The sequence below is a fragment of the Epinephelus fuscoguttatus genome, linkage group LG21, assembly GCF_011397635.1.
Source record: "Epinephelus fuscoguttatus linkage group LG21, E.fuscoguttatus.final_Chr_v1".
In the NCBI taxonomy this organism is placed as follows: Eukaryota; Metazoa; Chordata; class Actinopteri; order Perciformes; family Serranidae; genus Epinephelus; species Epinephelus fuscoguttatus.
In genome coordinates, this window is record NC_064772.1 from 10,666,509 (window position 1) to 10,954,866 (window position 288,358).

Sequence of the window (288,358 nt, forward strand, 5' to 3'; positions counted from 1 at the left end):
CAGATACCCAAGCCATCACTTATGTGAACCGTAAGGGAGTACACTCCATTAATATCCAAGTGATATGTGACTCAAATTGCCTGGTGACACATGTGTATGCTAATTTTCCTATATTATAGTATATATAGTATATTTGGACACTGTGAGCTTGGACCTCCCGGACCAAAACATCAGTTTCTTCCTGGGAGAAGTTTGGCCGTCTGACGCTGCTGCTCTCTTCTGCCATGGCAAATTGAGTAAACTCTCATTACGCCTTCGCGCAGCACATTTAAGGGCGAGGAGAGGGGCTCATTTGATTGGTGTGATGTGAATTGGATGTGTAAAACCCACTCCACGCCTTCTCTCCTCCCTCTTTCCGACTCGCACAGGTAGAAGTGACGGAGGTGAGAAAGAGGAGTAGCTGCGCCAGGCGCACGGTGTGCCAAACTTGCAAAATCCGTCTGGCCACACCCAGTTGGCGAAGCGCCTCCGCCTCACCTGGTCTGTGAAACTAGAGACCATTGTGTTAAAAAAAAAAAAAAAAAACACATACAAGGTCACAGTGACTTTGACCTTTGCCCTGTGACCACCAAAACCTAATCAGTTCATTCTTTCAATTCCCTCAAGGTGTTCTTGAAATATTGCATTCACAACAATGGGATGGACAGATGGACGGACAACCTGAAAACACAATGCCTCTGGCTATGGCTATCACTGGCACAAAGGCATAAAAAAGACCTTAATTCAAATATGCCAATTATTGGGATTATGATTTTTTTCTGACATTTATAGACAAATCAATCAAGATCAACCAAGGAAATATCAGCAGAATAATACATAATAATAGAAATATTTGTTGGTTGCAGTCGTAATTCTTACACATGTAACCATTTGAAAAGTAATATTACAAATAAGAAAATATGTTTTTTGTTGCTTTATACTAAAGGTCATTAATATTATATACTGTATTGCATCTCTTCACTCATGACACCACTTATTTTTTCCTTTCCTCACGCAATCCGCTTAGTTTCCCTTCTTAAAATTTGTTTCATTAGCAGACTTCCTCCCTGAGCCTTGAACACTGTTGAACTGACACATTCTGGCCTTCCTGACAGAGACCAATTAGTGAGCGTAAGGTTGAACAGCTTGAGGCCTAAGGCTGCCAACACTACTCTTTAGTGCCTGTTGGAAGAAACCATTTGATAATGATCCCACAGTCAACGTCACCGAAAAGCTAAGTCCAATAATGACCAGACCCCTGAGCATGCAGGCTGGACCTGGTCATGCATGGGTCATAGAAAAGTATGCGTTGAAATAACGTGCAATAGCAACAATTCTTAAGACCCATAAGAAGGTGTTGTGCAATGACATACAATAAGCCTCCAGCAGAGGCTGCGAGCATTCACAGCAGAACCAATTTATTTTGTCTACTTCAGATGTACTGTGCACGCATGTTGTTTTTTCAGATTTGTCTAAATGGAAAAACACATGCAGATTAAAATCTCCTAGTCACTAAGAGCGTTCAAGCAGCAACGGCATTATTTGTCAGGCACAAGCCTGTTGATGTTCGTGAAGAATGCCTGTGATTTCCCTTGCCAACAAACGCATAAAATGCAGAACATCTGAAAACTTGATTTCCTTTGGTAAAAAGGGAAAATTGAAAATGCCCTTGCATGTAAGAAGATCACACACTGTATTTCCTCAAAGAGCCTGATTCTACTGAATATCCAAAGCTTGTTTCCGTCTTACTATGATACACAAATGTGTGTCAGAAAAAAAAGTACTATGAATTATGTTCACAGCCAAGGACCATATCAAATGATATTCCACTATTAGCTTACACATTCAGAGGCAACAGCAAGTCCCAGTAGCCCCTGGTAGAGATTACAGAAAGAAGTGGGGTGGCATTTTTAGCAAGCACCCACTCCATCTGAAGCATTTTCTTTTTTTACTCTCAGATTTCTCTGTTGTAATTACATAAATGAAGAATATCCCTTTTTTTTCCAATTTGCCACACATTTTGACCACTGATAAACGATGTGTGCCTAATGGATTGGACAACTCATTTAGCCTACTAAGTGACACACAGTAAAAAGTGCACCACATGATAACATGCTTTTTGATGAATTTGTTGGGAAAATGTGTTTTGGGACTAAACCACAAGGTTTTTACTGTCAGACAGATGTGGCCCAATATAAAACGCAAAAACAGCTGGCAGATTCAGTCAGTGAAGGAACTAGCTGCATGTACTTTGATGTCTTTATGAGTTGTACTAATGAAATACAGCAGGTGATACAAGTTTATGAGGCTCAGTATTTATTCCCCAAACTTTAGGTGAGAACAGCTCCTGAAGGAGAAGGTGAAGGCGGTCATCTGCTCGTACTGCGATCATAATTTTTAAATAATCTGTGTCTCCCGCTCTCTTTATCTGCCTCTCCCTGTGTGTGCATGTGTATGCGTGTGCATGCAAACCAATCCAGCTGGATATTAATTTAAGTTCCGCTTGCCAAGAATGGCGGGTGCAGCAGTGCTACAACAGCATCATTCTGGCTTTAATGACTCAGTGCCAAATGAATGAGACTGACAGCAATTTATTGACCCAATTTTGAAACAGAATTGCTGGAATCATCTGCAGTAACAAATTGGGCTCTGCATGGTAACTGCTGCACAGCTACCTTGTATGTTCGTAATATCCAAGCTACTCATGAATCATGTGTCAGGCTCATTATTTTTTTTATTAAATAATAAGGAGCATGATGGTGGCCTGCAGCATCTTTGGTTTGAAACATCTGAGAACTTCTCTCAGCATGTGTCTCTCGGCTCCTTACATGCAATCCAGCATTTGACAGATCTTAATGTAGGAGGGAAAAAAAGCTGAAATATGCCAAATACATCGGTGTTTGACCATTTTATTTACTCTTCAAAGTTCTTAAGGTGTTTGCAATTCAATGGCCAGAAAAAACAATTATTGCACATTTTTGCAAACCATGGCATCTGACTGGGGCTGAGTGATACGATAAAGCTAATCATGTAAGTGCATCTTTTCTAGACAGAGATATAAGAATGTTTGAAAAATCCTCCAAATAATTAACCATCCATACACCCGAAAGGGGACCGCTGATACCTTAAACGCCACTTTCAACTCTCCATTAACCAGAGGAAGAAGGACCAGCAGAAGCAGAAGGTGAGACCACGCACAAATGCATATGCTAACATTATAACGTTACATTCAACATGCTCAAAAAGATATTTTCAGTATGACTGTTTTGACAGCAGATAATAGCACAGTGCTACCCAATAGCCCTTTTTAGATAGGAATTGTGCAAATTTGCAGGAAAGCCCAGTCAGCCTTTTTTCAGCATTGGCAGTATAAAAACAAAATTGGGGAGTGCGGCAAAATGCTGCCTACCTACTTTGTGTGAGCAAGTAACAAAATGTGTAGCTCAGCGCGTGACGTAAACAGTGACGTGGGAGGGAAGCCGCGGCTAGCCAGGCGGCGATTCTCTCGTAAGTCGGCCCGTTTTTCACCGTCCCCGTCATCTGACAGTTAATGGCCTCTTCGTCTGCGAGGGCAAGGAGGGCGCGCAATTCTTTGTCTCCCCAGTTGCTCATCTTTACAGTGTCTGTCAGGTTTGTGTTTCCCTCTTGCTACTAGCTGTTCACTAATTCCTGCTATCAGCTGTTTCCTGTTTATCCACCGCCAGTGGCTCGCACGTGCGGCGTCATCAACAGCTCCTCCCACAAGTCATCAACAGTCCCTCCCATTGTGGAAGGCCGCCTCGGTCTGTTTAAACTGGAAGGGTTTCGCCAATATGACTACCCTACGAGGTGGAAAATTGGGCGCCGCGGATCAACTCGCCAATCCGGCTGTGTGTGTCTAAACGCTCGCAGCTGGCTGGCAAATCTGGCAGTGTAAAAGGGGCTAGAGATTGAATTTGCAACATTACAGTAGCTGTATGGGTCAACTCATCTAATGCTAATGCTAAGTTAGCAAGTTAGTGTGACTGACTGTTTTATTAGAATGATATGACATAACATGACCAAAGGTACTGTAACGTGAATGAAACTTTAATACATTACCTCGTCTGTGAACATGATTTCTGCCGGTGTCACCTCAGAATGTTCTGCTGTTTGGCAAGTGTCATGTTCTGACAATAAATAATAATTTTAACAAAATCTTCAACTTTTACTCAGGAGCAAAATGCTACCTTTAAACTTGAAAGAAATAATTTTGAACTTCTTTAGATAATTATTAATATCTACTGATTTGAATATTTTAAACGCAATAACTTTTTTTAGCCATTCTGCCCAAAAGTTTACATTTCAACAGCCTGTGGTCAACCACTTGGTTATGGATAGGAAATCCACCACCATCCACCACCTCCAGATGACAAAGTCAGTTCCTAAACTACTTTAACATAGAAATATTCATATGATCCATATGAAACAAATGTAAGGTATTCATGATTGCAGAAATGTACAATTCAAACATTTTCTTCTGGCAACGTGGCTGGTGTTTGAGAACCTTACTTAGTTTAAACAGTGAATAAAGAGTGTTATCATGCCACATTAAGACACAGCAACTTTTGGATGTATAGCGTATAGCACATCTCTGAAACTCTGTTTAAACCAATGTCCACCTTTCAAAACACTTCACATTTAGTGAAAATATGCAACAATAACCACTAGTAGAAGGGCATCTTAACAGTGTTTGAAATGTACTGTTTTGGAAGTTGCCATGTTGATGACCCTGATGCCTGTAGCTGTGTCAAAGGCCCAAAACATGTCCAACTTGTTGCATCCTCTGACATATTCTTTAATTGCAATCAAGTACCTTTTTGCTTTATTGCCCTTTCAGAACTCCCCTACTGATTATTAAATGTGTTGAGAGCAGCTCCATGTCAGACAGACATAGCATCCAGGCATGTAGTTTGTGTTTATAATAGTTTTGCTAATGGGACGAGCTGAAAAACTTCAAATTGACTGCTTAACTGATCTTTAATTGTCTGTCTAATTGCATACCTGACTGCTGGTAAGTCCATGTTACTGCTCAAGTGTGAGGCTGCATATTACTATTAAACAGTTTTAATTGCAGACAACAAGCCATCATCAGTTGATTGTTGTCCTTAATTTTAGAATCAACAAGATGTGCCTGAATGACGCCTCCTACGACTACATTCTGTGCAAACACCCACCTGCTGTGATTTTGGGTAATTATAGAAAAATGAAAATTACATATTATTTACCCATTCCAAAGCTTCCTATAGTTCTCCTAGACTTTCGTGGGCCTTAATGTAATGGCATTTCTAAATCTCAAACAATTTATTCTAGGTAAACTGATAAACATTGCTGCAACTATCAGCCACCACCAGATGACCGATGACTGCAAAGTAGAATGTAAGTCATATTTTATTATTTAAATCAAGGTTTTCTAAAAACTAGGTGTTAGTTTTTGAAACTGTGATGTCTATGTGGTTGTCAACTGCCTTCATGAGCTTGGTTTGTATCCTGACAACTATTCTGAAAGTCTTAAATCTTGCTCCTGACAAATATCCCCCATGTAATAATAATAATAATAATGCTACAAAAAAACCTACTAAAACTAATACCGAAACTAATAAAAACTAAATTGCAACTACAAAAATAAATTAATAAAAGCTTAACTGAAACTAATCTAAATTCAAAATAAAAATTAAATACAAAATAGAATTAAAAAAAATTACAAAAAACTATGAATATATCAATAATATGCAATACGTACTGCTACAAACAATGCTCTTATTTTATGCACACTAATTGCTTATCTGTTATTCACATTCTTGCAACACCTAGCCCACAGCTAAATGTTCTGGCTTGACTTTTTAGCTGAAGGACGAAGCTTTTGCTCAATGTCAGTTATACGCAGACACATTTGCAAACAATACCTTGGCAATCATGACGGATTTGCCATGTTCTGTTACATGATAGAATATCAGTGGTTGTGGGGGAGGCTTGTTGGGAGGGAAGACAAATTCTGTTTAAACACATCTGTTGATTGGCCACACCGTGGGAATTCAGAGAATAATAACCCTGTGAAGGCAGTGGGAGAGAGAGCTGGGATGAAGGGATCTAAATCCGTGCTGTGGACAAACAGGAAAGCCGTTTCCCTGGCATCGTCCGTCCCTCGGAGATTACATGTCTCTCGTTTTCATCATAACATCCAACTTGGCTTGCCACCATTAATAGGACAGACCTCAGTACTTATCCCCATCATATTGCAGTGGCCAGAAAAACAGACCACAGCGGAGCAACTGTGTCATCTGCACACCATCGGGTCTTTACGAAGGCACAACATATAGCAACACGGTGCAAGTGAGAAATCTGAGTATGTTTAAGTGTTGAAACAAAATGCAATCCTTTTTACAACAGCAGGTTAGAGGTACAATTACACAGCATGAGTGAAATACTAAAATACTCTCAATAGGTTCAAGTGTGAGGCTGTGGGCTGCAGTCAGGTGGACAGCATGAAAAGGTAATATACTGTAGCTGCAGAGCACAATTCAGAGCCTGCGGTGAGTTGAGGCAGTTTCTGCACCACAGCCCTCCTGGCTGTTCAACCCGTCCTCGTTCACTCGTTCAATATACCTCCACCTCTGCAGGCTAAAGCCCATATACTGGCCGCTTCATCTCTCCACAGTATTTAATGCGTTTCTTCCTTCCCACTCCCACTCCAAACCTTTGCCAAATGCTTGCTTGACAACACATCCCTCAGCCTTTGCAGCAGACAAGTAATATGGGCTCATTTTGCAGCAGCCCATGGCACTGACAGCAGTGGGCTTGTGTCTGCCAGAACTGATTACCTGCGAAGATTGCTGATCAAATTGTCAAATCAACCTAACTTTGAGACACTTTTTTTCTTCACTTCTACCTGCAGAAAATGTGACCTGTTTTATTTGTGGGCCAATTTTTGTGACATCCACAGTTTGCAGACAAAGCCTGATGGGACTCTAAATCAAATTGTCTGTGGATTTTTTTCCTGTCCAACCAATATTTCTCACCAGTGGAAACGAATTCCGTTTTCAATATCTTAAATCCTGGTCAAGAATAATTATTCCAGCATTGTTACCGCGCTTTTATCTTCAGCTGCCGGAAGAAAAACATCATCAGGGAAACACGCGCCGGCCTCTCTCAAATAAGCATTTTTAATCTCTTTCATTAGGTTGGCATTACAGCTTTGAGAAACTGATTAGATGTCTCATTCCCAGTGCCTGTGCTGATTGTTGTTAATGGCAACCTGTATTGCAAGGGCATTGTCAGAGTGCTTGGCTCGCTCTGTCCGAGCAACTCTCTGAAACACGTGGCTGTTTTAATTACTGCTCCATTCAGATCAATACGGCACTGGTACTGTGATCAGTATTCAGTATTTGAGTTTTCCTTAGAAACACACTCACTCGTTGTGTCTCAAGTCTTGATTGTGAAGAGCCTGTTTATGTGAGCAGGCTTAATCAAAGATTCTCACTCTGTGATTTAACACGTTCAATGTGAATGAGTTCTCAGAACCAAATACAACTCTGTTCACAAGGCAGAGCAATGCTCTAACTCAGCTGTTAAAAACCTAGATGCTGTTCTGTTTCCAGATGGTTCCCTGAAATAAAGCTCGTGTCTACAAGAATCCAGATATTTTTTTGAAAACAGATGCCCCTCTGTGTCAAAAAAATAAATAAAATAAATAAAAAAAATTCTATCTAGCTGTCCTCAGCAGTCTCCCCTCGTTGCAAAGCTAATACGAGCTAATGATACCTTTGTCAAAATACCTACTTGAAATGGTGCCATGCCATTATTCTGACGGCCTATTATTACAAAACCCCAGTTGTCCAAAAAATGTCCCTGTGGACTGCCATCCCATCTGCCTATTTCTTATCAGCTCCTTATCCTGTAAACAAACGGCTAATTCTCCGCAAATATGTACTCTCCCTGCAGTCAGAGAGATCCATGGCCCGTAATCAGCATGACCCGCCTTACTCTGCCTCTGACTGACTTAACCTGATCTTTTTACCCTTAACCAATCTTATACCTCATGCCTAAATTTAACCAACTCAACCAAAGACAGCAACAAGATCTAGCCAATCATAGGCAATCATAGGAATAAAAATTGGCACCCAGGAAGGTCCAGTGATCTGTGTCGAAGAGTGTGTATCCTTGGAGCGTTGGGCTTTTGTTTATGGAATAACGGGCTGTCAGACAAGTAAGCTTTTGGTCCAATGGGATATCGTTTGGACTGTTGGGGTTTTGGGATAATGAGCTGTCGGAACAACAGGCAGTCCCCCCCGGAGATATCTTTACCATTAATTTCCTTTAAATATAAGGTCAGAGGAGCTCACTAAAAGATAGGACTGATGCTCTGAACATGCAAAAGTTTTCCTCTCACCACTTATCTCTAAAATTCCACTCTCATTGTCCCACCATCTTCTGGCCCGAATCCAAAATGGTGGCTTGTGACGAACCTTAAACCACAGAAGTTAAGGTGGACCAAATAACACTGATCCCAGCAGACCGTTCGTCCACGAAATGGTGCAGCAATACAGATTTAGGAAGTAAAGTACTCATTAGACAAGCAGTGCTAACAAAAAGTAAACAAACCACCACTATTACTGTTGTTGGGTCTGGCGAACGCTCATTACACAAAGCAACAATCAGCATGGGCGATTTAAGCAGACAACATCATTGTTTCCTCAGCGCTCCGTTTTACACGTCCACATGGACACAAAGTAAACAGAGATACACCTTAAAGGGCATTTCCAAATCTCATTCTTAGAGACCTAAAATGCTGTTTGTGTGTAAATGAGAGGCCAAAACATAAAGGGAAAATATCCATCGTCATAAATATCTGTATATGTGTGGACAGAGCCAAGTGTTATTTTATCTAAGCAACTGACAATGACTGATGTATAGACATTATGTATGACATGCTTCTCCTGAAAATCCCTACAATGACACAGAATGCACGAATTAATAGCTTTATAATGCAGTAGCAATAACTTATAAATCAACTGGTCATTATTTCTTCATTAAAAATAAAATAAATATGTAAAGATGCACTGGAAATACCGAGGATATATTATTTCTTGTGAGAATAGAGGAAAAGGGATGCATATGTTACATATTCTTTTGGCCACTAAATATGATGATGTAATGCAAACTCAATTAGAATATTCAGTCATAATAAAATATACAAAAAGAAGAAAGAAAAAAAAGTAGCTCAATTCCCATCAGCATACTACGATGATTCATTCAAAAACAAGGATGATTTGATCTAAATGGCACCACGACTAGGAATTATGATCCACAGATTTGTTTTATTTGTTACAGGATAATGCTTGAGCCTTTCCTGCTGGTAATTGCAGTACGTCGGAGAGAGAAGAGGCAGACTGGGGCTCCAGATGCCCTCTTCCAGGCCAGACCTCCCTCAGGACAGGCTGGTCTTGTCTTGAGCTGCATCAGCCGGAGAGACGCAGACTGCTGATTCCATTAACTTAGCCACTAATAAGAACTACACCTGGGTCCTTGTTGTCCTGCATTTCATCCCCATCCAACTGCCTCCCCCTCCACCACCCCCACTTCATCCCCAGTCAAGCTCCAGGAAAATAATGAGTGGAAAAGAAAAAATAAATAACTGGAGTGAAATGTGAATATTTCAGCTACATGAATGTATCTTCTCGACGGGCCTCAAAAAGTCAGCCCACAGAATAGGTTCATTGGAAGTTTACTGAAACATCTCTACGTTGCCCTGTATAATATCAAGACCTATCCACACATATTTAAATAACACCAGAAACTTACAAAATATAAATAAATAATAACATTCACAATCCATTTATATCCTTAAATATGCACTAGCAGCAATAGAGACACTTGTGGCCAACAACACATCCTATAGTTTAAACACCATAGGTATAAATACATGCTTGAAGCATTTTAAAATATACAGTCAGAACCTGAATCTTCAGTCAAGGGTTAAATATTAAATTTGGAGCACCTCTTCTTCTTGGTGCAATACTCACATGGGCAGGATATACACCTTTCCTCCCTTTCCCATTCTTATTTGATGTACTGTGCACTCCATAGCTGCTGCAGCTGCCCAATGAAATCTTAAAGAAAAGAAACATGAGCAATTGCACTCCTCCGGTGGCCAATTAAAGTTAACAGATAAACCAGATGCAATTAATTCTGAATTATTACTGTGCATTAGTTTTACAGTGTAAATACTCCCTTAGCTTATTAACAATTCACAGACATTATAATTCACTGCAGTGTCTTTTGATATTCGAAAGGAATATTTCAATAGTTTAATCAAACATGTAGATGTGGCTCTCCGTTGAAAGCCAGTATGTTGCAGTTAAGTCACTATTAGTTTACCTATCATTGATCACCACACTACTTTCCTTCATTCTATCTTAATTCTAAAACATTTATCTGTGAATAAATCTCCTAATTTAAAAAAAAAGAGTATTTTTCAAACTCATTTGTAACCCTGATCATTTACAAAACATGAACAGTCGGGTGGGAGGACATTCTGAGATTTGGCAACACTATTTCCTTGTGTTAAATTGTAAGTACTCAAACTGCGGTAATGGTTTTGTCAGTTAGGCAACCTGTGCTGTGTACATGTGCTCTACACAGCTTATTACTATTATTTGAACAAATGAGTTGTTGAGGCCCGCAGCCGATATTTTCTGAATCCGTTCCAGAAGGTTATGTTTGCACTGCTGGAACCTCCATGATATCGGCAGTGCGCTTACATGACTGCCCTGTAACGTATCATGACCTTCAATTAAATGTCAGTCAGTCTTTTGTATGGACTAATGCCAATGCTTTTTTTGTTGTTGTTGTTTTTTTACCTTTCCCCGTCCCGTATGCATACTTGCGCAGGACACTTCTGTGTCCTGTACAGCAGTTGGCCAGCCTGAAATGCCCTGATTGACGCCTGACTCCGAGCATCCGTTCCACCTCTTGCTTAGCTGAGCCTGTGCCAAGAGGATTAAAAATGGAGTCCTCTAGGGCCACGCCATGCCATCTGGACAGGGTTGATCTGGGAGCAGGGTTGTCAGCCAGGACTGCTGAGTGTATAAAATGCTGCATAGCTACATTCAAATACAGCTTTCAGCTTTTGGGAGTCATGTTTTATAAAAAAGCGTAATTTCCACGCAATTCACTGTTCCTTTTTTCCACATTGCACTCTTTTTATATTGCTTCCTCTGAGGAGTGGAGATTATTTGTATTCATTTGATTTTTTTTTTTTTTTTTTTACTTTCTGCTGACAACGAAAATGGGATGATTGGCAAATTGGAGTAAATGCAGGAGGCTTCAGTGTAAAATTCCCCCATGATTTCAAATGTCTTGTTTCCTATCTTCAGATAAAGTGGTACTTGCTGTCAAGCACTCTGCTATTATTTCACATTTTCCTGGTCACCTGTCCTGAAATTTCAACGAGGGAGAATAATGTATTTTTACAGGTAATTGAGGAAAACTGCATTAATTTCAGCACCATCAAGATTGTTAAGAATTCACCAGAGGTTTTAACTTTTTATAAATAGTCATTTAAAGCAAAAGGGAGGGGGAAAAAAGGGGATTTCTTTTTTTTACTGTGAGTCCTGTCCATCTTCAAGACAGTCAAAATGAAATATAGAGAAGACTAAATGCTAATGCCTCAATAACCTTTTCCATAGAGTGATGTGTGCCACCTTTGATTCCCCCCACCATATCAAGGTTTAATTTTAAAGGTTAAAGCTGGTGGTTGCTCCTCAATATGCCAGGGAGATGCAAGATGACATCTGTGTTCTGCATGACCAAGTGAGGCAAGTAGCAGGGCATTAAATCATGCAAAACATGAAAATAAGGGAATTTAGGTCACTGTCAGCGACAACTCCCAGACTTGAGAGAATGTTCTGAATGAATTTTGATGTTGCCATGATGTAATTCTTTCTCTGTGTTGATATCTGTTGGGAATTGCGGGGGAGGTATTGGGTTTCTTTATTAGCTCTTTGAGAGGTTATGGGTATTAGCAGGAACCAGCTGATGCTTCCTCTTCCAATTGGATACCCCCAAACCCCACCCCACTCCAGGCTACCCCCCTTACCCCTGTACTTTATCATTTATATTACTAGGGTTGTGACACTTATCATAACCCCAGTAAGTCCGCCATGAACACCATCTCAAACTAACTTTTTAAAAGAGCTGTATATGACAGTCAGAACATAAATCCAGATACAGACTATGTGCTATGTAAAGATATAGTGGAGTAATGGTGTCCTGTCCTGAGGAGAATAAAGTAATTTCCCTCTGTGTGTGTTGTCATCAGAGCTGCTCTGTTCTTTGCAGCTGGACTTGCTGCATGTGCATGTTAGTGTGTGTGAGTCCTTGTGTGTTTCCCACTGATGGTTTTTTTCCCCCCATCCATGTTATGCCTAGTCCAAATGAGCTTGAGGGGGGGAACTGTACATCCCACTGACTAGATAATCCCTGCCTTTAGTGCTGACATACCACTAACACCATCCTGACCCATAGTGTCAGGAAAGCATCATCGTGGAAGCCCACCCTCTGATACCCCCCCTTTGGCGACCTCCATGTTGAGAGCCATGTGCAAGCAATCCCTGCCCTGACTCTAAACTATAGATGTGCTCTGAATGTCACACACAGTTCCTTTAAACCAGTGGTTCCTTACTGGTGGGCTGTGGGTCCATTCTGAATGTATCGCAAGTGTCTTGCTAATATAACAATTTAAAAAACACACTTTAAGTACAGTGAATTTCCAGCACAGAGCTTTTATTTTAAAAAACAATTTCCTGCTGTAGAGTGAGTGAATAACAAACAGCTATTTAACAGAGACAGCAAATTAACTTAAGGCCATGTTTACACGAAAATGATCCACTGAAAACAGAATCGTTTCTCATTTTCGTTTTGAAAAAAGTTCAGCGTTTAGACGACAACGTTTTGATAACGATTGCCGTACACACGGATCCGCAAAAATGACCAAAAACGCTGCAGTATACCTGCCAGGCCAGTAGTTGGCGGTGTGGCGCTTATGCATCCTTCTACAGAGCGGCGATGTATAAACAAACAAAATGGCAACCGCACAAACGTTTGTCTGGACAGATGACGAGGTGGAGTTGCTACAGTAAATCTACGCTATGATGGCGGAGTGTTGATAAATTCAACAGGGTGAGCAGCACAAACAGAGCTCGGCATTGTTGTTCGTATGGTCGACTTTCTTGCGCATGCCCAGTGACTGGAACCGTAATGCGCATGTGTGAAAAGTCGCACCCTGGAACCCGTTTTCAAAACGTTGAGTTTTCAGGCACCCAAAACGCCGCTGTCGTGTAAACGATCGGCCAAAACACAACTAAATTTTACCATTTTCAGTTGAAATCGTTGTCGTATAAACAGGACCTAAGACATGGTCAAACCCAAGCCTGAGGTTGAATATATTAAAATCCGTGAACCTTGAACTTATGACTATGGAGAAATCTGGACCCTGTGGCTGGACCAGTTGGGAACCACTATCCCTTACAGATGTCAACATGTGATCACCATAAGACATTTTCGTACCAAACTGTTGTGGGGACTCCCTGAGAGGGCTTACTAGGGAACTCCCCTGACAACTTCATACCTTCAAGGACTTTTTGTGTTTGCATTCGCACTCCCAATAGCAACACTGAAGTGACTGTAAGCCTGCTAGCAGTTGATATAGCAATGTCTCTTGGCGTTGTAGTTCCACCAGCACATGCTCAGTAAAGACTGGATGTACAGTTGCATCACTTATGGTTCCTTTTGTGCTGGAAGAGTACCTACTTTGAAATGAGAGCTAAAAACGTCACGCTCTTTTCAAATTTACACTGCCACCCATTGGCCTGGTGTGCATACAACAGCGTTTCCAGTAGATTTTGTGGCTCTGTGTGAACGGGGATCGTTTCATATAAACACGGACGTTTTTAAAACACAAAGGACAGGCTTTTCCGTTTCGAGAAACTGTTGTCGTCTAAACAGGGCCCTAGTTCCTACTTCCTACAGTGCGGAACTATGAAAAAGTTCCTCCTGCACAAAAATGCTTATGAAATGTGCTCACATAGAACATTAAAATGCATTTTAGATAGATAGATCAATAGATGGATTTACTAAATTGATATCAAGTTGGGAAATTCTTTCATTACAGCAGGTTATTAAGGCATTGCATGGGAGCAATAAAAATGTGATATGTGCGATTCACATATCACACTAGAGGAGAAAAGTCAGTCTCAATAGAAAAATAAACCATAGCACATTCAGTAAGAATAAGATCTACATCAATAGATTATACAAGATAATACAAATACTATAGTAGACTATTAATATACTGAAATAGAAATACTAAAATGCTATATACCAAAAAACTCAAATGAAAATATATATAAAGGATAACATACTCTCAGTATATATAAATGAAACAAGTGTGCAAACCTGAATTAGTTTTAGGTTTCAAGAATGTATTAAGGTCAAGTGGGAGAACGAGATGTGCAAATTTGCCGTGTGCAAGGTTACTGAATGCACTCATACACCATCTCCCCACTACTGCACTACAGTTTAAGTCAAGCTGAAACTAAAATGGGTTTCTCTGCTCCTTCAATATACATTTACTGTGTAAATGACATGCCTTGTGGCCTCCCTTTAAGGACAAACAAAAAACCAAATAAAATTGGGCCCCAAAAGCAGCAGATTCATTTTTTTTATTTGTCTAAGGACGGCATCCCCTGTGTTCATCTGCCAGGAGGGCTGCCACTGGGTATCTAAATGAAGAACCAATTTGCATAAACAGTGGCCAAGCAAAACATTTTATTTTAAACTGTATTAGCATAAAGCAGTAATTGCCAGTTGCCTATTGCAGTGTGACGGTAACGCATGTGATTTGGCTTGCGAGTCAACAGGAAGTTTATTTACATTAGGACCCCTTGCCATTTGTGGCTCAGCTGTCAGGCAAGAACAACGGACCCCCACCTTTCACTCCAGCGTCCAGCTCTCCAAACCCTCCGCAGGACATTACTGGATATATCAAAGGAAAAATAAAAAAATAAATATCCCTCATCCTTTTCAGGAAAAGATTAATTAAGTCACTTCTGACTGAAAGGAGCGAGAAGTTCCTTAATTTCATCTGGGACCTTTAAAGGGTCTGCGAGCACATGAGCTGTGGACAAAAGAGGCATCTCAAAGTGTCTCTCCGATTAGAATATCCCCGGTGACCACAGCACACACCACTGACTCTGACTCTGTGTGCCATTGGGGGGGGTGGGGGGGGTGGGGTGCTTGCTAGTTGGCTCTAATCTCCTTGATGATGAAGATCCCCCAGTGCTCAGGGGACCTGACAAGAGAGGAGGGTGGTGGTGGGGGGGGGTTGCGCTACTGCCTTACGCCAGTGCAATCACGACTGTCGCTCGCCACTGAGCCAGCAGCGCTCACAAACCCTCTCACATTCCCCTCTTCCCCACTCTCTCTCTCTCTCTCTCTCTCTCCTTCACACACACTTCCTCTCTCACTCTCTGATGCACGCGCGCACACAAGCGTCTTTCTCTCACTTCACCGCTCGCTCACTCACTCGCTCTCGCTCAGTCGTCATCCTGTAACCGCACGGACGCGCTCCACTTTGCTCCCCGTGTATACTCCGGCTATTCCGAAGCTGTTTTGTCTCTGTTACTCACGCCGCGCATACACTCAGAAGCATCCGGTCTGTGTCAGCGTGGGCTCCAACTGTACACAAGAGAGCGGGATAATGAAAGAAAGGCACCAAAGAGGAGAGCAGGGTGAGAGAGGGAATTGAAAGAGGAGTAAAAAGCAGCAAAGGAGAGAGTCTGCTCTGGCAAAGAGGTGGGAGGACAGTTTGATTCAGTGATTATTTGGATTAAACTGGTTGCGTCTCTGCTCTAAAGTGTCCCACTCAAGGTAAGTGTGTCTTCTCTCTCTGCCTGGAGGCATTTCACATTCACCCTGCCTCTCACCTTCGTAGAAATGAAACTGATTTCTGACAACTCCACCTGGTTGTGTGCATTTTATAGCTTGTTGACAGAGCTGCACACAACAGAAGGTTCTTAATTGAATGATGCTGTTGCAATTGTTCCCTCTGCAAACACAGTTGAGACACTTCTTTCGAACATCTGGTTAAGTCACATGAAATGTGGCTCAGCTGTGCCCTTGACAACGTTTCAACCAAAAGGAGTTGGGAGAAACAAGACCGCTGCTCAAGATACTTTGGCTACTTGTGTGTCTCTTGTGTCTTGGCTTGTAGAATGAAATTAGAAGCCCGAGAGTGTCAATTAAAGCAGATCGGTTCACATGTCAGGCAACACTTTACTCCGAATGTGCTGACCCCATTTGTAGGTCTGAGTTATTTTAGTTCATTTGCATATGAAAGGCTATGTGGCTGTGTTGGAGAGTGTTCAACGCTGATTATCACACCATGGCATGTCAAGTGGTTTTGGCAAGTTGATCTAAGCTGTGCGTAAATAAGCCACCAAACTACAAATCTTTTTTTAACCACATTTCATCTCACTGATTAAAATGAAAATGTGACTTAGATGAATTATTAGACTATGCCACATGGACATGAAAGCCTCAAGGACAACCATATGTGTTCAGTTTAAATGTGACAAATAGTGTTCAGTGCAGTGCTATTAACACTGCCTCAGCTGAGAGTAAGCGCACACTGGGTCTGATGGCTCAATCACAGGCTTGAGATTAATCCCTCTGTTTGTATACAACGTATATCAGCAATATTAGTGGGTGAGACCATTCTACTGGTGTGGTAAGGGATTAAAAAGAACAATCTGAGAGGATATCAAAGAGGCTTGACAGAATCTGGTTTGCCGAGAAACACAGGATCACAGATGCAACCTTGCCCCCATTCCGCAGCAGCAGCAGATGCTTATTCGGATGAGCCAGAGAGGAAATATAAGGACACAAAATATAGAAATGTACCCCGGGGCGACGCTGAGCCACATCTGCTGTGAACTTACATATTTGATTGTTACATCAGCAATCCCACTGGAAGGTGTTATACCATCAACTTTGCATCTCTTCAAATCTTCCAAGGCACAGTTATCTCGAGTGCTGTGCTGCACCAACTGCACCTAGGCTCTGAGCAACTGGCAGCCACATGGACAGAGACAGACATGATCCAACGACTATCGTCACTTTAAAGACTTTTGAGCAAATGTGCATTGCTATTATCACACCAGCAATAGTGGAGATTACTCACTTACAATTCTCAGTGTGTGTGTAACATTATTTCAGTCTGGCTGAAGGGACGTCTTAAGAATTCTAGCACAGGTTTTCAAAGTCAATCCCATCTTCACTTACAGATTAGATAAAAAATAAGCTCTCGCCTTCCAATACTTTAAGCACATCTAATGTAACTCACTTTAGTGTCGGAGGCAGCGAGTCTTCTTATCAGCATTCAGCTGAAAACACCTGCTTTGGAATAATCAAATTACGCTCCAAGGAGTCCACTTCCAGAGGAAAAAGAGGAGCTGGACCCTTTGAGTACACAGAGGCTACTGTGCAGAAAATGAGCATTCAGGGCATGCAGCCACCAACCACTCAGGTATTATAACTGCATTAGAGGGGATAAATGAAGAGACATGCAATATACTAGTGGTATATTAACTGATGATAGTGGCACTGCCAGTCTCAGGTGCATATTGTGACGAAAAATTCAGTGACGAAGTGAAGGAGGAAAATGTTTTTCGTTACATAGTTAACCTGATGACGAAGTGTTTATGATAATAAAATGTCAGCTTTCTATCATCTGCTAACGGCTTACTAAGAAATGTTTATCACTTTTGGTGAAAGATAAAACTTGAAATAAATAATAACAAAACAGCATCCTATATTTGTACCTTCACCTTGCTTCACAATATAACACTTCATGCACTTTACACAGACTTAATCAATTCCCAGTTCTTGTTGGCCGATGACATGATGTTTCTCTATCAACACGTTTAATTAGGGCTGCACGATATGCAAAAAGAAAATCATGTTGCAATTATTTTGACAGATAGCGCAGTTGAGATATGAGTCGCAGTTTTTGTGGGAATGGTAATATTTGCATTTTACTTTTACTGAAAATAGAAAAAAAAGATGTGATTATTGCGGGGGTCTGTAGCAAAAAAAGCATGTTCCCTTACGCCTGGTGTATGATTCATAGGCTGGGGCATCTCTGTAGCATTACAGTGCTTCACTTTCAATGGAATGTCGTGGTACACTTTACCTTTGTCAACAAATTGCAGCTCCTGTGATTTGGATATTGCATTTGTCATGTGGAATTATGCAAGAACAACTCTAGTGAAACGTGATCCCATCAGCTCCTCTAACTTGTGCACTGTAATTTTCTTACATTGTTGGCTGCTGCTTTATAAGTGTGCATGTTTCCGGATGGTTCTGGTAATCCATGGTTTCTAGTTGTGGAATGATTAAACTGTACACACACCCTGACCCCAACAAGACAACCACATAGCTGCGTCTCCAGGCAGTGCAGAACTGCAGCCACCTCTGAACAGTGTATAGCAGTGATCACAGCAGGACCAGGACAGCACCTCAATTTCCCACTGACACACCGGTCCTTATTCACCATAAAGCATACGCCTCTGCATTTAGAAAAAAGCCCACAAGTTTATCGGTGCTGTCCAGGATTTAGACGAGTTTCTGTGAATCAAAGGATATTACAGTTCCTGATATCCTCTTAGAAACTGATGCCGGATGGAGGTCGTCCAGTTTATTTCCCCAATGCCCATACAATTGGTAGCAGGATGCTAGCTCAGCTGGTGCCAACTTGTCCATCTTTCCTCAATATTTACTGATACTTATATTTCAAAACCTCAATCTGCTTAGCTAGCAGCTAGCTTACTAGAAGATGGCAGAAGGACAGTTTACAGACTGGTGAGTTGATTTCCTCATCCCAATGAGTGACTTGCACCTACACAACACCGATGTCTAAACTCAACATCAAAAAGCACCAACAAGACTTGCAAAATAGAGAAGAGCCTAAATTAAGCAAGAAATTTAGCAAAGCTGACAGAGAGGCGACTGGAAACCTCGGCACCTACGTCATAATGCACCTGCTGATATTGTGATTTCAGTAATATTTCGATTAATTGTTTAATCATTCTGCAATTTTATGATTAATTTAACTTAACACACCTTGAAACAGAAAGACTTATGACCAGTTTGATACAACGGCCAACAATGTTTCTTTTTTTATTTCATATGAGCTCACACATCATTTTGTATTAAGTGACGGTGCATGGGAAACCATCATATATTGGTTCATTTTTGTGATATAAATGCTCATGCAGGACTAGAAGGAACCTCAGATGGCCAAAGCAAACTGTTGTCAGTTACCTTCGTGGCCTGACAGATAAGCATCTGCCACAGCAAGACCACATGTCAGGATGAATGTAAAGTCTCTGTATGCCTGTCTCTGCTCTGACTGTGTCCATGTAAATCTAATGGAAGGACTGAGTGCTCTGTGGTAAATTAAAGCACATGTCCACTAAGCTGTCATCATATCTTTGCATCCGCTGCACTGTTTGATTAGGGTGAGCTGTTATTTATGGACGGTCTGCAGCCTTTAGCGTAAGCAGAACTTTGGCGATCAGTCATCCGGATATGCCACCTATCACCGCATTTTGAAGTAAGTGTCCATCAAGAGCCTTGGGCTTAAATAGAATCAATACTTGAGATTATTTGGAGTCTCCAGACTCTCTTTACCTTGGGCTCTTCAATCTCCGCCCCCACTCAATGGACTCATTTTAACATCATTCCGCACTAAATCAGGTGTGTCCGAGTGTGCGTATGTGGATCTATGTGTGTGAGCCTGTGCGTGTGTGTTTGACCATAAAAGTGTGTCTGTCTGTGTGCACTTCTGGAGCACCATAAGATGTAATAAGCTAACTGTCAGAAACTTGCTTGCACAGTTTAAAGCATCTGAATGCTAATCAGAAAGTGGATTTGGTTGTTCTGTCTGCAGTCTCAGGGCCAATCTCAGATGAAACTATTGTTCTTGTATGAACGTGCTTTGTGTCAGGCAGCAATTTCTCCCATGGCGAGCTGCACTCTGCCAAGACCCCTGCAGCCCTCTAAGACAGGGCTCTCCCCGGCACTCAGACAATCATCAGCAAGAGTCCTAAACATCTCAAATTAAAGTCTTACAGTGATGGATGACTCTCAATCTCCAGGAGATATTGTGCAGGCTTCTGCTCTGAATGATGGGCGACTCCTCTTCACTCCACTTAGCAATTATTTATATGGATTTGTCTCTGTTCGTTTGTCAGCTTTTTGGACATGCTGTTTCTCCCTGTCTGTGGTAGAAATGCTCTGCAGAGGTAAAACCTCACAGTTTCTGCAGCCTACTGATGCTGAGGCTTTTTCTGGAAAGCAAACAAATACACTCTTCCCTGTGGTATAGGCGTGTTGTTTGAAGTAGTGGTGAAAATAGAAGTAGGAAGGATGCGGTTACCTGAAGATACCATTTTATATCGAGGACACAACTGTTTTGCCCTATGATCATTCGAAACAGTGAGCTCAGTACGGTGTGCTAGGGGAGATAAAAGGTGAGGCGACTGTGCAGAGTTTGAACATTGATTATTACTCATATCTGAGCACTGCTGTGGCCCTATCTCAGTGTGGCCATAGCTGGAGAGGTCAAGGAAAATGACAATAGTTATTTGAACCTTCATTGATAGTATTAAGCTGCTTTTCTTGCCTTTTTTTAACAATTCCACTTGAATGCTTTGCCATGCACAACCATTTCCTTTGAAGTTATTTTGAAGAATTCCAAAGCGAGGTCAGTACATTGTCTCTTTTTGTCAGAATACTTTATTTAAGGACTTTCTTTCATACATGTTTTCTAAAAAAAAAAACTGCAGAGAAATGCCTTAAAATAGCCCAAAGAGACCCTGGAGCCTTTGTGCCTTTGAGTACATGTGCGCCATCCCTTTGAGAAATCCACAACAGATTCTGAGCCAACAGTGGGCAGGGACGGTGGTGGTCGTAAAAATCACTGGAGGCCATGCACAGGCACAAACACAAGTGGATGATGGAGGGTATCTCTGCCAATGCATTTACTGTACTATTCATAAAGTTGTTCTTTGTTGTGTCTCCATATTTGGCAAGCACTGAATGACTGGTTTTCATTGCTTGCCAATATAGAAAGACAGGCAATTAGCAGGTTATATATGTAATGCCCATCCTTTGCTTTTCTGATGAAATGCCATCTATCTGACACATTTAATCACCGGGATCCATCCAAACAATAAACAGTCATCTCTGGCTGGCCTCGACTCGATAACCTTAAACACAACCTCACAGGCCCCCAATGGCAACTTGGGAAAGATTTCCTGTCACACAGGTGAATGACTATTAGTTTACTGACCCTAGAGGTAGAAGGAGATTGTAATGATTTCTAGAGAGGGTGCTAGGGGGCCTTTCATTATAAGGACTGAGCAGCGCTGTAGCACTCCTGCAGAAAAGTGTGAGGTAGAAATAGATATGAAATACACCATTCTGGTGAATTGATTAAATCTTGCAGATGACTCAGAGGCTATCAGCATACCTTTTTTAAAAAGATAATGGCTCTGAGGCATTAATAAAATTCATACATGTTTATTCTCACTTGACTTGGGCTGAAAAAAAAGCACAGTATCATTTGTGCAGTGGCAATCTGTCAGCTTTCCTTTTGTTATGATAAGATGACCGCTCAGGTGCAGTATTATTCATGAATTTTAGCATCTGGGCTGTAAATACACATTATTTCAATTATTAAATTATCCTTTTAGCCTCAAGAGGCCAAGGTGGCATCTTCTCATCACTAGTTTTGACCAACAAACAGCCCCAAACCCAGTTACTCATATTTACAATGAGTTATTTTAAAAAAAAAAAGTGAGAATTAGGCCTGTCAGGGTAACTGCTTTTGTTGGATGATTTTTTTTCCCAGAAATAATTGTGATAAACAAAATAATTGTTATTTTGAGACAATTTTTTGACACTTTTATAATAACATAATAGCGTACCAATGCAAGAACACCCTTTCAACGAGCAATTAATGTTTAACTCTTGACTTGGAATATGACAAAAACTATTTAACTTTTTTTTATTGAAGAAAAAAAGTGACTTAACACCTGTTGAAATACACAAGAAAGTACTAGTAAAGGTATGGTCCTTTTTTTTGGAAAGGGCCAGTATTCTTAGTTGAGACTTGAGACCAAAATTCTGACAGCAAAGACAAAACCAAGCGATGCCTCTTGTGATTAATAGACAAGCTTAGTAAAGCACCAGGAACACCAGTTACCTCCATAATGCGGCAGGTGCGCTGCAGTTGGCTCCCCAGGGTGAACGGCCTGGGAGCTGGGCATTTCGCTGCAAACCACAGACTTTTTAGCTTATTGCCAGAGGTTGGCCAGGTTACGACTATCAGGACTATGCCTCCTCCACTACAGAAGTGCAGCTGCAGGCTACCGGTGAGCTACACTGTGTCGTCTTTGAAGTGTTTCATTCTTCTTTGGACTCCTGTAAGTAGGCGGGGGTGAAAAACAAACATGCATGTAAACACAACAGGCAGTATAGAGTGCAGCAAAATGATCAAGGTCATGTCCTTATGTCATACTATGTTACATACTAATAAGTCGATAATGTAATTATCATGACAGGCCAAGTGAGAATCAGCAAACTCTCATATTTGAAAACCTGGAACCAGTATATATATGTATATATGTATATATCTATCTATCTATCTATCTATCTATCTATATATATATATATATATATATATATATATATATATAGATAGATATATATTTACACACATAGGTTTTTAAATTTTTTTATTTTTTTGCTTAAATATTGTCTTCAGTAATAATAATAATAATGAACAATCCAAATTGTTTTTAGTGTTTTGGACACTGCATTTAGTTGACCACATAACACACCACAAGTAAAATGCCAGGTCATTATTTCCATAAAACCCAACATTGACACCACAGTGTAACATCTAATTAATACTCTACATATGCTTCTTTAAAGTATGTGATCTTCAGCATCTGAAATCATAAGCAATGGCTGTGTTGCAAATGTGTAAGATATCTCAAGATGGTATATGTAGCAACAGCGTTTCCCTTTCCCTCTTTTCAAGAAGCCTCTGCAATTAATTCTGCCCTATACTGTATGCCACATAAAATTTTCACTTTTATTCATCCACGTCAAAACTCATCTTCATTTCATTAAAAGAAAATGTGCTCCTTAAATCACATCATTTCCCAGTGAAGCAGATACCACCTTCCTGTGAAGTACCTCTCACAAAGTATAACATTTCACATTTTGCCTAACACACTTGAGCAAGTTACCCTCCCCAGCATATAGACTACTTTAAATGCACCCAGTGCGGTATGAATGTTTTAGTCTATTTCCCATCTGTTCAGTAATCCTATCACAGTATCTTACCCCAAATTCATGTATCATTTCAGTCTTGAATACTGTGGTGCACACTGTAGAGGGGAACTTATTTTAAAAAGACATTTTAAGAGGAAAGGGAACTCCACAAAACTACAGTTGGGACTACAAACTGACAGAACAAAAACAATATACACATTAGGGAAACTGCGGCGTATGATTTACAATATCTGAGTTGTAATTCTAAGTCTGTGCCCATGGAATGGCTTGCTGAAGTTTAATTTAAAATATTTACCCATGGAAGTCGCTCCTTCTGGTATCTCTTCCTCTAATCGTTATCATGGCAGAGAGGAAAATTACATCATAACTTACTGGAGTAGAACAGAGGCTGAGCTAGCACAGCAGCAGGCAGCTGTTTGATATGGGAGGATGGGAGCTAACTGTGAAACTCAGTTGCACTTACCCATGAAATATCCGCCTGCTGATTTATATTATTATTATCTTGTTCTGAGTTTATACTGGAGTTAGCCTGCCAGTCATGTTACCTACTGCTGATATGATGAGGTTCCACTCTGTGACCACAGCTACATTAAAGATTCTCAAACATGCCATGGTACTTTATTTTCTTTGCTCTTTTTACTGATTCATTCAGCCATACTGAGCTTTGTTTTGTGCAATAACCTTTATTTTACTCTTACAAAAGCTAAAATGTAACAAATCTTTTTGAGCTATGCATAGCAAACTTAATCGCCAGTAGATATGTGTATATTCCTGCAAACCACAGATATGTCACATTTGTATGTTAGCAGATATGTTGAAACTTCCTGGTTCAACAACACTGGGGTTAACTTAGTTATGGTTAGGAAAAGACCATGTTTTTTCCCAAAATACCTGCTTTTTGTGGCTCACTTCCTGGCAGAAAATGCAGCCATGGCTTGGTAAGAAACAACTGATTTTGTGGACTATCCCGGCCTAAAATGCAGCCATGGCTTGGTAAAAAAACAACTGCTTTTCATGGCACTAACCCAACCTAAAACACAACCATGATTTGGTAAAATAACAACCGCTTTTTATGGCACAATCCCAGCCTAAAACGCAGCAATGGCTCTGTAAAAAACAACCGCTTTTTGTGGCACTATCCCAGTATGCTTTGGTAAAAAATAGTCACTTTTCGTAGCACTGTCACCAGTGGAAACACATCGATGGGTTGGTAAAAAAACACCCACATTTGGTGAATTTAAAAATAGCTGCAGGAAATGCTGTAATGACTCACTAAAAATCATCTGGTTTTGATGTTTGTTGGTCTTGAACTGTAACCTGCAGTGTACTGTAGCTTGGCAGGCATCTCGCCTAAGGGACAAGCCATCGGGACCGTACCTATGTTCCCTGGGTCCTATGTTCCCCCGTAATATAGGGACAACATAGAACCCTTTTTCCAGAAAGGGTTCCTCGGTTGCAGAACATAGGGGAGAACATAGGACCCAGGGAATATAGTACCCGGGGAACATAGGGATGACCCCCAAGCCATCTACCATCTCCTCCAACCTCAGTTGACAAAGTCAGCTCATATACTACTTTACCATAGAAATGTTCATACGATACATATGAAACATGTAAATGTAAGATATTTATGGTTTGCAGAAATGTTAATGTTAAATAATGTTAGCTGTAGTTAAAACAGGTTTTATGTGAGAGGGGAGATGGGTGGATCTCCTTTTTCATAAGTGAAATTTTGCTAATGCACTCGGGGACAGGCTGCAGCAAAATTTAGTGGATTTGGCATGAAATGACAGATATTGGAACAATACACCCAGGGACATGTGGTAATGTAACTCCTGTGGTTAACATTAATCTGCGAAGGAGAAGCAGACATTTCCATTTCAAACCAATCAAAAACTTTGGTTGTAGCAAAACAATCTGAACTGTGACTCTGAACTGTGGTCTTAGATGAGAGCGTAAGGACAAAGAAACACTTCCCTCTGCCTCCATTCATGCTTATCTTCCAACAAATGCCTTAGTGGAAATGTCATTGAGGAGATAGGGGGACATTGTCATCTGTTTCTTAGTTTACTATTCAGAAGAGTGTCGATTTAACATAAAATTACACCCCCTCCCCCTGCACCTAAATCATTGTGACTCTTAAGGACATCTTTTTTGTGTACAGGGTTTTTTACTTAACGGCTTACCATTTCGAAAGGGGTCGGCCCTTATGCCTTATATAAACCATGAACCTGGGGAGTGATAAAGCATTGCACTTCCTCCATTAAATAGAATAAGAAATCATCTTGACAGACCCTAGATCTTGGCCTGGGTGAGTCTTCTTATGAGCGAGACTTCCTCAAGGTCAGCATGATCGTACTTTCCCCACTGTGTGCAGTGCCTGTGATGAATAGGACACAGTAGAAGGAGGAGAGGGAGTGAGGGCCGGCGGAGGGGTTGGAGGGTGGGGCGTGGTTAATGTATTGTGTTTACCTGTAAATAGAGGCCGCGAGAGGGTTGTGTGTTTCTCTGTTGTGACTAAGATTAAAGAGACTACAAGAGCAGAGTGCCTTTTTAATTGTTAATGTTGCAAGTTTCAGAGGAAGACATAAAACTTTGGCTATTCCACAGGAAAAATCAAACAAGTCACAAGATTTTAAGGTCCTGTTTATAGGATTTAGGTGTATATATTGGCAGAAATGGAATATGATATAACAAATATGTTTCCTTTAGTGTATAATTACCCAAAAATAAGAATCTGTTTGTTTTTTCTTTTAATTTCCTTAGAATCCACCATTTATATCTTCATAGGGAGCAGCTCTTTGTCTGCAGAGTCCACCATGTTCCACCACCATGTTTCTACAATAGCCCTTTTTTTCCTTTTCTTTTTTTTTTTTTTATGTGAAACTGCTCAGTGATTTTACTGACTTTAATCACCAGGTCCATTTATTTGGATAAGGAAGAGACCTCTGGGGATAATTTGCGTCCCTGTAAAAACATCCTGAACAATGAACACTGAAGGAATTCTGACCCGAACTTCACGCTCGGCACAAGCGAAGTTTCAGCAGGTTGCAGTCGGTAAACCTTACTGCTAGATGTCACTAAATTCTACACTCTTAAAATATGCTTGTTTATAGTGGCTTTGAATGACTTTAAATAACCTTACCGCTTATGGACTTTGACAACAAGGTTTATTCATACATTAGTGTTGTCACAATACTGGACATTCTAACACTGAAAAAAAAAATATCAATATTCAATACCACTTCCGATACCATGGAGAAAAAAATGAGATTTAGGGTATGCCATTTTAATTTTTTATGGAAGATAGGAGAGAGCGAGTAAGCACATCTGGCGCCACTGTATCAATGTACTCCCTTTGCACTTTCAAATCCCGTCTGAAAACACACCTTTTCAAGATGGCATATTCGGTCTGATTTAACAGAGACACACACATATGGTGACCTGCCCAGATGTTGCCTTTATAATGATGATTTTACACCTAATATTTATAATTACAATGTTTGTCTAGTTATTTTATTAACTTTTATTGTATATTACAGAATCGTTTGATTGATACATTGTTTTTTTTTTTTGTTTTTTTTGTTTTTTTTACTGTGTCTCGTAAGGTGACCTTGAGTGCTTTGAGAGGGGCCTATAAATAAAATGCATTAGTATGATCATTATTATTATTAATACAGGGGAAAACGCGCACTAAAATAGTTTCAAACATTCATAATTGATATGTATCAACGAATTCATATTTTTGACATCACCAATATACACACAACAAATCAATTAAATTTAATTGTTTAAGTCATAACAGTAAACAGTTATCAATTGCTTAACACATTTCTTTGGTAATTATAAGGTTTATCAACTTCAGTTAGGCTTAAGTTGATGCTTCACTCATTTTAAATATGAATAAACTTTTAAAACAAAAGTTGGAGTAAATTTTTTTTGTTGTGCAGACTGCTTGATGTAACACCGGACACAATTGATTTTGAAACGTGAACATGCCAGCAGAAGGTCTACTGAATTTGATATTGTCTTATGACGGTGTAAAATGCAATCTACAGATTGCCCATTCCACACAGTGAAACGGGCAGAGGAAGGTCATAGGTAGTTTGTGTTAACATGGGACGCATTCTAGATTCCTGCACTGAACGAGCACCCTGGCTCTGGTTATTTTTGAGTTCACTTTTTAGGGTTGCCATGAGAGTCTATTTTCTCATCTGAAAGCAAGTTAACTACCAACACTGGACAATCCAAAATAAAGTATTGCAGAAATATCACACATTATGAGAGGGCTGCCTCACTGTGGAGGGCAGAGATGTGTTTCTAGCGTGCTTCAAAGAAAATAAGAAGGAGAGAACTGTATTTGAAAAAGAGAGGATTGGAATCGAGAGAGTCTGGATTTTGACAATCAAATGCTTTGGTCAGTGCAACAGACAGATGAAAATGTGGCAACGGCATCAAACAGTTCTTTCTTGCCTTGTACATAAAGAAAGCTGCTTGGTGTAGCTAGTTCGAAGTCCCTAATATAGAACTGAACAGCACCAAAAAATGGACAACACAAAAGCTGCTACAAATCAGTCTGAGTCAATGTGGTAACACCTTTCAGGCATGTTTTTGTTGTTGGCCATGGTACCACAGTGGTATTTAATGTACGATATAAAAGTTGTGGTTTATATTTGAATCTAGATGACAGTGTTGTGTTGGCACTTTGTGTGTCTGCACCAAGGCAACAGCATGCTTTAGCATATGCAGATGGTGGTTCTTGCACAGGTGCTATAGCAGCTTCTTTATCCTGTGTCTAAAACCATCTGGTGTAGTTCTTAGGTTTTCACAAAGATTCACCACGCAATTTTCTAAATGTAGAGGGTTTGACACAGTGTGTCACCTCAATAGTCTCTCACACAATCAGCTTTTATGACACAGAATTATAAGTCCTTGGGCTAAAAGCTAAAGTCATGAAAAGTCATAGAGGAGATATAAATTCTTAGAAATACTAAATATAATACTGAAATACTAAATATTAAACTGTGTTGCATCCAGGACTTATTGGAAAAATGAAAAAGACCTGCCATTGAAAATGTATATGATGGATGGCTGCTGATTTGTCCATTTTTAACCTCATTTGTAGTGCATTGTGGGCTGTTTTGTTTGGTATAGAGTAAATTAGACAGATGTTTGTGCTTTTACCTAGTAAATGGCGTCTACGGGTGTCAGTGCTTATGATGGCTAGATGCTGTTGTGACTGTAAAGACTGGTTGGTTTTCTCTGTTCTAAATACTACGAAAGTGGATGCAAAGTGGACAGGAGTGGCCATTGTTCATATTAAACTTCCCCAGGTTCACTTGTACTGTTCTTTGTGTGAGCACAACCATGAGTCAGAAAATTTTAAGACAAACCCCCAACAACTCGGGGCTCTTATTTGACAGCTGTGACCTAGCCCGCTGAGCTTCAGTGATGAGCAGGGTCCTTTGACTTCATTGTAGAGCATAAACAACAATGTGCCCAGTCACCCTTGTGCAAGCGAGGACTCTGCCAGTCCCACATCGGATTGTCTACACAATCCACCGGACTGACAGATCTATCATCTTTCTCATATAGAGCAATAAATCACTCGGGTTTTGTTTTGAGAAACATCTAAACTTTAAATTGGATAAGTTTTGAATTCAATAACTTTCAGTGACATAAGCTGCATGGTGTTATTAAAAATGCATAAAGGGATGATTCCTTACTTTAATTACCTGTATGTGTTGGAGGTTTGATCCAAAATGGACTGAGCACCTGCAGTAACCTGCACCTGAATAAGCACTGACAAAAATAAGGTTGCAGACTACAAAAAAACAACGTATTTTTAGATCTCCTAATCTAATTTTGGTTTAAAATTAACAAATCTGCACTGCACTATTCCCACTGACAATCACTCACTTGCTGTGGTAATTAAACAAGTAAAGATCAATTTGCTGTGAGGATTATTCTGTAAAAATCAGCTACAGGATGTTTTCAGTTTCCATTACATTTCCACTGGTTCTAAAAAGCAGTGAAATGTGAGAAATGTGGGGACACACACACACACAAACATTTTTAACGTATGCCACCTAATTAGGGAAAATGTCTGCAGTGGCCACAGAATATATAATTTAATAATTCAATGGCATCTTGTGGAGCTTGCTTGTAAACAAACAAAAATTATATCTACATTCAGTGTTTCTAACCAAAATGCATGGTACATAACTTTGAGGTCTTGAATGTATTTCCTTTGAAAATATTTGCATAGCTGACTTTTTTAGGAATCTGAAACCTCAATTTTTACCTCGTTAGTTGCAAGAAGTCTGGGCCCCCATTCCCACATTTCATGTTGTAGTACAGCCACCTGTACAGTATATCTATGGAACAGTGAGTAAAAATTAGCATTAATGTATAATGTGTCAGCAACCAAAAGGATGTAAAAACACTGCTCTGTACTGCTGAAAACACAACAAGCAGTGGCAAAGTGCGGCCAGCAGCAAGCTGCCATGCACTGTCCGTGCAAACTTGCAGCAGCCACTTCGAGCTCAGCGAGATGAGGCCATTTGATCCTGCAGCAAAGTGCGGCCAAGCTAAAAGTGAGGGGTAATTTAAATTTTGGTGGTAAATTGCAGCAAGAGAATACCCACAGCCAAAAAACCAAGTCCTTTGGCTATGTGACATGTTAGCGGCAGAAAAAATTAGATCAGGCAGGACATGATGTCAATGGCAGTTTTGTTTGTCATTTATGCTGCTCTGTTCTGTTCCTGGACAGTCTTTGCTACTGCTCTCCCTGCATTAGGCTTTCCATGTAGGCACATGGAAGGGCAGAAGGGTGTGCTCTCTCTGCCTCAGGCTTTCCGTGAAGGCGCATGGAATGGGGGTGAGGTGTACTCTCTACACCTTAGGCTTTCCATGTAGGCACCTGGAAAAGTCTGTCTGCATAGGCCTAAGAAAGGCAGAGAGGCCCCAGAACAGACCCATACTGCAAAATACAATACTGCAAAAGGAAATAGTTTTCTTTGACTAAAGTGTTCCTGACTGAAATGTAATTATTGTAGGAAGCCGCACTTGACTGCTGCTTTGTGAGATTCATGCGTAAAGCTACTTGAGGTCAATGACTCTACAGCTGAGACATAACTGAAGGAGTTAAGGACTTGAGAAGCAATCTGTTCCAACAGCTTTGGGTGAATCATATTTGATATAATAACTGAACAAACGAGATGCATAAATAACCCTGGGTGTGCATATGTTTTACAGCGCTTCAAAACTTTCAACATATCTTTTTTTTTTTTTTTTTTAGAAAAGTTGTCTTTAATTTACTTGAAACCAGAATGTTGGGAACATTTCTTTGATTGCTTTTTTGAAGAAGAAGACAATAGTTTTGCCTCCAACCAAAAGTGTCTCTGCAAACAGCAGTTCTTCTTGTTTTATTATGCAGAAGTCTTCTGGTGGCTGATGCATTCTGCCATGTGGCACATTTACTGTTAATCTATAATGATTTCACTAAAAAATACACTATTAATAACTATTCAGAGCTCTGCAGCTCTGATATCTTGAGATCTAGCAAATAATTCAAGGTTAGCTATCGTGGTTTGGATACAAATGTATGCTGTCACCTTGGATTTACTAAAAAAAAAGAAAAAGAAGAAATCACATGTAGTACAATTACAACAAGCCACTATATGTTACACCTTCCATCCAACAGGCATTTCACATTCAGTGTAACCTAATAATTAACTCTGTTTACTTCACACCTGTAGAAAGCCATTTACCTTTCACCTCAGAGAAGAACAATTAAAACACACTGTAGGTGTAGACTGTTTGGGTAAGTAATGATTATATCTCCACATGGTAATGCATGTGATAGCATGATATTTGCACATTTAGATATGCAAACCATGTGTGATAGCTGTGTAAAAGAGAATTAAAAAGACAAATGACTGAGCCATGTGACTCACTCAAGAAACACATGAATGATGATCTGTATCTTATCATATGAGCATGAATTACATAATTAACACTCGCTCTGGGGAAATCATGATTTGGAGCTTGAAGCTGCCGGAAAAAAGAAGCAGCGCTGTGTCGTCACAGACAGATGATGTCTCGCAGTCGGTGCTCATCAACCCTTAATCAATTTTTTTTCCTCCACACTTTACAGAATCTGTATATAGATTCATTTTTTTTTCCACTTATACAGCAGGGTCTGCTAGTGAGACAGGGTAGTCTGTTATACTTAATTTATTTACCACTTTTTTATGGATGCAATTTGTAGCCATTAATAACATACTAATATACAAACCTTGTGCATGTTAGGGCAATTTATTAATGCTCTATTCCACATTGAATGCAATGTAATGTGATTAAAATCATAGATTATAAACATTATTAGCGTTAAAGATGATTTACCTGTTACCTAATATTACACATGTAGAAATGGGGTTGAGGTCAGAGTAATGTGCTCAAAATTACTTGAAACAAAAGGTGAAAAGGACTTTTTTCCTCTTTCATCACAGCATCAGATTACTTGTGCATAATTTACAGCCTACAATGAGGAAAAGCTTTGAAAAGAAACCTCACGAAATAGTTTTTATATTCACCTCAGCTCACAGAATTATGGATAAACAACTTCTATTTTCTGCGAGAGATTTTCCTCTTTTTAAGGAATTCACATTAACCTGCTCCAGTTTAAATACGTGGCAATAGCTTTTCAAAGTTTACTTGCAAACTGGAACTGAATAATGTAGAGGAGAAAAAATGCAGTATGTGAAGTTATTCATAAGCCTTTTATAGCCATTGTCAGCATTAGACTCCATCTATTCAATATTTCAATACAGCTTGCAAAAAATAAAGTATAAATGGAGAGAGCGCAAGTGAGAAAGCTCCTCCCTATGGGACTTTTAGGGCCAGTATTGTTGCCACACAGACCAAGGATATTGCATACTATCTTGAATACAGAATAATCCTTTCTAAAAATTCAGCCAGTACAATATGAGAGAGGTGTTTCCATTTCTAAAATGTAATAAAGGCATTTCTGCAAATATTAAGCTATGTCAATATCAGCAGTCAATATTTTTGACTGTGAAATAAGGGAGTTTCTATTGTCAGACATCACAGCAATTAAGTTTTAGTAGTGGCTGTCACTTCTTCTTAACTTAATAACAAAGACACACAGGCAATGACAAATAGAGGTTTCAAGACTAAGGGAACAAAGTGCTACAGAAAGACCATCAAACAAATTAAGCAGTTGCATTTATAAGCAGGATAAACAGTAACTCTTGCTCTCTGTGCTCTTCCACATGGTGCATGGGACAAATGGGTTCCATTTTGTTCCCATCAGTGTGAGTCATGAAACCCCAGTGCACTACCTCGAAATCTTCTTTACCCCAATTTTGTATGCTATACCATTATGCACCATTGACCCAGAGAGACAGAGCAATTGCAGAAAAGACTAATTCTTAATCTAGGATATTGCTTTCTCATTATTCTCTCTCCCTCTGGCCTCTTGCGTGATAACTGTTTGATTAAGGCAGTTATGTCACTTGGGAGCCTGAAAGAGTCCACTTTTTAATATTACCTGGCTGACTGATTATACCAGCACTGCTTGAGGCTAATAATGTTGAACCGTGATGCTTGATTAGGAATGCTGATGGGCCCTCGGTGACAAAGTAGCCTTTCAGAATTCACAAATATTAATCAATAAACAATGCAAATTAATTTTCACCAACATCATGAACTGGATCCCACTGTCAATTCATTTTAATGATGACCACTCTGACTGACTGCCTGTTAACTAGAGCTGCGTATTGGTACTTGATACCTTTTAGGTATCAGCTGAAATAACCCAGTAACAGATATTTAACTTCTCAAGCTGGGCCAGAAATGTTATCATACTTAAATTTTTCATTTTGCTCATAGTTATTCACCACAAGTGTTCTTAAATATGTATGTGTGTACATGTATATATGTCTTTATATGTGTATATATGTGTGTATGTATGTACACATATATATTTATGTTGTGCTACATTACACTTCTTTAAATTGATTGTTTTATTTTATGTTGCTATTTATGTACTCAGGTCTCTCTTGAAAATGAGATCTCCATCACTACGGGACTTACCTGATTGAATAAAGGTTTATATATCATGAAGCATGTGATTGGTCCACGACTAGTGTGGTGAAGCTGAGCACCATGCATTTGAAGAAGCCAGCAGTTCAGCCTGCCAAGATGCTACCAAAACCTTTGCTATACTACAAACCTGTGGCATCTGGTAGTATTTTACGCAACTGAATGCTTACATTCACATGATGGGTATAGAATGAAGTGAGTAAAAATATCAAAGTGCTCTATTGATATTGGCATCACTTTTAGGGTACTGGTATTGGTACTGTATTTTTTTAAACAATACCCAGTCATAGTCTTTGCTGCATTTGTTTGATTCTTACCCAAGCTGTGTAGGTAGCACTGTATGCAAGAAACATTATTGCAGCTGCCTTTCAAAACTGCAAGTTACACATTGCATCATCCGCCTGCACTGAAAACTTCAATGTGAAGTACTGGAAAAGGAGCAGTCCACTTCAGTGAAATAAAGAGACTGTCATACTTTCAAGAATGCTTTGATTAAATGCTCTGACAACATTGCTCATGTCACTTTAATTAAGTGCTGAAAAACACTGTGCTTAAGTAGCTTTCTGAATGCCTTTGAGGTCAGACCACTCCACTTTGAGGCTCAGTTGAGGGTCCATTAGATTATCTGTGATTTGAGATGGGGGCTTGACAGCCTAAAAAGGGAATCTCAGGAAAGGGGAGAGCTGCTGCAGTCAAACTGTGCTCAGAGACGGAAACTCTCAAAGGGATAGGTTATCAAATAACAAATAAAGGCGACTGCAGTAGCTCGTTATTTACTTATGAAATCTGTTGTCAATTTCAGACAAGCATCCGACTTATGGGCCATGCACTCCAGTTTGCTGAAAGTAAAGAAAGAAACTTCCCCTTTAATTGAAAGCACATCACCCTCGCCTGTCCTAATGCTCTCAGTCAGCTTTGTGTCTCATATTGTTTTCGGTAATCACAGCCACATGACAGCAGGCAGTGGAAGTGGCAAATAAATGAGATCACAACCGTTTCAAAATGATAATCCCATAGAACATCCACCTCAAAGTCACTGACTCTCAAAGTGGCTCCCTGCTATTTGCACAAAAGGTATCACAGGTTAAAGTGGACCTTTTTTTGCCGGCACTTATCTGAGAGTAATATCGCCCGGCAGTACGGAGAGCATTGCTGCAAACATCAATAGCTTGCAGTGCCGATTGCTAAAGGGGAGGAAGATGAGATTCCATGAGGCGTATCGTTTATAGCACATACTGTGGTCACTGAGGGCTGCCTAAGGCAAAATCCTAAACACATTCTCTCCTCCTGCATTCTTTTGATCTGCATTAATTAATTAGATAATTATTACTCTAAATTTCCAGTGTGTGCAGTGTGCATAATGGCCCATTAGTTTGAGATGATATGATCGGACCGCTGAGTTTATAACGCTCACAAAGTCAATAAAAAAGCTGCGAGGAAATGTTTACTTCTTTGTTTGTCAGTCCTCTTATATCAGCACTCAGCTCACTGTCATACTCCTCTTTGACTCTCAAACTCTCATAGACAAGCACGCACATGTTCACAGATGCACACGTTGATGAACATGACCATTACGGTAGTACACACACACACACACACACACACACACGAAAAACAGACACCCATTAGCATAACCAATGTGATGATCATAGCTATACATCAGTGAGTTCCAACCCTAATGCTTTCTGAGTTTATCTTTGCCCTGATAATGAGGCTCAGCGTAATGTGACTGTGTGCCTAATAACCCATAACACCATGAAAAATATTTGCTTTTGTCGCTCTCTTTCTAGTTTTATTTTGCAGCACAGTTGAGCAGAAAATGGACAGCATGTAGGAGAAAATGAAGGAGACAGTAAAAGCAAGGTTAAAACAGAGCAAGTTGAGGAGGAGTTGAGGTTGACTGGAGGCCACAGCATGGTAACCCGTCTGAGGTTGATTCACTCCCACCCCCTCCTCCCCTTGACAGAGACTGGAGACCAGGGAGTTCAACTGCATCATTTTAGGTTCACTGACTTGGCAAAATCTACCGTTTAATGAAATTAGGTCCAGAGTGCTTCGTCGGGAGGTCTCATTTCAAGGACATAACTCCAATAAAGGAGAAATCAGCCTGGTTCTATTACTGAGATGATACTCTTGTTCATGTGCCCACCTCATACTTTTTACATTTATTTTTCCATTTCAAAAATAAAAGGTGTCCTGTCTGCTGAAGGGTTCTCTGCATCCAGATGAGACACAACACACATCAGTAAACAGTAAAGTAAGTACATGGACAAATCAATGTAAATCGGATTTGCTCTCTTCAAGTCAGAATATCATGGCCTAAAGAAGAGTACATTTACAGTAGAGGGTGGCTCGGGCTGCATATTTCTATCCTATCTTGACCCAAGCCCAACAGAGTAGTAACCGAGCCAGACCCGAACTCGACACGCAATCTGTTTTTCATGTCCAAACCCAGCTGGAGGCCTGCAGCTAGTAACCTAACCCGCCCTTAACCCAATATATTCTTTTTTTGTTTTTATGTCTATACTTGATCTGAGCTCGAGAGATCACTAACCAAGCCCAACCCAACCCCAACGCCTATTCTGTTTATGTCTGAACTCGACCCGACCCCAACAGAGTCATAACTGAGCCCGACACGAACCCGACATGCAATACGTCTGTCCGAACGTGACCCAAGCCCAAGCGAGTACTAACAAACCACGACCTGAACGCAACTCGCATTCTGTTTTTCACAACCAAACCCTACCAAGAGCCAAGAGACCAGTAACTGAACCTAACCTAAACCCAACACCCATTCTTATTTCCTTTTTATGTCTATACCCGACTCAAGCCCAAGAGAGTAGAAACCAACTCAACACACATTCCAGATTTTCATGACCAAACCCAACGGGATCCCAAAAGGAGTACTCGCCAAGCCCAACCCAACCCCGACACCTACTCTATTTTTTATGTCTGAACCTGACCCGAGCCCAACAGAGTAGTAACCAAACCCTACCCAGACTCGACATGCATTTTGCTTTATACACGCAAGCCCAACTTGAGCCTGATGCAGTTAATACACTAAAGCACTTAGTTTGTCCCTGTCGTGCTGTTGTTGCCATGATACAGCTTACCAGTATAGCATGATTACATATGTTTCTTCATCTCCATGAACTCTTCCTGTTAACTATTTACATTATCAAACCATCAGGGTTTATTTGAAGTTATCTTGGAGGAAGGAGATAGCATCCACTGTGGATGGTTTCAGTGCTGTCGTCCATTGTTGAATAGTTCTTCCCGCAATGCTAAAGTTATGCTTGCTGCTGCTGCTGCTGCTGCTGCTAGCTTGAATGGTCAAAATGCCCCAAACAAGCAGAATGAGCTTGGATAATGTTAAGTGTTGACAAATTCTGTTTGACGTCCACCATTGTTAGCTAGCTATTGTTAACTTACATGAATGTGCTTGAAACAGCCTACGTGTTGCTTTCATGTGTTGTCATGTAAATAACAAACCCAAGCACAGACCAAGAAGTAGCCCAACACTGACAGGTCTGTAATTTTTGGGCCAAACCTGACACAAGCCCAAACATCATTGTTAATATTTGTCGAAACCCAGCCTGACTCGTTGCGTCCCATCAGGACCAATTGGGTTCGTTATCTACTCTCTATTCATGCTACATATGTTTCAGCTTTGCTTCTCATTTGTTCATGTCCCAGAAAAAGGCATTAAATCAATTGATTCAGCACAAGCTGGGGACTCAGCTCTGTCTTTCATATGTGACTTCAACCAGCTCCATCTGTTGTTACATTTGTAGTTTATTCCACCATAAGTGCTAAACATGAGATTGTTTCATAACACTAAGGCCATGGTTCCACAGTAACAGTTGGCCAGTTGAGCCAGGCAAACACATCTCAGTGGTCACAATAAACAGTTAGAGAAAAGAAAAAGATAAAAACAAGTACTGCAGAAGTCAAGAATCATAAATATAAAACTTCAATTTACAGAAAAATATGAAAAAATGTAAAGCTTTCTGTAAATTATATCTGTCTTTAAACTGAAAGAGCTGTACAGTGTTTAAAATGAAGCAGATGGAACGTGCAAATGTCAAAGTATACAGAATATATGTGTACTGTATTGCCCTTGGTAGAATATCACAGCTAGACAAATAAGCAGACAGCCTTTCTGATAGTGTGACAGCCAAATAAGACAACAAAAGAGGTAAAAATGTCATCAGAACTTGGAAGGTAAAGGAGGACTGATTAATAGGAACAGACAGCTAAAAAATACAACAAAGCAAAGAGCAGTACAGCAGATGAACAATGGACACCACACTAAAAGTGAAAACAAGAGGCTCCTGGCAATTTTCAAATGTAGAGGCCTTTCAAGTCATACCTCTGATCTTAGCCCTGATCTAGTACGACTGACAAGGCAAACATCTGAGCTCTCCTGAAAGAGGAATTTATTCCTCCTCAGGTAAACTGCTCCTAAATAGATTAGCTGCCTCGCAAATATGCAATCTTAACTTAATTTGTGTACCACTGTCAGGTGAATTTCTCTTGGTGGGTGAAGGTAAATTTCTGCGACAAAGAGAGACGGATGAAAAATGAATTTGTGTGGTGTAACATCTTACACCACAACATCTGCTGTTGTGGCTTTCTCACTGTTTGAAAAAAGAGCCTTGAATACACAGGACTATCATCACTCCAATTATGAATTTTTTGTAGTACAGAAATAGGTCTTTGGCAATTATTAACAGACGTCTGGATGCCAGACCTCTACTCAGTGTGCTGTAGGTTATAGAAAACGCTTGACATGAAAAGCTGTCATCGTCTGAAAGTTCCAAATGTCTCTTCCTGTTGTTAAAGTGTTCATTAAGTACGGATGTAGCTTACAGTGTCAATCAAATCAGTATTTCTTTAGAAAGAAAATTACACAGCAGGGCAACTCTTAAGTATTTATATTATATACCACATTACCTGTCTGAAGCACTGTCTGGTGCATGAATGTGCTGATATGACCCTTATTCTACCATAGCAACAGCATCACATTTGCATCCCTTAAGAAATTGTTATGGTTGATGTATCAGAGTTCATTTAGGCTCTGTTGCTCTTACCATATTAAATTAGAACTGATCAGTCAGCATCTGTACCCCATTGAATATTGACACAGAACACAGATGTGGTTAATGGTGTATGATGCCAACATTTTGATGTGGAATGCACTCCACTGAGTGCAAGCTTGTTCATCAGCCTATATAAAGTGTTTAAGTGCAGGATAACACTCTTAGCTTTCCCCTAATTTCCCTAATACAGTCATCTGCAAAGACTTCATCTAGGTAGACAGGCGTAAAATCTTACTGACCTTAAGGATTGCATTGCTTATTTCTGACACTTGTGATCACACTGTTCCCTGTGCATTTTTTCCTGTAACTCAGATTCCAAATGAGAGGGGTACTCTGTTGGAGCGGCAGACAGAGTAAAAGAACAAGTGGAAATTGGTGCAAAGGACTTGTTGACACTCGTAGAATAACAAAATTGCCGCAAAACATGGGTCTTCACTTCATTTTATTTGATTCCTCGCAGACACAAATCTGTTGTGCTGACAGGCTGACACTTAAAGCCAGGGGGAAATATCGATTTTCAGACTCAAGGGGCATTTGTATAACTGTCCAACGTGCAAACTCCACGCATAATCCAAAATCTATCAAAGTTTAAACTGTAGAAAATGTGATTCTCAGTCACATAATTAGAGCAAAACCAGCAAAGCTGCATATTTCTGGCTGAAATTGGCCTTTTATAGCTCATCAGCTGGTCACATCATCCACCTTACATTCAATGCACCCTGGCTGCAGCTATAAAAATACTGCCTGTTAAACCTGCATACTATATTTTCATTAAACTGGCTTGTGATGTGTATTTTTATTAACTAGTCATTAATGCCTGTAATATATCCCTGAGCTCTCTGCGCCATGAAAGAGGTGCTTTGTGCCCCCTCTGCTTTGAAGGAATTTTCTTTTCATGTGCCATGGGCCTGTGTTCTTACTTTAATTATTTTATTAATTAGTGTCACGTAGGGCAAGCAATATGAGCACTTAGATAACTAGATGGGTCTGAAATAATACTAAAGTCAAACTCAATTATCCAAAAATGCTCATTAGGAAGGGAGACCAAAAGTAAATATCTTGAAATGTCAATTACAACTGCTGAATGTATTATACAAGAGGTGCATAAATGCATAACTACTCTAAACTAAGTGGTCAAGTTGAGCAAAAAGGGCAAGATAATTTACAGCAGTTTTGTCAGTAATTTTAATGTCAACCTTTATTCCAACTAAGCAGTTTTGATCATGGATTGTTAGTATAATTATCCGACAACATAACGGAAAGGAGAATGTCTTGTTTACCTTTAGACGGATTTGGACATGTTCCTCCGCCTGTTGCAATTTTAGTATATGTGCTACCGAAGTAACACTGCTCCCTCTCTCCTCGTCCGCTCTTCAGTTTCAATGAGCTCTGCATCCGTGTACTCCGTGTTCAAATAAATACGGGCGGTCATCAAATTCAAATGACTCATCCAGATCCAATTGGTCAAAATTGGGTAAAAATTCAGCCATGACTACTCCATACAGAGTAACTCCTCGCGTTTGAAAGGTCACTCCAGTGTTAACTTCCTGCAACAACTCAAATCCCGCGAGACGTGAGATTTTAGAGCCAGAGTGAGTGTTTTGACTTGTCGTAACAAACATGTCCGAATTTTTACCTGATTTTGACCAACCGGATCTGGATGAGTCATTTGAATTTGATGACCGCCCATATTTATATGAACACGGAGTACACGGACGTAGACGGATGCAGAGCTCATTGAAACTGAAGAGCGGACGAGGAGAGAGAGGGAGCAGTGTTACTTTGGTAGCGCATATACTAAAATTGCAACAGGCAAAGGAACATGTCCGAATCCAGCTAAAGGCAAACACAGACGTTCATTTCTCCTTTCCGTTATGTTGTCAGATAATTATACTCACATTCTGAGCCTATCTGTGTGAAAAAAATGTACTTTTAGTGGACGTATTTTGACATTGTTTGACGATGTCTGAGTGCCCTATTATTTAATATAGTGTGCAGTCACGGGCTGCAGGCAGGTCAGCCCTAGCTTCGTACTGGAGAAATGTCAAATACTGAACATCTTATCACTCATTTAGACAAAAGTAGATTGGAAAATAGGGCCCAGGTTGAAAAAAACACAACCTGATCTCACAGAAATACCTGAAATGACCACGACCTCTTAACACCGCATTCCGTGGTGGCAGCACGTAATGGGTTGAAATTACGTGCTGCCACCACGAAAACAATGCCAGTGTAAAGTCAATTAGGGTCCTCTCCCGTGGTGGACACACGGATTCCCTGATTCAATCACGTCACGTCAACCTCGTTTTCCTCAATGATATCTTTAACATTCCTGTACACACACAAAAACGCGGAAGTGTTCTTGATATTAAAACGGCAAATACATTCCTCTGTTATAATTTCCCACCAATGATAATAATAATGGTAATAACGTGATAGTTCAGCTGTTCTAGATATTTGTTACAGCCTATTCAAATATTCAATCACAAAAACGCCGTTTTTAGAGAACTTGCTAAAATATCTGAAATGAACCATCATGCCTACTTTTTCTTAACATATTTCATCTAGGTGCAGTGTCATTACTAGTTCAGCTTTACTGGACATTTGATATATTCAGTAGATGTATCTTTTTACGACCCTGTTTTACAACAGGCCGCAAAAAACCTACCGCCCCAAAAACGCCGTTTTTAGAGTACTATCTAAAATAGCTACGATTAGCCAACATCCTTGCTTTTTTTCTTAACATGGTTCATCTAGATGCAGTATAATAACTACTTCGGCTTTACTAGATATTAGATTTATTCAGTAGATCTATCTTTTTACAACCCTATTTTACAAGCCGCAAACGATCCTACTGTCCCAAAAACGCCGTTTCTAGTGTATTAGCTAAAATATCGAAAATTAGCCGACATCTTTACTTTTTCTTACCATAGTTCATCTAGGTGCAGTGTAATAACTAGTTCGGCTTTACTTGATATTAGATATATTCAGTAGATATATCTTTTTACAACCCTATTTAGAGCCCTACTTTGCAAATCAGAAGAACTACAACTATGTTGCTGATATGTATCAAACTGCATGGCGCAGTCCCAGGGAATTGTAGTTTTTTAAAAATCTAAGTGTTTTTCCCAGATTTGGAAGTTGTAAATACTGAATTGAGAGTACACTGTGGACTTTAAGGGGATGGTAAACACACTTGTGTAATCAGATTTTAAATATCTAATTTCTAAATGGGTGAAAATTAATTTTATCCATATTTTATCCATATCTGACAGCACCCTCAGTTGTTGACGACACTCACATGATAGCTGAGGTCAAGAGCTCTCTATAACAGTTGGTCCCATGTCTGTACCCCCTTTAGTTGCTGAGTTATAAGCCCTCAAACATGCACTGAGGTCAAGGTTCAAAGGTCAATGGCTGAAAGCAGGAGCCATGTAGAATCTTCATACTGACATATGTTACTCCAGGTTGAGACCTTTCCAATGATGTATTTGGTTTAGCTCTACGACAAAGTTTAGATTTTTTCATTTTTTGGACACAAGCCATGCCAGGTGTAGTTTCAGAGAGCACTTCGAAGGCCCAGTGTATAAAATGAGTTTTGTTTGTTTCTTTGCTTGTTTTTTCTTTTTTTACTGTAGATAGTTACTAACATGAGTCATCCTCAGACAATACAATACTACTAAAAAGTAAAACCAATAATAACAATAATGAAATAAGCAAAAATAATATTAAAATCATATTGAAATTTTAAAATCTATTTACAGAGTGGAATGGCAGCCTAATAGATAACTTAGATAATATTTATTATTGTTTAGACACTTTATTATTGCTTAGATACTATTTAGCCTATTATTGTATTTACTTTTAGCATGTTCTACTTTTGAGTAATTTCCGAGAAGTATAAAATATAAAATTACAGACTATAGGAGACAACCTCTTCAATGTCTCACGTCAATTAATTAACACTATTTGTTGGCTTTTTATAATACCTTTTTTTTTTTTTGCTGCTGCTGTCTCCAGTTGAAAGTGATGATTTGCTAAATGCATTCTACAATAATAATTAGATTAACATTTGGTCTATAATATTGTTGGCTATATTACGCATTTTAATTAAAAAAACGGAAGAATAAAAGAAATAAACACCGAAATAATTACTTTTTTTTATTGATGACACACACACACACACACACACACACACACACACACACACACACATTGAACACGCGATTGAATGAATGAATGAATGAATGAATGAACAATGGAAGTGGTTCAGCCACAGTCCCGCCAGCTGGCGTGGTCACATTGAGATTCCATTTGTTTTTTATTACTAACAAAATGTTTTATATTGACCGTATGAATGGTTTCGTTTTCAAATAAATATTTGGAAACGAAAATATGCTTTGGTGTACTTTTACAGAGTTTTGCAATATGTATATAGCCTACCTGTATCAAAATGTATTATTTTCAGCAGCGGTTTGTGTGACAGCTGCCATGGTCGGAGGTATAACCAGGGGGCAGCCGCTGGTTCTGTGGCGCTGGCTTGGGGTCCGCTCTCCCCTGGTGGAGTGGAGGGTGGCCGGGTTGCCAGGGGCAGATGGCTCCATGTGATGGTGTTTCCTCTCTGGTTCTTCTGTGCTCAGCCTTATTTTTATCTTCTTATTTATTTATTTATTTATTAGTGGCGTTTGGATTCAGTTACGGCAGACGGATGGCAATCTGAAATGGCATTAAGCCCACAGACGGCGGACAGCAGCTGCAAAACAGTAGTGGAACGCGCCCTATCCGCCCACAGCACAATGCTCTTAAAGCCCTACGCTATCAAAAGCTGGCAAAATACATTTATTTTATTTTATGGCCTTGACATTAACCTGTCATATTGTTGAGTTATCAAGGACACTTCCGCATTTTTGTGTGTGTACAGGAATGTTAAAGATATCATTGAGGAAAACGAGGTTGACGTGACATGATTGAATCAGGGAATCCGTGTGTCCACCACGGGAGAGGACCCTAATTGACTTTACATTGGCATTGTTTTTGTGGTGGCAGCACGTAATTTCAACCCATTACGTGCTGCCACCACGGAATGCGGTGTTAAGAGGTCGTGGTCATTTCACGTATTTCTGTGAGATCAGGTTGAAAAAACATTAGTTCCCCTTTAAATATTCTTTGCAGGTTGAACAGTGTATGCAATAACCTCCACTACTAGGTTATGTTTGCAGGTCCCATGTGATGAATCAATAGGTGTGCAACAATATCCTGATCGTAGAATGAGATGTCAGACAGCTTGTATATCCATTTGATCCATGCTCATCCTTAATGGCAGTAATCCATCGTGGCAAACCTTTGCGTTGGGCTGTGAGGTCAGGGCCATATCTCCTGTCCACATGCTGCAGGTGCCAGATTGTCTTGGTTGTTCCGCAATAGAATATCAAACATTTGATTCATACAGCCATTGACAGTTTAGTCCTCTGCCGCACAGGCTAATTAATAGACAATGTTAATATGCGCCTCTCAGTGCCAGAATTATAGTGGACTCCCCGCAGTTACTCCGCATCGTTGTCATTATTTGCTGCAACAGATGTAGACCTACACTAACAATACCTGTGGAGTTTGCTTACCTTGAATCTGTCAAAATGTGGATAGACTCAAACATAATCAGAGCTTATCACAGCTTGCCTGTGTTTATTTTGCATGTGTACTTCTGTGTTCTTCTAACATCACCTTTGCAGTTGCAACATTGATTGTAATGTATAACTATTGGGCAACACTACACAAAGTCCTGTATTTCACTGTTGAACATGCAACGATTTATTTTTAAACTGCTGTTTGTTCACAGGAATTTGCTTTTGCAGGGGTGGATGTTCAAAGAAAATAGGTAATTGACAACAGATGAGAGAGAGTAAGGAGGAAAAGTCTTACATTTTCTGTCTGATGGATTACATGTGAGTCAAAGAAAGTGTTTTCTACCTACAAAATTCAGCAGATTCAGCCCAGTTTCATTTAGAGTGGATGGGAAGTTCTGTGGTGGAATAATTGTGATCTCCTTATCCTCCTTTTGATGTTCATCCATTTGATGTAGACTACTGAATCCATTTGAGGCATTAAATAATTAAACAGTCCTTTTTGAGTTAAAATTTTCTCATTATTTATTCTAAATGCTTATTGGACTACAGCAGATATGCCCTCAAACATAATTATCATCAAAAATGATTACTATGTTTATATAAACCCATTTCTAAAGGAAAGCTCGACATGGATATGCCAATATAGATTGTTGGAATATTTTCAAATGCTGACAAAGCGTTTTCTGTGAGAAAAGGTTCAGACAGCACTTACATAATATAACAGTTTCAGAGTGATTATATATGTTTCTACGTTTTGCTTTGCTAGCTAACATAATTTAAATGTTCATAGTGTTTGTATCTGCATTGGTACTTGACTATAAAAGAACAATCCAGTGTGAACACCTGGGTTAGACTGGTGTAAAAAATTTGAAACTGGTTTCATGTAAGGCCAAACACCTGACCGAACTTGACTGCCAAATTTTACCAGTACGAGTCGCACATGACTCCACAGCTGCTACCGAGTGGAACATAATGACACTGTGTCCTAACAGCAAATAAGTGTTTGAATATTACTTTGCATCACATGACACTGGAGCTCTCTATCAACACTGAATCTATACAATACGCAATTCTATTACATTAGGTAAATAACCATGTAAATATCACCTGTGTGCTCAAGATAAAATATAGGCTACAGGATCGCCACACTTTATACATTGGAAAGCGGAGGCAACAGTGAACAACATAGATGAAAAACCTGGCCATTTTTGTTGTTTTGATTCCTCCGATCTTTTATTACTGATTCCGATTATGTAAAAATAAGGTGATCGGCGCCGATACATCCCTAGACACTAGTGTCTCTGTTAGTCTGTTTATAAACAACAGAATATTAAAGTAATCAAGATATGTCTTTTTACTGACAAAGCTTGTAGGCCTACACTGGATCAGACCGACAGCAGTTATATGATGCTCAAAAATAATTCACCTTGTCAATGTCAGTGTTCTGTAATTAACATCCACATCATGCTGCAATATTGAAGGGAAAGAAAGACTTTCAATTGCTTTTTTATCTTCGTGTGCACATTCAAAAAACTTTGAGAACCAGACAAGATGTGTGGCTATGCTTCTTTAAGCTCCGTGAGGCCAATTCTAACTTCAACAACACAGTAACGACTGAGACGAGAGTCCCTCCAGCCCGTTCTTTTCCTGCCTCAGAATTATCTGGAGTTCATTAGGCCTTGGCTAGGGGTAATTGTCAGTTCACCTTTAAGTGTGTTATACTATTTCTAGGGTGCAATAGAGTCCCATTATTAGTAATTGTGTTTAATTCAATTTACTCCCTTGCTTACCTGCTACTATATAACCTACATACCCTCAAGTCACTATTGCGCACTCCTACATCCTCATAGTGTGGCTCTAAAAGGTCTCTTTCTTTTTGTACGTTTGATTTAGAAATATGTTTTCTAATTTTCACTTGTTCTTTTATTCAGCAGCAATGGCCCTGCATGCATTATCTAGTAGTACTTAAGTTCTTGTTAGTGTACATCTGCTTTGGTGTTGTTCCCTCTACTCCTGAGTTACTCCTGAGCTGTTATGAGTTAACACTAAATGCCAAAATATTAATTGAAACATTAAATCCACCTTTATGTTCCAACAACACATGGGGAGCGCAGTTTGTCAGTGGAGACTGTAAAATGTATAATTAGCTTCAATTGAGAGCACAATCTTGCACTAATCAGTCTCTTATCAGGTACTTCTGCCAGCACCGATAGCACCCACAGTGTTGGCATTACTCGGGTCTTTGATTCTCATCTTTGTTTCAAAGGGGAATGTCTAAATGTTTTGATGGCAGTCCTATTCAAACACCCTAGAGGAGACTACAAAGAATTTGACTTTCACAAATGTACCATGAGAGTCCACAAATGATTTCTTTCCTGCTGCATACTGTGCATATTCTAATGTTAATTTTTCACAGGACACTTTAAACTTGTGGTGGCTTCACAAAAAAACTGGCAGACATCTGAAAAACAGTTCTGTTCCTCTCTTCGGACAGTAAACAGAATTGAGCATGTAACGTTTAAGGGAAAAATAGGTTCCCACTGGCAGGCAACACAGGAAAACAAAAATTAATAATTGTTCAAAAACCATGCACTGTAGAAGTTTCGGAAGAAGTGTCTGGAATTTATTTAGAAAAATCCTGTCTGAAAGCTCCCTAGATTGTAAGAGAAGATACAATTGGCTGCCTTGTATAAACATCCTCAACCTTTTAAATCTCACTTGGCAAACTGAAAGTTTTAGGGATTTTATCACCCAAAAAGTCTAAACCTTGTATTTTTCTGGTATTTTTTTGTTGCAGGTTCAGCGTTCGGTTGTTTCTTTTCCTTATGTTTTCAGTAGAATCTGGGGTCTGTGCTTCATGATGGTCCTCACTGACATCATTATTCTGTTTTTGTCTTGAGATGTTGGACTTTTATATATCTGGGGATCTTTAATTAATGATGTCTCAAGCCTGATCAGCTTCAAGGCCCCATCTTTTATGTAATGTAATTGTATGGTACAATAGTAACATAGAATTACAGGGTGCTTCCTGCAAATATGTTTCTTTCCCTGTATTTACTGTATTTCACCCTGTTTTGGTATTTTTTATCTGACATTTGTATTCCAGTACTTTAAAACCTATAATCCAAAGAGCTGGAGCTGCTATTACCAGGGTTGTGCACAGGTTGTGTTGCATACTGCCAATGATTAGAATGGCAGTGGTAACTTTTACCTGCCTGTCCATTATTGAGTCATGAATGGTTTGATGAAAATCAGAGTGAAACATTTCATCGACCTGAATGTGCAGAAATGTCTTCTATCACTTTGGACTCATTGGCACTCCTGGCACTTTTGCCAAGACTGAACCGAATGGAGCGTCCTACATTATCCGGTTCAGCATTCATAGGAGTGTACGATTTTGCCAGATTCAGGTCAAGAATTGGAATTAGTTCTGAACTTTGAATATCCTGTGACCCTTACTATACATTGAGGCACAATTCTTAACAGCTAAAATGTATTTGTAAAAGCAGAGAAAGCTAATAATTGGGCGGTATGACCTAAAATTTATATCACGGTATAAATCGAATCTCTTCACGGTAATGGTATATATCGCGGTATAAATTTAAGTGTAAAAGTTATAATAGAAGTGTTTCTGAATGGGTTTTGTAGTCCCTTAGCAAAGCTAAATTGATAAAAAAAAAACAAAAAAAACAACAAAAGCAAAGATATAATGTATTTTGTTAGAGCATTTATTGTGCAGAATGCAGATCTCAAAACTCAAAATTAAAACCCAGTACTCTATGGTGCAAAATGTCCCCTGGGATCTATATCAAAAGGTAATTTCCTTCTTTTAGCAAAATCCTAAATGACTGAGTTGTGTTTTTTCCACCTGGACCTTTATGCTCTGCCATTTCTCCTCTAATCATCACGCTGTAACCTGTGACATGCTGTTATGATTCCACAACTATCACACATTCACATATGGAGTTTTTTGTGGAGCCCCTAGCGTCACATAGGTTTACATTACCTAAGGTTTATGACAAACTCTCTTGCCAAAAACCAACTCCCGTGTGCGCACGGCGAGAGAGGAGAGGGAGAGACGCTGTGCTGCTGCCAGAGGAGACACTGAATGAGTTCCCTCTGAGCGGTAAGTCGCTAAAAGAGTCTGAGAAGTCCAGGGCTGTTCATAAGACATTAACTCACTCACTCACAAGTTCTCCAGCAACACATGTTGCACCTGCTACGCTAAATCACGGGCGTGAACCAGCTCCTCTTGCTCTGCTGTCTCTGTGCTCGCAGCCATTTTCACACTGAGGCAGGTGCGATGACGTCATCGACGATAGGACGGTAGAGCACAAATCTCTACTGTGGGCCAAATTTATATCATTTCTACCATCTACCGTATATACCGTGCAGCCCTAATTAGTAGAGATTGCACACTGTTTATGTGTTACAGGTAGGGCTGCGTATAGGTAAACTATATCTTTCAGGTATCAACCATAATAACCCAGCGCTAAGCATGGAAGCGTCTCTCGTCAAATGACACCTGCATTCGATCCTTTTTGTGCTGACGTTCTGATCCTCTTCTGCTTGTATACCATGAGCTAACACCAGCAGCAGCAGCTACCATCTAATACTGAACCGTTAAACTGTCAAAACAGACTCACACTGACACTGAAATGGCTTGACTTTGTTGTTAAACCTGTTAATCACCATTAGCCATGTGATGCTAACAGTTAATCCTATCCTCTCACAACTGTCCCATGCGCAGAGCTAACACTCCTGCAGCTACACCCCATAGAGTCTGAGGTGTGGTGAAATTGAGCGTGGGGTATTTGACAAAGTTGGCAATTCAGCATGCCAAGATGCCTTCAGAACTTTAAAACTTATGGCTATAGTACACGACACTACATTTACATTATGGGTATCAAATGAGGTATTCTATTGGTATCTGCATGACTTTTAGGGTCCTGGGACTTTTGTTAGTATCGTAATTTTTTAAACAAAACACAGCCCTAGTTACAGTAAAACTTTATGATTTAACCTCATAAGAGTTTCATTTCAGATAAATGTTGCCTTGACAGTAAAGAAATGAACGATGTGGATCCAGGTATTCCACAGCTGTCACTCCTCTAATGAATAGGAGGTGATAAAAAAAAAAGGCCACAGCAGGCGTCCCTGACTACAGTGATAGAGTACAATTGAGAAGCAATGCCAAAGTAGCAACGTGCAGAGGAAGATTATTGGTATCAGACCACCAACACGTGGGTTTAAAGTTACACGAGGACAGACACGTTCAGCTTCTGCGCTATGGATGTATTTACAGTGCCGGGAAAGAGCCGAGATAGGAGAAAGCAACTCACCAGGTGTCACTCAGGACTATATCCATGCAGGGAAAATTGATGGCAGGGGCGAGAAGGAAGGCAGGAATGATGAAGCCTTTCACTGCCACCAATCCATATCAGTGCATCCAGGGTAGCTGTGGCACCACACTGTGTGTAGACAGTGTGTGTAGTGTGCAATGCCCCATTCCCTGAGCAATCAGAGTAACTAGGCTGACACCTTGAGTGAAAAACACACTTTGCGAAGCTTCCATTTAAGACCAGATGGTAAATGCAGCATATCCCCAAAGGATTATATTTAAACATTTAATTTAAAAAGGACTAGATGTTGAAACTGTAATTTGATTAGATTCAAAATGAACATCTGGATCATCGAAGAGTACCACCGTGAATCCATAACTCAGCTACTGATTGTTCTCTGTAATCTGATGATTTATTTTAGAATAATATTCCTCTCTTTAGTCATCCCTGTGGACTAGTTCAAAGATTTTCTCCTTAGACAGCCTCCAGTTTTACACAGCTTACTCCGTCTAGCTCCGCAGATGCAGACAACAATGTCAGAATTTCACTGCAAGGCTTTATTCTTATTCAATTAGTGACATCTTTTCTTTTACAATATGTCAACAAGATAAGCAGTCTTCATTCAAGATTAAATTTCCATGTAGCAGAGGTAGAATAAAAAGGGGAAACCACGTCTCAATTCTAGTGCATATGCTGTGCCAGGAGCATCATCCTAGTGGAAAAAGGGACAGTTAAAATTTGCATTTAGATTACTGTGGTAATAGAAAAACCATGGTGATGAGTCTTGTTCTGAAAAAGAGACTAATGTGGTTGTATTTTGAATAAAATTGTAAAGTTAAACACTCAGGGTGAATCTGTGTGAAAAGGAGTGTAACAGAATTGTCATAATCAATCCATCACACTTAAATAATAACAACAGCTAATCCATAGTTGAACATGTAGAAAGCTTTTACTATGTACGACTATACTGTACACAGTGTGCATACTGTACAGTTACTGATGGGAGGAATATTATCTCTTCAGCCAAGTAGTTTGTCACTGCTGCCGCCATTGTTTTTTTAGATAAACTAGGGCTGCAACCTGAAAGTCGAAGATTCGAATCATCAATTGAAGGCCCCTCAGTCGAGATTTTCTTGAGTCAAGCAGGCTTTTTTTTTTTTTTTTGTTTTGTCTTGTTTTATAGCTCAGTCAGTGTGCAGTGTACTGGGGATGTTTCAGCTCCCAGATTTAGCTGCAGAGTGAGCACTCCTTGCTTTCACACTACTGTTAGGTACAGGCAGCTGCAGACCCAGACCCAGGGTGAGTCTAAGTGAGACAAAGGCAGCTGCCCATAGTGACAACGTTACCTCGTGCCAGTAATGTTATCTTCTGCCTTCGTAGAAGTGGTAAATTTACAGTCACAGTAATTTAATACGATACAATCTCTGGCTTATGTTTGATATCTAGTGTTGGCAAAAAATGTTGTTGCACATTCCTGATCTGTTGTTAGCGCAGTTAGCTAATTTAGCTCAGAGGGCTAAATTAGCTTGTTTACTATATTACATCAATGCCCCAGTCACCCTTAACGTCCTGCCGAACCCTCTTCAAACTCTCTTAATGTTATATGGAAAAAAAGGAACAAATGATTGAATATTCGTATTTACGGGCCACGTCTGATTCGACTGATAACTTTGATTGGGGTACAGCCTCATTACCAACCCAGTCTCACTCCTATTAGTCATATACTGACGTTTGGCCAGTGGCCAGTGGCCCTTGGCATCAGATACTGATGCACTAAGACACCCTCAGTCCAAGGTGGCATTAGTTTTTTGATGCTCTGAGTAACTGGCTTAGTATAAAGAAACTGTAGATTTTTTTTGTGAAAAGTAAAGTTGATTTTGGAAAAGACACAGTGCATTTAAAGCATGTCAGTGGACAGGCTGTCCCTTATCATCCAAAATTGATGATGGCGTGGTACCTTAAGTGTCATAATTTGATGTGTAGGGCCACTGACCAAGCACTGATATTAGACAAGATGGGAGTTAGAGTGTGTTGTTGATGAAACCATCATTTAAAGTGGGCTCTAGCTGACATTAAGTTTCATCTTACTGTCTGATTCTCAAAACTGAGTAATACTGACAGGGTATCATTATTTCTACGACACCTCACTCCCTACATCTAATCTCCACACTAGAAAAAAAAATGGATGTGTATTTATACCTTGTATCTTGGAGACTTGGGAAATTATAAATCTTCTGTATTTCATTTGCAACACAGCACGTCAAGTGCTGATTTTCATATTCATGAGTACCACATTGTCTATAGCGTATACCAAAAGGGCTTGATTTGTTTTCAGTTCTCCCTCGTCATCCAATTGCAAAAGTGACGGCTCCGCAGCATCAGAGCCCTCTTAATTAAGCATCACCAAGCTTCCCCACATACACACTTTTAAGAGCTGTCTCAAATAATCAAATAATAAGGCGTTCATCGAGTGAGAATTCCCCCGTCGACTGTAGTCATTACCGTGGTGGGGAAAATAAAAACAAAAGGAAAGACACACAATAGAACACAAGTCGGGGAAAATGCACCCAGCATTAACTTATTCTGTACTTACTTTTCAAGTTGAGAGAGAACTTTACATCGCAGCACAGCACGGCAACAAGCTGGCTGTTACTCCATGCTACATTTTCGACTGGTGGTGACGCAAATAGAAGTAGGACTTTTTCATGTATGTAGGGTGACAAAGATAGACTTGTGGCACAACAGAAGTCTCATAAATGGCAAACTCTGTACTGTCAGATGCCATTAGCATTCAGTCGACTGCAGAGGTGAGGTTGTTAGCCCTATTTAAGCTTCAGTGAATAACAGTGTTGAGGAGCTTACCATTCATATATTTGCGAGTGCTTGAAATAAGCTGTTGAATGATAATATTCAATACTTGCAAGATTTTGTTTTTCCACTTCACCAACCTTGGGAGAGAGTTTTATCACTTGGTGTGAGATGTGAGTTATCTGTCCATTGCATCAACATGGTAAGTTCAACAGAAGCAGTGTAGAGAAAGCCTTTTGATCTAAATGTTGAATATAAGATGGAATATCAAAGCAGTCGTGCATAATAGGTATGCTTTTAAGTATATAACCGGCGCACCAAATAAGAAATAAAATAACAGTAGGAGGGGAATGGAAACAGGTGGAACTGTTCATAATTCCAGCTCCACAGTTGATTATAATACAGACCGGCACCTTCAAAAATGACACAAAAATGAACATGGCAGGTTCTTTTTCTGCTACCATTAAACAGGAATTCAGTAATTGTTTAGGCCACTGCCCATTCTCTCCCCCTCTCTCCCTCTCTGTCTCTCTCTCATATCTAATTTATTGCCATCTGCTCAGCCTGGGTGTAAATCTGAACGCAGGCTGACTTGCTCGCCCAAGCTTTATCTGTTAACATTTAGCAATGTCTAATTAAGCGAAAATGGGAAATGCGTTGCCTGAAAAATGCTGCGGCCGGATAATGACAGTCATAATAGTTTGGGATATATGTCTGTCACAGCAAGCAAATGCACTTATTAGATCAGGGTAATTAGAAGAAGACAACAGCTGTAATAGGCAAAAGCTGTTCAGCTGTGATTAAAGAGGCCAACTTGCAGCACATCAATTGTTTTCTCATAAAGTTTCGGCTGTGTAAATGACTGAAGAAGGTCACAAAAGGAAAATACCCCCAAATTATTCATTCACAATACCCAATAAAGCCTTAAATAAAAAATACTGGAAACTCTATTTTGGATAATCTGATGAAGACAACACTAATTAACTGCGCTGGATCAGCTCCACAAAACTGAATCACCACTAAGTTGGCTCAATGCAAGGCTTTAAGGTGGCATTACATCCACCAGCAGCCAGCAAAACAGCTGATGGCTTTTCTACATTTATTACTTGCAATCTCAACAGAAATTATTAGACAAGGCGTATCTATACGCTGCTCACTTTATGCTTGCTGACTCATAATTTTGCCTCTGACAAATAATCAAATTTGTGTTGCATAGAATTCCAAGTTTTCTGCTCAATAACAGATTCATCTGGTCAGCTATCACTGTCGTATTGCAAGAAACCATACTGGTGACTTTGCAGGTTTAAATCATACATAACCATTCTACACAACATATCATACACTCGTTGACTTCCTGCCTTCATTTTATTAAAGTATGAAAGTAAAGTTGAGCAGATGTGAAACTCTGAAAATATGCCACCTTTGATTTTTTATTTGTTTGTTTGTTTTGGCCTTGTTATAAAGCAGTTGCGAGCAGGGACTAGGAAGTGTTCTAAAAAGTAACAAGAAAAAAGCCTTTCCTGGTTCTTAGATATTCTTTGTATGTTGCCAAATTGATATTTAATGACATGATGGTGAGAGTTGTCTCCAGGAGTTGAGACATCTGTAAGGATGAGAATCCCAGAATGTTATGCTCTAGGGTTTCAAAGGTAGTTTATACATAATGGAATAAAATATTCAAGGGGAAAAACTGCTAAATGATACTTAACAGTCCATAGGTAACCCCAAAATGATGCTTTTGCTCCTCAATTTATCCCTTCGTTAAGGGGTTTAACCCATGACTGGATTTAATGCACTATATCCGAGGGCCCCATCCTCTATACCTCACAAAGTATAGGCTAACTGGTGCGTTAAATTCAGCAATTTAAGGGACCAGATTCACATTACATTAGAGATGATGAGGAAATAAAGTTTGTCCCCTACCAACTGCAGTGTCTCCTGAACTCTTGAACCATCAAGTAACCTTCATGATGGTGGCAGAAGACTTGTGGTTCAACTGTATCATTGATCTTTCAATAAGAATACTGTAGTTACTGGAACTGTGGGACATCAATGAATCTGCAACACTTATGGTAGCAGAAAAATGAAATGATTACGTTTGCTGACTGCTTTACAGCATGGCAAAAAAAACTAGTCACCAACAAATACTCTTATCCACTCACTGTGACAATAAGATGGTGTTTATTATTTTTCCTGCAAAAAGAGAGGTACATTTGCACAGCTGTAAATCTATCCTTTTGTGGCATAAGAAGAACTGTTTTCCAAAGTTTGAACAATTTTGGAGGATTTAGAAGGTTTTCCACCCCACTCTGGCCTTGTTACTGAACTATGAAAAAGCTATTTTATCCTGAGTATCCCTTAACTCACTCACTTTCACAGTGTTACATATTGCAGAGGGGATTTTATTTCTAGCATGTCAGGAAATTGTTTGCACCTAAATGTCTCACATTGTTATTAGTCTTCCTGCCCGTATACCTTATGGAAAGAGGTTGTATGAATCACCGTTATTTACAAATTTACTATAGCTCTTACTTTTAATGTAACAATTATCATAAAAACCCTAAGTGAAAGAGGCCAGGAGCCAAATTTATGACCAAAGCATACTTAGAAAAATAATGCAAATGCCTTTTTCCACACATTAAGTGTTAGTCATTGAGGAAGAAGAGTGTGTGCACCTCACACACTCTTCGGACCAGGCGTATACTCAGTTTTAGCTGAGACAGCTGTGGGTAACATGAAGGTGAACATGAAATGTAAGACAAGAAATGTATTCTTATAATGAAACATTGTTTGCAGGTTGTTGCCAATTTCACTGATTATATTATTATTATTGCCAGCTGTACAGCATTCTGTAGAATGTCAGTCAAAAGAGCATTTATAAACTTCATTTTAAATTGTTTTTTACTTATCATTAGGGTTGGGTACTGAGACCTGGTGCCAATATGACAGTGCACAGATTTTGCTGCCTTGTGTGCGAAGCAGGTGTGAGGATAAGACTGAGAACACATCTGTGATGGTGACAGTAAGGCTGCAGCGACCTGAGCAGAGAGTATGAAGTCCAATGGGTTTACAACTGATACCACTCCTTAAGACTCAAGCCAGGTTCCCGCGTCTTGCTTAGAACCTGCTGATTAAAATGAATGGAGTTAGCCCCAAAGTTAGCCACAACTTAGCCTCACTACTGACCAGGCTTCCGTAGGTGGACTGTTGCGATGGACCAGCTATTCTTATTGTAGTATCGGTCAGCCACTCTCAAACAGATAATGCAGATATGTTTGAGTTAGGGATCTTAATTCATGTGATACTCAGCAACCAAAGTTTATTTTGCTGTTATTAGTACTGTAAGGCCCAATCCCAATACCCCCCCTTGTCCACTACCCCTTAGCCCTTGGCCCTACCCCTAGCCATTGCCCACTACCCCTTGGCCCTTGAAATGAAGCAACGATGGGTACGGGTTGAAATCTTTTCCTAGGAATTGGGACACCACTTACTACATCACCGTGTCAGTTACGTTCACGCATACGTACTGTTGGGACGGGCCCTAAGTGTTATTTAGTGTTAAATTGTTGTAAATGGATTAGGTTTTATTAATTATGCGATTGTGTTAATATTGTTTTGAATTCATTCATATTTATATATCTAAGTGCACTTGAAATTAAACAATATATTGCCTCTTCACAGTTTAAAGTTCAAATTTGCCTTTGCAGATAAAAATAAATTCACTTTAAAATGCCATTTTTTTCACATCTTTGACTATGGATTGGTGCGTATATTGGAAAATAAAAAGTATTGGACCAGGTACTGGTTAAAAGTATCATTATGGCATTTGCAGCACAAAAAAAAATTACCCATCCCTACTTATCATTCTTCTTGTTTACACTTGAGCCATAACCTCCCTGTTGTAATGATCAGAGAATTTGATCCTGAATTGTGGCACACTTTGTAAAGTCAGTTTCAACCTGAGCCATATGAGTGAGTCATTGATCAACCTTCTCACGTTTAATATTCATAATGATTGAGATTTCACGGCGCTGATGGTTTGCAGAAACATGAGGAATGACTGGTAAGGACGCTGCAAATATCCACAGCCGCGCGTCATGACAGCTGTTCTGGCACTGTTGGAGACCCTCCGTGATGCGACACAGTCGGTTAAATTGCACTTCTTCTTTGCCGTATTTCTCACTGACAGGTCTAATGACTGGTGGAGCTGGCACAAGTATAGATATGCAAACGAATGTTTCAGGGCTTTTCTACATCCATCTATGGCGAGCTGTGGGAGCTGAAATGAGGCTCATGCACGTGTGCCCAGCTCCACAATGACTGGGATTTCTAAAAGAGAGACAAGCATACGTACAACATTATATGTCTGGCAAAAAGAATGCATATGCACATTTCTGTCTTTGTACTTAGACACAGTTTTAGGTTTGAATCTCCTCAGAGTTCTATGCCTCTTGCCCCAGGTTTTTTGATTATATATAGTTTTGTGTGACTCCCACACAGTTTTGTGTGACTCCCACCTACAAATGAAAGGGTGCTTGACCACTTGCCCAATGCTACTCACTGTCTGTCTTGTTATAAGGTGCTTGCCTCCTGTGACATCCTCTGTCAACACTTGTCATTGCCATAAGCGGAATTTAATGACACGCTGTATGACACGACAACAGGGTTCAACATTCAGCCTTAGAGTAAGTCTTTTCTTAGTTCAAGCTAACTCAGTGGATGCCGAAGCACACACGCAGGTTTGCACTACACACCTCATAGTAGCAGGTAAAGCAAGATTCCCCCTACTGTCAATTTGGTGTGTGGGTTCATAGTCAAGCTGAGTGCTGACAGGTCTCCACATTCACACCTTTTATTGTAATGTACATTCATTGAGTTCAGATCAGAGAACAGCAGCAGCTCTGACTCAAACAACAGCAACCAGGCATCAGTTTGGAGCTGTTCCACCTTCAGGGTTTGTTTTTTTTTTCCCTCTCTTTTTTTTGTGTGCGTGTGTTTGCAGTATGTTACAGATTATCCACAGCACCTAACAGTTAGGGAGAAAAATCCATAATTCAGATCCTGGGCGCCTATCTGAAGTTTTATATATATTTCCTTTTTAATCATAACCTTTCATTGGAGCCATATCTGTTGCATCATAGACTCTGTTGGCAGGGGATCCAGACGTGCTCACGCTGGGGAGAGCTGAGTCAGTGTGGTGCTTCTTTATTGCCTCAGGCCAGTTTTGTCTCTACAGCTAAGCCGTCCATATCTTCAGGGGGGAAAAGTTCATTTTCTAACAGAGAGGCAACCTTCGTTCAGTAGGACACGCAGCTAATTTATTTTTCATCATCACTGGATTATATTCAAGGTGATACGCCATCTCGGGGAGTGCGTGTACTCAATGACATGAAAGGTTCGTAACTGGACAAAATTGAACTGATGAAACCATTTCTCGTCAGTTTATAATCTAGCCAGTTTTTCCTGAATTGCAGTAGAAAGGGTTGTGAGAAGGGGTAATCCAGGGTTGCAACAACATCCAAGAAAAGGCCTTTTTTCCCTGCATGAAATACATGTTAAAGTGAGAACCAACATGGCAAACATTTAGTCAAGTTGGCTTCAAAAATCTCTTGCATATGAGTAGCAAATTGGTTTGTGAGTCAACCAAACTTTTAAGGTCACAAGTTGGATTCTAAAAACAAGAAATTTTTCAATCAGTTATTTTGGCAAGGCTTCTTTAACAGGCTGTTTACACCCAACACATTTCAGCCTTGTTTTTCAGCCACATTGGGCTTTGAGCACTGCTAGACCGCATGACCACATAGCGATACTGTGACTAAATGTATCCAATGTAGACACTGAGGAGTGACACTGCTGCAGTTCTGCTTCTGATGTGCTTTCGCTAAGCAGCATCTGGTCCAAACAAGGAGCAAGAGACATTGAATAAATATCCATTTGCTCAGCACAGATCGTCTTTGACATGAGGAAAGAAAAACACACACACATCGATGAGGCCAAAACGTACCAGTGACATAGGGAGGAACAGACAGTCCCTCGCAAAACAGTTTTAAGCAGCAGAAGTCACAAGGTCAGATATTAGTCTTAGCCCTACATGCTTGAGAACTGTCTGCCTGGATGACAGCAGTTGCCTATGCACCAATGGTGCTCTATAGCTGCCTTGGGGCAACAGGGCTGCTTCATTTCATCTCTGTAGCTGTCTGTCTTTCACTGCTCCAGAATAAGATCAGGCATGTCTCCTGACTCTGAATATTTGTATCTGTCAAAACTTCAGATATCAAAGACATGATAAAACATAGCTGAGCACTGGATTATCGGGTTATAGAAAATTTATGGGGAAAAAAGATCTGTTATTTTGATTTTGTGGGTTTATAACACAAACAAAACACTACATGCTCGGGTGTGACTGTGCAAAAATGATTGGGCCTGAGCAAACGAGCAGTTTAAATGTATTTTTGAAAATAAAACTGAGTGTGTTGCCAGCCCAGTCATTACTTTTCTACTATTAACATAAAACCTCATTGGTTTTTGTTCATGCGGAAAAAAGCACTCAATTGGTTTGGGTTTGGGTTGACACCATTGTCTCTGGCAGGAAGGTGTGAAAGTGAAAATATAGGAATGATGGAGTGACAGGCATTTCATAGAAAAAACAGAAAGAGACAAGTTGACATCTGTTGTAGCACTTGCTGTGACAAACCTAACCTTGTCCTGTTTGCTTTTATTGCCACACTTGCCAGGCTTTGACAGTCACTTGTCACAGTATTTCCATTATACACAGTGTGGACATTCCTCAAGTTAATTTGGCCTGATCCGGATCCGACAACCTGAGAAACACGCAAACCTGCTACTTCATGTCAAACGTTTATTTAAGATTGTGGAAATCAATTGAGGGTGACACTCGTTTTAAATGATGCCGAGAATGAAAAAAGACATTAAAAAACAATCAAAATCAAACCTGAAGAAAATTAAAATAAACAAGGGACCAATATGCAAACCACTTAAAAAATAAATTAAAGCTTACAGAATAATAAACAATAATAACAATACGTAATAGCTAAAAGTTATATAGAGAATAATAAGCATACTGTGAAGTAGATGGTTGCTTAAAAGCATTCACATTCGATTAAAACAATATCTGAAATAAGGCAACAGCTGTAATGGCAGCAGAGCGTCCAAGTTTAAGTTTTACAGATTATTCGATGTACAGGGCACACTGTGAAAGAAAGACATTTTTCTTAGTTCAGTTTTCATTAAGTGAAGGTGTAGCAACAGCCTATTCTGTGAGCGAATACCAAGATTAAATACTGAGGGTCCTGGTTCAAAACCATTAAGTTAATAACTTATAATTTTTTGCTCTGATATGAATGATAGTTTAACAGGTAAAATGTGACTCTTGAAATTGATGCTTGGCTGTCACCGAGAGGAACCCTTCACACTTGCAGTTATACAAAGGTGATACAAAGTGGAAGTTCTTACCTCACAAAAGATCTTTGAGTGAGTAGATGCCGGCTTGCAGTAAGCACTTCAACCACACATCAAGTTAAATTTTGGCCTGCCCTCAAGTGACTAACAGAATAAACGTTAATTAAAAGCGGCTGAAATGTGCTGCCATTGAAATGAACTAGAGAAAGTGATGGCTAAAAATGAAAAGCTGTCACCTAAATGCTTTGTACAGTGCTCTTTGCTAATGAAAAAGATAGAGTTGGAGCTAAGTGAATCAGTGTGGCGTTTGCCAATGTGACTCACTCGCACAAGTGGGCACAAATTCACACACACTAAATTTCACTGACATGCCACTGAAATTCTATACTGTCAAGTCTAGCTGTGGGAAAGGAAAGCAGCACTACATAACAAGTCGTCAAAACATTGTAATCAAATTTCGATCAGCTTTATTTTAGCTGATTCAAATCAATATTCATCCTGATACCAATTCATCAGCTCAGGACATCTGGACATTATTTCAAAATACTATGTTTTATTACATACAGCTCCAGTGGGTGTTAAATATTTCTGCATTATATTTATCACTAGTCCATACCCATTGGTAGCTTTGTCACCTTCTACCTATGCCAGTCCTCAATGCCTATGTGCAGTTTCACATAGATTGACCACGTCAGTGAGTAGAAAAACATGGAACAGACAGAATGACAGACTGACAGAATGACACACTGACAGTTTCCGTGATTATGTACAGCATACCATACCATGACTTAGTCATACCAAAAATTAGAAGACAAAACATTCGGCCACAGGGGGAGCCACAGCGATCGGTCACATTTTAGCCATTTTTAAGCATTTTTCTGTTGTTATAGCGCCACCCAGTTGCCAATTAGAGTTAAATTTCTCCAGTCACCATGAAGCGTCCTGTTCTACATATCTACCAAGTTTAGTAAAAATCAATATGGTGGTCAGGCCTAGATAAGAAATTAGCTCTCTAGCGCCCCCATTTTGTTTGATGGGGTCAATAATGGAGGGGTCCCCTCAGATTATGTGTGGTCATATGCCTACAAAGTTGTGTGGTGATCGGTGAAACCCTTGAGATGTTATACACCTTTATGTGATGAGCCACGCCCTCCGCAATATTCATTGCCTTATAGAAGCTCAGTTTTAGTAAGTTTTCCAACTTTTGCCAAGAGGGAATTTTAGATATTGGAGATATTATGCTTTATGATATTATAATTATGATAATATTATGATATGATACTTTAGATATTATGTTCACAGAATTTCATGCAGATCGGTCAAACTTCCTAGGAAGAGATCGATTTGAAGTATTTTTCAAAAAATTCAAAATGGCGGAAAATCTACTGGGGCGGCAGTAGCTCAGTCCATAGGGACTTGGGTTGCGAACTGGAGGGTAGCCTGTTTAAGTCCCTGTCCGGACCAAAATATGGAGCGTGGACTGGAGCTGGAGTGGTGCCAGTTCACCTCCTGGGCACTGCCGAGGTGTCCCTGAGCAAGGCACCGAACCCCCCAACTGCTCGGAGCGCCTGTCATGGGCAGCCCACTCTGACATCTCTCCACTTAGTGCATGTATAGGTCCAGTTTGTGCATGTGTGTGTTCGGACCTGTGTGTAATTGACAAACAGAGTGAAAAATTGAATTTCCCCTCGGGGATTAATAAAGTATATAAAATTTAAAAAAAAATTAAATTAAATTAACCGGAACTTATGGGTTCTTGGGGCAAATTTGTTCCCCATGAGGAGAGGCATCTCTGTCCAATGTTTCATGGCATGAGATATGCCCATTCAAAGTTTGCAATTTCAATCGGTTGCTATAGCGTCCCCCTTTGGCCAATTGATGTAATATTGCTTACACACACACACACACACACACACACACACACACACACACACACACAGTTTTCGTCATTATATAGTAAGATGAATTAAAACACATTTTGTTACTGAACTACTTTGCGGTTTGTTTGTTTTTTTATGCCAAAAATTGATCCTTGAGAGTATTTTAGCTGCAGTCCAACATTTTCCAGTATTAAATGTGTTAAAGTACAGTTCCAAAGCAGCTTCCCCAGCATGACTAAAACCCTCTGCAAAGTCTCTTTCCAGTCTTGGTTCTGCCGACATAGCACTTTAGTAAAGTAAGCATCAAAGCACATTTATCACAGAAATAGCCTTGGCAAAGGGAGTAGTTGCCATTTGTCACTATTAAAAGAATGTGTTTTGGCTTACTGTCTTAGTGTTCTAATGAACTCAATGAAAGATAGAGGTGTTCTTCAACAGGACAAATCTCGGGTTCAAAACGCTTAGCACTAGCATTCAATAGTGGTATCATCTCTGTGAAATCGCCGCGGTTATTTATGGCTGAATCAGTTTTTCAGCGAGATAGCTAATTTAAAGTGCTTTGCTGGTGGTCAACACCGCTGTGGTGTGTAAACTAAGATACACAAAGGGGTGGAAGAAATAACAGACACATCTATCAGTATTCTTTCAAGGTTTTGTCATATTGTAATTGGAAAAGCATCACTGTTACACTGAGTGGCAACTCTGGCTTAGTAAAAACTCATAATTTTCCTGCTATGAGAGTTTATACCATTTCATACCACCACCAAGTTTAACAACTGCCCAGACATAATGTGAGTGGAAGGCATCTTTTGGCTCTCCACAAACACAATGTGCGTGGGATGCAAGAAAAAGTAGGGAAGACGACTCATCAAATCATATTAATGTTTCCATTGTTCAGGGAAGCAAGTTCTGTGCTTCTTAAAGCTTTGTGCACAAGCCTTGCATGCAAGCAGCCCTCCAATGAATATCATAACGAAAACAAAAAAATGTAGTGCAGTATCTTTCTTTTCCCAACACAGCAGCATATCCGTTTAGGTGCTTTGCATCTAACAGTATGTGTCATTGTTTCGCACCTAAATGCGGATAAATCACCTTGTTTTTTGCCAAGCCGACAAAATGGTTGAAGCCAGACTGCATCTTAAATGAGTAAATGTATCTGAGTAACTAACAGAGCTTTTTTATTCGCTATTCATTACTTTGGTTGTGCTATAACCTACACAAGAGGTGCTCTTTGATAATTTAGCTTGACTGGCCAGCTGTGTTGTTACTCCCATTTTCATTACACTGCTTCCACCTACACTTCTCTCCTCCCACTCTTCCCCTGAAGGGTTTCAATGATATTACAGTCTTCTTTGGCCTTAGCCGAGCAAAAACAATGTCTTCACAGTGATTTCCCTGACTGACTAACGCTTTTTTCCCTTCATCTCTTCGGCCTTAGTGCACATATTTTCTCATCAGTCAGGGCTGTGGTTCAGTTGAGGGCACTGTTTTGATCATTGAGGTGACAGTGCTGAACCTCAACGCACCTGTTATGACAGGAGACTTCACTGCTATTACAAATCAGATTTTAAAGCAAATGTGATCTGTGCTCACATGAAACTGGTCTTTTGATGTACGATGTGTGAAACATAAATTTAGAGACTTTAAATATTTTGCTAATTTGTCCTAACTCAGACATGTAAATCCATACATATTAAACATTTACCATACAAGACACGTGAATGTAAACAAAGTCAACATTTACCATCCAAGAAAGAGGCTGCTTCTAGATTGTGTATTTCTTCTTGGATCATCAAAATTCAGAAGAAACCCCAGGATTATCTGATGACTTGATTACAGTGCCGGCACAAGAGTTTTACAACAGCAGAGCATTTATCATTATTGACCCGACGCATCTGCTAGCTTCATTAGTAGCACCTGAAGATACTAAACACCTTTCTAATGACTGATCATTGTCTCACAGGTTACTAGTCTCAGTTTCTGTCACTTTGATTGTTATTACCACGGATGTATAAAGGGCACTGGACACAGGGTTGAAGACGAGGCCCCTTTCATTCCTATGAAAGTTGCTCAGTGATGCATAAAGTCAAAAAAGTTCCACTTCCCAGGTGTAAAATTAGCCAAATCTTCCGCATCATTGGGCCAATAGAGCAAGCACACAAAAGACTTTGCCAGCAGCACCGGCTACTTCCATTTTAGTGCTAATCTAACTTGAATAGGGAAAACTGTGCTGCTCTTCTTCACTTCTGAATTGTTATTGGACCGAATGGATCAAATCTCAATAGTAAAACGAGTCATTTCACGGGACTTGTGACTGTCAAAAAAAAGATACCCACTGATTTACAGATGGCTCTTTCCCAGTGTGAGTCTATGGGGAAAAGTCTTTCTGGGCTCAATGGCATCACATGACAGACCCAGACCTTGTCTTTGACAGTTTGGTCACTATCGGCTTCAAAGTCTGGCACACTTCCTGGGAGCCTGGTTATTACTCTGTTGAATTGTGGAACTAATGGATGACTGCTTTTGTACAAACAAAAGAGGTAGATTATAGAGTGTAAGTGGGATCTACAGCTGGGGTTGTGTGCAAATATATAATACAGGAAACTTTAATGGATGGAAGAAAGAAATTGTACATGCAATTTTTGAATAATACCAATGTCATATACTTAAACTTCTAATTTACAGCCCTCAATCACACTGCTAGATAAATGTTGACTGGCAACATGTGCTCATCACACTTCCCTCAACTATCCTTGTCCAGGACACCTCAACACATCTTGAATTCTATCATCTTAAATCCATACACTCAACTTCACCTTCACTCAGTTATTAAATGTAAAATGTATAAGCCTGTGACAGGGTTTACGCAGAACGATCCTATAAGATATTGAATTATTCTCATCATATTACTCTATTGTCCTCCCTCTGTTGCACCACTGCTGCACCTACAGGGAATTATATGTGCTTTGGCTGCATGATCATTGGAGGATTTTTACATATTTGTAAAGTATCTAATACAGCACTAAAAAGTGACCCAAAAGAGTGATGACTAAATATTTGTAGAGCGTCTTCCCCATTTACACTAAATTAAATATCATAGTCCAATTTTCAGGAAATCTATTTATATGCTTCTGCTCCGAATGTGAATCACACCTTATTTTTTACAATTCAAAAGCTTTTTTGAAAACTCCTTGATGATTCATTCATTGCTGTCTGAATCATGAGCAGGCAGTTCCATAACCTTATTAAAACAACTATGACTTCCTTGGGTCTCTGAATGACATGTCCGTCCCCAGTGCACAACACTGCAGTTGTTAAAGAAGGGGGAAAAATAATATATCTGCCCACATATCTATTAGGAAATGAATGTGTATGCAAAACAAGAACTTGATCCAGATGACTCATTTCTCCCCTCCATTCCAGGAGTCAATGCCTACTTATTTGTTTGTCATGTTTATGGCAGTCTTGACGACTAATAACTTTCTGTGGGAGTCTCTTGTGGGTGGTAATCTGCACCAGCAGATCGGCTAGCCATATGTTCTTTGATTATTGAAGGTGATGTGTGAGAACGCTGTCAGCCCACTGCGTCGTGTTATCTGAAGTAGACACGCGGGTCAAGGCTCACAACCGAAGCCCGACACATGCTAATGAACTTATCTCATAAAATATGCATCGAGCCCTCCCAGGGCCGTACAGTGACAGAGGCGTGATTTTGCAGGAATTATGGGAACAGTCATTTTCCATTATGTCAATGCTAAATGAGGAGTGACCTGAGAGAGAGGCATGTCTGACCCGTGTCAAGATAGTTCCTGCCAATTTTGCACGGAGAACTTTGCAGATCAGTTTTGACTTTTAAGATACTGTGGTGACAGAGAGAATAAATGGATCTGGGTGCACGGCATAACCTTGTTGAAGTAATCTCCCTCTGAAGCCGATGTTCCAAGTCTGTATAATTAATCAAAGACAATGATGTCAATGAGGGCCCCGGTTATGAAATTAGAGGCACGCTGTCTTCCATTACTGTACAGCTTATAAGTGCATTAGGAGGGAGAGAGGAACAATAAACCAGGTGTGGAAACCATTAGCTCCATTCTTCATTCCAACCATTTGTGGTTCCCTTCTCTTGTTTTCAGCGCAATTAAGTGTCTCGTAACAAGGCTAGAGCTGAATGCTTGAGTGTTGATATGGTAGTCAGGCTTGCAAACAAGGTGTGAACAGCAACAGTGCAATAGCTGTTTGCTCAATAATGAATGAGGCTTAACAAATTGGGTTGGGTCGGTAATATTTCTTTTTCCTCCGTGCATTAGGTTGTGTAATGAATGACTGTTAATTAAGAAATCACATTTTAGTCCTGTTATTGATAAAGATGTGCTGGCTGTCCAAACATAATAACCCTACATCAATAAATACATGTCAGTAACTTTCGAAGGTCACCAGGTGTAGAATAATTGACCTAGTTTGTCTTTCGTGATTGTGTTCCACCATATTTTCTAGTTCGTAGTGTTTTTAAAAGTGCTGATGACATGTTATTTAGTACCTACATTTTATTATCATTTCGAAAATAATGGATACACACATTTACCAAGACATGGAGTTGTTCAGAATTGTCCTTTTTTTTTTTTTTTTTTTCTCAGCTGCGACCAGCAGCTCTTTAGGTCACTCTGTCAATTAGTTGGTCGGTCGGTTGGTCGATCAGTCCACAAAAATTTCCCCTTCTTCTGGCAGCCACAGTTTTAGCCCTACGAACTTGAAATTTGGCATAGAGATCATTGCTATTGCGAATTCAAGCGTGTTTCTGACTACACTTGTGCTTTACTCATGCATGCAAAATCAGACTCAATGGAATGAAATGGCATTGCTTTGACATGCAGCATTCATCATATAGCTCATTGGTACTTCTGCTGAACTATGTGCAGAAACAAACAAAGCACACTGGAAGAAAACTAATCAAATATTCAATTGCTTGTCTGTGAGCTGGATTACATATTAGTAATCTTCTGTATGAGCTGCCTCGTTTATAGACCGCATGTCAGTCAAATGACATGATGCGGCAGGCAGAACAATCTCCTGTGGCCGTTGGTTGTCAAATCTGTTGTGCTCCTCACTGGAGTGATGGCTGAGAGAAAGCAAAGTATCTTAAAGAAATCATTGTGGGCATGCTGCTTTGCACTGACATCTCATACAGTACACATGTCAATTTGATGTATGAACTGCCAGTGCATCATGCTTTATCCTTAGATGGTTGCTTGCAACTGGTGTAGCAACTGTACATTTGTGACAAGTTTTTGAAAAAGGTTTATCTACATTTTCAGTGGCTTTCTGACAGATGTGATTAAAATATATATATATATATATTACAAGGTGTGTGAAGCAAAACATTAAAGCTCCTCAGCACCCTCTCATTAAGTTGTCATTAAATAATACATGACTTTCAACCTCCATGGGCAATCAGGGAACTGCAGTAATACTGACAGGTCTGTGGCACAGTAGGCGGTGGCCTGAAATTGACAGCAAAAATAAAGTCATAGTTTTCACTACAGAGACAAGTAATCCAGCTAATTAGAGCATACATCAAAGAGAGCTGTCTAATGCAGTAGTAATGCCAGTAATAGGGCTGAGCGATATGGCCTATAAATAATATTGCAATATTTTCAGGCTACATTGCAAAACACGATATATATGTTGATAATTTAAAAATGTACTCTGAGCTATTGTAGGCTACTAAAATACTAAACTATTAAATAAAAATACTGTTAAATTAATTGAAAGTATGGAAAGTATGCTGCTATAGTAAAGTTAAACAAAGAACTGTAATAATTAAGTCAAATGAAGTACTGTTATAATGAAGTTAATAAAAGTAGTTATAGTAAAGTCAAATACAGTACTGTTATAATAATGTTATAAAGTGTTGATAAAAAAAGTTGAACAAAGTATGGTTATAATAAAAGGTAAATAAGGTGTCATTATAATAAAGTTAAATAAAGTACTGTTAAAATTAAAGGAATAGTGCGCCCAAAAATGAAAATTCAGCCATTATCTACTCACCCATATGCCGAGGGAGGCTCTGGTGAAGTTTTAGAGTCCTCACAAGACTTACGGAGATCCGAGGGTAAAGTGGGTAGCAGCATAACTGCACACCTAATGGCTGACGGCGATTAAAACGTCCAAGAACACAGAATTGAAACCAAAAAATATCTCCATACTGCTCGTCCGTAGTGATCCAAGTGTCCTGAAGCCGTGACATAAAAAATAAAAAATAAAAAATAAAAATTGTTTGGAAAAATGTCATTTGATCTCTGTTTATAGCCTCATTGTAGCCTGTAGCTCTAACTGCATCCCTGTACACTGCGCTGACGTGTGTGCACTTGCACAAGACCGTGAGACATGGGCACCGCCTTCATGTGTGTTTATATGCTTTCGCTGGTCTCGCACGCACACGTGAGTACGGTCCACAGAGGCAGTCAGAGCTACAGGCTACAATGAGGCTAAAAACAGAGTTCAAATGACGTTTTTCCAAACAACTTTTTATGTCGGGGCTTCAGGATCACTATGGACGAGCAGTATGGAGATTTTTTATGGTTTCAATTATGTGCTCTTGGACTTTTTAATCTGGGTCGCCGTCAGCCATTAGGTGTGCAGTTGTGCTGCTACCCACTTCTCCCTCGGACTCTAAAACTTCACCAGAGCCTCCCTCGGCATATGAGTGAGTGATAATGGCTGAATTTTCATTTTTGGGTGCACTATCCCTTTAAGTTAAATAAATTGCAGAATTGATAAAGTTAAATAAAGTATGGTTATAATACAGTTAAGTGTTCGTAATTGTTGTAAATTAAGTACTTTTACAATAAAATTAAATAAAGTACTGTATAAAGTGCGATTATTATAAATTTAAATAAAATACTGGCATAATAAAGTTAGATAAAAGTTAGATAAAGTAGTGTCATAATAATTTTAAAAATTGCCGTTATAATCAAGTTAAATAAAGTATTTTTATGATAAAGTGCTTTAACAATAAAGCTAATTAAAGCACTGTCCTAATAAAGTTAAATAAAGTACAATTGTAATGAAGTAGAATAACAAAGTGCTATTTTAATAAAGTTAGATAAAGTAATGTTATAATAAAATAAATCAAAGCAGAACCACAGGTACTTCTGCTCTGAAGAAACCGGCTCATCTTGGGCAGAATGCGTTGATGCTTTTACTGTGAACTTGAAGCTTCCGATAACTAGATGAAAGCAGGTAGGGAAAGTTAAACTGCCAAAGTGGCATCGCTAAATGTGAAGATTTAATCAGTATGAGTGGAAACAAACTAACAGCTTTCCAGTTCATAAATTAACAGTATCTGCAAGTTGCACGGTGCTCCAAGGTACCAAAATGCAACTAAATGGTGATGATCTAGAGCCCTGCAGATAGAAAAACACATGCCTAGCCTGCTCACACACTTTTTTTTTTTTTGTCTGCGAGAGGGAGAGAGCCATAGGGGAGAACGAGACAAAACTGAAATGCCAAAGTGTCTCATGCTGGTGGCATAAAAATTAATGTATTAATTTATACTCAGTGTTCATTTTAGAGTCATTTTATACATCCCACATGGAACAAATGGCAATACATCAAGTATAATCAATATATCATCCACCCCTACCACAGTACTTGTTAATGAGCAGTTAAAAACTAAAGCAGGTGGGAGGTGGGGGCAAAGACTATGAGCCTGAAAGTACTGCTTAGTCATTGGTATTTATTAGCAACAAGCTATTAACATCACATACTATACGATGACCATGTGTGCTATTAGACAGTCCTGGGCTATCTCTGATCAGGTTGATAACACTGCATCTTTGATATGGGTAATGCAGGTAATGGGGATTCAGCAAAAAACAAACTTTTTAACTATATATTTGTTTTCTTTCCTTCAGGTGATGAGCTCCATAAATCTCTGAGTGGGATCCTGACAGACCCAAGAGAACTGCTTTCAGGGCACCGGCACAGCCCCTCCCCCCACACCTCACCCATTCCCCATAACCATCTCCACAAGTAGTTTCAGTGTGGCTCAGCTCTCATCACTGGACTTTAATTTGGGGACCTGAACCTCACAGATCGCCAATGCTAACAAGGAACTGCCTGCTGCTGTTCCTTTGGATTCTCGTCGACGAAGGCTCAGTCTCTTTACGTCCACCTTTACCGCCGCTGGGACGGAGCAGGACGGGGAGGGAGCACACCAGGAGCTTGGTGGGCCCGATGAGGAATGGGGCGGCTGGATTTCAACGGGTCAAAAGGGGCTGGGTGTGGAACCAGTTCTTTGTGCTGGAGGAGTACATGGGGTCGGACCCGCAGTACGTGGGCAAGGTAAAAAGCCTTATTTTTCCACCTTTTTATGGTGTGGGAGAAGTCATAAATCACAAAGTAAGGAGCTTGGGAGAAATTGAATTGGTGGTAAATGGAGGGAGCGATAGAACGTGAGGGAGACAACATAGGAGAAAAGGAACAGAAAAGCATGCTTAAATCGACTAAGTTTAAAACTACTCTGGTTTGGGCAAGATCACCAAACTATAATACCACAACTTGTTTATTTATTATGGATACATATAAATGATGTGACAGTCCTTTGAGCAAGGCGGTGTGGATGTACAATATATCTACACTTTACTAACTCTGATGGCAACTGCTGCAAGTTACCTATTTTTATTTCACCCCTGGAACTAAGCCTCCCCAATTTAATCTACTAATGCTCTTGCTGTAAAACTGTCCCTGTTTGTTAGTCTTTTAAGATCTAAATGGTTTTAGGCATGGGAAGAAAATCTATACATGCTAATAGAGCTGTGCAGCATTTCTATGTTAGACTAGCCAGACACACATGCCATTGAAGTGGTGAGAGAATCAATAGCATGGTAGAAATAAATTTAAATTACAATCCTTGTAAAGCTGTCAGAACATCATAGTTATGAGCCAGGGGAGATGCTGACAGCAATAAAAAGACAGCAGCGGGAGCCAATAGCCTGAACGGAATCCAGACTGAGATATATATTGTGCACACATCCTGTCACACACACTTCTTTTTGTCCCCCCCTCAAACCTTGGTCATCTGTTTTTTTAGTGCGGGATTTTGTATTCTCTGCTGTGGCTTAAGACATTCGTAAGTAAACTCTGTGGGGGTTTAAGGCTAAAGTTGTAATTTGGCACTCCTAGCTTACATAGGATAATAGTAAGACTGACTTATCTGCCCCAGTGCCGCTGCAATCAGCCCTGACAAGCCATGCTGTTTGTGGAAGTCTCTGAGGCTAAAAGGAGGGAGGGAGGGAGGGAGGGAGGCTGCTGTCTGCTGCACTCTTAAGTCACTTAATCCTGGGCTGCTGCACTGCTTCAAAATAATTGACTGATTCTTTGCCATATGAAAAGCATTTGGAGATGAGATCCTCGGACCTTTGTCGGGACAATCTTAAGGGAAAGGCTTTTGCTTCAAAATGATTGTAGCTATAACAGGATAAGCGTTAAACAGATAATGCCTGGGGACTGGGGGAGCAGGGTGTTAGTGACACGTCTTCCAAGGAGTTATCGAGTACTATCGCAGAGGCCTGCAAGGGTAACAGTTTTGTTTTCAAGGCACATAAATGAACTCTAATGGACCATGAGTCTTCGTGCAATGAATGCTTGTCCTATAATACATCAATGCCTAATTGTGGTAATGTATTCACTCTAGAGTGTAAACATGATTTCCATTCAGTGACCTGCACAGTATTGGGACTATAGTCAAGCTCAAGCTACTGCAGCTTTACCCTCAGGGGCAATGAAGAAGAAATTACCAAAATTACGACGAGTATTATTTCTAAGATGTCAGCCTTAGTTTCTGTCAGTGACTGGGTTTTGAAAGAACTCTGCAATTTTATCCCTTTATATATTTTTTTAGTTGAAATGAACAAAGCTATTTCCTATGATATAAATGATTTCCTCCGCAGTTACGGTTGGTTTGCTTAAAATTAAAGTCATATGGAGATTTTCATTCTTTGGTTTTATTCTCATTTATCAGTTAATTAGTACAGGCCACACCACAGAGCCACTGTTGTGCTTTATCCTTCAACTCGTAATGTGTTTTAAAGCCTCTGGAAACCCAAATCCACAATAGCCTTCTAACTATGTAATTTAGGGTCTTATGTACATAATATTAAACATGTAAAACAATTAGAAATCTGTTTCCATCCAAATTCGAAATATCTGTCTTTTAAGTTTTTGTACATTCTTGAAATTGGGTTTGATTTGGCCATGGTTATCTCTCAGATTTATTACGCAGTAAATTCCAAACCAATCATAAATCATCAGTCAGTTGTCTCATCCCGCCCCCCAGTGGCAGCGCAACAAAACCTTTCTGCTCCAGCTAAATCAAGAGAGATGGCCAGCCGGCACCGGTCTCTCCCACTTTGAGGATCGGTGTGTGTGTTAGAGTAAAGACATATTTAATCTATTAAGACTGGATGTGTTTGAATGAAAAAGGCTATTATCAGAAAAACGGAGCAGATTTATGTCTTCAATGAAAACGTATCTCAGTGAAGAAAGGCAAAGCGCTAGCCTCCCGTTGTCATTCATCTCAGCTAACGGCCGGGCTCAACCGGGCACGTCTGCAGCGCGAGTCCTGTAGCAGCTCGCCCTCCTGTTAATCAATTACAGCGGCTCCACTGGCAACGAGAGCGGCGCGACAACTCTATTTTACGCAGCTCTTCTATTGTTTATCCGTGACACTGTGTCCGTGGCGGACATTTGAAAGCGAGTAGATAACAAACTTGTAGATAACTCAAATATATGTAATAACTTAGGTGGAAAATGCTTTAACATTTCATGCAGCCTACATGCAGCCTCTCGGCTCAGCAAACAGTAAACAACCCCGCTGGCTTCTCTACGTGTCGCTTTCGTACGCAGTCAGTGGAGCCCAAATGAATACGCCACGATGCTACGCTGTACGTTTGCAGCCGGTGGAGCCTGGCCGTAACATTGCATGTAAAAGTTATGCTAACTATTCTACGAAGTAACATTAATATGAATCACAAAACATTTTGAAACTTAGCATTCAGTGGCCACCTGAAAGGAATCATTTTCAGCTACTGCTTCGTCCTCTGAATCATCAGAGGGCTCAAACATATAGGGCTGGATTAAATTTGTGGCAGCCATTGCTGATCCAGGGAGATGTCAATCAAAACGAGGGAGCTGCCAATCAGAGCGTTATCTGCCACGCCCACTCTGTCCTGGCAAGTGGTCTAAACAGCAAAATGAGCTGTGTTTAAACCAGGTTTTCTAATAGTTATTAATGGTTATTTTCACTCAGACTTTTGTGGATGATTAATGAGACGCTCGACTTTGATATAATATATGCATTTTTACTATATCAAGCTGTGTTTCCAAAGGCTTTAAGAAAATACCTTACCTGCAAAATGACCATTTGAGCTACTCTATGTGTGTTCCCTTGAACTTCTTGAGAAAACTTCACCTTTCTTGCATGCCTCTCGGATGAATGGAGAATCCAAAGAAAGCAAACATTCTTCATGAATTAAAGTCAGCGGGGGCCGCATTTAACAACAGCAAAACTACCTCAAAACATGTTTACATACTCCCCAAGGGTGTACAGTCCATCAGTCTGGAGTGATAAACTGATTCAGTGATCAACAATCCAATATCATTGATGCAAGATAAAAAACACATTGATCTACATCATCATCTTTAGGATACACTTTTATTTTGAAAGACTGTCACCGTCAATCAGCAGCAGGCAAGCAGCCAAAAGGAAGACAATAAGGATAATGGTTTTTACTCGGGAATAAATCAGCAGTCTGGAAATATTTTGGATTTCCGAAGAAATACAGGTCAACAGAAAAAGCAAATGTCAACAATGCATGTCAATGAAGAATCTCAGTCATCCAGGTCATGGTAAGCCTGCAACTTCGTACCAGTCAGAACTGAAGAAGCTTCTTGCATGAGAGGCGAAACGTCTTCAAGAAACGCAAGCAAGTCCAGTTCCCTACGATGTAGCACTTACGGTTAACAATGCAGTTATAAGATAAGACATGACATAGCTGCTTGGACAAGAGTCTCACTCTGCTTACTTCTCACAGCAGCATTAGCTGCTCTGTTTTACTAATGTACAGCTGAAAAAAAAATACATGCAGACTGAAATTCAACCGTATTGTTCTGTCCAGAGATGCAGTGACCTAAACCAACCGTGACTAAGAAAAAAGCGTAACATAAAAAAAAAAAAAGTTACATGCAATTTGTTAAGCGATGAGTAGAGTAAAAAAAGTCTGCTAGCCGCTAAGCTAATTTATGTAATGTAAACATGCTGAAGCTAATAATAGGTCACTAGCAAAAAACAATAGCATGTCTCTGAACAGTGACAGTTATTATGGAGCTGAACTTTATATTAAATGATCTTGTTGTTAGTCCACGTTTTGGCTTTAGGGCTTTAAGCCAGATAGGCCTGAAATTTTAGGGGAAAATGATGGTTTGGGTTAAAAGTAAAACATTTCTTTCAGAAATGGCTGTCTAGCAGAAAGCCCTGAAGGCTAACTTGTGTTAGTGGAGTCAATTTAAAGTAAACTGTACTGCACTTTATATTTATGTGTTGTTTTTATCTTTACTGGCCCAAAGCATTAAAGAGAGGGGTAGCTTCTTCTGTGACGGACTGTGGTACGATATCGTCTCATATTGAACATGGGGCCCCTGAATCGCAATTAATCTAGGTAGACTTTGTAATATCGGCAAATATCATATTGTCGTCCAAAGAATCAATTTGATATTATATATGTTACTATATAATGACGAAAACTCTGTGTGTGTGTGTGTCTCTGTTCCATGTTTTTCTCCTCACTGACTTGGTCAATCCATGTGAAATTTGGCACAGTGGTAGAGGGTCATGGGAGGATGCGAATGAAGCAATATTACATCAATTGGCCAAAGGGGGGCGCTATAGAAACCGACTGAAATTGCAAACTTTGAATGGGCATATCTCATGCCCCGTATGTCGTAGAGACATGAAACTTGGCACAGAGATGCCTCTACTCATGAGGAACAAATTTGCCTCAAGAACCCATAACTTCCGGTTATATAGATTTTCCACCATTTTGAATTTTTTGAAAAACACTTCAAATCGATCTCTTCATAGGAAGTTTGACCGATCTGCATGAAACTCAGTGAACATAATCTAGGGACCAATATCTAAAGTTCCTTCTTGGCAAAAGTTGGAAAACTTACTAAAACTGAGCTTCTATAAGGCAATGAATATTGCGGAGGGCGTGGCTCATCACATAAAGGTGTAACATCTCAAGGGTTTCACCGATCACCACGCAACTTTGTAGGCATATGACCACACATAATCTGAGAGGACCCCTCTATTATTGACCCCATCAGACAAAATGGGGGCGCTAGAGAGCTCATTTCTTATCTAGGCCTAACTGCCATATCGATTTTTACTAAACTTGGTGGATATTTAGAACAGGATGCCTCAAGGTGACTGGAGAAATTTAACTCTAATTGGCAACTGGGTGGTGCTATAACAACAGAAAAATGCTTAAAAATGGCTAAAATGCGATCGATCGCTGTGGCTCCCCCTGTGGCCCAATGTGTTTTTGTTTTTTTTTTTGTTATTTTTGGTATCACTAAGTCATGGTATGGTATGGTATCCATAATTCCATCTTTTTTTTTTGTAAAGATGGTTTCACAGCATATGACAGTAAACATCTGAATCACTATGTAAAACCTATCTTATGATCAGCTGTTCATACTAATGCGAGCTTCTAGCCTGATGTGCGAGTTAGAGACATAACTGAGCATTTACAGTAACAACATGCTTTTTCAGATGATGTAGTGAGCCTCTTCCCCTTAAAAATCTCTGTGCACAGTGCTGCCTTTGTGTGATTTTTGCTTTCCTCGCTCCCTGCCTTCCTGCCCACATACACTGAGAAAATTAGATAAACCTTTTTATTTTAGTTATAAAGCGCTCTGCTTACAGTTTTTTTTTTTTTAATGCATAACCACATCCCAGCCAAGAGTGGATTGTTAGCCATTTGGCTGCCTGGATTCTTTTGAGGATGGCTTAAAACATGAACAAGTCTGTTATCTAAGCCTCCAGAGAACCGCAGATCTGCAATTTTGTACCTACAGTTAAACAGCATTTTGCTTCTATTTAATTTATGTATTTGTATTAATATATTACCTATCCTTAGGGCTGCCCCCGAAGCACTGATGATTGAAATCATCAATCAGTAAACTGCTCACTGTTTTTGGCTCCATCATTGTACACAGAGCGACACAGGATAACAGCACGGCAGGTTTGAAATAAACCAAGTCTCAAAATCTGGCACAGCTCTACTAACTCTATATTTTTTTGAAGCATGATATTTGTGGCGTGTGTGAGGTGGCAGGGTTGTTTTATGCGATTGTTTTTGGCCCGTAAATCTTATTTACATATATCAATATACTGACTCACAATGAGATTGTGAATTTTGTTAATGAAGCAGTCGTACTTTTCATATTAAAAGCACAAGAGTATAGAAGCAGAGTTAATGTGGCAGTAAAACAAGTGGGTGTAAATGTGAAATTAAAAAATGTCAGGTCTGTTATTTGTGGCTTCAAGGCCTCGTTAGCTACTATTTAACTCTGAGGTCTCTGGATCAATATAGAGTGTTACGTCAAGCTTCTATTTTGCTTTAAAGTGCAATTAAACTAACAAAAGGAAATAATATTATTCATAAATGTGCAATTCTTCTAATGCTGTGGAAGCCATACTGAAAATCTGTGCCTTTTTTGATATCTCACCATGTCAGCAGGGATAAAATCTATTTCAAGTGCTGAATTAAATGCATCACTGGAAACTTTAATTACAACAGCCAGATCACTACTAATTACCACTGGCCATTAAAAAACATAATTCACATTACTAACAAGATGCAGTAATTTTGTCAGTTCTGACAGCATAGAGAACACAAGACAACCAATAGAGTGGGAAGGGAGGAGGGGAACAAACATTGACGATGGAGTGGAGCGTCAGTGTACCAGTGTTACGGATCAACTAGTTTGCCTATTTACTGGTGACTTTTGCCTGAATGCGCTGGTGGTTGCTTGTCGTGAAAGCAGATGCTTGGAAACAGCATGATAACATTCAGTTGTCCTTGTGAATGCCTAATTGTTTTCTTTTACATTAAAATGTCACAACACACTCGCCTGAGTCTTCGACTGCACTGAACCTAAATCAACCACAGGAAGTTTTCAGTCTCAGTTATGAGATCCATCACCATACCACAAAAATAATTATCTGATGCTACTTGATGCTAGTCCATTTCACCATTATGCAGTTGTGCATAACAAAGTCTTGCATAAACAATACAGCAAGATCAGCATCGGAGCACTCTCTTTATGCTTGCAACACATCATTTTGGACGTCTCAGCGCTATCCAACTTCTAATTACCCGTGGTGGGCAAATTTTGACAACATGTTCCACTGCAGTGATATTCAACAAGACACTACCTCCTCCTACATCTTCCAAAATGACCAAATTCTCTGAGACAGAGTTTGTGTGTACCTAATAGCCCAGTCAGTACTGCATTTTTGGGGGAGATATGAAGGATCATAAGGTGTATCTAAAGCTGCAGCAATTAGTTGATTGATTAATTAGATGATCCACTGAAAATGCATCCCCAGCTATTATAAAATATAATCAGTTTTAAGTGGTAATGAAAGTTTAGCTGGCAATGAAAGTGCAAGCCCTACCAGAGCATAATTAACCAATCTGATACATATTCTCTAATGCTGCTTTAATTTATTTATGTATTTATTTTTACTGAACAAAAATTCAAAGACAACACTTTTGCTTTTGCTCCTATTTCTTTATTTACAGTTTACAGTTAAAGATCTAAGACTTTTTTCATGCACTCAGTAGATGTATTTCTCTCAAATTTTGAAATTTGTTAGGAGTCGTGTCATTGACGTGCAGGAATGTCCACCAGAGCTGTTGCTTGTGAACTGAATGTTCATTTCACTACAATAAGCTTTCTCCAATGCTGTTTCAGTGAATTTGGCAGTACATCCAACCAGCCTCACAATCACAGGCCACATGTAGCCACACCAGCTCAAGACCTCCACATCCAGCATCTTCACCTGTAAGATCATCTGAGACCAGCCACTTGAATAGCTGATACAACAAATGGTTTGCAGAACTGAAGTTTGTCATCATAATTGACTTGTGCAGTTGTGAGGATGGTTGGATGAACTGCCAAATTCACAGGAAAAAAAAAACAGTTGAAGGCAGCTTATGGTAGTGAAAAAACTTAGTTAACAGGCAGCAGCTCTGGGGGAACTGCCCATTGGTACCACAGCCCATTGGTCCGACATCCCATTGTTCCGACCATATTCAACTCATTGTTCCGAAGTCCGTTCTGTAATCATCATGATGCCCTGTGGTTAAGGTCTGGTTAGGTTTAGGCACAAAAACCACTTGCTTAGGGTCAGGAAAAGCTCATGGTGTGGGTTAAAATGAAAAAGAAAGTGACAAACACATAAGCCGTGAGCCTGCTCTGCCTCAAGCCGGTTGTGGTGCACCATACACCCACCGCGAGCCGCTCAGCACCGTGGACGGTCGGACTAATGGGATGTCGAACCAATGGGCTGTCGAACCAATGACATGGACCCAGCTCTGGTGGACATTTCTGCAGTCAGCATGCCAACAGCAGGCTCCCTTAAAACTTGGGACATCTGTGGCTCTGTGTTGTGTGATAACACTGCACATTTTAGAGTGGCCTTTTAATGTGACCATCCCAAGGCACACCTGTGTAGTAATGATGCCGTTTAATCAGGATCCTGATATGCCACACCTGTCGTGACTCTATTATCTCGGAAAAGGAGAAGTGCTCACGAACATGTTCACAATTTGTGGCTAAAATTTAAGTGAAATACATCTATTGAGTGCAATAAAAAAGTCTTAGACCTTTCACTTAAACTTGTGAGAAAATGGGAGTGAAAACAAAAGTGTTGCATTAAAATTTTTGTTCAATAAGAATTGTGACCACAATACTGAGCAGGGCATTTCCCAGCTAAAATCTAGACTTTTGATTATCTTGGTTAGAGAACTTATTTTTATTATTATTAGGTTAACTCTTTGTGGATCCACCCAAATATGAGTAATATGTATGTATGTATGAAGGAATGCATATAATTATGTCCATGGAGTATGTACACATGGGTAGTTGTGTCTTCTCATGCTATATAGTGAATCTTCATCCACATGTGCATCTATGTTGGGTAAAACCCACTTTCAGGGCGATTTTGTTCTGCAAAGCTAATTGCCTATCCATTGCTGTTAAGGGCAAGGAAGTAAAAAAAAAGAAGAAAAAAATAGGCTTGTCAGTGCTCTCTGTGGGACATGTAATGGTGACAATTTGCAAATCACCTCAAACCCAGTTTGGCATTTCAGTACACCAATACCAACACCATACATCTGACTAATTTCAGTATGCGTCTAATTTACTTAAAGGCTGGTTAAGTGGTTTGCATTGGCCAGCAGGCCAGAACTTTCCCACAGAAGGGTCCAATCTGGCCCACTAATACTAATGCTAATGCAAATGTAAAGGCTAAGAGGTGTCAGGTTTCAGGAGCAAGTTAAACAGTGAGCAGTTAGTTCATCTAGAATGCCGCTTCAGAGGCTAATTACCTTGACCAGGACACAGTTCTCCAAAAATAATTAAGTATATAAATAAATAATCCTTCATGTGATTATATTTAAAGTTACTGAACACTGTCTAACATATTGTTGATCAACAGGTTCAGTGTAAAAGAATCTGTATCAGACTTATTTTGAAACAGTATTGGCGGGGCCTTGGTGCAAAAGCTCTGCCAAAATTTTAGTTTGCAAATGACTTCTAACTCAAGGGATAACTTCATCTGTTTGCTCAATAGCTTCCACATCAGTGAGGTGTGGTGTTGCCAGCATACACAGTGGAAATACATTAAAAAAATGCACAAGTAATGACAGTGGCAAAATGTAGAAAAACAGATACTTATTGGTAAAATTGTACTTTTTTTTATTAAGATATCGCAGAATGTTCAACATCTATTTTGTAAATGTATTGTTCATTAACTGTTAACATTTTCAAAAAAAGGTGAAAATTTGGGGGTGCTGTTATTTATAGGTTGTCATGCTTTGGCCCACTTGAGAACAAATTGGGTTGTATGTGGACGATGAACTGAAATGAGTTTTACACCCCTGCATTCGGCTGTACCAGTGTTACTACTTAGGGGGGTTTGTTGTTTAAATTTTAAGCAGCATACTGAAAAAAGCTCTGGGTGACATGTGTAACAGAAAAGGTAGTCTGGAAAAGTATTCATTGCATAATTCATTGGTTGTCAACATTTATAATTTAAGCTAAAACATGTTTAAAGACCACACAGTTTAAAACAAACATGTCTGACTCATTATTTTTTTAACTTTTGATAGTTATGATTATTACATACATATACTCAAACATATCTCAAGGCACCAAAACTATCTCCATTTTCCGTATTGCACACCTTCTTATGTTGCAGTCATATGAGGCACAGTTAAATATTAATCTTGTGTGGGGAAGGACATTCTAAAAAACATTATCCATCTTTACACGCTGCGGTCTATTTCAGATTAATGAGTGCAAGCAAAGCAGCATTTCTTTTCTTCTGCGACACAAATAGAAAAATATGCCATGTCTGCATTTCCATTTGTTTTGGCGGTTGGGTATGACTACAAAATAAAGGGAATGAATTTAGACTCAAGCTTTCATGGCATTTAATGCATGTGACCTAATTTAAGAACAAAAACTGTGAAAAACAACATGTGGCAGTAATATATTCATATTGTCTTTACACACATAATGCTACATTTTCATATATTTATGCCAGAATTGATATATTCTTGCCTCATGGTCGGGCAAGTTGAGATGGCAGACACTAAACATAAAGGGAGTCTTAGAGAACCTTCAGTTGCAGCTGCGAGCTGCAACTTACACTACTTACTTAATTATCCTCTTTGCTCCCTGAGGTGCAAATAAGGTCACGACAAGATTCAGCATGGTGTTTAGCACTACTATTAGTCCCTACTGCATGCATTAATAAGGAGGCAACTGCTCGAGGGCCTTGCTCAAGGGCAAATGAACCGCAGTTATTTAGAAAGGTGGCTACTTGATTTTTCAGAGTCTCTGGGGTACTAAGATTCCTCTGTGCAAAATGCAACCAGCTACTTAGAATCAGATTTATTTGGAGGTATTAATACCACAATGGACAGGTAGTAAAAATAATGAAAAGCAGCCTACCGAGGATCTTTAAAAAAAAATAAGGTTTTACAGCACGTATTATCTGTTCAAGTTTATTGCAAGGCTGCTCTTCAGTGTGAAAACAGTGCTGTGTTATTCTCAAGTTTCAATGCCATGAACAATAAGTAAACAGAGTCAAATAACAAACCATTATCATTTTTATGTCAGTCTTCGTCTGCTGTTTCAAGAAGATACGAATAATTATTTTGTCACTTTAGAAACAAAGGACCCATGAGAACATATTGATTAGAAATCACTTTGAGCACTAACATTTCACATTTAATACAAGCCTCCACGTTGGGAAACGTCTTACAATCGCCTGTTGACAACAGCCACATTATTGCAGATTAGCAATTAAAGCCCAGAAGGCTTAAGGGGGTAAATGCAACAACCCTGTGCGCTCACAATTAGATAATGCTGAGGCCTTTCCTATGCTGAGCGGTGATTATCTGCAAGAAAAATCTGCCATTAGTAGTGTGGCTGTATATCAAGCCGAGCTGCTTCCTCTCACTCTCTATTAAACTCGCCGCTGAGTTCAGCAGCTATTTTTCAGCATTTATTTCTAGCATCATGGCACTCTCCATTTGAACATAATGGTCATGAATTGCTGTGTGACATATTTTCCCTAGAATTATAGTAATGTGGCAATTCAGAATCCACTTAAAGGAACTGCGCTTGTCATTTTGGTGCATGATAAATATAATGACCACTTACCAGAGGTGGAGGTGTAATCAAAAGCAACCCATCTCTCAGGCTTGCCATCAGCAACAATGCTGGGATTGTCTGACCAGATGCTACAATTTTGTATTGACAACATTGTGTGTGAGTCACTAGAAAGGAAAGGGATGAAATTTGGCTTATGTAACGTCTAATCTTTTGCAATCTCATTGATGAGGGATTGGACCCACTGAAAGCACTACCTGGTCTCGAGAGTCTCAGTCCATCTAAAACATTATCTTTGCCTGTCAGACAGACTCCCTTGTTACCTCCCACTGAGAGCAACACAGGGCACAACCTTGTTTTCTCTTCATACAAACCATGGCAACATGGTAGCAATGCAATATGCAAAACTCTCTCTGAATAGGGACTGAAAGATTCTACACTTGGCAAGGAAATGCAGTAAAAACACCAGCAGCATGACAAGGCTCTGAGAGGCTTGCCGTTCTTTTTCTGGTTGCCGAGAGTTGCAAAATGTTCGCTGCAGCCGCTCGTCACTATCACTTTTAAAACAGCCTTCCACTGACAGCGGAAGAGAGGCGAAACAAATACCACAAAGACCAAGTTACATTGCAGAACAACAACAACGGACTCTACCTTGTGCCAACATTTTTATTTACGCAGATATGTATCACGGCAACCTGACGCAACCAAAGCGTCTCAGCTAAAAAAAAACAAACAAAAAAAAAACCAAAACAACGCACCCTTTATTGCACCTCACTGCACTTCTGTGTTTTGCATTTATCACTGAACAAGTATTTAACAGTTAAGAATTCCTCCAGTGTTCATTGTTCAGAAGAAATTATCTGCAGAGGTCTCTTCCTCTCCAAATCAAACGGACTAGGTGATTGAAACTGGTAAAAAAAACCAATATTGAGCAATGTATTTCAAATGCTGTTTGGCATCTCGGAGACAAGCAACTTGCCCACCACATGCTATTGTGTGCTCACCCCTTTTCCCTGATAAGCTAATGTGTGCTCACCTTTTTGATCCACACGTTCAGGAGTTTTTTACTGGGAGCCGAATTTTCCGCAGGGGTCTCCTTTCCAAAACAAATGGACCCAGTAATTTAAACTAGTAAAAACACTGAATGAAGCAGTTTCATGTTACAAGTCAGCATTTCTCTGACAATATTTGGCATGTGATAACTTCATATCCAGATGTTCAGGAGATTTTCACCACAAGCCAAAGGATCCGCAGAGGTCTCCTCCTCCAAAACAGACAGACCAGGTGATTAAAACTAGTAAAAACACTGAATAAAGCAGTTTCATGTTAAAAATTAGTATAACTCCAACGCTGCTCTTTACAGATAGGCTTTTAACCAGTCCCTCCAGAAAATCGCGATCTTGTGATTGCAATAATTAACGCAAATGCAATGAAAGTCCACAATATTTCCAGCCAACTGGAAGTCGTCATTTGAAACTTCATCAGACGTGTCATCAAATGCGCTAATGTCATTCGGTAAGGAGAAACTCTCTGTATTGACATAAGAATTTGCACTGTTTAAATACATACAATATGTGTTGAATGTATTAAAATGTTATGTTTATAGAAGATGTAGCTTACATGTTGTTTTACAGTCATATTGTATGGTTTGAGAGCTACAATATTCACTCAGGATTTTTTGCAACATTATTGGAGTCCATGTTTTGAAACTAATTAAATAAAACTAAAGAAGAGAACTATAAAAAACATTTGCAGCTATTTTTGTAATGTTCAGTATGATTATCATAGCAAGTGATTACATGACTTAATCTTTTGGAGGTAGTATTTTTTTATTTTTATTTTTTTATCCTTTTGTTATTAGCCGCAATTTTTGTCATTTGCCAAAATTTCCCGCCAAAAAAATCACATAAAAATGCCAGAATTTTCATCGCAATTTTTGACAAAATTGGCTGCATATTCAAGTGGGTTTTTTTTGCCGTGAGATCCTGGAGGGACTGTTCAACTACAACGGCCAACGCAAATATGCAAATGGGCCTATCTGGAGCCAGTGTTTGGTTTGTTCATTCTGGGCTACTGTAGAAACATGGCAGTGCAAAATGGCGATCTCCATAAATATGGACCTGCTCCCTATACAGATACAAATGGCTCATTCTGGGGTAAGGAAAACACAAGGTAATTATACACAAGAAAACGTACTTGTATGATTCCAATTCTGCTGATACATCCCCCTAAATCCTACACACTGGATCTTTAATTTGTTTCAAAACTATGTCATTTTTGTCACTTAAAAAGCAACAATGATGGCTTGAAAAGAGAGCTTATTCATAAAGCATTAAAATCAAGATAAATGAAATAATTTTAAAGAAAAAACAATTAAAAACGGTGGCTATATGAAATACCATGCTGTTGAGCCACCCTTGATCACCTCAGGCAAAATTCCATCAGCGCGACAGCCTTACAGACTGTTTCACAAGTCATGGGAACAAGATAGCAAGGCACTGTGCAAATCCCTCTCAAAGAGGACTAAACAAATTATACACTTGGCAAAAATTGAGGGATATGGGAATTGTTCCATTAAAAAAAAATAAATTAAATAAAAACTCACCAACGCTGCAGCCACTAAGCTCAGGAAGCAAAAATCATATCCATAACAGCACATGAACTGAAGGTTAAAGACAAATCCAATCAATTTAGATAAAGTCACACTTAGGACCTATAAAAAGAAAAAAAGTCTCAGCATCCTTCACTGCAACACAGAGCATGCGGCGGCATGCAGTGGCATGCTCCAATGCTCCGTTTCACACACTTGCAGACAAAAGGTCGCTCATTTAAATACAAGTCAATAAACCACTTTTGCTAGAAAGGGCAGCCCCGTTTCTCCTACAACTTGTTTATTCCCTTGCTTCCCGCCTGACAAGGAATGACCATCCTTCTTTTTATTGATGGCTCTTCCTCTCAGTCCCACCCCACACCTGGCTGAGATTTATTACTGATGTGGAGCCTGCAATTTAATCTTTCAATGAGGACCTATAAGAAGGACATAAAAACCTTTTCAACAAGACTTATGCACCAGGCCCAACAACGAGAGATTCCATCATCTGACCGTATGAAATTTACCAGCCTTACCAGTGATGGCGTGTTCCGCGTTGTTAAATATGGTTCAGTTTAAATGCTTTGGAATTTAGCTGTAAAATGCATGAAAACCTGAGGTGGCTTATATAAAAGCAGCAAACCTGTTTACACACTTTGGTGATGATAGCCACTGTAGTAAACTACCTCACTAGGAGTGACTGCAAAGCCAGCAGGTAATTAAGGGCGACTCCAAAATCACAGGCTTCATAACTTGATTGCTTTGCTTTGTTTGGTGCAGAGGTCTATTCAGTGACCTACGGCTAAGCAAGGCGACGGCATGCAGAGTCTGAGCAAACAGTAATCTTGTTGATCTATTCATGACATATCCATAAAGCATGTCTAATGTAGTAACTGACTGTCACACTGACACAATACTGCAATCACTGACACGGGGAACATAACATAACACACGCAATTAGATGACCCTTGACTGTGTTGTTAGGAGTGATTTAAAAGGAATTATACTCAGCGATATGCGTATGTGTTTGAATGCCCCTGAAGACACGGCAGTAAATGTGTGGATTATTTAAAATGTGTATGAAACACACTGCTATTAAATGCTCATGCACGCTCTTATCCCCAAATTCATCTGGAAATTTGTTGCCTAAGTAATTCACTGTCAAATGCAACGTAATTTGAAAGGATTGCTCTCCTGAAGGTTATGCATGAGGTGTGCCGACGATTCAGCCGCTCGTTAGAACATATTAAGAGGTTGAGGGCATTTACAATTGTAATGTAAGTTGATGATGAATGTTGCGGGGAAATTCCAAGAAGAACATCTGAAATAAAAGCTAATGATGCCATTCATCTGTCCTGCCAAAGTAATATATTTCATATATTTTGTCCTCATGGGTAATGGACTTTCCTCCTGAATTGCCTGGATCATATTTCCAAACGGTGCGCTAATGCCCCAATCAGTATCACTTACTACCCTGGTCAACGTTTTCCATTTGTTCCTTGACATTGATGGGCAATATTGTTGTGATTCTGGGTAGAAAATTGCATTCTGTATGTTGTATCAATATCACTGTGTTGTTTAATCAAGTGTGATATGAGAAAAGGGAATCAAGCCTTAACCCCAGGCTCTCAGATCAATAACAATCCTGTACATTAATGTGATATGTCAAAAATCATTTGACACCATGTTATTTGCTTAGAAAAAACTAACATCACATGAAAACACATTTTTGGAAACTTTTAGTTAGTATAATAACGCTGCTTTTTATAGAATACTATTAGTTCCCGGGACTGTTGACCTAGGTGACAGTTATATCAACAACCATGTTCACACTCTTGATGAATGCCTGTCTACAAGTGCAGCAGAGGTGCGCGGAGGGAGAACTGAATTTGAATTGTGCTAATACGGCTTCAGAGGTGAAAACAACTCATCGGCTTCTATCTGCTGTCACACACCCAAGGCTATATCTGTCAATCTATCCCATTTGGTCGTCTCCTTTTCTCTCTCCCTCTCACACATGCACTCACATACACAAACACATATATACATCCCTACACGTTTTCCGTGGGTGCATATCTACCACTATAGCCTCCTGTGTGTGTGTGTGTGTGTGTGTGTGTGTGTGTGTGTGTGTGTGTGTGTGTGCATTTTTTCCCTCCATCCCCATTACCTGACTGAGGCATGACACAACCCAGATAGCGAGCTCTGAGCTGTCAGCAGCAAAGAAATGGCTCGCGAGCCAATATCGATCAGCTATAATAAGCTCGCAGCATTTGACACAGTGTTTTCTTTCTATCAGCTGCTCACCAGTACACGGGCTGCCCGCGAAAAACTTAACACGCAACCAGCAGTCGTGATGTGGTATGACACTAGCACTAGCCTGACAATGCACGAACTTGGAGCCACCTACAACATACAGCACCAGTATGCCAACAGTGTGCCACTCTGTCATCACACTGCTGGGCTGGTAGAACAGTGGTTGCATGGTGTTTGGATTGAAGGGTAGTTTTAGACCTGATAATGAGTAGCAGCATAAAAATAAATTCATGACAGCAGTGGGGCCAGGGATGCATGCAAAGCCCCAATGGATACAGAATGATTTACACTGATTAACAGCATGTAGTATCTCTCCTTTGTCCAGCCTATTTCTCCGAGACATAACTGAGCTCAGTACAACACCAATATGAGATTATTTTCTCATACTTCTTAAATTAAGCTCCTGAGAAATAGCCTCCTCTTGTCTCAATCCAATCCTAATTTAGGATCTGAAAATGCTCTTTTTCTTCTCTCACTGCAGTAACCTCTATTTGTCTAAAATAATTGGCTCTTTAGATCAGAGTGAGATCCGAAAGAAAACTTGATCGGCTAATAAATGAGCCTGCACAATTTCAGAAATTTTGTCTGAGTGATCACATTCAAGTCTCAGCTCTGTATTTTATCTGTTCTCAGAGTTGAGAAAGCTCAGATATGAGCACAGCAAAAGGACTCCTGCTGCTTTATTATTTTGTTCCTTATTTCTCTGAGGGGGGTTAGGAGAAACAGATCAGGATTTAGTAATCTTCAACGAAGAAGCAGATTTTTTTTCTTGGGAGACAAAGAAGGGACTACTGTGAGCAGCAAAATTTTCCTCTGGCATTTGCTTCACAGACCAGATATCTATGCTGTAGAAGACAAAAAAAAAAATACTGCTTAATTTCAGTTGGATTACAGATCAGAGTCCTGCATCGGGTTTGCAGTACCCAGCAGGTGACCTTGTAATTTGTGTTAATTTAATTTCCTGGTTCATTTCTGAGTACCTGGAAAAAGAGGGGTGCTTCAATCATGTGACTGACAGACATGTTAACTGTGGAGTTATGCTGCTCTGTATAGTAAAAATAAGCACAAGTTTTCATTTAAATTATTTTTCTGAATTACCTTTGTTTTAAAATATACTATCCTGTTCACATGTGTGAAATGACCCACAATGATCACTTTAAACATGCTTAATCCATTATAGAGTGCTGACGTCACGCCCCTTTCGGTAGAGCTCATGGGACCTTAGATTGGAAAAAATATGAATGGCAGTGAATGAGGAGAGCAATATTATCTTTTGTTCCCGTTTGAGTTGCGAGTTGAAATCTAAATATGTTGTTAATGAATTTAAAACATAAATTTTAAGGTCAAGAAAGTCATACTTTGTGGTAAAACTGTTGAGATATAAGCTTCCTGCAGCTTGGCCTGAAATTCCACCGTTTTATGATTAATCGATTTATGATTGAAGATGTCTGTGTGTTTTGTGCCAGGTTGCAGTCACTCCAAGCTGCAGGAAGCGAGTGAAAGCTATGACGTCACATACGCGACTGCCTCCTGTGTAGTTTTTCTAATTATGTTTTTTTCAAACACTTATATCTCGACAGTTTAACCACAAAGTATGACTTTCTTGACCTCAAAATTTATGTTTTAAATTCATTAACGAAATACTTGGATTTCATGTCACAACTCAAACGAGACCAAAACATAATATTTCTCTTTTCATTCACTGCCATTCATATTTTTACCGATCTAAGGTCCCATGAGCTTCACCGGAAGGGGCGTGACTTCGGCACTCTATTTCCTGCGGCGGGGGGACAGGCAAAGTGACCTGTGAAAATGACACTGGGGGTGTTTTCAAAACACCCACATTGTTGACAGAAAGTTGAACTCGCCCACCCTCATGCAGACCTCCTGTCTGTTTCTGTAAGCTGACACCGTTTCCCTCAGTGGAAACGAAGCTTGTATTGACTTGTATTTCACAGATAAGAAACAATAAATTGTGGAGACAGTTGAGCCTCCACTAAAATAGCATTTTAAGTCGTGTGTGATTTATCCTGGCTTCATATGAACAGAGGAAATCTCCGCTCGTCGCTAGGCTAATGTATACCATGTAAAATGCCATAGGCTGGCGCTAATAACAGTAGCATGTTGTATTTGTTTGGAAAATGTGTTTAGTATAAGACAGTTGTTTTGTCAGTGAATCTTGTGAGTTGTAACGGAGCCAAACTATGTGCTGTTACCTTTGTTAAGTGTTGCTGTTGTCCCTGGTTTTATATGAGAACAGAAAAGATCGCTGGATGCTAGGCTAGTTTATGCAATGTAAAATGCCATAGACTTGTGCTAATAATGTTAGCATGTTGTATTGGTGGGGGAAATGTATCCAGATAAATAGTTTGTCTGTCAGTTCTGCGATAAAATAGTGAAGCCAATTTGCGTACTTGTGTTTGAAATTGTCTCTATTAAGCCATATTTAATGTGTGTTTTGAATCAACTATATAAATAAGGTTTTACAGCACTTAACACAGTCGTCCACCGCTGACTAGTGTTTTGGAGGTGTAACTGCAGACTGGTCGTGGGAAAAAAAATGTGCACGTTATTTTCACATCTGCAGAGGTGTGTCTGTGTCAATCGATTAGTTGAAGATTATGTGCGACTTCAGTCGACCAAGATTTTCTGTAGTTGACTATAGCCCTAGTTATTATAATATTTGTCATTTCAGTTTGGGCTGCTGATGTTGCAGAGCCAGGTCAACTTGCAGAACTGATTGGTCATACTGTAGGTGCAGGTGCAGGTGGCGGGGCAGGTGCACGTGCGATTCCGGTTTGGGAGCAGACCTTGAAAATACATGTGGGACTCTTCTTTACACGAGATAATATGCATACATATTTAATTGCATGTAAGCACGAGGCGAACAAGTACGATCCAACGCTTTTCAGAATGTCTACTGATATGTGAATGTACTTGCCGATGCGAGGTTGCTGGGCAATCCACGGAACAATGTTGGCTCGCTATCAGCAAAGAGTTGTGGCTTCCATATGCATTCCTGAGAGGAGCTCCACATAATCCTGGGTGCAGAAATCCAATTACAGCATTTTCTACAGCGGTTGGTTACATTCTCCTCTGAAATCACTCAAATTAATCAATATGCTGGTTTACTGCATAGCCAATGAGAAACCATGTGCTGCAAATCCTGCAAGTAACAGGGAACACCGCCCTCTCTCAAAGCCAAGAATTTCCTTATAGCACAGTCACTGTCCTAAGAATGTGACTATTCCACTGCCAGTACGGATGAGCCATCATTCTTCCCTTTTGTCCCAGCAGATGAGTAGCTTCAGTCAATAGACGTGTTTTTTGTTAATAGGAGGTGAATAATGGTTCTGCCGATATTTGTTTTGACAACACTGCTGACGCACTGGCTGGCCATCTGCATTGCCTCAACTGTTCCAGAGAGGGCAAGATGGCCTAATGGCTAGAGAGAGCACTGTGAAAATTATAGGTCACGGCTTTGAATCCTACAATGTCTAATGCATGTCCATAAAACGCCATAAATCCTTGCAAAATGAGGTTAAGCAAGACTCTGAACGGCGACATGATCACTGAAACACCCATTACACACAAGCATTAACTGTCTAAAATGTAAATGTAAAACGTTCGACAGTCTTGAAAAATTGTGAACATAGAGAGACGGGAAAATAATTCTGAATGCAAATATAATGACTCAAACAGATGGTGCGAGTTCGGATGGTAAAAAGGAATCTTATTTCAGTTCCTTGCACTACCTGTTTCTTTTTATAGCTGCCATGTCAACTGGTACCCTGAGCAGAGCATCTTGCTAATTATGCTTATCATGAAAAATGGAGTGTAAAGACATTTTCACCATAATACGGGCGCACATGATCTCACCGTCTCTGCGAGCCAGCTCTCATTCAGTCACTCTACACATGCTTTATGTTAACCAAAAGTGTGTTTGCTTTGCTGGATCGACATAAAGCTATATGCCATCATTTTAATTCTGCACGCATAGACACTGTTTTGTTGACTCGTGTATTAGAAATTGGAAACAACTGTTACAGGGAAGGAATGGACAATTGTTTCCTCCTCTTCAGTAAAATCACTTAGGTTCTTTTGACATACTGTTAAGATGGTTGTAGCTGTGATTCTGCCTCTTGTCTGTTGAGCCCAATGGGTGTTTTTTAGTTTAATAGAAGCCTTCCCTATTAATGAATCTTTATATATAATTGATTACCATTGTTAGAGTAATGGATTTTTTAATTAATATCAGTCAACTTTCACTTATAATTAATGAGGCAATGTGCCTGTTCTTTTTATTATTTGCATTTGCATTTTTCTTTTCCATCTTTAATTGTGCACTTCTAAATCCATTTGCAGGTATGTCTCCTGGGGACTTGTATTGAATAAACTGCAAATATGAAAAATATGCTCCAAGTGTTTTTTCTTTCTCTTGTCAGTCAAAGGATAACCAAATATAAACAGCCTATTAATCATAAATAGAAAGTGATAATTTATTCAATTGTATGCATAAATATGCCCACAATACATAGTATTTAAATCCAACTTCAGTGTTTTGTGTTCATCAGGGATGCACCGATTCATTCAGCCAAACATTAGGGGCTGGCAATGCCAAAAATGTGGTATGATCCAAGTAATACAGGGCCAGAACTGCCAATATTTATACAGTACAGATATTCTCTAATTTTTAAAAGCAATTTATGTACTTTCATCAGGGGAAAGCAGTGTGTCACAATGAGGTGAATAATCATTCTGCTAAAATAGCAGCTAATGACGACAAATTACAGTTTGAAAATGTTATCTTACCATATAATGACGAAAACTCTGTCTGTGTGTCTGTGGGTGTGTCTGTTCCATGTTTTTTTTCCTCACTGACTTGGTCAATCCATGTGTGAGAGGATGCGAATGAAGCAATATTACATCAATTGGCCAAAGGGGGACGCTATAGCAACCGATTGAAATTGCAAAATTTGAATGGGCATATCTCATGCCCCGTATGTCGTAGAGACATGAAACTTTGCACAGAGATGCCTCTCCTCGCGAGGAACAAATTTGCCTCAAGAACCCATAACTTCCGGTTATATAGATTTTCCACCATTTTGAATTTTTTGAATAACACTTCAAATCGATCTCTTCCTAGGAAGTTTGACCGATCTGCATGAAACTCGGTGAACATAATCTAGGGACCAATATCTAAAGTTCCCTCTTGGCAAAAGTTGGAAAACTTACTAAAACTGAGCTTCTATGGGGCATCGATAGCGTAGTGGATAGGGCCGGCGCCCCATGTATAGAGGCAATGCCTTGCTGCAGTGGTCGCAGGTTCAATTCTGGCTTGCAACCCTTGGCTGCTTGTCAAAACCCACTCTCTCTCTCACCCCATTTCACTCTGTCCTGTTCATTAAAGGCAAAAAGCCCAAAAAATAATCTTTAAAAAAAACGAAAAAAAACAAAACAAAACAAAACAAACAAAAAAAAAAAACTGAGCTTCTATAAGGCAATGAATATTGCGGAGGGTGTGGCTCATCACATAAAGGTGTATAACATCTCAAGGGTTTCACCGATCACCACGCAACTTTGTAGGCATATGACCACACATAATCTGAGGGGACCCCTCCATTATTGACCCCATCAAACAAAATGGGGGAGCTAGAGAGCTAATTTCTTATCTAGGCCTAACCGCCATATCGATTTTTACTAAACTTGGTAGATATGTAGAACAGGACGCCTAAAGGTGACTGGAGAAATTTAACTCTAATTGGCAACTGGGTGGCGCTATAACAACAGAAAAATGCTTAAAAATGGCTAAAATGTGACCGATCGCTGTGGCTCCCCCTGTGGCCGAATGCTTTTTTTTCTAATAATTTTTGGTATGAGTAAGTCATGGTATCATATGCTGTACTCAATGGGTATGGACTAGTATTAACAAATGTTGAAAATCTGATTTGACTAAAATATACATTTCACTATATACTGCTGTGAAGCTTGCAATAATTAATTTCAGAGAGTGTGTCAGAGAGATGTTGATTCAGCTCTACAAAAGGTATAGACTTCACTGTAAGGTGTCTGTTATTACGTCCACCAGGAGTGGGTGACAGATAAAGATGAGCTTCCTGTAATGTAATGCAATTACAATCTGTATGTCACTGTGTCAAAAATCCTCAACAAAAACTGAACATTATATTTTCACATCCATGTTACAATTTGTGTTTGAGTGACATGTTTTCTGTCGACAACATGTTTTCCTCAGCTTGGTCTAACAAGTAAAAGATTGTGGACCCTATTATGACTACACTGTTGCAACAGTCCATCTGCCACTCTGATCTGTCTCGTATACGCCACAAGCAAAAGCAGTAACAACTTTCATCATGCTTACGAATGAGATTGTTGTTCACTGGTATTGTCATGTCATCTGCCTAATGGGACAAAACTGACAGTCTAGTTCAAATGATGCCGTGGATCATGTGAATGGATTGCAAAAGATTACGGGATTACAAAACAATAGGAAACAAGATGGATAATAAGTGAGCAGAGACACAAAACAGCTACTCTTGCTGCAGGATCCCGTTACTATCTGACAAAAACATAGGGCACTGGAATGCACAGTGTTTTATTAAAGGCTGGCAAACCTAGAAGCACAAGTTCCTGGGGAGCACCTGAGGGCAACAGCACTCTTTAACCACACTGCTGACAGCCAAAAGGCCCACAAGAAATAGTTCCCTTTCATTTGGCTCAACCGAAAATGCATTTGTTTGATGATTGCATTTTGTCTGTATTATCTATGAACCAATCCATCCCCATGTGTGTCTATATTTTACAAGTCAAAGTTGATAAATGATTCAGATAAAAACACTTACAAAGACTCACACAACTCCAGCTCACTTTTGATGTCAAAGGTTTACACATCTGAAATCCTAGTGGGTATTTTCGCTGTGCAGCTTCACCTGCAGACATGCCAGACCTGCCATTTCACACAGCCATACAGTGATAGATAACTACAATCATTACTGCTCGAACAAGTACTTCCCAATTTTTCTGATGGGAGCATTTTAATTAGAGAAGGGGCTCTCTGCCCAGTTGATTTTACAGGTGACTGTGCAACCATTTCCCAACAAAACCGGATTCAAAAACACAACACAAAAAGTAAGCAACCATTGCCAATAACACTGCCACAGGCATGCACAACCACAGCCACACACAGGCAAGCTTTTAGTGCAGCCAGTGACCAAGATAACGGCACGGCGGCCAAAACCCAAGCAGCATTGAAAAGATCAGAATAGAAAGGAACAGATTTATGTATATAGACAAAAGACATGTGGGGCCATGGTGTATCTGTGCTGCTTGAACCCACCCCAGACCAAAACCATCATATGTCCATTTCCAACTTGCTCATATCATAGCATATCAAAGCATAACATGGCATGACATAGTATAGAATGAAACAGAGAACAGAATAAAGCAGAATAAAATGTCACCTATCTACCAAATACATGCCTGTGTTTATGTGCACGCTCAGACATGCACGTAAGACTGGGCAAATTATGCTTGTCATAAATATGCCACTAACGATAAGAACGATTTTCCAATTTGTCAAATGCATTCAAGGTCACATAAGTAAAATACCAATTTGTTGATGAATGCCATGAACTTTTACTAATTTTGGTAGTTTTAAGTTTTGAAGGAAACTTGGGAAAAATAATTTCTTGATTTGGATCAAATTATCAACACACAGTCGCACAGTGAGTCTATTAATAGTGATTGATTATCGCCCAGCTCTATATTACATACACTGTCACAGACTCATGCTGTTCTGTAGGCTACAGGTGTATTAACAAATGTAACACTGCAGCCGACAGCAGAATAATGATCAGCACGGCCGCTGTTCACCAAGCAGCACAAAATAGAATTAGCAGAAAAAAGCCAGGCGGCTTCCAAGCACCACAATATAGATTAAAACAGTCATGTCCTAGCTTTTGTCTCACACATACAGTCCAAACTCTTCAGAATTCAATTTCTCTAAGTTGACATGAGTAATACCAGATGGCGAATGAACCTCCTGGAACAAGTCCTCAGTCCAGTTCAGGTGCGGAACAAGCCTTTTGTTGTGTTGCTACACCAACAGTTAACATAATTAAACCAAAAATGAGTTTAAACAATGAAAGGTTCTTTGTCAACTGCGTGTCCTTTAGCTAGCTCTGAAGTTATCTCCAGGATTGGCCTCTTTTTTCACAGCTTAATCTAAGTCACTGAAGTGAGCATTTCAGTAATGTTACTTTCAGAGTCTTTTTTTAAAATGCAGTAGAAAGCTCTGTATCTGTATCAAGGTGAGATTAATTAAACTTTTTGTCCACTTATTCTCCTGCTAGCATGTGGTGGGATATTGGTGGTGCAAAGACCGGTCTCTTTATTATGTACACCTTGTTGGTACTGGGTTGGGTCTTCTTTTGCCTCTGAACTGCCTTAAGTCTTGGTGGCATAGATTCAACAAGGTGCTGGAAACATTCCTCAGAGATTTTGGTCCATATTGACATGATAGCATCACACAGTTGCTGCAGATTTGTCAGCTGCACATCCATGATGAGAATCTCCCGTTCCACCACATCCCAAAGGTGCTCTATTGGAATGAGGTCTGGTGACTGTGGAGGCCATTGGAGTACAGTGAACTCATTGTCATGTTCAAGAACCCAGTTTGAGATGATTTGAGCTTTGTGACATGACAAACCATTACACCACCACCACCAGCCTGAGCCGTTGATACAAGGCAGGATGGATCCATGCTTTCATGTTGTTTACACCAAATTCTGAATGTCGCAGCAGAAATCCAGACTCATCAGAGCAGGCAACATTTTTTCAATCTTCTATTGTCCAATTGCTTCAAGCTATTAACATGAACAAGCATTTGAACAGGTGTATCTAATAAAGTGGCTGGTAAGTGTATATATGTGGGATAAACCATACAGGCTGGAAATGTATTTACCATAAAGATGTAGGAATTGCCAGTTGTCAATCAAGGCTTGAGGTGAAGTATCACATACAATATCATAACTTTCCTCATTTTGTCACCAGGCAGTAATTACTGCCAGTAGACTGCGGGGCTCTGAAAAATAAGGGCTGGGATAAACTATGCACTTGTTTCTTGATAGAAATCTTGGCATGGTAATAAGGTGCTATATAGGTCTATATTCACCTGTAAGATGGTAGAAATTGCCAGTTGTCAATCATGCCTTGAAATGAAGTATCACATAATGAGGGTATCATAACTTACATCAATGATTATGGTGCTAGGCTGAGCTCCAGTGCCTACAAACAGTAAATTGAACAGGATACAAAAACTGAACATTGAGGTGGTCGGTGCTGCATACGCTGTGAAAAAATCTTCTTAAATATGTCTTCTTCAAGGAAATATCATTCCCCAAAAATAAGCTAAGTGCTTAACTCGTTTAAACTTAACAATTAGATAACCATATCTAGTGCTGAGGGAAAGATAGAGCTTTTAGTCTGTAATCTTCTTTCTCTTATTGTCAGAGCATGTAGTCTGTGGAGGAGAAGCATATTGCTTACATTATTTTTATGGACAATACATAATCTACATTTCAGATTTTGTGCTCGTTGCATAATAATGCTGCGGGACCTAGTTGTCACCCAACAAGGGTCATGCACTAAAAATAATTCTTATTCATTTGAATAGCAATGAATAATGCACCATGGGTGAGAACATCATAATGCCATGCTATGCTTGTGTGAACTGGGCAATTTGCACTGAATCACCAATTACTCCCAGTGTGCTTGTGTCTGCACATGTCTTGGGTTGTTTTGAACCGTAACCTACAGAGAATTTGAAGCTGCATCTCAAATTTCCTCTCCTCTCCTCAATTACCATGGATGTTCACTGGAAAATTGGCTATGTGCAAATGATAGCTTAATATTTACCTGTGGGGTAAAAAAGAGAGACTGAATTACTAAAAAATAAAGACAGAGTCAGTGTGAGGATTCATTCAGTTGTTAAGTGCATGCAGCTACCCTATGGTTATGTTTAGGTACAGATCATGGTTATGGCACATACAATGCAACTACACAATTTGGATAATGATGGAGTAACAGTTAAGAAAAATGTAAACATTGATTTCAGTTGTGATGGGAGGCAAACTGCAGTCACCACTATGAAAGCTGGATATGTTACAAGCTCAACCACAAACACATACTTTTCCATCTTACATACAGGACACACAGTTTTACTGAACATTGACATTAGGCATGAATTATATGAATCACCAGAGTAAATTATGTCATTGTATGTTCCTGTAAACCGCGGATATGCTAAATTTTCACATTATTGTGTAGGGGATATGTTGAAACTTTACATTCCCTCACATTACAGCAAGGCTGTGGTTAATGTGTGGTTAGGTTTAGGCACAGTAACCACTTGGTTATGGGTAAGAAAAGATCATGTTTTGGCTGAAGATATCCACTTATGGTGACATAATCATGGCTAGAAACACAGCTGTGGCTCTGTAAAAATGTTCACGGCATTATTCCACGAAAAGGCAAAGATGGCCCTGTAAAAAAACAACTGCTTTTGTTTGGTTTGGTTTACGCTACAATAACCACTTAGTAATGCTAGGAAAATATCGTGTTTTGGCTTAAGATATCCACTTTTGGTGGCACAATTCCAGCCAGAAAGGCAAAAATATCTCAGTAAAAACAGAATGCGTTTTGTGGCACTATCCCTGGTGGAAACATCTTGATGAATCTCTATAAAACACCTACGTTTGGTGGCTAAAAAGCAGCTGGAAATGCAACGCCTTGAAACGCCTCACCACGCCTCACCACGCCTGTTGTTTGTAGGTCTCAAACAGTGGTCTGTAGCTTGAAAGTCAGCTCATATGCAGCATTATTTCAGAGGTGCTACTATGATATGTTACCCTGGAAATCCAGAGTTCTTGCGAGAGCACAATTTGAATTTGCTCAGCGAGTCACTCTGGCAATCAGTAATGATGCTCATTACCCATGCCGTTGGAGCCGAGCTGCACCAATCACATCAGTGTATCTGATATAGGCGGGCCAGAGGCGAGCTAAACAGATGATGACAGCGCTGCAACGACGAAGTCCGGAATCAGTCAGTAAACATTGCAAGATGGCTACAGCTGAACCCCAGTTGTTTGAAACAGCTTTTGCCGCTACAATGAACGAGATAGACTTGGCTTTTTCTCCAAAAGAGGAACAGAAGACGGCGCCCGAGTCTTTCCTTTGCAAGAAGGACGTTTTTGCTGTTTTGCCGACCGGATACGGCAAGAGTCTAATCTACCAGTTAGCTCCGCTGGTAGCTAAGCTCTGCATACGTCACCCCGTGTATTGTTCTGATTGGTCATAGTGTTATCCAGTTGCATGCAGTGATATTTTCAAATGCATGCTTGGTGCCAGCCCTCGAGTTGGGCCATTTGCATTACTCATAGCCAGACCCTAAATCTTTTATAGATTTGGGTCTGGATTTCCAGGCTAATGATACATATGAAAAATACAAACATAATGTATCCATTGTGTTGCAGAAACATAAAATGCCAACATTTTCTTCTGGTGACTGGATCGCCCAATGGACATAATTCCAAGGCTGATAAATCAGAATGTGATTACAGGCCAGTAACAGGCCTGTAAACCAACATCCCCAATATTTACTCAGATGACATGAGTTTGACAACAAAATTTCCTATCCAAAAGCAACCCCAAAAGTTGCCATATCCACTCAGTTTTAGCAACACTAGAGGATAGCCCACAGTCAATTATAAAGTGTAGAATTAGAAGTATAGCAGTGCAAGTTATGGAAGCTTTTTTGACAGAGAAAAATGAATCCATGTTACCCGAAGCCAGCAGGTACTCGATTTAGCTGGCTACACTGTATGCCCCTGCTTCAGTGCTTAAAATATCTATTCTTGTCTCCTGAAATAAGTGTGCATTTCAACAGTGTTGGTGGAAATTCCACTCCATTGATAAGAAGGTGAAAAAATCCATATCCATATATGGTGATGATCTCATTGCATTAGAACCCTTAAATATTTAAAAGGCTTTGAATTGTATGACTGATCTCCCCGGAGAGGTAAACATAACTATGTCAATAGGTGTTCTGCCACCAGCCCAGAATGTGTTTGTCTTGTACAAAGAGAGCTGCTGTGGTGCTGGATCTACGTATATTAACAAAGATGTTCTCTGGCTGGAGTAGTGATATTTCTGCAACTGTGCTGAGAGTCATCTGGTCACAGACCTCTGCTGTCAGGTGAAGGTATTAAAAATGGTTCTCTTGGAGTATTTACCTCTAGTATTCAGTCTGATCTATGCCACTTTGTGGAAAAAACTCCTATCTCATATTAGACAAGATTTTTGAGTCATGCTTGAACAGAAATGGGTCCGCGATGTTGAAGAGTTATCACTGCCGCATAATTGCACAGAGAGAATACATTATTTATGAGAGTTTTAGCCTCATTAATCTGTGAAACGTTCTGAAAGTACGATCATTTTATTTTTCTCATGACTTAGTGTTTTGCAGATCTTTGCAGAGACATGAATTTGCCCTTTGATGCGCAGTCAGTTTCCTTGACTGTCTTTGTGAAATAGTGTTCTTTGACAGCTCTTCCCCAGTGCTTTCAATGAATCATTATCTGTGCCAATGTTTGCACTCAACCTGTCTTTTCCCTCTTTTGTCTTGCAGCTGCACACTGACCTCGATAGGGGGGACAATGCAGTGAAGTACACTCTCCAGGGGGACGGGGCTGGCTCCATTTTCACAATTGACCAAACAACGGGGGACATCCATGCCTTAAGGAGTCTTGACAGGGAGGAGAAGCCTTACTACACCCTACGCGCCCAGGCAGTTGATATCAACACCAATAGGCCCCTGGAGCCTGAGTCGGAATTCGTAATCAAGGTTCAAGACATCAACGACAATGAGCCGAAATTCCTGGAGGGACCATATACAGCCAGTGTTCCCGAGATGTCACCAGTAGGTCAGTGAACATCTGCAGTGACTTGTTATATCCACTTAAGATAGATGAACCAGTACTTTGCTTAACTGATTAGAATCCTCAGCACTGAAAGATTTGTTTTCTCCTCTTGAACTACAAAATATAAAAGTTTGAAGAGCATCACAGGTACAACCGCAGGGGCAAAGCTGCCCCCCCCCAAGATTTTGACATTTCAGAGAACCAGTTATTCTTGGTGTGCCCTGGGTATATTTCACAGCTTTGTCTTTATACATTCCCCCCCCCAGGGAGAACAGATCAAGGTAATTCGCTTGGAGAACTGTTCCTCTTGATCTGAATGGCAATGAATCCCGCATAACTCCAAAAATCAGCAGTCTCTAGAGTATGGGTAGAAAAGAAAAACAACATAGCATAGCCCCAATGAAAACTCCAAATCATAAGCTGCTCTGCAACAGTTTACTGTCAAATCAGAGAAGCTTTCAAGTTTATCAAAAACACATCTAGTTCGGCCATGAAAGCAGAGTACAGAGATTAACTTAAAAAAAAAAAAAAAACAACCACCCACAGAATGATTCAAGTAGATCATCGTTAGATAATTGACAGAAAACAAATTAACTTTCATTTAGGTAATTGCATCAACATTGTTATCGTTCAAGGGAATTTACCAAACACTTTCAGAATGTTATCTTCCTGTAATTATGAGATTCATACTTTATCTATCATTATTATTCTTTAGTTTGATGCTGGATAATCTGCAGAAGTAATTTCAAAACATCACTTTGATGTTTAAGTTTCTATGTATGGATACCTGCGATTGTCTTTGACACTTTGAAAGGGATACTCTAGTGACTGAGTAGGTCACTTCCAGAGGCAGAGATATTCTGAGTTTTTAAAAATAATTCTAGCCATGGATAATTTTTGGGAAAGGCTAAATTTGAATTGACAGGGTTTTTTTGTGCATTACTACAATTTGTATACAAATACAAAAGTTGTATGATATTGAATAAATTTGTGCCCCACAATGGCATTTACATATTACATACAGTACAGAACATAATGCATACTTGATGTAAAGTTATGTAGGTTAAGCTTAGAAAAAGAAACATGAGTGTTGATGCAGAAAAATTTGTACTCTTGGTCAGTCTTCATTTTGATGAATAATAAATAAACTCAATGAGCCACTACTTGAATATCTGATTAATACAAATCTGATCAGAGAAGCTTTTGGCACAGCACATGCTTGGACAAAGACAAACCAAAAACATCAAGTAACAGAACAGTTATTCAGCCTTATCATGTGTATTTCACACCTCACACAGATGTGTCTAACACTGGAGTCTAAATATCTGCAAGGTCCTCATCTGACAGTATCTTAACCTTCAGACACTCTGGAGCCTCTGCACAAGCCTGCAGACAGTGAAGGACTCTGAGGCTGAAAGTACCTAAACCGTGACCCTGGATGAATCATACATTCACACAGTTAGTAATATTATATTTAATGACATTCACACTTTCATATTGAATCATTTTTCCATAACAGCTGTCTTTAGGTTAGGCAAGTAAAGTGATGCAGGTTAGGTTTAGGGAAACAAGCATGATGATAACATACCTTAAAGATCACTTGGTTTCACACGGACCCTAACACCGGTGTCTCAGGGGAATGTCCTTTGTTTGTTTAAGCCATCCACCACCCTAACTTGCGTCTTTACATGGAAATTCATTTTTTATACTACTCCCTTGGCACATTGATCACATTATGGCAGCCTTCCTAATTACATGGGTTATACACGAATTGTAGTGTATTAGTTTTCGTAAGTATACCTATAAACAGGAACAAGAACAGCCTGACTTGTTACTGGGATTCGATACCTTTCCAAGCTGGTGGGTCGCGGTCCAAAAATGTGTCTCGGGTCTATTGTGAATGGACCACAACTCACTTGCAAACATGTAAAGATTGCAAAAAAACACCATTTATTTTGCAGTACAGTGAATTTCCAACACAGACCTTTTATTATGAAGTGCTGTTTCCCAGCTACCTCAAAGAAACAGCAAACTAGCTGGACAACATGGTCAAACACAAGTTGTATAGTATATAGCCTATGAGCTAATGACTGAGGAGAAATCTGGACCACTTGGCAACCATTTCTCTTTAAGGTATCAACTGAAATTAGCCAGTGCCAAGTGGTATCGCAACTTCTCCAATCAAACGACACCTGCATTTGATTCTTTTTTTGTGCTCAGATCTAGAAAAAAATGACTAATTGTATGGTTTTGCTTGCAGCCAATCATCACAAGCGTTGTTCGATTTATTGTCATCTGTGGTGTGGTCAAGCATGATGAATTTGACAGAGTTTGCAGTTCAGCATTCCAAGCTACCAAACATTAAAACATACAGTTATACTACATATATTTTATGCAACTGAATGCTTCCATTCACATGACCAGCATTAAATAAAGTAGAGAAAAAGGTAGTGGTACTGGTAGCATAACTTTTTAAAATATGCCCAGTCTTATTTAATGATATGTGGGATCTTTGCAACAATATATAAAACCAGTTTGACTTTTGGTGCTTTTGTGTGTTGAAACTAGAAATTCTGACTGATTAGAAAACAAGACGAAACGCATTGAAGAAACAACCTCCAGTTTAATACATTACTGTTGAAACCATAAAAATCACAAGTAGCAAGGAATAGTGTTGCCATAATTACGCAGAGTGACACCACTATCTGAAATATCATTGCTAAGCATGCAAATTTGAGTTTAAACCAGCCCACTCTACAATTGAGAAGATAGATTTATTGCCAGCACAAAAAAGAATCTAAAGGTTGTTTATACTGAGGGAGATGCAATATAAACATCAAACCAATTACAGTCTTTATCAATATGTATACCAGTTAGACTTGTGTGATCAATTGGTTCAATTAACTGTCACATCCCTCTTGTTGTTTTTGGCTAGATTCCCCCTTGGATGTTTTTTATGTTAGTGGGGCAGTAGAAAAACTAAAAGAGAGAAATGCTGAACATAAATATGCAATAATGGTTGGTAATGAAGACTGATCTATGGCCAAACATTATAAAATTACTCATGGCAATAATCTGGGAATTGCCTCAGAGTAATAATCAGTTTGCATATCCCTGAATCTTGTAGAGAAAGTGACAAATATAGAGAAGTATTTCAGTGAGTTGCCTGAAAAAAAAAAAAAATAAAATAAAAATCTAATAGCGTCAAAATGTCTTGGTTTCACAACTTGTCTACAAACTTGCATTTGAAATCTGAGATTTTTGCATGCAACTCTGCAGAAGTCTTTTCCCAATTGGATCAGTCTTTTGATTCTTTGCTCTTCCTCTTCGTATCTGAACAAAAAGAAATCTGTGTACGCTGTGCATTGTGCTATGTTAATTGGTATTTCTCAGACCATTACATTCATTTGTTGAATATTGTGATGTAAACAACATTTAATTAAGTCAGATAGATAATCTATATTTTGCAAAACTGGTCTGCATTCTCATCCCGCGTTTATCAGCAGTGACCTTTGAAGCCATTTCCTCCACCTAGCTCTCACTCACACACCTGAATTTCCATAATTGCAGGAATAGAATTTATTCGGCTTGTTTATTGTCTCTCACCGAGGGTAAAGGCTGTTGTCTTTGTCGCCTGGAAACGCGTAGGTGTCTGCCACGCTTAAAGGCTTTTAAACTTTCACTACATCTTGAGCTCATGGAGCTGTGGCTTTCCTCTCCCTTGCCAAACTGAAAATTGTGTTACTGTATTATCTCATCTATTGTATATTTGTGTTGGAACACGATGCGGTCCTTCTCTGGTTTGTCTAATCAGGCATGTGTGGCTTTGTTAGGATGGATTGAAACACTAATCTCTCTCACCTAATGTTTTAATGCCATTGTTACCATCTGCCCAGACTGCAAAGCCTATTTAATAAACAGCCAGTTCTTTAAAGACAACTAGGAGCTTACCAGAATTTAAATTGACCATGGAAATGTCATCCCTGTGGTCAGTGTTTTGTGTTCGTTTAAGCATACCACAAATCCTGCAGCTGAAAAATCTTTTATGCTCCATGTTGTTAAGAAAGCCAGATGTGGGTATGTGATTGATGCATGGACATATGTGCAGTGAGCTGTCTGCCTGCCTGGGAAGGCATCCATGTCAACCTGTCTGTAAGTAGTCTGTCCAAAAAATCTGCCCATCTGCCCAAGAAACACCAGGCTTATGTCTTGGACTTATAAAAAAGTCAAGCTGACAAGGCATTTAAAGCTGAAAACTTTGGATTGAATCTGTTAAATTTAAATACATGCTAAATAAGGAGTGTGCTCAATACGAGCTAGTTAAAGAGGATGAGCCAAACCTCCAACAAGTAATTATTCTGTCCCTCTTACTGCAGGAGTTTGGAAGACTGCCATCCTAATGCTATTCTTGCCATGGCCTGTTGTTGTTTTAATGGTAGCATTGTTTAATGAATGGTCGCACAAGAGCTTTTTTTCCCTACCCTTGCTTTACTTTTTTAAAATAATGCCCACTTAGTAATGCTACAAATGTGCAATTCAAAACATACATCAGGAAAATTGAACAACAGCCCAACACGTCCTTTCCTCCTCCATACGCCCCCTCGTTGCACTATATCAGCGACTCTGACTGCTCAGCATTAGCTGTACCTTCCTCAGTTGTGATTCATCATTCATTAGTGTCAAGTGAGATCGTTCAGTAAACTGATGAACTTCAAACAGTTTGGATTGCGGCCTCATGAGGAAACAAATTAAGTCAAAGTCAATATGTCTTCCCGTTCTTTTCCCCTAGGGACGTATGTGACGCAAGTGACAGCCACAGATGCAGATGACCCTACCTATGGAAACAGTGCTAGAGTGGTATACAGCATCCTCCACGGCCAGCCGTACTTCTCTGTTGACCCTAAAACAGGTAAAGTACTCAACCTCGCTGATTTATGTGGCAAAACAGTTATTGAGGCAGTAAAGTTCATAAACATCTCTACACTTTACTTTAAATATGCGAGCCAACAATAAGTACCTCTGTTTTATGTGCACCTGGCAATTGCAGTGAGGCAATCGTGCAGTGAAATGAGGTTATCTAGACCATTAGTCTTGATTGATATGTATGATTGTCTTCTAAACAGTGTGTGCTATATACTATAGTGTGGACCACTGCTGGCATAAATCATGAGAATAAAACTGGTCCCAGAATTGACCCCTGGGCCACTCCGCAAATCAGTGGGCTATAAAAGGACACATGCTCTCCAATAAAGACAGTGAATTATTTATTTGACAGGTTTGAAATAAAGGCTCCAGCCCAGCCACCAGATGAAAATGTTGGCATTGTCATTTCTGCAAAGCACACAGACTTTGGATTTGAATGTTTCAACTGTGTCATATCAACGTTTCTAGAATGAGGTAGTATATGAGCTGACTTTGTCATCTGGAGGTGGAGGGGATGGTGTATGGCATGACATTAAGGCGAGATGCCTGCCAAGCTTCAGATCACTGCAGACCACAGTTAGAAAACAACAAAACAGGTTTTGATTTAACAGGTCATTGCTGTGTCCAGGCACCAAATGTGGTTGCTTTGTAGCAGTTCAGTGGCTTTTTAGGCATGAAAAGCAGTTGTCTTTTCCGAGACACTGCTGCTTTTCCGGCCAAGATTGCGGCACAAGAAGTGATTGTTTTTTAGTGAGACATCGCTGCTTTTCCTTCCAGGATAGTACCACAAGAAGTAATTTTTTTATAGAGACATCACTGCTTTTACTCTACTGCCTGGATAGTGGCACATAATCATCATTTTTTTGGTGAGATATCACTGCTTTTCCTGCTGAGATTGTGGCATGAAAAGTGGTTGTTTTAAACAGAAACATTGTTACTTTTCTTGCTGCAAAAAGTCATTGTTTTTTGGTGAGAAATCACTGCTTTTCTTGCTGTGATAGTGGCTTAAAAAAGTAGTTTTTTCCCTGATATGGCTGCTTTTCCTGCCAGGACATTACCACAAAAAGCAGTTGTTTTTTGTCAAGACATTACTGCTTTTGCTGCCTAGATAGTGACACATAATCATAATATTTTGGTGAGAAATCACTGCTTTTCTTGCTGTGATAGTGGCTTAAAAGTAGTTGTTTTTTTCCGACATGGCTGCTTTTCCTGCCAGGATAGTACCACAAAAAGCAGTTGTTTTTATCGAGACATCACTGTTTTTACTGCCTGGACAGTGGCACGAAACTGCTTGTGTTTTTTGGTGAGATGTCACTGATTTTTCTGCCCAGATAAAGGCAGAAAAAGTGGTTGTTTTCTACTGTGACATTGCTGATTTCTGCCCGGATCATGTCCCCCAGTCTGGATATTTTAAGCCAATGCATGTTTTTTTCCTACCCATAACAAAGTAGTTTCGTGCCTTAACCTAACCATGTGTGACTAATGTAACAAACATAACAACCAAATGTAATGCATCTGTTATTTGCAAAAACAATGCCAACATTTTCTGGGTTAAAAAGGTACAGCACAAGAAATGAATATTATCAAAAAACCATTAAAATACACTGTGAACATTCAGGCGATTTGCCTCAGAGATGGATAAATACAAAATGTTTAATGCACTATTTCCTTTAAGTACAGTAGCTCTAAATATAGTTGCTATTTTGCTGGGGTTGAGGAATGCCATCACTTTCTGTACAAATCAAAATGTCAGGTGAACGCACAAACTGACAGCCTCAGCGTCACGAAATAAACAGCAATTTCAAAACCATCAGTGACTTTCTGAATCTTTCCTTCAAGGATACTGAGTAGTCAGTGCTGTGCACCAAACTGCTACAGCAGGAAGCTCCAATTGAAATCACCAAAAGACAAACAACACAATAACATCCGATGCTGAGGCATTACCATTGTTATTTGGTTATTTCCACATTATTTACACCTGCACTTTGCTGGTGTAGGCAGACTGTGTCACGGGAGGAAGATGGCACTAAAAAGGTTGCAGAGTGGCAGCAAGGCAGGGTATGGCAGAAGCCTGCTCTAAATCTGAAATACCTTCACACCGCCAGTGTTTGCCGGCAGTGGGCTGCCGTTGGCTTACTATCTGGGCCAGTTCAAAGCATATGAAAATAGGTTCATACATATCACACGGGAAGATGCGGTGGAATCTGTTGCTGATTATGCCGCTCATCCCAGAGCTTTACAGAGCGCATACTGAGACTGTATTTCAAACTGATGCTGGAAAAAATCAAACTGTTAAAGTAAATGTTTGCCCTGCTGGGCCCACATCTATCTCCAAAGGCACATCAACAACGGGAACAAACACTGGAGGGGGGAAGGTGAGCAGGGGAGGGTGATGGCAACACCATACATGAATCCCCATGCATGTCACAGAATTATCCTTTTTCAGGAACAGACATTCTCCAAAAACAGAAATTTGAAAAAATAAACACAGTGTTTGATTTTGCATTCACACATGTTTGGGGTCTGCGGATCAAATGCTACATCCTCACTTTCTTACTGTAGTAAATGGAATAAGAAGAGGGGGAAAAGTGCAGACCCACCTATGCTGCCCGCTTCCTTTTAGCCTGCCAACCTCCCACTGACCTAGCTATTAATCTCCAGTACAAACGCTCTCTGATCTCAGGGTCTCTGATCCTCAAGTGAATCATTATATGGCTTCACCAGAGTTCCCTATTGAATGTCAAGTGTCTCCAGTTTGTGAAATGACCTCTATTTCAGCCTTGGTGTGAGCTGCACAAGCAGCTTCTTCCTGGGGAGTGAGCTCCTTAGATGGAAATATATTGTGCAGTTTTTGAAGTAAATTGTGCATTTGGTGTGAAACATATTTCAATGGATTTTATGTTTTTCCCCCCTTTGTCTTATCTCACTATCTCTATCTCTTCCTCTCCTCTCTTCTGTCCTTTATTATCTGTATTTCCTATTAATCTTGATGTACACCAGGGGTTATAAAGACAGCCCTGCCCAACATGGACAGAGAGGTGAAGGAACAGTACCAGGTATTAATCCAGGCCAAGGACATGGGAGGCCAGCTGGGGGGGCTGGCCGGGACCACCACCATCAACATCACCCTAAGCGATGTCAACGATAATCCGCCGAGGTTCTCTAAAAGTGAGTGCCCTGATTGAGTGAGTGAAATATAATTGCTGTTTAACAACACCAACTTCCATTTCTGCAAAACAACAATAATGCAGATGACCTTAAGCGGGTTCGCACATTTTATGATAACGAAATAAACACTGTGCAATTACAACAGGGCAGGGGGTATTCATCACGTCTACTCTCTGTAATTGGTTTTCATTATTTGTCATTATGCGCTGTCGTAAGCAAAGGCCTGTTTATTTAGCATGATTGCATCTAGCTACTACTCCTGGCAAATAAACTAGGGTTGGTGTTATTTCGCTCATGGGGCATCCTTCTATATTTAGATTTGAGCACGATGGTGCTGCACCAGGGATTGAGTCAGTGTATTTAAACACTGTATTTCATCCGGTATTTTGTATAAGCTGCTAAACCAGATTAATTCGATTGTACCGTTCACCAGGTCATGTAAAAAGCTGAGCTGGAAAAAAAAACCTCATTACTGTAAACACATTGATCTGTGAAAGCTTCTCTGCTTATACTAAGCATAAATATTAAATTGTGTGCAAAATGTATTCTGTTCTAAATCAGCAAGTGTATGACAGGAAAGCCAAAGATACTGTTTTGTATTGAAGCAGCCTCTTCAGGTATTTTGATGCGACACCGAGTGGCCTCCTCTGAATGTAAATACAGGCAGTCAGACGGTCAAGCTCCTTTGGCTGCGAGGAAAAGATGATATTTCCATAATGCTGTCACAGCACAGAGGTTGGGGCCAAGTATGGCGGCTCCCCTGCCCTGTCCCAAATCCTCTCTTTGTCGTCTTCTCTCTTCCATCTATAGAAGGCTTACAGGTTAGAAAACAGTGTGGTGGCCACATTAGACGACCTCATGAGATGATACTTATAACATTTCTGCATGAATCAATGACACATCTGTCTTTTCTAGAAATCCCCTTTTCCCCTCCCTAGTTATTATAGATTAAGTATTTGTAAACCGTCAATCCTCTGAATGAATCTCAGTGATGGCACCAGATGTGGTTGCAACTGCAGTGACTGCAATGGTCATGACTAATGGGGGTGTATATAACTGCATGTGGCTCTGTCGAATTATCCTAGAAGCTTGTGAACCCGCTGACAGTGCCATATAACAGCTGTTTGTTAACTTCTCCTAACCTGCAGCTCACCCTGTTTTTGGCAGGAGAGCTGCATCCTAGCTTCAAAAGGACATGAACCTTAAAAAGTCTCTTTAAAATTAATGCATGTCCTTGAAAGTACTTGATTATTTATTGAAATTATAGCAGCCAAATTCATCCATATGCTTCAGCTCCCCTCTCAAAATCCTAGGATCAACACTGAGGAAAAAGCTGAGATCCAGGGTAAAATTGAGGAATATCAAAACGAGAGGGAGAGCTATAACATGTACACAAGTATAGTATTGATTTCAAACATTTAATGCAGCATTTTCCAATAACCTAAGCAAAGGCGGGTGTTTTAGATTTGTTTTTAGTACATTTATTTTGGACCTCCTCCAAGAAAAAAGAAATACCATCTCTGCCAAACAGCTTCCCTTTCCACCCTCCGAGGGCCTTGTGTCTGACACACTGGCTTGTTGTAGACATTAATGCTCAAGTTCATCCATCTTCAAGTTTAATACCATTGTGTGTCAAGTAGCACTATCCTCAGAAGGAGCCTCTGAGAGACTCTCATACATGCCTTTCTCTCCTGCACATCATCTTCACCATTGCTATGGTTTATTTGTCTTATAAGGGCCAAATAAATCAGATTCCAAGAAGCAAATCATGTTTTTCTAGAACTGTTCTTGGCTGATTCATTGTTGCAGCAGATGAATGAGTTTAATCATATGGTGGAATGTGTGTTTAATTAATGTTAACAAAACAGTGAAGCCTGTTACAGGGTTGGGCACCAGCGCTACGCTGTGATTATGAGGACTTGAAGAATTTCACTCACTCAGTCACAATGAATAGTCCTTAATAAATGTTGTGTAACCTTTGACATGGCACCATTTTCAAAATTAATGTTCAAAATTAATGTCCCATGGATCTCCTGACATTTCATGAACTGACAAGATTCTAAGTATTGAATGAGAGGGGTATAAAATAAATGATAAATGACCTTGCACTTGAGTAGCGTCTTACATGTCACATTCACCCATTTACACACACATTCATACACCAGTGACTGAGGCTACTGTACAAGGTGCGATCTGCTACTCAGTTAACCATTAACACATATTCACACATTGATGGCACAACCACTGTGAGCAGTATCATGCCTAAGGATACTTTGACATATGGACTGGAGGAGCTGGGGATTGAACCGTTAATCATTAGATTAGTGGAAAACCTTCAGTATCTCCTAAGTCACAGCTGCCCCTAGAGTAGACCAAATCACCATGGTGTCATGCTAACAACTACAACAACTGGCAGTTAATTTAAACGTGGAGACGTGAAATCCACAAAGTTGTTGAAGATATATAGTTAAACATGGTGGTCGGGGTTTATCTGATGTTCCTGTTGTACTTATTTTTTGCTTGACTAGCATCTCTGAAAAACCAAACCAAATCTACCGTTAAAGCAATGCGCTGTTTAGCAGTAACCTATTTTAGCCACCTAAAAAGATGCAAGAAGAAAAATTTGTATCAGTTTAAGTGCTTTATTTGGAATATCCTATATATATACTAGATACTAACTGATAGAGGCAGCAGTAGACCAGCAACTCCCATGTTCTGCAAAGTAAAATTATTGTTTTGATCAGTGGAATCTGGTGGCTTTGGAATAATGGTCTCCATTCCCTGTTGGAAAAGGCTATCTGATGGCATGCTAAGCAGTGAAAATAATCGTAATATAGCGTACACTCAAACTATTATTGTCTTCTCTTTTTTTTTTTTTTTTTTGGTGGCTTAAAACTAACTGATTGAGACAGCGTTTGCTCAATGCCATTTCATTTTATGCACAAAAATGAAGGCTTTTTCAGTTTCGATACCCATCCTGATGCTGTGGCTTTGAGTATCAGCTGATACCCGATACCGATCCGATACCATGGTTGACCTAAAAAGCTATATACCTTTAAATGTAGAACAGAAAAGACTAGAGGCATCAGGCATTGATGACTACACAGTTCTTTCCTAAGATAAAATGAAACGAGATGAAACAGATTAATGCAAAGGGAAAGGATTGCCTCAGGTATAGGTTGCATTTTCTGATACCCGATCCATCTATTTTGATGATATCAGGACCGATATTCGATCCAGATATCGGATCGGTGCATCCCTAGTTTTCGACCTGGAAGTTAATGAAAACAAACACTGTGATTCACTCTATCACCCCAGAACATTCCAAGTCCTCAGAATCATACTGACACTATTGCAGTGTTACTGAACTGCCAATGGCGCCTCCATCAGGCCACAAGGTGTTTGCACTAGATTTGTATTGCAACCACAAAGTTTTCCTCTTTGTGGCACAGGTAGATGCTATTGTTCAAACATCTAGCCAGCTCAGAGAGAGAAGGGAAACACAGAAAAAGATTAATTTCCACCTTTTGTCAGGTGTAAGTGATAATCAATCAATCCAGTGTTTGTGTGTTTGTAGATTTCTTCCCAAGTACTTTGCAGTGATTTCAGCTGTTGGGAGTATCAGAGCCCCTCAGCTCTTGTGTTTGTGGATCATACAGGTTGAGCCGGCCAATTACAAGGAGCTGCGCAGCCTTGATGTCCACACACGTCAAAATTGAATAATGTCATGCCTATAGCTACAGGGCTGACTTCAGACAGAGCATATCTGCTGCTTGCCTGTGGGTGGATAAGACACCCTTGGGTGAGTGAGTGTCTACATAAAGGACAGAGGATGTGAAGAGCTCAGTATTTTCCATCTGTTGCCAAGTGTTGATAATAAATGAGTCCAGTTTGATGTTTGTTTGTTGACAGGTTTCTTTCACCTACGTGTCCCGGAGTCTTCTGCAGTGGGGTCTGCTGTCGGTAGAATCAAAGCCCATGACTTGGACATCGGGAAGAATGCCGAAGTAGAGTACACCATTGTGCCAGGTGATGGAGGCGCCATGTTTGACATCACCACGAATGAACACAACCAAGAGGGGATCATCATTCTGAAAAGGGTATGGAGTCTCAGAAACATAGACAAGAAATTCAACATGAATTTTCACGTAATGACCAATATTCAGTGTTATTAACAGCACAAACAAATAAAGGCTAATAAAAACAGTCAGGCCAAACTCACTACTTTGCTATATTTTTCCAATTAATTCCAGTTGTTCCACTTTTCCATTTTCTTGATTGTTAATAAACTGTCACCAATAAAACACAACACTTGCTGTGGATTTTCACATTAAGAGTTTACCAATAAGGGGAAAACCTAAATACATTAATGTGAAAAATCAGCTGAAATTGTTGAGTTGCATTCATGTTAATTTCACGTAAATTGGTGGAAATTAAAATGTGAAAGGACCGTAATCATTTCGCTAATGAAAGTTGTATTTCTGTTTGAGAAGGGAAACTGAAAGCAGCAGAGTGCAAAGTATAATTAATGCTGTGTGGTGAACATATTACTGAAAAAGACAACAGGTGAACGTGGAGAGAGTTCTGAGTGTGCATGAATTGGGAAACAGTGGAATTTAGGAATAAAAGCCTGTCTTTAAGCGTGTTCCAAATAAAGGCCTGGTTCTCTCTGCCTTTAAGTAAAAAATGGCCTAGGCCACTATTTGAGCATGGCATGTTTTTAATTTCTAACTTCATATTCAGGAAATAATATGAATACCAATAACTCTGTACATGTGAATATATTTTGAGTGGGAGGTGTTCTTTTATTTCTTACACATAAAACACATGACTGTTTTATTATCAAAAAATACGAGTGCAAACCAGTGCCCTATGGGATCCACACAACATTGTTAATCACATCACATCATGACAGCACCATATCACGTTATGTAAGCCAAACACGCTGGCAATATGAATGCCATAGTTTTCAAAGAGCACTAACGTGAGGCAAAGCAGAGTTGTCACTCAGGACAATGCTGTACTTCTTAAGTGCCGCTGTTGGTTGAATACTGTATTTGAACCTCAGTATTTCTTTCATGTTGGAGAGGCTGTCTAAATCCTGTCCAAACTGTCCTGCCACAACAGATCAACACAAATAAATACTGCAAGATCCATCAGGAAAGCTTTCAACACTCACAATAATTAAGAAAAAAAAAAGAAAAGATATTGTACGTGACACGGAATGGGAGAGGTGGGATGTAACATAATGTATCAAGGGGGTTGGGTGTTGCAGCACCCACATCACCCCTGCTTCCCTCAAGAATGCCTTTCTATATGTTATATTTACACCTAGATGCTCCACAGTGCTACTACTCCAGTGGTGCCACCACTGTTTTACATTTACATGTATTTACTTAAGTAACAGAGACTACATCACTTGCATCACAGAAGAAAAAAAACCTCAGGGGAAGTTACTTTTTTAAATAAATATTGAGATAAATAAACCAGATATTATTAAATTATGGGAAGCACTTAATATTAAGGGACAGCAATTACCTAGTTGTCTATTTCCATGCATATGAGCAGCATGTTGGCTCTTGTTTTGCATTCGGCCATAAACTAACTTTTTTTAAGTTTTCTTCCAGTAACCCTCTAATTACTGTTTATTGATAGGAAGTTAGGAAGATGTTCATGAATAACTGATTCTTAAGTAATGGTTTACACATTGAAAAAAAATGGAGGTCTATTGAGATACACAGGTACAGGTTCTATTCCCATTCAGTGATAAAAGAACGAAGTCACCACAAGTAGAATGTTTCCTTTATTGATGGATCACCTCAGACATTTTCAAACATATCTATTAAAAATATACTGCCTTATCACTTAATAGGCTTGTTTTTGCAGTATTGTGTGTTTGTAATGGATTTACAAATTAGGAAGGGGAGGCAACTTTAGAATAGGGAACCTGTGTGGGTTAACACATGTCGAACTACTAGTGAATTGGTGATGGTGACTACTGACTCTGAGGTTGATGAGGCGGATGAGGCTGATGAATCCAAGAAAACTAGGCAGTAATGGGGAGGCGGAGGGTGCGCATGACTGCAGCAAGAGAGAACTACGGCAGAGAAAGAACCACATTTAAAACAAGAGGCAGTAAGATGATAGGCTGACTGACAAGGTGTGTTGCTGTGCTATTGGTTGATTGTGAATCAGCTGCAGAACAGCAACAATGATAGCTAGAGATAAAGCGTGAGCATGCCTGCAAGGAGTGGCAGAGTGAGAAAGAAATATTACAGCCTAAGCATGAAAAGTATTGTCTACCCAACTAAAGTTTTGCCAGAGCTTCATTCCCTGGCTGCAGTCACTGTGCAGAAATGCCAAGAATTCATATTTTGAAGACCTGGAAATACTGACCAATCAGGGCAGTGGAGGTTGCCTTAAAAAGACAGGTGCTAAAACTGAGCGTTTCAGTCAGAGGGTGATTACAAATAAATTTAATCGAACAGTATGAGAAAAGTAATGTGTTTGTGAACATTAAAGCAGGTACACATGATCTAGTAGAAACCCTGCATACAAGTATCAACCAAAAAAATGAGCATGATATGGGACGTTTAATTATTATTTGGACACCATTAACAATTTAATTTTAGAGAGAATGGCTGTTCTTGTACTACCACCTTATGAGTGGTAGTTGTAGAATGTTGTCATGCAGAAAAAAAGCATTGATAAATGCTTCATAATGACTAGTAAAGAGCCAATATGCTTGCCTATATGCACGGTAATAAGCAACTTGCTAAGTGTTATGAAATTATGAAACTATAAGTCTGCAGGTGGTACCTCACTGTCTTACATAATGCTGTACCATCAGGACACTTGGCAGATGTGAAGGCTGAACCTGTGATCTCTCAGTTGTGTGATGTTGCTCTCTAAGTGTTTGTCTCCTTGCTGCCCATGCCTTAAAGCACAGCTCAGGGCAACAGCATCACTCTCTCTGAGCGCCTGTGCTATATAAAGCATTCACTCAGCATGTCAGGGCTCATTTACTATGCCATATGTTCTTTTCGCTAAATGGATTAATACATCCAGCGCAGAGTGACCCACAGCAAGAGGTCTTGGCCTTTAGTTGCACTTTCTTTGAACTGCATTGCAAAAGTACCTCATTTAATGCCAACTTTTACCACAAGTAGCATTTGTGGGGCCGTGATATCTCTTCACTAAATGGCAAGTGGCACAAAAGCACCAGTGATATTAGAGAAATTTATTACTTCTAGGATAAACCCTTTAAGATCTATCATCTCATTTTCACGGGGGCTCACCACTGCCAGAGGTGAAAGAAAAAGGACATTACTGCGACAGAGTAAAATTAGAAGGAGAAATAGAATGATCCAGCTAGTGCAATGCGTACTAATCTACTAAATAGCCAGACTATAATAAGACTTATTATGCAATCAATTTATAACTTTAGCCTATATATATATTTAAAAAAGAAAAAAATCTATTCCAAGACCATTCATTCATACTTAAAAGAATATTGTGACCTTGTGTCCTTAGGACCATAGAAGTGAATTAACAAAGTATGGATACTTCATTTCATTCCAAAATTAATAATCACATCAATTTCAAACTTGGATAATGAGACAAATACAGCAACAGAACTTCACAGCTGTTCCATGGAAAAGCCCATCAGAGAATTCCCTCATCACTCTCAACGCCAGCTTTCATATTGTATTCATGTTTATTTTGTTTATGAAGCAAATTTCTCCCTATTTACAGTTTTCCCTCATTTCTGTACATTCTCAGCTCTCTTTAGGGTATGCCTAGTTAGAGACCTGAAGCTCCATAATGTCCAAACCAACCCAATCGCCAGAAAAAGTGATGGCATTGTACATTTTTGCAAACCACGGATACATTATATTTTCATGTTATTATATAGCGGATATGTTGGAACAATGTGTGGTTAGTTTTGGGTTAAAAAACACTTGATTTTGATTAGGAAAAATCATGTATTGTCTTAAAACACCTGGTTCCAGGGGAACAATCCCCACTGGAATCACAGTGATGACTCTGTGAAAAACAATGGCTTTTTGTGGCACAGTCCCAGAAAAACAGCAATGAAAAGTTGCTTGAAACACAGCGAAGGAGTTCTAAAATACCTAAATTTGGTGGCTAAAAGGCTGCAGGAAATACAACAATGGGTCCCTAAAAATACGTACATTTGGGGACTGAAAAATGATAATAATAATAACAATTTTATTCAGAAAGCACTTTTCAAGCCATGCACAAAGTGCTTTCCAAAATAAAACAAACAAGCAAGCAACAAAAAAACAAGCAAACACAAAAGACAATAAAAACCATAAAACATAATATGTGATTAACTGTAGGCCATAGTGTAGAAATGGGTTTTGAGAAGGCTTTTGAAAGTTGTGATGGAATCTGTTGATCTTATACTGAGGGGAAGACTGTTCCATAAACGAGGGGCCATCACAGAGAAAGCACTGTCACCCTGTGTTTTTAATCTTGAGTGAGGAACCATTAATAAATTTTTCTCCTCTGATCTCAAAGGTCTGGCTGGTGAGTACCGCGTTAAAAGTTCTTTTATATATTCTGAGGCCAGACCATGAATTGCCTTATAGGTGATTAATAAGATGCTAAGATTGGTGTGATATGACATGACCTTCTTGATTTGGTTAATAATCTAGCTGCTGAATTCTCAATAAGCTGTAGTTTTGAAACTGAGTGAGAGTTTAAGCAGGTAAAGTGCGAGTTACAATAGTCCAGGTGTGATGATATAAAAGTGTGACTAACTTTTTCTGTGTTGTTGTAGCTGAGCATATGTCTGATCTTTGAAACATTTCTTAACTGATAGAAGCAAATTTGAGCTGTCTTTCTGATGTGGTGTTCAAAGATAAGTTACACCAAGGTTCTTTGCAACCGGTTTAACATTGTTACTGAGTGAACCAAGAGATGACTGTATCTGTTGTTTATGACATTCTGGGCCCAAGATCAAGACCTCAGTTTTGCTACTGTTGAATTGAAGAAAGTTAGCTGCGATCCAGTCCTTGACACTTGATAAGCAGGCAGTCAGTGTGGTGAAATTGTTTAGTTCATGTGGCTTTAATGAGAGGTATAACTGTGTATCATCTGCGTAACAGTGGAAAGAGATGTTGTATTGGCTAATGATAAGTCCAAGGGTTAACATATATAAAGAAAATAAAATTGGTCCCAGAATGGATCCTTGGGGTAGTCCACAGGTGATGTTTGCTGTATTTGAATTGAAGTCCTGAATAGACACAAAAATTGTCCAGCCCACGACCTTAGTCTCTCTATGAGGAGTTCTATCATGTCAAAGGCTGCGCTTAAGTCCAGCAGCACGAGTACAGAGCATTGACCAGAGTCTGCAGCCTGTAACAGATCATTTGTCACACAAAGAAGAGCAGTTTCCATGCTGTGTAATTTTCTGAAGCCACTCTTGAATTTTTCAAAAATATTATTGTCCATTAGACCCTCTAAGAGCTGTGTTAGATTACTTTTTCTAATATTTTTGAGATGAATGGCTTGGAAATTGGTCTAAAGTTTTCTATGTGTGTAGGGTCCAATGAGGGGCTGAAGGCATGCCACCTTGAAAGAATCAGGTACACAACCAGAGGAGAGGGAGCTGTTTATTATTTTAAGCAAATGAGGTGCTATGGCATCCATTACTTCCTTCAAGAGTTTGGTGGGAAGAGGATCCAGGGTGCAAGATGACATGCTCATGTGTGACAAGGTGTCAAGGAGGTCCTGTAGTGATATGGGTTTGAAGGAAAAACAGCTTGAAACACAGTGATGGGTCCCTAAAAATACCCATGTTTGAGGGCTAAAAAGCTGCAGGAAACACACTGATGGGTATGTAAAAATACCTATGTTTTGGTTGCTGAAAAGCTGCTTGAAACAGTGATGGGTCCCTAAAAATACCTACATTTGGGGGCTGGAAAGCCACTTGAAAAACAGCAATGGGTTGCTAAAAACACCCACATTTAGGTGTTTAAAAGCTGCAAGAAACACAGCAATGTGTCCTTTAAAATACCTACTTTGGGAGCTGAAAAGCTGCTTGAAATGCAGTGATGGATCCCTAAAAATACCTGCATCTGAAGACTAAAAAACTGCAGGAAACACACTAAGGGGTTCCTAAAAAAAAACGGACGTGTTGAGGCTGAAAAGCCGCTTGAAACACAGCAATGGGTCCCCAAAAATACCTATATTTAGTGGCTAAGAGGCAATGGGCTTTCCAAAAATACCTGTGTTTGGGGGCTGAAAAGCCACTGGAAACACAGGCTAAAAGATAGCAGGTATTGTTGTTTGTGGTCTCAAACAGTGGTCTATAGTGGTCTGAAGCCGGGCAGCCACCTTGCCTTGGTGAAAAGTCATCCACCATCCCCTCCACCTCTAGACAGCACGTTACGTTTAAAATGTACAAACATAATGTATTCAGGGTTCGCAGAAACTTGCAATGCAAACATTTTCCTCTGGCCACTGAGCTGGTCCAAACACATTAAATAGAAATATTATTCTTCTACCCAGAGGCTTGGCTATTGAGAGCAAAAGCACCATATTATTTCTCTTTGGACATTGAAAGCATTCAGCTCGGTGACAGTGGGTGTTAATATGCATTTATGAGTTCTGCATGAGGAGAGAATGAAAGAGTCTCACCTCAGTAAGGTTCCAGGAGGCTATTCTTAAAAGGCACACCTCCTTTAGAAATTGCGATAACCATCAATGCGACAAAAAAGGGCATGAATAAGACCATTTGCATTAATAAAATCATCATTAGGCTGACTCCTTGCTCACATCAGGCCATATTAATCAGAGTATAAGTGATCTGCGAGGAGAAATCTAGGCTCACAGATGTTGGTTTGTTTGCCTCTCTAATCTGTCTGGTAAACTACAGCATCAAGCATTGCAGGCTAGCCAGGTTAGTAAACAAGACTGTACAGTGTGCAGTTTTCAGTTTACAAACTGTTACTTCTCACTGCCAGTTGGAGCCATGACTGAATAACAGAGCTGCTCACGCTTTCACACTTCTGCCAAGAATGCTATTAAAATACATCAAGTCAGTATCACTTGAACAGCTGGCAAATGGTTGACTCAGTGTCTCTGAATGTGCCACGTAACGGTTAAGAGGCATAATAATGTGAATGTATTGAAGATAGTAGGTCTCGCCCACGCTCCAAACTACACTGGTTAACAGGTACGCAATTCCTCATGCACTCTCGCACACAACCAGGAAGACATACACGAATATAAGCTGTCAACCTGTTATTTTGTTGCATGCACAGGATGACTTGCTCACATAAGCTCTTGCACATCCATTGCTTCACACTCTGTACTGCATTTCCCTTTGGCAGAAAGCAGTCGACCCCTGTGGCGAGTTTAAATGCCATTTGTTGTCGGTGCCATTGAGGTTCAATGGGGAAAAAAAAGGAACTGCAGAGCGATGCTAAGTTTGCATAATGCAACAGCCACAAAATGTCTTGGCGATACGGGAAAGGAGAAAAATGTAAATGTCAGAAAGTGAGGATTTTTTGTAAGCAATGCTCTGATGCGTGGATGAGATGGATTTCTTCTCTGAAATGAGTTCTCTTCTCATTCTCCCAAAATGCTATTTGAATTTTGGGTGCATAGTGGCACCTGAGATGTGTGTCATCATTTCCACAACACATAAAATACTTACAACATGGGAAAAAACCCCACAAATATCTTGTAAACAAAGGGAACAGGCAGGTCACAACTTAACAAACAACTCATTCACTTTTACCACCATGTCAGCAGTCTTTTTGTAAGGAACAAAAAGTGGATCACATTTTACTCTGTTTAATTGCGTAGCATTGGTGCTATCTGTTGCTTTCATACAACATGTCATGACATCAATACAGTAAACGAGCTCAAATAGCCAAAATTACTGTCCCCGTCCCCCAATGTTTTGGCTTTTAAAAAAATCAAACAAAAGGGAAACATGATCCAAATATCCACTGCTAATGGTCAGTCTGTAGTCGGACTGAGTGATCATCACAGTCAGAATGGGCTGGAACATTGATGGGTTTGATGGAGTGCATGTGGGGAGCAATAGAGGAAGAGAAAATCAAAAGGCAAAAGCCATCTGGGGAGCAGCACACCCACCCACACACACAGAGAAGACAAAATTTGCACATACGTATGGTGTTCTTGTATTGTCTGTTATTTATTATTATTGTTTGGTAGCTAAACTGTTTCTTAAACAAAGAAAATAATCTACAAAAGAAATTAATCATCATCATAATAATCGCTTTAATTATAACTTTATTAATAACCACAATCATAACATAAAGATTATGGGGGTATGGGGTGCCGAAGTTAACTTGCCACAGGCGAATGTGCTAGGGTTAGGGTTAGGGTTAGGCACTGGATAAAGAACAGAGCCCTTCAGACTTCTTCCAAAACTTTACAGCCTTAAACGCAAATTCAAATTCACTTCTGGAAGATTAAAAAAGTGGGTTTCTCATTAAACCCTGCCTCTTTCATGCAAATTCACCTCAACAAAATACTTTTTAAGGAGTGGTAATATATCTCTTTTTGTCACTTCTCGTTTCATTTCTGGGATACAGCGTATATTTCATCTGATTGCAAAAGTAGCCAGCCAATTCTGTCTGTTTCTCTGTGCCTTTCAGGGTGTTTCTGATGTAAGTGTCTAAAATGTTCTTTGGGGGAATGCAAATCTGCATTTGTTTTTCTGATGTATCAGACTGAGGTGTTCGTTAACTGTTACATTTTTAGTCCGCGCCCCGGCACACAAGCACACAAAGGTGTATGATCCTTTGATCCCCAAAAATATGCAGCTGAGTGAGTAATTGATTCCCTGCTCAGTGTAAGAGCTGCCTGGGGATGCTCTCTGAATGTGTATGAACATATGCGAACTTCTGTGTGTAAATCACGCATGCGTGCCACTGTATGTGCTTAATGTGCTCATTGTCATGGCTGTAGATCATTGTATGGTGACCTTCCTATTGACAGTAATGGAATAACAGAATGCGACAGAAAGCAATTATGATGTAAATGAAGACAGTTATTTGTTTACATTATGTATACCCACAGTGGATGGAGGGGGTGCATCTTTCCTCCTATTGTTTTACTTGCAGTGTTTGATATGCTGCCATTTAACAATGAGGCAGTGCAATGTATTCCCCACAGTGGTAAGCTACAGCACAAAGGCATTGTTGATGGGAGACAGTCTGAGCCCCTTTAACTGACCAGGCCCCCCCACAGTGTAATTTACCAAACAACATGTGCCTCTGCCCATGTGGGATTGTGATATTAACAGGACTGGGTGGGAAAGAGAGGAGAGAAAGAACGAGCTGTGCCTTGGAAAGGTGTGGGGAGAGTAGGTAGCTGGAGATGAAGCCTTTATGAGTTGTTCACTGTGTTCCCAGAATACTGACCCGCCCACAGACTTGTCTTATTTCAGATTGGTGGAATATCCCCAGAGACAGGTGTGCAAATGTGTGCAGACAATCCCTCTACCTCTCTCTCTCTCTCTGTCTCCTTCTTTCCCCTTCTCCTTTGACTTTCCTCCCTTGCACTGACGTGGAGAAAAAAAAAAAAAAAACACACACAGCAGGACAGAGACGAAAGCCACATTGTACACAGAGCAGAGTTTGGCAGACCCCAAATTAGAGACTCAGGAAGGTTGGTTATGATAAGAGGATCAGGCTGAGTAATGGGTTCAAAGGATGATCATCTGTTTCCCAGTCTGACGATACAGGGGGAGAGGAAAAAAGAGGCACAGAGGCATGGAGGGGGTTTGCACATCCCATCTGCAAAACATAGGATTAGGGGAGACAATAGGTAAATCCACCAATGAATTCCCAGGGAGACGTTCAGACAAATGTGTGCAGACAAATGTGTGTGACATACTAAACACGAAAAAGCATTCGGAAGGGCATTGCCACATTCAAACGCCGCTATGCATACAGTATATGGAGAGCACACGTCAGCAGCGTCAACATGATAACCTTGGGTTATGTTGCTAAAATAATTTTGAGTGGGATTAAATATCGTTTGTCCATTTGCATGTTTATTTACCCCCTCCTGGGAGAAGAAAAGATGGCAGATATGCGTAATTGAAATGTGCTGTTCTAGGCCTAGAGGAACGGCATTGTTTAATGACAGCATGTGTGGCATAATGTTTGCTGGCTCACACTCAGGGAATCCATTTTAATACAGGCCTATCTCCTCACTGTACAAACTGAATGCCCCCAGCCGCCACAGTGCATTGAATAAAGAGTGTTTGCTGCAGACCTCTGGCACTGCCTCCAAATCCATTGCCCCAGAGTGTCAGAGGGGTTCAAAAAACATTGTAGAAAAGTACAGGTGCCTTGTGTAGTGCAAGCTGCTGCAGGTATACCTCAAACACTGCTTTGATCTAGCATCTAATAGTAAAATATTTAATAGAGGTTAATTATGATCATAGAAAATAACTAGAAAATATTGTTGTTTTCGTTTGTGGTTTGTTATAGTTTGATCCCCGGCTTCTCCTGTCCATATGTCCTCCAATTGTTCCCAGTGGTAAGGCCTGGGGAATCAATGTAAAGCACTTTGTCCATCTAAGGTGGAAAAGTGCAACACATTTTCTCCCTATGCTTTAAATTGATTACCGAGACAACCCTATATTATCATTTTTGGACACTTAGGGACAGCCTGTCATTTTCCTCTTGCTACATGCACAAGCTGTAGAAATAATGGATATAGCTATGGTGGCATCACCCATTGGTTTGTAGACTCCAGTTTGGGAGCATCATGTTCAGCATTTCGCCATTCACCATCTTGGTTTTTTGAAGCCAGAAAAGACCATATTTGGGCAAGAAGCTGGCACTGAGGAGTAAGGGGTGGATCTGGCTGAGAAGCCTAGGACGCTATTGGCAGACAGCTTGTCACTCAATGTGACCCTGCCCTCAAATACGTGCAATTTTAAGCCTTAAGAATATGTAAACAGGCAAGTTCTATAAATGTAACCCCTGTACAGTTGTCATCAAATGGAAATTAGTTATAGAGACCAAAACCATATTTTGTACCAGGCTGTTAACATTTTTATTTCCACTGTAAAGTTGGGCATTTTAACATTGGTGTGTATGGGGATTGGTTGACTTCCGCAGCCAACCTCAACTGGCCATTCCAGTAACTGCAATTATTGACACTTTGGCTTCATTTTCAGCTCCAGAGGTTGTTGCTTGGTTACATGCACAGTATCTTTTCAGAGTAAACATTTGTGTTTACAGCAAACGTAGTTTTGTCACTAAAACTAGGTGTAGGCAATAAAACTACTAGTTTAGGTTTAGAAAAAATATCATTGTTTGGGTTAAAACAAGTGAGCTTGTTAAGTAACTTTGTGAGTGTGTCATGTATCTTTAACTATGTGACATTGTTGAAGAAAACTCAACAGAACTGGCTTTGAGTTCACATGGGAAACATACAGCAGTCCCCTGGGTGAAAGTCTTGTGCTTGTTTGTCATCCATCATCGTTACTCGAATGTGTGGTGCGTCTCAAGTCGCTAAAGGTGCCTTGTGCATTGGAATTGGATGGCCGGTGTGACCAAGCTGCTGTATTTTACACCCTGGGAATACAACAGGCTGAAAAGTGTAACATAATTTCAGCTCATTTTGGTTTTTGGTAACTTTCACATTATTCATCATGTGCCATGTTATAGATGAAAAAATAACAGTAGTACGACACTGCTTGTCACTTATGATAAAAAACGAGTTTTTATCGCGTCTGTTATATAAGGAGTGGTGGATGAGAGAGAGACAAGGGAGAGATCTCTGACATAGCCAGAAAGTATGTTAAATGTTTCAGCACTGTGGACACAGACAGAAAGAGACAGTTTGACAGGTTCAGAACAGTAAAGGGAGACAGATCATTGTAAATGTAATAAAAAAACTATATGTTGGATAACTGGGACACTGATTCCAGACCAGTTTGACATTTTGAGGTATTATACAAGTATGTTGCTGGTTTACCACAGCAAACTGATTTGTTTCAAGATTTTGCTCTAATCGAGTAACAGCCCAGGAAAAGCGGTCAATGATTGATCCAGCTCGCATGAGGTGACTTTTTTCTCCCACTTCCAAAGAACAGCACGTTCAAGTGATTAATGTTATAGTGCTGCGTGGCATTTAAGAAAAGAACTTGTAACCAACAGCGCGCACAACTGATAAACATTTGCATACAAAACAAATGCAGCTAATTGCCTAGATTGCCTTAGCATAAATGTGGCCCTATTTAGACCCTTAAAGTCGTAGCCGCTGGCTGTATTGAGGCAAGAAACCCTTTTCATCCTTCCTGCCATCAATTAAGGACTTAAATTCACTAAAGTCAGACAGTGACTGCAGTCTAATTTCTCTATCAGAAATGTCATTACTGGGCTGTTTGAACAGTAAATCATTTCAGAGAATGAGAACTGTTACTGCCTTTCAGTCTTGATGAGATACTAGCAGGCAGTAAAAAAAAAAGTAATGGTCAAATGACAAAAGTAATGAACAAACTGCTAACTTGACTGAAGGCCAGAAAACAGTGAGGAATATTAGTTGAATACTAAAGAACACAAAGGGCTTGAGTTTACAGCTCACCTCAAACAAAGACACATCCTTGTATAACAAAACGTCCTTACATTGTGAAAACCATATATGTGATCTCTAAATTGCAACGGGGTAATTGCAATATTTTATAGCTTAAAACTGATAGCATTTAGAGCTCATCCGGCTGCGTGATACCAACCGAGCCTTGCTCACAGACAGAGTTGAAACTAATCTATTGATTATAGTGCTGAATGTTCCAGTGGGAGGTGAAATGAGTTATTTTCAGCCCTGGTGTGAAAGGAGTCGAAAGAAGGGGAAAAGAAGGAAACAATACCTGAGAACAACGGGAGATGCAGGTGCCCAGATGAATAACATCTTACCAAGCAACCAAGCAGGGGGCAATGCGTGCGTGTCGTTGTGTACGTCTGGTTATGCATGTGCTGTACACAAGCGAAGGTGTTCAAAGGGAGAAAAAGAGGAAGGAGAGTGACAAAGAGGCAACTGAGGTGGTGCTTGGAGTCGATGAAGTGCCTTCTCTCCGGTGGCCTGGGGAGGCGTGGGTGTAATAGATTAAACTAGCGTCCCGGGGCTCATCCCATGGCTAACCCTGTCCTATTAAGAGTGGCAGTGCGAGTCTTTCACAGTCACTCTACTCCACTGCAGTGTGGACAGGGCTGCTGGCAAGGCTCTCAGATGGCACTCCACTGTTGTGAGTACTGGGGGGATGGAGATGCTCCGAGGCAGCCAAGGACACAAACCGATGTGACTGATGGCAGCACAATAAAGTGAGCATTCTCCTCTCCACAGTGTTAGGACCCCCTGGTATTCAGAGCGACATCAAATCGCTCTCTGGGGCATGTAAGCTTTTCTCTGCTGATGATAAGCTCATTGTGCTCTGTGGTCAGTTGACTGCTTATGGCACAATGGTGGCTAGAGGTCTTTAGCATTCTTCTGCATGGCCGAGTCTTGCTGAACTGTCAGTCAATGACTGCGTTGACCTTATAAAGAAGTCACTCATTCACAACAGAGATGTCAGGCCAGACTCAAACCACTGCGTCACAATTGTTTATCCCAGAATCTCTGTGGAATTTTAACCTTGAAGTGGCTTGCATCCCAAAAATAGTGTGTTTGGCTTACTGGGCATTGTTAGAACTTTTAGTGCTTACTGCAACCTAGTGGCGCCTCTGGAAGTTTTTTCATGAGAGTAGCTAGATGGGGCCACTGAAAATCTTGGGGCAGCACACTAAAACCAAAAGCTACATCTAAGTTTCCCTGACCATGGGCGGACAATTAGACAATGAGCTCCTGGGCACAGATATACAAGAGGCCCCACCACCTCTCCTACATAGGCGCGAACCACACAGACTTTGTGTTGGTTTCGCCTCTGTTTTTTTGGTGTTGGTTTGCATCTTACTTAAGTTGTCAGGCATCTTTTTGTGGTTTTGTGTCCCTTGAGGTAATTTTATGTCGTCTTTGAGGTTGTTTTGCTCGTCTCTTTGCATCTCATTGTGGTCTTTTTGTGTTTCTTTGTGGTAATTTTGAGTCTATTCCTGGTTGGTAATATGAGTGACATTTTGCAGATGAAGGTCAGGGGGCCCCTAGAACTCTGCCCAGTAGGCCCAGTCAGTAATATCCATGTCACAACAATCCTGTTTGAATCTGTCATGTGGCCTTAAAAGACAAGTATTCAGCTGTAATTTGAAGAAGTACATTGATTGTAAGGAACAAAGTATTTACTGGGAACAAGCCTTCTCAAGTTTAGGAAAGACTCGTGGGTACCCATAGAACCCATGTTCATTTAGGTTCGAGTTCAAGAGCCCTCCTTGCCAGTTTTTCCATCGCCAAAATTTAGCCTAAATTAGGAGTGTTATTTAGCCCACTTCCCAACGAGCTATCATGCCATTGTAGGTACCAATGGATGCCTGAAGTGTGTTTTCTAAATATACTGCCAAAGAACCAAAGAAATGACCCAACATCCAAATTTTAACTGTCAGATAACGGGTGCTGTCATGTGGGATCAGGAGGGTTTGGCCTCACTAGAATTCAGTATCCAGACATGGCCTAATGTTGCTGTTTGGAGCAATGTGTTGGCTCATACGGCTGCAATTATTTAATATGTGATATTCTGGGCATGTTTGGCTTAGCTTTGATTTACTCTCAGAGGATAAATCATGTGAGGAGGTGTTAATGATTCATAAGTGGTATTGTAAATATATAATACTGCGGTAAATGGATTTAAGACTGCTCTGCATATCATAGATTAAACAACATTTGCTGTTTTTTTTCACCCCATTTAATCTTCATCCTCTTCAGGTAATACCTGTGTTCAGCACAAACAAATGAAATCAGGCTGCTAATGACTCGCTGTGCTGTGATAATGATTCTTCAAGGGGAAAGGCTGGATTTACCCATGAGTGTTGGCATTAGACCGTCACCCATATTATTGGGCAAACATAGCTGAGGTAGTATTGAACTCTGCTATTGTAATACTGAACTGAACACACAAAGAAAACTGAGAACCTATTCAATATGCATGTCATCCTGCTTCTCCCATCCCCAAAATAACCACCAAGCTGAAAAAAACAGCTGCAACTAACACTTTACACTGCGACAGGAACAAGATGTGGGGGAGGGACCAGAAACAGACCTAAGTATCGAGTGAGGAACAGATTTCTGCTTATGGATTTCCTCTTATCATATCTCGATATAGATCGTCAACAAGCACATTCATTGTTCAGTATTCACACATGTAAATGTGACAGTGTAACGACTTTTTTTTACTGTGTTTGAAGCATTATACTGTACCTGTGAGACTGTGATGCCTTGATTAGTCCCCTGTTCTAAATTAACAAATTCCCTTGGAACATAACAGGTTCAATTGGCAAGAAAAAAAAGTTCCTTCATTCAGTATCACTGCCAGTGCAATGAAGGTGCACATTTACATATCAAAGGGCGCAGCACCATGTCTAGAATTTCAAGTGTGTTCTGTTGTGATGTTGAAGAGCAGCAGCACTGACATGAGAGGAACTCGGTCTGTCCTCCTTACAAATTCCTCCGTTGATACACTTCCTTGTTGTGTCCGCAGTAACCCATAAAAAGGTGCATAACAACTGAAGCGATAATGAGACACTTCAAACGTGTAATTGAACATGCATAGGTGTGTGCAACTTGTTTTAGGACAATATATGTGTGGATATGGGTAATACTGACTCATACAGTGCTGGTTCTGAGCGCATAAGTAGGTCATCTTCGAGGAAGGGGGGGAAAAAACGCAAAATGATACACGCAGTCAGAGAATGAATGGCCGTTTTTCCTTCCTGGGAAATTTCCCCTATGGCCTCCAGATCTGATTTGATTCTCCCCAAGTCAAGCGTTGACACATTAGCACGTCTTCTCATTAACTCAGAGTTTCTCATTACCCCCTCCTGGCCCCATTTTATTCCTATTTAACAACAGATATCCCAGACATACTTGAGCCATAGTGAGTCTCAGACACATTAAAAAGGCAGTAAAGCTCTCAACATCACTGTTTTACACCCAAACCGGAATATGTAAATTAATCTGCAGGATTTGCTTGACAGTTAATCATATGCCTGTCCATGCATTGTTCCATGGGTGTCAGCGAGGCTTCTCTCTCCTCCATCTGCTGAGGAAATTAACTGCAATTTGTTCCAACGTTGTCACTCCTTTTTTGCTACTACTTAATGAGTACCTTAACTGGCAAAACCTTTCAGTCCTGATGACATACTTTATGAACGGATAAATATGTCAAATTAACTGAGTAAAGCAGTATGAGTTAAATAATTGTGCAAAATCATCTGACATAGATGTGTGATGTCTATCAGTACAGACTTTTCAGGTCATATAACATGCCCTCTGGTGGCTGTATTTGAGGAACTCAGCTCCTTGGCAAATAGAGAAAATGATCTGTTCGAGTTTGTTGATACTGTCAGCTTATTTGCGACAGCTAAGCAAGGCATCAGATCAACTGATTTTCACAGTAGTAGCACCATCTGATAAATTGTGGCTGCATGTTGATATTTAAATCATTAACTTTGGCAAGCAGTGACTACAGAAGCAGTGAAGCAGTGAAGTTAAGGAAAAAGGGATTAAAGTTTGCAGGACAGCAGGCAAACTAATGTAGAGTAAGGTTTCAAGGCCGCCATTTTATGTCTTGTAGGCTGATTTTTTACCCCCAGATGACTCGACATAGAATCTGCTAAATACCTAAAGACATTTAGATACAGCACTCTGCCCTAAAATGCAGGAACTACCAGAATGTTTTGTTCATATTTTGTCTTTCATTTGTTTTAGTGAACTTGTTCTGGAAACCTTATTTAGATTTTTTTCTAGTTCTGTGTTCATTTTATTGTCTCTGTTTGCAAGCCTTCTCTTTTGCTAGCTTTTTAAGCTAGTTAGCATTAGCAGGAGTTTAGCTGTTATTTCCTCAGCGATTGGATTTAACCAATATATGACGAAACAGAGTGGTACATGAATGAGTAAGCATTTTACCACTCCTGGTTCCCTCGTCTTGAAGTCAGTGGGTTTTTGGTTAGATGCCTGACATAAAGTCTGTGGCTAACACAAGCTTAAAGGGGTAGTGCACCCAAAAAACTTGAGCCATTATCTACTCACCCATATGCCGAGGGAGGCCCTGGTGAAGTTTTAGAGTCCTCACAACACTTACGGAGATCCAAGGGAGAAGTGGGTAGCAGCACAACTGCACACCTAATGGCTGACAGTGACCCAGATTAAAACGTCCAACACATATTTGAAACCACAAAATATCTCCATACAGCTAGTCCATAGTGATCCAAGTGTGCTGCAGCCCTGACATAAAAAAGTTGTTTGGAAAAACGTCATTTGAATTCTGTTTTTAGCCTCATAGTAGCCTGTAGCTCTGACTGCCTCTCTGTGGACCGTGCTCACGTGTGTGCGCAAGACTGGCGAAAGCATGTGAACACACATGAAGGCGGTGCCCATGTCTCACGGTCTCGCGCAAGCGGACACGTATCAGCGCAGTGTACACAGAGGCAGTCAGAGCTACAGGCTACAATGAGGCTAAAAACAGAGTTCAAATGACGTTTTTCCAAACAACTTTTTATGTCGGGGCTTCATGACACTTGGATCACTACGGACGAGCAGTATGGAGATATTTTATGGTTTCAATTATGTGTTCTTGGACATTTTAATCTGGGTCGCCATCAGCAATTAGGTGTGCAGTTGTGCTGCTACCCATTTCTCCCTCGGATCTCCGTAAGTGTTGTGAGGACTCTAAAACTTCACCAGAGCCTCCCTCGGCATATGGGTGAGTAGATAATGGCTGAATTTTCATTTTTGGGTGCACTATCCCTTTAAGAAATTGTCATGTTTTGTTCTACGACATTAAGTACAACACTAAATACTCAATTTGTGTATTTTGAAGCTGTTACGTGTCTTGAAAAAGGCAGCTGTTAACAGTTGGCTAGGTGAGACTCTAGTGACAGCCTCCGTAGTGGAAAAATAACGCCAATGTGGACGTGTGAAAAACTGCAGTTCATTCAGTGGTTACTTGAGGCTGGCTCAAAAACAGTAAACTGACTTTTAGTTGCTACCACTCTAGTTTCACTTGTCTATTTGTCCGTCTGTGACAGAGGGTGCCAGGAGCTTTATGGCAACTTCTAGAACAGTCATTCTCAACTTACAGCCCATGGGCCGCCTTCCATTTTGTAATTCACAGTGGGGATTTTTGTACTCTGAATGTAAGCAAAGTGTCAGAGTGCATAAAAACACATCAAAATGAAGTCCAGGGGGGATCTCATGGACTCTCCAACACGATTCTGGGCAAAGTCCGGAATGTTCTCAAATCCTAGTGACGCCCCTGCGTACACCTGACCTGTGCGAGGGTGCTGTGACTGGATTTGCCTCTCGGCAAAGATGAGTGAGGACAGAAAAGGTGGAAAGGTTGAAAACAAGCAATTCATTTATTATTTAAACTGATAAATAATATTATTTATTGTGTATTAACTGGCCAACAAACTCCTGTCATTTTCCAATTGTGCTATAGTTGAGTATTGCTGTTTCAGAGCCCAGAGTATAACAAACCAGTCTTAACTGAGTTTTGACCAAATATGTAATTTTGTTTTCGTAATGCTGAATTAGCCTGCCAGAAATTTAGAGTTGTAGCAAGAAAACAAAGTATGGGTATGATGCTGTAAAGTTAACTTTATGAATCACTAAAGTCTTAAAATATCTTATCAAACCAGTCACGTTTACCATTGAACTCACCTGCACCTGAATATTTGCCATGCTCAACTGTTTTAAATGTAGCACATTATTTATGCACAGTGATCTGACAAGTGTGACTTCAGGATGCCAGTTGTACTTGAGATTTGTGTCAAAATTGCTAAGTCTGTGTGAAAAGAGCATTTCCCCATCACACTCCCCAAGTCTGTGTCTTGGGCTAGCGGGGGATTACATGAAATTAGACAGTTATAAAGGGCGAGAGTTCAAGCCTCTGTCCTAACTGTGGTGATGCAGCATGTTGAGATGGAAAGCAACGCTTCTCCCCGTTCCCCAGTGAGACTCTGGCTAATGAGGCCTGGTGTACACCTCCTGCTGTGCGCCTCCCCAGCATCGCCTTCTCTCCTCCTTCTACACCTGTGCCAGTATTTCAGCTGAGCTATGCATGGCTGTCTACATGTGGTGGTGCAGGCACAATATGATGTAAAGTACAAGAGGGCCTCTTAGGTATTTATTTATTTGTATTTTATTTACTTTTCTTTTTTCAAGCTGCTTTTGAATCACATGAACTCCAAATAATGAGAATGTTAATTTCACTATTGATGCGTTTATTCCCATGTCTAAGGCTCACACTTTGAGAGGCAAAGTACATCGAGTTCCTTTTGAAGCTGATTTCTAACAATTCACAGGAACCAGCGGCGAGCTCGGTAAAATGAAATAATGATTGCTGTAAATTTCAGGCTACTTTATAGGTGTAAGTTGGCAAGAAGTCTTTTAGTTTGATTGTAGGGATCAGCATTTGAATGACACCCGCAACGAATTCCATTTTTTATACGTGACTGTTGCTTCAGGGAGCCTGGTCTTCTCAGTGTTGTCACTTCTTGAAAGAGATTGAAAGGGACAGAGTGTATTTCCTGTTGAGGGATCTTATAGCTGTGCCTAGCCAGTTGCATCTGGCGCACTGTAATCAAACCAATCATGCTGGTTGATGGTCAATGATTGCTTTCAGATTGGCTTGCCTTCACATAGCTCTCTTTTTTTTCCTTCTTTTTACGGACACCTGCTGTAGCAGCAAGACTGTGAAACCATGGAGATGGAGGAGAGACAGAGGGCTTGAGAAGCATCTGCTATCACTGTGAAATCACGATTGCACAGCCTCTGATCATTTCTAGTGGTTGGACTCTAATTAGATCGCTAATTCATGTGCATTTAATTTGGACAGATGACTGGTCATATTTCTTTTCCCATTAAAAAAAAAAAAAAAATCATCCACCACATCCACCAGTGCACCTCCCCTCTCACTTTGACTGTCTGTACAGAAGAACATTGCCCTGTGCCATTACCAGCTGTTTTCACTCGGCGTGTTTCGGAACAACATGCCAGAGAAGCCCAAGTCCTGGGGCAAGGAGATAGCATTGCTGCCTTGGTGGTTACATGTTAGTCAATTTGAAATACACAGAAAGGAATGTCTCTCATGTGACTCCAGGCCAGTAGAGCGTGACCGACTGCAAGCTCGCCAAGTATGGTCGGTCACACATGAGAGGGCAGGAGACAGGCAGAAGCACGAACACGGGTGTCACCGCTGTCGGATGTTTACACCTCAGCCGCAGACATGCCGAGGATGCAGATTCCACCCCTCGCCTTTGACTAATTGACCCTGAGCTGATATGTCAGAAGCTTGAGGAGGTAGAACATAAGAACCCCTAAGCCGTTGTTGGGAGAAGTCTTGTAAAGGGGTGTAGTTGTGCTGAACCAAGAAAGTGCAGCTTGACTTCCTCACACAGAGGTGGCAAGACCTTAACCTGGTCAGGACCTACTGTGTGTCTTACACAGGGGGCATCAATCTGTGTTGAAAAGTGGTGGGTGGGGACATAGGGGCTCAGATGGAAAAACATTTTGAAACAGTCTTCAACATACAGTATGTGATTTGAGGCGATGAAATGGGGGCATCATCGGTATGAGGTCAGAGCAGATAATCCCAGCAGGTTGGGAAATAACAGCCCTTTAAAATTGCATAGCTGGCAGCTATTAAAGGGGACCTAAGGTTTTTTTCAACCTGGGCCCTATTTTCCGATCTACTTTTGTCTAAATGAGTGATAGGATGTTCAATATTTGACATTTCTCCAGTATGAAGCTAGGGCTGACCTGCCTGCAGCCCGTGAGCGTGCGCTACATTAAATAATGGGGCACTCAGACAGCGTCAAACAACGTAAAAATTCGTCCACTAAAAGTGCATTTTTTTCACACAGATAGGCTCGGATTGTGAGTATAATTATCCAACAACATAATGGAAAGGAGAAATGAGCGTCTGTGTTTACCTTTAGCCGGATTCGGACATGTTCCTCTGTCTGTTGCGATTTTAGTATATGTGCTACCAAAGTAACACTGCTCCCTCTCTCTCCTCGTCCGCTCTTCAGTTTCAATGAGCTCTGCATCCGTGTACATCCGTGTACTCCGTGTTCAATTAAATACAGGCGGTCATCAAATTCAAATGACTCATTCAGATCCAGTTGGTCAAAATTGGTTGTTATCCCTGCTGAATCAACACATGTTGGCATGAGTTACTCCATCGTCCATGCCATCTTTTTTTGTGTCTTTTGTTTGAAGGAGTAACCTCTTTAAAAAAAATGTGCGTTTTCATGACAGTGACAATTCATTTTGCTGATTTTATATTCCCTTGGACTTTAAAGGAACAGTGTGTAAGATTTCATGAGATTTAGTGGCATCTACTGGTGAAGATTGCAGATTGCAACCAGCTGAATCTTGGTTAGCATTCCTTCTGTCGTCATTGTTAGGAGGTTTTTACCAAGAGCCAAATCATCCACAAAGGTCTCTTCCTCTCCAAAACAAACAGACCAGGTGATTTTAAGCGGTAAAATACTGAATAAAGCAGTTTCACAAAATCAGTGTCTCAGCCATTCTCGTCAAGGAGGGGCTGCTAAATACAGTGGATGACATGAAAACAGACAAAACAGGCAGTCTACAGTTTGGCTGTTCTGGGCTACTCTAGAAACATACACAACAATTCTTATTTTCTTGTGATTATGCACTAAAGAATACATCTTTATTAAATTAAATATCATTTTGTCCAATATATCCCCCTAAACCATACAAACTGAACCTTTGAAAACTTTATGTGTTGTCATGTCAACAGAGAGAGGGAAAACAAAGCAAGCAGAAAATATGTGAAGAATTTGTTAAAGTTACTGATCGGCATATTAATGCTCCTGGGTCATTTCAGAATCAGCAGGCTGAGGATTTTGTTTTTGTTTTTTAGACTTTCATTACATTTGTTTCTTGTATATTTACACTTGCATTGAATGTTTTCATATTGTGCAAACAAACCTCTCTCCACATATTCTAATTTGTTAGAAATCAGAAGCCTACAAGGAGTTTGCTTTGGTTTTTACAATAGACACATTAAGATGCATAAAAATATGAGAAGGGCTGCAATCCTCAAGAGCTGAAAAATAGAGTTGAAAAATTACAATATGAAATACAAAAAAGTTCTATAACATAACATATATGTACAAAAAGTGGTGTAAGGACGTTAGGACGGGCCCCAGTGCACACAGGCCCTAGTGAATGCATGCGTTGTCTAGACATAAATAGAGACTTGACATTGGACAACATCAGCATACATATTACCCAGTAATTATCATTGCCTTTCTGACAAAAATATTAGAGTAAGAAATAGTAAGAAATGAATCATTTAGTTGAGTAGGATTTACATTATATTTATAGATTTTATATCTTAGCATACAATTTTGTTTTAGATAGCTACTGACTATTTCAAAAAATAAAAATAAAAACAAAAATCTTTTTGAGGACTTATATAGTAGGGCTGTAGCCAACCAAAGAAAATCTTGGTCGACTGAAGTTGCACATAGCCTAATCTTCAACTGATCGATTAGTCGTGGGAAAAAAAACAAAACAAAACAAAACTGCACGTTATTTCTATTTCTGCCGTGGTGTGTCTGTGTCAGTCTGCAGTTACACCTCCAAGACACTAGTTGGCGGTGGAGGACTGTGTTAAGTGCTGTAAAGTTAGTTGATTCAAAACACACATTAAATATGGCTTAATAGTGACAATGTCAAACACAAGTACGCAAATTGGCTTCACTATTTAATCGCAGAACTGACAGATAAACACTTGTCTTTATCTGGACACATTTCCCCCACCAGTACAACATGCTAACGTTATTAGCACAAGTCTATGGCATTTTACATTGTATAAACTAGCCTAGCGTCTAGCGATCTTTTGCACTTCTCATATAAAACCAGGGACAACAGCAACACTTAACAAAGGTAACAGCACATAATTTGGCTCCATTACAACTCACAAGATTCACGAGCAAAACAACTGTCCTGTACTAAACACGTTTTCCAAACAAATACAACATGGCAACGTTATTAGCGCCAGCCTATGCCATTTTACATTGTATAAATTAGCCTAGCGACAAGCGGAGATTCATATGGAGCCAGGATAAATCCCGAAGTATAAATCCCTGAAGGATAAATCACACACACAACTTAAAATGCTATTTTCGTGGAGGCTTTACTGTCTTCACAATTTATTGTTTCTTATTTGTGAAATACAAGTAAATACAAGCTTCATTTCCACTGAGGGAAACGGTGTCAGCTTTCTGTCAAGGGGGTGTTTTGAAAACACCCCATTTTCACAGGTAACTTAGCCTGTCCCCCCCGCCGCAGGAAATAATGGATTAATCCTGGAAAGCTGTTGATGTAGCACTTTGCTCCTTATGAAAGTAACACGGAGATTATTCAACCAATGTGAATTTGGTCAGACGAGAGCATAGCGACCAAATACTCGACCAGTCAACCAAGAGACTACAGCCCTCTTATATAGCAAATGACACCTTTTTAAAATAAATAATAATAATAATTTTGATAATTTATCTTTAAACAGAGAAATACTTCCAAGGTGGCAATCTGAATCACTTTCAAGGGCCTGCTCTCTCTACAAGCCCCTCCACCCCAGGAGCCCCAGTGCACTGTCTATATTCCCCTGTGTACAATATAGCTGTGTCAGAATAAGCATAAGCTAATTAACATTTCCTGGTGCAAGAACATTTCTTTTATTCTATTTTTTTTTTTTTTTTGTTACATATTTTGGGTTTATGAAGTGATGGAGACAAAATTGTCCATTTCAAAAAGTAGTGGGGACATGTCTCCTGCATCCTCAGTGTAAATTACACCTATGGCTCACATGAAATTCTGCAGGTACCACCCTACGACTGACTGTCATTCAAGCTGTCATTTAAACAGCAAAAATATGTGTAACCAGAACCTATGATGTCTTAACTGTTTGTTTACTGGTTTGGTTCTGCTTTTCAGGTGGGTGAGAACAGCACTGTTTGCATGTATTTTGAGTGACAACATAAACATTGGAAATCACCCAAATACTGTAATGTACTGGATATGAGGAGGCTGATGTTGACATCTGATAGCAGTTACACATTCTTGAAAACACTGCACTAACAAAAATACACTGAGGGCAAACTTGCCATCAACACTGATGCTCATATACAGTTACTGCATGTCTTCAATTGCCCTCTGAATACTATAGAGACAGCAGAAGTGCTGACATGTGCTGTACCATGACACCATTATAATTTCAAAATTTACTGTTGCTGTAAAAGTAACTTTTACTCTCTCTCTCTGTTGTTGTTTTTTTGCTGTAGCCCTTGGACTATGAAACCAAGAAGGCATACACCTTTAAGGTAGATGCCTCCAATGCTCATCTGGATCCACGATTTCAAAGCTTTGGGGCCTTCAAAGACACAGCAACGGTGAAGATTAACGTTTTGGATGTGGATGAGCCCCCGGTGTTCAATAAGCCCTCCTATGTGATGGATGTGTACGAGGACACACCCGCGGGCACCATCATCGGAGCGGTGACGGCACAGGATTTAGATGCCAGCAGCAGCCCAGTCAGGTAAAGTTAAACTCTCCTGTCTTTAACAATGTACACTTTACATTTTAGTACATTGTGTTGTACTTATATCAAAATGCATTCATCAGAGTTGACCAAAGTGGCTGCAAATCTTGCATGAAACTATCAAACTGAAAACCAGAAACATCTACACTGAACCACCTTGCTCCACTTTGGCTAAAACGCCATATTAGTGTGGCTAATTGTTTTTCTACAGGTTACTCATGATATATGTAGATCATGTTTTTGTGGTGAATACCGAACAATTCACGTTTTATTCATAACATTCACGTTCAAATTCTAAATCAGCATTTGAATGCCGCACAGTTGTTTTTTTTCTCTTGCATATCTATTCATTCAATTTAAACCCAATATTTCTGCACAGTTGCAGATAATTACGCTTTGTTAATAACGTTAGTATTCAGGGTTCCAGGTTCAGATCCACTGGCTGGCTGGGGCCCCTCTGTATGGAGTTTGCATGTTCCCCTGTGTCAGTGTGGGTTTTCTCTGGGGACTCCAGCTTCCTCCCACAAACAAACAGACATGCACGTTAAGTTAATTGGTAACTCCGAACTGCCCGTAGGTGTGAATGTAAGTGTGAATGGTTGTCTGTCTCTATGTGTCAGCCCTGTGATAGTCTGGCAACCTGTCCAGGTTATACCCTCTCGCCCAATGACAGCTGGGATAGGCTCCAGCACATTCACGACATGGTACCAGTATAAACAGTTATTGAAAATGAATAAATGAATGAATGAATAAATTATTATACTGCTTGTAGAATTAGACTCCAGTGGTGGCGTATGGACTATGATCCAAACATTTCCATTAACTACAGAGAGCTGAGTCAGAGTTGAAATGTATTTAAAAAAGAGACGTAATAGACGTAATTTCCATAATGTTTTTATCCAACAAAATGTTCTGCTATGATCCATATTTTTGGTGTTTAGCCTTTCAAAAACAACATTTTACACTGCAATCAAAAAACTGCTTGCTCTCCCACTTGCCGCACACAAAGACAGGCATGCACCCATGTTAATAGGGCAGTCTAGCAGCAATCTTACAGCACCATAATTAAAAAGTTGTGATTTAATTACAAAAACAACTAAAAAAAACCTAACCAATTAATTTACATATTCAAATTGAAGATTTTGTTAGAGGATTTTTATATATTTATAAAAAAAACAAAAAAAAAACAGAAGCTTTGAGTGTGAAAAACCAACCAACTAACTAAACAAACAAACAAACAAACAAACAAAAAAAGATAAATAAGAAAAAAAAACCCACACACATTTGGTACAGTCCTGACAAACAGTCAAAATCCCAATCTTCATAGAGCTTAATAAACTCAAGGGGCATCAGATTGCTTAAAGTGCAGCATAGAGTTTATTTGTGAATATTATAAAGTCAAATTCTTTTGGTTAAAAATTAGATATTTCATCTGATAAAACGTCACTGTAGATAGCAGTCAAAAGATAAAAGGCAGAGTAAAGGAAGACCGTCAGTGTGACTGACAGTTTAAAGAAGTGTTATGTATATTATTCAAAAGGACTGGATCTTACTCTGACGTAAATACTTATAGAGAATGAAGTAGGCTTGGCTCTGGCTGCACATCTTCATCTTGAGAGGCTTTACTATCGAACCAAATATCCCTCGTTACTCCCTGGGGGATAAAAGAGCTATAGGAGGGAGAAGTACTGTGATACTGCAGCCAGTGATTGAAGGTTTTAGAGCTCTAATCCATTTATCAATGTCTCCGGTCTCCATTCATCAATGTCATCACAGCTTTAATCTTGAGAGTATTGTCAGCTTTACTCATCAGAGGACTAATCAATCTATGTAGAACATTTGACATTGTCATGTAAACTTCTGCTGGCAGCATCTCTGGGCAGCTCAGGACGTGTTGGAGAAGTTATGCAACACGGGCAATTTAATAACTTTATTAGTGGCCCCGTGTTTGCATATCTGAAGCTGACATCTGCACTCTTAAAATGAGACTGATATCTGACCTGTCATTTTTAGAGTGCAGATATTATCTTGCATAATTTGATAATGACTGATCAGACTATATTGAAATTTCACTTTCAATTAATTCAGCTGCTGTTTTTGCAGCTGGACAGTTTAATTTCACTTAAGTTCAGTGTCTGTGACATTAGAATATTGTATGCGCAGTCGATGCAGTTTGCAGTAAGGAAAAAATATTAACATTTTGCTATGTAACTCATAGTTAAGAACAAACTTCACAGCCTCAACTTTTGCAAACTGACATCTTAGAATAAATGCTTAATTTCAGCTGACGTCCCTAAAACCGCAGCTCTTCAGGCTAAAAAGTGAGTTAGTTTCAAAGGGAATTATGCTGTCATCTCTAAACCAGTCAGGCAGTTTTATTGTTGCATCTTTACCTGTTGGAGGCACAGTTTCAGAACACCTGTTTCAATGAGATTAAACATTTAAGAACAAATTTGACCACCTTCTTTTGTCCATTTTAAGGAAGCATGCATATATATACTGTGAAGGTTATCCCCCTTAGGCTTAAAATATTCAAGCAATTTCCTTGCAGATTATATAATTGGCTGTCACTTTAAAAAGTTTTTCCTTAACAGGGTGTCCAACTGTTTCCACGCAGTTGGATGCATTCCTCTGAAGCTACAGTAAGATGGGATATGTTTTTGTGGAGATTTATTTTGTAGATGGGGGATGATTAACATAACTTAATTAATGCTAATTATTCATATTCTACAGTTGTCCTTATTTTACATAACACTGTGCACATTGCCTGTTAGTGTTGCTGGAAAGTGAGGTGGATGTATTATGTTTTTATGAAGAGTTCATTGGTACAACTTTCATAATTAAAATAGACCAAGTTGCACAGAGGAAGCTGTCCCCGTGCTTTTATCTTTACCCACATCCTGCATTAGCTATACCGCAGTAATTACTAAATCCAAAATTTGCACATAACACATTGGAAACATTGTTCAGTAACAATGAATGCAATCTTAATTTAACATGACAGCTAATAAGAACAGAAGCAGAACTTTGGGTATCAATATAGCCCCACCGAAGTAGAGAAATATGAATATTAATGCAAACTCGTTTCTGTTGTTTTAATTTATACATTAAAAAAAGCGTTTCTTATGTTTCGATAGTTTTTCATTTAACTCAAACATTAATTCTGCTCAAACAAAATTCTTAGCCTAACAAAATGTCCCCAGGGTCTTAAGTAATTTTACAAGGCAGTGTACTGTAGAGCATTGGTCTCTCCTTGGCAATTATCAGGTGGGATATTCAAACATCACTGCTTGGTTTCTTAGATGTGATATGCTTTGCTTGGTTCCTGATTTATACTCAGGGCAAGTCTTTTTCTTTCTCAATCTTTCTGTCTTGCTGTGCACCCGCACACACACACAAAACTTGAGTGGCTGGTAACAATAGACTGTCATTGGCAAAGACAAAAGGAGTGCATTCTTAAAAATGCATGAGAACCCCTTTGTTTTTAAACTCTATTACAGGAGCTACTTTTGCTCAGGCACATTGCTTTGTAGTAATGGTTCTTCGAAGATGTATCGCTTAGGCAACACAGATCGCAGAAATACCTGTTGCATGGGTAGAAGTTGTTTTATTATGAATATTTTATCCCGGAGAAAACAAAAAAATGGAAGAAGTAGAGATTTGTACAACAGAAAGCTTATGCCCTCTATTCTGTCTATCTCCACTCTGTCTCCAGCACTTTAAATATTCATCAATACCACAACTGACATTGTTCATTTGTGAGCCTTCAGAGAGCAGCCTTGCATTCTTCACTTCAAAACAATAGAGCCAATGACCCATCATGCATAGGGAATCATGCTTTTAGACTTTAGTCTCAACTGATTCTGCTATTTAGCAGTATAGAGCAGCGTTATCTCTGGCTGGGGAAACAAAAGGGCATCATGAATACTGCATTGTTGGCCAATTCTAAAGAGCTTCCTCAAGTGTGAATGAGTTTTAAAGACTGAACTTTTGGCCTCTCTAAAAAGGTAGTATCACAAATCACACTGAAGAGCCACGTTGGACGTTGACTCTAAAGGGTTGACTGCAGCAAAAGTGTAAACTCTAAAAATCAATAACTGTGGAATTGTGCCTTTACTTTTTATGTATCCGCAAGGGCGACAGCTGTGGCCGGAGGCATTATGTTTTCAGGTTGTAGGTCCTTCTGTCCCATTCTCAAAAACATAATATCTCAAGAACGCTTTCAGGGAATTTCTTCAGATTTGGTACAAATATCTACCTTGACTCAAGGATGAACTGATTAGATTTTGGTGTTCAAGGATTAAGGTCACTGTGACCTTGTGTCTGTCCCATTCTCGTGAATGGGATATCTCAGGAACACCTGAGGGAGTTGCTTCAAACTTGGCACAAACATCCACTTGGAGTTAATGATAAACTGATTAGATATTGGTGGTCAAAGGTTAAGGTCACTGTGACCTTGTGTCTGTCCCATTCTCGTGAATGGGATATTTCAGGAACACCTGAGGGAGTTGCTTCAAACTTGGCACAAACATCCACTTGGAGTTAATGATAAACTGATTAGATATTGGTGGTCAAAGGTTAAGGTCACTGTGACCTTATGTCTGTCCCATTCTCGTGAATGGGATATTTCAGGAACACCTGAGGGAGTTGCTTCAAACTTGGCACAAACATCCACTTGGAGTTAATGATAAACTGATTAGATATTGGTGGTCAAAGGTTAAGGTCACTGTGACTGGTGAACATGTTATCTCAGGGACACCTGAGAGCTTCTTCAAATTTGGCATAAGTGCCCACTTGGACTCAATGATAGACTGATTAGATTCTATTGGTCAAAGGTCAAGGTCACTTGGGACTCAACAGTGAATTGATTAGATGTTGGTAGTCAAAGGTCTAGGTCACTGTGACCTCTACAAACAGATATCTGCATATGTATGCAGGGTCTGTGGGCAACGGGACAAAATGTTGGTATTGGAGATTTTCTGATTTCCATTTGACGTCCAAGTAGCATTGACCAATCATGTTTGAATGGCAGGTAAATAATCCATTTGGAGACAGACCACATCGGCCAAAATGCAATCTCGCAAGTTAGCTGATTTTTTGATTTATCTGCAGTCACATACAGATATGTATTAAAAGAGATCAGCCAAAATCACTGGTGCACAGAAGAGGAGGTCTTGGCCCGGATATCTGCCGGCCCTTGCCCCCAGAGGCTTATCGTTGTCAGACAATAGTCATTGGGTTCTGAGATTGAGGTCGCTGTGACCTCACATCCGTCCCATTTTCGTAAACACGATACCTCAGGAAAGCCTGGAGGGAATTACATTACATCTGACACAAATGTCCTTTTAGAATCAGAATGAACTGATTCGATTTTGGTGACCTCACAAAACATGTTTTTGGCCATAACTCAAGAATTCATACACTAACTCTGACAAAATTTCACACAAATTTCTCATAGAATAAAATAATGAAGTGATGACATTTTATTTCCAAAAGGTCATAATATTTTGTAAAACATTTTCTGGTCATTATGTACTGCCATAATTCAGGAGCACAAGGGGAGACATTTGGTGAAGATCTGTGTAAAGCATAAACATCTTAGAATTTGTAGCTTCTTTGTAGCATCATCCATGCTTTAATCATTGTGTACTGTCATGGCTACATATGAGCCTGGACAGAAATGGATGTAAACTCCAACTTGATTGGTTGGTGGAGGCATACAACTGTGAGGCAGTATTTCTAGTTCTTAATTCACCTTGTGTATTGCGTAATCTTCCCTGGACTGAATTAGCATTACAACAGTTCAAAGTGGGAGATAACACTGTAATTAATTTTCATATCTGCAGTTCTCAGTACTGAGTTGAGCTTAAGTAGACTTTTTAGATCTGTGATTCCTTTCTTACAGCTGTTGATGAGCTCTATTCTCCTTAAAGATAGCTCACAGATTGAACCAATTACAAGTAAAACATTTTTGATGTTTTCTATCTCAGATGAATACAAAAAAAATGTGGTTTCTGAAACATTTTGCCATTTTTACTTTTACAGATTGCAAGTGCAATGTTTTCTTGCTCAAGGAAATTTTAAACATTCATACACTGTGATTTAATTTAATGTAACAGTCTGGCTACGAGGCGGTTGGTTTGTCTAACTGCTGGGCCACACTGACAGTGAAACGTATGCCTCAGCATCAGCTTGACTCCAATAACACCACCCCGAGAAAGCAGTTTTGCCCCGAGGAAACATTGTGAACCATTGGTCTTTTGAACTCTTGATGGGAGTTTGGCTGTAATATTTATCAAAGAGACTCACACTAAACTATTTGGACACGATCGTGTTCACTTCAGGGCTGCGCGCCACACAGATTTAAAAAGAGGACGTGGACAAATCAAAATTGAAACAGATAATTTGATGGAACCAAAGCTTGAGAAGAAAATCAACTGAAATAGTTTTGTTACCATTCAGTAAAAGGCTTGCGGGTTTGAATGTATGCTAGGCCTCTTTCTATTAATGACTCAAGTCCAGTTTGAGGCTGTATAGCGAAAAAAAAACAAGAATTTTAATGAGAAATACCCTTTTAAGATCAAATAGCTTGCCATGAGAAAGAAAAGTCAGAATGGTGGCATAGGGAGGCTGTCCTTCATGTAGAAAGTCCAGGCTCAAGCCCATGAGAAATTAAGCATCTGTGCTATGGAAGAGCTCACGAGCAAGGCAGAGAACCCGCAACCTCTGACCTACTTGTGGCAAGGAATAAAATACAGCAACATTTTTTTTTCTCGTATGGGAACTCCACAGACGATCACAAAATTATTAATGAAAAATAGCCTTTAAAGATCAAATAGCATGGCATGATGAATGGCGCTGTCAGTGGCATGCAGTTTGGTTTCAGATCTCTTTTGTTTTTCATAGTTTGCATTCAGAGTGAGACCAGAGTTTTCAGAGAGGACGTTGTACCCTCTGTTCTCACACACCAAACCAACGTTTTATGCCTTTGTTATACATCGACTGGGCCAGATTGATACGGTTTCATCGGTGCCTAAAATTCATTTACGTTCCCAAGAAAACCGTTTGCTCAGCATGGCCAAAGTACATGTGCCCCATTATAAGACTGGAATGTATATGCGATCCTCAGCACATTTTCTGGAAATGACCATTCAGAATGAGTAATGAAGGCTACGCCAACATTATATTACACCTAACTCATATACATGAGCCCAGAGGGAAAATCAGTGTGGTTTAATTCTCTGGTTTATGCTGGAAATGGATGCCATTAAACAAACATTTTCTTTCAGGTATTCCATTGACTGGAAGACTGACTTGGACAGCTACTTTGACATTGATCCAGTGGAGGGAACGATTTCCACAAACGAACTCCTCGACAGAGAGAGCATCGCCCAGCACAATATCTCCATCGTGGCGACCAAACTTAGTAAGTATGACGACAAGATCGATTGTGATTCATGCAGGTGTCGTTGTCCTTCCCCCACCATAATCTGTGTGAAGGATTTAACACACTTTTACTCAAGTCAATACTCAATCCCATTTTGCAGGAAAGGTTTATAGGTGACTATAAACCATGATGGCTCTCCCAGAGGGATGTATCTTCAGGACATTGTCTCCTCTAGCATACCCTCTTCAACTCTGTTTTCATTTTTAACTGTCTATTTTTAAGGCACTTGATGACACTGGCATTGGAAGGGAGCTTTTCTTCCCAGAGTCAACTTTTACTTACGCCCGCAATAAAAATTTGAACCTTCTTGAGTTTTACAGTGAGCAGATGTGGCCACGTCACGGCGTGTTGTGAAAGGGGCGAGCTAATGCGGAGCTGTGGCTTTAAGACATGTCATCAAGCTAATTATGTTTTTATGAAGGAAGTGGAGCAAATTTCCGGGTAAATAAGCAAATCCATCGTCATCAAGTCATCAAATCTGCTAAGAACCGTCAAAGTCATTATCCCAGAGGCAAGCTGGTGCTCAATCAAAATTACACATGCTGTATATTCATTAGGACAGACTGTGAAATATGGGCTGTTAAAACTCGAGTCATTGTCGCCTTGGAAACTGATATTACTCACTTCCCCTCAAGGTCATGGCAGTGACATGCTAATTCTTTTTTCAATGTGTGTGTGTGTGTGTGTGTGTTTTCTTGTGTTGCTTTTGTGCATAAATGTCAAGGAACTGGAGGATGAGGTAGGCTGAAAGGATATAAGGTGGAAGGAGAAGCGAGTTGAAGGAAGATGGAGGGCTTTACAGTACAAGGACATGTTTGGTTGATCACACTTGATGCAGGAAAAAGCAGCTTTTCTGCACATCCTGTCCGCGCCCACATGTTTGCCTCCTTTCCTATCACCTCACCCTAACTCAGCATCTGATCCAGGCCTACGCCCCCTCTGACTCCCCTCTAGAGGCTATTTCCATCATGAGAGAAAAGAACAAAACTCACATTCAACGCCAGTGTTAAAAAAAAAATAATGGTTGATCTGGTGCAGTAGGGATGGAGATAAACCCAGCGCCCTGGAGTTTTTGTCCCAACTTGCGAGTTCAAATCTGTTTGTGACCTTGAGCGAGATTTGGCAGAACTTTCTGTTCTGAGTATTGGATAGCTGTTACGGCTCCTCGGAGATGCATTCTATTATCATCGCCGGGATGTTGTCTCTCTGTTAAAACCTGGAAGAAAAGCAATAAATACTGAAGTGAGATACCTTCAGAACTCACTGTAATAATGCATTGCATGAAGGGAGGTCATGCAGAGAAAAAAAAACATGTTCTAACTTCTCTACAGTCTCAAGCAGCCTCCGTTGGCCCTTCACGGAGGTTTTCAATAAATGGTAAATTGTTGCAGAGCTCCATATTTGACCCGTTTCTGTGTCTACTGTGTGTCCTTGCTGTCAATGCCTTTAAACATGTATTCATCCACGTTATTTATTTCCCCGTAATAATGACTCTGAGGGAAATATCCAACAATATGAGTTGCTGGATGACATTTTCCTGATATAAAGCTACCTTTACTCTGTGATGATTAGTACAACACCCGAATTGGAGACTTTTCACTTCAGAAAGCCTTCAGAGATTTGTCCGGTCATTGCCAGACACTGCAGTCATGCAGCAAAATGAGAGCAGTCTCTGCTGCTCTCCCGAGACTCAGCACACAGCAGAAGCCGTGCTAAATAAGAGCCAGGGTTAGATTAACGGTTTGCTTTTTGGCATTTAAGCCCACTGGCAATTTTTAGGAGTCAAAGAGAGGGGAAGATCTATTAAATGCAATAATAACCTTGGCAGGAGGCGACGAGGAAGCACACTTTCTATCTGTTTACAGCACTTGAGTGTAGTTTCACACTTGAGATGGAGTTTGTGTTGCGAGTTTTCTCACTTATTCTGTCTGCAGTTGCACTTTTAAGGAATCTTTCTGTCTCTGTTTTGCAGCACATTTTATAGATTTGTGGTTGATTGCTCGCTTGCTTGCTTGATTGGGTTTTTATTAAAATGAGCCTAATCAAAAAAGTAATATCCAGTAGAAAAGCAGCATAAAGCAGGCAGCTTTATGGCTGACCAATCAAGCATTCTGTAGCAATACAGGATTCTGTTTCAATAAAAATAAATAGAGCATTTGTTATTGGGGCTGAAATGCTGACACGAGTCAGATTTGGATATAATCACTGTACCATTGCTCCATCTAGTGGGCTGAGAGATATATCACTGATGACATACTAAGAGGCAGTCAACAGTTATGGAGATGAGTTTTTGAGATGAGATGAGATGAGATGAGATGAGGGGGAAACTCTAGTATCCAGAAGCCTGGGAGTTTAAAGATTTTTTTTCTTTTTTTTTTACGGATTTCATTGATCTGGAAGATTTGAAGTCGTTCAAACTTTTTAGAGGCCAAAGAATCCAGGACCCCAATGACAGAAAAGATCAGTATTTTTGCCGGCTGAGCATCAATGTTAGTAGTTCAGTCGGTGCAAAGCAGCAAATCCCATGCTCTGTGTCATTTTTACCTCAGTGGGAAGATTGCTTTTTCCATCAAGGTCAGAGACGGGTTACTAACTGAGCTGTGGCTGCGTCTTCAATCCCCTTGAGACGACTCTACAGATCCCCCCTCCCGCATTCTCCTAAACCACCCACCTACACACAAACCTTTGCACCTCTGCGCCCATGCACTGGCACTCACACAAACAAGTGCACACTAAGCCCCCCCACTGCAGAGCAAAGCCTATTCCCACATCAAATCCATAAAGTTTACCTTACTTGGGCTTTTGCACAAAAAAGAACATTTCCCCGTTGTGCCCCTGCAGTGAGGAAACATTGTAACAAACAACGCTGGATTCAAGTTAGTCCCTCTCAGGGGTGCTTTCAGACTATAATTAATATGGGCTGCACATCTTATGGCTAAAACCCATAACAAAACCTGGGGGGGGGGGGGCTTTGTAAAGAAAATATTCTCTCTATAGAGCCATATTCCATAATGTGAGGCGTGCTTTATTTGTAAGCAGCGCATGGGATGCATTTACTGTGTGTTTTTATTTAATTCTCCTTTACATCGTCAATCAAAGGCGCCATAAAAACAGCAATTTATGCGTCAACATGTTCCAGACACATTAAAGGTTTTCTAGCAGACGCATCTGAACCAGAGCGCCTTACAGTGGGCGAGCAGTAAGGCGGTTTAGCATCTGCTCAAGGACACTCGGACTGGACACTCGGGCATGACAGCCTCTTTAACCACTTGGCCATCCTACTGCACCAGTGATAAACCTTTATGCTTCGGCTCATCATATCATGGTAGTACTTTGAATATCCACATGATGTCAGTGCTGTGAAAAAAACTGCTATATTGTATTTTATGTATTCATACAACAGTGTGCACTTTGCTTCAACACTTGTCTTTTGTGTTTTCTTCTCCAGATAGTCCAGTCCTGACCAGTCGGGTGGCCGTCACTGTCCATGTGTTGGACATCAACGAGTTCCCACCTGATCTAGCCAGTCCTTATGAGACCTTTGTATGTGAAAATGCCAAAGTGGGACAGGTACTTTCACATTTACTCCCCTCCCTGCCGCTTTCTTCGCAGACGTCATGCACTTGTGGCATTTAACGCAGCAAATTTCTCAGCATTAAGACATGTTGATTATTCAGCGAGTTGGCAACTGTTGATTGGAGTGTTGTTTGTCCGCCCGTAAAGCTGAGGCTCCAAGGTGGTTGTTGAAAACTCTCCAAGAGTGTTAAATTGAATCTGAAAGGTGTGGATTTATATAAAAGCTGGCAAGGAGTCAATGTTTACACTAAGGCAGAAATAAACACTATCTCAAGGTGGGTGGAGATAAAACTTAGTGGCATTTTTCTGCTTTTTGAGCACCATATTGCTGAAGTAAAATACACACATTTAGCTCTCACTTTGATACCTAACAGAAGGTTGATTTCCAGTGTTTTACTCAAGGTCACTTGAATAAAACCTTTTATTTCAAGGGAGTTTGCCGAGAACCCTTCAGCACACAGTGTGAATCTAAATCTTGAACTGATTGTGTCGTAGAGTTCGATTCAGCAGGAGAAGCAATCATAAAGCACAGCGGTGCTTTGCATATCAGCAACCCGGAGTACATTTCAGATGATGTATTTGAGATGCAGCGGAGAATTTGCCTGTGCGCATTGTAAACCACCTGTGCCTGTAAATTAGCCCATTAACCAGCATCTATATGCAGTTAGCGTTTGGAGGGAACAGCTTCTTTGGCAGTCTATCAAATTGCTGTAGACTCCTCATCACATTGAGGATGTTTTGCTGGTCCTCAGGCCTGTTGCAATCAAAACAACGGCTGTGCCCTGCATTTGAAGGCATCACTGTCTTTCTAACATGAATTTGGCTGTGATTTTTGTCATGTTTGCAGCCTTTAAGATGAGCATTTAGAAATGGGCTTTGAGGCCAATTTGATGCTGGGTTCTGAACAAATCAGATCCCAAATGCAAAAATAACTATTAAGTATTTTTCTTAATGACCCTGAAAACCTTTTCCTTTAATCAGCTGCTGAAAGATTGTGCAATATTACTGCACAATTTGCTGCCACAGTCACCTTAAGAAAAGTACAGGCAGACAAAAAGACATGTCAAACGAGTCAAAAACAAGCTAGATATTCAGATCAGCTACAATCATCATGCAATATGAGCCCTGTATTCAAAAGGCATCACCTCCTCTCCTCCTTTTTATTCCCTTATTTTATACTCTTTCGCCTTCCTCTCTCCTCTCTTGCCCTCCAGTACAGAATGTACACTTTCTTCCAGTGTTTCCACAGCATGATTCCACCAGGTGTTGCACACAGCTGGCTGATGATAAAGAATTGCAGATCCTCTCTTGTAAAAATCCATCACATGTCTCCCTAGATGATTATCTGCGCTCACATTACTGAAAAACATACAGGAAGCTTGTTTTGGAGTGTCTCACGCTGTGCCACAACCCCGCTGGAAAATAATCTGTAACCAGGACACAGCCAATCAGGAGAGACAACTGGCTATTGTCATGTAAATATGTGGGGAGAGCAGGACGGAGAGTGGCCTGAGACCTTAAACTGAGATTTGCAAGTACAAACGGCTGTGGCAAAATAACACGGTGGAATGTTTCCTGGTTTTATTATTTATTGCGCTCAGAGTCCCAGCTGGTCAGCTGGTCAAGTGTGAAATGAGAAAAAGCAACCACAAAGGAAACATAAAACAAGAATATTTACTACTGTGGAGTTCTACGTATTAGATATACTTAGGACAGCCGGGGCTATTATGTGTTCCCCGCTCTTTAATGCATTTCCTTTTACAGGCTTTTTATAATGCCACATTGAAATGCTAACCCACCAAATCAGTTTGTTATGCCGGAATAATTACATTTACATTTACAGCATTTAGCTGGCACTCTTATCTGGCTTAATTTACAATGCAGCAGAGTGCAAAAGCAGAATACCCTTAAAGGCATTAAACATATACAATAGCACCCAGTAATAAGCAGTTACAGCAACCACAGTTCCACTTATGATCGAGAAGAGGTGGGAAGCACTTCTAAGTCCAAGAAAAGGAGCATTACTTACACCATAGATTATAATTAACTGTGCAATTAGGAAATAAAACAAATCTTATGGCTTTTTAAGGCTAATACTAAATACTGATGATGGAATTTAATTTGCCCTGAAGGGATTAATAAAGTATGCCTTCTCCTGCTTAAGGACTGGAGCTGATGAGTGTCATATACTTCACATGTTTTCATATGCATAGCATGTTAAGAGTCATGAGAGAAAAACATTACCAAACAGTTCTGACAGTTAACAAACCAAGGCTGTATTGTGTTGTGTAAGTGTTTCAGAAAGACTTTCTGTAGCTGCAGGAAAGAACTTCTATTATATCAGCGATGAAGTATGTGACAGGCCAGTATCACATGAATGTCATTTTTTTGTCATTTGTTGATTAATCGGTGGTTGGGTCAACAGATAATTAATGACTGACATGTTTGATAAAGCGTTTGTTCATTTGTTAAAGGGGCAGTCCACCCCAAAATTAAAAATATGCACGTTTTGCTGCTGGAGTTTTAGAGATATGGTTAGTAGAGATGTCTGCCTTCTCTCAAATTTAATGGAACTAAATGGCACCTGGTATGTGGTGCTTTAAGTGACAAAAAAAAAAGAATAAATGTGAACATTTGAAAATCTCAACAGCAATGCCTTTTTCCTAAAAATCATGACCTGGGCTCTCATTTATAAAACAATGTGTAGGATCCATACTGAAAATCTACATACGAACAAACCCCAAAATGGCATGCGCCAGAAAATATTTGACAGTTTCTACAATCAGGCATTCCCCTTGCCAATTTCCTAAAATGTTCGTAAGCATGGATCAAAGTTGCTCCCATAAAGTCTGTTTTTATACATCACAACTTTTGCATGGGAAGTGACGACCAGGTGTGAATGAGTGTGAAGTCGTCTGGGAAGGGATCCCAAGACGACTGCACACCCATTTACATCTGGTCCCATCTAACCCTAATGACACACATGATGGCCAGGCGGGTCAACAACTCATATGTGACCTTAAGGACTCTGAATTTCAAAGCTCACATGTGACCTGAACAACTCTGTAAGGAATCACACCCACAGGGTTTAAAGCCTGCAACTCCGCACCAGTCTGTTAGAACTGAAGAAGCTTCTTGGATGAGAGATGAAACGTCTTCAAGAAACTCAAGCAAGTCCAGTTGCCTATTATATAGCGCTTAATATTACCATGACCTGGATGACTGAGAATCTTCATGGGCATATTTTCTTTCTACTATGCCAACTGTATCACAGTGCAGAAGGAAGTGTGCATCTACTGCTAGCTCACCTAGCACCGCTGAGCTAGCTAATATTACACCTCAGCTGAGGAGGACACCAGTGGTTTATACCAGGTGCTGTCCAGCCCGTTCTCACTCCCAATTCTTCAAATACCGCTGCTTTGTCAGTGGACCTTGGCATAAAACACTGACACACAGAGGCACCCTTCAATGTGCACTGGGCAGTGGCAGTTTGTGATGTCATAAGCAACTATTGTAGTCTAAAGAGCAACAAAGTCCGTATGGGGCAGGTGGGTTGGACTTTCACCGAGGAGCCTGCTGTTCATTTCCTGAGTGACACAAAAAGTCAGTGGAGTTATTCTAATAACAAGGTAGTGTGCTAGTAACTGTAGCATGCAACGCTAGTGTAGTCACATGACGAATGACATAAGTAACTTATTTTAAGCCAAACCATGATGTTTTTTGCTAAACCTAACCACATGCTTAAGTCGCCTAAACCTAAGGAAGTAAACCTAAAAACAGTGCTTTACCTACTTTGTTAGTTCATATTAAAAATGACATGTAATAAGCATAAACTGTACATTTCCTGTGAAAGGGCAAGTGTATTTTGAGACAGACACAATGCATGTAATGAGCTTACATTGACACGCTGTCTCTGAACGTCCAAAACTGTTGCAGGACGGTACCTAGTGCATCACACGTCGACGTGTAGGTCCACTGACAAAGCGGCAGTATTTGTCGCGTTGGGATGAGAATGTTTTGCACTGCCACGAGTAGAAGCCTCTCATCCATGAGTAGATGCATGCTTCCCTCTGCACAGTGATAAGATTGGCAGGTGGAATTTGCTGGAAAGAAAATAGTTCCCTGCTCACAACAAGGTCTGTGGATTATCTTCAATAAGTGGGTCATGATTTCTGGGAAGAGACATTGCTGTTGACTTTTTCAGATGTATTTTTTTGGCTCTTTGAGCACCACAAGCCGAGTGCTGTCTAGTTCCATTATATTGGAGAGGAGACAGGCATCTCTGCAGCTGACTTCTCCAACACTGGGCAACTCACACCAAAACAATCTAGACTGGTAAATAACATTACAGGTCAGGAGAAAAATATGTATTTTTGATTTTGGGGTGAACTGCCCCTTTAATTAAAAACACCCTGTCTTTCACCTGATATATGAAATTAAACACATTTTGCTTTTTGGACAGTAAATACTGTAGTATAGTTAGACAGACAATGAGGGGGGAGAGAAAGTGTGACATGCAGCAAAGGTCCCTGGCTCAAATCAAATCAGGAACGATGCAGCTTTGTGGTTTGCTACTTAACTGCTCTTCCAGTTGGACACTCTGCAAAACATGCAATTTGAAGACATCACTTTGAGGTAAATTTTGATGGACATTAGCCATTAATTCTGACGTAACTGATTTACTGGAAAAAATAGATGAATAGATTAAACGCGAGTGAAAGTGATTGCTAGTTGCAGCTTTAGATTTATTCATCACCAAGCTAATTTTGTTGCTGGAAATCAATAGTGTGAAGTGTACAGCTGCTGTGGGGAATATACAGTGCACTCATCGCACCTGGTGTCAGTTTTACTCCTGTGGAGGGTAATTCTATTCGTATACTGAGAGGGGAAAGAGAGGGAGAGCAACATAGTCGAGGTGATGTAACAGGGCAGGGAGACCAATCGGTGGCTCCTGCATGTGGGGGGATCCGAGGCCGAGGCATCAGGTCTGCAGCAGGTCAAGCCCAGCGAGTGTGGGAAGAGCAGGCTGGTAGCGCAGCTGGGCCAACAGGACAGCCGCTTTCAGACAAAGCTGTGAGATGTTTGGGGAAAAGAAGAAAGTAAAAGGCGTCAGCAGTCTGGTACAGAGGTGGCTGAATCAGCAGTCTGTGTCTAGAGGGATAGAAAAGTTAGTCGTTGTTTGGCTGGATGTTTTAAAAGTAAACACTTTTACACATTTCACATATAAGTCATCCACTTTGTTGAAGTGCTGTTGCTGGTATGAGTAAGTGTTGCATTGATCAGAGTGTTCTTTTTTATTGTGGGTTATTTTGAGAGTTGGCCCTGTGCTCTGAGAAGATGTACTATAATATAAGTACAATATAAACAACTGCTTCCTGTTCATGACCCTCGAACAAGCTCCAGCAGTTTTGAATTAACTTAATCCATCACACTATGTGTTGAGGTGATGTAGAATTTTTAACAAGTTATCAATCAAGTGCTCAGCGACTGTATCCAAAACTACAGAGAGAACAACTCACTGCCTTGTTTCAGAGCTGACAGGTCTGACACGCAGTCAGTTCAGGACTAGTTGACACTTGTGTTCTACGTTGAATAATTTCACATTTTCTGCCAGAGCAATTTTGACCTGTAGGAGTTTTATTTTCCATTAAGAGGAAACATTTGACATGGAAACAAATACTTAAAACAAAACCTTTCAGCTGTGCAAATCCACAGAGAGTTTTCTGTCAGGATTCAGATGCATGGGTTACCAGTCTACAACCAGTCAGTTTCTTATGCAGATATTTTTCACGGGAGAAACTTGGGGCAGCACACAAAAACCAAAAGCCCTAACTGCATTTGAGGCAGAGGATTATGTTGTTGACGTTGTAGACGTTGTGATAGACTAGTTCAATAACTTTAGTTTCCTATGCTTCAGTTAATATTGATAATAATCTGATGTGCATGGACAGATACAGTTCACATTTGGAGTTCCACAACAATCCTTTTTAAATGAATTATGTACTGCATATACATGTGTTAGGTAATTCAATGTTCTTCAAATAGGTTGCTCGTCCTTTTCATTAAAAAAACAACAAATATACAGCTTTAATTTAAGGCAGTACATTGATTGTAAGGAACTCAAGTCTTTTTAAATCTAGGGAAGACTCGTGGGTTCCCATAGAGCCCATTTTCATTCAAATATCCTGAGGTGAGAGTTTAAGAAACCCCTTTGAAAATTACCGTGACAGTTGTTCCCACAGTGTTTTTTTAGCAAGACAGGGTTGGTACCAATGGATGCCTTGGGTTGTCTAGTTTCATGAGATACCCCTTCTTTTGCATTAGCTGAAAAGATGAGCACGCCACAACGTCTTAAGTACAGGAATGTCAGCCACCAATTATTTTCAGCAGGGTGGGCCAGTGAAGGGTGCCCCCTTGCCGCCATGGGGGCATCACTGGAACCAATGTGCCCCATGCAAATTTGCAAATTCTAGCACAGTGAAGGAATAACCCACCCTAGTCTCCCTATGACTGGCTAGTGCCTGTTGCCTTTGTTGGTTGGATTGGTTAAGATATAGAACATAGAATATAGAATATGTCTTTATTGTCCACCATGGATGGAAATTTGTTGTCTGCTCACCAAACACAAAAAGCAACATTGTAAAAAACCGACAGTCAGTAAGACAAGCATATAAAGTCATTACAAAACACTTAAACACATTATATCAGCTCACTGTCTGTCAGTGGTTTAAAACTCGTCAGTCACTTTGTTGAGCTAAGGATACTGATGGCACTTGCGATGAAGGACTTCTTAAATACATGGATAAAAATGTCAGGGTATTCCAATCAGAGGCAGAGTAAGGCTATCCTAGAATATGCAATTTTGCTTACCCCATACAGGAAAGGTAAAACTTATAAGTGAGAGAAGAATGTCCTCCTTTTTTAATTCCAGAACATGTTTTTTATTCTTATTTTTAACAGGTGATTCAGACATTCAGCGCAAAAGACCAGGATCTACCGACTGCTGGACAACAGTTCTCCTTCAAATCGCCAAAGGAAGACATGAAAAACAAGAATTTCACTATCCGGGACTTTGGAAGTAAGTGCTCTGGTATTTTGACATCACCTCTGTTTAGTGCCATGGAGAATCAGTGAAGTGTGAAACAGTTGATTCATTTTTGACTATTATAGCCTGAGGAGATTTCACCACTTCACACAAATTATAGCAATTTATGTGGCTTCATCCTTGTAACCAAGGAAACCACATCACTCTCAGCACCGATGTTCTTTACACTCCACAAATTGCGATTTAATAATATGAATGAGAAAGAAATGGTGCCTGAAATCAATTAGACTTACTTAGAACAAAAGCGGGTGGTAAATTGATTACCTTTCATGAAATAAAACAACACAAACAGCTTTAAAATACTTGTGAATGGTACTGAAAGTGGCCCCAGTAGTGATAAAAATATCAGCTCATCAACAGTTGAATTTTGGGGCAAATAAGCTCCCAGACTGATTGATGAGATCTTAATACATCTCTACATGCAAGAAGTTAGTTTGGAATTAGGACAGCCTCATTTGTGATTTGAAAAATTTGTTGCTCAAAGCTTACAAGAGTGGCACGTCTCCATGCTATATATAACTTAAACACATGCAGTCAGACGTTGTCTTATGATAAGGCCATATATGACACTCTGCAGTGTGCACTGGCCAAGTCCTTTGAAGTCTAACCAGAAAGACGGGTAATGAAAAGTGGGACATGGCAGGATGAGGCCAGGGAAACGAATGCATTCACCATCCTTGACAAGCCCAGGTCCGAACCTCTGATCCAGTTTTTACCTTTTGGACACACTGCCTTGCAGTTTCCTGACTGCCAGAGGCCTCTGCGAGCACACTCTCCAGATACAGAGTGAGATCTGATAGGCAGGGACAGGAAACGCAAACACCACGGGCACCGTGGACAGGTTCGGCAAGAGAGGGAGAGAGAGAGCACAAACAAAATCGCAGTTGTGCACAACATGCAAGGTGTGCTAAAATGCCTGACCTCCTGTCAAGAAGAAGTGCCAGGCTTCGTCAGTGGAACAAACCTGGCTTGACAGGGGTCAGACAGTCTAGCTGTAGCAGACAGAACCAGGCAGGTCCAACCTGACACGTTCCCTCTCCCTCGTATACATTGTCGACCTCTATTCCACTCGCCATCCTCACACCTCGGGCTGTCTTCCCAAGTTGTTCCCTTTGTGTGTTTTTATTTTTTTTATCTATTATCTCTCATTGCTAATCTGCTGTTTCTCTGGAGTGATGCTGCCTGCACACAGAGATAACAAAATAACAACAGATCCCAATAGTTCTCATGGCGCAGGTAGACAGGAAACGCTTTGCGGTGTTTCAGGGAATGATGTACTGGGTGTGGTTAAGCTCTATCAGCTTTTAAAGAAAGCGGTGCAAAATGGTGAGCGCTTTGATAAGACAACTCTTTGATACATTGCAGTTTCTCATCACATTCAGAGAGGCACATGTGGAGAGGATCTGATATCAAGCATAAAGAGTTATCAGACATTGAAAAGTTTTATCTCTCTCATACCTGGACCTGAAGACTTGTAATGTAGCTCAGAGGATTGTCTGATTGATGTGAGGTTATACTGGGTGGAATATTTTTTGCTCTGGTCAGAACACCATCTAACCTGTACAGATCAAGGAAGAAGCACTTGCTGCACTACTCCAGGCCTCTCCATACAAATTTGGAAGATTTGTTTAATCTAAGATCACCCACCCCTTTCCAAAAAAAAAAAAAAAAATCAGGGTTTTGAAGATTTCTGTTTGATATCTTTCCCCCCTTTCTTCTAGACAACACAGCTGGAATTGTGACAAAGCGGAGTGGCTTCAGACGACGTTTGCAGGAGATCTACTTACTTCCAGTGGTGATTGACGATAATGGCTACCCACCTAAGAGCAGCACCGGCACCCTGACCATCCGTGTATGTGGCTGCGAGTCAGATGGATCCCTGCTAACTTGCAGCGCAGAGGCCATATTTCTCCCTGTGGGTCTCAGCACAGGAGCTCTGATTGCCATCCTTCTATGTATCATCATCCTACTAGGTGAGACCTGTTGTCTTCTAGCTTGTAAACACTCTTTGTTTGGGCACAGTATCATTGATAATCATAAAGGAAAAAAGGAGCTGTACTATCTTTTGTCTTAGTGCAACAGCCCTGATCTTTAACACTTAAAATCAGCACAAGGTAACCTCACACTTTGGGAGCAGCCAACTGGGTATGAAAGCTTAAATATATATTTTATTTTCCAAATTTTACCATTTACCTCAATAAGCTTTGTGCTCCTGTGACCTTAATGTGTTCTCATTTGTTGTTGGTATTGGTGCAGAATACTACAATTGTTTTAACCTTTGCCAGTGATTTGGTCTCTCTTCCAAGTTTAGGAGAAAATTTATGAGCAATAACTCCTTGATAAAGTTTTCATACTACTCCTTTTTCCAAACCAACAACTCTGTGATGTCTCAGCAAACAGAATTTATGATTTCAATTGACAGGTCTGAAGTGTTTCTACCTTTAAGATATTCCCAGGTGCAGTTGTTAGATACTGACTGGCTTGTGAAGTCAAAGTAAAGGAATACTTCACCCCCTTATGTGTATCAATTAATCACCCTTTGTTTCATTTTTATTCCTGAAGAAAACACTTTTGAAACTTATCTATGCTCTCTTTAGAGCCAGTCTCCATTGACAAAAACAGTCATTTTATCTTGCTGGTCACCGGAGCTGCTGGTCTACTGCTATTTCAGCCAGTCAGTTTGTTTGTGTTATTGTGTGACATTCTGTGTTTAAGAGGGTGAGTTCGGATTCAGTAAAGTTACACAATAACACAAACAAACTACCAAACAAGGCAGTGGTAGACCAGCAGCTGCCATGATCAACAAGGTAAAATTACTGTTTTCATCAATGGAGTCTGGCTTTGAAGCAAGCGTGGACAAGTTTCACTTTTAGGTTAGTTCCCTGTCGGAATGGGAACCACTGAGCATATGTCTGGATAAATGAGAGTTGGATTATACTTCACAAGTTGTGTGAGAGTTTGTAAATGTATGTTTTGATATGGTTTTGCTTTGTTTCTTCAATTCATCACAAATTTTCTCCATTTTTGGATTCTTCGTTCACTGTAGATGCATGTGAAAGAAACACATTTTTCTGTAAGAATTCAGCATAACACCGGGTGATGAACTGATATACAGATGGTCATTTGCAGGGTTAAGTAATCTTAAAAGTTTACTGTAAGACACTGAGCCAAATGGGCATATCTGTTTAAATTTCTTTGCCCTTCTTGACGACACCTGAATCCAAACATGCCGGGCTGACCGTCAGACTTGGTCTGGCATCTCTACAGGAGTGTCTGCAGTTAATTATAGAACGCATATGAATTTGGTCATTCAATGAGACGTTCAAGATTGGAGGGCGGGACGCTTGGCTCTATAAACTAAATCCAATCTCGCTGCCCTGTGGCTGCTTCCCAGGCTACAGCTTTTACATTTCCCACAAGGTCATGGTTGTAAAACTCCTCCTTAATTCTCTGCTATTAATGTCCAAACTCATCTACATAGCAGGGAGGAAGTAAATGTAGGTTTATGGGATCATTTTCTGAATTATGAATATGGGATGGTCGGTTGTTAAAGAAGTTCCTATTTTACAGTGGAAGTCAAGGGTAGTCACGACCTTTGAATTGAGGTGTATTTGCTTTTCTCTATCCCTCTCTAATATATGACCCAGCAAAGAATCAGCTGTTACTTTCCTGCTATGCCTCATCATATCTTTTCATTATCTTCATGAATGTATTCAGAAATATCAGCTTGAATTTCATTGTTTTATATGTGCGGGTACATAAATGCACACAGTCAATTGTAGTGGTGTGCTGTAGAGCTGTGTCGGTGTGTTCACTTCATCCAAGAGGAATGTCTTCAAAGCTCCAAGTCGACTCGCCCCCAAGGCTGAGGCTGACGCCAAACTGTCGTGCTGTCCCTGAGAAGGAAAGTGGCAGAGAGAATCAGAACTCACACTGAGAACATTTCCATAGAGCCATTTAGTTCCTGTGCAGGATTTGTCAGGATGACCCAGTTGTCCTGTGAGGAAAAATGATGAGGTAAATTAAACAGACCAGCACAGAGACTTTCATCTGCATTGCTGTTTCTCCCAAACCGATGTGGATTGGCTGCATCCGGTGACAAGCTGTGTTCAACCAGTGTGTCCTACAGTAACAGACTGTTGTTGAAGTCTGCCTAGGTGCCACTGGGGGGAGCTGGCACACTGTACACAGGTAGATAAAATCGCTTGGGAGTGAAGGGAAGCAGAGAGGAAGTGAGATACAGCGAGGATGAAAGGAAGAGACCTATTTAAGTCTTTTTTTTTTCCCCAGTCTGAATGTATTTATTTGACTCTTTCACGTGAATGATTCCAGTTTCATCTTGGTCATTGCTCTTCTACCTAGATGCAACTGTATATTAAAAACCCTAAGGAAAAACACATATTTTACTGCATCCTTCACTGCGGAGACAGAGAGAGGGACACAGAGGGAGACAGATTGCACTGACAGGAGAAAGGGAGTGAAGGAAATGTATTGTAACATTATGTGTTGAAAATCACACAGTGGCACTACAGTGTCTAAAATGTGCACAGCCTCATGCAACCTCTTAAGGCTTGCGTGCTTAAACAGTACACTGTGTGCTTTGGATATATTCTCAGCGGTACAATTTTAGCCAACAGTGCTTACAGTTCTTGTGCTATCTATTGTAAGTATGTAATGCTGCCAGTAAACATTATTTGCTCTGAGCCACAAAGCAATATAATTCCCAGAAGGCACTGATTTCAGGCCAAGCTGGGCCAAATTTGGATATAAACTGTGTTTTAGATGTCCAGGGTTGCTTATAACCATAGTTTCAATGGGATTTCATTTACATGTAAACCAGACATCTAAAGAGTCCACAGCTACGGTAGTGTCTCTGTGAGACTGTGCTCGGGCACAGTGGTGCTTAGCGCAACAACATCCACATGCTAACATGCTTACAATGATAATGTTCACTGTCATAGCGTGTAAGCATGCTAATGTTAGCTAATTGGCAATTAACACAAAGTGCAGCTGAGGCTGATGGGAATGTCATTAGATTTCCAGATATAGAAGCAATACATTTGAAATTAGAATTGTGACCTGCTGGTAGTGCTATCTGAATGTCACCGGGTACAAACATATTAACTCAATTAAAAAGGCGTTAGCAGTGGCTTTCAGGACTACTGCACCAACTAGTGTGAGAATGTAGTTTAGAATGCTTGTATAAGCTATTACATGGCTGTGTTTCCTGTTCTTTGGCGACATGTATTTGAGCTGACTATGTCATCAGGAGGTGGAGGTGATGGTGAATGCCATGGCATTTAGGCAAGACAAACAGCATTAAGGGTTGTACATTAGCTAGACATCGAGGCATTTCCAGTGGTGTTTGTGCCCTCAGACATGAACATATTTTAGCAACAAACTGAGGCATTTCCAGAGGCTTTTGTGCCACCAAACGTGGGGGTTTAAATCCAAAACATGAGCTTCTCTTAATCATAACTGAGTACTTAACCACACTGTAACCCAAGCATTACTAAAACATCAAGAAACATTAGCACTCTCCTCACGGCAAGAAGGTACCAGGTTCAAACCTGCTGGCCAGCCCTTCTGAGCAGAGTTTGCATGTTCTCCCCGCTTCAGCATGGGTTTTCTCCAAGTTCCTCCTGTTTCCTCCCACACTCCAAAGACACGCAGGTTTAGCTTAACTGGTGACCTTAAATTGCCCGTAGGTGTGAATGTGAGTGTTAAAGTTTGTCCATCTCTATGTGTCAGCCCTGTGATGGTCTGGCAACCTTTCCAAGGTGTACCCCACCTCTTGCCCAAGGTCAGCTGGGATAAGCTCCAGTCCCCCAAGCGACTGCAATTAGGATAAGCAGTTGCTGAAAATAAATACAGGAATGAATGTTTAATAAGATGATAACTGCACTCTAAACATACTAGTTGGTGAAGCAGGAGCCCTCTAAGCAATATCTATAATGCTGTGAACCACTACTTTAACATTTGAAGTGGGTGGAAATGTCAGGGGATTACCACATTCATTAGGATTCATCCTCAGGGGACTTTGACTGTCTGTATAAATTTACATGCCAATCCATCTTTATGTTGTTGAGATATTTCAGTCTAAACCAAAAGAGGTGGACAAATAGAGAGACAGACTGGCATTTTCAACCCTTGAGCAAAAAACTAATGTCTTTTAACATCTAAGAAACATTAACCAAATTTAGACCAGTTTTAACCTAAAAACCTTAAATTGTACCTTGACTATAATTTCTGTTTTCTTGACAGGATGTTTGTTTAAGGCTCAGTAATGTGGGTGTCGACAGTGGATTAACATGTTATTCTCTCCACTGTTTCCCCCAGTTATCGTGGTCCTCTATGTGGGCTTGAGGCGGCAGAAGAAAAAGGAAACCCTCATGTCATCCAAAGAAGATATCCGGGATAATGTGATCCACTATGATGATGAAGGAGGGGGGGAGGAGGACACGCACGCATTTGACATGGGGACGCTTCGCAATCCAAAGGTTGTCAAAGAGAACCTGTTCCGCAGGGACGTCAAACCTGAGATGAAGAGAGGTCCCAGGCCGGCTGTCTCTCAGGACAGCGCTGACATCCGTGATTTCATCAACCAGCGTCTGAAAGAGCACGATGCAGACAACTCGGCACCACCCTACGACTCTCTGGCCACGTACGCTTACGAGGGCGACGGCTCTGTGGCTGAGTCGCTCAGCTCCATCGAGTCCCTCGCCATAGACCTCGAGGAGGACTATGATTACCTCAATGACTGGGGGCCCCGCTTTAAGACACTGGCAGGGATATTTGGGGAACAGTCAGAAACTCAGTCGGACACAACCACCACGGAGAACACACATTGATGTTATTCACAGACTCGGAAAGCAAATATGTAACAATGTTCTTTTGGTTGGCGACACACAATGTTTTACCATTGTTTTCCTCCCATGTTATCTGTTTTCATCTTTTTCCAGGTCACTGTTTTCTATTTTATGTGGTACTTTACCATGCTCAGTCCCAAAATTGTAAAAAGAAAAAAGAGGGAACATATGGTAACATGATTAGATGAGCCAAGCAGTCATTCAATTATCTCTTGATTGAGTGTTCCTGTCTTACATTTTGTTTCCTCTTGGGGAATACGCATACACACGGAAATGTTGTCATTTCCTAGAACATCCTTAAAAGTGCCTCAATATAATTGTTCTCTCACTTGCTATTTCATGCCACATATCCAGTGTTGTTCCTTAGAACCCCATAGGTTAGCTTGATTCAGTCAGCTTACTGTGCTCTGACTGTCTGAAGCATCTACCAAGACCAGTGTCAACTCTGTGGGGACAATGAAGTGGCCCGAGTTTGGCCAAAGATGTTTTGAATGTTATTTATTGTTCTATTTATTTATTGGCTGATTGAGTTTGATTAGATTTTTGTGTATTTATCTATTTATCTCTCAGTCATCAATCGGTATTTTTTATTTTTGGAGACACTCGAGGAATTTTGTAATTAAGGCCCACATGAAAATGTATGTTTCTGTTAGGTGGGTACTGTGAATAGACTTGTACTAGAGTTGTAAAAAAAAAAATAATTAGGGCTAAATACTGCAGTTCAGTCATGTAATAAACACAGTTTTCTTAAATAAACCACACTTGGACAAAGTCCCTTTCTGTCATCACTTATTTGGCTCACATTATGTATGATCTATTAATATTTTAAGTTCATCCACTACTGGATTAAAATAATACTGTACTGGAGGCGGTCTGCGAGTAGTATAAATGGGCCATAGCACTCAAGAGCTGGTGAGCATATGAAGTAGAATTATCTACATGTAAAACAATATTTCTTGACAGAGGAACAGTGCAACAACGTGTCTTCTTGAACTTTTGGGCTTAGGGCAACATCAACTTAAATAAAAATCAATTTGAAGAGACCCATTCCTTGTATTCATGCAATTTTTTAGCAATTCTAGCGGTAGGGCAAAAACTGGCAATCTTAAAACTGTTGGTCCACTGTAATGTATCTTAACAAATATAGATTGCCATGACATTTTGTACAGTCATTTGGATCCCAAGGGAATAAAGTCAACCAACTCTGGCAGTGTATATTCATGCAACTGTTCATATGATATCCTATGAAAATGCACACACAACAGTTCATACAATATCCTGCACATTAGCGTCCCATGAATGACATATATGTACTTAACCTGAAGTTACATACTTACTGTAAAGTAATAGTTAGGAGTGTCAGGTTTAGGAAACAAAACATGGTGGCAACATACCCTAAATTGACTCAAAAGTCCCGTTTCCACCAAGCAGTACAGAACAGTTCATTTCGGGTTAGGGTCTAGGTACTATGTCTGAAGGGCTAGTTTTGGTTCCAAAGGTATCATACTGAAAGTGTTTGGTGGAAACAGGGCTGGGGTTCACTCAAAGTTAACATGGTTTAAAACACCAGTCTCCTGGGAAAAGTGTGTTTTGTAACCCATCCACAACTCCAACTTGCCTATCTATACCAACAACTCATTGGTCATGTGATCACGACCTTCCAAAATACGTAGGTTATACGCACAAAAACTGGCTCATGATAACGTAGAATATGTGTGAATTTTGGTGCAATGCTTCTCTTAGGAGAACATCTGAAGAAGGCACAAGAACAGCCTGACATTGGTAATCCTGATTTTTCCTCTGGTGCAACCATCATGTTGATACTTTTGTGTGAACTGAAAAGAAAATTTGGTACCAATATTCATGGTGCCCAAAGGATGAATCCAAATAACTTCAGTGTTTCCCTGACTCTGTGAAAATCTGTAGAAACTGAAAACAATGACTCGCACAAATGTTCCTTTCAATCCCTACCTTTCATATTCTCCACCTCTATCAAATGACATAATGTTCAAATTCCACATGTGAACCTAGGGCTGGGCGATAAAAAAAAAAAAAAAAAAAAAAAATCTCTGATTTTTTCGCAACAAATCCAATTCACGATTTAAATCGATTTCAATAAAGTGCCGTTCTTTAAAGCAGATGAAGTCCCCTTGTTTATGTGTTGTTGCCACAACGAGCTAACACAAGCTAAAAGAGCTAATGGTCTTTGGAGGTCCCTTTACTACGGTTCGGGGGTCTGCCAGCTTGGCGCTGGTAACACTTATTTATCTTATTTACACAACGGCATGTCATTTATGTCCCTACACGGTGCGTGTCTAAAATCCTCCTCTGCTCTCTGTGTCGCGCACGGCGGAGTTCGGCCCTGATGCGCACACACTCACAGACACAGGTGAGCACACAAAAGCGCTGAAGAACTTGTTCCCTTTCTTGAGAACGAGTTCTTCAGCGCTCACTGCCATGTTGTTTGTGTATCAAGCACTCAGGGGGAGGGGTGAGCCCACTCTGAACTACAGGAGCCCAGCGTGGAGCGGCGGTGACGGATTTTAAAGAGAAACTCGATATTCATTAAAACAAATCGGCCTAAACTACAAATTCAAATTAATCAATAAAATTGGTTTATCGCCCAGCCCTATGTGAACCTTTGTCCCAAATTCCACCAGCAGGACAGCACAACTTTCCTGAAAGAGAGAAATGGGTTTACAGTTGATTTGTTTTCTTCAAGAAATAAGTGCTTCCGAATTGGGGTAAACATCCTCATGCCAAGGAAAGGCAATCAAGTTGCGAGAATTACAAGTCACACCAAGGATTCAGTAAGGTATCATAATGGCCCTATTTCCCCAGTCATTGAATGGAGTGGCTAAGAGAGCTTTCTTGCCATGGTCTGGTGACGACATAATGGAAGGACTGGATGAAAGCCAAAGCAGTCAGTGACATACAATGCAGAGCCTCTACCAGTGGAGGTGAAGTGATTCCCCTTTCTGTCTCTCTCTATCACACCCAATAGGTATCCCTCAAGGCTGAGCTTCAGTAAATGTGCGGTGAAGTGTTTGAATGGACATTAAGTAATCTATGACCCTTGCAAGCAGCAGGAATTGCAACAACAGTGACATAACTGAATGTCTACGCCCATGCCATCCTTTTGAGTTATGGTGGTCTGTCCCTGACACCAACAATGGAATCACATTTTCAAACGAGAGATGAGTGAATTAGCTAATTAAAGCAGAGATCCAACAGATACATCACCATGAAACAAACTTGGGTCATGAGAGAAACTGTCCGCGTTCATCATGAGGTCACGTAACATGACCTTTGTTTATGTTTTTCTCTTGTGGTCCTGTAGAGTTAAAGCAGTGGAATGTTGTAGCACCACAAAACCTCTCAGGGGAGACGGTGGGGTGGATGCTTTCTTTTAACCATGACAACAGTGTTTCTCTAACCTTAACCACAGAGATATGATTTTAGGAGTGCACTGACAAACAATGTCTTACCAGGGATCAGAAAACACATCTATAGGAGATTTTGCAAAGAGATGACAAACTTTGTTTTTTAGGTTGGGGAAGTTCTTGTAAAAATGCTGCTCTGTATTTGACTTTTCATTTCTACATTACAAAGCATTTAGTCACAGAGCTAAGCTTTCCTCTAAACACCATCCTTTATAGGCCTGTACTATGGTCATTTTGTACTTACCAGTGGTTTATTATTACTTCTTCAACTGAATTGAACTGCTTTTTTTTTCTTTCTCAAAATGAAGTGTAGTGCTGGCTTGATCAGTCAACTAATCGCTTAGTAGGTCAACACAAAATTGTAGGCTTCAGCTTTTCCAGTATGAGGATTTTCAATTTTTGTCTTTTTTATGCCATTACAGCAGTGGTGTGGTGGTAATTGATGAGGTGGGTGTACTACTAGGTAGATAGGTAGGTTACTGATGAGGAAGTGGGCATACTCTCCTATATATTACAATGGCTTTTTAGCTGATAGGTGGGTATACTGCAACTGGATAGAAAAAGAAGTGGGTATACCCCGTATACCTGAGTATACCCTCCACTACACCACTGCATTACAGGCTGAATGCGTTGTTGTTTTTTTACAGCCCAGTCCCCAGAAAACAATGTATGCATTATCAATCAATCAATCAATCAATCAATCAATTTTATTTATAAAGCCCAATATCACAAATCACAATTTGCCTCACAGGGCTTTACAGCATACGACATCCCTCTGTCCTTAAGACCCTCACAGCGGATAAGGAAAAACTCCCCAAAAAAACCCCTTTGACGGGAAAAAAAAACGGTAGAAACCTCAGGAAGAGCAACTGAGGAGGGATCCCTCTTCCAGGACGGACAGACGTGCAATAGATGTCGTACAGAACAGATCAGCATAATAAATTAACAGTAATCCATATGACACAGAGAGAGAGAGAGAGAGAGAGAGAGATGCAGGTAATGACAGTAGCTTACAACAACATTAATGAAAGTAATAATATTATAGTTATGGTTCTGGTTACTGCGGTACAATATGTTGAAAGTATGTATTAATACCTGGCAGTATACATGTGTGACAATAATCATATGTGTATAATAACAGAAGAAGTATGACTAATGACTAATGATGGCAGCAGCAGCAGGAGGCATCTGGCAGGACCACGGCAGCAGCACAACATTACAGGTTTCAGCAATCCACAGACATATAAAATTTGTATGTTTCAGATGCACTGTTGCATATCAACATTTCCATTTCCAGCCCCAGTTGTGGCACCAAATCCAGTGACTTTGGCGAGACGTTGGGGCATTTCCAGTGGTGGTTGTCGTGGTCATTAAGCCAAAACATGATCTTTTCCTAAGCGTAATTTCAATCAGGAAGACTTTCTATATCCATTCACAATTCTCTCTCTATCCCACTCCCACGTCTTCCACCAATCAGCTGACTATGAGCATTCCCCTCTCCTGGTTAGCCAACCAAACTTTGCAACAATCTCAGTCAGCCGTTCATGTTGCTGCTGCCAAATTTTAAATCTGTTCTCCTCCCTGCTACTGTCAGCTGTCATTTTAGGTAGAATCATAGCGCCCTCCTCACCCCATTCACCTCCAGTCACCTTATCCAGAGCCCAGGACAAGCTCATCTAAAGCCCATTCCTCCTCACATCCAGATCCTCAGCTCCCTCTTCATCTCATCTCATCACCAGCATCTAGACTCACTAAGTTCCCTAATCTACTACCACCCTCCAGGAATATATGACATCACAATGGGATCTAATTGGCAAAGACATTGCCTATTTTGCATACTTATGTGCACATGTAAATAAATATTATTTTTTCTTAGAACGAGTCTCTCCTTGAAATTGATTGAAATGTGCCTAATCATAACCACGTTAACCACAACGTTGGTGAAACGTAAAGAAACATAATGGTTTAACATATTCGCTACATATGAAATGTACAAATGTTACATACCCATGATTTGCAAAAAAGTACAATGCCAGCATTTATTCTGGCAGCGGGGTTTGGTTTTTTTTTAGCTATGCTAGTGACTTATACTGTGAAATATCTCAACATATATGCTCAACTGGCACCTAATTTGGTACAGACAACAATACTTTCCAGGTACTAAATCCGAATGACAATAGAGATCACCTGACTTTTCCTCTAAAGCTATCATGACATTTCTAGTTTTGAGTCATGACACATCCATCCATTGGATGGACTGCCATGCAACTTGGTATATACATTCCTCCATGTCCTCCTCAGGATGAATTTTAATACTTCAGTGATTTCCTGACCGTTTTTCCAATACTTTATGACCAAATACTTGCAAACCAAATGGCATCCCCATCACTGTTAGCTTTAGACCCTTTTACTGTTAGTAACAGTGTGATGTCTTTTTGGTGGGTGGGGCTTAGCTGGAGGCAAAACAATTCTCCAGACATTAGCTAGCTCTAGCTAGCAAGTTCTGTCGACTTGTTTTAGACAATGGAGGATGTTGGTGCCAGTGGTGCACTAGGAAATACACATTCCCAGTGCTGGAGTGCACTCATGCTCAAACTGGACCATTCCTAAATTCGGAGTGCTGTTAGAATGTACAGTTTGAGCAGCAGGGCGCCAAGTGGAGTTAATGTATAATTAACTTATCCCTTCATCAATTCATGTAGTAATATAACACTCCATTTCTTCCACCAAGAATCTTACAAAGGAGGATGACACAAACAGTTTCCTCCAGTGTGTGCTGCACATGCAAGTATTTTTAATGATCACATTCGTCCAGTCCTTTCTTTACTATATAATGACGAAAACTCTGTCTGTGGGTGTGTCTGTGTGTCTGTTCCACATTTTCCTCCTCACTGACTTGGTCAATCTATGTGCAATTTGGCACAGTGGTAGAGGGTCATGGGAGGATGCGAATGAAGCAATATTACATAAATTGGTCAAAGGGGGGCGCTATAGCAACCAATTGAAATTGTAAACTTTGAATGGGCATATCTCATGCCCCGTATGTCGTAGAGACATGAAACTTTGCACAGAGATGCCTCTCCTCATGAGGAACAAATTTGCCTCAAGAGCCCATAACTTCCGGTTATATAGATTTTCCACCATTTTGAAATTTTTGAAAAACACTTAAAATCGATCTCTTCCTAGGAAGTTTGACCGATCTGCATGAAATTCGGTGAACATAATCTAGGGACCAATATCTAAAGTTCCCTCTTGGAAAAAGTTGGAAAACTTACTAAAACTGAGCTTCTATAAGGCAATGAATATTGCGGAGGGCGTGGCTCATCACATAAAGGTGTATAACATCTCAAGGGTTTCACCGATCACCACGCAACTTTGTAAGTGTATGACCACACATAATCTGAGGAGACCCCTCCATTATTGACCCGATCAGACAAAATGGGGGAGCTAGAGAGCTAATTTCTTATCTAGGCCTAACCGCCATATTGATTTTTACTAAACTTGGTAGATATGTAGAACAGGACGCCTCAAGGTGACTGGAGAAATTTAACTCTAATTGGCAACTGGGTGGCACTATAACAACAGAAAAATGCTTAAAAATGGCTAAAATGCAACCGAATGCTGTGGCTCCCCCTGTGGCTGAATGTTTTTACCTCAACTACTAATGTACACTTTTAGCCCACTAACTATCCCACTATTGGCAATGGTTCTACTCTGCTTGCAATAAGCAATTGTACTATCAAATTCACAAAAAAAGCTTTATAAGTTAACAGTAGAATTTTAAATTCAATTCTGGATTTTACAGGGAGCCAGTGCAGAGAAGCTAAAACAGGAGAAATATGATCTCGTTTCTTAGTTCCTGCAACGCAGCAAATAAGCTACACTTATTACAGTTACCACTGTCGCGAAAGGAGGCAGAGGCATAACTGAACATTTGGCACACCGAGCAAGAAAGAGCAGAGGGAGAAGCCATCGCTAACTGTAAAGCTAATGTAGCTACCAAGGCTAGTAACGTGCAAACAACAGCTAAGAGATTAGTGAGAAAGTCGTAGAAAGGAGGAGAGCTATAAGTGCTTAAACAGAACCAGTGTGGGTTAAGACTTGAAGTAGATGTTAAAGCAACGTTAAAGCAGCTGAAGTGAGAAAGCAGGCTAGCAGAATTCACCAGAGCAGTACAGAGACGCTGTCACAGAAACACCGGAAATGACACAACTCGCTTACCGCAATATGTCAGCACCAAGTCACCCCTAGTTAGGCTGACTTAGGCCTAGTCTGCCGGAGGACCCCCCTATAGTACACGGGGAACCTTCTCTCCTTCTCTCTCTCTCTCTCTCTCTCTCTCTCTCACTCTCTCTCATTCGGCTTCTTCTCTGGAGCCTTTGTGCTCCACTGTCTCTCAGATTAACTCATATTGCAGCGATGCCTGGACAGTGTGACGTGTGTGGTTGTGCTGCTGCCGTGGTCCTGCCAAATGCCTCCTGCTGCTGCTGTTATCATTAGTCATACTTCTACTGTTATTATACACATATGACTATTGTCACACATGTATACTGCCAGATATTAATACATACTTTCAACATATTGTACCACAGTAGCCAGAACTATAACTATAATATTATTACTTTCATTAATGTTGTTGTAAGCTACTGTCATTACCTGCATCTCTCTCTCTCTCTCTCTCTCTCTCTCTCTCTCTGTCTCATTGTATCATACAGATTACTGTTAATTTATTATGCTGATCTGTTCTGCATGACATCTATTGCACATCTGTCCGTCCTGGAAGAGGGATCCCTCCTCAGTTGCTCTTCCTGAGGTTTCTACCGTTTTTTTCCCCCGTTAAAGGGGTTTTTTGGGGGCGTTTTTCCTTATCTACTGTGAGGGTCCAAAGAACAGAGGGATGTCGTATGGTGTAAAGCCCTGTGAGGCAAATTGTGATTTGTGATATTGGGCTTTATAAATAAAATTGAAATTAAATTGAAATTGAAACTGTGCACTCAGTGGGTATGGACTAGTGGTATTTAACTTTAGTTGTCTTTGTTTTTGTTGACGGGCAGTGGAGACTGGTATGTGATAAGATTTAAGTTTTGAGCTGTAACTCCTTCTATTCTGGCTCCCAATAACACAACAAGACAACATTTAAGACTTCTATGGAGCCTACAGCCCTGTGGTGGCGAGTCGTGCTTTGCCTGCAAGTAATAAAATTATGTCATTGTGAGGTTGGCCCTAAAAGGGTCTATTTGATATTTGTGGTTAGTGCTAATTAGAAATGTTAGCATGCTACCATGCTAAATTATGAGCATAAACATCGCAGGCAGTTCTATCAGCATTCTGTGAGCATATTAACATGCTGATATCAGTATTTAGCTCAAAGCATCACTGCACCACAGACTCTTAGTATTATAGTATATTAGTATTGTACTAATTGCTGTTTAGACAAAGACTCATGACCATTAATTTCGTCCTGTTTTTTTTTTTTTTTTCTTAGACCATTTAAATGGTTAACTTAGAAAATATCAATGAGACCAATCAAAAATTGAAATAATAGTTGCAGTCAGTTTGGTGAAAGCATTCTCAAAATTGACAAAGCACACAGTTGTGTTCACAACACAATGTTCCAGTTGCTGTCGCGTGGTGTTTTCCCATACACACCATTTCCACACTTATGACTCACCATGTCTAGTGGCACTGGGCAGAGCAGACAGACCAAACAGAGACGTCAGCAGTAACAGGGAGGAGTGGTGGGTGTGGAAGTGAGGGGGCTGCCATCCTCTGCATAGACATGAGAGAACTGGCACAATCTACGCCAATAGCTCAGGGGAGAGCTACCATTACCAAAAGCCAAAGCCAAAAGAAGTGATGGCATTGATACTGTTTATGTTGGATGGGGTTCAACCCTCTGTGCCCCAGTGAACAGCACTGTCCAGTCCCATTGTTCAGTTTCCTCTCTAGCATTTTACTGCCAGTTCTCCACCATGAGTGGAGTGACTCCGTATAATCAAAGTGTCCTCTTCCTTACATATCAATTATCAATCAATCCATCACAACAGCAAACTTTTTTTGCCACAGGAAAGATGTAGCAAACATAAAAACTTTGCAATGTCGAGAAGCATCACAGTTCTTTTTAGAATGTTTCAAATTGTGGTAGCATTGTTTAGTTGTGAACCAAGGTGAGTCATACCAGTCTGTGCAAGCATAGCTGTCATGATTCAACAAAGACGCGTTGTCACAGCACCTTTTGAATAAGCTCTTCTATTGTTGTAGGCACTGAACAATTTGCTTAGACTGAAATAAATGAATACACAACATCACCAAGACCACTCTCTGTTATTACTTCTCAGCTTGCTGTGGCAATATGCTTGAGTTTATAATGAACCCCTGTATTGCACACTTGTGCGGTGAGGGACTGTAGTGATGCATGTGGGTGCTTTAATTAATACCAGTCACTTTGTATTATTCTGCATCTAAGGGTTTTTTTTCTGAGAGCATTTATGCATATGGAAATAAAGCTGTCACCACTGCTGCCGAGCGCTCTCTAAGCTGACAGGGTTGCTTTACAGGAATGTGCTGATCTCGGTGTGCATATATTTGTGGCCACTAACCTTTGTTAACCCTTTTAATTATGCAGCAGCAGCGGTGACTAACCTTGAAGCAGTGGCATGTAAATAAACACTGCAGTCATTATCACATTTTAAAAACATCTTTACGGAGCGTTAATTAAGACATTAACTGATGGAGAAACAATAACAATTGCTTGCACAGGCAATTTACACAAGTCATCAATTTATTAGGTACAGCTAGTCTAATGCAATTTAATTAGAAAAGTCCTGCAACATCTTATATCTTTATGAAGCTTGAAATGCTGACTTTTTGTTGACAGTGTGTCCAAAAAGTTTTGATTGATAGGGGGCTATTTCACTGCCAAACTTGGTGTTTAATTGCATTTCATTGTATTGCTGTCAAACGCGATTTAAGTGAGAAGGGGTGACAACTGATTGTGCACCACCAGTGCCACAGAAAGTCTGGGTACATGTACAGCTCATTTACTTGGAAATCACTTAAGAAGTCTTAGCTACCAAACACAGCACTATCTGTGGTATTACAGTGAAGACAGGTTGAAAAGAACAGGGTGAAAAAGTCAGCCACAGAATAAAAAGCATTGTATTTTTCCTCTAAAGGTATTACAGAAAAATTAAGCCGCAAAGTAACATTTTAAATCCGTCCACACATTTCTGAAGCATGTGGAAAATTCCAAATTCTTCACTTATGTAGTGTCTTTATTTTCTAACTTGTCTGTTCTGCAGCAGCGCCTTGATCCCGAACACATAAAAAAAACCCACTGTAATGCATTCATTTTTTTATTTTACTCGGCGGGAATGGCAGAACTGTCAACACTGACATTCAAACTTCAGACCAACACTAAGCTGAACACTGAACCAATATTGCTTATTTAGCCTGGAAAGCAATAACAAAAGGAATATTTAGAGAGACAAAGAGGTGCCACACAGTTCAATAAAGAAGGCAAGTTTGTTTGCATTGTACCCTCCAAAAACCGAGGCAAGGTCTTTATATCAGGAAAAAGAAATACAGACATCCTTAAACATTGTGGTGAAGAAAATGACACAAAACAGAATTAAATCGAATAAAACTCCTACACTGTCACTATGAATACAAAATGCAATACATCAAAAGCTTGCTTTAGTGACATTCTGTAATTCAACAAGCGGCATATAGAAGTACAGTAAGTTCTATATCGATTTTTGATCTCCACCTCAATCCTCACTGACTCCTCTGTAGATCACAATGTCCTGGATATTACTGCTCCCGGCGATAAATGGCAAGAGTGCAAACAGATGCATTAAACATTAAATGCCACAATAAGCTAGCGTGCAGCGCTCGCTCATTCTGTCATGCTTTAATGTGGCAATGACATACAACATAAACTTTAAAAAATGACTGCATCTTTTCTACTGCAGGTTGACGTGGTATGCAACACAGCTGGAAAATGTGCCCCACGCCTCACCTTGAAAACCGTCCTTTCACATTGTCATTCATGCAGGTACTTAATGTATGACATCACCATGGTTAACTCAGAATCAGAGATCAGAGAGGGTTTACTTGAGCCCTCTTCAGATGTATGACAATGACATGGCCAGCAAGTGTTAAGTGTTTGACAACCACCGCCATTACATCTGATTACTGAGCTGTGGGAGCCCATTTTTGCCATTGTGATGAAAAAAGTGAATTTATCATAATATTATGATATAAAACTCCTCAAAATAATGACTAAGAATCTTACAACAATGACTTAATATTTCAGAATCGTGACTTAGCATCTGAAAATAATGACTTAATATCTCAACATCGTTAGAGACTTAGGTAGAAAAAATGAACTTTAGGCACTGATGTGTGGAGCTGATGCGTTCGAATTATGTCCTTTTATTAAAAAAACATGGCAACTTATCTTAAAACACTGACCAGTTTCCACCCTAAGGTATTCATCAGGGTGCAAAACCCTAGGTGCACCCTGATGAAGACCTTCGGGTCAGGTGAATTTGTTCCTGCCCTATGCATGAGTGCCTAAAGTTCATTATTTCTCCCCATGTGCTGACTCTTTTCTTCAGCAGCACCTGCATTTTTTTTCTCTTGAGTTTCATATGATAAAGACAGGCTTTAAGCACACCAATACCTTATTATCCGTAATGAGAAACTCCCTCAAAATAACGACTTAGTGTCTCAAAGTAATGAGTTATTATCTCAAAATAATGAGTTAGTATCTCTGGAATAATGACTTAGTGTCTTAACATAATGAGGTAGTATTTCAGAATAATAAGAAACTTAATAATACAATGGGAAACTTTCTCAAAATTAGGAACTGGTATCTCAAAATAATGACTTATTACTTAGTATCTTAAAATAATGAGAAAATCTCTCAAAATTTAGTTAGTAGAGTAAATTTAGTAGAGTTAGTAATGACTTTGTGTCTCAAAGAAATGAGTTGGTATCTCAAAATAATGTGAATCTTTCTCAAAATATCTCTAGGCAATTGAATGGAACGAGTTTTGTCTTAGAAGACGTTTCACCTCCTATCCAAGAGGCTTCATCAGTTCATGCTTGTCTGACTAGGCTGGAACTAGTCTGACAAACTGGTGTGGAAGAACTCAGGTATTTAACCTCTGAGGAGGTCTTCACAAGGCCAATGATGTCACTGGTTCGTTAGCGCTCCAATGGTGTGTCAACGACAGTCTTTGAAACTCCTGCTGCAACGGTGGTCGTTGGAGTCACATGAGGCCACTTGTGAACGACTATTGTTTTTAGAGGTTAAGCTGTTAAATCTCCTGGGTAAGGATGATGAATTAGTATCGCAGAATAATGACCAGCTTTCTCAAAATTATGAACTAGTATCACAAAACAATGACTTATGACTTAATATCTCAGAACAATAAGAAAGTTCCTCAAAATAATGAGTTAATATCCAAAAATAATGAGAAACATTCTTAAATTAATCAGAAACTCTCAAAATTATGAGTTAGTACTCAGAAATAAGGACTAAGTGTCTTGGAATAAATACTAATGGCTTGGTGTCTCAAAATAATTAAAAGAATATCACTCAATATTAAGATGACTTATTTTTCTAATTATTTTGAGAAATAAGTCATTATTTTGATAAAGCATGTCACATTAGGGGAAATGGGCTTCTAACGTGATTCATTCCTTCTTAATGAAAAAATGATTATGGGAAAAAATCAATAAATAAATCAACACATTTTTCTTATTTTCAGAATCAGTGAAAGAAAGATACTTTGACTTTTTATTACATTCTTCATGTTCTGAAGCAGAAAATGTAACCATAACACCAGAAATCCCCACATAGTCATCTTTTAGACACCATTGTCTTCACCAGACCATTAACTAAAGAGAAAACAGCTTCTCTGTTCACCGCTGACTGAGTTAAGGGCCCATGCTCTGTGCTCTGTTCAGTCTTAACATGTAGAGTGCACACGGTCTGAACTCATTCCTCTTACCCACCCAATCGACTGCTTGTGTGCTTTGCTAACACTAACAGACACAGACCATTTCCTACGCACTACCTGTCCCAAGGGGGGTTTGTGCGTGCTATTTTTAAAGCCAATACGTAACAGGTTGAGCTGCCTGGCGAGATACAAACAGGCATGCTATTACAAAGCCCACTACTACTTCTAAGGAATAACAGAGTGATGGGTCTTATCTAAAGGAATATTGGTCAGGGATGCTCTGTCTGCAGTCATCTTCCACTTAGGTTTTCTCCCATTATATTTATGAATATATGAATACATTTGTACTTTTTCTTTTGCCAGAGGGAGGGTCCACAGCTGGTTGCCTCTGTAATACCCTGGAATATAGGATTAAGCTAAGGATGTACACATTTAGCAGACGTCTGATCTATACTATATGAACTCACGGGGCACCAAAGAACCACACCAAGCTGATTTTAAATGTGGTCTCTTATTATTTTAATATTAATCATGTGAACAAAAATACAGCAAACATACCCAAAATGCAAGGTTTTATGGCCAGAAAACGTTGGATGTTAATATCCAGTCGAGAGCACTTACTCATGCTTGGAAAACGAGCAAAGGGCAAACCGCAGCTTTAACTGTTGTGAACACCACTTTGTTTTATCATCTCTGTTGAGGTTTTGTGTGGGAATTCACCTTGTTACAATGCCACCCAATTTGGATCTAGGTCCGCTGAGAGTGAGAGCTTCAAGAGTATTCAATTTAGCAGAGTGTCCCTGCCTGAAGCTTTCTTCTATGCACTACTGGTACAGTAAATGAGTTAGCGTGGAAGACCCCGATTCCTCGAGAAGATTTGACCACAGATCTGTGAAATTGAACAAATTACTGATTAACACTAGAAAGCGCTCAGAGAGTGCAGACCTTGCCAAGACTGCACAATCCTCTAAATCTGTTATTTTAATAAGACTGTCTGGGACATGTGACACCACTGTTCACCTTCTTCTTCCTACTTAGAGCCAAGGCTGTTAAATGAAGGCTGGCACATGTATTATTGGAGTACAGCACAAGCGCAGGAAAGTCTGGTCTGCACTTGCTGAAAGGCTCAATAGCTGGTGTACTACCATAGAACATGGGGATTACTGATTCATTTCACTGAGGCATCTGCAGTCAGCTTTAAGTTGGAATATATTTTATGAAAAAATAAAGATATTCCAGAGAATTACATTTTTGCAACTATTGAAAAGATCTCTAAAAAGACCTTAAACAAATATTTTCTGTTTTAAAACATTCTATTGGATATCTGCCACTGTTCATTTGAGTATACCCAAAAAGTTCTGTTAGGCCAAGTGCACCCAAGGGGGCCCAATGAGCACCTGAGCGGACACCAACCTTTTGTTTCTGGTGTCATCTGCTGTAACCCTCCAACATTGCTTCTCCAGTTACATTGTGCATCAGACCCCGTAGCTCCCATCCTGTCACAATCTTCATCTGACCATGTCTTTGACCATTGTTACGACCCCTTCAACCCGCGCACTGGGTGTCCTTTTTTTAATGGTTGCGTTTTGGAGGGGGCGAATGGAGGATCCTCAGCTGTATGAGCTTCACGTGTGCCTGGTGTGCTCTGCCGTATAAATACCTCCCTTTATCAGCAGTCTCGCTCTCTCTGTGGTGGTGGTGCTCGCTCCCTGGCAGGCATGACAACACCATGCGGTTTCTTTTTATGTGTCTTTCTTCACATACACTGCCACACCCCCCTACAGGCTCTTTATTACTGACTTCTCCATGTATTGAAAGACTCACTTTTTTTTTCTAAATTACTTTTCTAAGCAGCCAGCTTGTGTTGTCTTGCGTCTTTGGTGCAGCCAGGCCTGCCCACTGAAAGGGTCAAATGAAGAGGCCCTTCCCAAATCTGCTATAGTCATATCCAGTGGTGTCGTGGTAGTTAATGAGATGGGTGTCCTACTAGGTAGAGTGGTAGGTTACCAAGGAGGAAGCTGCTTTTTGGCTCAGGTGGTTATTTATTAAAAAGCCAGAAAAAGAGGTTGGTTTTCAACCTACACCTGCGTATACCTGTCACTTCATATCAATGCATGCATGTGCTACACAGGTCATGTGGCTGGCAGCCTGCAAGGTTGCATTAAAAGAAAAAGAAAAAAAACGACAACAACAAAACCCTCAAACCATTTTCTGGACACGTGGGTTTCATTATCAAACAGGCTGTGATATATTTTACTAAAGCAACAATAAAAATGTCTATTTTTATTGTTTTAGTAAGTAATGGTGAATATTTTGGGTCAAAATAATATTTGATAATAATTGCTTATATTTACAACGTGATTATTGCTGGTCTCAATGAGACCCCGTGGATGCTGGGCTACAGAAAACTTATTTCTTTTGGCCCCTTATGGCTGGCCCTGGGTGCAGTTTCTGAGCTGGGTTGTGAGACCATGAAAATGATTATTCTCTAACATTAACCAAGCACAAAAGGATGATCCTTTAGCTCAGATCAGGCATTTTCTTGTTTTTGTTTTGCAACAGTGAGTTGTAATAGTTTAATAGTTTTAGAAACCAGTGATAAATGATCCTTGCAACTGGAGAAAAAACTTGTATGTCACATTTTGGAGGGCAGCTACAGTACAGCCAGTGTGTTCTGTCAGTGCTGATAATGGCAGTTTCTGGTAAATAGGCTGCTAATATTAGATTTAGGCAAATATTCAGTAAAACTTGACATATATATTTAAAGTGGGAAAGACAAGTCATAATTTGTGGGTGAAAAATATTTAGCAAAAGACGCAAAATGGCAGAAAATCTGTGTTTTATGGAGATTGGCCTCGCAGTTTCGGAGCAAAGAAATAATGAAATACTTCCCATAATTCCCAGAAACAGCCACTATCACTTCATTCAGGGTGCACTATATGTTTGAGTGTGTTAAAATATTGTTCATTATTGATAAAATGTCACATTTTGTCCAGTATGAACATCCCTCTCTGTCATAAGGCCCTGACAAACCAAGCTGAGGGTAACGCCGGATTTCCACTGGATGCGTGTCCGTTGCGGAACGGCAGCGCTGGTTATCGCCGTCCGTCAATACCCACCGGCTGCGTTTGCTGTGTGGAGCGGTGCAGCTCTGCTGAAAAACATCTCGGTGCACTGCCATGATTAATATCTCCTCGTCCATGGTGTCAACAGGGTGAAATGACGTCTGAGAACCTCTGACCTGTTGACTTCAGGCCTGCCTCTGCCCATTATGTAGTTTTCAAGGTGTAGCGCAGGGAAATATGATCCGCCGTGAACACTGTGTATTTTATTTTGAAAATTAACCGGATGTTTTATTTTGTTTCTGCGCACGACTTCCTGCCGCACACGATCTGCTCTGTGCTGAATTGCTGCGTTGTGCTCCGGCGTCCGGCAAAAATAGAAGTCCTGCGTATCTGTTGCGGAGGGCTCTGGAGTGCCGGAGCTGAGACGGAGCCGGAACGCAGCACAGCCGCAGCCGGTGGAAACACACACATTGACTAGAATTGAATCCTATCGGCTCCGCTGCCGTGCTGGAGCGGAGACGCAATCAACACGCATGTGATGGAAATAGGCCGTAAGCCTTCGGTCAAAGTTGGGTTGTCGGAGAGCATTTGCTGCCCTTGTTGGTGTGGTTTGTCCCACACTGCTGCACCTTGTCACCCCTGTTGGCTTTTTTTTTTTTTTTTTTAGCCAATTCAGGATGTTGAATTCGTGTTGGTACAGCGGAGCCCATCGGTTAATGAAATCACTACCACTTTGCAGTTCAGTTCATGAGAAGAGAAGCAGAAGTGAGGAAAGTAAACAAACAGCTCAAAAAGGAGTCAAGAGGGAGTTTTTTTCTTTAGCCACAGAGCTCTTTAGCAGAAACGTTTTTTCAACATCTTTCAACATTGGATTGTGTTGTTTATGTGCTAACCAGCTAACTAGTGTCAAGACAGTTTTCCCGTTCCCTTTTTGAATAAGGATTATGGGTTTAGGCAACGCAAGCATGTGGTGAGGTTTAGGAAAAAAGAACAGGTTTTGGCTTTATAATCTTACGGGACATAAACTCCGCTCTTTCGGGTGAAAGTCTGAGTTTGTTGGACCCGTCCACCAACCCTCCTGCCCGCCGCAGTCAGACTTTTGCCGCCTTAACTTTCGTCCTTGTCCCATCATGTTTCCCACTGACGCTATGATTATATACCAGCCGCATATCATGCTGATGTTAAAGGATGCCGTTTTTCGTTGGTTTCTCACACTGCAGTCACTGCCCAAGTGCCAGATTTCGACAACTTCAGGGTGAGACCAGACTCTCCTTTCATCAAGGCACAGAACGTATGTGCTGGATGACCATCGACATAAGTTGATGTCTGGGCCTTTACTCAACTAATGCTCTCTTTGTGCACCTAATATTGTTATTTACTATGCATTTTTGTGTTACTTTATGCCACCCAACCATACGAATCAGAATGTGCTTTGATGTTGCTGCTCTGCCCTTTACTGGCTAAACATATTTTCGCAAACTTTTCAAAGTACTCTCCAACTCTCAATCATGATTCTGTGGCAGATTGAAAAGAATAAGCTTTAAAGTAATAACACCGTAATTAAGGTCAAAATGTAGCTGACACGTAGGTGTGTCTGCTGAATGAAACTTGACAGACACGGATTGAATGTAATCACACAAAGTCTATTTAAAGGCTGGATAGATTTGTTGTAGCAGAAAGAAATAACACTGATCGTAATTATCATAGTGATAACCTTTGGAAAGAGTCTACACTTGGAGAAAATGTTGCCTGTAATAGCATGTCTCTAATTTGCTAATTTCATGCTACATCCACAAGGGCTACTGAACAAAATACAGAACAGTCTATTGAAAAACAAGCAAAATAGTATACCAACCATATAATACAGTGTAACGACACCTGTGATTATCCCTGTGCTCTGTGAAATGGAACCTTGGCCACCTCTATTCATCTCTGGGGTGAAACACAGGCGTTCACTCTAAAGCTCCGAGCTAATGTATTCTTACAACCCAGTCTGGGATATAAACAAGCTGGGATGGATACAGGTGACATTAGCCCTCATGGGTCTCTTTGGGGGACAGCAGGAAAAAAATAACAGGAGGAAATAAATGTTATACTTGCATTGATTTTTGCGGTTACTGTATCAAGTGCAACATTATACCTTTATTCTTATTCTCCATCATTCATTCTCCATTTTTTAATTCACCGTAATTTATACTTTTAATCTGCTAAGAGGTCAATATGGTTATTTTTACGCAACAAAAACATGAAAAAGCTAAAAACTACTGAAGAAAATTTGATTGGAGCAACTTATCAGTGACTTTTGATGGTTGGTAATTTAATTTTTTTTGTTCGGGGTGTCGGTGGCTTAGTGGATAGAGCAGGCGCCCCATGTAAAACCTAGTTGAAACAACTTATTTTTTATGAGTAATCAACCTGAAAACTTGTATGTATACTACCAATTATTAAGTAACTGGAAATCAAAAATGCATTGTAGAGGAAAAGCTATTTCAGCGGGTCCATGTCATTGGTTCGACAGCCCATTGGTTCGACATCCCATTAGTCCGACTGTCCGTGGTGCTGAACAGCTCGTGGCAGGCGTATGGTGTGCCGCGACCGGCTTGAGGCAGAGCAGGCTCACGGCTTATGTGTTTGTCACTTTCTTTTTCATTTTAACCCACACCATGATCGTTTCCTGACCCTAACCAAGTGGTTTTTGTGCCTAAACCTAACCAGACCTTAACCACAGGGTATCATGATGATTGGAACGGACTTCGGAACAATGAGTTTAATATGGTCGGAACAATGGGATGTCGAACCAATGAGCAGTTCCCATTTCAGCTAACTCAAAATAGCTCATTAGATGAACATAATGTTTATAGAATTTTACACACACACACACACAAAAAGCAAACTATTGTGGTTTTTTTTTATTTTTTACAATTATTATTATTTTTTTTTTAGTCAAAACATTTATTTTTAGAATGTTCTATTTTGGTAGCTTTATAATTGCTGGTTACATTACAGATTTAGATTTTACATACAAAACATATGATCGGATGATAAAATATAATGGCATTTTAAAGATCAAACTGCCAACAGTGCATGAAAAAGGTTAATCTACAACCTAACAATATAACACACATTGGATAAAAAAAAAAAAAAAAAAACACTCTGGAAGAGGCCAAACTGCAAACACCCTGTATATTCAAATCTAATTTTCTAATTTTAAATTTCAATTGTCAATTTTTTTCTACAATTCAGTGAAATACACAAAATGAAGCAGGTTTCCAACAACAAAAAAACTGTATTTATTAATTATATATATATATATATATATATATATATATATATTTAATAATCATTTAATTTCATGCACTGCATGCCCCCTACGGGTTGAGGGAGAATTACTGTCTCAAGCAAGAGAATTCAAGTATCTCAGGGTTTTGCTCACAAGTGAGGGTAGACTAGAGCGTGAGATGAATCGGTGGTTTGGTGCAGCTTCTGCAGTGATGTGGGCACTGCGCCGAACCATCGTGGTGAAGAGAGAGCTGAACCAGAAGACAAAGCTGATTTACTGGTCCATCTACGTCCCAACCCTTACCTATTGCCATGAGCTCTGGGTAGTGACTGAAAGAATGAGATCTTGGATACAAACGGCCAAAATCAGTTTCCTTCATGGGGTGGCTAGGCTCAGCCTTAGAGATAGGGTGAGGAACTCGGACATGTGGAAGGAATTTGGAGTAGAGTCGCTGCTCCTTCGCGCCGAAAGGGGTCAGTTGAGGTGGTTCTGACATCTGATCAGGATGCCTCCTGGGTGCCTCCTGCTGGAGGTGTTTCAGGCACGTCCCACTGGTAGGAGGCCCCGGGGCAGACCCAGAACACGCTGGAGGGACTACATATCTCATCTGGCCTGGGGAACACCTTGGGGTCCCCCAGGAGGAGCTGGAAAGTGTTGCTGGGACGTCTGGGGTGCTTTGCTTGGCCTGCTGCCCCTGCCCCATGGATGGATGGATTAATTGCATGATGCAGTAAGACATAACACTTCTTTATCTGTGTCCTTTGTTGTGTAACAAATTGGTTTGTATCATCAGTGCAGACCACGTATATATTCCTTTAAATTAATTATATTCCTTTCCACTTCACCCTGTTGCATTATATCGCTAATGGCTGCCTTTCCCTGTATCCTTACAAAGACATGTCAGGTTTGCTTTTATGCACTGGCTGCTTTGCTTGTCGGTGGAGAAATGACATTTGATGTCCATGTTGTTCAGACAATTTGATGATAGTAATTATGTCTTCATCATTCACACTGGTACTGCATGTGTGATGAATAGATTACATTTATTCCCACACTTAGAAAACTCAATGTTGTACCTTTTCATAAATATTATCATTTGATGTACTATATTAAATAGGAGGAAAAAGTAGGAATTTGAAATCAAATTTATTTAAAGTTAATTGACATTGGCTTACAGACGCTGTCACATTGCTTTTACAGTAGAAGTTTTTTCATACATTAAGTTTTTTTTCGCTTCCTTTGTTTCTTTTTGATGTAATGACTTCTACAGAGGTTGCAGCAGATGTGTCTGTATAATCATGCCTACTTTCAGAATCCTTAATCACCATGTAATCCAGATTTCATCACCTTGAATCTTCTGCCATGTTTGAAAGGAGTAATGTAGTATTCATGTGAGATACTCGAATCTGTGTGCATAGATCTGAAAAGCAACTTTTAAACATTTATTCAGATCTATCTGGTACTCCAGGGATGAGCCACTCTCGAGGTGAGAGTGCTACCGATTTTGATCTGCATGATTCCATATCAGTATTTTGTGGACATAATAACATCTATTTGACCTTCACAGTCATAGATGGACGTCACCATGAGTCTTAAGATTTGCTCTTTGAGATTCTTGTTGCCTCAGTCAGTGTTCGACAAGATTCAACCTCACAGTTCTCCTAATCCTGTGCACCAAAGGGGAATATGTTCTAAGGAGTTTACCGCAGCCAAGTGTATTAATTCACTTAATCTCTCTTGCAGTTTTATGCATCTGCTGTTGTTTCTTTCACGTTTCATTCTCTTGTCATTTGGTTTAATCCTTGTCTTTTATCTACTTATCATGCTTTAGATGGTTTATTTGTATACAATCTCAGTTTATTACTTTTTCTCCCCTATTTATCACTTTCGTCTCGCATGAGTACACACTTGGGTAACGTCACTTCTTTGTAACACCTAAGATTTAAGAGTCCTTCAGTGGAAATCCTTGCTGTCACATACTAAAGAAAAGGGAGTTCACATCTCAACCAGGAGAGATAACTGCTTTTCTGTGTCACTTGCAGCACCGCCCGGCTAATAATTAGCTTTTTTTTTTTTTTCATAGAAACCTTGAGTGTTTGAAAACAGTTCTGTGTTTTTTTTCCCCCCAGAACTGGGCTGATTACAGGGTAAACAAACTAAAAATTAAAGGTGCAGCATTTCTCTGTAGGTAGAAGCTGTCCATTGCATGCCAGAAAATATAACTACTTTAATAATGATTAAAAGACAGTGCTGCATAAAAAAGCTTAGATACTTGTAGCTGCAATCAATCATGATAGGGACAGTAACAAATACTTTCTATCAGTTTTTTTTTTTTTTTTTTAATCAGTCATTAGTTTAAATATTCGGTGGTTGTATTTTATTTGGGATGATAGGAAATTAGTCTGGGTGAATTGATTGACTTACTTAAGATTTTACTAGAACGGGTGCAGAAAATACCAGCAGACAGTGGCACAAGTTCAACTCTAATGACTTTGCCGAAAGCACCTACATTGCTGAAATAGGGACTCGGCAAGAGAAAATGAGGAAACTCATTACCCATGTCAGTTTTATTCACTGATGAGAAGCACACCATTCTAACTCAACAACTGCCAAGAGGGAGGAAGAGGGAATAGAAGAAAGAATTTAGTAACCCAAAATTGGCCACTGCATTCAGGTGTAAGTGCAAACGTTTACAGTGTAATTCTGTTCTGCATGATGGAGCTCTCATTATCACTCCAGCAAAGGGGATGAAACTAATTCTCGATGCCTAACCAAGATGGTAATCAAACCCAGCAAACAGTGTGTCCTCTGCAAACTACCTGAGTCTAGACACTAGACTGAGAAAGCAAATGTTGATGCAGTGAGTGTGGTTTCATTGCAAAGCTGTTTTCAAGTCTGTCAGGTGAAAGCGATCCTTTGAGTTTTTCTCCATCCAGAGTCTAAACACCCAATATATGGTGGCTTGTAGCCTTCTACTTTAAACAACTGATGCAAGTTAATAACTGCCATTACTGTTTTTATTTAATTCATTTGTTTTTGTTGCCACAGTTCCTCTAATTAGTTATGTGATTACTGTTCTGGCACGAAGAAATAATTGTCTACACTAACAACTTTCCTTTCTTTTAGTGTCTCAGATCAGGAGGAATTTTTCAATTTTCATTATGCAGGTGATTTACTCTGCACAGTTGTAGTTCCTTTGCATGCTTCCCTGAAAGCGATTATGTGATTGTTTTGTTCTTAATTGGTTCTGATTAATGTTTATCTGTGAGATCTTTGTCAAGACAGGATATAGACATTACACACTATAGGTAATTATCTGTTCCCATTTCATTAAAATTATCAGTGTATCTTGCGTTACAGTCTTGAGGTCCTTCAGTGTATAAATATTAAATTTGCTTTTCTTTTTTCTGTACCACGTTTCATTTTCATTAACAGCAAATCATTGTGTACTATTGAGATTTATTGTGCATTAATTTCTGGTGCTTTCTTAGTGAATGTGTTGCAACCCAATGGCAAGAATACATTTTGACATTATATTTTTCCTCAAACCACAGATGTGTTAAATCTGTACGTTTTATTTGTAGTGTTTAAGATGAAATTTTACATTTCTTTACATTTCAATTTTTAATTGTATGTTGTGACAATGCTGTGGCTAACATGTGGTTAGGTTTAGGCACAAAAATGACATGGTTAGGGTTCGGAAGAGATCATGTTTTGGTTTAAAATACCCAGTTTTGTTGCCACAAACCCAGTATAAAATGTCTTGACATCTTGTTAAAAATACCCAGTGTGGTAACCATAAACACAACGTGCAATGTCCCAATGTGTCGTTAAAAATACACTTGGTTTTGTTGCCAAAAACATGGCTGGAAATGTCCTGAGGTGTCATTGAAAAATACCCAGGTTTTTTTGTCCCAATGTGTCCCAACGCAGCAATAAATGTCATGACATGTCATCAAGAAATACCCAATTGTGTCACCACAACCACCTTTTCTCACCACAAACATGGCAAGAAAAGTCCTAACATGATGTTAAAAAATACCCAGTTTTGCTGCCACAAACAGGGCTCGAAATATCCCAACATTACATTATATATTACCCAGCTGTGACAGCACAAACACAGTTAGAAATGTCCCATCATATTGGAAAATACCCACTATTGTTAACTATGAGCTAGGTCACTTTAGAAATGCTGGTATGAATTTAACAAATGTGTGGCTTACAGAAATGCACAATGCCAACATTTCATTCTGGAGATTGCTGTGTGATATTAGTTGCAGAAATCCAGTCCTGTTTAAAATGCACACTTTGGATAATATCATGGTTTTGTTGCAAATCTAATAAAATTAAATGAACATGCCAATGGGCATTCCCATCTAAGGTGCTGCAGGATTATCCTTAGCTTCTTTTATGCAATCTCATTCATCAAAACCAGTGGGCTGAACATTACTTCCAATTTTGTTGTATTTTTATAGAATTTTTAGAGGAAGATATTAGTCCAACGCTTACCATCTAGCTAGTCTCTGATGCACGTGTAACCCACTTCTGATAGGGTACACAGAGTAGTTAAACAGTTAGGACCAGTGTAGCTGCAGTCAGATGATGTATTAAATGTAAAATTATATTAAAGGCACTTTGGAAAATAACAAAATATTTTATTTTTGGAAAATAACAAAATAAAATATTCGTTTAAACCAACACTCTAGCTTCACTCAACCGATTGACGTTCAATGCAACAAATCAACAATATTTCACTCTTTTGAACAGGTAAGGCAAATCACATAAAATTGCACAGTTCACTTTAAATAACAGAAAATGTCCTTTTAATTAAAAAACAGTTCAGTGTTCCTTTGTTTTGTTCCTTTAAGTTCAGTTCAGCTAGCATCAGTCAGACAGTCAATTTCAGTCAAGTGCTTTTTATATCAGTCAAGTCAGGTAGTGAGGTGTGACCTTTAGTCCTACCACAGAGGTGAAAGGGGAAAAGACGGGAAGGGGGGTTTCCTCCTTGGGGCAAGGGTGATGTCACTCCAGCTCCTCGGATGAGGAGATGCTCAGTTTCACAGTTGGCTCGCCATCTCCTCCATCAAGGAGAATCTGAATCCACATCCAAATCTAGGGGTTTTCTCCAGGGAATCTCAAAAACCTAGCCTGTGCAGAAACAAGGCTATTACTCTCTGGGTTATGTCTGAGTTCCTGTCTCTTCTGGCCATAATAAAATCACATCAAAATTCTTCAAACACTACTGTAACACAATAGTGATTACTGTTCAGCATTTCTCATGAAATATTTCATCCCTTTTGACATAACTTATCTTTTTAGCTTTTTAACCATGAATTATAATTGACATTTTATTAATGTGTAAAATGCCAATTCTAATTCTTGGTTATGATTATTTAACATTTTATCCATGTAAGAGACAAGTATGTATCTTTTTTAAATCATGAGCTGAATGAAAGCACATCAGCATTGATGTCACACATTACACAGTAGTTTTTGTTAACCATACTGCACATTATTAGCACTGGTGGTGCATAACAGGACTGTTATGCTGCAAATGTACCCAGTATAACATAAAAAGAATACAAACAATAATTAATCCACCATCAACAGAAAATAATTGACTTATTACTCATATTGTATATTTTTCTATCAGGTTACCAATGCAAAATTTATGCTGCTTTAACACTCTTCATATCATAGCAGTGTGTAGAAAGTCAAGTTCACATATTAGCAAGGAAACAAACTTTTTGCAGGACCTCATGGCGACACATGGAACTTGGCACGCAGACCTCCTACCACTGTTAGCAGCAGTTAGCCACATTAGCTTAGCTCGGCTCAACTCACCAAGACGCTGCCAAAAGTTGTTAAAACTCCTGGCGCACAGGTCCGTGGATCCGGTTGGTCACTTCACACTCAGACTTCTGCTTAAATTTATACAAACCACTAGTTTTAGTTTTGCTAGTTATCAACTCATTTAGTAGTGATGGCAGTGCGACACTGAAGCTTTGATACGCGCTTCAAACCCTGGACTACAAATCACTGCTTCAAAGCTTGCTTTGGTGCGGAAAAATCACGTGACATATGACGTCCGAAGCAGCAACTGCTTCGTTGCCTGAATGAATCACCTGACTGGTTCGCGGTCCAATCAGGTGATTCACTGGCACCGCCTCGTCTCGATTCTGACAGCTGACAGGTTGTAACAGTTTTGAATTTGAGCGCCACAACACTGTTAAAACTGCTCGAAACAATGCACAATTTGTGGGTTGTCGTAGTTGGTGTGTTATTGCTGTTGAGTTGTTGGTATTGCGTTCATTTGTATTGGATCATTATGGAGCCAGCCAGGAAGAGAGGTCATTCTGACATGTGGGAACACTTCAATCTGATTGCTACTGATAAGGTAGCTGTGCTTTATGTTTAATATGTAACGTAGGAAAAGTAAAGTTATAACTTACAACAGTAGCTGTCAGTAGAGTACTACTATAGCTACTGTATGCTGTATCTAAAGTCTATATTAAGTAACTTAGCATCACAGTAAAATGATGTATATGATTAGTGTAGCCATTAGGAGATAGCTTTATAGACTCAAATTGCATTTTTATTTACAAATGGCTTTCTCTACAGGTCCGGTGCTTGGTGTGTTCAACTGAACTGAAGTATCATGGGAATACTTCCTCCATGATTAGGCACTTCACTGCCAAGCATGGAGCTACTAACCAGGGGAACACAAATCAAGGTAGGCTATATTATATTATTATTAATTAGACACACTAACACAATATGATATGACTGTATTCCATGACTCATAGGCCTGCTTCATTTAAATGCAATTTCACATAAATCATTATTTTCTTTTATTCATTTTCTTTTTATTTCTTTATGTCTTTATTTATTTGTAGTAGTGGACCGGAAGCAAGAGCTAGATGAGGCTCTTGTCAATATGGTGGTGAAAGATTCGCAGCCTTTTTCCATCATGGATGACTGTGGCTTCAAGGAGTTTGTGGCATTGCTTGATCCCACATACACTCTTCCATCCAGACGGGCTCTAAAGAACATGGTGGTCCAGAGATATGAGGAGGAGAAGACCAAGGCCAAGGCTGTCATGCAGAAGGTAGAGGCTGTGAGCCTGACTGCTGATATGTGGACCTCCATTAATATGGATGCATATCTAGCAGTGACCAGCCATTATGTGGATGACTCTGTGAAGCTGGCCACAGTGCTTTTGGGAGTGCTGCCTTTCCCTGAAGCTCATACAGCTGCTAACATCACTGCTGCAACGAGGTCTCTCTTGGAGGAATGGGGCATTGAAGGCAAAGTGACCTCAATTGTGACTGATGCAGGAGCTAATATGGTTGCCTCTGTCAGAATTCTAAATCTAAGACATGCAATTTGCTTTGCACATGCACTAAATTTAGTGGTGAAGAAGTCACTTGATGCATCTCCTGGCCTAGAAGACCTATGCACAAGGGCACGAAAAGTGGTGAGTTTCTTCAAAACCAGCACAACAGCAAAAGAGAAGCTCAGAGAAGTGCAGGAGCAGATGAATCGTCCAGTGAAGAAGCTGATTCAGGAGGTGAACACATGCTGGAACAGCACCTTCCTCATGCTGCAACGCCTTTTTGAAGAGAGACAGTCAGCGGGGGCAGCTCTTGCGATGCTGAGAAGAGACGTGAGACCTCTGTCCTCTGAGGACTACGAAACAGCTACTGCATGCCTGCAATTGCTTGCCCCCTTTTACCAGGCAACAGTAGAACTGTCAGAAGAGAAGAGAGTGTCAGGGTCAAAGGTCATCCCAATGATAAAAATGTCGATGTTGTATTTGTATGACACAATGGGAAAAATAAGCCACAACACTGCTAAAACACTGGGAGAGAACATGGCGTCATTGATGCAAAGCAAGTTCGACACGATGGAGACCCAAACTGCACTGACCCTGTCAACACTGCTGGATCCAAGATTCAAGACCTTTGGTTTCTACAACCAAGTACAGGCACAGGCAGCAGTGAGACGACTGACAGCAGAATGCTCACAAATAATAAGACACACACCACCTGACACACAAACAGAACAATAGCCCTCCACATCAGCTCAACCAGCACCAGCAAATGTTGGAAATCCATCATCCACAGGTAATGTTATCAATATGAATAGATAAAATGCAGGACAAAATAAGTACTGATGAATACTGTCATGTTTGTCTTTCAGATATTAACCTTTGGGAAATGCTGGACAGAGATGCTTCTGAAGCAAAGAGGGGAAGGAATGCAACAGCAGATGCTACAGTGGAGGTGCAGCGGTACATGACCGATCCACCACTGGAAAGATCAGAAGACCCACTGGCTTACTGGATGAACCATCAAAATGTGTACTCTCATCTGTTTCAGCTCGCAAAACAATTTTTATGCACACCAGCATCATCTGTTCCTTGTGAGCGAGTATTCTCCAAATGTGGAGAAGTTGTAAGCAAAAAAAGAAACCGGCTCAATCCAAATACTGTGGAAAAAATAATGTACCTCAATAAAAATCTTTGAGTGTTCCCCATCACGCATAATCACCCCCTGCCATAGTTACACAAGCACATTTTCACCCCCTGCCATAGTTACAAAAGCACACCCAACCTATGCCATATTTTCCCAGCACTCTCTCCTCAATAACACAATACACACATTCATCAGTCTTTATTTGTAAATAGAACATATTCAGTCTGGTGTGTGTGCGCATCAATTTTCAAAGCAGACATTTAAATCCAAGGGTGATCAAAGCAAAGATGCTTCAGAACCCAAGTAAAGTAGTTTCCCCAATACTGCTCATTGAGGTGTGTGTGCGTGTGTGTGTGTGTGTGTAATTAGACGCCTCTTGTTCACCAACTAGCCTGCCTAATTTGACTGCAGCCTTGCACTTCGCCAGGAGAGGTCACTGTAACTGAAGCTTCAAGTAATGAACCCTTTTTCGAAACAATTGGCTCAAGTAGTTCAGTGCTTCACAAAAGCTTCATTTGCCCATCACTATCATTTAACAGCACGTCGTCTGCTCGTGTCGTCTCCGTGCTTCTGACTGACGGTCTACTAACGTTATGTGAAGAGGGTGGGACTTGACTCTTCTCTCCAATCAGAAGTCTGCATTGGCTGATTGAACCAATAAGAATCAAGTATAGGTAGGGGTACCTGTGATTGACACCTTGATTAGCAAACAGAAAATAAAATGTGCTGGAATGAAATAAACAATACATAAAATAACACTGGGAGTAAAATAACTTTACAGAATTCAGTTTTCTACTTACACACGTCATGTCTCCTAAATAAGCCACAGTGGGCTTTTGTTTCTTGAAGTTTCGTTGCAGGCTGAACTTGTCACTTAATGCTTCTTGATTTATTTAGGTCTGTTTGTTTCTATTTTACACTTTTCAGTGTTTCCAGTTATGATGCAAAAAATGAATGTATGTAGAACTGTATATCAATTTAACGTTGACGGTCCTGGGCTTTCATATTTAAATGTTCTTCATATAGCTTTCTATCTAAAATTACAATTTACATCTTAATAGTAACAACGTAACCACATGTTTACAGTTCAAAGGAAACATTTCTAGCAAAGTAATTTGATCCCAAAAGAACTAAATGTCTCAACACTGACAGGAAGTGTTCCTCCGTAGTTATTATTCTGACATGATTCTGTTGAGAACCATCACGAAATGAGTGCAGGAGTTTTACTGAAGTTTGATTGTGAAGATGGGAGCATGATCCAGTCTGTAATGAGCACAAGTTTTATTAAAGTTTGAATTTGAAGATGGAAAGCACAGTTCTGCTTCTACAGTATAATATCAGTAAACAAGTGGAACTGATCTACTGCTTCTCTTATCCCTTTTCAGTTAATGAGGGGACTCTGGAGGCAATAAGCGCTGAACACCTTTATAATGAGAAGATGAACAACAGGGAGCCTCGGAAGCTGAAGTGGGTATGAACCATGCATAAATTTGTTGCGGGTAGTGGTTCACTGGTTGGCCCTGAATGTCAACTTCAAAATAAGATGCTCTCCATGTGACCAATGCAGGTTGGGGGGGGGGGGGTGAGTTTAGTTTGTGGGTTGGATCAACCAATTGCTGTTTCTAGGCAACATAAATAAAGTGATTCCCTAGATTGGTGATGCAGAATCTGTGGGGAGACTGGTAACGAGCAAGGTCAAAACCTATGGACCTGTGATAAATCAAGTGATCTAATTGTGGTAAAGGCATTCAGTTGTATTGAAATTGAGAAAGATATGTTTAAAGCTTTATTGAACATTGTATTATGGTGTTCATTTGTTACAATATGCCCCAGCGTCTTGCTAAAAAACAGCCTGTTGTGGTGCCACAGTTTGAGCTGGAAATGCTGCAATGTCTCGCTAAAAAAATACCTGGTTTTGCTGTATATCTGTCTTGAAAATTGAGCGTAACAGTCAACTCATATACATGCAATCTGAAGTACGTCACTATAGAAATGCTGATATGCTAGATATGAAATGTACAAATGTTACATGTCTGAAGTTTGCAGACTCATACAATGCAGACATTTTCTTCTAGCGACTGGGCTGGTCTCTAATTAAACTCTACAGTGTATTATACTTTAACACATATATGCACCCAAGTGACAACTGAATGCCTTGGAAAAACAAATACAAACCAAGAAGTACCTTAACCCCTGAAGGAACTACACAAACCAGCTCAGAGAAAGGGCTGAAAGAAAGTAGATTTGATCAGTGCCAAGGAAACAAGAGATTGACAGAATGTCATCGGAGTGACACAGTGAGTTAACACGCACACGCACACACACACGCACACGCACACACACACCATTCTCATAAAATATGGAATACAGAGACAGATCCTCTGTCCTTGATGCGAGCGAGCTTTGCTGAAAGAACTGAAAAAGACAAAAATAAAGGTTTAAGTTGTGCAACTTGCCTCTGCCCTCGAGATGCACTGTGGTAGCAACAGAAGATATCTTTAAAGTCAACATGGTCAACAATCTTAAGGAGAGCCACTTACTATTATTCAATATACTGAGTAGTTTCATGATATTACAGCCAACAAAAAGTGACTGAATAAACAGTCTGACGTGATTGTGTTGCCTCTTTGCTAAAGACTCCAAGGCCCTATCCTCTAAGGCATTCTGGGACCTGGGTGTCTTAAAAAGTGTCTTTTTTTCTACGTCTCGATCCCTAAAATACAAAATAGGTTACTGTCTTCCAGAGTGACCCATATGACTGTTCCAAAAACATCTCATATGCTACTTTTGCCGAGGGGGAACTCCATTCATCAAATGTTTACAGGTCCTAGTGAGCACTACTGCATATAGTTGTGTAAAGCCTTTTGTGCCTCCAGGGGGAGCTGCATGAAGTCTGATAACTTGTCTCAAGAGAAGTCGCTTGAGTCAGTCTTGGATTTGCCAGAAGACTACAACTTTTAAAATGGCAAAAACCTTACAAGGCCTCCTCACCCTTACTTGAGGCTACATTTGCCACTACTAGCGTAACGTGCACAAATATCCAACTGAACTGTTGGCAGCCAAGTTGCATTGTGGGTAATTTAAACATAAGGCATTGACAGTGGAAGAGTGGAATAAATTCTTCCTTTTTAAAGGATTGTTGTCATGCTTAAGGTTTGGGAAGGTTTGCTCTCATGGTTGAAACAAACCACTGTTGACTGTTGGTGTAAGATTGGACATGAATATAAAGCTGAATACCAGAAGTGAAAACTAAATAATTTACAATCACAGACATCTTAGTTGGAAAATATTAGAAAATTGTAACTGTAACTAATACAGCAGTAGTTGATAGATGTCAGCCTGAGTCATAAGTTCAGTCATCAACAGAGCAGCATATAGGAAAAGTATGTGACATCATTGGTGTTTTCTTGAGTTTTCCTTGGCTGGTTGAGCTGTGGGCCAATTTTGAGTCTACCAACACTGACAGGAAAAGATAAAAAATGTCTGATGTTATTTGATCCTGCATTAGACTGGCTGTCTGCTCTATACAGTTGTGTGTATTGTGTGTGTGGGCCATAAATTCTTTATCTCATGAGTTCACCATTCCTCCTTCTGCCAGCTTTACTTTAAATTCTACCTTTCATAAACCAAGCTAACACTGACAGACTGTTCGGCTGCCTCTGTGCTTGAGTCAAGCAAACAGGTATGTGGACAGTATAGATCTCCAGTGAACCCTAAATTTCCAGTGTTTGGCTTCTAATCCAGGTTTCTTAAACTATTCCCCAAAATAGGTTTAATCCTCTATAATACTTTGTCCTACATGTATTCTCATTTTAAAAATAGGAGCACTGGGTGGATTATCTGTGGCTTACTTTAAAGGGTCATTCTTGGTCAAATTTCATAGGAAATCCTAACTTTTTGGATTATAATGAATTAGGAAAGAGTAAATAAGCAACCAAATTACTTTAAATGTATATAAACTGAATCCTCACTGACTTGGTCAATCCATGTGAAATTTGGCACAGTGGTAGAGGGTCATGGGAGGATGCGAATGAAGCAATATTACATCAATTGACCAAAGGGGGGCGCTATAGCAACCGATTGAAATTGCAAACTTTGAATGGGCATATCTCATGTCCCGCATGTCACAGAGACATGAAACTTTGCACAGAGATGCCTCTCCTCATGAAGAACAAATTTGCCTCAAGAACCCATAACGTCTGGTTATATAGATTTTCCACCATTTTGAATTTTTTGAAAAACACTTACAATCGATCTCTTCCTAGGAAGTTTGACCGATCTGCATGAAACTCAGTGAACATAATCTAGGGACCAATATCTAAAGTTCCCTCTTGGCAAAAGTTGGAAAACTGAGCTTCTATAAGGCAATGAATGTTGCAGAGGGCGTGGCTCATCACATAAAGGTGTATAACATCTCAAGGGTTTCACCGATCACCACGCAACTTTGTAGGCATATGACCACACATAATCTGAGGGGACCCCTCCATTATTGACCCCATCAAACAAAATGGGGTGCTAGAGAGCTAATTTCTTATCTAGGCCTAACCGCCACATAGATTTTTACTAAACTTGATAGATATGTAGATCAGGACGCCTCAAGGTGACTGGAGAAATTTAACTCTAATTGGCAACTGGGTGGCGCTGTAACAACAGAAAAATGCTTAAAAATGGCTAAAATGCGACCGATCGTTGTGGCTCCCCCTGTGGCCCAATGTTTTGTTTTGGTTTTTTTTTTATTTTGGGTATGACTAAGTCATAGTATGGTATGCTGTACTCAATGGGTATGGACTGGTGGTGTAATAAATGTAAAATGGCTGTAGTAGGTACGGCCGTAATGCTAATAACTACAATGTTAATAAGCTGTTGTTTTAAGGTATACTATGCAGTAATTGTCACCACAATTAAACCTGGCCCATCCTCCCTATACTGCAAGCAGCTATTTTAAGAGCTGTGATGAAGAAGCAAATACTTAAGCAAACTAACTAAGCTAACTGCCGGCACTGACTTGTCCAACACATAACAGCCCAGCTCTGTGTCTCTCTTCATCCTCATCCTCTCCTTCAGTCTTCCATAGTCAAAGTGAAAGTAACAGCCAACCTCAGATTCACACTAATTTTAGAATGAACCTTGCCTGCTTGGCATTTTCCCCACTCTAGCTCTTTGTGTTTTTCCAGTGTGCTGCTACCTGGTTGCTACCTTTTCATGGAGTCCCAAAGTCACATGTGCACTCTTGTGGTCTGGGGGACTGCACACATGTTGGTACAACACTATGATTTTTTTTTCCTTGAACAACAAATGCATGTGGTTATATTTTGCCAACACACACACACACACACACACACACACACACACACACACACACAAATTTTGAACCAGTTCATGTAGTAGATGTGAAGATATTTTACCGGATAAGTGAAAACTTGGACATGCTGGCAGCACTTAAAGTCAAAGGATCACCAGACTCATTAGGATTCATCCTCTGGTGACCATGAACAAGACTCCAGACTAAACTTTTTACAGTGGTTGCACTGGAGCACCTACATATTTGACCAATATGATTGCACTCTGGAGCCCTGAAATGTTAGTATGAAATCTCTGGGGCCAAAACAGTCATACAACCGACACTGATGTCTTTAGAGCCCAGCTGCTACTGCGGCCAAAAAATGATAGCACTCATTAACAGTGATAAGACAAAACAGACAATAAACACAATACATACATTCAAAACAAGTGTGCATGAGTATTTGCCGGATCACAATCAGGACAGGGATAAATTTAGACCTGATCAAACATCAGAGATAAGTCAATCTTCAGTATTTGTATCAGAGAACGTAAAGAAAATCCCTGTGTTTGTTTGTCATAGCAACAGTTTCACAGGGTCCTGAGCAGTATTGGGTAAGGGTTACTACTGTTACTACCATCATAAAAACAAGAGAGGAAGAAATCTGAGTATCTGATTGGTCGACGGACCTAACTGAACAGGTGATATCAACATCCGTGATCAACAACAAAGACACATTTATTTTTATCACAAAACTAATAAATAATCATGGTGGATTTACTGAACAGAGTTCCTGAAAAAACGCGATAATTATTCTTTTCTTACCAGTTGGTCTTTGGCTGCTCGAAGAAATCTGCACTGACTGAAACACTGCATTTAACAGCTGGATTAAAAAACCTTCTGTAAAGGATATAATTGCCCAGATTGCCCACCATAGATCGCACAAAGGGTAAGTTTCTGATTGTAATTTCTCCCCATTATGTTCCGTTGTGTGTGTTTAGAAATGTTAAAACAACATAATAATGCAACTGCTATGTTTCCTGCCTTTTTTGGATAAGCGGGGAACATAGAACCTTTTTTTAGTAAGAGGTAAACATAGAACCCGGGAAACATAGAACCTTTTTTGTGTAAGCGGGGAACATAGAACCTTTTTTGCAGGGTTAAATGGGGAACATAGAACCCGGGGAACATAGATATGCTCCCGCATCAAGCTAGCAAACAATGGCACATCCTCACAGTCAGACATAAAGTAATAACATTAACAAATAGCAGCGGGGCTTTTACTCACCACAACTGCAGAGGCTCCCAGCTTCATTTGAAACAAACTACATTATAGGCGGTCCGTTATTTATTAATCCCTCTGTGTGTTTATATATTTACTTTTTATCCGCTCTGTTGTCAGTTAACATATCACACCGTCATTTCAAACTCAACACTTGTTTCAAATTAAAAGCCTCTTATAACCTCAGCAGAGAGAATCCCTCCATTTTCTAAATAGGCTTTTATTCTGAAACATTTGTCAGAACTTCCTGTGGAAGATACAGTAGCTTGACAGTTTACGTGTGGCGCTTCAAATGTAGCTCCTGCCATCTGCTGACGCTTTTAGGTGACTACAACAACATGTCGGCTGGCACATGAGCAGACACAGTTCTGGCAGTGACTCAAATAATAGTGAAAGTAATAAAAAAAGGACAAGAATAACCCGATGACATCACACACGCCATGAAAGACGACCGGGGATAATTGGTGAGTACCAGCGTGTAGCGTGTACCAGGCATAATGCAAGTCCTGAGTCTGAAATATTTCTGTCAGCGAGTCCTACTCCACCTATTTAGACTCCACCATAGACAATGGCAGCATTTCTTCTACCACGTAGCGAGCCACAAGCTCCATGGCTTCTTTCAGACTGACAGGTTTAACGTTATCTCCGTTATTAGAACCAAACGACAGCCGTTGCTGTTTCGGAGCTGAAGGACCAGCGTTCTAAAAGTAACGGAAGTAACTGATGTCTTGTTTGAAAATGTACTCAAGTATTTGATTACTCAAACAGCAAACTAACGTGTTAGGTTACTCGTTACTGCAAAAAGGTAATCAAAGTACTCTAACGCATTATACCCAACTCTGGTCCTGAGAGAATAATTACCAATTACAAGATCCTCCCTTGGTGATATTAGTGCCTTCTGGAGTTAGTCTTTTATTCAAAAATATTGTTTTCACCATGGACCCAATTGTTATTATGCATTTATACAACATAAACTTTGATAAAACAAAGCAAATTGCTACATGTCTTAGCAGATGGTTAATAAAGCCCTTCATTCTCACTAAAATGATTCTCAGTACAACGTTTTAATTGAAATTAAATTGCTTGTGTGCCAGAGGTACATTAGAATTTTTCATAGGCTACCTAATCTTATCCTAAGCACATATCGCCAGCAATGCTCAAGCATACTAACTGCTTTGTTAAGCCTCTGCAATGTGTTTACCTGTAAAACAAGTTGCATCAGCAAAGCTCATTATGGTACAAATTGTGTTTCTTTATGCTAAACCACTTAGTAAATTAATGAATAAAAATATACTCAGTTATTATAATCCATATTGTTAGATTCTCTCTTCTCCAAAGTGTTATGCAAATTATTTCATTGTAAGAAAACAAGTCATTTCAGCCTTATCTGTGTGCATCCTCCACATGCTCAGCTTGCCACCTGGGTGTTTTAGGTATGGATCAGCACAGGAACACAAGCTTTGGTGGCATAACTCGAGCTTTGTGTGTCTGTAAGCCAGTGCTTTCAGAGCATGGGAGTAAATGGCGGATTATGTATGAAGCCCCTTGCAGCAAAGCAGTCAGACAAGGTGACCCCAGAGAACGAGGCTGTGTTTGGAAGATATGGAGATCAGTGTGGTCATCCATGACCGCCAGTCTCTTACTTTGCACGCCACCTTTTTCCAATTCCAATCGAAGTGCTAAATTCAAGATAGGCTGCAAAAGCATCCCCACAAAAGCATTCACACTTTTACAATTTTATCTCCACTATTACTAAGATGCCTTTTATTCATACACAAATAATAACAACCTAACCTAATAACAAGAAAGATTCTTCAGGATTATAATCATGGTTTAAATCCCACTGAGAGTGGAGCTTTTACCAAGAGGCACATGAGGAATTTAAGACCTATCTGTATTAGAATAATTACAACTTTTTCTCAGTCCTGTTAGTTTTGTGAATCAGAAATGTATGGAAAAACTATAAATGACTCCACCTCCACTTTTTTTTTTTTTAAATTTATTTATTTATTTATTTTTTTTTTTTACATATTTTCTGTATTTAACAGAAAAGCTCAATCTTGTGCCAGCAACCACCTAGGTCGACTGACTAGCAGCTTTTTACATCCCATAGTAATGTTTATTTGATGGCAGCACTCTCTAGTGGCCATAGTTATTATTACAGGAGCAGAGGAGGAAGTGATACGACATAGAAATGAAAAAGAGTGTAATGTTGTTCAAATATCCAAGAAGCCCCTATAGGTTAGGCAGGTCAAACAAACACAGGACTTTCACCTAAAAGACCTGTGTTTGCATCCCAAAGTCAAGGTTGACTTCTGTTAATGACAGTGTAACCTAGTATGCTATTGTGTGTAGCATGCTACACTCATGATGCATGTGATGTGTGGCATGTGAAGCTTGCCATGTGACACACCTCATGTCATGTTAGTGACAAAAGTACTTAATTAATGCCAAACAGTGAGGTTTTTCCTCAACCTAGTCACATAGTTTTGGAGCGGAACTGCTGTTCTGTTCTGTTTCATGATGTGAAGGACATGTTTAAGTCTGTTACTGTTAGAATGGTAATATAAGTAATTTTGGAGCTGGTTACCAAATAGTTAGCTTTTTAGATTGCACATACATTCATAATTCTCTCTCTCCCACTCACACTGCTTTTTCTAATGAGCTGATTATGAGTTTTCACTCTTCTAGTCCATTCAAACTTCTCCACGTCCTCTCTCAGCCAATCAGGATGCTACTGCAAAATTTTAAATCTGCTCTCTCCTCTGCTGCTGTCAGCTATCATTTTAGGCAGAGTTGTTGCACCCTCCTCCACCCTGTTCACCAACAGCCATCGTATCCGGAGTCCAGGACGAGCTCAACAAAGGCTCATTCCTCTACTCATCTAGATCATCAGCACTTCCCCATCTTCCTCTCATCTCATCTTCACCACCTTTATCACCACCAGCGTCTAGTCCCTAGGGGGTTCCCTATTTGACTACGGATTTATCACCAACCTATATCATACCAGCTCGCAGGGGTCACCGAAGACTTTTCACCTTTTTTTTTTTATTCACATGTGAACATGCTAATAAATGTTCTTTTTACTATAAAGAAATAGTCTCTCCTAATTGAAACATAAATGTTTTAAATTTTGTCAATATGGAGATGCTACACATTGGTAGCTTGGCTAATTTCATTTTTCTGAAACCATGAGCACCAGAGAAGACCGTAAGTCATTCAGATTTACCTGCATGACGAAAAACAAGTGGTGACGCCTTTCTTCTAAAGCGGTCATAAAGTCCATCTGTCCATTCAATGAGTTATTTATATTCCTTTAGTCTATTACACAAAAGAATCAAAAGTCTTTTTCACAAGAATTATTCAAAGTTATGAATACTGATTTCACAGAATAAAGTGGTGTTGTGTCGGTATGCTGGGTGCCATTATCCTCAAGTGCTGTGAAACAAGTGTTATAACACATACTTGATATGTTATTAAAACCCTAATTTTTATGCAAGTAATAGCCATGCTGGTGTAAATAAGGCATTTGATCATCTTTGCTGAGAAACACTTTTGTGTGAAAGGAATTAATTGAAGTTTTACTGTACTCTAGACTCAAAATGCCAAACAAGATCAAAAACACAGTATTATAAGTACAGGCAGACATTAACATGAAAAAAATAACAAAAGAAAAACCTGTTGTTGAGAACAGAGGAGAAATGTTCTTTTTGTGTCAATAAAAATATAGGTCAAATATAGGCCACTGAAAATGCAAATGTAATACACTTTAGTTGAAATGATTATTTTCACAGTCCAAACCATTGCCTCTGCACTTACAGTTGCAAGTACCAAAACAACAACAACAATGACAACAACAAAAATGTAGATGAAATTCCCTGATGTAGTTAGTGTCCATCACGTCATGTTTATGCCTGTGGGCAGGTCCATATATCTCAGTCAACTATTGACAACAGTCAAGTGCTGTGAAGCAAAAAATAGTTGAGCATTGGCTCCAGAGCAATAAACTTTCAACAGTCCTCAACTTTTTTGCTTTTGTTCCGACACCTTTGAGAGATCATTTCTTTTTATTTCTGTTCCCTTAAGATGCCTCCTGAAATCATGTCAGAGTGTTCAAAGCATCTCAGGCTGATGCTGCCCTATTTCAGTGACAAGACAGGCAAGGGAGCAGTATCCGACTCAAAAACAATGATCCGCTGTGGAGATACTCTCAATACTGTCTTTTTGTGGGATGCGAGTGAGAGAGAGTGGATTCACTCGCAGTGCTACAAAGCCCGGCTTCAATAAACTTTAGACGTCAAGAAGGAATCCCCTTACTCAAAAGACAATCTTTGAAAGTGAGGTTCTCATCCTTCTCTGTTGGTGGCTACTTAACTGCGATCATTCAGTCAGACTCAACATTCGCACATGGTGAGGGATACACACAAAATAGGCTTTGGAAGCTATTTGAAAGCAAACAAAGCTGCCTTAGCCCACTGTAAAGACATTTTCTGATGTGTCATCACTGTCCTTTTCTAAACCTTCACCCTGCTCAACCCCATATTAGTCTTGTCTGAAAATCACCTTATTGCAGTAAAATTCACCACAGGCCACCCGCTGACACTCTCCTCATGCAGGATAAAATTAACAACAGTCCACTCCGCGTTCCAAAAGGAAGTTTTAAGGCCAAGTAATTATCGATGGAGGTTTGAGCCAAGGGCAGCAGACTCTCTCAGGCAATGTGCTGCACTGGTCTCCACTTCATAATTTAGGGGAAGAGCCTGAGCCACTGAATGGTGTCTTTTTTATTTTCATTTTGAAGTGGCATTTGCAATAAGTAAACCCCCAAATTGAAATCAAATCATAAACATCTCTTTGCTTAGTATTAAAATTTATGTAATAGAACTATACATGTGTACCAAAAATGCCCCTTTTAGCTCTTTAGCTGCAGCATTTTGTCAAAGCTGGAGAGAATGTGAATCACTGTGAGTGACACTTTTCAAATTACCCATTTGATTTGTTGTCAATCTAAAAAATATCCAGTAGAAAAGTACATTTTCTATGTTAATGCTGATTTTAAAATTTGTTTTCAATGACTGGGATTATGTCAGTAATGTCTTATTGCTGCACAAATGACACACTAAGAATTTTTTATTTGACAAAATGCCATAGTTTTTTCTTTACTTTTAGTTTTCTTCTCATAAAAAACTAAGAAAATGATCCTGGTGCATGTTGGAAAATACACTTATTTTCTCTTTTGTGTAAAGTTAGATGAGATGAAAGATCAAATCAGGTTGCTCTCATGCACTGTTTGAATGTATACCTATAAAAAGAAATGCACCACAGTTCATGTATATCCTTTGTGATCATGAGCCAGTAATTTGTGTATAACCCATGTATTCAGGCAGGCTGTGATCATGTAACCAGTGCGCTGACTGGAGTAAAGAAGGACGCTGTCCTGTAAGGTGGCAGGTGCAAGGTAGATGGGTCACAAAACACAAGACTTTTCCCCAGGAGACCAGTATCATCATGCTTCTTTTCCTAAACCTAACCGACATAACTTTACTTGCCTAATCCATAAGATGCCCAACCATCTTTTTTATCCCCTAAACCAAACCAAAGTAACTTTACCTGTATAAACTTTATGTTAAGTACGTAACTTTACATTAACGTCATTGGTGGGGCACTAATTCATTGGATGGCATATGAATAATTGTATGTGGATATGTTTGACCTTTTTTTTCTCGCGGCAGAAAATAATAATGTTAGTGTATAATATTTGTTGTGTGTTAATAAGCCTGTTGATCTGTTTAATCACCTTACAGTTTTTCAGCTGTTAAGACTTCAGGCTTGTAATGCTCATTTGTGAAAATGCGCCAATTCGATGACACGACAACATGCACTGGAGATCTGTCAGTGTTGTTAAATTCCAAAGTTTCCATAATAAAGTGTCTGAGTTCCCACATCTAAAATGATTTTTTTTTAGAATACCACAAAGCATTAAAGGGCTATGTACCTAGGGAATACTTTGTGTTACATCACATATTTAGGATGATGCTGTCACAGTCTTGCCCAGACTCTTTGTGTCATTTCCTTTAAACTGTAAGGAATTAAAAAGATGCCTTTATAAATAAAGCATGCAGGGCCACATACAATGAGTAACTGGGAGATGATTCACCAGCTATCACTGGCAAAAAGACTTCATTTACAGAGGATGTAAGTTTGGTTTCAACATTATGGCGGAGACCTTTGAAATGGTCCTCTGCCAGAAAATTTTCAGTCAAACATTTAATTTCCTGCATTTTGGTGAATTTCTATGCACCAATATGCACCTTTTTTGCATCAGTTTATGGTATTAATGTTTTTAATTTTGTCAAAATAAAAGTCCTCTTCTACTTTTATGATTTCATTTATTCCAGTCCATACCCATTGAGTGCACAGTTGCCCATGTACAGTTTCACATGGTGTGTATTTGGGATACATATCATAGGAAATTGTAGATTAAATAGTCAACTGAGCCCATTAAGAAGAGCAATGTATTCAGACAGTTTTTGTGAATTTGATAGTACAATTGCTTATTGATTGCTTACAGTAGTACCATTGCCAATAGTGGGATAGTTACTGGGCTAAAACTGTACATTAGTAGTTGAGGTAGCACCTTGAAAGGCAAATAGTTAAAGTGTTTATATGTTGTATTGACTTAAAAGTGGGGCGCACTGGTAGTTCACATGGGAAAGTTGCGGCTAGGCCTTGATGCAGCAGTGGGGGTTGGAATCTGGCCTTCGTTCTTAACTGCATGTCTTCCTTGCTCTCTCTCTCCCATCCTTCCTGTCATGCTTCACTGTCCTGTCAAATATAGGCAAAAAAAACAAACATTCGGCCACAGGGGGAGCCATGGCGATCGGTCGCATTTTAGCCATTTTTAAGCATTTTTCTGTTGTTATAGCGCCACCCAGTTGCCAATTAGAGTTAAATTTCTCCAGTCACCTTGAGGCGTCCTGTTCTACATATCTGCCAAGTTTAGTAAAAATCGATATGGCGGTTAGGCCTAGATAAGACATTAGCTCTCTAGCGCCCCCATTTTGTTTGATGGGGTCAATAATGGAGGGGTCCCCTCAGATTATGTGTGGTCATATGCCTACAAAGTTGCGTGGTGATCGGTGAAACCCTTGAGATGTTATACACCTTTATGTGATGAGCCTCGCCCTCCGCAATATTCATTGCCTTATAGAAGCTCAGTTTTAGTAAGTTTTCCAACTTTTGCCAAGAGGGAATTTTAGATATTGATCCCTAGATTATGTTCACTGAGTTTCATGCAGATTGGCCAAGTTATGGGTTCTTGAGGCAAATTTGTTCTTCATGAGGAGAGGCATCTCTGTGCAAAGTTTCATGTCTCTACGACATACGGGGCATGAGATATGCCCATTCAAAGTTTGCAATTTCAATCGGTTGCTATAGTGCCCTCCTTTGGCCAATTGATGTAATATTGCTTCATTCGCATCCTCCCATGACCCTCTACCACTGTGCCAAATTTCACATGGATTGACCAAGTCAGTGAGGAGAAAAACCTGGAACAGAGACACACAGACAGAGTTTTCGTCATTATATAGTAAGATGTACATGTTAAATATATTGAGGCGGACGTCTCCCCTGTGCCCCCAAATCTATGCCTATGTCCACAACTATAAGTGTGCGGAATATATTAACCAGTTAAGGCTAAATTTGCATCCTGTTCTACACCAGCATCACATCTTCTCATGTCAAATGTGAAGGAGAAAGAGATCTTTTTTCTTTTAGGAGGCATTCTCCAAGGGTTCAAATAGAAATTTAATGAGGGCGTGAGTGCATATTAATATAGCATTACACTATGTAAGAAGAGGGTTGGGAGTAGCCGATGGCCTGCTGGTCAAGATGTGTACCATACAACTACAACCTCTTCTCAGCTCCAGCTGGAGACTTTTGTTGCATTTACATAAAAGAAATAGCAACAGAAACCTCCGAAGCATCATATTTTCTTTTAAATCCCTGCTCTGGGAAAATGCGAGGATAGAAAAGCTCATTTAAGCTCTATCGTCTACCTCACTGGACATACCAGAGAACTTTATTGCAAGCAATGAATAATTAAAATGAAAGTTTGAGAACACACATCCTCTCATTGTGATGCCAACATGCAAAGATGTAGCTAATGAGATTTTGGTAATGGGCCGAAATCTCCCACAGGTGCTGTAATAGCTGTGTCTTCGACAGTTTTGGTGGAGCCAGGAAATTACCTCGCAGTGAGCTTTGTACCCTGATGAGCTTTGATCTCTTCAAAGGAGATGCAGCACCTTTATGATCACCGCTCCTCCGAACGACTGTTGTGAAGACGCAGCACTTGTCACTTGCTTTGCGTGCCACGCAGACATAATGCTGCCATTCCTATTTTGGTGTCCGGGTGTCAATCATGCAATAAAGTGTTTTTGGATTTATTTAAGCACAAACTGGCCTTTCATCCTCTCTTATGCTTGAAAGGATGTCAGCGATAACTCTCACATCATGCAGATGCCACACAGATTGTGTGTATGAAATATGTCTGCATCGTTGCTTATTTACTCAAACCTCTTTGAGACACTTTTAGAATATATTTTAAATGGAAATAACGCCTTTCACAACCCTGGGAAGCTACTGTTTCAGATACTTACTAAAGCCAGTTTGCTAACTTTTAATCATATCATTGTGTAATTAGTGAAATAATAATTGTCAGGGTTTGCTGTATTAGATATGTAGCAGTTTTTAGATTTCTAAGCACTATCATAATGAGTTCCCTTGGCTGTTCAGGAGACCTGGATCACATGACTGGATAAAAACACATGGGGACACGACAGCTGCAAACTGTCAAATCAATCGTAATTATCTAATATAGCAGCAGCACAACAATTAGTGTAGGATACGTATAGGAGGAGGAGGAGTTGATCACAGTGTTCAAGAGCTTCACATTCTAAAAAACGCTGTTTTTTTTTTCTTTTCTTTTTTCAATTAAACATGTTATCCACAGGAAACTTTCTCCTACATATAACATAACTTATACAGTAATTCTGAAATGTTCATTTTACAATTCAGGTCCCTCATATCCTAAACCTTCTCTTTTCCCTGGGAAATATAAAACTATCTAATTGAACAGTGAAAGTCTCCATAGAGCTGTTTTTGCAAAGCGAACAAAATTAAAATTCGCCTCACTGAGGACAATAATTATTCACTGAGGGGTTTTCTCTGAATGCCAGCCACTGCACATGCAGCGTGAATTCGAGTTGATTCAAATGAAATACCCAAATGAAACCAGTATGCTACGTTTATGTGAATGTGCCCGAGAACATTTGAGATATATATGCAAAAGGACATCTTACTGTAAACTGGAAAATAGGCTTGTGTACTTAATCTTAAGCCCCGTTTCAATACATTCAAGCACATTAGAATAACATACAGGGGTTGGACAGAATAACGTGTACATGTCGCTGTACTGGATTGCATTATATTGCAAGTTGTTCCTGTTATTTTGTCCATACTCTGTAGGTGGACATGGCTGCCTATCCTGAGTCCTGCATACCTCCCACAGAACACCTCGGGGAACAGGGTTGCAAGCATTTTTTGAGATCCACAATCATATCTGGACTGGATTAGCAAATTTGCCTGACGTGAGCATTGGAATCTGGTCCAATTGTCATATGTTTTAAACATTAAAGTCTCCCTTCCCTTAAAAATGTGTTTTCCTCTATTTATGTCCCCTAAAATATCTGACCTTGACTATACTGACTTGTATTTGTGCAAAGTTAGTCTCTGGAGAGACACCTTCCTCTACTGAAAGGAGCGATGTCTGTGCATTTCCCTAAAATTTGAGATTTAAACGTAGACCGCGCAAGATAGATTAGGTACATCACTAATATGAAAGCCCCTGTTTCCTGTAACACTAATGCTAGCCACCTTAATGTGCACTGCTCTTTCACCGGTCAACCTAGTGGGGCAGCGCTAGAGAACGTGAGACATGTGTAGCTGCAGACACATTCTGTTTGGAGCGTACATGACACACCCCTACAAACTGTGTCCATCACTAGTACAAAACAAACCCACCAACATGACTGTTATTTGAACCCTGCTAAAACACGATGTTGTAGGGAACCAATATGAAGCCAAATGTAGCAATAAATCCACTCTATAATTCATTATATATGAAGACATGATTCACCTTACAAGTAAGGAGATGTAACCCTTACCATTACCCTTACCCTAACCTTAACCACCTCTGTTTGAACATATATTTTATAGCTAGCTAAATGCTGACTTGGCATTTTCCTCAAGGCTTCCATTCCGTACCAAGAGGCAAAGGGTGCTGATCACGGACCGTTGTGTCAACACGGTCTCATTCCGAAATCCCTGAAGAAAAAAGCCATCCTTTCATGTTGGCATGATACACGGCCAGTCGCTGTTATTGTGTAATGGCACCTTGGAGCATCAGGGGGAAACGTGGCAGGACAACAACGCAAAAAGTCTGAGTGGGGTGGGCAGGAGGTTGTGGTGGATGGGTCCAACAACAATCGACTTTCACCCAGAAGGCTGATATCTGATTCCCGTAAGATTGTAAAGCCAAACCTTGTTCTTTTTTCCCAAACCCAACCACGTGCTATTGATGCCTAAACCCAACCACTGGCGAGTGTTGGCTGTACCAATGTAGTGTGTTTATTTTGAAAGAGACTATGCAGACTGTACATTTCCTGTGAAAACGGAAGTGTATTTTGAAAACAGACAATGCATGTGGGCTGAAGTTGACACGGCGTCCCAGAACGTCAACAACCAACGCACCCACAGTACCTTGCACGTCATATGTCGACGAGGAAAGCCCATGACTAAACACTGTTACGTGACGAGGTTGGAGTGAGAATGTGTTGGTTGTGTAGGTGTGGTGTGCGAGTCAAATGTAGCATTTGGACAAAGTAGAAAGCAAAAGCAAAATGCACTGCAAACTGGGCGAGATCCCAAATTTCTCAGTGATGGAGAAAGAGTCATAGATGTATAATAATAATATAGAAATACTAGATCCAAAATGGCACCTATTCATTCCTATTGAGTTGCTCGCTGGCACATATGCCAAATAAAGTTTGGTTTACTTCTGCGATATTCAGCCCACTGAATATGTGCAGTAGTGTTTTTAACTCTGGCCCTACCCCGGAGTTCCCGCTCACCTCATAGACTCTGTACTGTGATGACGTTTTAGATTTTTAAACTGTTTTCCTTGGCTTGAGAAAAGTTTTATAAATATAAAACCTCCATGAATCAAAAATACATAATAGAAGAGTCCATCGTATAAAATTTTTTTCTTTGCAATACCACAAATGACCACTGGGGAAAATTGGAAGAAAGGCTGAGCTGCTTTCCTGGGGGCCTGGAAAGAGTAGATCTGCTTCCTGATGTCCTGATGGGGGAAAGCCAGTGATTTTATTTTACTTTTTTTTTTTTTTTTAAAGGATGGATAACATATTGCAAAATGTAAGATAATACACAGAATACAAGAGTGTGGGCTCCACCGACCTCTTCAGCTCCATGTCACAAAGCTTCATTGTCATTCAGACATACTAGCCTGTACTGGAGCATATGGGTCCGGCAGAACAGTGTGCAGAAGGTGCCAACACATGGCCACTTCATGAGCTTAACCAACAGTAAATCTCAGAGGAACTTGTGAGATGCAAATGGCACTACAACTGACAGCTCTAAGGCTTATTTAGGGAAGGTGGCTGAAGTTTGTGCTTCTGCTTGACCAAACATTATACTGTGTAAACTCATCTTATATTTTATATGTCACAGGAAAGACAAGACATAGTGAAGTGTACATGCTGGTATTCTTAAAAAAAATCATGATATGAGTGTAGCTGTGTTGAGGTGTCACCCTTTATCGACAACAGGAAACTGAATGACTTTAAGTGTGATTTTTCACTAGCTCATTTTAGTTGTTGGAGAGACTGAGCTGCAAACAGAGGGTCACAGGTTCAAGGCTCAGAGTTCAGGTTTCGGGCAACTGACAGTCAGCATAATCCCCATACATTTGCACTGTGAAATTCTGAATAAGAACATCAGTGAAATGCACTTGCCAACCTCACGGTGAGGGAGCAAGAAAGGCTTATTTATTTCTTGATTTTACAATTATGAAAGTGAAAAAATCCGTTTTGCCTGAGTAATGTAAATCCCCAGTTGATTTCAGTATTGACATTGCAATGAAAAATTGCAAGAATGGAATAATTTAATGGGAAAGCAAATACAATACATATACTATAAAGATATAGTTTGGATCCAAGTGACATTACTAGGCAATAAGTGAGCGATATTGGTTGATGTGTTTTTAGTTGCAGTGGATATCATCATGTAGGGACTGCTGTCTGGGGTAGTGTGCACACAACTAATGAGATCTTACCTGCATTGCCTTAGGGTCTGTAGCTCCATGAAACTCTCTGGAAGTCTCTGATTTATGGGTACACACACACATACACACTATTACAACACATGTGAATAAGCACTCTCTTGAACCCATATGTTGATCATCATAATTAGAATTTTTAATTGGAGCTGCAGCATGTTGCAGGAGGGATCCATGAGTTTCAGCAGCAGGTTCAAATTAACGCAATAAATCTTTTTTCCTCTGGAAATTAAACACAAAATCCTCATTACCTCATGTGGCCATCACACACAGCAAGTCAGATAGAAAAGAATAAATCTATAAATATATACTGTATCACATATCACACAGATGGGTGATTTATTATTGGAACACCACACTATAACATGCTGGAAAGATGTTTCACTACGAGCCTGAATAGCTTCAGTGCTCCTTGGCACCGACTCTATAAGTCTCTGGAACTCCATTCCAGTCCAGTCCTTTCCAAGACATTCCCTCGTTTGGTGTAATGGTAATGGTGGTGGAGAGTGCTCATTAACACATGGTTCCCAAACTAATATTATTGCGGGGTAGGTGTCATATTTTCTTCTTTACAACATCATGGATTGTATCTCCACAGACTTTTTTTTTTTTATGTAGAATATCTAATTTCATGCTTTCAGCTCTTATGTCTACATTGGTGTGGTAAGTTAGAAAAGGGTGACCAATGTCTCACTGATGAACTAAACTCGCAGTTAAAGTTCTGTTAAACTGTGATGCAGGTCATTGGTAAAGGGGAAACAATGCAGCTCATTATTTTTAACTAGCTACACTATTTTAGTCTTATAAACCCTAACTTTACAGATACTGGTGCTGGTTTTTCCATCAGCATATACAGTCGTACATTATGGCAGTGAGCATCTACATCTGAATTTAACTGTAGTCTATTGCATGGATCTACCTTCAGATGCCTCTTCAGTCAGAATTCCAACTGAAATATTAAAGTTGAGCTGTCTTTGACTAAAGGTCCTCCCACCAGTGCCCCAAAGATGCACCTTCTTTCAAAGTCAGATTTTGGAACAAGATGGCTGGCTTAGCATTTTACACACAGGCCACGTTATTTTTAAGGAGGGAAGTGGTTAGCTAGCTTACCATGGCTAGCTATCCACTGGTTGTTTACTTAACACACACAATTGACCTATGGGTAAGCTCCACCCTCAAACGTGATGAGCCAATCACAGTGCGTATAGCCATTCCCATACACTCGGACATTTCTGAAATGCATTACAGAAAGTCAGTTTTGTTCGGTTTTATCAGCTTTTTCTGAGATTTGAAGTTAAAAAATGGTCAAACAGTGTACATACGGTATATGCAACTCCAACACAAGGTATCCTGAGAGGTCGGGCAACAGGGTGTATTTTTAACCCTTTCCTAAACCACATCTCAACCCAGAAAACTGTCTCCGTTGGATAAAGTTGTGCAGTAGACCACAAAACTCTATGTGAGTAAGATTAACAAGGATGTCTACATCTGTTCTAAAGTAAGTCAACATCGTATTTGAGGCAACATATTGTCACTTTGCTGGAAAGAAATATAAAGGTATCTTTACCATCTCTAGCTAACGTTAGCTAAAGTTAGCCTAATGTTAGCTCCTAGCTGCGTTGTTCATCATGTCACCTTGTTTGCTGGGAGTTCACTAGCTAGCATAAGCTAGCGTACATTACAGCTAGGCTGAGGAGGACGCCATTAGTGCCTAATGAGTGAATACATGGGACACGGACGCAACATGTTGTGCAGGCGGAGCAGGGTTCTTTACCTGCTGAGACTCCGTCTTTGCAGCGTGTGGTTGCTGCCAGCTTCACTGTATGTGCATTGAGTTTTGCCAAGTGATAATGCAGATGATTATGATGATAACGTATGCACTATTAACTGGTACTGAATTAATTCATTGAATTGTTTTAACAACAGGATGCATTGATTTGACTGATTTATTTAATATGGAATGTAAAAACACACATAAGGTTGCTGCTTCTCATTGCCTCTGGTAAAATGAGGTTTTCATTTTAGAATTTAAACAGGTTGTACTTGCTTTTTAAACAGTTCTATGTACTTTTTACCTGATGGAGACATACCCAGATGGGGAAAAATAGACCAGTCGCGCAAAAATAGGCTTGAGCAGCACGGTGCCCAGGCAGGAAAGCGCAACTTGTGTGTTCAGTTGATTATGAGGTTAGTGGTCTGCTGGGGGCATGCCGCAGCTGACATGTTGCACTACGCCTATGTCGCGTGTATTTTGGCTGTAACACTGGAAGGAACTTGAGCTCCTCACCCATGACTACATGCACGCTAACTTTTGTGCAGCGATGTGGTTGATGGATGCATTTTGGTAGAAAGAAAATAGTTCCTCAGTGAAACTGCTCACAAGGTTGGTGGATCACCTTGAGTAACTGGGTCATGATTTTTGAAAAGAGACATTGCCTTTGAGTTTTCATGTATTTTTTGGCAATTTGAGCACCACAAGCCGAGTGCAACTAGTTCCACTGCATTCAAAAGAAGGCAGACATCTCTACAGCCGATATCTCAGCAGATACACTCAGCAACTCACACCAAAACAATCTAGACTGATAAACAGCACTACAGGTAAGAATTAAAATGTCTATTTTTGATTTAAGGGTGAACTGACCTTTAACACTGTCACCCATGTGTTTAGGCTCTGTTGCAATCAAATTTGTTTTTGACCTCTCAAATAGAAAAAACTTGATAAAATCGGACTTTGTCCATCAAATGTTGGAAGCATATTATGAAGGTCATAATTAACACCCACAACATTCAGTTTCTAAGTGTTTATGCACACACACTATCATTCTGTTGACTATTTTAATCTGACCTGAGAGCTAACGGGCATCACATGAGTGGTTGTGGTTGTAAGGAACTGTACTCAAACACTTGAATGATTAAAGGGTTAGGAGGAAGAAAGGAAAACATTTGGCAGAAATGCTAGAGTTTTGAACTTCTTACAGGAAATACAGGGATGGAGGGATAAGAGGAAGTTTCGATTTGGATAAAAAAAAGCTGGCACTGCACTCACTTTGAAATAAAAAGATGATTTCAGGACAAATTTGAATAATAATTCAAACGCATCATGCACACAGAAAAGTGTTATTATCCGTGTCTTGTTGGGGCTTGTTTTCGAATGTCACGACAAAATATCCTATGACAAATTAGATTTTTGTTAGACCAGACCAGAACATGACTGCATGTGTCCCTCATTTAGACTTGGCAATTCTTTATTTCAAAGACACACCCTAGAGATCTTTAATAATAAAAGACCTCTCACTATTTCAAAGAAGAATTTCACGGTTAATTTTGCTGGGATACGTCTGTCAGAGAGGCGGCACTATGTCAAAGACTTACATTTTTTATGAACTTTCATTAATTTGATTGAATAATTCAGCAATGGCTTTGATGAAAGCGACATCATTCCTGTTGCCCTCCTGGTTGTCAGTTTTCACACTTTGTCTAAACAAGAACACTCAAGTGTATTATGTAACCCATATGTGCTGCACGTGACAAAGCAGGATCCTCGTCAAGTCTTGTCGTATATCTGCCCTTTTTTTTTTTTAATCAGTTGTACGAAGGCCAGTATTTAATATAAACATCAAAATTAGAAGTATCTTCAGATGATTATTTGCAGGTTGCACTGAAGAGTGATAGATTTATGTGATGCCTGTGTGTTGTGTTGTTTTCTAGCTTAGAGGAAGGTACAGCAGATTCCTCAGAATAGCCAATGTGCAGTGATATGAACTCCTCTACAGAAAGCTGCATGTATGTTACCCATATTCTCAAACTTTCAGTCCTTGGGCTGGTCATTATGATTTCACATAGCCTCCTTAATGGCTCATATTGACTTGTCCTGCATTAATCTATCTAGGTTGTCGATTTAAAGATAGGACTGACTTCTCATCTTGTATTTCTGCCTCGTTACTATCCCTAGGAATAAAAAAGTTGTAACATTAGAACCATCCTTGTGACCTTTTTCTTATAATAATCTTGTCTCTAAATCAATACAGATTATTCAACAAATGGATCCAGCATTATTGCTATGAGAGGACAGAATTATATTACACTTCTCTTTCTGCCATATATAACGCCGGATTGTAGATTGTCAGCCATGCTTGGTAAGACTTTTGTTTGCAACATCTCATCTCATGAATTTGATGTGTACTGCTCTGTATCTCCTGTAACAAGCAAACACACAGGCAAAACAGAATCTGGACTTGACTCAAAGTTTTCACCTTTTTTGAGTCACATTGGCAGGCTGTGTACAGTGCTGTAGATTGCATTGTAATAATTGAGAACTTGCCCTGTCCAGTCCAATAAACAAACCAAAGGAGCCTCCTCCGTGTGTGTGTGAGGAAAAACTTTTCCTCAAACTCGCGGCCAATCCAATTGCAACCTTGTGCTCCACACAGCCTACCTATTCAGCGGTCTCTAACTTGATTTTCTCCAGACCTCTTGGAATGAGCCGGTGTTGTGGCTACGTCAGTTTACTGCTGCTGTGATAGATGGCTGAGCTGCTGATTGAACTGATTCAAAAGCGCGTTTTTGAAGGGGACAAATGCTTGTGCTTCCACCGCAGGAGTAAGTTAAACTGTTTTTCCACCCCCCCCCCCTTTTTTTGTACAAAGTTTAATGGAATAAACACAAAACACACTTTGGTATATTCATTGCTTTATTTGTTCACGAACTGACTTAAATCCCTTCGACAACTACACAATCACCTCCACTTATACTGTATAGGCTAATCAAGAATCCCTAAGTGCTTAATGAAAAAGAAATGGTAGGCTGTGAAATGAAATGCACTTTTAATTATTCAGCAAACTGCTGAATGGAGCACTGTTCTCATCATCAAGCAGAGTGATACACAGCACAGGGCCTGCAGTCAGTCATGAGCCAACACTCTCTGCTCTCCAAGCTGTCTGCTTAACGAACTGCGCGGTCCCTGGGAAGTTGCAGGGAAATGCTTCCATTTTAATGGATCTTTAACTCACACCCACAGTCTCGCACATACCCCCAATCCCCCAGTGCTTTCAACACTACACCTTGGCAGAGTATCTGTTTGTTCTGGATAGTAATGTCAGACGTGGTGTAGATGAAACACAATTAGGCCTCAGTTTAAGAAAATGAAAACCTCAAAAGGAAGTGTTAACAAGCAGCCTATTTTTATTTTATTTTTAATGATTGACTTGAGGCCACAGGGATAATTACTGTGTTGGACCAGCAGATGATTAGAGATCAAAGTTTTTGTTAAGTGAGCTTTTATGAGACATATAAACAAGGGGCACCCTCCAGGGCTGCATAATGAAGCTAACGCAGCAGTGCCAAAAACTGTGGTTCCTCGAAAGGCCACTTGAGGCTGCCTCCAAAAGCCAGGCAATCCCCATAGACCCCCATGTTAAAATGCCCAGCTTTATTACTTACTTACTTACTTAGGCCTTTGTATTCCTTTCGGAACACAGTCCATTGATGAATTGTTTCCACCTTCGTCTGTCTTGGGCCTTCCTCTCTAGCTGTTTCCATATCAGTCCCTTCTTCATGAATTCTTGCTCTGTGCTCCTTCTCCAGGTGTTTTTGGGTCTTCCTCTGCCTCGCTTGCCTTGCTGTGTTGTTTCTTCTCAGTGTGTGTCCAGTCCAGCTCCACTTCCTCCTTATCAGCTGTGCCTCTACTGTATCTTGTTTGGTGTGTTCCCATAGGTTGATGTTGCTGATTTTGAAGATCCCGAGGATGTGTCTTAGGCATTGGTTGATGAAAGTCTGCAGTTTATTGATGATGTTGGTGGTGGTCCTCCAAGTTTCGGATCCATACAGTAGTACGGTCTTGATGGTGGAGTTAAACATTTTGACCTTGGTCTTCAGTGAGATGTTTTTGCTTTTCCAGATTTTATTTAACATATTGAATGTTGCTCTAGCTTTCCCTGTTCTTGACTTCATATCCTCCTCTGTACCACCATCCACAGCAATAACCCTTCCCAGGTATGTGAATTTATCGACCTCCTCCAGTGCCTGCCCCCCGATGGTTATAGGATTCATGCTTTTGTTGTTTATCCGCAAGATTTTGGTTTTTGGTCCTTTTATTTTGAGCCCAAGTCCGGCTGCAGTTGTTGCAAGCAGCTGGGACTTCTCTTGCATCTGCTGGTGTGTATGTGAGAGTAGTGCGATATCATCCGTGAAGTTGAGGTCCTCAAGATGTTATGTCAGACTCCACTGGATGCCAGTCTTTTTATTGTAGGTTGTTTGTTTCATGATCCAGTCGATGCATAGGAGGAAGAGGAAAGGGGAGAGCAGGCAGCCTTGTTTCATTCCAGTGAGCACCTCGAATGTTTCTAATGCACATCCCTATTGGAGTACTCAGCACTGCATGTCCTGATACATGCTCTTGATGATGTTTATGTACTTTGGGGGATTCCATGGTGTGCCATGAGTTTCCATAGCAGGGCTCTAAATTTAATTTCCCCATTCATGACAAATGCACAGGGGTTGAATTTTTATATATCTCACCCTTTTGATTTTATAAAGGCTTAAAGTTGCGCAAAATAAAGAACGTGACTACTTTGAGTGACAGGCGGATGCCGTCCGTTGACAAGTTGGTACCATGGCACCAAATCTGGTTAGGTAAAATAGCCATGGTGTAGCCTGATTCATAGAGCATAGCCGTAGCTGTCGCTGTTTCAGTGTGTTCTCAGTTCATGAAAGTGAACTGTAAGATTTTGGTTGCCTAAAAGTGTCAGTATTTGGTACTAAAAGACCCCCAAAGGCGATAAATGTTCAGTTTTTCTAGTAAGTACATTTGTTTTAATGGTTTTAAGCCTGTTTTTCACAAGCGGAAATTTGCACTAGCATTATCGCAGTTAATCATAGACTGTAAATGCATCATGCTAACCAAGCTAGCAGCTAGCATCAAGGTTAGCTCCACTCTCTCATCCAAATAGCGTCACTTCTTGTTGAAAAAAAGATGATGACTGACATCTAGCCCAGCTTGAGGCTTCAAAACAGTGTTGCCAACTTCTTGCCATTTTCTTGCTAGATTTAGCAACGTTATTTATAAAAAGTGACTAGCCACAAATTTAGCAACTTTTGAAACTATCAGGAAAAGTGAGAAATATATTCCCATGCATGAGTTACTTTTATTGCTCTGCTGTACTGAGATTCTATGGTGATGTTGATACTCTTGCTATCTGGATTGGAAGAATGAGTAAGAAGTGCACTACAGTAAAAGTGGCATAGCTCTCATGCCATTCAAATGTTTTGCTCCGGATTTTTTTTTTTAAGATAATTAAGCAAAGTTTTACTGCTTCCATCAGTGTGTGATGATGTCACCAATATGCAAATGAGCACATGGCATCATCTGGCAAATCTTAGCGGCATTTAGAGCTAGTGCTAGCTACTGTAATCACAAAAATAGTTGGTAACAAACAAATGGGTGACGTCATGGTGGATATATATATATATATATATATATATATATATATTTTTTTTTTTTTTTTTTTTTTTTTTTAAATAAGTTAAAGTTAAAGTCCCACACCTGAGTGTGTGAAATTTGTTCTCCGCATTTGACCCAACCCCTGAGGGAGCGGTGCTGCGCTCAGGAATCATGTGGTGATCTAACCCCCCAGTTCCATCCCCTGATGCTGTGTGCCAAGCAGGGAGGCAGTGGGTCCCATTTATATAGTCTTTGGTATGACCTGGCCGGGGATTGAACCCACGTTCTCCCAGTCTCAGGGCAGACACTCTACCGCTAGGCCACTGAGCTATGTATGAAGGTCTATGTATATAAAACACCCTGTCACAGCCAAAGTGAAAGACTTGAGTCATGGGGAGAAGTGACTGAATAGCAGACTGCCTTGACACATTCCTCCACTTTCTGATTGAATAACAAAAAAAATAAAAATAAAATAGCACATTTTGCAAACAAGTCCTCCAAACTAACTCACAAAATAGGCTGTTTGTCATTGCTTTCCAAGATGACCAATATGAGTGTTTTCTCTGCTGGCACCTGTTTCGTCAGGTCAGGATGACAATTTTTTGTCAGTGCTTCCCAAAAATCCTCAGAATGTTACAAAAATCATTCACACAACCATTTTCTGATCTGCCACTGCTATGTTTGAAGTTTTGTTCCATACAAAAACTACTTGATTAAAGTAAGAATTAGATACGCTAGACATCATGACTGAAAGTCACCAATGTTAAAACTTTGTAGGAAACAGAAAGCAGCCCTCTGTTTCCCCCCAGGTTGGCAATGTTAGCTCTGTTATCCCTGTTACCATTGTTAGTGCTGTTTGGAGAGTTAGCACTGTTAGCCATCAGCTCAGCCATTACAACGTTGCCAAAAGTGTGCAGACAATCAGGCACATGCACAGATAGAAGGTGCTTTTTCTAATTCAGTATTTTAGATTTTAAATTTGGCCCATGGCATCAATTCTACACCATAAGTATGTTGTAATGCCTGACAACTGCATTTGAGTTTTCCTTCTGCCAGAATGCAAGAGCCCCTGTCCCTCCTTCATCAGCTTCCCTTGTCACAGTCACCACACTTATCGCACTTACATCTAACGCCCTGCAGAGCAGCATCCACGTCTCCCTGTGACCTGCCTTCATGGACAGCCAGGTAATGATAGTGTTTGCCCTAAGCCTCAGTACTGTCTTAACTGTAGTGAGATAAAACTACAATTAAAACATCTCAATACAGCTAGTTTAGTTTAGCCAATAACCTACCATTAGGTTTAACAACAAGTAAGCTAGTCTGGTGTAACATCACACGTCTCCCTCCAACTCTCTGGCTGATTCAGGTTCACCCACTGCCCAGTGTGAACAGACACAGATGCAGATTGCTTTCCCACTTCCATGTCTTTAAAAACCAAAATTTATTTCTAAATAATGTTTAGATCTCCCACACCACGGCTCTGATAATTCATTTAAATATATCTGAAATGTGGTTTGGTGCTGCACGTGGCTTGTGCTGCAGGCGTCTGTGCTCTGGGATTCTTATAGAATATTCAAAGCTTATTTAGAGAATAATTTTAAGTATCAGTACGTGACTGTTTAATGAAATCACAGCAGTTTTCACCTATACACAGACTTAATTGTTCACACATTCTTGGGCAGTGGATTGAATTTTGAAAAACATTAATTTCATTTTATTTCTTAACCAACAGCAAATAAAATTCAGCTGGTTAAATTAAAGGGTTCTGATGGGAAAGCAACAACAAGAGAAAATATAAAATAAGCCTTGCATTTAAGGCCTGAAGAAAAGAATCATGGTGGTAAGAAGCTGAATTTGATGTAAATTAATTAAACAACTCTTCTCTATTAATACTCTATTTATATTTCGTGCCATTATTTCCTTCCACCTTCTCTTCAGCACTCTGTTAACTTCATATTGAAGAACTTTAGGTAGAAATCATCCTCAGTGCGTTGATATGTCAGAGCAGCTTGAGCGATTTAAACCTCACTGCAGAACACAGTCCCTCATTTATACACAGTAAAACGTGTTGACAAGCAGACAACAAGAAATACGTCAAGATGATCTACAGGAGAATAAATATTTGAAAGCGATACAGAATGCCTGAGAGAGTTACTGCATTATATTCTATCATATTGTGATTTTGATTTGTCACCTGAATTTAGTTTTCCTTTACATTAATAAATACATTTCCACTATAAATTGAAAGATTGAAATGAACCAGATTGCAGGTAATGAAGAGTTGATGCAAGATTACAATGCTGCAAATCCATTGGACACATGCTACATTTATGCTATCATTTGTAGCTAATGTTAGCAACTATGACATGTTGACATTAGCAGCTTCCTGTCAACCAATAGAATATATTAAATTATTTTGGAAGATGTTTTCCTTTAACCTATTTTTGGAAGAACTCTATGAAAACATTTACTATAACAATCGATACTCCACTGAATCTCACACAGTGTCAGAGGGGTATATATAGCCTTATAAGTATGCACAGCATATATGGAAATATTAACACAGGATTTTTATGAGAATTCATCAGGTCAATGAAGCCTCATTATGAACACCAGATCTGCACATTACACACATGTATTGCTGTATACCTCCATGTAACACGTATAAAGACTTGGGGTTTGAAATGCTGCGTGTTTTGATCAAAACGAAAGAAAATTCAAGCCCCTTTATATCTTCAAACACAAAAGCCTGAGCCTTTAAAATTTTCAAACAGGTTCAATAATTGATCAGTGAATTGCTCAAGTGAACCAGGTGCCTCATGTTATGACTCTAAGCCAATTTCATTTAAATAAAAAGGATTATGAAAATGTGTATCAACGATATCTGATGCCCAAAAGCAACAGAATTTACCAGTAACATTCCTAAGACATTTAAAATCAAGGCTCCGTCAGTGCTCATTAAAATTACATCTACAGAATAAAGAATAGAAAAGAGAAAGACAATGGCCTAAGGCTGAACTTTTACCCTGGTGTGACATCATCTGTGAGCATCCCCATTTGCCTGAAGATGTTTATTTCCCTGAGAGCTTCAAGGAAACACTGCTGATTTTTATTTGTACATGCAAGAGTGTTTCCCCAAACAGATTCTGTTCTTGTTATTTCCTTATTTTCTGTCCTGATTCATATCCCAGCATAAAAACAAAAAATCCTCTTAATCTCAAGTAGAGCCAGCAGAGTTCTTTTTAAATAAGGTTTATCAACAATATTTCAGCATTGTGTCTTTGTTATTACTTTGCAAATGTCACTTCTGTGTGAAATCCCAATTTATTGTAGTTAAAAGGTTAGTTTTATTCCCTTCAGCACATTTGTTTTGCAGATGAATCAACTGAATTCAATGAACTGAGGTCGGTGATGGTGTCCTTTTTATTAATATGCCAGTCAATTTATTGAATAGGGGTGACAGGGATGGCAGGGTGGCTCCTACAGATTTTAATCATGGACCAACTTGTTCTTGTTAGAAATACTGAGGTTACAAAAAAATGAAAGCGGGCCTCAAATACAGGCAGTTAGCAGTGTCAATAACCAGTCTGTTTTTATTCAAATACAGCAGCTTGGTCAGAGGCCCTCTGCTTCTGATACCGACATACAAGCCACCCTATAGAGCATGTATATGAAGCACCAGGCTTTTAGATAACTCCAGTGTGAACCCATCCGCAACAATAACATGACATAAAGAGCAAGGAAGTCCAAGTACAGCAGGAGGGAGGGAGGGAGATCAGTGTTGCTATCATGTATGAAACCAAAAGTCAACTTTGATCTATTCTTTTTTTAACAACGTAGCATAGTTAATGTCATATGACATACTCGTTAACTTACTGTTACACAAATGTAATTTGTATTTTTGTTGCTTAAACCTAAAATAGTTTTGGTAGAAAAACCTACAATTGCTGTGAAGATGGAGGTTTATTTTGAAAAACACTGTAACATGTAACATACGGAAACTGACAAGGAAACAGACACGTGCAAAACTGATGCTAGAGGCGTCTCTAGAGTGTCATAGTTTGAAGCAAAGACCGTATATGAAGATGGAAGGCATGACAGTTCCGCAGAAGTGAAGCCAAAACATCTCGATTGCCCCCTGGTGGCTGGTTGCAGTATAGGTCATAAACCCCGTCTCATCTATGTTAGCAGATAAGAAATGGGCCATGCTAAAAACTCATACATTTTTCCCAAAGATAGTACCTGCAATTGTAGGTAGCTTTTATCACGCTAATTTATGTTCAAGTGTTTTTCTGAGAAGTTTGGTTTCAGTCACTTATTTGATGTAATAAAAGGGGTTCTGACGACACTACTGACAGCTGTGTATGCAAATATGTGTGCTTGCCATCAGTGGTGCTGCTCGTGATTGGTTGGACAGGTGTATGAGCGAAAATACTACGATTTCACAGAGATGTCTACTGTGCAGGCTCCAAATGATATCACCAGTGCAAGGTGGCAGTGGCTGTATTTTAGCTTCATTTTTGTACGGTGGGAAGAACTGGAGATGTGTAGTACATCTTAATATACAGTCTGTGGTTTGAGGCACTGACCAAGCTGTCAAATGTGACAAATTGGTAGCATGAACATGTTGCAAAAACGAAAAAGAGCTGGCATCAAGAGGTTTAAGCTGACATAATATGTAATACTTTAAGATCAGGTACCCAAACAGAATATTATATATGTATTGTTCGGTATCCTGGAGACCCTAGACCAAAGCCCAGTTATTAAAGAAACAGTAATATTTATCAAAATGTATATTAAATGAATCGCCTGTTTTCAGCCTATTGAGATTTGCTGTCCTCACTAATCTTTGCCAAGAGACAAATTCACTTGCAGCAGCCCTGCACAGGTGAGGTGTACGTAAGGGCCCCTCCGGGATTTGAGGACATTTGGGGCTTAACCCAGACCTTTGTTTATTTTATCACCTTCGTGCCTAATGACTTTGCCTAAAATAATGAAAAATATGCTGTTGACTAATGACATGTTTCAGATGTCTGCTGTGGCGAATATCACATAACTTCTGTTTGGTGTCTCAGAGGCACCAGCTTTAAAACATAAAATACAAAAGTTTTCATGCGTGTTATCCTTGATTGTTGCAGCACTACTATCAAGAGGGTAATGCAATGTCCTGCATCCTAAGTTGTCCTCAATAGTTTTCAAAATTCATTTGTGCCAAAGTCAATTAAGATTTTCAATAATGTTGCTTAGTGCTTTAGGGGCTGTGTTGTGCTTTGCTTGTGGTGCTCTGCTGTGTGCTAGTGTCATGTGCAGTACATGAATGGCTGATGTGCAGTACTGTTATGTGTAGTATGTGTTTTTAAGATGTATGCTTTTCATTTGTTCTGGACTGTTATTGTAAGGTAGCAATAATTGTGCAGCTCCTGAGTCCAAGATAAATTTCCCCCAAGGGAACAATAAGGTGTATCATATTGTATCGTACTATATCGCATCGCATCGTATCGTATTGTATCACATTGTAAATCTGATGGGATTTCTGTTATTGTAGGTGTATAACAATTTGTTGGTAAGAGTTCTAGCAGGGAGTGAACGGGATGTTAATTAGATCTTAACAAAAGTAACAGCACTGTTTGGAATAAAAAAATACATTTCCTTGTCTGAATTATTTTTTGGCAAACAAAAAAGTAGATTTGTTTATTGCACATAAAACACATAAAACAAGGAATTGTTCTTTATTTTGTATTATATGAAAACTTGAATATCGATTAATAGTGAAAATACCAGTACTACTACTGCTACTACTTTTTACACAGTCAATGGAATTTACACACATCCACCAATGTTTCTATATAAGGAAACATATCCTGTGCCTACTGTATGTAGGACAGATGTTGTGTTGCTGGCTTTCCGCGGGCTGCCCGCACTATACCTGCTCTGTCCTTGCACACTGAGACAAGGAGGGGGAGGTCACATACGTGTCCCAGGTGAGACCATCAGTGGCAGGATGCATTTGTGCAATAGACTGATGAAGCGAGAGGGAAGGAGAAGTCTGAAGGAATCGAAGAGGTACCAGAGAGGATGGAGGGGAGAGAGGGGAGAGAGGGGGGAAAGCGGGGGCTGGGGTGACCTCTCCTGTCCCTGTAAAGCTGCAGTTTACTTTTGTAATCCCCCACAGAACAGCTAAGGGGGATATTCACACTGTGCTTCCCTCGAGGAAATAAAGGTGACAGTGGAAATGATAAATGTGTGCTTGGTGGGTTAAATGTAAGATTGCTGCTCAGATAGTCATACTCAGTTCTTCTGACTAGCGCAAGGAATTTTCCAACTGACTCTCCAGCTTCATGTTTGAAATTACTGGCTGTATAAAGCTAGAAACGCCACGATAAAACAAAATCCTCAACAGGAGCTGGAAGCAACAAATAGAGAGGTACAGTATGCTTGCTTTGCATTTATAGCGAGGCGTGCTTGGTAATTGTTTTTCGATCTTTTCTGTTCGTCTGTTATTATTCTTGTTTAGTAGTACCTTAACGCAGAGGAGCAGGCTAATGAAAATCTCCCCAAGCTTGCCTGTAGCTAAAGATGCCTGGCCGAGTCTCCCCTTAACTGTACAGGGTGCATGGGCCCGTATTTATTCAGCCACTTTATTAATATAACAGATTATCATCCACATAATTGCTTAGAAACAGCACTGCTTTGGATTTGCGTTTCAAATCTCCCTGTGCTTGTTCCTAAATTGCAGAGTATTCCATCCTAAATGCCCACATGAAATTGGAATTGACTGGAGCTCAGTCCCTGCACGCTTTAATCACTGTCATCCCTAAAATGAACCATAACAAGGTTTTGTTCGCAATCTCTTCTGCACTCGTAGGTACTCATCTATTCACTGCCCCATTCCTTTTGACCTGCCAAGGGATGCGGCAAACAATTTTGCAGACAACTGCAGGGAAGGCGGCGGAGTTCAGCAACATCAAGGTGTTGCAATGAGATATCAGAAAACTCAGCCAGGTTGATACGCTGTAGTGAGGAGAAATAAGAGAAATCTCAGGGAGCAGATCAGATCGTTCTCAAGCTGCATAACCCCAAGAATCAGCTTAAAGAAAAAGAATGTCAGAGTTGGCAACTTGACATCAAAGCAGAATCTCCCCCTCAGATGTTTTTTTTCCTTTTACCTGAAAGGCCACAAGATGTTCCTCCTGTTGGATTGAAAGAAAGTTGGCTCAACTCTTGCAAAAAGAAACAGAATGCAGACCGAGAAATTAAACCTGATCACTCTCCATGAGATTAGATATTGATTTGTCTTCCAAATGACTATAAAGCCAACTCTCTCTAGATGATAAGGTATTTATGCTTCATGCCATTATTTCCTTTTCCCCTGTGCCCACCATGGATTAAAGAATCTGAAATGATTGCAGAAGTTATGGCGTGGAAATCTGCATTAATGATAAACAATACAAGAATTCATTTTTTATGTACTCTTAGATTTGTCATGCACCAAAAGCTTTTAGCCACTGTATGCAGTTTCACTAAATTTAACTAGAAAATGATTTCCTTTCCCTCCTCCCCCTCTTTTTTGTTGTTGTTTGGTTCTGCGTTAACTTTCCCTTTGACAGGGTCTGATGGAGGACTTTAACATGGCGCCGTGACCCTGGAGCTCTCTGCTGTTTAAATCTCATTTCTGCCGCCTAGTAGAGAAGGGCTTGCTCTGGAGAAAGTAGTAATAACCACAGAATATGGTGAGTCACGTGGCCTGAGCACTTTATGGATAGTCCTCATGTGAAGATGCATGGGCACATCCACTCGAGCTGAAGATCCAGAACTCCCAATCTGGATGGCACTACAGCAAGGGCACAAGTGTATGCTGATGAATCATGTGTGTGAGATAAGAGTGTTAAAGGTGTTAACAGACTTTCTGCAAGTGAAAACACCTCACTACCCAGACCGTCACTTAGTTGATTGACTGACTGATACTTACAAAAAAAAAAAAAAAAACAACAAACAAACATTTGTTTTCTTGCATTATTTGATCTACTATATGCAAAGAAGGAGCCCAGTGCTGAATATACCTACCCTTCAGCTGTTTGCATATTATGAGTCATGAAACATTTTGGCAGGTAATTCTAAGAGACCTAGGGTCCATACATTTTTCATATGATTCATTTTTCCTGGAGCAGCATGGTGTCTAAACAAACAAATTACTCTCCTTCAAAAGGATCTTTTTTTTTTTTTTTATGCACCTCCGTTTCTGAAATCAAAGCAAGCTCCAGTCTGGTTTCCTTTTCCTACTAAAAAAACGTGAAAATAAGACATGTTTGTACATTCATGAGAAACATTTAATTGGCCAGTGGCATTAAGGTTCGGACTACTTTCAAAGCACTGACAAGAAATACATCCGTCTTTCAATTTAGAATGGATCAATCAGGTATTGCCCTGTACTCTTGTACCCACACGAACAATTCACCCAGAGGCAATAAATATCCTCACAGACATGTCTTCAAATTTAGACAAATCTATGTATTCATTTTCCCCCCCAGGAAATCAAACACTTTAGCTGTGCAGTGTAGGGTGTGACTTAGGTCGGCTATTTCTGTCCGAACCTGTTGGATGAGTTTGTCTTATTACCATGGTTACAACTTACCTGTATACCATGATTACACACGCAGCACCTCGTAAAAGACCGTCAAAAGGCTTTGTTGTATATAGGCTATAGGTAGATTAGGTGTGTGTGTGTGAGTGTGTGTGTCAAAACAATCATACAAACACATTTCAATGTCATGAGCAGTTGCAAATGGTTGAATTTGAGTCTTACTCTTTGCATATGTCAAGTCTTTATCTCCATGAACTCTTCTTGAACTGTAAGCACCTGTAACTGAACTGTTTACATAATCCAACCGTCATGGTTTATTTGGAGTTATAGTGGCAGACGAGAATAGCATTCATTGTGGATGGCTTCAGATCTTTCCTTCTCTATTTGATGGTTTTTCCAACGCTAAAGTTCTGTTCACTGCTGCTGCTGCTGCTGCAACTACCTGGAATGGCCATAATGTCCTGACCAAGTACACCGAGCTTCAGGTTGCACAGGGGGATGACAAATTTTGGTTGACATCCTCTATCATTAGCTAGATAACATAAACTTACATGAATATTTACCGCCTGAAATAGCCTAATATATGTGTTGTGTTCATGTGTTGTCAGGCAGTAGATCTATCATTTTTATGCCGAACACAAACAGAACCCAAGCATCAGTTGTACATACTTGTCTGACACCTGGCCTAACCCATCAGGTCCAGTCAGGCTTGGGTCAGGTATCCGCAATCTACTGCAGTCTCTGAGACCCATTGGGTTGCTGGTGATCCCGGCCGATATTCCTGTCTTCAGAGGCTATAGAGGGCTGAGTTTTAAAGATAGAGTGACCATGTCATGCTAGCTTCTTAGGAAGGGGGGTAAATAATTCTCCAAAGTTAGGCAACAGTTTGGCAAGGGAAAAACAGCATGAGCACTTTCACAGAGGTTTATTGACCTCTGACTTTAAGATATATGAATGAAAATGGGTTCTTTGGGTACCCACAAATCTCTCCTTTACAGACATGTCAAATTTATGAGAGTCCCATACAGTTTTGGACACTAACTATGCACTTTTTTGCATGCAATATAAATGCCCTATTTTTGCCTATTCTATTTGAATAATTCTGAATAATTGCATAAATTTGGTATGATTGAAAAGCTGGGACTCTTTTGGTTTCAATGAACCCAATTTTGCTCATGCGTGATGATGTTAGCCTCCAAAGCAGCTATTTCATTTTAGGGAGACCATTTTTTTGAAATGGGCATCATTGTAGGATAATCACAGTCTCATCAAACATTGCAGCCACAAACTAGAGACCTGGAGCATTCAGGCATTCAGAGGATCTACGGCTTTCATGGGTACTTTGACAAAAAGGAGATTTCTCAGCAGTTTCCAAAACAGATGTGCTCGACATCCAATTTTTGCAGAAATCTCCAAATGTCTCCAAAAGTTTTGATACCAAATCACAGCATGGATTTTTCCATGGTATACCTCAAGGTCACTGTGTCTTAATGTGGTATTTCAGAGGGATTTTTGACTGTTTTTTAATTCTTAAGTGATAAAATCTGCTTAAATTTAGCACCTAAACTGTGTAAAAAATTGTATCAACCCAAAAATTGCTGCGCCTAACCAAAACACAATGTTTATTACATATTTATGACTAGAAGAACTTGACACATAGTGCAGAGCTGTATCTCAAATTAATCTTCAGGTTTCCAGCTTTCAGATGATGTATACCACTTCCATGTGGCATTTGCTGTTGTTCAGAGGGCTAATTTAATTTTTGATGTTTTACTTTACATGCACATTAATCTCTGCCATTAGGGGTCTCTCAATCAAAAACAGCAAAAGACAAACTTTGATGATGTCATGAAGTAGCATGGGTTTATGGGAGTTGTTGTCGTCATTGTTAAATTGAAAAACTGGCACGGTGAACTCAATTGTCTTTCGAGTATAATGGATGCCAACCCCAAAAATCACAAAATTAGCTAATGACGTTGTCAGCACTCACAAATAAGTGTGTAGTGCCTGAATGATGCACACCAGTAGAGAGAAATAGAGACATATCCCGGGCTTTGCTCAGTCCCTCTGAGACATCTGTGGTTATGACCCCTATAAAAGGTACCTACCTTGGGCAGTAATAACCCTGGTTTCTGCAAGAGGTCTTAAATAAATGTTCACTGGACCTAATACTGCTGGATATTCAATACACACAAGAGAGGCTATCCAAAACTTGGTATTGCAGGAAATTTACAATCAAGTTCAGCTTATGGCTGATAATAGAGCTGGATGAACATTGCACCGCTTTTATTGATTCCTATCAAAAGGAACTGGCTGAGACCAAAATCAAGAAGACATGCTGAGATACAAAAACAACCAAATATCCCTCATTATCCAGACGAATAGAGGACGTACAGGGTGCACAGGGAGGATGGTTATCAGTCATTCAGTGAACTGTCGACAGATGAATACAAGCTACCATTTCAAACGTTATCAACAGATTAAATATGTGTGAATAGTGGTTATTAGTGTCATAGATATGGGTCAGAAGGCTCCCACTACACCGACTAGTCTGTTCAGAATGTTGTTATCCCCCATTATACAACAGTTAGTTCCGGCCCTGCAATCTGATTGGTCGAGAGACAGTAAAACCGTGACGATATTGGAGTACAACATCACAGTTATTTCACTGTGTATGTATCACTCCGCCTCACAGCTGATTGCAATCAACAATCAAATCAAAACTGACGGTTAGTGTCAGTTAGGTCAGCAGTTGCGTTGTAGGAGTTAATTCATTCATCCACTGTCAAACAGCCAAAAATATGGATTTATTTCCTAAAATAAGTTTTGAATTGAACTATGAATGGCATGCATCCCTGGAAAAGTACTTAAACAAACTTCCACCAGATGCAAATGCCCTTTATCTGAAGCCCAGGATGACAGCAGCTCACACAGACAATCTCTGGTACACTAAAGCTCCACTGGGAATAAACTCACTCGCACAGATGCTGCCGAAGATGTGTAAAGAGGCGGGGACAACAGCTATCTACACCAATCACAGCCTCAGGGTGACTGCCATACAGAAGCTGTCAGATGCAGGTCTTGAAGCTAGGAGATCATGACAGTGAGTGGGCACAGGTATGATGTTGTTTTAACGTAGCCTATGTGTAAAGTTAGTCTTCTAATTAGGAGTCGGGCCCTAAAGTATACCTTTTGTCTTGCCGGTCTGAGAGCTCATTAAAAAGCTACTGGAAGCCATGCATGGAGAGCAGAAAACGATGGAGCAACATACTGTCAGATCAGAAGGCAGAGTAGGCTGTGTCTGTGAAGCGACAGTCCACCATGCAGTCACCAGAGACTTATTTCACGGCTGCACAATTAATGGAAATGTGCAGATAAATGTGTATAAACAGTAAGTTCCTGGTGCACCATGTCTGTGTTACATAGCAACAGTGACAGCGAGTCCTGAGGGAACTATTTTTGTTGGCGGAAGACAAATAAAATGCTTAAATTATCTATTTTGTCCTCATTTTTCAACATTTCAACAATGCTGAAATCAGCCTTGCTTATTTAACTGTTGAACTGTTGTATCAAAGCAATAACACACTCGAGCTTGTGATGTTATACTCGTATAACGTCACGGCTGTGATTGTCTTCCTATGACCGAATCACATCTGTGACGATATATGAGTATAACATCACTCCCTCTCATGTGATGTTGCTTAATTCTATGCCCACTGGCATCAGGAGGAGTTTCGTTAGGTGTCACTTTCACTTTTGTTAGGTTTACACCACGAGGAGGTAGGAGGTGCAGCAAGGAGCACAAAGAGAGCTCCAAAGCCTCCAATATAATTAAATTGTCTCAGAGACAGCTTAGTGATCAAGAAACTTCTTTGTTGTCTAAAGGAATGTCTTTTGTGCTCTCTAAAAATGCTGATCTGTTTACAACAGAAGTTTAACTATTGAAGTTTTTAATACAAGGAAATTAACTTTTTTTGCAAAGACTGTGAACACTTTGGTTCCAAGACCATCCTTAACACCAATTACTTTACACATTGCCAAAGATCTTAAAAGTTATCAAGAACCTGTTCCAGGGTGTCCTGTTGTGTCTGGAATAGGGTCTCTTCCTGAGCCCATTGATTTTCTGATTTTCACATTAAATCACTGGTAACCCAGCCACCCTTTTAAGAAGTGGACAACATCTGTTTTTTGAGGAATTTGAAGTCTGGGTGCTGGCACTGATTTTTTGTGTGCAATGGATTTTGTACACTTATACACGAAAGCACCTCCACAGATGGCATCTGTTGTTCTCTCTTATGTAAGTACAAATGGAAAGTCTCCAACCACTACTTATGGGGTCTATTAAACTGTCTGAAATAGTTCGGACTAAAAATTATTTCAGGTTTAACAAATACTTGTTTTCTGCAGAGACAGGAGGTCTCAATGGGCAGTCTTTCAGTCCAAGCTTTGTCAGCTTGTTTATGGGAAAGCTTGAGATGGATCATGTCCACAGTAACAACCATTATTTTTTCCTAGGGAAGTGTTGCTATACATATATTAATATCCTCTTTTATATTATTTAATCTTATTTTAACTGGTGCAACTGGGGAACTAGAGGCATTTATGAATTATTTCGACTCTACATTGCCTACTTATACAGTAGAGGGGAGTGGAGCAACTGTCTTTCTTGGATTTTAGAGTAAACAAATCTGAGTTACCATGGGCTACAATCTTTCACAGAAAGACAGATAGAAACTATTTACATTGCTCATTTTACAGCATCACCCACACAGCCTGAAAAGAATCTTGCCCTATCTAATGTGAAGAATAAAAAGAATTTGCAGCTCTGAGGAAGAATTTAGGAGACAGGCTAATAACCTATGTGTCCACTTCCAAGAAAAGAAATATGGTCAGAGATGCATGTTTTTCTAAGGCTTGTGAAAAAGACAGAAATAGCCTTTTAGCACCCAGTACTCCCTCTCCCAAACAACAGCCTGTTGTTTTGGCTACTATCTTTTCACCTGTTTCTCAAGTGTGGTCAAATGTGTAAACATTTTTGTATGCACTCTTTTTACAGGAAATTGTCCTTTTTTCAAATGGTATACCTTGTAAAGCCACGATCCAAGGGGACCATTATTTTTCCCACTCACACAGGCAAATAAAAGAAAGTCAAGGATAAAACCACATGCATCACACATGAAGTCTTCCTATTAAAATGTCCTTGAGAGTTTTGGTATGTGGGCAATACAAGAAAGGAATTGAAAATTCTAAGCCTAAGTGTAGAATCAGAAATAGGGATGGGAGGCCTCCTGTAGCCAGGCACTTTACTTCTGTTGGCCATGAAGTTTGTAGGCTATGATTCATGGGTATTGAGGCTGTTGGGCTGCTGATGAGGGGAGGAGATAGGGATAGGAAACCTCCCCCAAGTAAGACCTATGAGGTACACCACTTACAGACTGGGGGCTTAAATGATTCCTATTGTCTTGTTTAATTTTTATGAATACTTCTTGTAATGCTTTATGTTAAGGTCCTTCTAGCAAGCATTAGTCAATAGGTAAAAGGCCATTATAAGCTCTGTTAACATGGTATCAGAAACATGCTTGTTGTTAAGTTATGAGACATTTAAAAGCATTTGTCAGAAACTTAATTTATAGACTGCTTATGAGTGTAAAGCCTTATGAGTTTCAGACTCCTTAGACAAGACGTACTAACTTACCTATTAACTGTTAACCCTTTAATAAGCATTTTTGTTGCTTCATTAAGAGTTTTAAATACTTTATTATGTCTTTTAGAATGTAAGTATGCACTTACCGAAAAGCTTCAATCAATAGCCCAGGCTATTTTTTGCCTAAATCACTGAAATCAACAGGCCCAAATATGGGACAGGCCTTTAATTCATTTCACACATGCGCTGCAAAGGTCAGGAAATACAATCAAATTGTTCATTTAAACCACTATGAATATTGTATAAGAATTAGGCTTCAGATAAAATATCATTAATACATCATTCATTTGATCGGACAAAGAGAGTGAGTTTCAGCACTCGAGGATTACAGCATCTGACATACCGACACAACACCACTTTATCCTGTTAAACAATGCTCATGACTTGGATGGATTTTTATGAAAAACCCTTTTGATTCTTCTGAACTGAGGACCCTTATGGACTAAAGAAATATGAATAACTTACAGGGTAGTCCAGGAATGGACACATAATTTGAGGTAGCCAACAACCTGGTTTTATACATCCGAAGAACTTTTATTAAAAAAAAAACAAAAAGAACTGTTTGGCAACCCGACCAGGCGTCTAATTGAGACAGGCTTTTATTTGTCAACATGTGGAGCCACACCGGACTAGTAAAAGGGACAGGGTGTTGAACTCGGACTTTTAAAGTTTTACGGTATGAATACTTAACTATGCTTTCTGGGGCTACTGGTTGCAAGGTGAAAACAAATGGCAACCAAGCTGTTGGGTCTTGCCTGACCTGCATGTGTTGCTGTTGAAACATTCACTCTGAAATCCACTAATGGATTTTTTTTTTTCCAGAGGAAACAGAAAAATATTTTTTGTTAATAATGCTGAGGTAGCCTAATTGTTTAATCAAACTCATTACTGTCTTATATTTTGATCTCCCTCTTGCCTCTCAAAAATAGAGGGGCAGTCTGTGGACTAACTGTTTCTGGTTTACCCATATGTTTGCACTTTACAGGGACAGCTTGGGCGATAGAACATGCACCAAACACCAATGAGTAATTGTGCTCCATCATGGGAGAACAACAGAGACCTCCTTTCTCACTCTCTGATGTATCATCTGGTGTTTCCCTAGAAGTTAGAGCAACTAAAAGGGGTAAAGGGGATATGACTTCATTGCAGGGGACCAAATGAAATGCACCATCAGTTTGAATAAAGTCACAGCTTTCTCTGGGTTTGAACATTGTTGGAAATATTTGGGATTATGTACACAACTCAACAAAATAAGCCACAAAACATAGGTCTAGTTAGTTTAAGGTGGTTTAATGCAGATATGTTATACCTAATGTTGCATTACATTATTTTTCAAACACAAATGTATCTGTAAATTTGGCTTAGAATTTTTCCTGTGTCTGCAAACTTGTTACTTTTTCTTATATTATAGATTTTATTGTCAAGCAATAATTTCAATTGAGAATTAGTAATAAATGTATAAAATATACAACTGAAAATGATCATTCAAAGTGTTTTTTAGTTTTGTGTGTGACATAAGATTTCACAGACCATATTCCTACCAGTGCTTTTACTTGCCACCACAACGTCACTGTGAATACTACACTATATACACATAATTACTGGGAGACAGGTTTGATAAATGCATCACTGGTTTGAATAGACGTTCAATCGTCATAAGGACATCTGCTATATGAAATGGGTATAAGCCTTGTACTAACTGTACTGTCCTAATATGAGCTTATCACTTACCATTTTATAAATAAAAGGATAAGGTGTTCCACAGGCTGACTACAGAGGGTTAAACTTCAAATCCCTGACAAGGTATATTCAATCTGTTACTTTATTTCACTAAATGGGACATGGCAAAAGAGGCATTGTCCTTCACACGAGTCTGATCTCATTTCACAGTGACTGTCAAACTGACACCATGTGCTTGTCTCGCTGCACGGTCTAGCATTGTCAAGACAGTCAGAAGTGCAGGTTTTTCAATTCAAGAGAAAGAAAAAATATATATACTTTGGGTGTAAATCAGAAGTGTGACACCCTGTCTGTTCAATCCACCCTCAGCAGAGAGGCTGAATTATCCAGCACGTGTTTCATCGAGGTGAGTTTAGCTGCTTGAGCGGAGAGACAGGGTTTGGAAAGAAACAGTCAGTGCTGAGTGACTGCCTCTCAATTAACCTGAACAATTAGTAGAGGGAACATTCTTGATGATTTCATTTATGGCAGCTGGTAAGGAAAAGAAAAGTGACACGAAAAAACTATAGATGACACATGTCAGCACCTCTGGAGGCTGAGCCTTTTTGTTTTTCTTTGCTGTCTCCAATTATGTCAAGAAATTTCCCACCCGTACTCACTGGCACCGTTTCAGCAGACACCAACCTTGATGAATATCCTCGGGCTATTTTTGTAATTTTCTTTGCTTATTTATTTACGTAAAAAGAAGATGCAGCGATACGGTGTGTGGGTTTGAATGGCGGATGATAAAGAGGAGTGTTTCCACAAAAAAGTGAGCAGATTATTATATTTCTTTCATTTTCTTTGGAAAAAAGCCAAAATCATGTTGCTGTCAGGTTTTGAGGAAAAAATGATTTCCAGTCACTTTGTTGTTTACAGGATAAGTGTAGGGTGTAGGGGAATGTAATAAACGCCATTTATCCAGGTGGCTTTCCACATCTCTGTGCTCTTGGAAAACAATGAAGTAGAAAAAACAACCAAAACGCTGTTGCTATTTAATACATTTGAATTTCCTCACAGAAATAAGTTAAAGGCAAGATACTTGTCTTTGCAAAGCTTGAAATTTGATATAAATCATACAATTTGTTTTACTTAAGCATGAAAAATTAGATTTAAGTGAAGCAGGACCAAGTGCCAAAGAGAACACACAAAATTCTGGATGAATTTCAACATCATTATGTTCCAAAAAACAGAGTGAATATATATCATGTGCCTGCATGTTTTCTCTGCAACCATCTCAGCATACTAATGGAAGGATGCTCCTGTGGTTCCTGTGAGGTCAGTTATTAAATGAGAGGGCAAGGTCACTGAGGAGGAAGCTAAAAGGGAGGTGGGGTAGAAACAGCCACAGCGAGCAGAGCCCCTACCATGGACTTCACTTCTGACCTCTGACCCCTGCTGGGAGAGGCTTACTGGAAAATCTCATCCCCCTTAGTTTATCATGATTTAGCTGTATACCACACACCCCTACAGATACCTGGACTTTCCAGAGAAAACCAGGTTTAGAATTTCAGTTTCAAACAAGAAACCCCAGCAGCCTCGGATATCATATGAAACCCTGAACTATATAAGATAGCAGTGATGAATAAATATAGACTGGGTGCTCCTTAGTACAGGTGCATTATTCACTTTGGGGTGTTATCTCTTACGGTGGACAGGCAGTGCAGAGCATGGATTTGCAGTGGGATCTGGCTGCTTCAGAGGACATCCCCATCGCACAGCAATCTGAAGAGGGATCCCAGGGAATATCATCCAAGCATGGTGTGGATTTGAAGCAAGGAGCCAGGAGATGCATCTGTGACTTTCCAGCTGTATCCAATAGCCCTAATGAATAAATATGGACCTGGTGTTTATATGAGAATAGTGTTCTTTTCACTGAGGGGGTGTTGTTGTGTCCAGTTCATACAGGGACACCATCTGTTGGCAAAAACATATTATTATTTTAAGCAAAGAAAATTTTCTTTATTTTTCCACTTTACACTTATTGTTAGTTAAAAGCTGGCATTTATGATGATATAGTATTTGTTATGTTATAGGTTTTGAAAACATGGGGAAAGTTTAGGGCCTGTCCCAATACCCACACCTCCCCTAGAAATAACCATTTGCACTTGGTTGTGCGCATTTACATTTAGGCTAGCGGTATCCCAAAACAGAACTGAGGTAGTGGAAGTGGTTTCCAACACTTAAAACCCACCCTAGATTCCAAGGGAGCCCCGACCCACACTTTCAACGAAGTGGAAGATGAAATTTCCCAGAACACCTTGTGAAGTCAGCAACTTCGGCAAGTTTCGGAAAACAATCTGTTACTGTACGATTGGAATGTAAGATATACAACCAACAGATGGTTGGACTAGCGTATAGTCATCAGCAACTCGGTTGAACACAGCGTCAAATATTTAAACAAATCAACATACCCGAACAAAATCGATCGGAACTAGAAGATGTTGTAGGCCCCCCCTGTTTTCAGCATTTCTTCTCTGCTGATTCATCAGGCTAAGAAGAATAAACATAGCACACGCCACAACACAAGCACTGGAGCCGGCATTTTCAAACCTGAATGACTACCGGTATCATGCATCGCTACTAGGTGTGACGTATGCCTGCACGTTGGCCATGCCGATTTGCATGAGGTGATGTCTCATTTCTTAGGGAAAGATCTCTATCATAGTAATTCTCATTTCCCTCATCAAGAGTTATCTCGCAAATGAGGGCACTCAATACCAAGTGGAATTTCACAGTTAAAAACTTAGATGTGTTGGCTATTTTATCAGCAAATTCATTCATTCATTTTTTGTAACTGCTTATCCTTTTCGGGGTTGTGTGGGGGGGGGCTATCCCAGCTGACATTGGGCGAGAGGTGGGGTACACCCTGGACAGGTTGCCGAACTGTCACGGGGCTGACACATAGAGACAGACAGCCATTTACACACACATTCACACCTACAGCCAATTAAGAGTCACCAATTAACCTCCCCTGACTGTGGGAGGAAACCGGAGCACCCGGAGAAAACCCACACTGACATAGGGAGAACATGCCAATGCAAAGAAGGGCTCCGTGACCCGGGGTTAAAACCTCCGAGCCTAGGTTTGAACCTCGACCCTTCTTTCTGTGAAGCAACAATGCTAACTGCAGCACCACTGTGCCACCGGTATTTTATTAATTAGACTCAATAACAAAGGGCTCAGTGTTGCCAGGAACATTATTTCTGTAGCATGTAGATATTGAAACATCAATTATATCCTCATATTTAGACATTAGAAGTACAGAAAATACAACTGAAATTGAAACGTTTAGGGGTATGTGTTGGGGGATGGGATTCACAACCATAGTATTTTTAACAGCGTGGCTATGGCCCTGAGTGTATGCAAATGTGCTGTAGATCGTTACCAAGCAGCAACCTCTGGGGCTGAAAAATGAAGCCAGCGTGGAAGTGCCAAAAACTGCAGTTACTTGAATTCTTTATTCAGGATCCCCATTAGTCGTTACAGTTGTGGTCTGGGTTTTGTTTTGGTTTTTTTTATTTCCTCTGGCTCTCTCCTTTCCCCTCCCCATTCTGTTTTGTTTTTCTCTCTGCAGTGTGTGTGTGTGTGTGTGTGTGTGTGTGTGTGTGTGTGTGTGTGGCAGGAGGCGTGGCTGGCTTTCCACTCACTGTCTCCCTGTGATTCGGCAGACGAGACACACCTGGCTGCAATCTCCACAATCAACCCTCCATATAAGCCTGGTCATGACTCCACTCCTGTACCAGATAATTCCGTCCTGTTCGGTAGAATATACGGCCCTTGTGACTTTTTCTTCAGTATTAACTGAAGGGTTTCTTGCTGAATGTTTTTTATAGCTGCTTACCAGTGTTGTACCAGTTTCGTGTTTTTTAGTGTGCTACACTGCCAGCGTCAGTTCCAGCCTGTCTGCTGCTGCTGTTAAAATGTTAAAATGATGACATCGTAGAGAATTTACAACATCAACAAATTTAAATAAACCCAGGTTACTAGTAGCTAGTAAGCTAGTAGCTCGTTTGGGTTTAAGTATAGTGGTTGTTTATCTCAATGTGACATGACTCTGTAGGCCTATATTGTGTCTATCAACAGCATTTGTTATCTGTGAATAGGTGTACAGGTTTTCTTAAGGCAAGGTATTTCTTAAGTACTGGATGAGGCTGTATGCCGGTCTGTCCTCCACCCTCATCCATGACAGGCTGGCATGCATCCTCTCCAAACTGTTCCTTCAATGGCCACTTGAGACTGGCTCCAAAAGCGAGTCAATCCCCATAGACCACAATTTGCAGACAGACTTCCACACACTGTCCAACTTGCAAAAATGAAACAATTTACTGTGGCGTTTTGGTACACTTTCATGAGGCAAACCTAGTTGTCCCTCTCCTGTGCACCTATTTAAAAATAGATGTCTGAATTCTGTTGTTCCAGTCTCCATACATCCCCCTGTTAAAGTGCCCAACTTTACATCAGAAATGATAAAGTTCACAGCCTGGTACATAAACAGTTTTGGTCTTTGTAGCTAATTTCTCCGTTATTGCAATACATTCTAATCCCAACCCGTCAAATACAGCTGTTTTGTCACTGGACATGCACATCAAAATATGACGTGCTATTCATCCTCCTGTGTCTGTTTTGGACATTTGTGAATGACATGTCCTGTTACGCTTGTTACATGTATTGTGTCTTTTCAAAATACATTTCCATTTTCACAGGAAATATAGAGGTTCTGCTTGTTACAAGCATAAAGTATTTTTTCAAAATAAACTTCTCGGTAGATAAAAAACTTCTTTATTTCAAGTTGATTTTCTTAAGTTTAGGCACTAACACGCACGCTTGGGTTTAGAGAAAAAAATAAATAAATAACACCATGGCTTGGCATAAAGTCCACACAGAAACCAAACAGCAAGCTACCGGGTGAAACTCTGGAGTCTGGCCTCTCACACCCTGGAATTTGTCACTTTTTATATTACAGTAGCTGTCGGCGAAGGGTGGCTCTCTGCGTTTGTGTCTGACACCGAAGTCAACTGACAAAGTGGCAGTATTTGACAACTTGGGTTGTTGCTCGCTCCTTCTTAAAGCGCCCTGTATGTATCATACTGCTCTAAAAGATGCCTCAGTCAGCATCAGTCAGCCATATTTGATGAGTTGGGAGTGAGGACATGCTGATTCATTACAACTGTACAGCTGTTGAATTTTCACATAGCTTAAAGAGGCAACAGATAGGATTTGTTTTGGGTTTTTTTTAGCTTGGCGCCACCTAGTGTCAGTGGTGTTGCGTCGCACTGTCGCAAAGACCAAATTGACTGTGGGGATCAGAGATAATCAATAAAATGTAGGCTGTAAAGCCACCAGTATACCAGTATGCACATGTAAACAGTCCCGATTCTAGAATAAACGGTACCGTATGGAAATGAATTGAATGGGAACCAAAGTTCACTCACGTGACTTAACTATCTCATGCCCAACTCCTCACAAGGACTCGCTCCAGTCCCTGATTGGCTGACCGACCAATTTCATGATACATGATGCGTTTCCTGCCGTAAAGCAGATTTTTTCCGTGAAAATTCTGCACTAGTGGCAGAAGCTTATTACAAAGACTGCAATGCCACTAAGTAACCTATGTAAACGCTGATAGTCTGATTTTACTGTGGCCACTACCCTGTGCAACCCACATTATTTTCACAATGATATATCAAGGAGAAGATGCTATCTGTTGCCTCTTTAAGTGTTTAAATTATTTACATTTTATTAGGCTTACAGTTTCGCATAATTACATCGCTCTAAAAGAAGATGGTGGCCAACATGCCAAACTCAAGGCTTCATAACAGTAGTCCTCTAACCAATGGGCAATGTCAAAGTGACTACATCCATTATTGTTTATACAGTCTATGATCATACTACTTCCCACCCAATGCCACCTCAAGATAATTCCTGTCTTCACCTTCTGGCTTAACAACAAAGAATGATGCTGTCACAGAGTAACTATTGCACACAGTCTGATGGGCCAGTGATCTGACATTTCCATCCTTACCCCTTGTGCCACAATGCAAGCATGCCCACAATGTCCTATACCATTAAGTACATTTCTCAAAGTGTTTATAATGAATCTTGGTCACCTAGAGTCTCATTTGGGATTATGACCTGGAGGGTGGAATGGCAGACATCCAGCAACATTTCACAGGGTGCAGTACAGTAGAAGAATCAGACGGTACGTAGGGTCAAAACTGTCCCCAAAGTTTTTACTGTTATAGGCCTCATATAAAATGAAACTCTTTATGATTAATACTGAAGTGTACCAGACTTCCTTTATCACTCTATCATGACATCCTGAGACTGCTGCCAGAGCCCACTAAAAGCCAAACCTCCCTCCTGGGAGAGGTGCACCTGCATCTTAACCTGCTCCTCTTCATCAATCTTGGATGACAAATCATCACAACAAAATGCCATCCTGCCTATCACGAGCACGCCCATACTGTATGGATGAATTTTGTAATTAACTTTTTTAACCCTACAGAAATCTGAAAAAGTTAAGAGCTGAACACTTTTCCTGTACTCTGATTTGATTTAATCTGGTTGTTAATGTTATTTGTGAGACTGTGAGCTTTTTCTGTGCATCGGATCCTGGCTTAAACCAGTTGTACACAGATGGGTTTTTGGCACATCCCTGCTGTATAAGAGAGCGAACCCAGAGGCAACTCAAACAACCTGCCCTACTTTTATTAATAAGCGATTGTCACGAAATGACCCAGTGCCACACTCTGGTCCAGACCAGCGAGTGTTCTCTCTAGAGTCAGTGCAGAGAGGCGGCAGGAATGGGTAGTAATAAAATTAAAATGTCCTGTGAGGTGTGGGAAAGGAGGATCAAGGGACAGGACCACGAGTTGGTTTAAGGCCATCGATGGCCGGAGGTGCAGATGGATGTCTGCTAGGGCCATGGCTGCAGTGAAGGTGAATATCCAGTGGATCAGTCAACCATCACATTCCAGGGGCTCCAGAACCACCTGCTTGATGATCTCCTCCATGTTGGAAATTCCCAGCTGCATCCACCACCTGTCACGAGGAGCTGCAATGCATAATAAATGAAGTGGCCTGCAGCCACTCAGGCGATGCCATGCATTTAACCTGCATAATTTTCTTTCTTCAAATAAGCCACCCAGTTGCTACTGTAGAGGACACAGTGGGCATTGTACGTTTCTGCAAGGGAATGTTACTTTTTTATACGTATTATCAACAGTTCTAAAGAGATATAGTATAGGGGTTTGGAAAAGATGGTGGATGGCGTGGCACCAAGATGAGAAATCTGCCAAGCTGCTGACCACCGTTCCAGACAAACACAAGACAAAACCGGTTGTTTTTTTAGCAAGTCATCACTGCGTCTTCCAGTGACTTTTTAACCAACTGACATGGGTGTTTTAATGTTTTTTAGCAACCCATTTCTATTTTTCCACCGGGAATAGTGCCAGGAAAAAGCGATATGTTTTTTTACAGAGACATCTCAGCATTTGCAGTGGCTTTTTAGCCACCAAAACCAGGTATTTTAAGACAAAATATGATTAAGAAAGATCTAAAATACACAGCCTGAAATATTTTTACTTGAAAATTCACTTTTTATACATTTTTTCCTTTTCTGTAACTGCTTACCTTGGTACAGGGTTGCAGGGGGGGCCGGATCCAACCCCTGCTGACATTGGGCGAGAGGAAGGGTACACTCTGGACAGCAGACATGGGGGAAAGTCACACATGTGCAAGTCACAAGCAAGTCTCAAGTCTGTACCATCAAGTCTCAAGCAAGTCCCAACTTAGTTGTGGTGAGAATCAAGCAAGTCAAGTCCCTGCTGTAAGTCAAGCAAGTCGAGTCATTGCTCAGGTCATGCAAGTCACAAGTCAAGTCATAAGTCACATACAGCAAACATCTCCTCACGATCCGCTAGCTACATGTCCTCTGAATATGCTATGAAAAAGTCTGGTCTCTGTCGGCAGCCCAGGCTCCGCATTTTGAGATTTTTTTATAAATGAAAAGTGCTTTATAAATTAAACTTATTATTATTATTATTATTATTATTATTATTATTATTATTATTATTAAATGGCAACAAAAGGTGCCCAGAGGTGCTTATCATGCCTTTAATACTGAATTAAAGCCAAGTCCTTTAGAGTCATCCATCTAAAGTCAAAGTCAAGTCTCAAGTCATGAATACAAAGTCCAAGTCAAGTTGAGTCTTTCATCAACATTAGTCAAGCAAGTCTCAAGTCATCATATTTGCGACTCGAGTCTGACTCAAGTCAAGTCATGTGACACGAGTCCCCCATCTCTGCTGGACAGGTTGCAGGACTATCACAAGGCTGACACATAGAGATTGACAACCATTCACGCTCACATTTACACTTGCAGGCAATTAAGAGTCACCAGTTAACCTAACCTGCATGTCTTTGGACTGTGGGAGGAAGTCTGAGAACCTGAAAACCCACACTGACATAAGGAGAACATGTAAACTCCATAGGGCAGGGCCCCAGATTTTAACCTGGAACATGGCTACAGTGCTAACCACTCTACCACTGTGCTGTCCATCTTCAATCTTATCAAGTATTTTTTAAATTGATTTCACTGGAAATAAGTAGTAAATGTCACCGGCATAAAATTACGAATAAAAAAATAAAATAAAACAGAAGGTAAAATTGCAGTACCCAGCGCAGGCGAGAGGTTAAAGATTTGTTAAATGTGTGCTTTGCAAGGCTTCAATGTAAAAACATATTTTTGTCCTGTCAGTTTAAAATCACAAAGTGGGGCCATCCTCTTGTTTTGGAACCCTGTATTTACCCTGTTGCCCTTTTTGCCAACTCATTTTTGTTTTGTTTTTTTTACATGGAGAAGTACTCCTCCAGACATTGAGACTGAATGTCTCTTTCGTTTCAGCTGTAACACATGTCACCAACTGAGGTGTACAATGCATTTAAGGAGTTATTTAAAGTGCTGTAATTTACCTCTTTGTTCGATCCACTTCCTCTCAAGCTAACTCAAATTCTTCTGCATCAGGTAATGATATCCTACATTTTCCAGACGTTTTCCTCTCACAATCACACAGGAAGAAATTCTTTGAGAAAGAGAATTAGTGCATATCAGTGGCATTTTTTTGTGCTGGGCTCTTGAGGGTGGAGTAAGTATTTGGATGATCGCTTTTGTTCTGTAGGTACTCTCCTCAGAAATCATGGATTTAAAAGTTTCTTTTTTCCACTTTTGAATGTGGAATCAAAACCAGACACCTGCCGCTGATGTTTAAGATCACAGAATCTTCTGTTCTATAGAACCCCAGATGTGTGTGTCTAAATCTCAGATAAAAAAAAATTCACTGCCAAACATTTATATATGCGCAAAGATTTTTTTAAATCATTGACTTACATCCAAGTGAAAAAGTGACTATAGGCCTTCCAGTTTTGGCAATCCAGCTCTAAATGTGACGTTTATCATCAGTCCCTCCTTTGTTTTCATTCTGCAGTTGATCATCACGTGTTAAGCCCATGCAACTGAACTGTCAAATGCCGCAAATGCTGTATGACATATGTTGCATAATAAAGTGGGAGCAAAATGGATCATGCATACAGCGTATAGATGTTGCATCTGTTTCTGGCAGTGGAAGCTCAGCTCGTGGTCTGTTCTGCTGCGATAAAGGAGATAAAGATACAGACCAGCTTCACAAAGACTCACAGTTCTGGCTTGAGCACAAAGATTAGCATGCAGTCGCAGCAGTCTTTACAATGTAGCCCAAAATCCTGATTCACACATCTAAGCATCAGTCTTCTCTGTTGGTATGGAGAGATGCTGAAACTGAATTTCAGGTGTCAATAAACTGTCTATTTTTTGCATCACAGTGTGAGTTGAGCTTTGTCATAACAAATGTACACCTCATCAGAAACCTCATTATGCTTGAATGGTTCTGCTCTTGGTTAAACCTCTCTGAGTTCTTGATGCTATTATGAGAAGGGGGATTTAAAATGTTAATGGTGTTTGAATTTGGTTTTGAAGGCGAAATAAAATGAGACGGACCAAAAGAAACCGGAGGTCCTTTGTTCTCCAGAGACACCTTGACAGGTTTATGTTTTTTTGATGAAATAGAAAAAAAAGGTTCTCTGAAGCTGAGCTGAACATCCAGGATGGGTTAGTTATGATCTCCATGACCATATGATGAAATTTTGTGGAGATGATGTATGGCAAGGCTTAGAGTTAAGACAACAGCCACATCAATATTATTGGTTAACAGGCACAGGTGTGCTGTTTGTGCTATAAAACTTTTCTTGGTATTGAAAATTGAGACTGAAAAATTTAAATCGCTATAACTCGGAAACTGGTGTGTGACATCTGAAATATTATCTTTTATTTCAACCAACCAACAGTCCAAAAATCAAAAGCTATTAAGTAATTTATCACGTGTGACAAATAAAAGCACCCGTTTGTCACATGTAGGAGGCATAAAACCAGCAAATGTTTTGCTTTTTTGCTAGGGAAAAAAATACTGAAACAATTATCCCAAAATCAAAATAGTTGCCAATTAATTTTCTGTCCATTAAGTAAACAAACTGACTAGTCATTGCAGTTCTACTGTGGATGCTACCTTGCTAAGGTGTTGATGTGTGTCTTTACATCTTTTGGCCTTAATTTGCTGTAACAGAATGAGTATCCTTCTGGCTAGTTAAAAGGCATTGTATTTGAAATAATCATCAAATAATTTCATTATTTTGTATCTGAATAGATGTCTAATCTTATTATTTGTTGTCCTACATGAATATTAAAAGATGTGAATATTTTTTCTGAGACTAATGACATTTTGTACACCTCTGTTCAACCCTTACAACAAATGTTTCTTCTCTTCTCGGTGAGAATACCAAGGGAAAAAAAAAACAACAAAAAAACCACTTGAAATTAGTGTGACCATCCTTCACCCAGACGGCCCAGATTCAAGTGCTCACGACAGCAAAGTCCCTGCTGGAAAGTCCTTGAGCAGGACACTAAATCCCTACGAGGAGCGATCAATGAGTTTGGTTCTGTAGGGTCTCGTGTCTCCGTGGAAAAAAATGACCTTTTAAAGATTAATTTTCCCCTTGGGGACATCACACTAAAAACAAAAGCACATTTTTAGGGAAGAAAGCTGTAATTTTGTTGTTACCAGCTGTGGCAGGGGGGCTGGTTGTTTACACCTTGTGAGTCTGAGTACTATGGCAGGTATTTATTTGACTGTCTGTTGGCAATTTTGTCAGCATGATAGCACAAACTATGCAAAATGCAGTCACAAAACTTTACAGGTGTGTAGTTGAGATTGCAATGACCAAGTTCAAGGGTGGGTGTGGTCAGAGGAAGGGCTGCCAGGATGTAGGAGGCAGGAAAAGGGCTATTGGTTCCCCTACTTGACACCCTGGGCTCACATTTGTCCCAGATCAAGGCAGTAACTGAGGGGTGATATTGATTGAACTGATATTATTATTACTACCACTGGTTCTAGTATTACTGCAGTTCTGTATGTAATTTGTCCAATTGGTGTTGCTGCTGCTCCAACACATTCTCATTACAACTTCGTCACATGTTGACATTTTGGTTATGGACTTTCCACATATACTTGCGACCTGCAAGGTATTCTGTTGGTTGTTGACATTCTGGGACACTATCAAGTTCTCGTCTTTCAAATACACTTCAGTTTTCATAGGAAATTCAATGTTTACATACAGCCTCTTTTTCAAAATAAACACCGAAAATTGTTTTGTTTTGTTTTCCTTCAACAACAAGCACACATTGTTAGGTTTAGGCAACACAAGCATGTGGTTAGGTTTTGGGAAAAAAGAACAGGGTTTGGCTTGAGAATCTTACAGGACGCAAACACAGCTCTCCCAGGTGAAGGTCGGTGTTTGTTTGGGCCATCCACCTATTAAACTACCAGCCGCGAGTCATGCCGACATTTAAGGACGCCTTTGTTCGTTGGTTTCTGACGCTGCCAGTAACTGCTCGAGTGCTGGATTTCAATGACTTCAGAGTGAGATCCTGCTTGCTGCTCCAACTTCCATCGGCTTATACTGTGAGGCCGGTGTTCCCTTCCCTTTCAATTATAAAGCCAAACCCTGCTCTTTTTTCCTATACACATCCATGTGTGTGTGTGTTGGCTAAACATCACTATGTGTGTTTGTTGTTGAAGGAAAAATACTAATTCACTAATAATACTGTACATTTCCTGTGAAAATGGAAGTGTATTTTGAAAGCAGACAATGCATGTAACAGGCTGAAGTTTACCCGGTCTCTCAGAATGTCAACATCCAATTAGTCTCGCCACCAGACAATCAGTGATCTCCGCCTTCTGACAGTCTGGGGACACTCCTTTCTAAAGTGTGTTTAACACACCAGAGAAAACGGACGGCAAAAAAGCAACGCCTCTTGCATTTTTGAAAAGGACAGGCCCTCCCAGAAATGTGCGTTCCCCTTTTCTCGTCCGCAAGGAAACAAATACACAGAGAGCTTGAAAATGGATGCCAAGAGATTTAACTCTGTTTTATCAAACGTGTGCTCAGTCCACAAGATTGTGGAAATGACGGACTTACAGCGACTTTGTTTAAAACTTTTGACGCAGTCGGACTATGTTTACGAGCACAAGAGTTCAGCCAGCCACCCTGCGGATTTACTATTGGTTCTGCAATGTAGGGAGTTTTTTTAAACTCTGAAATTGTATCTACCCATCTAAACACAAAATCAGGGAGAAAGTCATCAGTCTTTAGTTAAGCAAAGTGTCTAAAGACTGACTTGTGAGTGTAACATCCAATACACCTAGGGTACCTTGCACGTTGCATGTTGACGTGGAAAGTCTATGACCAAATGTTAATATGTGACAAAAGTGTTATGTAAATGCTAATTTCATTTGCTATGTTGTGCTAAATCCCTCCAGAATATTTGATAGCTAACTGTATTCTGTGCATTAGCTAGCAAACAGATCCAAACTTGACTGAAAGCTAGCGAGTGGAATATGCTCAGAATATACTGACTGTTTATGTTCCGATGTGATGTTAATGGGAATCTCATTATCGGCTAATACTGTCTGGCCTTGCCCCACACTGGTGTCACAGCTGGTGTGATCCCACAACAAGACGGTCTCTAGTTTCATTTTGTATTCACAGGTGCAGTGTTCACTCCAAAAGTGCCTGTTCGGAGCGGGCCGATTGCTTGGGCCCTCTGTCTTGCTGCTTGCAGCGTTCTAGGGAACCACTTAATCCAAATAACTTCACACTCAGTGCTGCACTTTGTTGTGTCTTAGGCAATACACCTGCCGTCACATAGTTTTGTCCCCTAGCAATGCTAGGATATATGCTAACAGCTAACTATTCAGGACCAGGCTAATTTTAAGGGAAAAAAGGGCATATTCCAAAAGTAACATCACTAACGCGTGAAATGTAACATCTCTGGACTTTCTTTCTTCATCTGATGGATGTGATGTGGCGAGTGACAAAGAGCGGGGTGGGCCTAGCATGCTGTTCTGAGGTGTAACAGTTAAAAGGAGTCTCCTCTCAATAGACTACATGTGTGCATTATGTACTACCAATAAAAATGTCCCGCAGATCTCCTCTCAATAGACTACATGTGTGCATTATGTACTACCAATAAAAATGTCCCGCAGATCTCCTCTCAGTAGACTACATGTGTGCATTATGTACTACCAATAAAAATGTCCCGCAGATCTCAAGACTTTTTACTCAACACTGCACTTCCTCGAGTCCTCAACAATACACCCTCCAAGTGTGAAGTCGATCAGATGAACAGTTGTTGAGAAAACTGAAGGACATGTATACAGAGAGACAGAGACTCCTTCAATTTTAGTCAGGTGATGTGTGCCTTCAGATGAAACACACTGATGCAATCTCCAAAAAAAAAAAGAAAAACCAAATCCTGAGCTTTATAAAAATAGACATATTAGTGCATGGAAATTGTTTCGGACCACAATATTGTGCAATGTTTCCTGTTATTTTGTCCACCCCCTGTAGAGTTTCAATCCATCAATCTCTTTTCTTCTACAGTAGGTGTCACGGTATCTTTTCAAACGGTTGCTTTGTCTTGTGAAAACCGTTCATGTGTTGTATAGACGTGGGAAAACTACCTGGCTATTTCCTTGTCATTCTGTCATTCAATTGGAAAAACATGTTTCAACTGAAAGGATGACCTACTGTCATCTCTGTCACTCACAGTTAGAGTCTGTGTCCACCAGGAACCACAGAGCTCTTATTGTTATTATCAAAGGAAGGGATGCACTGTAGCATGTTCCCTGTAATGCTGAGAGACTTCTGCAAAAGCACTTGCAGTGCCAATATTTAGTATATCCTCAACAAAAACAAACCACAACCCTCATTCCTCTTATACATTGGCTTAGGGCTGGTATCTCAGCTACACAGGCTTATGTTGCATTGCACTGACAGTTGGAAGTCAGACATTCACAGATGGTAGGTGGTATTTACAGCCTCTGTGCATTACACTGGTCCAACTTGGAAAAAAAAAAACAGCAGACAAACATGGATGCCCTTGAGTTACCCCCCCAAATATAATACACTGTTTCCAATAGCATTGGTGGGTATTCATGCAGTTGCTCCACCCAGCCAAAACTAAATCCCTAAGGGAAACTCCTCAAACATTCACACTGTCCACACAGTTACTCCTGTTTTTCATTGTGCTGATGCATTTATTTCATTTACCCCAGCAGTAAATATCTAATGTATAATTTAAGGAACAATCCAAATAGATTATCCCAAAAATGAGGTCCAAAATAATGCTACTATTAAACTCTTTTTCTTTTACAAATCTACATTTCTTATGTAACAATAACTAACATTCCCATTAAATGCCTGCCAGAGTAGCTTAACATTTGTCACCCCGGCAATTACTGAGGCCAGAGAACACACTGACCACCACACCAAGCACAGGCTGTTAATAACCATTAAATAGAACCAATTAGAAACAAAATGGTTTCATAAATGTAGTTTCAGGCAAAAATATAATGCAGTTATTGCTTAATAAATCAAGTATGAATAACAGCTTACATCCTGCTCATTTGCTGACAAAGAGGAAAGGTGAAAAGGGCTTAAAGTTCATTCTCATTTTAGTTAGTGAAATAAATTCATGCCAACTCTATAGATGATGACCTCACTGCTCATTAAATAAAAGTTTAAACTGAGGACTTATTGGAGTAACAGCAGCAAGGACAGCAAAATTATGAATGGACTGCACTTGTATAGCACTTTTATAGTCTTCAGAGCACTCAAAGTACTTTTATACACGTCACATTCACCCATTCACACACACATTCATACACTGGTGACCATGGCTACTGTACATGGTGCCACCTACAACTCAGTAACCTTTTACTCCCACTCGCACACCGATGATCAGCCATCAGGAGCAATTTGGAGTTCAGAATCTTACCCAAGGATGCTTCGACATACGGGCTGGGGGAGTTGGGATTGAACCCCTGATCCTCCAATTAGTGGACGACCCTCTTTACCTCTGAAACACAGCCTCCATGTAATTCATTCACTGATTTGGTCAGTTGGCAGCAGCTTGAGCCATTTTAGCCTCTTTGCCAGTGGCACCACCAAAGGGGGCAAGAGGTGCCACTCATGGCCCTACTGTACCCTCTGGCAAAATATTATCAAAGGCTTACATTGCTGTCTTTAAGAGGCTGGGGCATTGCTTTTTAAGCAAAGGTAAAAGGTGGTGGTTTCTCGTGAAACCAGACAACCAAAGGCATCCATTGGTACCAATCATATTGGCACAGCTTGTCAAGAAGAGGGCTAAATAACGCACCAAAGAATAAATTTAGGTGACGGCATAACTGGCATAGTCATTTTAAAAGGGGTCCCTTGAACTCTCACCTGGAGATATTTAAATGAAAATAGGCTCTATGGGTCCCAATCGGTCTCTCCTAAATTTAAAGCTTGTTCCCAGTGAATGATTCACACCTTACAATTAATGTCCTCCTTCAAATTAAAGCTGTGTATTTGTCTTTTTAAGGAAAAGGACTTGCAGTTTACTCAAAGAACAATAAATTGCCTATCTTTTATAGATATATAACTCATTAAAGTAGGATTGTTGTGACATAGTTTTCAACTAGCCTATATACTACAACAGCATAATCCAATTCCTTATGTTAATGTATGGCTTTTGGTTTGGGTGTGATTTTAAGTAGATTTAGAAGATTTTTAGTAACCCCATCTGGCCACCCCTATGAAAAATTCATGGACACACCACTGCCCTTTGTCTGTCCCTGTGTTTAGCTTATCTTAAGTGGTGAACCCCTGACATCTCACCAAATTTAACATTGACAGTGTAACCTACATAATACATCACCATATAAGTAGTCCTCTTAAAATGTCAGTGAATGTAACATGCACAATATGGTCACCCTTTTCTTGAGGTAAAATAAAAAGCCTGCTGGTGCAAAAACAAATGTTGAATCAAGTAAACTTGGCATTTTATCTGTAAACATATGATTTTTGCAAATATTCTTGCTATTTTCATATATTACATTAGTGCATGTGAGTAATTTTGGAATGGAGTTGTGTTTTCTACTGGGAATCTGACTTGATAATCTCATGGATTTTGTTTTTTATAAGGAAGTTTGGAATTCTGATAACGTATCGTATTCATTATGATGTCTTTGCAATAAGTACAGGGAGCATAGAAATAATATATATATATATATATATATATATATATATATATACAGTACAGGCCAAAAGTTTGGACACACCTTCTCATTCAATGCGTTTTCTTTATTTTCATGACTATTTACATTGTAGATTCTCACTGAAGGCATCAAAACTATGAATGAACACATGTGGAGTTATGTACTTAACAAAAACAGGTGAAATAACTGAAAACATGTTTTATATTCTAGTTTCTTCAAAATAGCCACCCTTTGCTCTGATTACTGCTTTGCACACTCTTGGCATTCTCTCCATGAGCTTCAAGAGGTAGTCACCTGAAATGGTTTTCCAACAGTCTTGAAGGAGTTCCCAGAGGTGTTTAGCACTTGTTGGCCCCTTTGCCTTCACTCTGCGGTCCAGCTCACCCCAAACCATCTCCATTGGGTTCAGGTCCGGTGACTGTGGAGGCCAGGTCATCTGCCGCAGCACTCCATCACTCTCCTTCTTGGTCAAATAGCCCTTACACAGCCTAGAGGTGTGTTTGGGGTCATTGTCCTGTTGAAAAATAAATGATCGTCCAACTAAACGCAAACCGGATGGGATGGCATGTCGCTGCAGGATGCTGTGGTAGCCATGCTGGTTCAATGTGCCTTCAGTTTTGAATAAATCCCCAACAGTGTCACCAGCAAAACACCCCCACACCATCACACCTCCTCCTCCATGCTTCACAGTGGGAACCAGGCATGTGGAATCCATCCGTTCACCTTTTCTGCGTCTCACAAAGACACGGCGGTTGGAACCAAAGATCTCAAATTTGGACTCATCAGACCAAAGCACAGATTTCCACTGGTCTAATGTCCATTCCTTGTGTTTCTTGGCCCAAACAAATCTCTTCTGCTTGTTGCCTCTCCTAGCAGTGGTTTCCTAGCAGCTATTTGACCATGAAGGCCTGATTCGCGCAGTCTCCTCTTAACAGTTGTTCTAGAGATGGGTCTGCTGCTAGAACTCTGTGTGGCATTCATCTGGTCTCTGATCTGAGCTGCTGTTAACTTGCGATTTCTGAGGCTGGTGACTCGGATGAACTTATCCTCAGAAGCAGAGGTGACTCTTGGTCTTCCTTTCCTGGTCGGTCCTCACGTGTGCCAGTTTCGTTTGTAGCGCTTGATGGTTTTTGCGACTCCACTTGGGGACACATTTAAAGTGTTTGCAATTTTCCGGACTGACTGACCTTCATTTCTTAAAGTAATGATGGCCACTCGTTTTTCTTTAGTTAGCTGATTGGTTCTTGCCATAATATGAATTTTAACAGTTGTCCAATAGGGCTGTCGGCTGTGTATTAACCTTACTTCTGCACAACACAACTGATGGTCCCAACCCCATTGATAAAGCAAGAAATTCCACTAATTAACCCTGATAAGGCACACCTGTGAAGTGGAAACCATTTCAGGTGACTACCTCTTGAAGCTCATGGAGAGAATGCCAAGAGTGTGCAAAGCAGTAATCAGAGCAAAGGGTGGCTATTTTGAAGAAACTAGAATATAAAACATGTTTTCAGTTATTTCACCTTTTTCTGTTAAGTACATAACTCCACATGTGTTCATTCATAGTTTTGATGCCTTCAGTGAGAATCTACAATGTAAATAGTCATGAAAATAAAGAAAACGCATTGAATGAGAAGGTGTGTCCAAACTTTTGGCCTGTACTGTATATATATGCCAATAGGGGGGCTGCACAATAATGTATATTGACTCAAAATAATCTGATTATGAATATCAGAATTTGTTGAATATACAACAACATTTCCCAAGGTCATTTATTTATCGTCTACTTTGCATTAGAATAATTTTACAGGGACAACAGGGTTTGTTGCTCCTGTACACAACAAAAAGCCAGTTGAAAGCTTGGTAGTCGAGAGCACCACTACAGCTCAGTATTCAGCTGCAGCACTGATAATGTGTTGGTTTCTGCCGCTTACAGGAATGATTGATTTACATGGCAAGCCGCGTATTCAGAGCATGTCTCTCCCCATAGTCAGATTTATGATGGTGCAAATACGCGTAGAGGTCAAAATAAAAAAGGAAAAAAATACACACAACAGTACTGGATTTCAAAAGTAGAAATACTGAGATGCAGACAGTAGTTTGGGGCCACATTAACAGCTCTAAACTAAAAACCTTTAATTGGAAGTGTAATGACTTTACCCTGCTAACTATGATGCTGTAGCCTGTGCTAAGATATCCCTCCAAGTGTGGGCTGGTTGGGAGCAAAGCATATCTTTCATCCCTTTACATTTATATTTCAGGAATCTGGCTCATTGCTTGTGCAGGAATATGGAAATATTGAGCAGGTAGGAATTGGTGTCCCTCTTCAAGGAAATATGGTTGATGAGGAATGCTTAAAATATGGGACAGCCTTGTAAGCAAGTAAGCAAGTGGGTCAACAAGCTTCTAAACAGCCCTGGTAACAGGGACTTTATTTAGAGCGCCAAGTGTTAACACTCAATATCACCAGACTATCAGCTGTGTTGAACAGTTCATTCAATTTTAATACTTTAATTAGTGAATCGTCCAGTATTGGGACTACAGAGACTGAGCATCACTGTTCATACTGGAAGATTCTGCAGTAACATCCTATGCTAAAATTCAGTGATAATAATAATAATACATTTTATTCATGAGCACCTTTCAAGACACCCAAGGACACTGTACAAAACCAAATGAGGCAGTCAGTACATAACAAAAGTTCACAAATAAGCAACAACAACAGTAACTGAATATATAAAAGACCATGTTCATAAGACATATGAAACACCAAGAGAAGCTGTTCTAAAAAGATGAGTTTTCAGTTGCGACTTAAATGAAGAAACCGGTGTGCACAGATGCAGACTCTGAGGAAGAGCACCCATAGTGCAGAGCCTGGAAGGGGGGTCGTCAAGAGTAATATTGGATTTATACTTCTGCGTTGCATTGATGCCATACCCACGGCGACAACATAAAGAAATCATCAATATTAAGCCATGTTTAATGTGTGTTTTGAATCAACTAAACTTTACAGCACTTCACAGAAACCCTGCTGCCAACTACTGGAGATGTAACTGCAGAGTGACATTGACAAACCACCACACAAGTATTAATGCTCATAAGGACGTGGGCCATGTGCGTAGGCTATGGCATACGTTCTGCATAGAGCTGATGCACAAGTAAGTGGGTATCAGAGGATCAGAGTGAATGAGGAGGTGTAGGAATGAAGATTGGAAAAGTAGGGCGGTACAAGGGCCATGATGAAACTACTGGTCATCAAAAACTCAAAAAAAAAAGTGTATCTTGGTTATATTACTGCATGGCAAAATAATTTAAGCCAATCTGGCTGCAGTTAGTGCATAAACACTATAGTTTACAACATTTTTTAATATTAGCCTGCTTGCAGTGTTAGGGGCTGTATGCCATTTATTTTCCAACCTTAATTTTTTTTGCACAACACATGAATAAATTTGGCCAGGCAAAATCCTCACATTAAGGCAGCAGGAGCAAATAAACAGGGACATCCTTGCAGGCCAGAGCACCATCACAATACCCACTGTCTCCATCTCTCATTAGCTGCTATAAGCAGTGTTGCCAGCAGCTTGGCATTGCTGATCTCATCTACCCAGTCTTCAGTGGTCTCAATTTGTTTATGTTGTATTATAAATTCTGGAAAAGGAAGGTGACTTAACTGTGTAACTGCATTATGTTGTAACATTTATTGCAAGTATTGTGAGTTTGATTTTCACGTCATTGTATTGTGATGATTAATATGTTGTACAGTGCTGAGAATATTACGCTGATTGGGGCACTGAACCCTGGATACATAAATACAACCCTTGAATAATTTGCTCAGAGGTACTTCCACACTTTAGATGTGCCATCATCATTAAACCATTTAGACAGTGTTGGCGCTTGAACAAATATCCAAGGGGGGCACAAGGCTTATTGTGGGGGGGCTGGGGGGCACCAAATTACTGGCAAATGGAAATGTAGTCATGCATAGTGAAAGTGAAACCATTCAGTGGTATGCTCCCCAGGAGAAAATTTTACAAAAATAGTGTAGTCTAATTGCTTTCCTGATAATCTCACTAAAGGAGAAATTACCATGCTGTGAGGAAATGCAAGGGCACACGTTTTACTTTTGCCAAAATGTCCTACTCATAAGACAAGGCAACACAAAACAATAGCCCCGCTTCCACCAAACTCTTTCGGAATGGTACCTTTGCAACCAAAAATAACCCTCAAGACATGGTACATAGACCCTAGGTCTGCTTAGTGATTCCACTGCAAACAGTACCTGTAAATGTGGGCGGGGTTGCTGTAACTCACTGCTCTGTCCAGCACTCACTGTATTTCCTGGCTCTTCACTGGTGATGCAGAGGAAAGTCTGCACCTCATTTGTTTTCTACAGAATGGTGATGCACGTCAACCTTTTCGAACAATATAGAAGAGGCTACAATGAGAGTCTCCCTAGATGAGATATTTAAAAATAGCAGGTTTGTGCATCGAGTCCTTGTAAGGCAACCTCAGGGGTTTAGTGTTGCCGGCGGCCACAGTAAGGATGCTCCACAGAAGTGATGTATACGCAGTTCACATAATCCGGTCGAAATTAATATTTTTTTTTAAACGCCTGAAGATCCACTCATTGCTGAAAGTGTATCTTATCCAAGAGAGACAACAACAAATAATGGAATGGTCAAAGTTGTCACATTGAAATTTAAGGTATGCTGATGGATTCACGTCATCAGCTCATGCATCGAGTAACATTACAAGTAAATGTTCCGCCTCAAAAGTCACCCGCAGTTGGTCGAGTGATTTAAGTTATTTTTTTCAGACTACAGCTGCTGCAAGAGCCAGCAAAACCCCCTTTCATTTTATAGTTACAGTTTACTAATATGTAAAACTCTCCATGGTATGAACAGTGGTTACATGAGCCCAAAAACCAGCCGCAACTCAGCCCTGAACAGAGTGACTATCCTCTATTGACCAATCAACAGACTGCAGTGTCTGTGTGCTAGGTACCCCAACAGAGGGGTGACAAAAAATGGGGATGGTACGGAACGGTTCCACGAGTACCATCAACAACTTTTCGCAGTGGAAATGTAAAAAATGTGAACTGAACTGTACCGTACTGCTTGGTGGAAACGAAAATATCCAAATAATCTAATTGTGAAACCTGTTGAGGCCTTCTCCAAGTCGTCCACCATGGTGCCAGGCTCAACAGCACCATCAGCCCAGCAGCATGTAGCATTTAGACTTGAGGGGCCAGTAGTAGCGACTCCGACAACAAAAAAAGTGACATCATCTTCAACCCTTGGCCATAAACTCACTGCTTTTGAGCTCTTCAACCATCTTGTCAAACCCATGGCTGTGAATGGGATGAAAATACTTAGCTAGCTAACTGAAACTAGCCTAGTATCCCCAATGATGAACTTTTGGTTTTCCAAACTTGACTTCCCGCTCAACTGTAAAACGTTCCATCACAGCATTTTCAAACAGTTGCGGCACGGTGGTGCAGTGCTTAGCATTATCGCCTCACAGCAAGAGGGTTCCTGGTTCCAACCCCGGGATGGAGGAGCCCTTTTGTGCGGAGTTTGTATGTTGTCTCTGTCTCAATGTGGATTTTCTCTGGGTGTTCCGGTTTCCTCCTACAGTCCAAAGACATGCAGGTTAATTGGTGACTCTAAATTGCCCATAGGTGTCAATGTGAACATGAATGGTTGTCTGTCTCTATGTGTCAACCCTGTGATAGTCTGGGCAAGAGGCGGGGTACACCCTGGACAGGTCACCAATGTCAGCTGGGATAGGCTCCAGCCCCCCCGAGACCCCCAACACAATAAGCGGTTACAGAAAATGAATGAATGCATGAATGGACAGTCATTGCTAGACTCACACTGATGATGAAGGAAACAATAACATGCTTTCAGACAAGCAAGAGGGCACAGAGAATGAAATAAGGGGCATTGAACCCTGGTGCCCCGTGTGAAGTCAACACTGCCTTTAAAGATATGTGTATGTATGTGATTCTGTGGTTTGTGCGTTTGAAGGAAAACAAGACTCATTTTATTCTGCTGATGGGAAAACTGAGGATACATACTTGATGTGATGACAAAACAAGATGTAGACCAAAATACCTTCAGCAGACCCCAAAACCAGGGCAAGAGGGCCAAAAAGAGAATCATTCAGTAAATGAAAGCAAATATTAACAGCTTGGATTTTGTTTCCCTGAAGCATACTTTGAACTGTGACCATTCTGCTATGTGCGCCTATCACAACAATCCCACAATCCACTTCCTGTATTTAATAAGTATACCCATTTCTTTAATTTTTTGGCTTATTCTGACTGATACTTTAGCTAAATCCTCCATCACATCACATTACATTGCATAAGCGTACTTCTCTCTGCCATTTCCTTTGTGACTGCAGTGGGCAGCCCATGTTGGCAGCATTACCTAGAGGTAATTGTTTGGAAACTTAACCTCAATTCCCAGAAGTCAAGCAATTTCATGTCAGCAAACTGCACACGGCACACTCATGTTTACTTCAGTGATCACTTTTATAGCAAAAGGACAAGAGAGGAAAAAAGGCTGGAGATGGATGGAACAAATGAGCGAGAGTGAGAGTGACTAGATCCAATAAAACCATTTCATTTGGGCAAATAGGGGAAATTTACAGAGTCTCATTTATTGGGTACAGGATGATTTTAGACACACTGTAGCTCATAAAAAATTAACGAATAGCAAAAATAGTGAATTAAGCACTGAACCTATACATATTCTTTACTGCTTTAGTATTATTTTACATAAAAAATGTGCCGAGTGCAGCCTTAACGGAGACGTTATAGTCAATTTGATTTATCACAATATGAAGTACATTTCAAAATATGCTGATCAAACCGCTTTAGAATAACAGCAGAGTGATTTATGTACAGTATAAGCTAGCCAACTTTGCACACTGCTAAACTAATTATCCTCCCTTGATTGTACAATAAAGAGAAAATTGAAACCAGTACAAAAAAAAAAAAGAGAGAGAAAAAGTGCAGGATGATTCATCACCCAAATGTCCATTTCTTTAGTGTTGAGAGAGATGCATTAGCTATGGTGCTGCAGGATAAAATCCCTTTAAAATTTATTGAAACATCAAGCGGCTGAAATTGTATGGCTAAGCGCAGTGCTTGCACTGCAAGAAACCGATGTGACAGTTAATTCATATGGCTTATATATTAAAAGCAGGGTCTCATTACGCATTGGATGTGCAGTAGTGGGTAGCCTGTGTTCAGCCCTGTGATATTAACATGTACATGTAAAATGGAGGTCAACTTAACCTGCTGATTTCATTTTTTGGGACCAAATTACATGCACAATGCAGGCCATATTTAGTTCATGGTTGTCTGTGTCTGATGGGTATAAGAGCACTGAGAATACAATTCAGCGCACAGACAAAAAATCTGAGGAGTCTGTGATGCATTTATTCAGTTTCTTCTTCTTTTTTCCCCGTGTTTTATTATCCATTATTTTTTATCTTGGTTTTAAGCATTCCAGTCTTTTGTTTCCTCTAAAACACTTCATGACAAATCTGTTTAAAGTGCTTTGGGAATGGATTTGACCTAATTTGACTTGACTGCTGGATATGTAGCTCTGCAGGCTGCATTTAGCTCAGCAAATTAGAGTGAAACAGTTCATTGAAGGATAATAGTGCGTAAGGATAAACTCGGTTGTGAAAATTACATTCCGTCAGTCACTGAAATGTGGGATTCTCCTCGACGACACTGTGGAAATCGACACGTTCTGACAAGAAAGGTTCAGCAGTGATTCAAAATCACTGAAATTTTTACTCTGAGCATTTTCACACCTTCTGGGAAAAAAAAACAATTGTCGAGTTTTTAGGTTATTTAGCTCAAGAGCCAGTTTGTACTGTATACAGTGTGCATGGATGGCCTGTGGCTTCTAATACCTGTGAGCAGCTTTAGAAAGAAACGTTGCTGAGCAAAAGTGAAAAATGGAGAGGATGGATCAGGTCCAGTTCTGATAGATTTGTCACACTTGTAGTAGAATTATTTTGCCTAAAGGCCACGTTGCCAGGTTCAAGATGATGCATGTGTTGTACCAAATCATAAATCCAAGTTCTTCTAAAAAGGCTGGACTTTGTGCTTAAAAAGTTGAGTTGTAAATTATCTACAGAGGTACTGAATAAACACCCCTAAGTCATAGTTATGATGTGTAACCAACAGCTTATCATATTTCTACACAACAAAACTGGGGGTATTGATGCTTTGACTCCTTATTATTCATCCAAGCAAACTGAATTGAAAAGCCACTGCGCTGCTACGGTGTAAAATTTGAACATGATGCATGCATCCAATTAAGTGCAGAGATCGTAATTAAAAGCTAGATTTATTGTACCTTACCGTACTTGCAGGCCAAAGAAGGCTATGAGTGCCTGAGGCTTCCCAAATCCACAATTCTTTAAGTCTGCAAGGTGGCTCATGTGGACTTTCTGGAGATTTCTCCTAGCTTGGGGAGCAGATTTCAGACATCACTGATTGATACCCACAAATCACTGCAATATGGATGCAATGCTTCAAAGTTTTACACAATTTCTGCATGTACTAATTAGATGATGCTAAAATTCATCTAAAAATAAAAGTGACAGTTTAAAAGCCATGAGGTGAAAGACCTGTCTGAAGGGGATCATGTCGCCTTCCTGTTTCATGTCCACACAGTTGACATGATGATGTCTGTGTGTGCCCAGCCTGCAGGGGGGGAATATGGACTCGGCCCAACACTGTACATAAATACCTTTACTGAAAATGACCGCAACAGTGTCTGTGACTGACATAAAATCAATAATATAGACTTAAACTGATAAAGTGAGATTCTAAAATCATTATTATTAATTCAAAGAGCAGCATTAGTGTTGGCTTCATTTTTGGGACTCCCTAAAAACATGTTGTTTCATCCAGATGGTCATGGTTTTGTGCAATGTAGCAGTTTATGCTTTGGCGAGCCACAAGCACCATGAGCTGCTTGGAGAAGTTTAGAGGGTTTTCTTCTAGAAAGTGATTTCTTGGTTTAGATTAGGAAAAAGTTATGGTTGGGGATAAAATCAATGACTCAGCTCTTCTCAGCCCCACCTTCATGTGTTTTCCATGATAGAAGGTAAATTATGTTGGTTTTGTTCAAGTTATATGCCTACTTGGGCTGGGCATCGACTATTACCAGATACTATCAGTATCAGTATACAGATCCTCCATCTAAGTAGATTTTGGATGTTAGACATGATTTAATCAATCTTAGGGTGCTTTCAGACCTAGTTTCTGCGAAACTAGAGCCCTTAGTATTAAGTAGCAAGAGTAATGACCACCCACAGGTAAGTTTGAAACAGGTATTACTGTATTAAGTTTGTATCAAGTGAGAATAAGAAACATATATAATATAAATATAAAAAATATATATGAAATGCGACAAATGTGCCACTTTTCTTATATGATCCAATATGATCTCACTAAAAACTCAAGTGCATGTAACACCTCTCTTTCTTTACCTTTTGCAAATAAAAGAAAAACCTCAGGGTACACTGCTCTTCACTCTTTACCCACTTATAAAATTGAAAAATAAAACAATCCTAATACCAGGCCGGATCACTTCTCAATATACATTTACAAATCAAAAACACTTCTCAATCAAGCTCAATTCACAGATGAAAAGAACATGAACCTTGTCGTTTTTTTCCTCGTTCAGTCCAAAAAAATAAATAAATAAATAAAATAAAATAAAATAAAATAGAAAGAATGAAAATAATGAAATATCCCCCCCATGTTCTGGCAATAACCAGTCCTACCCGCATTCCAGTTTAAAGCAAGAGTTCAGAGCTCAGGATTCGTCTCATGAATCTGATTGGCTCGCCACAACTGCTGAACTCCAACACTACCCATATGCAGCTCAGAGACAGCAGAAGAAGAAGAATCCACTCTCATCCGAGGACGTCGAATCCAACACGTCCATCACTGCATGAATCAGTTTCTCTCACCCATGCTCAAGTTACCCACTCATGTTCACCGCCACCTGCTAAAAAAAATACACAGGCAGGGGTGAATTCACAGCGCACTGGCTTTAACCGCTGCCATGTTCAGACATTAGATGGCACCCAGGAACATGAATTAGCCGTTTTAAAACAGTAACAAAAAACAAAAGCATACATAACCCTCACAAATAACTATATCTTTAACCTTTAAAGCAGTTCACATGGGTCGGCATGAACCAATTCATTCAAATAAATGAGCAGTAAACTCACCAGAAAAATTCAGTTCAAACAACAACTCCTCCCTGGCGAAAACCCACGGTTCACACACGGCGGTTTCTTCGTCTGCTTCTAAGAGACAAGTGACATGGGAATACAATATATATATTGGTTTTAAAATTATTTGACGTCGCACAACAGTCATATTTTGTCCAAACTCACGCAGCTAACAGACAACAGCTAGCAACCAAAATGGCTAACAGTAACAGTTACTTATGTCTCTCCTCGTATATCCGCTGCTCGATAACAGCAAGGCAGGAATCTCTCCACAAATGAAGCGTTGTATCCTCAACCCGAAAAGTATCAAGCCCTCACAGCACAAGTCTCCGCAAAATATCAAGCTTTTCAGCACAGTCCACCGAGAGATTAGCACTAGCACTCCACCACATGCCTGGCTTTGACCTCCTGCACAGTGAAACGGAAAGGTCTTGAAACACACGTACTAGACAGGCTCTGATTGCTGCAGTATTGTATGACTGCAGTATGTGAAAAGTATCACGAGATTACCACATGAAATCACTGATTTCATAGCTATTTTATTCCTAGTGTCACCTGAAACTTTACAAATGATTCAAAATAAACACAAAGACCTTATTTAAAATGGCAGACTTTTCTAGGTAACATAGATCTATGTCTATTTTTCTTCTGATAAAATGATTTTCTTTAGGGAAAACACCAATGGCAATAAAAATATAATATAGAATATAATTTTTTTGTGTGTTTTACTTAAGTTTCACACTGAAGATCTAGTAACACAGGTTACAATATAGTTTGAAAATGAGATGCGAACTAGAAAACAATGTTTTGATGTATTAGATGCACCGAATATGCATATTAAGGCACTACTAGTGATGTGACGTTCGTGAACGAGCCGAGTCTTTGAACCGGCTCTTTGAAGTGAACGAGTGAACTGGCTCTTTAGAGTGAACGAGCCAGTTCCTCATTCACGTTGTGTTGATGACCCCCCTCGGTTAGAAACGAAAGGTAGGAAGCTAACCCACTATCAGCACTTGCTTGTATTGGCAGGCTTGTTGTTTATAAAGGCTACACCAAACTTTATATGTGCAGGGTCTGTTCTGGGTCCACGTTACAATATCCAGATCATGTGATGTGATAAATCAGCAATGCGATTCATCGTTGAACCCACTAACACCCGCCCTCCACACACACACACACACACACACACACACACACACACACACACACACACACAGCATCTTTGAACCGGCTCTTCAAAGTGAACGAAAGCCAAAGAACCAGCTCTCACAAGTGAACGAGAAATCCCATCACTAGGCAGTACAGGAGGAGGCGCACATTAATAATCCTCCAGGACTGTAACATGCTCATGCTTGTTTAACCCAAACAACGCAAAATGCGACTGCAGTTGGTTCTTATCCAGATTGGAACACCTTCTCACCTCAAATGAACCGCACTGGAGTTTGTTTGTAACCGGACCGAGACCACTTCTTCTAGAGGGACTCTGTCCGGTTGTTTTGGTGCGCACCTGAGTGTGACTGCTGTGTTCCTACCTGCCCAAACGAACCTGAGTTTGATTTATGTCAATATATTTTAGCACTTTTTAGTTGTACATATTTAAAAGTAGCTATGACATTATGATGGTCAATTTGAGAACTTATCAGCTGTTACGTAAAAGTCATTTGAAAAACTGCAGGAAAGTTTAGCAATGGCGATTTTGAGGGGTGGCCTCAGATCTGATAGGTAGCTGGTCAAGTCCGTCAACAAAAGAAACGAGAAATGCTGCCAATAAATGATGACAGGTAATCAGCTGATTTAGGGCCAGTTTTACATTTTTAACTAACACAGTAATGGTCGTACTGAGGCTGTGAGCGCTGATTTCTGCTCAGCAAATGTTTGGCCAATGGCCATGCAGGTCTAATAGGTGAGCCATCAGCCATGAGATGAGCACGCCACATCTGCTGTTGCTGCTGCTAATGAAACAGGAGGACGGCCACAGTGACAACGTCAACTGCAGAACTGCTGGATAAAAACGGCATGCTGAATCAGAGCCAGCGTTTCAATTTATGCCTTCATCAGGGCCCTGGACATGAATACTGTCTGGGTTGAAAACAACTTTTTGCACATTTTCATATGGTGCCGTAGCATTGTTTCGACCCCTCATTGTTCCGACCTCTCCGATATGTGATTATTACTGTATTTGTGTACCATAGTGGATCAGCAACGCAACAAAAGTAGGCTACTGGTCAAGATACAAGTGTCATAGAGAGGAGAGAATGAAACACCATAACCTCCTGTTAATAACTCTGGGGTCCAGGTTGTGTGGGGAGCTCTCCGCAGTTCTGAACGGCTCCCGGCGGCTCCGCGACCGGCTCTGGGTCAGCTGGGAAAGGCTTGAGGCGAAGCAGGCTCACAGCTTATGTGTTTGCCAATTTCTTTTTCATTTTAACCCACACCATGATCTTTTCCTAATCCTAACCAAGTAGTTTTTGTGCCTAAACCTAACCAGACCTTAACCACAGGGCATCATGATGATTTTGGAACAACGGGACTTCGGAACAATGGGTTTAATATGGTCGGAACAATGGTATGTCGGACCAATGGGCTGTCGGAAAAATGGGCAGTTCCCCTTTTCATACATCATAAGGCATCATATAATGACTTTATTCAGTCATCAGGCCTTCAACTGTGTCACCTGTATTGTTACCTATGTTTGTTTTACTAATTTAGGCCCCATCTTGTGGTTAAATAAAAACACACCTGGCAAAGAACAAACAAAAAAAAAATCAAATTCCAGTATCTCCAACAAATTATACCTATATCTAATTATATCTGTAAAGAACAACAAATATTCCTTTTTTCCTTAGGCTACAAACTTATTTTATATTTTTGCTTACAGACAAACTTTTTAATCAGGCCTATGTTTAAGTATTAAGCTTTGATTTGAATTTTTTGGTTTGTTCTGTTGCCTGGATTGCAGTGTTTTTATGTAGCCACAAGATGGCGCCTCAATTAGTAGCGCAAACACAGGTAACAATACAGGTGACACAGATGATGAGCTGATGACTGATTAATGTTATTTTATAGGATGAGTTAAGAGCAGTTGAATATTGCTACCCTAATCTAACTTGTGAAGAGATGAGGAATTTAATCCACTATAAGGAAATGGCTCTTAGAAAATCTGTACCCTATCCTGAACATAATTACTGATTAAAAATCGACATGTTAAAATAACCAGAGATTCCTGAGGACTGTGATAGGTGGAAATGGAATTTAAAAAAATGACTCTTTTTTTTTACCTGCATAGACTCCTTTATTTGACAGTTATGAGACAGGAAATCATGGGAGAGAGAGGGGATGTGACATGCAGCAAAGGTCCTCCAGCCAGGATTTGAACCGGGGTTGGCTGCGTACGTGGCATTATACTTCGCTATGCCATGGCCACCCCACACTAGCTTTGTGTCCCATTTTGGCCAACCAATAAAAATGTCCTGGATACGCCACTGAAGTTTAGTTGTGGTTGCAGCTGTAACAGCAGTAACTTATAAGGAGCAAAAACTAAGTATATCTTCATAAATCAATAATCACAAAAGAAAAAAAAGTATATATTGAAGTTACAGTTTGGTGTGAGATATCCTTTAGGTTTAATTTTTGGGGTTAAGGCAAAGATTTGATAACTTTTTAAAATACAGTTTAGCTAGCTTATCCAAAAGTGAGGAGACGAACCAATGCCAGCCAACAGGAATGCACATCAGGCACACAGTGCTCTTTGTAACGCAGGATGTAAGGCTCCGCCCCATGTTTTTAGGGAGTTCCTTTTATTTTTTTTGCCCTGAAGGTTAGCACTTGCCCCTGACCTTCCTTCTACATTTTTTCCCTTTAATAAAGAGCTCATCAGTTTTAACTGATTTTCACCAGGAGAGTTCAAAATACACTTCCTCTTATTAAAAGTGAAGAGCATGGTGGAAACTCCATAAAACTTATTTGAATTTATTCTGAACAACAGTACAAGACAGCTTAAAGTACTTCTGAAAATGTTTTAGAAAGAACAAGGTCATGGCATAAAAAGTAAGTGAGCTTTGATCTCAGAGGATTAAGAATATATCTAATACATGATACCAAAGTATTCTGTCAGGTGGGTGCATTGTGTGTAGCTGCGAACAGTTATGTATGTCCAACTCTCTGAAAAGTAGCCTGCTGTGCAGAAAAAATAGCTGCTTGAAAGGTGGATTGGATTCTGCACTCTAGCTCGAAAAAATGTCAGCCTGCTCCAAAATGAAAGCTTATTAATCTCTTGACACTTTAATGCTCGGCTCAAACAAGTCTGTCATAAAGCGGCTTTCTGAATAAAATGAAAAGGAACTGGAGTTACAATGTAAACACCAAAGCATTATAAAGAGGATGCAAGTTTCACCTCATATATCCCTCAGGGAGAGAGGCAGGCTCGCTTGTTCTCTGTAACTCTCTCTCAGACTGTAAATGGATGATATGAGAAAACTGCAGCAAAGTCAAAAAGCAGGTTTTTTTTTTTGTTGTTTTCAGGGTCAAACAAAAAGTAAATATGAGCTGAAACCTTCTACCTATAAATGTGATCAAATAAAGACACAGCTCTGTACTAACAAGACATTGGTACAGGACGAAAAATGTGTTTTAGCCATTTCTTTGCTGCATTCCTCACACAGTTAGCTGTGTTGTAGATGTAGGTGCCCTGTGGATCATTTTTTACTCCCTGCTATGATGGTAAAAATTGGTATTTTTCTAGAAAGTTGCACTGACTTGGATGAATTCTACTGTTTTAGAAACACATTGGGACTTAAGGAAGTTCAATAAATGTCTTTCTCATTCACCCCTGGCCAATCCAACGACATGTGGCATTAGAATTAATTGGATTCAAATTTTTTCCATGTACAAAGTTTAGCTAATGGAAGAGTTTGGATAATTTAAATGACTTTGGTAAAGGTTAGGGCGAAATAACAGCATTTGAAAACAAACTTTGGATAGGGTAAGGCACCTCATTTAAAGTGGTTTAAGTCTTAATGAAGGGCGCTTAAACAGCCACTGACACACTTACAATAACACAAGTTTGTGTGCATGTCAGTGACTTTGACAGAAGCAATTTGGACTTAGTTAGATATAAAAGAAATAAAAAAAAAACATTTGGTTGTTTTTCAGCCAAGGAAGTGCCAAAATAAACACTTTATTTATGGTGCAAAGTTTTTTATGCTCAGGTTTGGAAGTTAAACTTAGTTGCCACTGTTATATTTTATTTCACTCTCAAATTACTTTTTTTTTTGTATCTCATCCATGTGATTTATTTTCCAATTCCCATGGCCATGACCTCTTTCCAAATATCAGGTGTTATTGTTGAATTTGTGGCTTCAATGCAGAAAAAGAATGCAGTGTCTGAAATGTGCAATGGAAATGTAAGACACAACTTCAGGACCCATTCTTGTGGCTCTATCAGAAGCCAGATTTTAATTTCCCTTGATGAGCAACTTAATAAACAACAAAGAATAAATGAGAGTAGAAAAGGTACTTTCAGATATGTTTTTGGGATGCAATGGGAGCACAAGATTAGATTTATGAAGGAGTGTTTCATTTATTTTCTTAAACATTAAATTGACATCCGTTCGTTTTGAAAGTGTTCTCAATTGTGCTATTCCCAAGACATACAAACTCATAAACCTATTTGCACCAAAAAAAAAAAATATATATATATATATATAATTAGGATTTTTATAATTTGGGGGAATAATAAAAAAAAAATTAAGACAAAGACATGTTTGGAGAGATATTGGAGCAGAGTGTAGTAGTGGCAGTTGATGAGGTGGCTGTACTACCAGATATATTGGCAGCTACCAAGGAGGAAGTGCGTATTCTGTCCTATACATTTCGATAGATTTTTGGCTTTTTGGTTAGTACATTCAACACATTCTCACTCTGGCTTCGTCACATATTGACGTTTGGTTATGGACTTTCCACGTCCACATATGACCTGCAAGATACCCAGTGTGTTGGTCGTTGACATTCTGGGACGACGTGTCAACTACAGCCTGTTACATGTATTGTCTGTTTTCAAAATACACTTCAGTTTTCACAGGAAATGTACAGTTTGCATACAGTCTCTTTCAAAATAAATGCACTACGTCAGTACAACACTGCAAATTGAAGTTTTGTCCTTTGACAACAAACACACATGGTTACGTTTAGCCAACACACGTGGTTGGGTTTAAGAAAAAAAGAACAAAATTTGGCTTTATAATCTGATGGGAAGCAAAAACCCACCTCCTGGGTGAAAGTCGTTGTTGGACCCATCCCCCATCCGACTCCCACCCTATTTGGACCATTGCTGCCTTAACTTTTGTTGTTGTCCTGCCACATTTCCTCCTGATGCCGCTCGGCATCGTGAAACCAGCTGTGTATCGTGCCGACATAAAAGGATGGCTTTTTCGTTGGTGTCTGATGCCGGGAATCACTAACCAAATGGTTGTTTTCGATGACTTCTGCAGCCTGATCTCACTCCGTAGGTGTTGAAATCCAGCACTTGGCAGTGACTTTAGGCATCAGACACTGACAAAAAAAGCTGTCCTTTAGCATTAGCATGATTGGCAGCCAGTCACTGTTGTAGAGTAACTGTGTTCTGCGGCATCAAGGGGAGACACAGTGGGACAAGAACAAAAGTTAAGGCAGTAAAAGTCCTAGTAAGGCGGGCGGGGAAGTGGTGGATGGGTCCAACAACCACTTTCATGACTTTCATCCTGGGAGAACAGTGTTCGCTCCTGTAAGATTATAAAGCCAGACCCTGTTATTTTTCCTAAACCTAACCACGTGTGTGTTTTGCTGAAGGAAAAAAAAAACGTCAGTTCGCAGTGTTGTAACGATGAAGTGCGTTTATTACAGTAAATTTCCTGTGAAAACGGAAGTGTATTTTGAAAGAAGACAATGCATGTAACAGGCAGATGTTGACACAGCGTCCCAGCATGCTTGTTGTATGTCCTATCTGGACGTGGAAAGCCCATGATCAAATGTCGATAAGTGAAGTGAGAATGTGTTTACTTCAGAGTGACACTGGGTTGGTACATTGTAACCGCACAGAAGAAGAGGTGGGTATACAACGCTTACCCACCTCTTCTTCTCTACCTATACCCTCCACTGCATTACTGACTCCAGGGCTGTCCAACTACAGATAGTACTTCTGCATTAGGAAACAGAATGTAGAAGCAGATCACAACAGAGAGAGTCGCCCCCTCTCTCTCTCAAACTCAGATACAACTGTAAACTAATTTAAACCAAAATTGTCTCACTGCATTGTCTATTTCTCACCTAAAGTGTTTTCAGAAACATATTCTTGTTCACTGTTTGGCTGTATTACTAAAGTTTGTGAACAGGAATTGTGTAAGCGGAGACTGGAGCTGGAGCCTATCCATTGGGTGAGAAGTGGGGTACACCCTGGACAGGTCACCAGACTATCACAGGGCTGACACACAGAGACAGACAACCATTCACACTCACATTCACACCTACAGGCGATTTAGAGTCACCAGTTAACCTGCATGTCTTTGGACTGTGGGAGGAAGCCAGCGTACCCAGAGAAAACCCACGCTGACACGGGGAGAACATGCAAACTCCATACAGTGGGTCCTCCCACCTAGGGATTCAAACCGGGAACCCTTTAGCTGTGATACAACGATGCTAACCGCTGCACCACCATGTTGTCATGTCTGTAAAAATGACTGGTTTAATTGTCTGTTGGTCTCAGACAGCGGTCTGCACCTTGGCAGGCTTCTTGCCTAGCTGTCATGCCATCCACTATTGCCTCCTCCTCTGCATGACTAAAAGTAAGCATGTATACATGTAATCATTACTATGTCTCTTTAGTAATGTTATATGACAGGACATGTAAAAAGTATTTTGTGTTTGTGGTTTGCAGAAACAAACAATGCCAGCATTTTCTCCTGGTGACTGGGCTGGACTGTGAGCCATGTGAGCTCAATGTGCATAAAACAGAAGGGAAAGAAATTCAACATAATAATTAATACATTATTTTATGTAATTTATGTTGAAACTAACCAGTGGATAATCTCAGCGCACACGTTTTGAATACAGAATTTGATGCAGATAGGTAATGCAGTACTGGAACTGGAATTCAACATTTTCTCTGCATACTAAAGATGAATGAGGAGAAGCTCATTAGAGTCGTCAGGTTTGGGGAAGCAAATCCTGCCAGCTAATTGGTTTGAGGTGTGACTGAGAGACTGCCGTCTTTCACTCAGGGCTTTGCACATTAAAATATAAAAGCAAACACTGCAACATGAAAGTGAGTAACACATACTATTCATCTTTAAAGTAATTATAAAAATACAATTCAGTCAGCCGTTTCCCTCAGATGGCATCGTTTTGATGACAGCTTTGTATGTTGCACACTGTACGAGTTCATTTACAAAATGCTTATTTAGTAGAAGAAAGGTGTCTCATAAGTGCCAGTGCTGTTCACTATCCTTCCACTAAGTATTGATTTTTTTTCGTTTTGTATTTTAGCAGGTGTCTCTTCATGCTAATAGTGGACAGCATGGTCTGTGAGCAGACTTCTAAATAAGATATATTTGTCTGGGAGGGAGCCACAGCGGCTGTCAGTCAGTCTCCTGCAGTCTCTTCTTGCAGCCTCACAGAGCCTCGGTGGAACAATAGGCTTAGTGCGGCGCTTTCCATGCCATTTTCAATTAAAGTCATCCTCATCAAATCTGGTCTGCTGAATTCTTCTCGCTCAATATCATGGTGCCTGGAAGCTCTCTCCTGTTAAAAAAGCAGACCACCCCTGCTAAGCTGTGCCAGCTTTTTGAAAATCATCGGTACATATGCAAGTCTTTTTACCCATGCGACGGGTGACAAGAACAGAAAAAAGGGGGATGAAAGACTGTAGATGACTGCTTTAGTGTGGAAAAACAATTACTGATCAGTCAGGTTGTGATGTCCTCTCTCCAGGGGGAACCAGACATAACATTGTGTGAGTCCTCCAACGTCCAGCTGTATGAACTGGAGTTCAAAGAATTAGAAACAACAAACAAACGTTTGTGCCCATCTGTATCGCTGTGGTGTCTCACTTTGGAATGCTGAATTTCCCCTTGGGTAATAAAAGAAACCTTAAGCCCGAAACCTCCCTGAAAAAGATAGAAATTAAAATAATAATAATAATAATAATAATAATAATAGTAATACAAAAAAGAAATACATTTTTAAAAAATTACACATCTTTAATTTAAACTCCCAAACTGAAAAAAAAAAATAAATAAATAAAAAATAGAGAAAAAAGGAAAAGCTTTTTTTACCCTGGAATTGGAACTTACAACTCCATCAAAACTGCTTACACATTACAAACAAAATAACTAACTCACACTTTTTTAAAACTCAAGGTCAGAAAGCTGCTACTCTAGTTAAAGAAACTCTTATTGGAATACACACTACTAAATTACTAAATACTGCCTTCAACTGCTGGAGGTGGCAGAGGTGGAACAGAGAAGATTGTTGTCAACCAGGGCTTTAATGAAATGATGCCAGCAGCTTGTCCAATCCTAACGCAGCAATCCCTTTAAACAGACCAATCACGGGGCACCACCTGTAGCTAATCACCCTTGCACACATGCTCTAATCAGGAGAGGAGGAGGGATCTTTAAAATCAAATATTAAAACAAATATGACCCAGAGTCAAAATATGTAGGATCTTTTAAAACAATAGATCTGCTTAGCACAATCTGATACAACTCAAAACTAGAACTGCAAGCAGTTATGAATGGGGGCCAAGCCCCCCCGTGCGACTCGGTCCCCGCGTCCCGCGGAGCCTATGGAAGTTGTCCCCGAAGGACGACGGGCTCTGGGCGAGCGCATGTTTATGAATGTGTCATTTAAAATGTGGAAGTTACAGGCAAAACTGCCTTTGCATCCGTTATAGCGCCACCTATAGATCGATTTGCGACGAATTTGGTTGGGTTCCTAGCACCGCTGGTCCTAGGAAACGCGTCTGCTTGCATACGCGTTCCCTCGGCCCCTCGGGCTTGGCCCCCTAATTATTTTGTGCATTCGACCAAGGCGACTGGCAAAACTTATTCCTAATGTAGACCCATCAAGTCCTTGCTGCAAAGGCCAACTAGCTGGTTCTGGTCCTGCTCCAGACATAGCACTTTCTGGATCAACATTTTTTATGCTTATTGTACGATGTTTAAAAGTATGGAAGAGGATTAGGGCCACTGTGGAAAAAAAGTGAGTTCTGACTTTTTTCTCAGAATTCTGAATTTAATTTCAGAATTCAAAGTTTAAAGTCAGAACTCACTTTTTTTCCCACAGTGGCCCTAATCCTCTTCCGTATAAAAGAAACATTGCACCAAACCTCTTACTTGGACCAGAAATGTGCCCCAGTGAGGGCAAAGTTGCTCTGGTCAAAGCATTCACCTCATTGACTGCCAGACGTCTCTTTCTTCTCTCTTCCATATTGGAATACTGAATTTCCTCTTGGGTGATAACAGAAACCTTGAAATAAATAAATAAATAAATAAATAAATAAATAAATAACAATGTTATAAAAGATATAATAAATAATTTAAAATATAAATATATAACATTATTATTATCATTATTATTAGTAGTATATATATATATATATAAAATCTGCTGAGCCTAAATAAATAAACAAATAAATAAAAATCAATATTTCCTTAAAGTTAAACAGCTTCCTGACAGTGGCTTTGTAACTGGCGCCAGACCTAAGTGTATCTGGGCCGTCAACATGTGATACACAGCCTAAATAGCACTGTGGATTGGAGATGCACTGACTGTGGATCAATGAAGAGACACACGATGGATTAACGTCTTAATCAAGCCAGCGTCATTTTATCTCTGACAATATAAAGAATATTTTCATCCAAATCACTCTCAAAACTAGAGCACTCGGAGAGCGCAGACCTCCGCCAAGCAGCTTGGATTTCCCGCCATTTTATTATTTTAGCCACTTCACTTCAACCGATCACCACTAAAATGTTGTTCCTTGTCCCATTATCAACATTTCCTGAAAATTTCATCAAAATCCGTTCAGAACTTTGAGTTATTTTGCAGACAAACAGACAAACGCCGGCAAAAACATAACCTCCTTGGCAGAGGTAATAACTCCCAAAACAGTAAAAAATACACTTAGTTTCAACACTGATCCACAACTGCATTATGTGCATGAGTCAGATGCACCAGTGTCAATAAAAAAGTAAGTAATGTGCAAAATAAAATATAAACAATTGCACATAAATTAATGAAAAGCAAAATAACGAATTTACATTAACACAAAATGTTTGGACCCTTGTGCTAAAATTATCTATTCAACTCTGCTGTTCACAACACACTCATGCTCTGCTGGCAAAATGTACAACTTGATGATGGCAGCAGCTTAACAATAATATAAACAATATAAAAGTTACTCTCAACAAGAGCTTATACTGAACTCATCTATAAAGTAATAACACAATTTTAGTAACATGAAAACACATTTACATATCTTCAGATTACATCTACATGCATGCTTTACTGCATGAAGCAGGCAAACTAGCATGTTGTGTTGCATTTATAACTCTGCGCAGATACACACTAAAACATTATACTATATATATATATATATATATATATATATATATATACACACATACATACATACATACATATATATATATACATATACACTCAGCCTGATGCACAGGAGCGCACAAGCACCATCCACTGATCTAGTGGTGTAAATCCACGATGCGTCACTGTTAGTGAAGTTCTGTACAGTGTTAGTTGGCAGTTTTCTGAATAGAAACTCAACATACAGCATTTTCAACCTATTATAGCTTAATTTGATAGTATGCTAAATGCTAAATTTCATTCCTCATCTATGTCTGAAATGCCTTTAAGTCTCAGTCTCATACACGACAGTGAGCCTCGAAAGCTGATGCTGTATCGACAAAACTCCTCAAAAAATAAAGCTGCATATAATATATATCATACAGTGGGCAGCAAATGGAACCCTGCCAGAATAAATAAAAGCCATTCGTCTTGCAGTTGTGACAAGCCGAACATGTTAAAGAGAAAAGTTCAATTACTTTGATAACAAGTGAATGGATTCGGTCCAGTGGTGTGCCTGATGCATGCAGTTCTTTTATGGCATTGCAAAATTTCTCTTCAGTAAAAGTGATTTCAGTTTGCTTTAACCTGCTCACATAAGTAATGCAATGTAGTTGGTGTTAAAAAGAAAGAATAGGCGAAGAGGTCACAAAGCCAATACATGTTCAGCACTCCCTACTGTAGGTATTATTCAGAAGGAGCAGAAGTCACAGCACAAAATGTATTTCATTAATAGGATTTGTGGTGTCATCTTTTTCTCACAGTAGTAGGGTAGCACAAGTATTTATCAGTTCCCAAAACCTCCATTTTTAGTTTTTCCCCAAGAAATACTGACTGGATGCACGAAGTGACAACTTGTTAACAGTGTTGGCTCTGTGGGAAAAACACTCATTATGAACTTATAATTGCCCTGACCATGTTTTTTTTTTATTGCAACACTTTTCCACAAATCCAAGAAGTTTCGAAAGAAAACAAACAACATCCACACAGTGGGAAAACACAAAATAGAGCAGATGACTTTTAGAAAACAACTCTTTAAAGACAAAGCAATGTGCTGATTTGCCAGAGATAAACACATTTATTAGGTAAGCTAATGATTCGAGAGTGAGTGATTCTTAATCAGGGTCCACATGAGTCCAGCAGCCTGCTGGTTTACATTCCAGCCATCTGATTGGGGACTGATTTACTCCAGGGGTGCAAGGTGAATACAATTAGCTGTAATCAACTACCTGGTAGGACAGGAAATGCTAGGAGCACTGATCATGGTGTAATCATTTACGCATCATTTATTGTGCCTCTTATTGGATAAGACCCAGAAATGAACTATAAGCATTTAGATTATACAATCTAACAGACTTGTAGTTTGGTTGCAATTGCACTTTTTTGGGGTATCCAACAGCCATATGACTAGCCAAAACACTAAGTGGCAAATAGCACTGCTAACACCTAGCACAGAAGGTGTATGACAAATCAAATCCAACAGAGCTTTCTTTGCCTTAGCTGGCTCGACAGACCCTAACACCCTAGTCAGAGATGAGATGGTTATCAACTTGCTCTGTGTACCCAGGCTTTCTCTCTCAGGCTCTGCGTGTGTTCCCATAATATAGAGCATTTAGTGCCTAGTTTAAATTTTCTACTGCACTAAATGGACTGATAACATGTTGCCTATTAGCGCCTATGAAGGCTATAAAAACTATTACAGCTAAAGCAAAACTGTTGCTGCAAATAAGGCAAGAGAGAAATGCTGGTAGAAAATGATCTATGTGTAAAGTGGTAATTTATTTGTTTTACGACTGAATGTACTGCCAGTGCACAACTGCACATTCTGCCCCTCCTAGGGGTCGTATCCACTGAAGTGTTTTTCCTTGAGGCCAGCATATTTAGATTTTTGCAATGGGAGTGATGCACATTTACACTACACTACCAATGCCAGCAGCTGACAAGAGGCCAGCATCTACTCTGTGGTGAGAGCCGCCCCCAGCTGGGTGTTTCCTGAGGAGCACCTGGCAATTTTAACTGGGAAAAAAAAAACACTGTGGTGGACACAGCCCCTTCATCTTTAAACCTGATGCAGCAGCTTTCACCGACCTAGGTCTAGCACAGTCCTGTAATAAAGGAGATGATTGAATAATATACGATAAACACATTTAGACTGATCAGTGTTCTTATCATTGTTCTATCATCTGCAAGATACAAGCAGTGTAAACTTTGTAGACTTCAGCAAATAAGGGCAAGAATAAACACAGAATCCAAAGTGGTAACATTATGGGATGGTTTAAATAAATTATATTGCATTTCATATGCAAGTACAGAAGGCTTCTTTTAGAGTGTGGGCAAATGACCCGGGAACACAACAATCATATTCAGTAGTTCAGTAAGAGCAAGAACAACCTTGCAAAAAATAAATGAATAAATAAAATAAAACGGTTTTCTTGCTCAGATGCATTTTGTGATACTGTAATTGTATGGCTTTGTTTGGTGGCATAACTAATGTAACGCTATGGCTCAACAAGTTTATATTCCCTCAGCTGAGAGTCTGTGTCGCTCATAGATTGACTATCGACTACAGAGTGGCGCCATTTCCACAGGAGTTGCCCTATGAGAGCCTTTTCTGGGTTTTTTTTTTAGCCGATTTCATTACGAAACTCTGGACATAAACTAGTCTGGACCAGAGGCCTGTATGAAGTTCAACTCACCCAGGATATCTTTTTGTTATCTGGTCAACTAACCCTAACATTGTCCATCTGGATAACCAGTACTACAAAGGTGGTTATCAACTTGTTCAGTCAACTCTGGGTTTTCCTATCCAGCCACGAGCGTGTTCATGTGAAAGAGGCAGGGGTGTTAATTTCAAGTGACATTATAGGAACCATCAACGAAGTAACCTGCTTCATATGATATGACACAGTACCAAAAGTGTCTGCAACTACAAGACAAAATGTAGAAATACTGAAAAGCTGTCCAAAAAGCCTGAGTCTTAAATTATGTGTTGGTCTCACTAGGCTCTATGTAACATTAGTAGAGTATTTTTTGCTATGTAGATGTATGAGGATGAATATGTCACATAAATCACTTTAAAGTAACACCAGCCTGTTCCTGCTGCTGAAGTAAAGGATGGTATAGAAGCCTAGTTAATGACTAATGAGCTCTATCTGACTGAAATGTTGCATTTATAATAACGGGAGCCAATTAACAGTGTGTGGGTTATTTTATTAATAAAATATTATCTTCTTTTCCCAGTTCTCACGACAGAGGTGCCACATGTTATTTTGAGCTGCGATGATGAAATCAGAGTGTAAACCAACAACACTATCACTGACTGAAATTAACTTTGCATTAATTAAACTACTGGTAAAATGATGCATTTAGTGTGTAAACACTTTCTGTTTGTCAGAAGCTGTGTTTTAAAACCAGTGGAAATAGAGCCCTGAACCAGTGAAATAACCTACTGTTAATACTGACCTCTAACAACTTTCTAACGACTTGTCCATTGAATACTTTTTTCTTCAGTGATCTGATTGGTCAAAGGTCAGGCTGTTGACAGGCTGTGATCCTATACTGCTCTGGAGCAGGTTCGCTGTTCAACATCAGTTACCATGGTGATTTATCCCGGTAAAAAGAGAACCAGCTTCATAGTACTGAAAACCCAAAGTTAAGCGTGAAGTTATAACGCAAACTCCATATCATGCTTCGTAGGTCTGCAGCATAAGTTACCATGGTGATCTAGCCAGGTTAAAAGAAAGCCCCCTTTGTAGCACTAAAAAGCATTATGTTCAATATATCCCACTAACTCACTAATCTTGCTTCGTGATCGACTAGACCTCATGATTCCATGACCGGTTCCTTGGCTACAACAAAGAATGGAGACGCATGCAGATTGGTCCAAAACAATTAAAGAAAGCAAAGATAAAGAAGGTAGTGAGGCGTAAAAGTCAGTACTGTCACCAGTGAATGGAAATGGGGGAGTGCAGTTACCAGCGTGAGTAAACAAACTCCAAAACACAGCACAAAAGCCACAAGCCTTGGTGCACGTTGAGAAGAAAACACTGACATCTGGGCACTGGTAATGGTGGCCAGATGCTCCCAGTTACAGAGGCTCTGAGCTCCAACCAGCCAAGAAACTGAAACAAAACACACACATGCACAAGGCAAAAGGTTGTTTTCTGGGTATTGATGTGCTTCTTCTTGTGCTATTTTCCTCGTTGTAGACTGTGGGTAATTTTCCAGACAGCAGCCACGACAAAAGTGTTGTTTTCAAGCAAGCAAAATACTAACTGCATGAAAGGAAGAAGAACTGTTAAGCTCAGATGAAACCAAACAGTTGTTACCAAAACTTTACAGTTTATGAATCTAGTGCTAAAACGGTATTTGTCCTCTTGTAGGAGCAAAAACAGTTTGTGAATTCCACAGTTATCATTCAAATGATGCCACATCATCACAATGAAAAATACTTAACAAGTACTTTAAGTCTGAAGTTGGCAGAACAGCACCTCTATATACATGAAATGTTCGTAAGTATGATTCAGAAGCTTTTTAAATGACTCAGAACACAAAGCAAATGTTGTACTTTTTATCCTTTTACAAGACTGACATTAGTCATAGCTCATTCACAATCACACTTTAATAGCTTTAGAGGCTTCAAGAGTCACGAAAATCACTCAACACACAAATGACCATATCAAGCATTTGTGCAATAAAGGAAAAGGGCAACAATTGCAGTTTTGTGATTTTTACACAGTGAGTGGTTGGAGAATCTGAAGAGGCTGCTTCATGTAACTACTATTGTTGAGGTCTGCTCAGAAATATCAACATTGTAAGTTTATGGCTCTGAGTAAAAATGATAAAAAAAAAAAAAACAAAAAAAAACAAATGCAGCACATGGTGAAAGCCTCGCTGAATAAACCATGGCAGCTTTTATTGTGCCTGAGGAGCACAGGGCCCAGGTGCTCCCACTTGCACTGATTTGACAGCCCCACCCACCAATAACCTGCAAGACGACAGGAACAAGCCAACAAGCACACCTAAGCAGGAAAAAGGGGCTGTCATACTGTGAGCTCAGTGCGAAAAAAGCTGAGGCAAAGACTTGTCTGCTGGAGTTGAAAACATATCTACCTAAAGAAAAATATATGTTTATGTGGTTCTGTAGTACAAAGATATGAGCAGAAGGAAGGCAGGCCTTGGGGACAGAAAAGGACCTGGGACCAGATGCATAAGTGTGCATACACTATTTTAGACAAACTATTTATCATAAGCACATGCAGTGAAAATGTGTGCACCTCACACATAATTCCTACCAAGCAAACAAAAACTTTTCTAACTTTATCCTGCAAAAACCCCAAACACTGAGATGAAATTACTGATGGTTCATTAGGAATAGACACTACGTGAACAAGTTGGATGTTAAAGAGACGGTTCAACCCAAATCACATTTATCCTCTTACCTGTAGTGCTACTTATCACTCATCAGACTAAACCTCATACTTTACCCAGCCAACATTTGTTTGTGGGGCCTGTAGGGGTCGTAAATGGATGGAAAAATGGGCCTTATGTGGGATTGTGAACAGTCTCCACATTGGCCCTATGCCATTTCCCCACATGGGTGAGTTTACTTAAATGGGCCCCAGAAAAGACGCCCACTGTGGGCCCATACCCACTTCATACCCAGGTAGCCCTAGCATAATCTATGTAGGGCCCACTTGATTGAACCAAACCATGTGGGCAATTGGCACTGGGTTGTTATAGTACCATAGGACAGTCCTATATAGGGCCCATTTTTTAGCTAGTTACTACTCACATGGGCCCCACATACAAATGTTGGCTGGGTCATTGGCATTGCCAAGGATACACATACAAGATACGGTACCAGGACTTATAATGACCCAACATTTATCCAAATAATCTACAAAAATCAAATCAAAGTGTTCCTGTGTTACAGTATGTTATTTTTGACAGGTATACATAGAGGACTGTATTGGGACTGGAATCCTGCTGGACCCACAGGACCCAACGCAAATGTCTAAGAAATGGATGGTCTAAACTTTGCTGTGGGTGGGAGTGGGCAGACTGGAACACACACATAAGGAGGGTGATTAAGTATTAACAAGGGACCTAGATATGTGCATTGTACCTTACTTGTTGGGATTATTTGTTCTATGGAGGATTGTTGAATTCACACATGGACCAAACTAAACCAGCAGACAGCGCAGGGACAACAATTGGTGAGTAGAAGATAATAAATCTTAGATAACTGACATTGTGGTCAGTCAGAATGTCAGATTAATGTGTTGTCTTACTCCATGTTTACTGCATCTCAACACCTGTCTGTGTCGCTGCCCGTGGTGCTGTAGATGGACTTTGTGTTGGAATATGCCAGACATAGTGCTGTAGACCACCGTGCATGTCATGTGTATGTTAGTGTGTGTAAGAAAGACATTGTACTGACTGAGATAGTACACTTGGCCTGTTCAGCCCCACCGCTGTCAATCAGATGTCTCTGTCCACCTGTCAGTGTAACGTGGGCGGTGAAGGTGAAGAGAGCTAGCAGCATGGGCTACTTAGCAGGATTGGCGATTAGCTCAAAGAGTCGACAGACAATGAAATGGAGGTTTCAACACAGTTATTTTATTCTACAGTACTTAACATTGACCAAACATGCCAGGTCTCCACGGAACTATGTTCTCTTATAATACAAGACCAGTAGAACACAGTCAATATAACCTGCACCTAATTGGTTAGTGCTGAGAGTCCTCTCCTGTGGATGTCAATCAAAGTAGTGTGTTCAGCTCTCACAAATAGAAGGCACCACCTGGTAGCACTATTTGGCATTGCAGTAATACCACAAATCTGGCTGTTACATCAGCACATCAGCACTGCGCCGTCCTTGGAGCTGAAATATTGGGCCTTTTCAAAACTGGACCCTTCTCACTCCAACTCTGTCTGAGAGTGTTACTCCTTTTGTAGTCACCTTTGCAGCTGATGGAATAGGTGTAGGGGGTAAACACAGCAGCAGGCTTTGGGACAAACTTCCCTCTCTGCCGCTGAAAGAGGAACTGTTGTAACTTTTCGTAATCATAGAGAAAAATAAAGCTCAATCCAATCTCGTGTTCTTCATCATGTAGAAAAATAAAACTCCCATCCATTTTATGTTCTTCATATGTATTTGTAGCACTTACATTTAATGTGTATGTGCTGCTATTGTGTACCTTAATTTTTGTAAATTAGGTTTTTGTCATTAAAAAGAAAAAATAACTTGATAAACTGACATATATATATATAACAATAAATAAATAAAAATAAAACTCACTCCTAAGCATATGTGGTTGCATTTCTTTTAGTTTAATTTCTTTTCTTTTCTTTTGTAAACATCTCATGTTTTCACTCTGATGTTTATAAGATGCTCGGTTTTTGTAGTTCTTTTGAATATACAGCACTACAATCAAATAAATGCAACTGTTTTCTAGAGACTAGAGAAGAATATATTTTATCCCTTTATGCAATTTAACCTTTAAGATGTCAATGTCTTTAAGACAATAGGACTATTAAGTGTCTGTCTTAGTTTGAGCAAGTTACATTTGTACGGAAAGTCTTCCATGAATGCAATATGGCACATGGTCAGTAAGTTGATTCAGGCTCACTGTCGGAAGGTTTTTTAACTCACTTCCACTCCTCACTAGTTGGTTTGGGATGCCACTCAATGTTGCGGCTCCTCAGCGTGAACATGGAAACAGAGTGGAAGTGGATAGGGAAGGTGTAGGGGATGGTTTGGGAAATTTTAACTTGAAAGTAAACCTGTTTTCTTTATCTGCTCTTCAGAGCAAGCTTGTCCGACAAATTGGCTTTATGTATGTTTTATTATACATGTAGGTTTGCTTGGTTTAACAAGTGACACATTATGTATGGCATATGGATATAGCCGCTAAATTAATGGTTGTGAATCCTGAAATGACTTAGTCACAAGGGCCCCCACTGTGCTGAGAGCCTAGCCCCGCCCCTGAACACACACATTATGAAATCCAGCAGTAGCTGGCAGGAGTGGGATTAAGAATAGTCCTGCACACAGCTCTCTTTCTTCAGGTTGTTGGTGAATTTTAGTAATATTATTTTTTCATTTTACAATAAAATCAATAATATGTTAATCAAACACACATTTATTAAATTTTTAATTGAATTGTTTAATTCACTTTTGTGTCCTCAGTTTCATTATTTCTATTCACATTGGATATATAACTTTATTTCCCTGTGTTTATCTCTTTATCCTTTATTGTGAAGCACTTACGAAGGGCTCCTCTGATATGAGCAAACCTTTAAATTATTTATGACATTTTTGATGTTCGATGATAATTGAGATATCGCCAGTGATGGTTTACAGGTAAATGTAATGAGTTTTGAAAATACAGGTGCTATTAATAGATACAACTGTTTGCAGGCCAGCTGTAAGTCTGAAGGGAGAGTCAGCCATGAATCACAGGGTTGGTGGTTTAATCTCCGGTTCATCCTGTCCACACAGTGAAGTTTACTTGAAGACGCACAACCTCAAATTGCTCTGTATGTTTTTTTGTTGTATGGTTGCCTGTAATTATGGTTGGACTTTGCCAATACAACACAGACAGTTTGTCAAATGACACATTACTCATCCTGTATTCTGGGAGCTGAAATCAGGCCTTACCTAAGCTTACTCTTACAATTAATGAGTAAATACGCATGTTTCTGTCTTTGTGTAGATTTTCCGCCAAACCTGCGTATGCCAGTCTTTTGTATCTTGCCCCCGGAGTTCTGTTACAATTACATCTGTTTGTATAAGCTTCTCACACACAGATTCAGAGTGTGTTGTTTAGTAGCTACTGCAAATGGCTGTAATTTTTGCTGTTTGTGAAAAAGAACAGTCCAGTCATCACATTCTGCAAAGTAAAATAATAAATCATCATCATGATAATAATTGTACTGTGCTATATGAGCTTTTTTGGCATAGGAACAAAATAAATTCCTCCCTCCTCTATTCAGTTGAAATCACACAGAGCGAAGTCAAAGATCAACAAGCCCATCAAATACCCCCCACGTATATAACAGACATTCTAGCAAATGGATGGTAAATAGTATGCTTTTTTTGAAGAAGGCTGGGAAGGGGGCTGCAGTTCTTGAGCTACTGGTTGCTTGTTCCTACAGTAACAAAGGGGTCACAGGTGAAGCAGGAAATGTCCATGAGCTCAAGCTTTGCTATCATTTGAACCAGATGAGTCTCTGCGGGCCAATGTGAAGGCAGGGAACCGAGACAGAGCTCTGACCCTTCTCTGTGGTGACTAATGGTTCAGATGTTACTCACTATATCTCCTGGGCAGAAGTGTGTCACCTAATCCAAAAGACCTCAGGGTGTGCAGGCTGCAGGCGCCCACATGTGACCCGCACTGTTTTCTTTGTTATGAAAATACAGTAAGTCTTATATCTGTTTTCAGTGACCACATAGATAAGATTGCTTTAATTAATAATGTCAGCCCATCTGTGTGTTATAAGTCAACACACTCCTCGAGGAAACAGCCACGTTGATAACTACTGATTGCTGTGATGATACAGCATTGCATTTAATGGGAACGGTTTGTTTTTGTTTTTCTTTAAGTTTTTGTTTCCTTGGTGTGTCTGTCTGTTCTACCACATTGACTTTCATTGCTAATGTTTACAACCCAATTCACCCTTTTATTACAAGAAAACCCTCTGTGGCTGCAGGTGAAATAAGGACAGAGGAGAGCAAAATAAAGTGTAAAACAACTGGGACACAGTGGGCAAAGCTGACCAACCAGTCCAAATGTTTGTTCTCACTCAAAGCAAAATGTGAATACTATGGGTGTGTTGGTAAATCCAGTCTGATGCTCTACACTAAAATGAGAGCGCAATTGTTCGAAGAAACAGAGCGTTCTGTTCTTACATGAATTATCAAACCAGGAAGTTAATCACACATTCCCATGCTTGGCGCTCTGCTGCTCTGTCTCCCCAGAGACAGTGCCCGGAGGACGCTCTGCTACTCCGAGAGTGTTGTGTTCAGAATAAACGAACAGTAGATTTCAACAGTGCTCCGAATTGGGGTCATCCCTATATTCCCCGGGTCCTATGTTCCCCGCTTTCCCCAAAAGGAAATATGTTCCCCGCTTTGTATGGGACCGGTGAACATAGGACCCTTTTGAGAAAAAGGGGTTAGGGTTATTGTTTGGGTTTGGGTTCTATGTTCCTCGGTCCCATACAAAGCGGGGAACATAGGACCCTTTCGGGGTCCCATACAAAGCGGGGAACATAGGACCCAGGGAACATAGAACCTGGGGAATATAGGTACGCTCCCCTCGGAATTTATGAATAGTCAAGTTTGTGCCAGAATGTGCTCTGACAGAAACAGATCATTTCTTGACACACCCTTGGTCTCCTTTCACATTTTTAACTGGAGATCCATGTGTGACTACATTGAGCTGCCCACACAACACTTTCTCATCTTAATTTGTCACATTTCATCACTTTGTCAATGGACTGTCACGTCTACATATTACATGCAAGGTATCCTCTTGCGTCTGCTGTTGATTTTCCGAGACAGTGCGACCAAGCCAAGATGTCAACAATAGCACATGGTCTAGCTCTATGGACCGTTTCATTACTATTCTGTTGCTAGGGCAACAACTTTGGTCCCTGTTTACTTCCTGTCAGTGTCTGCACTTAACATGCATTGAAACAGGAAATACAAAGAGACCCATTTAGAATGTTTATGTTGTCCGGTTTGAAACGGTCTATATTCATATGGGAAGTGAACATCGGGCTCCCAGGGGAAAGTCCGTGGTTTGTCGGAGCTATCCACCACCCCTCCCACCTGCACCATAGGGACTTTCCAGCTCCTTGTATTATGTGGTTACTGGCAGCATTTCAATCTGATGCTGTCCAGGGGTGTATCATATCACCATGACAGGTGTCGTCTGGCTATGTTATGATCTGATGCCATCTGTCCATGTATCATACTGTATCAACCGACCAACTGGCAGCATAACATCATGAAAGGTTTCATCTAGCAGTGTTACAAATTGACATCACATTGACATTGACAAAGCAGTGGTTTTCAACAACTGACCTATGGCTAAGTCCCGCCCTCAAATGCGATGAGCCAATCACAGTGCATATAGCCATTCCCATACACTCTGACATTCTCTGCCTGGACGTCCATTGAAATGCTTCACAGTAAGTCAGTTTCGTTCTGTTTTATGAGCTTTTTTGGAGACTTGAAGTTTAAAAATGGTCAAACATGTATTGGATGTATTTTTTACACTTTAAACCACATCTCAACCGAGAAAAGTGTCTCCTTTGGATAAAGTTGTGTGGTAACGTTAGAGCACAACATCAACTCAACGTGAATAACATTAACAATGATGTCTACATCTGTTCTAAGGTAAGTCAACATCGTGTTTGAGGCAACATATTGTCACTTTGCTGGAAAGAAATATAAAGTTATCTTTACCATCTCTAGCTAATGTTAGCTAAAGTTAGAGTAACGTTAGCTCCTAGCTGCGTTGTTCATCATGTCACCTTGTTTGCTGGGAGTTCATTAGCCTATTTTGTTCTAGTTTTGTACTTTGGTGATCGTACATCATTGTTAGCTGTTGTCCAAAGGGCTCTAGTTAAGCTAACGTTAACTTCTGGAGCTTAGCTTCATTAACTTATCTGTAATCGCAGAGATAACAAAGGTTGGCAAATGTTATGCTGAATGATTCAATGTAAATACTGTAGCACCAAACTAACGGAGAGACACTCTTGGTAAAGATGGTAAAAAGGCCGTTATCCTTTTCTCATATTCTGAGCCAAAAACCTAAACTTCAATGGCACTCTAACTTGTTGTCTTTGATGGCGACGGCAACGAGATGCGGTTCACAAGCGTACACTATGATGAATACATCCCTCCAGTGCGTAGTTTAGGTCCTTTTGTTTAGTTCTCAATGACATCTGATCGTTATGTCCCCAAAAATCATCAATTCCCTCCTGTGAAATGCCGTGTACTGTGACACCTGCCATAGCGCCCGGTCACTGAATGTTGATATTTTGTCTGAGTGAGTGGAGGGGGGCGTGGCTTAGCCATAGGTCAATTTTGGAACGAGAACCGGACGTGTGATGATGTGTGGAAAGCACCCTCAAAAGACAGAGAAACACCATCATGAAGCACTAGCATTCCTAAGCACTTATTTTTCAGATGGGGGGAGATGAAGTTTGACAAAGTTCAACTTTTGGAATGCAGAAGCGAGCGCCACATGTCACGTGACGTGGAACAACCAATTACAGGCGACAGATCTTTCCTGTCTACCATAAATATTAGTGTATTGTCCTAAATATGGAGGAGAAGTTGATTATTTTTATGTAGGGCTACTTAGAGATTTACAATCTGTCCCACAGAAAATATTTTAGTAGGAGCAGACCACAGCACTCAGACACAGAGGTCGTGAAAAGGGAAGAAGGCGGTGACACTGTATTTCTGGATGTAGTAGGCTATACACAAACATGGATACTCTCGATGAAGAGGAGATTATAATTTCATGTCTTTTAAGATCTCGGCAGAGGAAAAGGCGTCGTCTCCACCGCCATCGGAGATGATATGTGTGGCCCGACCTCACGTTCACGGTCTCTAGAGGTCTACTTCGCACGAGTGCCTCTAGTGTTTATGTCAATATTGCATCTTGCGCACGCGTCATGTTACCTCGCGTCAAAGTGAGCGGCCTACGCAACCAAATGACCGCAAAATACGTATGGCAGCCATGATGCGTACGCGCATGCGTTGTCTGCAGCAAGTATACTTCTCGCATTATTCCACCTCTTTGGTCCAGAGTGAAACTTTGGTGACTATTGGATGGATTGCTAGAGGTTATGGAAATGCATTAATGGTTTCTAGAAGATGAATCCTAATCACTTTGTTTATCCCCTGACTTTCAATTTCTATCTCTGGTTCAGAGTAAACTATAGGTCAGATTGCAATGAAATGTTTCCCACAGCTGTGGTGATCTCATCACTCATCCCTGGTCTTATGGTTTAGGACCAAATACCTGCAAAAGTAATGATATTTCCACCGGCAACAAGCAACTTTATATGAACATCAATTTCTGGGTCATACAGGAAAAGAAGCAACCATGATTTTTTGACCTTTAGAAGCACCAGTGTTAAGAACAGGACACTTAAAAGGCTTTCCAGAATGAATTTCGGTTTACTCCCTATTGTATTATATGAATATGGTGATAAGACTGGGAAAACACAAAATGGAAATTTATTTATATGAAAATGTCATGAAAATCAATTAACTACGAAGCTTAAAGTTCAGGTTCTGCATGCCCAGGTTTTTCCTTTTTACATCTAGCCGTAATCTCAAAGCTGTGGAAAATATTTCCTCCTGGCAAAGAGGTACATTCCTGCAGGCTTTCACATGCACACACACACCAGCTCACACAGACACACAGACACACACATGAAAGCCACAATGTTTATGGATGATACAATCTTGGCATGATTGAGCCATACGTAAGGAGGAAAGGATTTAGAAAACCTCAATTAGGTGTGGGTGTAGTGTCAGATGATGCTGCAGGGGGAATTGCATTTGTAGTGGAGGGGCTAAAGCTTTTTACAATGGGTCACAAATGGAGGAGAGGGGAGTGCAAAGAGGTGGACCCTGATGCCACTGATTGGTCCCAATCATCGTAGGTGACTGGGTGCAATCCTGTCTCTAGAAATTACATTTGTTTTTTTACTACATTGTATTCACAATTACATAGTGGTGACAGCATAATCCCTGCCTTGATGATGGGCAGAGTAAGACTGTGCGACATTGAAAGTCCATACTGACAAACTGATTAAAGAAAATCAATGATATATACAATTATCATCCAAAACAAAGCTCAAGAGAGAGACACACATAGATATAAGACACATGTGTTGCAATACCCATAAGTTACCAAAAGCGGCCACAATGTAAAAGCAGTAAGGGCTACTTTGCACGAGGGCATGCTGAGGTCAATGAATCAGATTACTCAGTTGGTGAGGTTATTTTGTTGCCTTTGTGGAAGCTCAGATGATTGAGGGCTGATTGCTGGTAGGATTTTGGTCCGGCTGCTCTTTGTGAATGGACTCAGTGGCATACTACTCTGTTGGGTGGTGAGTTTTAACAGTCTAGTGTGTTGGATTTAATAGCCCAGATTTAGAACCAGTGTTTAATTTATCCATTCTGTTACTGTAGAAACAGCGTGGCTGACTCTGTGGACGAGGATCTGCTCTGTTTATAGATATAATACTCCTTCTTAAATAATGAAAACACAATGGTTCTTAGTTTTAGTTGATTGTACACCAATGGAAATGTGGTTACGAATATTAAACGCCATTTCTGTTAGCATATTCCCCTAAATCCTACACACTGGATCTTTAAGATGAAAGTGGAGATTTGAGGTGTTTCCATCTTTAGTCCTGACTTATTTATCACACACACCTTACAGGGCACTGTGTTCACATTCTCTGGCAGTGAATGTGTTGTGAGTATAGAGAAAGCAAGAGGAAAAGAGAGAGGGACTGATTATAGTGTAAAATTCAAAATAGGCGTTGCATAAGTGAATATCTCTATTATTGTGGGCATATGAGGACACATTATTGTGGCCAACCAGTGTTGTGTTGAATGCCAAATCCCAGTACAGAGACATTACTTTGAGTTAAAGAAACACTACATTTGATGTGCCGTGCTGGATTCGTAAGGAGGTGGTGGGGGTCGATGGTGGACATACAAAGTGCAGGACTTTGACATCAGAATTCCTGGTTTGCAATTAAAGCGCTTTGGTTGAAGTTAAGGAAAGACTGTGATTTCACTTAAATGTTTTTTTTTTTTTTTTTTTTTTTTTTTAAAGTAATTATAAAAAACTAATGTTTTAGTCACCAGGAGTTTGTCTCATTTGATTGCAAACAACTGAAATGCGCTGTCAGTAAACAATTTGCTGAAAAGTTTAGTACGAAACGCCAGGTACATTAATTATCAACTTTCCTTATTACTTTAAATGAAAATGTGATTACATTCTTTTCATATTTGCTTTTTCAAATTAATTGTATATAAACATAATTCCTAAGATACAGGGTTGCTTGGAGACAGGATGATGGAGGGCTTGTGGGTCTTGTTCCGTCCTCACTCCCCATCCCTCCGCCTTGCATAGATTCATATATTTGTGTCAGAGACATTCAATGCACTGAGTAGCATGAGTGGATGTATAGATGCAGACTTACAGAAAGCAATTTAGGTTGCATTAGAGTAGTTCAGTATTTATGTGGTGTCCTGTCAATGCAGAGAGCAGCAATAAAGCTAAAGTGACAAGAGAGGGAAAATTTACTGTGCATGGCAACCTCAACCCGCCTAAAAGTGTGCCATATTTTTGTCATTATGTTTAAACTGCCCAGTAATGATTGGCTAATTTTGTAGAACAAGGTGGTCGTGCGCCTGATGGAATACAAGCAGTACACAAAATGTTGCTAACAGAGCAGAGCGAGTGCAGACAGTGACCTTGAAATTGTCCAGGGAGAGAGCAGCGGCAGGCAGAATACACAACACACCCAGTCACTCTGCAGCTAATGAGCGAGTGCATTGCTCAGCTTTATCTTCTTAATTAATGATTGAGACGTGACTCGTCAGTTCCTCCTGGATATTTGCGCGTCAGCTCTGCAGGGATGTAACAGTAGCGACTCACAAGGGAGTATAATTTGGAAACAAAAGGCATTTATCAGGTGAGAGGTTGTGAAGTGTATAAATAAAAAGTGTTTTTCTATTGAAGTGCAAATTAGGGACTTGATTAAATTTTTTGTGCTATTACAAAATTTGCATCTTTGTAGAGTTCATTAAGGATCACATGTCCCAATTACAAGGAGTGCAGTGCTTGTAAACAAAAGTCACATGGACTCACAGAGATCTTAGTTAACAACTGTGAATATACTATTAGATTTGAGCAGCCAGGAAGTCAGAACACATCCAGTTCCTAATATTGTTTATGGTTGGTGAAATTCCAGCCATTAACAAACTTCTAGTTGAGTCAAAAAACTCATTTAAAAACACAAGTTTAAATGCTTGCTATTTTTACATATATGCACCATATGTGTTTTTAATGCTACATCCTGGTTGAGTTAGGGTTAGAGACATGAATGGACTACTGAAAGGGCCTACTAGGCAAAGGCCCGGAGCCCAAAATGTTAGGTAGGGCCCCCCCCCCCCCCGGTCACCTGCAAAATGTACCAACCTGAAATACACAAAATGACCACAGAGAGACACAACATGACTGCAAAGAGATGCAGAGGAACTAAACAGGGACACAAAATGACTATAAAGAGACACAAAACAACCAAAAAAAGACACAAATTTACCTCAAAAAGACATAAAGTGACCTTCAAAGAGAGATAAAGTGACAACAAAGACATGCAAAAGATCTACAAAGAGACTCACAACAACCAAAAGAACACAAATATACCTCAAAGAGACACCAAATGAACCAAAAGAGTCACAAAATAACTTAAATGGCATGCAAAGGAACTACAAAGAGACACAAATTGACCAAAAAAGACACAAATTTACTTCAAAGAGACACAAATTGACCTTCAAAGAGAAAAAAGGTGACAACAAAGACATGCAAAAAAACTACAAAACAACCATAAGGACACAAATATACCTCAAAGAGACACCAAATGAACCAAAAGAGTCACAGAATGACTTGAAATGGCATGCAAAGGAACTACAAAGAGACACAAAACAACCACAACGAGATGCAAAGGAACTACAAAGAGACACAAATTGACCTTCAAAGAGAAAAAAGTGACAACAAAGACATGCAAAAGAGCTACAAAACAACCAAAAGGACACAAATATACCTCAAAGAGACATCAAATGAACCAAAAGAGTCACAAAATGACTTAAATGACCTGCAAAGGAACTACAAAGAGACACAAACATACCTTAGAGATGCAAAATGACCTCAAAAGAGACACAAAACAACCACAAAGACATGCAAAGGAACTACAAAGAGACACAAAATGACCACAAAGACATGCAAAGGAACTACAAAGAGACACAAATACCCCTCAAAGAAATACAAAGTGACTCTGGAGACAAACACGACTACAAAGAGATGCAAAGGAGATACAAAGAGGCACAAACATACCTTAGAGATGACCTCAAATAAACACAAAACAACCACAAAGAGATGCAAAGGAACTACACATTCAATTCAATTCAGTAGAACTTTATTGCAGGGCCGTGCAGAGACCTTATGGAGAGGCAGGTGCAACTTATGACGACATAACGTATAGCATAACTAGCTGAATCATATATATATATATATATATATATATATATATATATATATATATATATATATATGAGATATTGTTCAGTTTATATAATAATTTTGCTGTTGTAAACATTAACTTTGCTGCTGTGAAAGCAATATTTTGTTATATTTAAAATATATATCTATTCTAATCCTGTTCTGAATGCATTTTCTTTACAGAATATAGAAATACAGTGCGTTTTTTTTTAAAAAATATTGCAATTATAATAGTCCAACATTATGTGAATATGCATATCGCATAGTTTTAGTGAAATATAAGCCCTCCAGGAAGGTGGGGAAAGGCCTGTAAAGCATATGTTCTCTAAAACGGTGGACAGAAC

At 40.0% G+C, this 288,358-nt stretch overlaps 1 protein-coding gene across 2 annotated transcripts; it reads left to right on the forward strand.

Moving 5' to 3' along the window:
* Nucleotides 1-15,560: 15,560 nt before the first annotated feature.
* LOC125882063 (cadherin-12-like) lies at nt 15,561-162,183 on the forward strand. 2 transcript variants are annotated; one of them, XM_049565700.1, is made up of 12 exons: nt 15,561-15,924; nt 69,638-70,067; nt 99,305-99,599; nt 104,386-104,505; nt 107,520-107,687; nt 111,600-111,787; nt 136,178-136,431; nt 143,724-143,860; nt 147,330-147,451; nt 154,418-154,535; nt 156,284-156,535; nt 160,902-162,183. In XM_049565700.1, exons 2-12 carry the CDS (start codon nt 69,825-69,827, stop codon nt 161,411-161,413), a joined length of 2,409 nt encoding a protein of 802 aa, XP_049421657.1. In that variant the 5' UTR covers nt 15,561-15,924; nt 69,638-69,824; the 3' UTR covers nt 161,414-162,183. The 2 variants fall into 2 exon arrangements, with proteins under 2 accessions (XP_049421657.1, XP_049421658.1); XM_049565701.1 differs by lacking the exons at nt 15,561-15,924; nt 69,638-70,067; nt 99,305-99,599; ... (1 more) ...; nt 107,520-107,687; nt 111,600-111,787 and adding an exon at nt 134,725-134,780.
* The last annotated feature ends 126,175 nt before the right edge of the window (nt 162,184-288,358 follow it).

Bases quoted from the DNA above. Each gene is read 5' to 3' on its own strand.
- LOC125882063 (XM_049565700.1), top strand. From the start codon at position 69,825: ATGCTAACAAGGAACTGCCTGCTGCTGTTCCTTTGGATTCTCGTCGAC. The intron at 107,688-111,599 runs GTGAGTGCCCTG...GTTTGTTGACAG, and splicing joins TCCGCCGAGGTTCTCTAAAA to GTTTCTTTCACCTACGTGTC. The intron at 156,536-160,901 runs GTGAGACCTGTT...TGTTTCCCCCAG, and splicing joins ATGTATCATCATCCTACTAG to TTATCGTGGTCCTCTATGTG.